At 40.8% G+C, this 254,648-nt stretch overlaps 1 long non-coding RNA gene across 1 annotated transcript; it reads right to left on the bottom strand.

Moving 5' to 3' along the window:
* Positions 1 to 104,761: 104,761 nt before the first annotated feature.
* Positions 104,762 to 242,554, bottom strand: LOC138825762 (uncharacterized). Its single transcript, XR_011371507.1, has 5 exons — positions 242,443 to 242,554; positions 123,645 to 123,837; positions 113,128 to 113,356; positions 107,187 to 107,348; positions 104,762 to 105,504 (listed from the first exon to the last, which is right to left on the bottom strand). It is a non-coding gene; the product is annotated as an uncharacterized lncRNA (long non-coding RNA).
* Positions 242,555 to 254,648: the final 12,094 nt, after the last annotated feature.

Below are 254,648 nucleotides of genomic sequence, written 5' to 3' on the forward strand. Positions count from 1 at the left end.
GATAGAATTATTTTCTAATACCATCGTTAACAGAAGAAAGGAAAATCTAGGTCAATCCATGAGCTAAAGAGTACCTAATGACCTGCAGAAAATTTTGGTGTGCAAGGCCCCACTGGATCTTTACCTGCTTCTTCAGTTAAACATTTAAGCTTCCTTTGTTTAATAGCTAAAATTATTAAGTGCTGGAAATATGTTATAGCAAGTCAGTACTTAAATATTTTAATACCCTCACCTTTGGTCTAAAAGCTCCATTTTGGCACCATTGTTCCCAGATTTTTATGGAAAAGAGAATTCAGCCAAAAAAAAATTGTCATTCTCAGTTTATTCCATGTAGCTGCTGCAAGAAGCAGATAGGCCTCTGCTCCTTCTTTTAGAAGGTGGCAATGTGGTTAAGGAGGAAAAAAATCTCAATTTCAAAGTAATTGAATCCTCATGGTTCTGAAAATGTTGAAGAAAAATTTCTGGACAGAAATGCTGCTAAATGTCCCTAGCTAACAAGGGGGCATCATTTAGGGTAAAGCAATTGGCTAAATCTGCCTCTATATTTCCTACATAATATGATAAATGTAAGGAGAAGCAAATTTCTCTTGGTATTCCACATTGTGATAAATGACAGGAAATGTAATTGTGGAATGCCAGTAACACCAGAAAATTGCAAATCTCTAAATGAAATGTTCCTTTCAATCACCTAATCAAGTGACTGGCAGGGCATTCGAGATATTACCTAAATTAGAGCTAATTTGCCGTGGCAACTTTTCTGCACCTTGCTCTGCTGCAGTAGCAAAAGGTAGGCAGGAACAAAAGTCATTAATTGCATGAAAAGGAGTCTTCATAGCCTTGCTTATTTTCCCATACCATTCATATGCTATACTGCACATCTGCAGCCCTAGATGCTGTGTGGCCTTGCCAGGCAGATGCTATAGGGGAATCTTGATCACCATGGAGACAGCAGCTGGGGTTTGGAATGCTTGTTACCTTAAGAGAGAATAGAAAGAGACAGTATCATAGCTGGAAATTTGGAGCTTTGGATCAAAACTGTCCAAAAAAGAGTTCTATTCCTTATTAATTTTAAAATACAGAAATCTTCTCCTGTGAGATAGAACAGCTATCTGGCTGTACTTAAACTTGCAGGGGAAATACATTAGAAAGTACATCACAAATATCCTTCTCTGCTTAAGCTGAAAGAGGCAAAAATCAACTACAGTTAGCTAGGTGTGAGGGGGCATTTATTGTAAGAACGTAAGAATTTCTCAGAGTCCCTAAGGACAAAGGGGCAATAAGGTCTCTGGAACCTACAAAGCAGTTGTTCATCATTGTTATTCTCTGATACTTTTCTCTATGTGCATTTCTGATTTCTTTAAAGATCAGTATTTTCATTTATTCAGTGAGCAATGTGCCTGAGAGAAGATGTCTGTCCTTAAATCTTGGGTTCTAAGTCATAGTTTCAGACAATAGAGACTGGCCTTCTTCAGCCCATTTCTAAACTCTTTAGGGCAGGATTCTAAGTGGTTCTGTTGTGTCACATGCTTACCACTGATCCAATCCCTTATTTTCAAGTAGGAGTTGGGTCATATTATTCAAATGTGACTGTTAGGACCCATTTCTAAGAATGGGGAATTGGAACAAACCATAAAGGGGATCATTTTTGAGCTGGAGAAGTTCTCCACTAAGGCAATAACTACATAATTATTACACTTTTAGTTCACACAACTACCCTCTGAGGGAGGAAGCGCACATCATTTGGCAACTAACGAAATTCTCAATCAAAAAGGACACATAGCTATTAAGTATTAGGGCCAAGGATTGAATCGAGGTCTTCTATTTCCAAATGCTTTGTGAAAGAGACAAACATGGCCAATTTCTTTGTCTATTTTGCTTTTATGTTTTACTTCATTGACTGCAGAAGAAAATCCAAACTCACACACTTAACTATTAGAAAATAAGCACATGCTTTGTACAAGGCATTACGGAGACACTCTGAATCATCTCCAAATTCCATATAGAGACCAAGAGGCTGGACCTTCACATGCTTAACACTAATTCGCAGACACTTAAACCCATCTGCCAAGGTTCTTCGGACTGCCACATAATTCCAGGTGTCATCATTCACAGGTAAATCCTCAACATGGCCCTTCTTGTAGTATCATTGGGCCTGAGGTGTCTAGAGTATGACCAACCATTGGCTACAGGCTAACACAATTGTTCCTTCTACATGCCCCTTAGCCAATGATTAATTTCTACATGGTAGATCCTAACTAGAAAAGAATTGTATTTTTATATTATGATTATTTTCTAGAATGTGGGAGAGTGGATAATCTGTACTGTTAAGAACTCCTTATTAAACTAGCTCAACTGCGCAAGTGCCAAGGGAAGACAGCAAGCTGGTGCAGAGCCAGAGAGAGGGTGTCAGACCTCAAAAATGATAAATCCCGCTGAGGACTGCTCAGAAGGACAAACCTGGATGAAAACGAAGCCTGCTGTCTAGGCTACTAGAGAAAGAAGACAATTTCTGACAAAGGTTCCACCTTTTACTACTTCTCTACGTCTCATGTTCTGACTGCTGATGTTTCAGTCTAGTCTAAAACAAGCGGATCTTCTGGGTTAACACTGCTTTTTGTCGTTGTTGTGCTGTGCTGTTGTTTTGTTTCACAATACAGTCTCATTGTGACACCCAAACTATGTTCCATCCTTCTGCCTTGGCCTCCCAAATACTGGGATTACAGGTGTAGGCCAATATACCTAGCTAGCTTGGTTTTCTTAATAATAACCGCCATATCCATCAGATAACCTTGATGGGGGAAAAAATGTTGAAAAAGCATTGGCTTTTGGATAACAAACTCTGGGAAGCATCTGTGTCACTTCTTCCCTCATAGTCTGATTATCTAGACACTACCAAATCTATCTATCTATCTATCTATCTCTCTCTCTATATATATATACACACATATATATACATATATATATATATATATATATTCAAGGTTACAAGGAATGAACAGTCTTTCCTAGCACTGTCTGTACCTGCTCCCTGTACAGCCCATATGACTAAAACCACACTGAAGTATCAAGGCCAGGCAAAAATCTCCTTGAGATGACATTTCAAAACCAAATATGCCTGGAGACTCTATTCTAGAGGATGCACTGCTTTCATGAAGCATAGCTCAACAATACATCTCTTGCCATCTAGTTTTCTCATGAAAAGGGAAAGCTACAGGCACTTAACTCAGGCCCCAAAGAGTATAGCTAAGGAACACCTGGCACCATGAATAAATTGTGAGTGTATCTACTTTCCTAAAGAAAAAAAAAGTGCCAGTCGATGGCGCAATCTGCATGTACTTGCTGGTAATCTCTGCCTTGCTAAAGACCAACAGTGCTCATTACCAAGCAGTGAAAGAGCCCAAGGGAAAGAGTAAATGGGTTTTACAAACCATTGACAGTCTCTAGAAAGTCTGTAGTGTTTAGTATTTTAAAATTAAACATCTGTTTGAAAGATGTTATCCTATGATTTTTTTTATACCAATTCAAAAGTCATGTTTAAATTTCATTCTTTCTCCACCGGAGTTGCAAGAAACTTTATTTCTGATCATGATAGCTCCATACGCCTTGGGCTCAAGAAAAAAGAAAAAAATTCCCTCCGGATTATTCATGGTCAGTTCTATCTTATAAAAACTCCTCTAGGAGGCAAAACAAACTAGTTATGTGGTTTTCCTTCCAACAGTCAGGAGCAGTTGAGTGTGACTGTGGGTTTATAGTCCCTCCAAAGATTAAAAACAATCCCACTTAAAATGTTCAAATCAAATTCACAAGCAACCTAATGAGCTGTGAATGTAAATGTAAATGCATTACTAAGTGAGCACCCATAAAAGAATTATGTGCCCTAAGTAATTATGTACAGATGCCAACTCTCGGGGGTTCAGTTTGGGACATTTCTCAGCAATGGGGAGTCTTATGTTCATCCCTGAGTGTCAGATCCACTGCTATTTAAAAAAAGCACCTACTTGGCAGAGTGGAACACAAGCTGAAATTTGTTCAATTATGAATCCCTTCACATACTTGATTCCCAAGAAGCTTTGCTTTAGTCTCCCCAGAAGGGCACACTTCATCCAGAGGGAACAAAGTTCATCATGGCATGCAACATCTCACCTGACTACAGTTCCCACAGAACAAGACAAAACCGAAATCAGAGAATACCTCTTATTTAATTCCCATATAAAGATGATAGGAGAGAGCACACAGCAGGAGATTAGTGATGTTACCTGACCTGACAGTGCCAGGTTTCACGCCCAATCCCATGGCTCCTCATTGGTATCCACTCGGCTCCATTCAAATCTTTAAAAAAAATCTCTCTTTCTTTAAAAATTGTTTTGATCATTGGCACAGAGCTGACTTTTCCCTTCAAAACTCTAGGTATCTCCTTTCTATGGTATTTCAAATCCTTGAGCCTGTAGTATGTAACAAAATAGAACTCCTATGTGCCTCTCCTTATTTCCTTCTTTCAGTTCTTCCCACCACAAATCTATCTCCCACAAGGCATCTTGTTTTATCTCTTCCTTTTTTGAGCAAAAGGTTGTTCCTTCTTCTGCAGCATTGCTTGTCCCCCTCTGCCGGAATGCCTTCCCTGAATCATTCTATTTTCATTCAAAACTCAACCCGCACTTCCTTTCTAGAGCTATTGCTACACCAATCCATGACGTTCAACTATACTAGTGAAAGCAATGTACTATATAGAGTTAAGGGGGGAAAAAATAGACTGAGAGCCAAAATCTGCCATTTGCCAGCTGTAGATTCAAGGATGCTCACTTATCTCTTATGTGAGACAAGGAATTTGAATTATCCTAATGATAATGATCCTTCAGTTTTCATCTCAATCAAATCTTTGCTTCTAGGCTGGGAACATGGCTCAAGTGGTAAAGCAATTACTTAACAATTGTGAACCCCAAGTTCAGACATCAGACACACACACACACACACACACACACACACACACACACACACACACACACACACACACATCCATCTACACACACAAAGTCTTTGATCTTTATCTTACTTACCCACAAGTAAAATGTCCAGATTTTAGTAAATAAAAATACAGCATCTCCTGGGCAATATTTGAAAGACATGGCTATACTGAAATTTTGTTCATTATAGTGCCCAAGGTCCGTGGCTCATGACTATAATCCCAGTAGGAAGATTGTAGTCTAAGGTCAAAAGTGAGATCCTACTTGAAAAAAAAAAAGCAAGAAAGCAAAAAAAGATGGGGACATGGATCAAATGATAGAGTACCTGACTAGCAAGCACAAGGCTCTAAGCTCAAACTCTGGTGGCAAATAAATAAACAAATCAATGTTTACTAGACATGAAACTTATGTAGGTTTCCTGAATATGATTGGGTAATTCTTTGGGTATCTCCTATGGCCTCTAGTTACCTATCAATTTAAGCTACATGGAGTCAGTAGTTTTATCCATTCCCCAAAGTTCCAGTGTAGCACAATGCCACTTGTGCAACAGTGACCAAGAGCTGTGGAATAAAGAAACGCCAACTCCTCACACATAAGCTGACTCAGTAAGCAAAACCTCATTTACAAAGCAAGATTTTTATCCTCTTTTCAGATTAAAAAATTACAAACTGAAACTATGTTTTTTTTCCCCAACATCCTCAGCCCTACCTGCTGCTGCCTGACCCACCACAGATGCCCCATAAAGGAACCTGTAAAGCAGCTCGAGTAACCAATCTCCATAAATCCCTTACTGGTTACCCTTCCCTCTGGCCAGATACACATGGGGAGCAAAGGCAGCTTCTTTATTGCTTGTGCTCAGTTTGTTTATGAGATTCTATATATCTGGCTACTGTACAATGCTCCCCATCCCCACTCTACTCTCTTCTCGCTTAGTCAAATGACAGATCCTATTTCTGCTTCCCAGGAAAATGAGTATGTCTCCCATAATAGATGGAACGAAGGCTATCATTAATATCATTAATTGGGTTCTCTGGAGGTAGACTGTCTTTTCTTTACCATCAAGTTTTATAAAGGTCATTGGCTACATTAAATTAAAAGGGAAAATCAATACTCTGTCAAAGAACTGCAGTCTTTGGCTGGCAAATAGAAGCTAGACCAGGAAGAGTCCTGCAGCAACAGGTGAGAGAGAGAAGTGTCAGCCTTGTCTCTTATTGCCTCCGTACCTCAGTTTCCTTTCCTGAAAATGAGAACACCCACAATGATCACCTAAAACATCCCTTCAGCTTTAATGGTGTATCATTTTAAGCAAGATTTATATGGAGGCCAACTGAGAATTTAAACTCGACTAGAGGAAGTGAGATAAATGCACCATTTACAGCAAATAGCTTGGATGTCTAATGAATACTGCTTCCTCTACAAGTGTAATGGAAAAGTACCACAAAAACACCCAAATCATTCATTTATTCAGCAACAGCACTACACAAAGGGACAGAAAGTCTAATTGTATATTTCTTTCTTTCTTGTTTTGACCCACGGCTGAGGTATACTCATTAAAAACAGACAGCTACACATAGAAATAGATAAAGACCAAAAAAGAGAGTAAACTCTGTTAGTTAGTGCTAGCCATGACCTTTTTTGGGGGGAATTTTCCACTCCATGGTTTATCAACTGGCTTCCTAGACAAGCATTCTCCCAAGACTTTTCTCAACTTGTCCTGCATCTCAACATAGACTTACTACAAAAATGTAATCCTAGAGCCCACAGCGTAGTTGGAAAAATGCCCCTCAAAGTGTGCTTGTAGGAATTTTCTTTGATCATAGGAAAAGAGAGACTTTAAAAGACTCTGGAGGAAATTGTCCTGAATTCAAAAATGCAGCAACAAATAATTCATCTACATGTGCAGGGGCAAATACATGTACTCAAACGGACAAGAGGTGCTATTCAGGTCAAAACTTCTGGGTTTGGGGACATTCGAATGTATGACAAAGTATTTTCCACTCTTGACTTGGGTTTCTCCAGAAGAAACCACATGAACCGAACAACACTTGGCAAACTCTCACAGATATTAGAGTTTTCACATAAGCCTTTTATGAAGTGAGAATCAATGGGTTCTCACAGCTCTCCAGAGGAACTATATGTCATCATCAGCTAAATTCTACTGCTATTGTTTTCCCCACTGAGCATTTGGTAAAATACATTCAATTCTCTTGCAACTATAATGGCATCATTACATGGCAGACAAGGACTTCTGGGAGCCATTCAATCTGTCCCTTTGCCCTCAGGCAAGTCCACATTTGAGCTCCTGCAAAAGCAGTGGTGTCAAATCCTAGACTAAAAGATCCCCTAGTAAAGAGGCAGAAATTCTCAGACATACCCTTATGAAAGTACTATATAGACTCTGGGGTCATTTGCATAGCTAAGTTTCTTGGCATAAAAATACTAAATATATTCTAGAGTTCCTTTACAGCCCAGAATTCCCTAAACTTGCATATTCAAAAATATGTTCCATTCAAGTCCATAGGCATTCAATCCATAGAATGGTTTTATGAACAAATAGTTTAGGAAACATTGGTTTAAGCCAATCAAATGTTTCTCTTACTGTGGAATCTGCTCTGAATCTTTCAGTGTGCTCATATTTCCCTTCTAGATGCCCTTTCATTGGTACCATAATTAATGTATTAGAACAGTTCTTGCCCAGTCACCTCCACTACCACTAACATCACCACAATTGTCCTGACCTTTACCCGATCATCCTTCTCAGATTCAGATCTCATATCAAACATCTCTTTCAGGAAAGCCCTTCCCAACCTGCTTGATCATGGGCCAAATCCACTCTATGACCTGTCTTATTTAGTTTTACAATGATTGAAATGGTCAAAAAGAATAAGAATAATTTTACATATTTCAATGCAAATTTCACCCTTGTCTGCTTACTTCAATAATAGCTGTCTGTTCATTACCTAGAGCTTTCATTGACCGGAGAGCCCCTGCCTGGGTTTCTTTTACTTTTAATGTCCAAGAGCAGTGTACTTGACACATAGTGAAGTTAAGTAAGTATGTACTAGTAGGGGAATAAATACATACATCCAGAATTGATGTTCCACAAAATATGACAAAGGATATGTTCTAGATGTGCATCCTCCAGCTAATGAGCAGAGTAAAGGGATAGTGCTCTAAGGAGTATTTCAACAAGATTATGTTAGAATAAGGTCGAAAGAGAGCTTATTTTGTTCTTGAGGCTAGTTCTTACTGAGGAATCTGAAGGAACAAAAATAACACTCATTAGAGACCTATAGGGGGGGTCCCCCAAATCAAGAAAGAAACACCTGCAATATCAAAGAGACCAAGAAAACTGGTCCTCCTAGGGTGCAGCTACAAAACAGAAAAGAAACTAGAAAAAGCAAAAGGAAAAATAAAGGAGATGAAATTCTCAGAGTATGTAAGGACTACAGGAACTCCATGGGAAGGAGAAACCTGTTTCTTCTGGACACCATAAGTAGTTGTGGTTATCCAAGGGTTAAAAAAAAATCGTTCTAGCCAAGCACTGGTGGTTCACACCTATAATCCTAGCTACTAAAGAGACTGAGATCTAAGGATCATGGTTCAAGGCCAGCCCAGGCAGGAAAGTCCATGAAACTCTTATCTCCAATAAACCACCAGAAAAAAAAAAAAAAACTAGCCTTGAGCTGAAGAGTACAGGGACAGTGCTGAGGCCAAGAGTTCAAGCCCCATGACTGATTTAAAAAAAAAAAACTCATTCTATTTGATAATGATCTAAATTAGATGCCATCTGGGTGTGGAATTCCACAGGAAGAGCTACATGATTTCCTTCACTTCCTACAACTGCCCTCTGATTCCCTTCCTATTTTGACCCAAATCACTCCTCTCATCAGACTTTGTTTATGAGGTTTGATGCACAGACTTGAGTATCATCAAGAGCTTACAGACATGTGTCAGCAAGATGTCGTTTCCCTGATTTTCAAACCAGCTGCTTTCAATAATTTCTTCTGGTCTGACTTCCTGATTATAAATGAGAATACATGCCTGAGTAAAAGCACTAGGACTTTCCTTGTTTAAAAAAGGTGTTTGTTTATTTCTTCACTCACCATGATGATTTCTCCTCATTGACTTTTCTATTGAACACAACTTCCATGAGCTGATACTATGTACCAGTCACTGTTGAACAAAATTATCCCTGAACTCATAAAGCTCATGGTATAGTAGAGAAAATATATATATAAGGGATCAAATAAACCAACAACCATTTTCAAACTGATAAGGATTTTAAAGAAAAGTTATAGGAGCTATGATTATAATAAAGAAAATGACTTATTTTGAGGTCAAGAACTGTCAAAATATGACATTTGAACAGAAATATAAAGAATAATTTTTCAAGCACCTGGATCAATAAAAAACAAACAAACCTGATTGACATTTCCACTTACAAATATCCAACCATGTACCCATTTCACACTGTCTATAAACAGGATGTGAAATAATCACCAAACAACCATGCAATGCTCCAAGTTACTAAAGTTGAAAATTAGGGTCCCTCTCCCATACCATATACCCCAACCACACTAATAGTTAAAGATTTTCCCAATCTTCCTATGGATTTACCTAGGATCTATAGATGGAAAAATCAAAGATGAAAGAGGTCAGGTTTTAGTCAAAGTTGTAATGACATTCCTCCCTCTGAAGATTACAAAATTGAGCTATTTACTACAGAGCCATTTCACTGGGCCTCAAATCAAAGAAGTCAAGTACTGGATTTGGTACTTCTCTTTTCTTTTCTTTGGTAGTACTAGAGTTTGAACTCAGGGCCTTGTCTTTGCCAGGTAGAATACTTCCTTACTTAGGATACTAGCACTCATGAAGAAATGCTCAACCTCCCTAGACATAAAAGAAATGCAAATCAAAACAACATTGAGATACCACCTCACCCCAGTTAGAATGGCTATAATCAAGAACTCTAATAATAACAGATGTTGATGGGGATGTGGACAGAAGGGAACCTTACTGCAATGTTGGTGGGAGTGTAAACTTGTACAACCACTTTGGAAAGCAGTATGGAGGTTCCTCAAAAGACTCCACATAGAGCTCTCCTATGACCCAGCAATCCCACTTTTGGGCATTTACCCAAATGCTCACAAACAAGACCACATTAAAGCTACCAGCACAACTATGTTTATTGCAGCATTATTGACCATAGCTAAGATATGTAACCAACCCAGATGCCCCTCAGTAGATGAATGGATCAAGAAAATGTGTTATATATACACAATGGAATTCTATGCCTCCATCAGAAAGAATGACAGTGCCCCATATGTTAGGAAATGGAAAGACTTGGAAAAAAATATATTAAGTGAAATAAGCCAGGCCCAAAGAAACATAGGTCCCATGGTTACCCTTATTTGCAATAATTAGTATATGTCTGAGACAAGCAGAAATGGTCAGATAAGTTGATGTTAGGCCAAATGAACCCCAAGATAAGGACTCAAATGTTTTTTCTTTCTTGCTATTGTTTCTAAAATATTTATAAGATGATATCTTTGTTGCTTTGTATATCCCTCCCCCACAGTATACCACCTGTTTTCACTGTATTTGATGTTGATATAATTTGGGGAGGGGAAGGGAAAAAACAAATTGTTTAAATAGGGATACAGGACCCATTACAACAATGAGATGTACAAGACGTTATGCTAAAAAACGAACTTTACAACTTTGGCGAGGGGGGGGGCCCAGCGGGGTGCGGTGGGGGGTGAGAAGGAGGAAGTGGGGGGGGCGGGGGATGGGGGGATGGGAAGGGATTGGAAGGGGAAACAAAGGAGGAGGCAACAATGCTTGATAAGAAATTTCTTTGTTGCTTTGTATGTCCCTCCCCCACGGTATAACCCCTGCTTTCACTGTATTTGATGTCGGTATAATTTGTGGAGGGGAAGGGGAAAAACAAATCGTTTAAATAAGGATACAGGTGGACCTGTTGCAACAATGAGAAGTACAATTCGTTATGTCGAAAACGAACTTTACAACTTTGGTGGGGGGGGGGGCGGGAGGATTGGGCGGGGGGTCGGGGAGGATGGGAAGGGGAAACAAAGGAGGAGGCTACAATGCTTGATAAGAAATGTACTCATTATCTTGCCCATGTAATTGTAACCCCTCTGTACAGTATTTTCACAATAAAAAATTAAAAAAAAAATTTTTAAAAAGAAATGTACTCATTACCTTGCCCATGTAATTGTAACCCCTCTGTCTGGTATAGAAAGAGAGAGAGAGAGAGAGAGAGAGAGAGAGAGAGAGAGAGAGGGAGGGAGGGAGGGAGGGAGGGAGGGTACTCACTACTTTGCTCATGTAATTGTAACCCTTCTGTACAGTATTTTCACAATAAAAAAAACTGAAATACAAAAAATGCATGAAAAAAGAATACTAGCACTGCACTCAGTTGTTCATTTGGCACTCTCTTTGTAATGGCTAATGGAGGAGCAAAAGTATGCATTCAAAGAAACTCGTTTCTTTGAAATGAGTGAAATATAACAGAAAAAGCAATAAGAGAACCTGGGAAAAAAGGATTCCCAATCCTAGTTACTCAACAAAGTTGATGCTTACCTGTGCTCACAGAAAGTCAAAAGTTAAGTACAAACTTTCAGAGAACTTAGTCTAGAGAAAATATCACATACAGACACCAATACCAGTAATGTATGGATTCGATGTGAATCATAAATATCATAGAAGAGCACAGAAAATTGGTAGAGGTGTCAGAAAGACTCCATGACAACATTAACTTCTACTGAGCACTTCAGATATGCCAACAACTACTGACATTTCCTAAGCATTCGTTCATGCTTTAGACATTGTGCTATGTCTTAACACATTACCTCACAAAGATAATACAAAAGGCACTGTTTGAAAAATAAAAAAAATACTAAGGCAAGATAAGTGAAATAATTGGGCTGAAGCCTGTGACAGCTGAGAGGAATCCAAGATCTATGCTTCACTCATAATAGATCTTCAAGATCTACAGAGTATGGTGGAAGAGATTAGGATGTTTTCAATGCACTCAAGACAAATAAACCTTTTTCATCTTATTTATCATTATAGCTGTTGTCAATGAAGATATTTTCAGGGCAATATTGGCCCCCAAATCCAATATATCTGACCTTAGAAGCTATACGTTTAGTTACGCTATTCTTTCTGTACTGGGAGGGAGAACAGTTAGTACTTAAATAGGTGGAAAAACACAGGGAAGACCTTCTTCTACTTATTCACTCATTCAGTGCATACTTGTGCCTAGAACCATTCTGAGTATTCAAGACAACACTGAAAACAAAGTTTACCAGCATTACATTCTGATAAGGATGATCGGAAGTGAATATAAATAAATAGGATAGATTACACAAATCAGTAACTCACACACTAGTATGTAATATATTCTAGAAACTGAATCAAGCATGGTAAAAGAATAAAATCAAGCATCAGGCTTAGGGAATGGTTGTGCTATGTAAATACTGTAATGACAGAAAGCTGTGAAGGACAACTGCCTAGAGCACTAAAGGAAATGAGAAAGTCACATGAATGTGGAATTCCTTACCAGGCGGAAGGACTATCAACCTCTTGTATTTAACCTCATTCTTCACCTAACTGGAAATGTAAGGATGATATTCCTTCGCTTCATCAAACTGGGAGAGTTCTTGGACAGAATGAATGCCCTGAAAGGTTTCGTTCGAAGAAACTCTGTTCAGAGACTCTGAAATAACTGGGTTGTCTACATTCTCAAGACTTTCCAGAAACTTCCTCATATGCCTCTGATAGCCAACACTTGAGAGTTCTTTCTACATTCCTTCTCACATTTGTTTCACATATTGGAAGTTTCTATATGCCCTTTCTCTCTTGAACTAGTTTGTTTGTTTTCTTTTTTGCATATGGACTACTAGAAAATCTAGCAAAAACTCTCTCTTACACACACACACACACACACACGTCTAGAAATTATCTATGACATACCTCAGGTCTACAGTCTTTAAACATCCCTGTTTGAGACCCCTTGTTGTGGGAGATTTTGCCATTCTTACTCCCAGTTCTCCTTTGCCATCTGCAAATCATCATCATCATTCACCAAAACATCATGAGTTTCACAAACTTCCAGGCACTGGTCAAGATGTGTTATACCCCTAACCTCACATATAGTATTGTAACTTACTTGTACAACTACTTAATAATAGCAACAAAAATTCCAGGTGGTATAAGAGCAAAGTAAAATGAACTCAAACTTATATTCCTTGGAGCCACATACTCAGACAGCAGGCAACTTAGAAACCATCAAAAGCTAGAAGTGAGGAGTGCAGAAAAGGAGCACAAGTTAGGAGAATGGCTTTATTATAAACTCTCTCATCTTTAGATTTCCTTTTTTAGGTTGTCTGTTCCTTCACCCCATAAGATAAAGCTATGGCCACAGATATCTTTGAGCTTAACAACTTTCATATCTTAACAACTTTCCAGCCAAGTTGTGGTTGGTATCTATGCTTCTAGCTCCTGTTTGAAATTTTCTACAAATATTTAACTACCTAATATCTATCTCTGGATCAAGTTCTGTGGCCAGGGAAGTGGAGTTACATGATTGGCCATTTTTTTCTATAACACATGATTGGAAAGGGAGAAAACTTCCTAGGTAAAGCATGACCAAGAGAAGGCTGGTGGATGGTGGCTAGGCAGACTGATACAATCGCTTTTGCGAATAAGAATATTGAGTATTGAGAACATTAACTATTTTCCAACATTTATTAGATATTCTGTTTCATGCTGTAACTGTTCAATGAGTTTGTCAGAAAAAGTAAAAAAAAAAAATGCTTTGACCCCTAAATTCCCATCCAAATTTTTTAAAGCAGCTACACACCTTTGGTTCTTGTATCTCTCAAGAGAGGAATACAGGAAAGACATGAACATAAGACAATAGAAAAGATTCTTAGAAAAGGAGATGTATTATATTTATAAACTATTTTGTTAAATGGTAACTCTTTTGTACAACTATTTGAAGATTTTTTAATTAAAAAGTGAAGTAAGCCAGGTCCAAAGAAACAGGTCCTATAGATTCCCTTATTTGCAATATCTAGTATATGTCTAAAACAAGCAGAAAAGGTCAAAATCTATGTACATATGACTATATAAGATGATGTTAAGCAAAATGAATGCCAAGATAGAGGCACAAGTGGTTTTTCTTTCTTGCTATTGTTTTTAACATATTTATAATGCATTAAGTGATTTTTTTGTTTCTTTTGTATGTTCTTCCCCTACAGTATAACCTCTGTTTACACTGTATTTGATTCCAATGCCCTGCATCTTGTATATACATTTTTATAATTTGGGGAAGGGAAGGGAAATAACAAAATGCTTAAATAAGGATACAGGTTGACCCATTGTTACAATGAGATGTATAAGATACTATGTTGAAAACAAACTTTACAACTTCAGGGAGGAGGGGAAGTAGAGGGTTGGGGGAGTCGGAAGGGAAGGGATGGTATGGGAAAAACAAAGGAGAGTGTAACAATGCTTGATAGGAAATGTACTCATTACCTTACTCATGTAACTGTAACCCCTCTGTACAGTATTTTTACAATAAAAAATATAAAACAAATAAATATGTGGCATAGACATGCAATTTAGCTCATGTCAGCCATCTTGGCCATCTTCTACCATCTTCCTCTTTACAGAGCTTGGATTTGGTCTAAGGAGAACTGGATGGCTTTCTGATTGGTGAGTCTCCTTTCTGTTTCCTATAGTAGGGTAGGAGCCAAAGATGTAGTGCTCAGTACTTATTTCCCCATTCCTCTGTCCTTCTTACTTCCTCATTCTTTTTTAGTCCCCAGATCCATTTAGTTGTCAGGCAGGCTTTGGTTTATCAGCTTTTCCTGCCATCTTTGAGTTTCACAGGCTCCAGTTCACAGATTGACTGCTTTTCTGTCACCTTGTAGTATCAGTGGGTTGGATCATTGAACAATTGTTCTAGTAGTTGTTGATGAGGTAATATGATGCCAGACTATGGACAATATTGAAGTATAGCCTAAAACATGCAAAACTATGCTATAGATAATCTGCAATGCCAGTGATAGATTGGTATTAAAAGCTTAAAGGGAAAGAATTATGAAATAAAAATGGTACTTAAACACGATTAATCTAGCTATTGTCATCTCTGTCACCAACCAATTCCCAGTAGATTGGCAACGACTGAGTCTTCAAACTCTGGGATAGGACCTGAAAGATTTTTTTCCCCAAACATTCCTCAATTTCTTTATGACCTATGCAAATTCCACCTTTTCCTGGTCATTAATCCTTCATAATAAAAAGCTTTGAAATGAGCAGTATTTCTGGGGGAGGGCGGGAGAAATCACCTGTTAATTCCAGGGCTCACCTTCCAGCTCAAAGCAGAGACAAACATTTCCTTCTGGCAGTTAAATACAGGCTTCAAAATAAATTGGAAAGCAGTGAGCACATTCTGTTATTTTCCCCCTTAACAAGGCTTGATGAAAGCAATCTCCACAGAGGCTGCCTAATTGGGCAGCGAGCTCATCTCTGAGCAGCATTGTCGGAAGGAAACAAGAACCTGTTAGTACATTTTGTCTGAAGGATTCCCCCCCTCCTCCAAGGAGGAGGGGGGATTCACTTGCAGCACCCACCGCCACCATCACCAACCCCCACACCCTCAAGACCCTCAAGGCAACCCTTATCGAGTGTCTCTGCTCTCCGTGAATTCTGAACAACTGGCTCCCTACTTTATTTTGCTTCACAACACAAACTCTTTGGTTTCTAATTATCCTGTAGGGGAATGTACACTGTGTACTTACTGCTCCTGAAAATATGCAAGGTCTGCTTCCTGCTGCTAGGATGCCCCAAGAAACCAATATTAGTCATCATAGCCTCCTGGGCCATAGGAAGGAGGCTCAGAGGACAGAGACCTCCTTGCCCATCCTCCCCACCACGAGTGCCTTTGTGAACAGCAGTACTGAAGGTTGTGAAGGTTGTCTCCATGGCCAAGTTCTGGATTTAACCTTAGCCAAGCAAACCCACCAGTGCCCTCACAGCAACAAACCTCTTTCTCACTGCCCTGAGATATCCCATGTTCTCACAAAATTGACAGCTACCAAAGTCTTCAATTAGGAAAACAGAAAACAACAGTATCAATAATAATACTAATATCAATAATGTTCATATGTATGGAAGACCAGTGCCAACAGCTCATACCTGTAATCCTAACTATACACCGGAATCTGAGATCTGAGGATCTTGATTCCAAGCCATCCTAGGCAGGCAAACTGGAGAGACTTTATCTCCAATTAACTAGCACACACACACAAAAAAAAAACTTAGAAATGGAGGTATGGCTCAAAAGATAGATCATCAGCCTTGAGTGAAAAAACTAAAGGAGAGTATCCTAGTCCTGAGTTCAAGCCCCGGTACTTGCACAAAATAGCAAGGAAGGAAGGGAGGGAGGAAGGGAAGGAAGAAAATAATATGCATGAGACATTTTTGTGCCTGGGTATCCACTTTTAGGTCTGACACAACTCTATAATTTCCTTCTTTTTTAGCAATGAGAACCTGAAGTTTAGCACACTTAAATAATCCTACCCCAGGCTTGCATCACTAAAAAGGAGCCAAGCTATTATGATGTGAATAAAGCAGTGGAGGGCAGTATCTGCTCTGAACTCCTTTTCTATACTGCTACCAAGTGGAAAGGATGGTATTCAGGGAATCTCCTCTGTTCTTCTGTCAGTCAATCAATCAGTGTTTACTGAGAGCTCTCTTCATGCACGCACTATACCACAACAGCATTTGACATGTTCCCATAACTTCCATTCCAGCTAGGAAACAAGATGCATGCCCCCTAGAAATTTAATAAAAATATACTGAAGAATATTATAGAACAGAGCATCACACACTAGAACAAACGCACATCTTAACCTGGTACCCATGTGGAAGGCTTCAGATAGGGTTAAGAATAGCCTTCAATCCTATACAAAGTCATCTTCATATGCACCTTCCTTCTGGAGGATGCATCTTTAGTTACCCTAAGTGAGGGGCTGCTACTGGCTTCTGGAAGCCAATAGAGGATACAGGTGCCACAGAACATTCTGTAATGCATAGAACATTCCCCAGTGAAGTATTTTCCAGTTCAAAATGCCTCTGGCTGAGAATTCAGAATATCCGGGACATCACAGTCTACTATTTAAAAAAAAATTAACTGTTGTTACATACTGTTGTTACATACATTCAGACCCAATAAAGGGTCTGGATGGGAAGTATTTTTGCAGCTCTACAACTTCTTTCTGAAAACCTGTGGCATATACACATTGTCAGAATTGCCTTCCAAAGACTCCAATATCTTTTAGCCCCCTACATGACTCTACAAACTTTATGCATGTGTTTCATTGCTAAGGCTCTGAGGATTGCAATGCTCCTAGGTACCATATTTTAATCTTCATTAGATTATGTATCAGTTTGCACAGTAGCCACTGAAAACTGGTGAGCCTATCATCACAGTCAGAGGCCCAGAGTGACCTTGTGACCTTGTTGAGAAGTGGATTCTAGGCAACAGGAAAAGTTTACAGGCCTGGTCTGAGCACCTGCCTCTCCTGCTGATCAACTCTGCACACTGAACTTGTTTCTTTCTCTATAGAATGAAGGGACTGAAATCTGTACTGACCTCAGTACAAGGAGGCTGCCAATCTCAACGAATTGATCGAAAGACATTCATTTATGCACGTGTAAGACCAGCCAGGCAAGCCATCATGTAAGGTAGACAAAATACCTTCACAGCAATGTGTAATTGAATAACTTAGTAGTCCAGGGCATACTTAAAACTAGCCATTACAGATTTCATGATGACTCAGTACACTTTGTAGTTTTAAGGAATGCGATATTAGTCTCACTGAACAGCAATATGCCAGTCTCAGGGCTGACATCTCTCTATACCCAGACACACTAAAAGAAGCATCTTTGGGCCAAGGTTACTAGGCCACTAGTCATACTACAACATTGGCATAGGAAATAAGATGCAAAGAGGTAGGTCTGGCCACAGCAGGGCCAATCAAGGAAAGTTTAGAGGAAATGTTGCTAAATAGATTCTTTTTTCCAAAATGCTACTTCCAAACTCCTCAACCTGCATAGAAAAAGCTAGACACAGATTTTTTTATATTTTTTATTGTAAAGATACTGTACAGTGGGGTTTACAATTACATAATTACATGAGTAAGGTAATGAGTACATTTCCTATCGAGCATGGTTACCCCCTCCTTTGTTTTTCCCCTACAATTCCTTCTCCCCCAACCTTCCCAACTCCTCCCCATCCCAAGTTGTAAAGTTCATTTACAACATAGTGTCTTGTAGGTCTCATTTTTGCAATGGATCAACCTGTATCCTTGTTTTTTACAATGGATCAACCTGTATCCCTGTTTTGGCATTTTTTTATTTCTCTTCCCCTCCCCAAATTAGAAAAAAATACACACACACACACACACACACACACACACACACACACACACACACACACACACACACACACACACGATGCAGGGTATCAAAATCAAATACAGTGACAACAGGGGTAGGATTTTTAAGGAGCCAGTTATTTGCTGGGTTATAGCATCTTTCTTCATGTGGAAGGTTGATAGTCTTCATGCACCAAAAGGGCAGCTTTGGTACTTCTCATTCATGCTGGACATCTAACTCTGAAATCAGCTCACTCTACTCACTCAGCCTTTGAAATCTCTCTCTCATCGGACCATATCTCATCACAACCACAGCTACTAAGTTGAAATTCACTTCTCCTCTGAGATAATGTCTCCTACTTGTCTTTCTGCTTCTGCTCTTGGTCTTCCTTCCCCCTTGAAGCTTATATGCCTCACCTCAACTACAGTAACAATTTGAATAATCAAATTCCAATCAACTACCCATTCAAAACTTTTTGATGATCTCTGATCATACCTGCAATAAAATAGATTCAAACACTTTATAAAAAGGAAAACAATATTAGAACGGAAGCCATTGTGAGTTTGTACCATTTATCCCTGAAATTAGAATCACAGAACTTTCAAGCAAGAAAGGATTTCAGAGATAATCTTGTCCAGCTTATTCCTGTTACAGATGGAGGGACTTGAAAACCTGACAGAATCCTGAAAGGCGATATCAAGAAACTTCTTAGAATCACAGCCAGAGGAAAGGAGGCACCATGATTCCCAGGCCAAAGTTCTTTGGACCACATCTGCCTGCAGCAAGCCAAGGAAGGCTTCATCAACCTAAAATGTAAGGCTTCTACCTCCTTGGCAGAGCCTGCAGGCAAGCTCTTTATGGCTGGCATTTTCTCTGACAGATATCAGTAACTACAAAAGGCTACGCTGTTAACGCAAGATGACAAATTCTAAAATTGGCTTGTTTTCACAACTGTCACTGCTTAAGAGGTGAACAACCTTTCTCTGGTTCTTTAAAAACCTCAGAGTTTCAGCCAGTCAACATTCCCACCCTTCTCCCACGATCGCTTACTATGAAAATGTCATTATTCTATTTTGAAAAGGAGCAGGAGGGGAAGAAGGGGAGAAGGATGTCATTCTGCAGATGCACCAAAGGATTTTTTTAAAGAAATAGAAATTGTTGTCCCAGCATTGGAAAACTGAAGCTATGGTGAGTTCAAGGCCAGCTAGGGATACATAGTGAATCTCATGCAAGCCTGGGCTCCATGATGAGACTCTGTGTTAAAACAAAATTTTTAAGGCAATGCCAAACCCCATACAAAGATGGGATCATTCTATCCTCTGAAGAAAGATCTGTAGATTTCTTCTGCTTCAAGACCAAAAGAAATAGCTTGCTGCAGATACACAAACCCTCTACCCCGTCAACTACCTGGTTTGAGTGGCTAAAACACTTCTCCAGCATCCAGCTCCAAATTTTGCCCCAAACCCTATCATCAGGAATCTTTTACTAGCATGAAACAAACAAAACATGGCAGAAAAACTAAGCAAATAAGCAGATCTCATGGGCATTTAAATTTCAGAAATCCTTAATAAGTTGGTTATTATCTCTGTGATAGTTTTGCTCTAACAACTAAGAATCATTAATAAAAGAGTCAATAGTAAAAAGGTATTTTCTTTTTCTCCAGGTTAAAATCAACCAATACAGAGAAAGAGAGAGAGAAAGAGACACATCATGTGCTGTGTTCTACTCTACCTGAACCTCCTAACACCAGAAGCCCAAATGTAATTATCAATAGCCTATTTAACAGGAATCGAAGCAACTCTCCCAAGATGAGGAAATACTGCTTGGTTTTCCCTGTGTAATGTGGTATCTTCCATTTAAATTTGGATATAGCCTACCCTAGGTAGTAAGCCTATTGCCTGGATAGAAAGGGATGAGTGAAGCATCTGAGGTAAGACATGAATAATCCCTGTGGGTTCCCCTTCTCTACTACCAGTCCATGGTGTTTTCTGGTAGATTCATCTCCTAAGGAAAAAAGGCAGAGTAGTAGCCAAAAGCATAGAATCCTTAAGAAATAGCCATTGTATTTGAATTTGTGTCCCAGCTCTATAACCTCTATCAGGCACAGGGCCTGGGCAGATGACTTAACCATGGTTTCCCTAATTTCTTATCTTTGAAATGGAAATCATAAGAAAATCCAACACATAAGACTTCTGTGAAAATTAAACAGCATAATGAATGCAAAGCACATAGAAGGACTCAATAAATATTAACCATTACCATAGGTCAAAACTTCCTAACCTTCTTTGTTGCATATCATATTAGGCATTTCAGGAGAATTAATAGCTGCATGGGGACTAGGGACTGGCCATGCTGCTTTTAGACAAAATGAGAGCTGAAGGGACATTCTTCTTATCATACCTGCAACCCTCTCTTACCTTCAGCAAAGTAGTCTTCTCTCCATGCTGGGTTTTTATTGTTTTACAGACATTTCTCTTCAAACACCATCTTGGCCTCTGATTTTTATTCAACACACTTCTCTTTCCTCTCATGGGTAAGAAAGGAGGCAATTATAAGCCATTCTATGTCAAGCAATAGGAATGGAATTCTCTTCTAAAATATTTACCCATGAAATATTTCTAGACACCCATTCAGTAACCAGGTCCCATGATTAGGAACAAAATGGTGATTCTCAAGTATGTCTAAGGCTTAATGGCAAAGTGCTTGCCTAGCAACATCCTGGGCTCGACCCCCCAGTACCAAAAGGAATAAAACTATTTAAATCAAATATATCTCACTTGGCTTGAGGTAAAGGCCACGTCCAGGAAGGTCAGAGCACAAGGTAAACCCACCAGGCCTCCACTAGTGTCTTTCCTCTGCCTTTCCACCTAGCCATTGCATTCTCTCTTCTCCTTCACTAATTTGCCTCCTTCATCACTTAGCAAAAATGATTGTCCATCTATTTTCAAGGTCATCTGATAACCTTGCAACACCCTGGTCCAAATTCAGATATGTGGAGAACCTACTTGAACCGGCTTCACTCAGTTACCTACTTCTAGTATCATCACCATGGCAACTGGTGAACATTTGATACAAGCAGGACACATTCCAAGACATAGTGCAAACATGTGGGGAGAAAGATAAACTCACAAAGAAAGATCACAGATAAACTCCCAGGCTGCTCCATTGCCATTCTACCATCAGAAGTGACAATCCCACCACAAGTCACTCCTTGAATAAACACTCTAAAGACCAGTCTTAAAGCCCATAAGGTTTTGTTGTTGTTTATTCTGTTTGGGGTTTTTGTTTGTTTGTTTTTTGGCAGTCTTGGACCTTGAACTCTGGACCTGGGTGCTATCCCTAAGCTCCTACCACTTGAGCTCCAGTACCACTTCTAGCTTTTTGGTGATTAATTAGAGAAAGATTCTCTGCCTCCTGAGTAACTAGGATTACAGGCATGAGCCACCAGCACCTAGCTCCATAGGTTTTTCTGGCAATATTATACTCTAAGATAGTTTTAGTCATTAACAGCAAACAATGAATGCTTCTATTTGATATTAAGCAGATACATTTTGACAGACAAGGTGCCAGAATGCTTGTGGGGTCAAAGGTCATGTGTAGGATACGAACAGTTCTCCAATGCAAAAGTTTCCTGAAGAGGGAGGAAGCTGTATCTATACAGGTAGGAAAGTTGGAAGGAAGAAAGAAAAGAAAAGAAAACCAAGAAGAAAGTGGCGATGAGAAAGGGATCCTGGAAAGGAGCAGGTAAACCTCCCTAATAATTTTGTGCACAGCCAGATCTGTTCAAAGGCCATGGTGTGAAAAGCTGTTTGAAAACCAGCATTAACTAGTGACCCAAGTTCTCTCTCGAGAATGGGGATGAAATGGAAAACCAGAGCTCGGTAGAGGGTAAAATTGTTCTGCCTTGTAGGAAGGAGAATTTAGCTACAGAACTATAATTTCCAAATGAAAAACTAAAACATATAGTTCAACAAAAGATTTTTTTTCTATTTTTTTTGCTATTGCAGAGTGATTGGCTATGCAAATACAAGAAACTACTAGATGTTTCTGTACTATATGGGAAAAATAAAAGAATAAATGGGAGCCACAGAGGAGACAGCAGCAATTTAGGAGCTGGAAAGAGAAGATTGAACCTGTTTTCAATTTTAAAGAACAATATTACAAGCAGCAACACATTAAGCTGGGAAAATTTTTCCATAGACTGATGGAGGTTACAATTCTGTGGGACTGGAACTCACCTCAAACTATTAGTCAATGAGCTGATATTAATTAGGAGGTCACAGAGTGCTTCCAGCAGGGGTTTTTTTCCCTCCTTTTCACTGTAATCAGACAACATTAATTTGACTTATGGCTGGTTAATGAATTGCTTTCAAGGTTGCCTGAGTTTCCAACATCTTTCAACCCTGTACCAAACAAGGGAAAATGCCTCCGGCTCATCCAGCTCCCTTAAAAAAAACTTAATTAATTAAATTTTGTAAAAGGTTTAAACTGTCATATCTCATTCACCTTCTTGAAATACACTTACTTAACCTTTGCTTACGACTTATGATACTCACCATATCTGTTATGATTTAGAGGCTAGTGACAGAAAATAACTTGTATTCATTTAAAGTTGAGACAAGAGTTTAATACTAGACCAGAATGCTGTGTCAAGGAAGAAAGTATGGTTGCTTCTGTCCACTAACTATGGGCTAGAAAGCTATGTTTCTTTTGCCATGTCCTGTGTAAATCACTTTCTACAAATATGCTTCCCTAATTATAAGTGGAAGATGGCCACCCCTCAGCTCTTATGCATACCTTCAAATGATTTTCTCATACTAAATGAGAGCATTTAATCTTCCTTCCAGATTCCTTGGAGGGGGAATGAAATCAAACCAATTTGGCCATCCCCACCCCCCTCAACTTTTCCTACCTCCTTCCTCTGAATGTTCTGTGCTGTTAATTCCTCTAGTTGACTACCCCAGCTCTCAGAAATATCTCCAAAAGTACCTGCTCCCCCACAAACTCACTTCCTTGTTTCTCACTGCTCTATGGAAGTACCCACCACCCTAGAAGTGAATGTGACTAATCTGCCTGCCATTTTGCACAAGTATCTTTTCTAGCTACTTCTTTTCATTCTTTGTAACCCCCTCCTTTACTGCTGTCCTGGTGTATAGCTTCAGTTATATCACTCCTCAGGTCAAAATTCTTCAAAGCTTCTCCAAGGCTGAGAATACAAACTCCTTATCCAGAAATACTGAACAGTACTCATGTTGTGGTACAAATAACTCTTTCCCAAAAACTCTGACAATCTACCTTCTTGAAACTAATTGTTCACTCCAGAGGTTCTCTTGCTGTTCTAAAGATAGTGCCACATTCAGTTTTCTTCTGTAACTTTGCTTGTTTCCTTTCCGCCCACCCCCCCCCATCTTGTTACACCTTCTCCCAACTCCATCCCCAAGGTTATGAGCCACCTTGATCATCTGGATTTTTTTAATAGTTATATTTGTTTTTAAATGCAGAACTTCCCATGACTTTCAAATATATAAAAATTTTAGATGATGAGACCAGGAAGTATCTCAAGACCACTCATCAGATTCATGTGCAATGTCTTCCATAGGAAAGACTGGCTAGCTTCAATAGCTAAGGTTGTTCCATTGCCTTGTCCAAAGGCTCCTTCACTAGAGATGGACATGAAGGAGACTGGTGACTGGCAGCAGCCTCAAGTAGATGAATTTTTCCCAGTCCTATACCAGGTGTGTCAATTCCATAGTAGACTTCCCACTATGGGAAGCCAGATTCTCAACCGGTGACTACTTTAGGACAACTGACCCCTTTTAGCTTGACCAATTGTCTAAAATTTATGCTCTTTGGTTTTGCTTTCTTTTATTTTCTCCAAACCCTTTTCATCCTTAAACTTTTTTCACTTCAGCGTGTTACTTCCTGTGATTTGCTTTTTAATCTCATCTGCTTTTATCCTCCTAACTTTTCATCTTATCTCCCATATTTTCATTGCTCATCTCTTTTACTTTCATAGCTTTAACCTTTTATCTCATTGGCCTCTAGCCTTTTCTCATTTATTTTAAATCTATTCGCTTCATCTCTTCATTATTTTTTAATGCTTCATTGTTAGCCATTATTTGAAGTTTAACTTTCTTATATTTTCAGCTTCTACTTTCTCTATATTCATTTTCTTTTTTGTCTTATTTTTGCCCCAATTTTATAAATTACACTTCCTCCCAGATACTAATGTTTCTTCATTAGGTGAGAAAAAATGCTCCTTCTTCTTATTTCTTTATGATTCTGGATTTAAAATTGTATGTATTATATATTTTTATATGTATGACATAAAAAGTAAGGCAAAAGTATTGTCTTCACACAGTAAGAAAGTTGAGGGCTTCCTGAGTACTTCTGCACTGGGCCTCCAGATCTCAGAGGGTCCTCAGACTCCTGTTGTGGAATTTCTAGTCCTATTTACAAATTTCAGACAATTCTCATCCAGAGAGAGAGAGAGAAAAAAAAAAGTACAAAGAATCCTTCTTAGGGCTCTTATTCTCCATACAATGGACTCACTTCGCTTTATGGAGCTATGTCAATTCATCTGCATTTTTTTGTTTTCTTTTTTTAATTGTAAAGATACTGTGCAGAGAGGTTACAGTTACATGAGTAGGGTAATGAGTACATTTCCAATCGAGCATTGTTACCTCCTCCTTTGATTTTCCCCCACCATCACTTCCCTCCCCACCTCCCCAACTCCTCCCTCCTCCCCCTCCCACATTGTAAAGATCATTTTCAACATAGTGCCCTGTATATCTCATCCTCACAATGGGTCGACCTGCATCTCATTCAAGCATTCCACTATACCACTCCATTTTATATAGGACTTTACAATTACTGTTTTTAAATTCATGGGGATGTAAGAATGCCAAAGCTAGAGATAAACAGAGAAAACGATCACAAGAAAAATTAAAGGGGTCTTTTTCCCTTCCCCTCCTCAAATTTGAAAAATGTATATACAAGATGCAGGGCACCAGAATCAAATACAGTAAAAACAGGGTTATACCATGGGGAGGAACATACCAAAGAAACCACCAAAAAATCACATAGTGCCTTATAAATAAGTTTTAAAAAACAAAGGCAAGAAAGAAGAGATGTACAAGACACTATGTTGAAAACAAACTTAACAACTTCAGGCACAGGGTGGGGATTGGGGAGGTGAGGAAGGAAAGGATGGTAGGGGAAAAACAAAGGAGGGGGTAACAGTGCTCAATAGGAAATGTACTCATTACCTTACTCATGTAACTATAACCTCTCTTCAGTATCTTTACAATAAAAAATATATATTTCAAAAAAAGATAAATAAGCTAAAAATGTAATGGGATCAGAAGGGAGAAAAGGAAAGAAGAAAATTAGCTTCATTGGATTTAAAGCAGAAAGAAAGAAGAGACAAAGGGAGGGAGGGAGGGAGGGAGGGAGGAAGGAAGGAAGGAAGGAAGGAAGGAAGGAAGGAAGGAAGGAAGGAAGGAAGGAAGGGAGGGAGGGAGGGAGGAAGGAAGGGAGGGAAGGAAGGAGGGAGGAAGGGAGGGAGGGAGGGAGGGAGGGAGGGAGGGAGGGAGGGAGGGAGGGAGGGAGGTGGGAAATACCAGATGTACTCTATCAGTGAACCTGCAGACAAGAATTCGTCTCAGGAAAAAGCCATTTGCAGTGTTCTGAACTGCTCTGGAGACACAGGCTCTGAAGCCTCCTAATGGCGTGGTGGCCATTTTGTTCACCCTATTGAGGGAAGACAGAGAGAAGTGTCTAAAGAATAGGTCACCTCATCCTCTTGCGCATTAGAGCCATCTTCTCCTGAAGTCACCCTCCAATAAGCATTTACACAATGGGCTGTACTTTACTTGTCCCTTCTGAGAGATCTATCCACATACCTTTTTCCTAAATGATGGAAAAACTGGACCCCTCTAGCCATGCTCACCAATTATCCTCTATACTCTTGAAAACACTTCTTGATTGTCACCTCCACAGTGAAAGTAGGAAGAATCAATAGACAATCTCATCTCCAGAAAGTGCTTTAGACAGATCTATTGTCCAATAAACAGTTTTGTTGGTAGCATTAGCAGATAGTGAGATGTGTTTCTTTATGTCTGAAGTAGGCCCTGTAACAACTAAGATTCGCCTCTCAAAATATCTGTTGGATTCCAAGAGGAGAAACAATGAGATGTATTTGTATATGAAAATCTGGTTTTTGAGCTGGGTGGCAGTGGCTTATGCCAATAATCCTAGATACTCTGGTGGCTGAGATCTGAGGATGACGGTTCAAAGCCAGCAGGAAAATCTATAAGACTCTTCCTCCAATGAAGCTGGATGTGGAGCTATGTCTCAAGTGGCACAGCACAAGATTTGAGCAAAAAAGCTTAGGGACAGTGCCTAAACCCTGAGGTCAAGCCCCAGAATTTGCCAGAAAAAAAATCTGTATTTCAAAATATTTAGCTTCTCACATTTGTAAGTTTAATCACTCCAATTAAGGTAGAAAACAAATACTAGATATAGGGTGACCTGTTGACCTCTACAAATTAAAAGGATCATGAATTATCTGTTTTACATTTGGGGAAGGTTGATTGTTTGGGGGGCGGGCTTTCAGTAGGAGACCAAAAGGTTAAGACAAGGTCTTGCTATATATAGTCCAAGTTTCCTCCAAATTTGCAATCTTCCTGCATCAGCCTCCAAATGCTGGGATTACAGGTATATGCCACCATCCCTCACTTAAAAACTCTTCCACTCACCCCAGTTTTGGTTTCCCACATTGAAGTTCACTGTGAGATAGGCTGTTTCTTTGATTATAGGATACCTGCTTGAGCCCTTGGAAAATGAGGAATAAAATGCCTGAAATAATCCTACCAGAGGCATTGGGAAAATAGGTTTCTATTATATCTATTAGCTATTAGCTATTAACCTAAATAGAAAATTCCTAGATACATGATTTAATGCGCAGAACCTTGTGGTGTTGAATAGAAACATATGGATGAATATTTACCCAACTTACCCTAAGAGCAAGCATAACAGATTGTATGTGAATCAGTTCTCTTTTTTATTATTATTATCCTCAAGAACTATGCCACAAACTGTCAATTCCTTTTTTTTCTTGTTTTCTTTTCCTGGAGTTCATTTTGATAAACATTATTTTATATGATCAGAAGCACATAGGCATTGTGCCTTTAATTCTTCATGTAAATGTATGAAAGCCATCCTCCTTTTGGTTTCAAATACATGCATTCTAGTAAATGTCTGTACCCTAATTTCATTTCTGCCTCAGTGCATTTATTCCATATATAATCATTTCCCTCTCTATTCATTTATTCTGCCAGAATTATGTACTTAATTTTATCTTGTATTATTTATTGAAAGATATTTTCTAGAGGAAGTTGGATAATAGCTGATTAGGCAAGCAATCTTCAGATCTTATGGAAGTAGAATTAGATGTAGTATATTGACACCCACTGGAGCATCAATATGAATTTTAAGCATAGGAGTTACATGATGAAAATAGTTTTGCCTATCTGGCTGGTGCATATGCTGAGATAGACTGATAGGACTTCCACTTATGAAATGCCTTTGGCCATTCATCTGCACTGAGTGATGAGCAGATGAGAAAATAATGAAGGGCTAAAAAAAGACTACACCAAGGAAAAATCCACTGTTGGGTAATGGTCATCAAGTACACAATAAAAACTGGTTTATGTAAGATCTCAGGTCTTGGATAAGTGACTTAATGCTTCAAAGTCTTTTGCTTCCTCAATCACAAAATGAGAATATTAATACTTATTTTATAGAGTTTTCCCGAGAACTCACTGAGATAATAATGCATGCAAACTGTCCAGCATAATGTCTTTCATACAGGAAAATATTCCAACCATTATTACTTGTTTTTAGAATATAAAAAAAAATAATTCAAGATAACTTCCAGTATTTGAGCCATGGTAACTGAGAAAATGGTGATGTCGATGAAAAAATTTGGAGAGTTGATCAGGAACAGAGAAAATGCAGTGAAATATTGGGATGGAGTTAGCATATTTGTTGATGTTATGGGCATAAATTGGAAAATAAAATAATACAAAGACATTTCACATTTATTTCCTGTGTCATAACTATATCCAACTTTTTCTTCATATCCCCACCCATTTCATATGGATATTACTCCTGAACGTGCTTCTCATTTGCCTTGATTTAGAAGCTGCCCAAGTTCATTTCCATTGATTCTCTGCTCATTAGCATCATCCCACATTGATGCATCTGTTTGCTTTATTTACATGCTGTTTTCTTTCTCTCCTGATTATTAATGAAAATGTTCATTAAACTCATCCCCTGTGGCTTACCCCCAGACACCTTTACTCAAAATGGGGCACACCATAATTTATCATGACTCTTTTTACTTTTTTTTTCCTCTCCATCAGTTGCCAGAATTACAATTGGCTTTTTAAACGAAGCAATTGGAGTTAATTCACAGAGTATATTAGAATCACATCTGCCACATCTACGAATGGCCATGAGATATGCGGTGGCTATAAATCCCCAAATTAGAAAAACCAAGAGGAGATATTGTGGACTAAAGGGAACTTTGTAAGGGAAAAGCCTGGGATAGTCTATATCTTTCAAATGGCAGAATAAAATGTGCAACACATGGTCCAGTTAGAAAGCTCACATTTTATGAGCTCTTACCTGCCCCTAAAGAGAGCTGCTGTTCACAACTGCAAAGGACATTGAGTATCCAAAATGATAGGAGATGCTCCTGACCGCCAAATGCAGCCAATTAAAGTTCCCATCTCATGACACGACTGTAAATCTTTACTTTCAGATACTGAATGTGTTCTTTTCTTGCCTTTTGGGTTGATTTGAAATTATTTGGAACTTTTCTTAAAATATTTTTTTATATTTCTTCCTTCCATGAGACTTAAAAGCTGTTCACATAGTTAGAAAGCATCGAGCAATACCTGGGATTTATGGATCGGGGTTTGCTGTCCTCTGAGGAGAGTATATAAAACCACAGAGGACTTCCTCAGTGTGTGAATGAGCAGATGGAGAGCCCTCATGGAATAGAAGAAGAAAGAGATATTTTAGGAAGAAAATACTTGGAGTCCAAGTTCTCATCCTACTAACTCTCATCTGTTCCTAAGAGCAGTTGTAATGGCCATAGAATTACAAAGTTGGATCAATGACCGCTTTATTCTTTTATTATACAGTGGGATTTTTTATGGAAGGTCCTTGTAGGTACATGTGCCAGAATGCCTATTCCTTCCTTAGAATCACAGGGTTTATGACTTTATCTTAGCCATGTCAATCATTGCAAAGCAGGCTGATGTCAAGAATAGGCTTTCATATCTTGGCTCCATTGTTTAGTGGCTGAGCCTCAGCAAACCAGACCCAAAGAAACACAGGTTTCATGGTTTCTCTCATTTGGAATAACTAGAATATGACTAGGATAGTCTTAACAGAAGATCACAATAGCTCAATAGCTATATAAAACTACTGTATATGAATGACTATATAAAATGATACTTATTGTAATGAATCCCAGGAAATGGAAACAAGGCTTTTTTAATATTTTGTATACTATTTTCAGTTATTTTCTTTCTTTCTTTTTTATTTCTTTGGTTTATTCCATATTGTTAATGTTTTTTATTTCTATACCCTTTGTCTTGAATATAAATTTATCTGATTTGGGGAAGGGAAGGGGAATCACAGAAACAGTGGGACAAAGGGTGAACCAATGCCACAGCAATACTCACCAGACACTATGTTTACTACTTGGGGGAAGGGAGGTTGAGGGAAGGGAAATGGGTAAAATGAGGGAGGGGATAACTCTGTTTCAAAAGAAATGCATTCTGACCTTACTGATGTAGCTGTAACCCCTCTGAGCATCATCTTTTACGATAATATTTTTAGAAAACTGAAAGGAATGCCTACTGAAAAGATTGCTCAAATGATTCAGAAAGGCCACTAAAGTAAAGCAGATCCCAGGCCCTTGGTAGGTAATGTCAAAGGCAAGACGTCAGTTGCCTGCTTGTTCCAGCGAGTCTGCTCAGAAAAAGACAAAGCTTTAATTATTTAGGTCAAATGTGTCTGTCGATACCTTTGGCAACTTAGGCAAAAGGCTAAAGAGGAATAATGACACTGAAAAGAGAGTCATGGATTCTAGAAAGGACCCACCCACTCTGCTTTATTGTTTGTCTAATAAGCATCTATGGATGCCCTCTCGCTATCCAGAGAGAAAGCAAGAAGTAGAGGTTATTCTTGACACCATCAACCTTAGATTTTTAAGGATAGACTAAACCTCACTTGTTTCCAGAACCATCGAACAATCACTTGTTTCTGTCTTTCCAAAAGAAGACAATGGAAGTTGAATTTCCTTTAGGACATTCTTCTGCAGTGAAAACACAACTTTGAAATTTCCAGTTATGAGCTCCATCTGTCAACTTGAGAAAGCCTGGAGTTAGTAAAACCAGAAGGAAGAAAACCTAGCTCTGCTTCAGTATTGACTTCCCTTAGTCTTGGTCCTCTTCCATGGTAACCCCTGCTCCAATTTCCATCTGGCAATCACCTAGAAACTAAACAGAGTTTATAAAGCTCTGCACTGAAGATAAAGCTCTCTTACCATTCTGAGCCCTGTCTGTTACATATTCAACACTTCCCTTAACATCCCTTTAAGCATTTTAATACCGTTGTATTGCAAAAGTGACCTTCCAGAAACAGGGAAATAGTACCTCCAAGTTAGTAATCGCCTGTTACATTTCCTCTAAAATAGCCAGGCAGGTTCTACAGAATAAAAAGAGATGTGATCCCCCTCCCCATTAAAACTGCCAGTGATCCCCTGAAAGTGGTTCCGCTTATATTAAGAGCGAAAAAAGGTGTTACCAAGGCTTGACCACCCTAATGTGAGAAATTACAACTATTCAACAAAGGATGTAAAAATGGGGCCATTTTTTCCCTCTTCTTTACATGCATTATCCTGAAGGAAAGCTAAATCTGGGGAGGGGCAAGTCCTGCAGACAGCAAAGATTTCAGGCATTTGAAGAACAGAAATCTCTTCACTGGATGGAGCTACAAAGTAGATCAAAAGCATAGTGTCGCTATAGCTCTTACAACATAAAAACCATTACAATAAATCATTTCTCCATGGAAGAATCTCTCATATATATGAAGCTGTCAGGGCCTTTCTTATACAATAAAAAGTACTACATTACATACCAAAAAAATAGTACAATAAAACTACCTTGAGAATGGAGAAGATAAATGAACACCTTACAACAGAGGTTGAGCAATTCCTAAACAGCAAAGGTCAGGAAAAATTCCTGGAGTGGGAGTTTGATGCATTTCCATTCTCTTCCAGAGTGTGACCCAATAATACCCATCAATAAATGTCCACTGGTGTTTTATAACCAGCGCACTTTTGCTGATTCTAGTTTCCACCTGTCCTCAGAATACCTGCTTGTCCCTGCTGCTACAAGGAAACCACCAGCTCCTTTTGTTTCAGCACTGGTATCTGTTTATCTATTATTTTTAAATGCTTCGTGGTTTCTATGAGTATCTCTTACTTGGTTGGTAAAGTTAGTTTCTGTTCTGCTTCGAATGGTCTCACTTTATAAATGTGTAATTAAAGAAACCACTAGAGAATGTGGCAGTCCCAAGGTTGGGGTGAGGGTGCTTTGTGTGTGTGACATGGGTCCTATTTCTGCTCCTTTTGCCAAATGATATTGAAATATTCATGGAAAATTAGCATAAGGCACATCCTGTTTTATGGAGAAATGTTGCAGAACAATATCTATAACTGATGCATAAAATATAAGTTTTCTATTTTCACACACAAATGCAGACTCACATAAATCAAGGGTTTATTATTTGAGGTCCCTCAGTCCCCAAAACTTTCCCAATGGAATCCAGAACATAACAAACTCAATTAAGTGTTTTGAGGTTTAAATAATTTAGGTGTTTAAATTTGGATTGAATATTCCTGAAAGCTCTTTTTTTATTATTATATAACTTTGAAAGAGAAGACACCAAAAAGATGATGCCAAAAGAATTTATATTTATGAGTAGTTTTTCTTCCCTCGATATTGACAAGGAATGCTGGGAATCACATGGGCCAAAGCTTTCCATGTGTTTAAGGGTTAGACAGTAAGTTTGGGATCTGTGGACACAGTGAACATATAACTGGTATGCAGTATCAGAAAAATAAAAGAGGAAAGTAATTTGATTTATCAAACTTTCTTTTTTAAGATAAAGTGATTGCAGTGAAGAGAGTTAACCCCACAATTCTCCCTAATTGGAGCTTAGAAAAAGTAAATCATTGCAAAGGAAAAAAAAAATCTTTACTTTTACTGTACAGCAAATAATCCATACCACTTGGTATAGCCTATAATGGATATACTAAGTGGAAGTTGTGTGTGTGTGTGTGTGTGTGTGTGTGTGTGTGTGTGTAAAAGAAAGAGGAGGAAGGTGGAGGAGGGAAAGATGGGTAGGAAATGGAGGAAGGCAGGGAGGCAAGAAGGGAGGGAGGAAACCAGTGAAAAGGGCATTCTGCTTCGCAGGACAAGAATTTGGGCGAAGGTTGGGTGGAACTGCACTGGTGGCTTGTGCGCATCTCTTCCCATTTTTTTTAATCTTAATATTTTTATTGTGAAAATACTGTACAGAGGGGTTACAATTACATGGGCAAGATGATGAGTACATTTCTTATCAAGCATTGTAGCCTCCTCCTTTGTTTCCCCTTTCAATCCCTTCCCATCCTCCCCCTGCCCCCCCACCCTGTCCTCCCCACTTCCCCTCCTCCCCCCACCAAAGTTGTAAAGTTCGTTGTCGAAATAACGACTTGTACATCTCATTGTTGCAATGGGTCCACCTGTATCCCTATTTAAACGATTTGTTTTTCCCCTTCCCCTCCACAAATTATACCGACATCAAATACAGTGAAAGCAGGGGTTATACGTGAGGGAGGGACATACAAAGCAACAAAGAAATAATCTTATAAATGTGTTAGAAACAATCGCATGAAAGAAAAAAAACATTTGAATACATATCTTAGGGTTCATTTCCCTAACATCACCTTATCTGACCTTTTCTGCTTGCAAAGCCCAGTGGCTATCAAGTTGAGAACCTCAGCCCAGCCATAGTGAGAATGCTTACACCAGCAAAATCTGCAGGCACTACACAAGCCGGACTTCCCTCTTCCCTGCCTCCCTGGGCCAGTTGTTCAACACTTTCTAACACAGGGCTGGTTAAGGATGACTGAGAATGATCTCATCAGGTCCCAAGCTGTGGCATCTGTGTAAGGTCTGCATGTATTTATCCTCCCATTGGGATGCCCTGAGTACAACCCCACCATCAGGTTTATATGAAGGAACCCACACAGTCATAGGAGGACCTGGTGACACATCATGCCTACCATGTGCAGGGTGACCAGAAGCCCAATTCGTTTCTGTTTATAGTTTGATTAATATGTAAAGATTTCATCTTGTAATAAAAGAATTGTCATTCATCACTGTATTTAAAGGTACTGGATTCTACAGATTTCCACTTGGAACTGACTTCTAGCTTTCATCATGGTCTGTCATGCTGTCTGAGACACATAGACTGTAAGCAGAGTTCTCATATTAATGAATGGGGAATCTCAATCATGGTTTAATGCAGCAAAACCACTTTAATACTTGGTTGAATCTGGAAGACGACCAGTAATAATCTCATTTTCTGACCCTTTTCAGACCCTTTAAAGAGCACAGAGTTACTAGTGGTAACACAAAATGTGATCTTACCTAGGTAATCAGGGCCTAGTGCCCACAGCAGCCACGTGTGTGGTTGAAGAAATATCTGGTGTGGCTACTGGAAACTGTCAACTAGTGGATGGACAAATGCCATAACCTATCTACAAGCTATACAAATCTATCAGACCGGGAAAGGGAGGGCTCCATGGTAAATGCAAGAAACCATAGCTTAGATCTATAAAGACTATATAAGACAAGTAGGGTCTAAGCAGACATGCTGCAGAGTATCTAAGGTCTTTTTCGAAGATTATTATTAATTTTTAGAGCACTGTACCCAAAGTCAATTTAACAAATGCAGCTGCAGAAAGTACATTTGCATATCACTATGCAAAGCATGACTTTTTTAAGCCAAAAGTCATTTAAATTAAGTTTTCCCATTTTCTATCTTGCATACATATAAAAAAGGCAATAGCTGTCAATGTGCTGACTCTGCTAGCAGAGAAAAGTTTTGCACACAGATGATACTAACTTGATAACTTTATAACCATGTTATCAGATGTTTCAAGTTTTAAACATCCATCATCTTAAAACCTAAAGTTTCCCAATTTTTTTAATCTAGTTCTTAGAATCAAAGTAGTAATGGCGTATGAGGCCTAAGCATAGTGGAGAGCCAAGGACCAGAGCATCGATGTGTACAAGCCACAGCAGCTTCTAATATCCCAAGCATAGAAGGCAAAGAGACAATGGCTTTCTAGGGCCATGGGTGTGCACTACACTTAGCAGCTGCTGCCCACAGACCCAGGTGGGGAGTACAGAAAATGATCTCTCTAGGATACAGAAAATGATCTCGCTTTCTGGGGTAGAGGCTCTGATATCAGACAAGTGAACACTAACTTGGAGAGAGGGGATTGTGTGGGTGCACACAGAGTGACAGGGATTCCAAGGCCCCAGTTGGTGCTTGCTCCTAGCAATGGTAGCTCTCTAGTATCAGATACAGATGCATGCCATGCAACCAGTAGGCAGTGTCTAAAGCGTGGCACAAGGAACTCCAGGATCTGGAGTGCACAGGATTTTGGGAGGAGCTGCTGCTTTGGAAACAGAAGTCCTGCTGTGCCTCCTTCTTCAATAGCTGAGGTACAGCCCTGTCTTCCTTTCTGAAGCATCCAGGATGGATGTTGTTTACCTTACTGGTAAAAGATACTTATGCCCTCTGCAGAGCAGGCCACTGGCCACGCTGGTGTCACTAGCCCTGAGGCTTACAGAGATGACTCCCCCACCCTCTTCTGTTGCTAGCTGTTTCCAGACATCACAGGAAAGTCAATCTTCCAGTGGTCTTTTTGGTTCAAATATTCTCCCCTTTTAGTTTCGGTAGAGCTGGGTTTGGTTTAGCATCGTGGGTTTGGATGGGTGTGTGGGTAGGATTTGCTCACTGTATTCCACTGGTCTTTAAATAGCATCTTGAACCCCCCCATGGCTATTTTATTCATAAGTAGTCATTTGTCGTTTTCTGGGGGGAAAAGGCAGCTTGTATACTACCCACCCCCAACTTTGCCCTCTTGCTAATAACACTGTGAAATTTGTGGAAAGAATAATTTAATGGACTTTCATTTTTAATTGGACACATTGTTAGTCTTTATATAGGAAAGAAATTGAGAAGCAGTATAGTTTTAACACATTTAAGTTCAGTGAGACAATCAAAAATATTGGAAAAACTTATTGGTAAGTTTTTGTTTTGATAAAGTTTCATTTGATAAAATTAGTTACTAAATAACTGAGTTCAAAATACTCATAAAAATAAAAATACTCAGGTTGAATGTTTCAACACCAAATCCCAAAGATATATACTAAATGTCTGCCTAAACTTGCTCTAATTTTATCAGGTACTTCAACATCTATAAATTATTTTACTTTCTGGATGAGAAATGTAATCTATCAAAAAGAGAAACTAAAAATAATTTCAAACTTATTTAACATTAAATGCAACTTGGAAAACAATAGGCAACTTATTAAAAAAAATAGTCAATGAGATAAATATTCTTTTGTTAAGCTAAAGGTTAGTTTAACACTTTGATGATTCCAATGATACAGTATTTGAGACAGATACAGCTAGTAAACTGATAGGCATGTGAATGTGTACCAGTAACAATTCAGATCATGAATTTAAAGAAGGGTTTTTTTTTGCTTTGGTATTTACAGATATATTAATTTTGAATACCTTCTGAATAAATCTATGGATCTGAGAAATGAATTAACCCATTTAATGGGTCAGCAAATTCTTTTTTTTTTTTAAATTGTATTTTATTTTATTTGAGAACATACTGTACAGAGGGGCTACAATTACATGGGCAGGATAATGCATACATTTCTTACCAAGCATTGCAGCCTCCTCCTTTGTTGGGTCAGCAAATTCTAAGAATATAGTTTCAATGATCATTAACATTCCTTTCATTTTTGAAAGTCCCGCATTTGAGTAAGAAGTTAGTTGGTCACTCTAGTCTCTCTATATCTCATACTAGAAAAAACAAGTAAGGGAATTTTCTATTTCAGGCAAGGATGAGCGAATACAGAGTTCAGCAATTAGTGTCAGAATTGTTTTTGTTTTAGACAATGAAAATAGAGGATTTCTTTTCCATTTAGGTGCTCAGTGTTTTGAGGTGTTTGTTGCGCTTAAGCCTGTAAGTAGACTCAAGCAAATTGGAATAAGTTCTAAGTAAATTATCAAGAAACTCCATAGAAATCATTCATCAATAGCGGTCACATTTACCATGCAAGGCCTCATCTAAATATTTATTTTTAGAGCTGTAGTTTTCTTTTTTATATTTTATTTTCTTGTAAAGATGCTATACAGAGGGGTTACAGTTGCATCAGTAAGATAATGAGTACATTTCTTGCTGAGCATCGTTACCCCCTCCTTTATTTTTCTCCTAGTATCCCTTCCCTCCCTCACTCTTCCCCTCCCCAAAGTTGTAAAGTTCGTTTCCAACACAGGGTCTTGTGAGTATCATTGTTGCAATGGATCGTCCTGTGTCCTTGTTTCAGCATTTTGCTATTCGCCTTCCTCTCCCTCAATTCAATAAATGTATATACAAGATGCAAGGTACCAAATCACCATAGCTAAGATATGGAACCAACCCAAAGGCATTTCAGCATTTTGTTATTCCCCAGCCCCTCCTCAAATTAGATAAATATATATACAAGGTGCAATGTACCAAAATCAAATACTCTGACATAGGAGAAAGAACATACAAGAGAAACAAAAAAAAAATCACATAAAGTGAACACTGGACCATTTGTGCTTGGCTGTAGTAGTCAGCCATAATAACAAAGTCTCTTTTGTACTTTTTTCATGTTTAAAATACAAGATGAGGTGTGGTTCCATATATGCTTTCCCGGCAAGGGTTAGGAGGTGAGCCTTAATTGTATTGTGGAGCAGATCATCTAATGTGGATGATGTACTAGCAGTGGGGCGTCAATCTCCATTAATCTTTGGTAGTGTCTATTAAACTTGAACTGGGGGAAAAAATCACATAGTACATTAAAAACAACGTGAGTTGTAGTTTTCTTACTGACAGACAAAATAACTGCAATTGAACACATTTTTTCCCTTTCAAAACTCCTCTCTTCACATCTTGTAAGATTAGGTATGAGGCACAGAAATAGAGGGACCAAGGGTAAGCAAATGCAACAGTGGCATTTTCAATTAGACACTATGTTGGAAGCAAGCTATACAACTTGTGGATGGGGATGAAAGGGAAAAACTGGGAATGAAAGAGGGAAGGAACGACATTGTCCAGAAAGAAATGTACTCATATAACCCCTCTGTACATCACCCTTACAATAAAATAAAATTTAATTTTAAAAAAAGAAATCTACTCATTACCTGATTTATATAACTGTAATGCCTCTGTACATCACCTTAACAATATTTGTTTAATTTTCACACAAAAAAGGCTAGGGCCAGGTACTGGTGACTCATGCCTATAACCCTAGCTACTCAGGAGGGTGAGATCTGATAGTCATAGCTCAAAGCCATTCAGAGCAGAAAAGTCCATGAAACTCTCCAACTAACCATCAGAAAACTGGAAGCAGAGCTGTAGCTCAAAGTGCTAGAGCACTAGCCTTGAACACAAAGGCTCAGGGACAGTGCCAAGGCCCTCCGTTCAAGCCCCACAACCAACAAAAAAGAAAAAAAACCAAGACTAGGTTTGGTAAATGATATGGTAAATATAGCCAGCAGCTTTGTATATTCCATTGAACATCTGTATAATTCCATGGTAAATAAAATAACAAAAATTGGCCATGGTAGTTTTCTGTTTTACTAGTTTCAAAGCAGTGAGTGGAAGAATGATTTTCATTGGTTAGTCAGGAGTTAGTTCTGAGCTTGTCCAGACTTTGGGCATACTATCTAGTTGGGGTTGAACTGTGCTCTCTTGAAAGTATGTTGAAGTTCTCATTCCTAGTTCTTCGGCATGAGACCACCTTTGTATATTGGAACTTGACAGATGCAATTAGCAGTGTTGCGAGGTCTTACAAGGGCAGGTATTGAGATATGTTATCATGGGTCCTTATAAGAAGAGGGAAATTTGGCTACAAACACACAAAGAGGAAAAGCCAATAGAATGAAGCATGCACCACCAAGGACTGTTAGCTACCACCAGGAGCTAAGGGTGCTAATCAACCTACATGGCTGCTGACAACATAAATACACATACAACAAGAACACCCAGGGGAGGTGAAGGCCAAGACTGGATGGTGCATCTCCAAGATTAGAGATGTTAAAGATAGCCAGCAAACTACTAGGAGATAAGCAAGAAGCACAAAGCAGGTTCTAGAATCAATGCAACCAACACCTTGACCTCAGACTTCTAGAAGGAAGAACTGTAAAACAATCTATTTCTGTTGTTTAAACCAGCTAATTTATGGTACTTTGTTAGGTGGTAGCCCAAGCAATCACCCAGACACTTAGAGCTACCATTGAATCAGAAGCTTCTGTTCTGTTCCTTTGGGGGCATAGGCACTACTTTAAAGTATGTAGGTAGATGGGTAGATTGTTTGCTTGCTTGCTTGAAACCAAGTCTTACTATGTGCCTCGGGCTAGGCTGGAACTTGGGAACAGGAGTGAACCACCATGCCCACTTTTCTCTCTTTGTGGAGACTATGTGTCCACTGAGAAGTCTTTCTGTGTTCTCTTGTTCACATTTCCCCCACACAATAACCTCAATGACCTTAGGTAACTTAAGCTTCTTGGTTCCCTGGAAGCTGACAGAACTTTGCTAACCCTGTGGGTTGTAGCATCTTGTTTAGGAATGAGTCAATGAAGCAGTTGGAAGTCAAGAAGTGGCTGCTTTGGAACCCTCAAATCAGAGGATCAGGAAATTTAAACAACTTTGCGGACAGCTTCAGGGCGTGGCACCCAGCCAACAACTCTGCTGCTTGGCAGAGCACAGGAGAGTAGCAGGTGACACTGGGAAACTTGCATCCTGGCCACTTCCTCCCAGGGACAGGACTCGCTGTTCCCAGCCAAGCCACCCTCTCCAACCAGAACAGATCCTGAAAGAACTAATCAAGATTCACTTCTCTCTACAATTCAGCAAATAGTAAAGAAGCTAGCTTTAATTCTAAAAAAAAAGTCCTTCAATTTCCCCCAAACAATGGGGGCCGGGGAGGGAAGGGGGGCGCGATCCATGACCATACCAAGTGAGCAATTTTTCTGGATTCCTTCAACTCTTGTCCTTCCCCTAAAGCTTATTTTCCCACAGACTAGATTCACTGCCTGTTTGGAGCAAGGAAAGAACTGGCAGTTGTCCGGATTCAGCCATCTGTGCCTCCTCTCCTCACCGGAGTGAGAAGACATTCACAATCAATTATTTGGAGAGCAACATTCTCCCCATTCAAATTCTACTTGATGACCTCAAATAGGGGTTCCTCCAGGATGCTCTCTGCTGGCAGCTGTTGAATGGGGGTGTTGAACAATACCTTTGGAAATGGCTTAGAAAGAAAGACAGATTTAGGGCAAAAAGCAGGTAAAAGCTCCTCTAACTTCAGAGAGAGACAGGATCCAGAGTGGAATTGCCTTCCAGGTGGGCAAACTGCATTGCTCATTACTTGAAGTGAACAGACAATTCCTGTCCAGCCCTGTACATGAGGGCAAAGTATGCACATGTTGTTCACTGCTGCTAACTCAGTGTTTAATTGCACATTTTGTATTTAAGCCAGTTTTAACTTTGCTTACCTTTTTCACACTTTTTCCTTTCAATAGTCATTCCAGAAGGACTTACAGAAGACAAACTTTTTTGTTACTTTTTCTTTGTCTTATCTATCACACAGTGGAGTCAGTTTATTACATTTTATCTTTACAGTCTCCCTTTGAGGTGGATATTTTTGTCCTCATTTTAAAGAAAAATAATACAGCTAAGAATGGTTAGGTAATTCCATGAGGGGCACACAACTAGTAAGAAGGAGTAAAATTTAAATATAGATCTTTATCATGAAACACTCTGCTGCAGAAAGCCACGGGATGGTTTTCAGGATCAGAGAAGAGAGAGGATTTAGATGCAGTGCTGAAATTATCTCCTCTATTATTGGTTCTTTATATTTCTAAGATAAATCAGTTAGCACCACTGTCAGAATATAAAAAGTGTCTAGAATAATTCTGTAATCCCAATTACTATGTAATGTAAAATCTGTTTCTCTTCCCTTGCTAGACACCAAATCTTTTGACACATTGATCCTTTTTTCCCCACTTTTAATTGGCATTATTAGTTACACAAGAGAGTTTCATTTTGACATGTTCTTATGTGCATGCAATGTAGCTTGACCAGACTCACCTTTTCTGTCAATCTCCTTCCTCCTCCTCCCTCCTTCTCAAACCAAGCTCAGCAAGCTTCATTCTTCCACTCATAAAATCTATTTTAAAATTGTAACCATTGAGGACTGGAATGGATTTGTAAATGATTTCGTGCAACTGCATTTCCAACTAAAACTCAAGCTAAAAGGGCTCCTCTAATGCATCTAATAGTAATTGTCATTTTTATATTGTTCATTTGAGAAGAAAATTACAAAGCAGAATACAAAGTATTGCATTTAAATGAATTTATTATCTTTTATTGAACAAAACAAGATTGACAAACATGCTAACTATTTGTAGTACCTATGCACAAAGACATCTTACTTACTCCATCTGTACCAATGATTGCTTCATATGTAGATTCAAGATGCCTTAGAAAAATTCCTCCAGGTTGAGAAGGCTCTATGCAGCCTCACGGAAAATGTCTAAGAAGCCCAGAGAAGGAAAGTACATGGCCAAGGTAAACAGCAACAAAGCCAAGGCTAATCTAAGTCTCATGACCTTGCACTTCAAGTGTTTCTACCAGCTGGGAAAAGCCTACTCGGTCATTCACTTTTCAGTGCCTTTCCTGATTATTAACGGTGAAGGGGAGGGGAGAAACAAATTGGAGCATGTCAAGTTCTGACTCTACTTTTTGAACACTGAATGTAACGTCTACCTTGAATCTCTACTTGGTTGGGGATAAAGATGTTCATCTAAGTCAATTGTGTGGAAATTCAGTCACTTCAAGATTCCCCTCTTCACTGAGTTTCATCAGGTAGAGGGTGGAGGAGGAGAGAAAATTGCTTGGCTGGAAAGCATGTGAGACGTGATGGCTTAGTGTGTCACCCATCCATCTGCACGGGCCATCTCTGACATGTATCGCCTGAGTTCCAGGACGAGACTTCTATCCTGAATGCCCTGAGGCTGACACTTGTGTTTCTTTCTCCAGGTTCCTGCTCATACTGCTTGTGCCAGAATCCAGCCCTTCTACCCATCCCTCAACTCTGAAGTCTTCTGCTTTTCCCATGCTCTCTTGTGAACTTCTCAAGGACAGCACAAACATTTGACTATATACTTCCATGCCCTTTCCCTCACTATTGCTTCTGCCCTAAGTTCCCAAACTGCAATTGATACTCAAGAGTAAACATGCAACATTTTATTTTTTCTCTCATCACTCTTTCTGTGGCCTCTGATAACACCCTGGTGACAACTTCAAGTGCTGCCTTTTGCTTTGCAGTGACGAGAATAGTTATAAATGGGGTCGATCTCACTATTAACATCTCTATTAAAATCTTAAGTCATTAACATCTTTTATATAAACCACTCCCTATGATATAACTGGCATGATTTCTGGACAAAAAGAAAGTCATGGAAAATCTTCAAGAGAAATGTGAGAGAATTAAAATGAAGAAAGGAGGAGGAGGAGGAGAAAGAGGAGGAGGAGAGGAAGAGGAAGAAGAAAGAGAAGGAAGAGGAGAAGGAGAAGAAGGAGGAGGAGGAGGAGGAGGAGGAGGAGGAGGAGGAGGAGGAGGAGGAGGAGGAGGAGGAGGAGGAAAGAAAGAAAGAAAGAAAGAAGGTACCCATGCCCCCACTACAAAAGAAAATGATACTCATAAAGTTGTGAGGTGAGATTGCTATGCATCAGTTAAAGTGTGGAAATGCATAGAATAACAAGTACTCTCAGCTCAGTTAAGTTGCAGCTTCAACTGCCTGGTTTAATTGCTCTTTAAAGTTCCTCTTGCCTAATACATCTCCTTCTTTGGTCTAGCATGACCTGAAATAGCCACGATCAGTGAACTAGACAAATAAGGCCCAATCATTGCCTCCAGACCACCTCCCTAAATGAGAGCAAAGCCAAACGTCAGCAGACCTTTCTGGTCCAAGAACAAAAGCTGAGTCAAATAACCTCAACAACCCGAATTTTCCATCCTGACCGGCGCCCCCTCCACTGCACTCAATAAATTGCTAATACCTTGACCCAGTCCTCATCCCTGACCCAAAATGAACTTCTCAGGAGCTAAAATACCAGTTTATATCATCCACCACAAATACCAGGCACTTTTCCTTACTAGAAGGCCCCTAATGAAAAGGATTTCCTCCACCTCAGCTCCAAAACTTTTGCCATTATTCTCCTTTTATCCAGACCACTGAATGTCAGTCACTCTGCTTCAAACTATTATCTGACAAGTATTCTATAGATCATACAAGCTCTTATGAGCAGGGATAGAGATGTGTCTCAATGATAAGGCATTTACCTAGAATGTACCATGCTGTGGATTCAATACCTTCTACTGGGAAAAAGAATTCATATCTATTGATCCTACTATGGCTCTCCTGAAATCCCAGTGGTTAGGTGGGTAAGGCAGGTCTATCGTAAAATCAAGCCAACCTGGGCTACATTAACAAGTTCCAGGTCAGCTTTGACTAGTAGTCAAGACTGCAATTTCAAAACAAAAGTAAACAAAGCTGTTACAAAGCTTCCCTAAGCTTGGTTATCCAATTGACTTCAGTAAAGATGAAATCTGAAGTATATGGGAGGATGAAAATCTCTACACTGCCAAGCCCAGATAATGAGCCATCAGTGCCTCAGTCCACGCAGAAAAGAACTCCCAGTGAAGTTGGTGGTCTGAATTCTGTAAGGCAGATACAGTAAGTAACCTCAGAGTTAAGTTTCATCCAGGTCAAAAAAAAATCTCATTATCAACCAGCTTATCATTTATGATCTCAAAGATAAACTTGTTATTCATGGCCTGTTGTCCCAATTATTTTCAACAAGCAAAGGAGAGAACATGTCATCAGAAAAATCCACCTCAATCTCCAAATTGTGTGACCCAGAGACATCTCTAGTTCATCTCCAAACTGTTATCATGGCTGTGTGAGATAATGAATGAGAAATTGTCTCCTACTCTGAAAGGTATATACAAGCAAAGCTGTTATTCTCAATAGATGCTCACTAACAAATTACTGCTCATTTGGGAAAAAAAATCCAAAATGATCTACAACACCCTCTATAATCAAACCCATTCATTTCATTGGCCTCGCCTCTTCCATTCTCCCGTCTTACCCCCACCTCATGAGCATTCATAGCACTTCATATTCACCTGTCATCAGAGAACCCAGTCCTTTTTTTGTCTCTGCTCCTCTGTGTTGGTAAAGGCGTGCTGCAGAGGCTTACTATCACTCTTAAAGAAAGTTTGTATTTAAACATATGGGAAACTTTGGATTCTCATTCGTTTCCCATTATCTGACTTCATCCTCCCTAGGCAGAATATCTTAATAGCCAAATATTTGCATAATGCCTTTCTTTTTATGTCTTTGAATCCAACCAATTGCTTCAGAATATTTCCTCATCCTTTTAACAGTATCAAATCCAATTAACTGATATGTTAATTTTAGGCAACTTGGGATGTTCAGAGCACTTTGATGAATGATTATTAATCATAAACTAGTAAAGAAGGCAAGACTTCTGGACAAGAACATGTCAGACATTTCTCCTCCTCCTCTTATCATTTACAAAGTTGTAAGGTCATAGGAAGAGGTTATATTGAGGAAGTAATTTATAGTAATCATCACCAGATGTTGGTGACTCGAATCTATAGTCCTAGCTACTCAGGTAGCTGAGATCTGAGGATCACGGTTCAAGGCAGCCTAGACAAGAAAGTTTGTGAAACACTTATCTCCAATTAATCACAACAAACAGGAAATATGGATCAAATAGTGTAACACCAGCCTTGAGCAAAAAAAGCTAAAGAACAGTGTCCAGACCAAGTTCAAGCCCCAGTACCAGCACAAGAAAAAGAAAAGCAACAAATCATGTAAAGGCTTAAGAAATATTTGTGGACAGTGGTGCTTTGGCCCAAAGTGGTAGTGCGCTAGTCTTCAGCAGAAGAGCTCAGGGACAGCGCCCAGATCCCTGAGTTCAAATCCCACAACCAATTAAAAGAAAAGAAAAGAAATATTTGTGAAGGTTTTCTAAACGTCTTGTTCTAGGGAATGTCTTATGATCAACAAAATCTCCCAACTCTTTGAGGTAAAGTTCATGATCTACACCAAGAATTTGTAACAATTAAGCGTCCTTACCATCACATTCTTTCTCCATACTTTCAAAGACTGTAGCTCTCTTCTCCACCAGCAAACTCACCTCCTTCAAAGAAACTGAGCTGTCCCAACTTAAAGCAACTCACCTGACACAGAATCATGCCCACCAGGCTCAGGGCTTCAACAGTATCCTCAAAATTAGAATATTTATCTCTTACAGCTGTAAAATACATAAATATTTGTACAAAGGAAGGTTCCATAAGGCTTTGAATCTTGTTTATTCATCTTTGAGCCTAGAGTTCCCAGCACAGTATCTGTAAACTAATAGCTATTTTTTTAATGTTTGTTTAAACATTGGGAAAAAAATTGTTTACTAAGCTCTTGAATGTAGATTATCCTTGGAGGTATCTCTTTGATTTCAAAGCTCAGACAAGCTCAAAATTTTTAATGAAAGTCTAATTAGTGTTTCAGAGTGCCATGCTCTTTCATAGTAAAATTCTCAGATGCCTAAAAGGCATGGGTAGACTCCCAAATACAACATTTCATCACATACCTGCCTTTTCTTGTGCATATTGTGATGACATGGTAGAGATGAAACTGATGAAGAGAGAAAGAAGTAATTGACTGAATAAAATTACCACTAAAAAGTCAGCCTTGAGGATACACTACAGCACCACAGTTACTCACTATTTGAGTAAATTAATCATCTGAAGATGTTTAGTAGACTCTAAATACTGCCCCTAAATGATAAAAACTCCACTTTTTGATTCACTCACTGATCCAAGGGCCAACTGACTTCCAATAAGGCATACTAGTGTATGAATTCAACAGCTAATTTGGAAAGAAAATACTTGAACTTAGTAATAAAGTACACATAAGAAGAGTCTGTATATACATAAATATACATGTCATCTATCTATATAGATAGGAGCTGGGAATGTGGCTTAGTGGTAGAGTGCTTGCCTAGCACGTGAAGGCTTGGGTTTGATTCCTCAGTACCACATACACAGAAAAACCCAGAAGTGGCACTGTGGCTCAAGTGGTAGAGTGCTCGCCTTGAGCTGAAGAGCTCAGGAACTGTGCCCAGGCCCAGAGTTCAAGCCCCACAACTGAGCAAAAAAAAAAATAGGTAGATAAATATTACAAGAAAATACTTTTTATAACTTCTACTGATTCATACTTTACCCTGGAAATTTTTAATATAGGATTGTCACTGGATTTTGAAGTCAGTAAATTCACAAAGCCATTTACATACTGTAATTACTAGTTTTCTCTCTGATCTGCCTAGGTATGAGGCTCTTTGAAGACAAAAATGTGAGTGCTGCTAATCTCTATATCCTTCCCTGAGTCCTTGTCCTGACCTATTAAACATTTTTTCAATTCTTGAATAAATTAGAATGTATTATCCATGGTTAAGTCTTATAATAATAGTTAACTTAATTAAGTTGTTCTCAATTCTGAGGGTCAATTTCATTCAGGCCACACAACAATCTCTTGAAACAGGTACTATGATTATCTCCATTTTAGAGAAGAAAAAGATAAACACTGAGGAAGGCAAGTAACTATGCCAAAACCACATAGCTATGTATCAGACAGTGTACTAGACTTCAGTTAACTCTGTTTTCAAAGCTCTTATACATGTATTAAACCATTCTTCTATGACCTATTTCCATATTTGTGTCCATGTATATGGAAACTATGTAAGCCAGGCCAAGATTACTATTACAACAAACAGCAGGAATATTTAGGTGGCTTTCACAGTAGTAAGTTATGTCTAATTTAATGTCAGCAGCTCTGACCCTCTGCATCTATTCTAAAGAAAGAAAGAAAGAGAATGAAGACAATGAATAAGAGGTTATAACGGACTAAGCCAAAAAGTGGTGCATGTCATTTCCACTCTGTCCTATTGGACAGAACTCAGTCACATGACCATGTCTAGTTGCAGGACAGGATGGGAAGTATGCTCCACTTGTGATGTAGGAAGAAAAGAAGGCAGACATTGGTAAGCAGTAACATCCAATACCTCAGAAAGTTGGGGGACTATACGTCAATATCACTATCATATGACCTGAGGAGCATTCTTGAAAGCATTGTTGGGGTTTTTTTGTCCAATCCTGGGGTTTAAACTCTGGGCCTGGGAGCTGTCCCTGGGCTCCTTTTGCTCAAGTCTAGTACTCTATCACTGTAGGCTACACTGCCACTTCTGGCTTTTTCTGTGATTAGCTGGAGATAAGAGTCTCATAACCCTTCCTACCTGGGATGGCTTCAAATCGTGATCCTCACATCTCAGGATCCTGAGTATCTAGGATTACAGGTGTGAGCCACTGGGACCCAGATGAATTTTTTAACTCTAAATTATTCTGACCCATTAGTAACTACCACATTTTCTTCAGCCTTGCTCTGTTATCTGAAGAGATACAGTTAAATCTCTAAAATATTGATATGGATCATCTTTATCTTTCACAGAAAAAATATATACCAAAAAAAAAAACGCATTTCGCCCTACAGGAAGCATCATTTCCATTCCACAAAGCTGATTCCCTTCCAGAAAAATGTTTTTCCAGAAAAAAATTTTTCTTTCCAGAAAAGTTTAAATAATTTGTAAATTAGATTGCAGATATAGCAGAGATAATCCATGCTATCTTCAATTTAAACACAAATTAAATTTCATTCATTCATGCAACAAGTATGTATTTAACAACCATCCTGTCCAAAGGCCTTGCCTCAATACATAGACTATGTTTATATGTAATGGAAAGTTTAAATGAGATCCCTTGAGACAACCTTGGGCTAAATATCTGAGACTGTATCTCTTACAGATCTGAGTCTGTAGCTGAGAACAGTGTTCTCAGACCTCAGCAGATATGGAGTGACATGTTCAAGTTATGTTTAGTTACAGTCAAATATAGATAGAGAGCCATTCCCTATAATCATAGAGGCTTAGAAGGATGCAACTAAGTCGTAGAAACTGACCCATCTTCTGAGTTCCCTGCAGTTTACAATTGCCCATCAGAGTTGACAACTGGTTCTTACTTTCTTAAGGCCTTCAAGACCAGCAATCAAGGCTCAAATGCATCACGATTACCCATAACCTAGTTCTTAAAATTTCCTCTGGAAATCCTATCCTTCACGATGAAAACTTCAGCTCCTTGAAAAGCTTACCATGTCAATGATTTCTAAACATTAGTCATCCTCAGAAATATCTGGACTTTTTACTTAGCTAACTTTGGCATGTGAGAGAAAACATTATTTTTTGTCTCTCAGGGCCTGACTTACCTGACTTAACATAATGTTTTCCAGGCTCATCCATTTCATGCAAATGATATATTATTCTTCCTGATGTATGAGTAAAAGTCCATTTTATATATATATATATATATATATATACATATATATATATATATATATCCCACACATATATATCACATTTTCTTGATCCTCTTGTCCATTAAAGGCATTAAAGCTATGCTCATAGCTTGGTTACGATGTGTAGTGCAGCAGTAAACATGGATATGCAAGTATCTTTACTGTATTCTATTTTGTAATCTTTTTGATGAATACCCTAGAGTGGTTCTGTTAGTGTATAGGCTAACTCTATGTTTAGTTTTATCACAGTTATATGTACATATACATAAACACACTAACTAAAGTATGGTATATGGTATATACAGGAAAAGATTGCAAGGGTGTAACTCCTTTGAACAACTAACTTGTAGTTTAGCAAGATAAAAAGCAGAAAGCTAGAACATGTGTGGTTGGCAGGGAGTGAAGTCAAGGAGAGTGCAAATGAATGGAGAGAGGAAAAATGGGCCCATAATATTCAGCTTACATTTGTAAAAAATGGTACCAGGTACACTGGGAGATGAGTGGAGTTAGGAGATGCAAGGGAGAATGATAGAAGGGGTAATGTTGATAAAAAATGCACTGTACTGACCTGTTGAATTGAAACCCCTTTGAACAACTAACGATAATTTTAAAAACTAACTAATATTAAAGAAATGTATATCAATTCCTAGTCATATTTTAGATCCAATGAATAAGAGTCTCTGAGACTGGTCTGGGAATCTATGCAACCCCCCCCACCCACCAAAAGAACCTCTCCCAGTTGACTCCATTGATGCAAAGAAGTTTTAAGGAGACTTGCATCTTTTACACTTGCTCAATATTGTTTGATTCTGTATTGGGACTGGATATTTAAGGCAGCCTATCTTTTACAACCACACAGCTCTTAGGAACTAGATTTCTAACTACTCTTTTTCCTCTAGAAATTGATTTTAAACTTCTCAAATATATGTTTGCCTTTACAAACATTTTACCTTAGTGCAATTATCCAGTAATTCCAAACCAGAAGCAAGTCACAGTCTCATTAACATAATCACTTCATCAGTCTTCATTTTAATGGAAGCACACTCTCAAACATGTTCAAAACCCAAATCAGAGAATGGATTTTAAAACAAACGAGTTCTCACTACTTTAAAAACCTATTTCCAGTCCTTCTCACATCCTTAGTACAAATCCTTTAAAACTTCAGAAGTCATTAAAGGGTGGCCCTGAAGGTTTACTGATTGTCAGGAAGTGTTATTGAGATGGATTTGTTGAAGAGATGCTTTATACCATTTCACACTACTGTCAAAGTTTTATTAGATTTCTAAACCGAAGATAAATACTTTATTTTTAACCATAACAATCTGAAGCTCTAAGAGGGAAAACAAGAAAGTCAAATGATCCTAAACTTTAGTACTGAAAATGGAATCGCACACTTTCAAGTGGAACTGGCTGTCATTCAAATGAAGAGGAACTTCTGTGATACAAACAGAACCGTGATGGAACAGAATCACAATGAACGTATATAGAAGGAGCTAACCTTTCTCTCTGATGGCTCCATTTAATTTCTTTATCTAACACAGTTCTATCCAATTCACTTGTTGTTTCTTTTGAAGAAAAAAAAAACCTCCCTTATTAACTTCTTGAATATGATGACAAACCTTGGCAGGGAGTATACTTGCTAAGACACAATTTGTAGACTCTCAGAGCTGGGAAAGAGCTTTAGGAATTATCTAGTCCTAACTTCTCTTCACTACAACAATGTTTGCTCTGATGTCATTGACAAAGATAGACTCCCCCGCATTCTGCTTCAAAGCCTTCAAGGATATAAGGACCGACATTTATAAGGCACATTGTAGATAACAAAGCACCTTCAATCATATTGTCTCACCAGAATTATATTGTAGGTGATGACATGGAGATTTGAGAGATTAAATGATTTGCTATCATGACACAGCTAACAAATGGCTGAGGCTAGAGCTGTAATAAGTCTCTGGACTACAGATCTGTATTTCTTTTTCTCTCTGCTTGTCTCCTTGGCCAGAGTCAAGTGAGGTTTCGTTCTTTGTAAAATATGCCGCAGTTTCTGTTGGACAGCTGTGATGATTTTAAAATTCTCAAAGAAGCAAATATCTCTCTGTAACTTTTTAAAGAACCTTAAAAAGTACAGAAGACATGAAAGTACTATTTGAAGTACTTCTCCAATATTAATGTATTTAATTTCCATAACAATAATATGAAATGACCACTATTATTAACCCCCTTTTACAAGTGAAGAAAAAACAGAGGTCACCTCATTTAAACTGGAATTTAAACTAAACTAGTCTGACTTCACAATCCAGACACAATCCTGACCCTAACCTTTACTCTGAGGACTTCATTCTAATCTTTGAATCGGTAGAGTACAGTGCCTTTGGTCACATAATACTCATGCAAATAGTTGAAGGGAGCTTCAAGCTTCCTCCCTCTATAACTCAGGGTTCCATCAAGAGAAACAAACCATGAGAACTGATACCTAGAATAAGGGGCTGGTTGTAAGAATTTGACTCTCTAATCATAGGAACTAAAGAAAGTCTGCAACTCTCTAGTGCTTATGTCTGATGTGAGCAGTTGTTAGGAAAAGGAAACGGCCATGTTCAATTCTCAACAGGCTAGGATTGCTTACTGAGGCACAGCAAGGGGTAACAAACCTTGGCTGCAAGATTGGCAGTTGTGCAGGGAGGTGAGGTTGGAGTTAGGCTTTTATGGAGTCTGAACAAGGAGACAGAGGCTATGGAAAGGCTATTGGGGTGAGAAGGCTGGCACTTTTGGCTAGGCCCACAAGGCTTAAGCAGATTGCCCTGCCTGCATGACAGGCATAGGCCAGCATTCCTGGGGTTTCACCTGACATCTGTAAGCACCTGGGATCACAGGGTGATGCAGTGGTGCGGGGTGGGGGGGGGGGAAGGGTCAATCCTTCAGAAGTCATATGTTCAAGGTTGAGATTTGAACAATTACAATTCCTTATCAAAGACATTTTTAAGCAGAACTATTTTTTTTAACTACAAGAACATAGCTGTGAAAAAAAAATAACTATAATACTACTACAGGCTGCTGGTCTGCCTTGATTCCTTTTAAAGAGAGCCAATAATTTGCCTGGCCCTGCTTTTGAGTTATCAGTTTAAAGAACCACACAGGAGAAAGGAAAATAGCACTTATATTGTGAAAGTAGCTTTGAACATATACCCACTGAAATGGATTAGGGATCCTGGGGGGGGGGGGATTGTGTACATTTTGAGTACCAACGCTCTCTAGAATGTCTAGAAGTGTCCAGCATTCCAACTCACATTAAAGTAGACACCTTTGGACCTTTTACATCTAAGTGTAGATCAACCCAGACAAAAACAGGCACGCACACACATCTGTGCTCAATCTATCTTGAGGCTAAAATTCCCAATTTTTCACACTGAATTCAACTCCTCAGCCACTATGTAAAATCGCAACTCCAAATGAAAAGGAACTTCAAACAAAAGTGTGGCACTGTCATGTTACCTATCTTTCCTCAAAGCAGAAACAAAGAAATGGTCTTACGAAAGGTAGCCTATCTTACAAAGGAAGAGTTGTAGTAACACAAGTACTCTTTACTTCCATTAGAAGGCAAAAGGCTGGGAATGTGGTTTAATGGTAGAGTGCTTGCCTAGCATACATGAAGCTCTGGTTTCGATTCCTCAGTACCATATAAACAGTAAAAGCCAGAAGTAGCACACTGTGGCTCAAGTGGTAGGGTGCTATCCTCAAGCAGAAGGTCAGAGACAGTGCCCAAGCCCTGAGTTCAAGCCCCAGGACTGGCAAAAAAACAAAAGGGCAAAACTATGTCGTGGGCTTACTTACTTACTACATTCTTATCTTTATCCATCATTTCCTTATCAAGGCTGAGTTTAATTTTGATTCTAGATGTACTTTGTGTGAAGACACACTAAGAAATCCTGAGCTGCAGAATGGAGTCATTTCCCAGCTACCTTCCACAATCCTTTATCTGAAGAGAAATTGGTTCAAGACTTTGACCATTCCATCCCAAAATTAATTTACTCAGAGCATCAAGAAATAATGCATAGTTGATACTACTAATTTCTTTACGACTAATTCTATTAAGGAAGCATGTCTCTCAGTAAGCTCAATAAAAGCAGAAAGTGGTGTCACCACAATGTACTACTTACAAAAGAGGGCATCTCACTGCTTGGCAGCAGTACCCACGTGGGACTTGTGAATACCGACTTCTGAAAAAATCCCTCCTCTCCTACCATCTTCTAAGGTAGACAGGAAAATGATGGCTTCACCACTGTTCACCTCAAAAACAAAGAAGGGAAAACCTCTTCAGTACAAGACTGATGTAGTAGAGTGAGTAATCACTCATTATTACTTATGACTATGCTACAGGAAAAATGAAAGAGAATTATTTAAAAAGACATTTAATTGATGTTTCTTTTACAGGTCTGAAAAAAAATCTCCACGCAGTGCCTTATAACATAATCAATTTTGTTATAAGGGTCTTCTTTCACTATTTAATATTTGACTAATGATAGCTTTTAAACTTCACTCCTTGTCCCTTCTTCCTTCATCTGGACCGCATCTCACCCCTCCAAAACCACATGTGGAGCCCCAGTCATCCCAGTCTGATGGCCTTTGGGATGTAACCTCTGGAAGATAATTAAGCCAGGAGAATAGAGCCCGCATACATGGAACCATGCCCACATAAGAAGACAAAAAGCTTGATCGCTCTCGCTCCACCTTGTGAGGAAAAAACTCAAAGTTGGCTGTCTGCCACCCGGGAGGGAGTCCTCATGAGAACCAACCACGCTGTCACTGTGATCTCAAATTTCCAGCCTCCAGAATTGTGAGAAATATATTTCGAGGGGCTGGGAAGGTGGCTCAGTGGTAGAGTGCTTGCCTTGCCTGCCTGAGGCCCTGGGTTCGATTCCTCAGCACTACATAAGCAAAAAAGAAAAAAGCCAGAAGTGGCGCTGTGGCTCAAGTGGTAGAGCACTAGCCTTGAGCTGAAGAGCTGAGGGACAGTGCCCAGGCCCAGAATTCAGGCCCCATGACCAGAGCCAAAAAAAAAAAAAGAAATATATTTCGATTGTTTAAACCCATATGCTGTACAATATTTTGGTTATAGCAACCCAAACAGGGTGAAGCAGTTGGGTGAGCCAGTAAGCCCACGTAGCCTGGGAGACAGAGTGAAATCCCTCTTCCTGCACACAAATCTTCTCATGGTCCTCAACCCTAAACACAATAAAAATACTGAGCCAATGTCTTTGGAAAGCTCTTACCCTTTCCAGCCACTTCAGAGCTGAGAGTGAACACAATTACGTACCTCACATGCCTGATCTCTAAAGCTTGTAAATGTGACAAACTATCTCTCCTGTGAGTCTGTCCTGTCATACAGGACAGTTAAGCTTGTCTGGAGGGGATTAAGGGGGCTAATCTAATCGTGGAGCCTTTGTAAGCAGAGGAATCAGCCATTCAAAACCTACTGACTGCTGAAGGATGCAGTGGGCACATGGACTGGAATGCAGAGGGCCTCTGGGAACAGCAGGCAGCCTCCACCCAAAGCTAGAGAGGAACGAGTGGAGGACAAGGAGTGTGCCACCCACAAATCTCAAGTAGCTAGATTCTACAACTTGATTCGAGATTGGCTAGGTGTTCTTCCCCTGAGGCTCCAGGGGACACTCATTTGGGTGACAGAAATTCCAACCAGGCAGATCCAGACTTAATACATAGAGAAATGTGAACTAGACAAATGGATATTCATGTAAACTGCTACACGTGTTATGCAGTGATTTACAAAATATACAATGTGCTAATAGTTTGGTGCAAAAAAGCTTACCAAAACAGAAAGATGAAACTTAGTCCCTATATCCAACAAGGTTAAATTCTAACAGACAAAGAACATATACAAATAATTAAATGGTGCTGGCAAAACTGGTTAAACACCTGCAGAAAACTAAAGCTAGATCCTTATATATCACCCTGCATCAAAATCAACTCCAAATGGATCAAAGTCCTCAAAGTCAAAGGAGATACCCTGAAAACATTACAGGAAGGAATAAAAAAAACTCTAGGGCTCCTTGGCACAGGCTGAAATTTTCTTAATAGAGACCCAGAAACACAACAAATCAAAGAAGGGTTGAACAAATGGGATTGCATGAAACTGCAGAGTTTCTGCCTGGCAAAGGACATAGCTAGCAAGATCAATAGAAAAGCAACGAATTGGGAGATCTACACTAGTCATACATCAGACAAGGGTCTTATATCTAAAATATACTTAGAATTCAAAAAACTAAATCACTCAACAACAAGTCCTCAAAGAAATAACTGTCTTATAAATAAGTGAGCTAAAGACTTAAAGAAAAACTTCTCTGAAGAGGAAAGAAGGATGGCCAATAGACACATGCAGAAATGCTCAATTTCTCTAACCATAAAAGAAATGCAAATCAAAACAACATTGAGAGTCCACCTCACCCTAGTTAGAATGGCTAGTTAGAACCCTAGTTAGAACTCTAATAACAACCGATTCTGGAGGGGATGTGGACAGAAAGGAACCTTACTGCATTGTTGGTTGGAGTGTAAACTTGTTCAACCACTTTGGAAAGCAGTATGGAGGTTCCTCAAAAGACTCCACATAGAGTTCCCCTATGACCTAGCAATCTTACTTTGGGGCATTTACCCAAATGATCACAAACAAGACCATACTAAAGCTACCAGCACAACTATGTTTATTGCAGCATTATTTACCATAGCTAAGATATGGAACCAACCAAGATGCCCCTCAGTAGATAAATGGATCAAGAAAATGTGGTATATATACACAATGGAATTCTATGCCTCCATCAGAAAGAATGACATTGCCCCATTTGTTAGGAAATGGAAAGGCTTGGAAAAAATTATATTAAGTGAAGTAAGCCAGGCCCAAAGAAACATAGATCCCATGGTTTCCCTTATTTGCAGTATCTAGTATATGTCTGAGTCAGGCAGAAAAGTTCAGATAAGGTGATGTTAGGGAAATGAACACTAAGATATGTATTCAAATGTTTTTTTTTTCTTTCATGCAATTGTTTCTAACACACGTATAAGATTATTTTTTTGTTGCTTTGTATGTCCCTCCCCCACAGTATAACCCCTGCTTTCACTGTATTTGATGTCGGTATAATTTGTGGAGGGGAAGGAGAAAAACAAATCGTTTAAATAGGGATACAGGTGAACCCATTGCAACAATGAGATGTACAAGTCGTTATGTCGAAAAATGAACTTTACAACTTTTGTGCAGGGGGTGGGGGGGAGCGGGGAGGATGGGAAGGGATGGGAAGGGGAAACAAAGGAGGAGGCTTAATAAGAAATATACTCATTATCTTGCCCATGTAATTGTAACCCCTCTGTACAGTATTTTCACAATAAAAAAATAAAAACAAAAATAAAAGAAAATGTGTATATATACACAATGGAATGCTATGCCTCCATCAGAAAGAATGACATTGCCCCATTTGTTAGGAAATGGAAAGACTTGGAAAAAATTATATTACGTGAAGTAAGCCAGGCCCAAAGAAACATAGGTCCCATGGTTTCCCTTATTTGCAATATCTAGTATATATATGAGTCAAGCGGAAAAGGTCAGATAATGTGAGGTCAGGAAAATGAACCCTTAGATATGTATTTTAATGTTTTTTTCTTTCATGCATGTGATTCTAACGCATTTATAAGATTATCTCTTCGTTGCTTTGTATGTCCCTCCCCCACAGTATAACCCCTGCTTTCACTATATTTGATGTCAGTATAACTTGTGGAGGAGATGGGGAAAAACCAGTTGTTTAAGGATACAGGTAGACCTGTTGCAACAATGAGAAGTACAAGTTGTCATGTCCAAAAAGAGCTTTACAACGTCAGTGTGGGGGGGGGAGGAGGGAAGCGGGGAGGATTGGGTGGGGGGAGAGGGAGGATGGGAAGGGATGGGAAGGGGAAACAAAGGAGGAGGCTACAATGCTTGGTAAGAAATGTACACATTATCTTGCCCATGTAATTGTAACCCCTCTGTACAGTATGTTCACAATAAAAAAAAAGAAAAAGAAAAAGAAAAAAGAAAAAAAATGTGGTATATATACACAATGGAATTCTATGCCTCCATCAGAAAGAATGACATTGCCCCATTTGTTAGGAAATGGAAAGACTTGGAAAAAATTATATTACGTGAAGTAAGCCAGGCCCAAAGAAACATAGGTCCCATGGTTTCCTTTATTTGCAATAACTAGTATATATCTGGGACAAGCAGAAAAGGTCAAAAGCTCTGACATATGACCAGATTAGATGATGTTATGCGAAATGAACCCCAATATAGGGACACAAGTGGTTTTTTTTCTTTCTGGCTATTGTTTCTAATGTATTTATAAGGCGCCATGTGATTTTTTTTGTTATTGCTTGTATTTTCCTCTCCCATGGTAAACCCCTGTTTTCACTGTATTTGATGTCAGTATAATTTGGGGAGGGAAAGGGAAAAAACAAAATGCTTAAATAGGGATACAGGTTGCCACATTGTAGCAATGAGATGTACAAGACACTATTTCGAAAAATGAACTTTACAATTTAGACAGGGGGTTGGGGGGGAGTGTAGTTGTGGAGATGGGAGGGAAGGGATGGTAGGGGAAAAACAAAGAAGGAGGCAATGATGCTTGATAAGAAATATACTCATTACCTTGCTCATGTAACTGTAACTCCTCTGTACAGTATTTTCACAATAAAAACTTATTGAAAAAAAAGAATATATACAAATAAGATGAAAGTATGACAGGTGCCATAAAGACAGTCAAAAAGAAAAGGTATTGGGCTGGGAAGATGGCTCAGTGGTAGAGCGCTTGCCTTGCATGCCTGAGGCCCCGGGTTCGATTCCTCAGCACCACATAAGCAAAATGAAAAAAGCTGGAAGTGGAGCTGTGACTTAAATGGTAGAGCTCTAGCCTTGAGCTGAAGAGCTGAGGGACAGTGCCCAGGCCCAGAGTTCAGGCCCCACAACCGGACCCAAAAAAAAAAAAAAATTAAAAACTGAGACCTGAAAACATAGAAATCCATCAGTTGGGCAAAAAGAAAAGGTATTTCAGTTGTTCAGCCTGCAAGAACAAAACAACAGAGATAGGGTGTAAATAGCAGAACTTTACTAATCATATCTCTAGAAGCTGCAAAGTCCAACTTCAAGGTCTCAGACATATGTGGTGTCTGATGAGACCTATTTCCTGGTTCATACACATCTTTTCTTTAGTTCTTTCTCCTTTTTTCTTTCTTTTAGTCAGTCAGTTGTAGGGCTTGAACTCTGAGCCTAGGCCCTGTCCATGAGCTTTTTTGCTCAAGGCTAGTGCTCTGCCATCACAGAGGCCACAGGACCACTTCTGGCTTTCTGGTGGCTAACTGGAGATAAGAATCTCATGGACTTTCTAGCCTGGGCTGGCTTCTAATCATGATCCTCAGATCTCAGCCTCCTAAGGAGCTAGGATTACTGGCATGAGCCACCAGCACCTAGCTGGCATCTTATTTTTCTAAACTCATACAATAGAAGAAATAAGAAGCCTTGTCAATGAGGGCAAGAATCCCATTTATGTAGGCCCCATACTCATGACCTAATTACTTCCCAAAGCCTCCAACAAAAATCACCTCAAAATGGATAAAAGACTTATTTATAGTAACCCTGCAGCTGTGAAACTAATACTAACAATCTGCAGGAGAAATTCTTTAAGACTCTGGAATGAGTGAGGACTTTCGTGGTGAGGTGTATGCTTTTTTTTAAAATAAAGCTAGATTTTTTTTTTAAAGGATATTGAATCTTTTCGCCATAAAAAGATCATTATTCAAAGAAAATATTTGCCTTGATTTGAACCTTACACAATGCATACACGGGTCACACAATATCACCATTAATATGTACAACTTTGTACATGGCTCAGAAATTTTTTAAATCATCTTTAAGCCTCACTTTATCGAAAAATAAATCTATACCACTCCTTATACCAGTTAGCAACCCCCAAGAAAACTCTTCAAGGGTCTATCAACGTGCTTCAGATGTGCGGTCAAATTGCCGTGTGAATTTTACTGCAGCTAGCTAATTTGTAAATTTTCCTCTCTCTGAATCGTCCAGGTGTGTGTCTCCCAAAATGGCTCCAGAAGACTAAGTCTCCTCATACTGAGATCATGCACAGGACTGCTACCGGCTCAGCACTGTTACCGTGACGTTCATTACTCCTTTACCCTACACCCTGAATAGTTAAGAATTCAGGATGAATGGACAGGCACAATGCAAGAAACTCATTCTCATATTTGGCACTGGATGTCTGTCAGAGCCATTGGAGGGGGGAGAGATGAATCTGTCACTAACAGCATTTTCATTCTGGATAGCCCCAAACAGGAGCAGCTGGGCTGAGATTGCCTTTGCAGAGTTCACAAGGGATTTTTACAGCTGTCACATCTAAGCAAGTCTTAAAAACCGTTTCTCAAGCACGGCTTATTTGAGACAAGCATCTGGTGACAAATGTTGAAAGAATAACAAAACCCTCTGTACTCTGGGTTTCTTGACCTTCGTGTTTATTCATGTTCAGATTCTTCTTCTTTTCAGAACCTTACCACTGGGCTCTACTTAATGCAAGCTGCTGGAGACAACTAAACTAGGATAGATTTCCATGCTTCTCTGTTGGATTAAAAAAAAAATTAAAAAGTTAGCACATCAATTGACCAAAAAAACTGCAGGAAGTAGATTTGTTCAACTCTCAGTTGGACAGTGACTGCTTTTTAATTGAACAAAAATCCAAGCACTCTTCACTAAATCCTCTGTGATTAATTCCATCAACCAAGCAGACAATTTTCATAATTTTTAAAGTACACAAATTCCTTTACAGATAATGAAGGTTCCTTTTTAATCCTAATTTCTTCTTCAGAGTTACTTAGAGGAAAATACCGGATGATTCCTAGAACCTATTAAAAACTCTCTTTATTAGAGGACTGAAAAACAAAAAAGCTGGCCGGTCCTCTAATTCTATGTCATTGAAATGATTGGATTCAACTTTAAAGAAGAAAGAAAACTGATTTTTTCCAGCAACCAGGAGACTGAGATAGGAGGATTGAGAGTTCAAGGCTAGCCTTGGATATATTGCAAGAGCTTCTCTGAAGAAAAAAAGAAAGGAAAGAAAGGGGAAAGGAAGGAGGGAGGAAGGAAGGATGAACAGACTTCTTTTTTTGTCTGAGCTGACCTGGAACTACAATTCTGATCTCAGCCTCCCAAGTAGCTTAAATAACAAGTGCAAACCTCTATGCCTAGCTATTGGTTGAGATGAAATCTCAAAAACCCAGACTTGATTGAAACTGATTTTTCACAATCTCTGACTCCTCAATAACAAACATTACAGATGGGAGCCACAATGCTAGGTTCCAGATTTTGTTTTGTTTTGTTGGATGCCAGTTTTGGGGTTTGAACTCAAAGCCTCAGCTTCCCTGAGCTTTTTTACTCAAGGTTAATGCTCTACTACTAGAGCCACAGTTCCACTCCCAGCTTTTTGGTAGTTAATTGGAGATAAGAGTCTCAAGGAATTTCCTGACCAGGCTGCTGGCTTTGAACCATAATCCTCAGATCTTAGCCTTCTGAATAGCTAGGATTACAGGTGTAGGCCATTGGCCCTACCTTATTATTAGAGATAAAGTCTCACATATTTGCTCAGGCTGGCCTCAAACCACAATCCTTCTATCTCAGCCTCCCACAAATGTAGGGAGGCCCACCATTACAGGGGCCCTGTGAAAGAAATTATGCTAATGGGAATGATCCAATAGAGTGGAAAGATGATACAAAGAGAGAAAATGTTTTAGAAACAAGTCCTTAGTATTCCCAACAAGATTTGGATTCTGATATACAGTTACTAGATTGACTTTAGTCAGGAGCCTAACAGAGCACCCAGAAGTAGTGGGGAGTCAGGGCTGAAGGATACAAGTATAGGTCAATTAAAAGGTCTATATGGGAATATTCAGAGTTCTCATCTGACTATTTTGTTCACTTGCTTGTTTTCACCAGTGAAGTAAGACGTGGCAGCTGAGAAAAGAGGACTGGCAAGCGGAAAAGGTCAGATAATGTGATGTTAGGAAAATGAACCCTTAAATATGTATTTTAATGTTTTCGTTTCTTTCATGCATGTGTTTCTAACGCATTTATAAGATTATTTCTTTGTTGCTTTGTATGTCCCTCCCCCACAGTGTAACCCCCGCTTTCACTATATTTGATGTCAGTATAACATGTGGAGGAGATGGGGACAAACAAGTCGTTTAAGGTTTCAGGTGGACCTGTTGCAACAATGAGAAGTACAAAATGTCATGTCAAAACCAGCTTTACAATGTCGGTGTGGGGGGGGGGGGAGGGGGGTATAATTGGGTGGGGGGAGGGGGGTAAAATTGGGTGGGGGGAGGGGGGAGGCGGGGAAGGGAAGTGAAGGGTAAACAAAGGAGGAGGCTGCAATGCTTGGTAAGAAATGTATGCATTATCCTGCCCATGTAATTGTAGCCCCTCTGTACAGTATGTTCTCAAATAAAATAAAATACAATTAAAAAAAAAAAAAAAAAGAAAAGAGGACTGGCCCTCAGAGGGAAGTGATGTCTGACATGGAGACTCAGTAGGTGGATTTTTAAGAAGCCTACAAGTTTGTTATGATGAATGCACCCAAGCAGTAGATGCTCAGATTCTACTGTCCTATTACCTTCACGGACCCTCTTTCAAAGGTAAAATAATACTTTTAGCAAAATCCTATTCCAAGCCTCCCACGCCCCCCTCCCCTCAAAAAAAATTGTTTCTTATTTTCAATTGTACGATTTCTAAAGTATTTAATAATGATTGAATCCAAATATGAAGTAAATGAAATCCAAATATGAAATAAACTTTAAAAAGTACATATTTTATAGGAAGAGAGTATATGTATTGGATGGGAAGCATGCTAGAACAATGGGGAAATCACAGTAAATAAGCACATCAAATGACTGTATTATAATTCAAGTGTCGTATGAATATTACACAGGTATTTCTTTTATGGTCTATCATAGCTGGGTGACACCAAAGTCTTAGTGGAATTTTCCATTTTAATAACTTCAGAAGTATACATGTTATTCGCTTACCAAAAGCAAGGCCTTTTCTTTTTTTTTTTTTTTTTTGTCGGTCGTGGGGCTTGAACTCTGGGCCTGGGCGTTGTCCCTTAGCTCTTCAGCTCAAGGCGAGCACTCTACCACTTGAGCTACATCGCCACTTCCAAAAGCAAGGCCTTTTAAAGTTAAATTGTTGAAACTGCTTATGCTTAGAATTGTGTGAATTTGAAAAATAAATTTTTAATTTTGATGTTTTGTTTCAGTTACTATTTCTCACCTTGAATCGAGCATGAAAATGTAAAATTAACCATTTATGATTTAAAACACAAATCTTAATACATATATAGGAAAAGTAAATAATTCAACATTTCAGTTATATTTTTGTAATTTCTTGGAGTTTACATTTTTAAAGTCCTTGAAATGGTTGGCACAGGCGGCAGAGTAGATAGAAGCAGGAATGAGAAAATACCCTGGCGGCGAGCTGGAAGATTCCATTCTCATTGGTGAGAGGGAATCATAAAAGCCCAGGTGACCCACACCCTGGACCAATAATGAAGATAATGACCCAATATCCCCCTCAACATCTATACTACCATATCAAGAGTATCACTGTACAAACTTTCATCATTGAGGCTCAACAGAAAATGCAAAGAGGATCAAATACACAGTCACTTCCCCTCCCCTTTTTTTATTTTTGTGTGGGTCCGAGAGCTGTCTCTGAATTTTTTATAAAATATAATTTGATTGTTATTATGAAGGTGTTCATAAGTCTTTTTTTATTACAATACTTGGAGCTTTTTGTGCTCATTCTTGTACTTGAGCCACAGCTCCACTTCTTGCTTTTGTGGTAGTTAATTGGAGATGAGAGTCTCACGGACTTTCCTGCCCAGGCTGGCTTTGAACCTCTAGCCTCAGATCTCAGACTCATGAGTAGCTATTACAGATACACTGCTTATCTCACCTTTTTATGGCTTCCCACACCCACCATGCAGCCATAACACCATTTGTGATGGGCCAACAGGGAGAGGCCTCCTCCATTCAGCCTACTAGTGACCCCTACTGTAGTACATTACAAAATCACAGGCTCTCACAACTTTTCAACAGAGAGAGGGCCCTTAGCGGAAGTATTCACAGAGCACCTTGCCGTGTACTTTCACGTTGTTAATCATTCCTTGCTATGTTCCTATTCTTTGCAGTTCTTTTAAGCTATCTGGGGCAGTATCCAAATCACCCAGAAAACCCAAGGACATCTGGACTCCCCCAACTACTTTTATTTTGATGGGATTTTTTGGTTGTTGTTGTTTTGCTACCCTAAATCATAGACAATGGGTTCTATCAGTCCCTGGGTTTGAAATATAGATACTGGGGTCTAAGTAACACCATCTTGTCCTCGCCAGTTATGGGGACTTTTCACCCAGTTCCAAGAACTGAAGATGTGTTGTAGGTCATTCTGAGCACTCTAGACGTGATATAGGTCATTCTCTGACTATGGATGCCTCCTCGTGGGTTGTTAAGCTATAAGAATGTCTTGCTCTGGGGAATTCTTGCCCTTGATTGCCCCTGATAGTTCACCCTAGCTTGCTTTGCTTCTGTATACATGCTTTTGCTAGGTTTAGCTCCTAAAACTTGTGGGTTTTGCCTTTGTAAGCTTTTTATTAACTACAGTTGATGCTGTGAGTTTGAGGGGAAAGGGGAGAGACATGAGTCAGCTTGCAGTCACAGGCTGTGTAATAAAGACTTGCGATTCCACCCCTCAAACAGGGTGCTTTTCTGTCTCTCGCTGATCAAATTCCCGTATAACAAGGTCTTTCCAGGAATATGAGAAAGTGTCTCTCTGGACTTGCCTGACCATCCTAGAAGTCCTGTGCAGAAGATGCCACCTTTTTCCTTCCCCTGTGCCTCTGTCATTCCAACAAAAACTTTACAGGCAGCAGCCTTGTGGACTGGACTCCATTGGAGGCTCTACCCAGCTTCTCCACATGGTTCCACTCCCTGACTGTGCCATTTTCCTCTCCCTTAGAGGTCGGCCCTGTGGCAGCTGCACTTTCCCTAGCAAGATCAGAGCAGGCAACCAGAAAGAGTCCAGAACAGGCAATCCTGAATCCCTTTGGCTATAGGCATGCTCTCTCCGTTTCTCTCTCCCTCCCTCCCTTCCTTTTCCCATGTCTCCCTTTCCTCCCTCTCCTCTTCTCCTGCTTCTTCTCTCTCTCTCTTTCTCTCCGATCCAGGAACTTGAAATGGCTTATTCACTTGAGCAGTGACACTTCCTTTGTAACAGCCTTAGGGCAGCAACAGATTAGTGAAGTATGTTTACCTAGATCACTCTATAGGTTTTGAATGGAAGTCCAAATCTTTAATTAAGTTCCTCTGTTCTAACAGAGTTTTGCCTGAAGCGAGTTAGGAACAAAATGTTATGAAAGTGTTTACACTCTAGGACTTTATTGCTCCTCCTTCCACTTTCCATAACAAAAACCCAGAGAAGTGAGCAAAGAAGAGAGACTGTGGACAAATAAGGGGTAGAATGGAGATGCCCCCAGCCTCTGCAGAACAGGGAGGAAGCTTTGGAAGGGATGAGCAGAGGACCCGACAGTGCAGTGCTCAGCCACCCATCCACAGCAGCAATCACATCCCTACCCACTGTCCGTACCGGTCCCACACAGGTCACCATGACAAGCGCTTAGAATGATGAAAATGCTAAGTATACAACTCTTTCATTTTTCTGGAATGAGTTTTATTAATTTATATTATATACCCCTTTTGATACCAGGCATTGCACATAAAATCAGAACTTAAAAAAATAAAAATAAAAAACAATTGGATAGGGCTGGGAAGGTGGCTCAGTGGTAGAGCGCTTGCCTTGCATGCATGAGGCCCTGGGTTCAATTCCTCAGCACCACATAAGCAAAAAGAAAAAAGCCAGAAGTGGCGCTGTGGCCCAAGTGGTAGAGTGCTAGCCTTGAGCTGAAGAGCTGAGGGACAGCGCCCAGGCCCAGAGTTCAGGCCCCACGACTGGACCCAAAAAAAAAAAAAAAAAAATTGGATAACCCAGAAGCAGCAGGGCAGACTGCACAGGGACCTTGCTTTCCTCCTGCCATTTTCCTCTCTAGCAAAGGGAGTCATTTCACATCAAAAGCCTTTCTTGTGTTTTTTATTTTTTTTGGGGGGGGGGGGGCGGGGGGAACAGTGACAACTACACTATAAATAAGACAGTTCTTATAAACACCATTAGAAAATGAAAAGTTATCAAACACTTTTCAAAAAACATTGTCCTGGAAAAAAAAATATGCAAAGGTCTCTTACCTGTTCAATATTGGTACAAAACCATGTTTATAACATTTTGTAATTGAAATGTTGAGACATTCAAATCCAAGGGTCCTGTCCCTTTTGGCTGTTTGGGTCTTTCTTTCCTGATTGAGAACTTAAAATTGATCTGTTACTTGAGCAGTGAGAATTAAGAATCTGTCAAGAGCCAAGAATCTATCATCCACTTTCAACTTCTATTTATCAAGACATGAACATCTTGGGTTTCCTCCATTTCTGCACTACTTTTTACACACCTTTTGTTATTTTTATACTTTTAATATGTTCCAGGAATACATTCTTTCATCCATAAATGCTTCAGAATATAGTATCAAAGATTATAAACTCCTTTATGAAGACAACAAAAGCACAATTGGGGTGTGGTGATGCAGCCTATCCCCCTAGCTAAAGTGAGAAAATAAAAATAGGAGGATCACCATCCAAGTACAGGAAACAAGACCTTATCTCCAAAATAACTAATACAAAAAAGGACTGGAGTCATGGTTCAGTAATAGAACACCTGCTCAGCAACTACAAGTCCTTGGGTTCAAACTCCAATACTGTCAAAAAGAAAACTATAACCAACATATCTCAATCTTCAATGCAGATTAAATAACAATTATTTAATATCATGTATAGGGCCAGTGCTGAAACGTTTCTTATCATCTCAGAAAGGACTGGCTTTTAGTTGGTGAGCTTGAATCCAGATTGAAGTAATTTTAAGTTTGAATGACTTTACTCATTTTTAAGTTTGAATGTCTTTTTTTTTAACAGTACTTAGGATTGAACTAAAGGCCTCACACTTGCTAGTCAAGTTCTCCACCACTGAGCCATTCTTAATCATTTTCAGTTCTTCTTTCCTCTTTTTCATTGTTTCTATGTTTTGGTTGAAGAAACCAGCTCATGTGTCCATATTTCCCATATTCTCTATTTAACACCTTGCAAAATCCATCAAGGTTATTTAGCACATTCCTCCATCCCTACCATTCCTATAAAAAGCAAAACAAAGGAAAATGCTTTGTTAGATTCAGGTCCATATTTGGCAAGGATATTCACAGGTTTCTGTGTAGCTTAGTTCATCACACTAGGAGGAACATATGGCCTGGTCCCTCTGTGCTCTTAAGATTGATCCTTCAGTTCAGATATTGCAGTCATCTTCATCCACAAAACATTTCCCACCAGGATTTCACCAAATCATCTTACTGGTTTTTGATGAAGATTAGCTAGACATAATAGTTCCTTGCAGATAGCAAAATATATATATTTATTTCTAACTGTAGCAGAATTTCTGTAATCATTACCTAGAATTTTTAAAAAAAAACTTGCTCTCCCCAGGTTAATCCTTTGGTTTCCCTAAAGTTAAGTCTGTGCAAGAAAGATAGGAGAAATATTTGAAACTTTCTCTTTTTATGTTGTTCAGTAATGTACTTGGTGTTGTTAATATACTGCAATTATTAATAATTGACATTCATACTTCTTCCATTTGGAAATGAGTATTTTCAAGTTAGCATATATATATATATATATATATATATATATATATATATATATATATATATATATATATATATATATACCAAGATTCTCCAAGAATTCCTGGTTCCTAATAGTAAGACATCATTTGAGAGAAACACTCACTCATTCCTGATGGAGTAAATTAAAACTGCCAGTCATTTCCTTCAATGACAGAAATATTCTTCAGCACCGCTGTCCAATATGGTAGTGACTGGCCACATATGACTCTAAAGCTCTTGAAATATGGTTACTACAACTGAGAATCTGTATTCTTTGTTTTATTTCCTTTCAATTATTTCACATTTAAATAGCTACAAATGACTAATGGACACTTACTGGGCAGCTCAAATGTACACCATGGGGACTGTTAGTTTGGTTTGGTTTAGTTTTTTTTGTGCCAGTACTGAGGCTTGAACTCAGGGCCCCAAGGCTCAAAGTTGACATTTACCATTTGAGCTAAACTTCCACTTCTGGGTTTTTGCTAGTTAATTGGAGGTTAAGAGTCTCATGGGCTTCCCTTTCTAAGCTGGCTTTGAACCTCAATCCTCAGATCTCAGCCTCCTGAATACAGCAGCTAATCCTAGAAGATTATAGCCATGAGCCACCAGCACTCAGCAGGGGATTGTTTTTATAAATATTGCTAAGTTCCTTTGACATTTTTTCCCAATGAAGAATTGTGGTCTAGTCTCCTGTTCTGTAATTGGTCTAAGTAGGGTTGTGAGTGCTTATACAATTGCTAGGAGGAGAAAGAGATGCTAGGTAACCTCCAAGTCTCCATCATCAAAGTTTTCTGCATTAAGACCGAGTATTTTACAACATGATCCCTCCGGTGGCCCTCTGATGATTCTGTCTCTCCATCTGTGTGTGTCTCTCTCTCCCCTCTCTCTCTCTCTTTCTCTGTCTTACTCTGTCTCTCTGTCTCTGGAGGAAAGCTAGTTGTCAAGTTGGATTGACAGCTAGCTCAGAATACAATTGTACTCTTTGAGTACAATCCCAGAGAAAGCCATATCAAGAAAACTGAATTGACACTTATCCCCATCCTCAACAAATCACTATGTTTCTGAATGAAACCTACTAGGATAGTCCAGCTCTGCCCTTCATCCAGAGAAGTGTATCAGAATGAGATGGGAGGAACAGAAGAATCAACAACCATCACCTGCCCAAATTCCCATGCACAGAATTCGTGAGTATAACGAAATAGTTGTCTTTGATGCTGTTATTTTCGCATCATTTGATATACCCCATTGACAGGAAAGATTCTGGTGCCTGGAGCTGAGATGCTACAGAAGCAAAAACCAAAAACATATGGCATTGAACTCAAGAATGGGTATTGGGTAGACGCTGAGAAAACCTTGAGGAGCTTGAGGAAGAATGAATACTTTCCACTCTGCAAACTCACCAGTGGCACTGGCTAGATGCACACATTCCTACATTTTTATTCCTAAAGATTTAAATTCAGTAAATCTGAGGAAGTATATATTTAAAATAAACTTCCTAACTTAGACAAGGTTGACAAACATTGTGTTAAATTCTAGTCAGCCATAATCCTCATGATAAACAATCTAATGAGTGGAGATTTAAAAATGCAATCTTAAATGCAAAAATATTGCATGCATGAGAATATTCAGTGCAACATAATTTATAATGAAATTACAGTAAAAGATCTAAATTCTCAATAGCATGCACTTGGTTAAATATATGGTGGTATAAACTTATTGTTATGTCAGATAACCAGTCAAATAACCTTTATAAAAAGCAATTATAGAGAAAATTATTATTAATAGTAATATTAAATGTTGAAAAATACATATGGATTGATGATAACTATTAAAACACACCAAGGAAAAGACAACTGAACAAAATGCAACAAAATATTAACATCTTTTATGTCCTGGTAGTAAGAGTAGAGATATTTTTCTTCCTTATTTTCCAATTTCTATACATGGCACATGTTTTACAGCAAAAAAAGAATAAATAGACTTCTTAAGTCAGAGAAGAACATGGAAATTCCTGGCTCCCAGGTGCCTGAGACATCTCTCTACCTCAGCATCTTTGTACCCTAGGAAAATGGTGATGGTCAAAGCATTGCTCGTCCATCTTCCACCATCTTCCATCTGGCTCCTGGAGTCTCAACTCCTTGCATGAAAGTTTCTCAACTCTCCCTAATAGTACACAAAAAAGAGAGCCAGGCTTTCTTGTGGTATGGATGCAGAGATTTCCAAAGATCAAGAATATGCCTGACCCTGTTTCTCTCTTGAGTCAAGCAGCCCCAGAATCCCCTAATAGAACTCACTGCCTTGAAAGTACAATCTATTATCACCAACAGCCGAATCCCAGGGATGGGTCTGGATCTCATGGATCTTTTACAATCTACAGAGGAGACTTTTTCAGAAGTTAGAAGGCCACCACAGATCAAACCATCGGGAAAATATATATTAATTGTTTATTTTTAAAATACAATCCTGTTTTTTCCTGGACCTGCCCAGGCCACAGCCCTCCTGTTTAAACTTTTCACTATAGCTAGGATGACAGGCAAGCATCAACATTCTCAGCTTTTTCTGTTGAGATAGACACTCACAGACTTCTTTGCCCAGGCTAGCCTGGTCCCAGAATCCTCCCAATTTTAATCTCCTATATAGCTGGAATGACACACAAAGCTACCACATATGGTCTTACAAAAATTTTGCACAGTCTGGCCTCTTGATCTGTGAGTCGTGAGGATTATAGACATAAGCCAATGAATGGCATGCAGCATTAGAGCTTTTACCCCACCTAAAAGCATAGAATCACTGTGACATTGAGAGTATGATGTTCCATGTCTGGCTGACCCACAGCCGCTGGTACCTGAAAACAAGCCCTTCTTCTTAGCTCACTTGAGGGAACATCTTCCCTGACTCCCGCAAGTCTTCCTGTGGTTCAGTTTCCAAGGATACTGGTTCAAGCACAGCCCTCCTACTGACCTCCTAACTTGCTTCCAGTAACATTCCCTGATCTAAAACACTTCTCAGTGTCTACCTCCAGCCCTGGATATGTGAATATATCCATTGCCAATTCCCACATAACAAATGACAGTACCACAGATGAAGTAGCTTACAATATACACTGTTTCCAGGAATCCAATGAGCACACAAATAGCTGGACATTTTGCTTAAAGGCTCACAGAACTGACTTTGGAGTTTCAATGAAGACTTCAGTTTCATCTGAAGCTCAGCATCCTCTAATCCTCAGGTCCATTCGGGTTAGTGGCTGGATTCTACTCTTTACAGTTGGAAGATAGGGGCCACATTTTCTTATTAGACATCAACTAGGGGACTGTGTTCAGCCCCCAGAAGGGGCACTTGAGATCCAGCTACCTGAAACCCTCCACACACACCCTTCAAAAGGCTGCTATTTGTTGCTTCCAGGCAAGCAGGAATGTGTCTGCTGCTCACCTGGTTAGGACAGGCTCAGCTAGAATAATAGAATAATCTCTCTTCTGCCTGAAGGGTAACAGACTAGCAAAGAATGATAAGCCCCAAATTCCTAGGTCCCAAGGAAAGAATGATCCAGGAAGTTTATACCATGGAGCAAGAATTTCAGGGGCCATCTTAGAATTCTACCTACCATAAAATGCACTTTAGGTCTTTATCTTCCTTAAACATTTTCTACTATATCTGCTCATTTTAATGAGCTAAGTGAAAATAGAGTGATCCGACTATACATGTTCCTTCAGGGAGAAAGAAAAAAGACAGAAGTTCAGAGCCTCAGCTGACCCTTTGCTCCCTCCTTTGTTAGCTCTAAGACTCACATCATACACGCACCTGACACTCCTCTGACCCAAGTGTCACTCAGCATTTCCATTTGTGGGTTAGTGGCTACTGTTGAGTTCAACTGGTCAAACACTATACTAAATCTGGAACAAGTAGCCAGCACAGGGAAAGAACAGTAAAGCCCTATGGGAAAAAAACCTTTTGGGGTGGGCAGAGGTCTGGCCTGGCTCCTCTGGTCAGTTTACTACTGAGAGCCAGCAAATTCCCTTCCCATCTTACACTGTTGGCTAGTTTCGGTCATTCTAGCCTCTTCCAAGCACAGCAACACACAGGAGAATCCTTTGTGTGCAGCTCCTTCCTCCCCTAATTACCCCCACACACACGCACACACACACTGTTGTCAAGATTTGCTCCTTTTCTGGCTGGGTAGTGCAGATGCACCACCGTTTGTTTTCCATTTTTTCATAGACAAAAATGTTCCCAACTTTTGCCTGTTATGAATAAAGCTGCTGTGAGCATTCTGGTACAAGACTTTTTGTGTACACATATTTTCATTCTCTTAAGTAAATAAAGGAATAAAACTGTGGAGTCAGGATGGGCATATGTTTAGCTTTCAGAGACACTGAATGAACATGTCTCCCAGTAGTTGTACCATTCTGTATTTTTAATTGCAGTTTAGGAGAGTTCCAGGTGCTCCACATCCCGGCTGACATTTGGTGTTATCAGATTTTTCAAACTTTATCCATCTGGGAGCATTCAATGATATCTCACTGTGGTTTAAACGTTCCTTTTCCTGATGACTAGTGATGCTGGACATCTTTATCTGTGCTTCCTGGCCATGGGTGGGCATCTCTATAAAGGAATTGTTTGAAAGTTGTTTTATTGGGTAGGTGAGTATTTTATTGTGAAGTTTTACAGACTTCAGACATTCTGCACAATATCCATTTGTGAGACATGTGTTTTGTCTAATACTAGTCTCTGCCGTCTCAATTCACTTTCCGAATTTTTATGAGATGCTTGAAGTCTTTCTTGTCTTTTAATCTTATCGTTTTAGGTTTTGGGGGGGGTTGTTTGTTTGTTTGTTTCGGTTGTGGGCCTTGAACTCTGGGCCTGGGTGCTTTCCCTCAGCTCTTCAGCTCAAGGTGAGCCCTCTACCACATCAACCATAGCACCACTTCCAGCTTTTTCTGCTTATGTGGTGCTAAGGAATCGAACCCAGGGCCTCATGCATGCAAGGCAAGCACTCTACCACTGATCCACCTTCCCAGCCCTTATCATTTTTAAATAGGAGGTTTGTATGATGTCAATCGAGTCCCATTTCTTGGAACTAAATTTAATATTTTTTAATTCTAAGACATACTCCAAATCTTAAGCTTATATATAGGATCTATTACACTTTTTTTCTAAATCATCATCACTTTTAATACTGTTTTAAATCCATCTAAATTTCATCTCTGAGATGGCCTGAGGGTACAGTGTGAGAATTTCCTCCAGATGAACAGCCAAGATCTCAACCACATGTGCTGGGGAGTCTGGTATCCCTCACACTCACTTTTCCATCCTTTCCCTCCTCTATGGATATTCTGTCCACCATCTTATTCTGTGGTTTTAATAACCCAGGATGCCTTGACAAGGCCAAAATCTTTCTACAGATTAAGAGGGCACCTCTCTGTCATCTCCACATGGTTTTGTCATTCAATCTAATGGCAAATATTTCTAAATATGTCTATTTTCGTAGTCCAGGCTGGCCTGGAACTCATAATGCACCTACCTTAGCATCTCAAGTGCTAGCATTGCAAATGTGCACCACCACACCCAGCAAATCTTTTCACTTCTTACCACCCACACCCACTATCAACTGAAAATGGACCTCAACCTTAAACTCTGACTTATCTCCCTTTCCTCTAAACTGTCCAAACATTCTCACTTCTAAATTTAAAAAAAAAAAAACAAACAAAAAACAAGAACTGTCTCACAACAGCTGACAAGACTCTACCTAGCCTGGGTACCTCCTTCCCTCCCTGCCTTCCTCTCTTCCCATTCTCTCACTTGCTGACCCCATTGCATTTTCTCACTCACTGAGCAAAGGAATATTTCTTCTAGGCCTGCTAGTGACTAGTCATATACCCTGGAACACTTTTCCTCTAGATATGGCCTGACTTAATTTCCTCCCTCTGGGTTTGGTTCCAATTTCACCTGCATGGTAAAACTTACCTTGTCCACACTTCTCTCCAACCCCAATCTCAAACACCACGTATTACTTTCTTCACCTAAATGTAGCTTACTGCCTAGTCTACTTGATGATTTACTTGTAATATCTGCTTTTATTTCTTTATCCTCTGATCTGAATCAAGACAGATAGTTTTGGTTTTGTTTTTATAGTAGACTTTACTACCTACAGTACTCATGGCAGACGTTCAATAAATGTGTAAAATTGATAAGTAACCTAACTTCCTTCTGAATATTACCTATATCTTCCATAGGCAACTCACACTATTCAAAATTTAAATTACTATATTCTTATCAAAACTACTAAATTCCATCTTTCCCTACACGATGGCCAGAATAGGCTTCTCTCGCTGCAGTTGTCTAGTTCATCTCTCTACTCTTACCTCGCTGTCATCCACATTGTCAGCAACTCTAGACCAGGAGCTCATTACTGAACTTTTTCTTAGGTCACTATAGAGCTCCTTGGCTTCTTCTATAACTCCTGTTTGGTTTTCCCTCCCAAGGAGGTACAAGAGTATTTCTATATGAGAAAAATCTGCTTGTGATGCTGTCTTCTGTTTTCTTACAATCCTTTCATCACTCCCCCTTACTTCTTGTATAATAGACAAAACCTTGTCATGGTAAGTAAGTCTGTCCTTAATCTGCCGAACCTTTTCGGCACAAACCCCAAACCCAAATTCACATACCAGCCCACATGAGACACCCCTCCCTTCCTTGTGTCTCTCTGACACATAACCTCAGGTCCTTCCTGAGATTTTCACATACTATTCCCTTGACCTGGAAAGAATCTTTTTCTACCTAATTGCTTCCTCTTCCTTCTTTAAGATGCAAGGTAGAGATTTTTTTTTAACCTTGACTTAGTTTTATGACCTATTTAAAAACTCCTATTACCCCTCCAATTGCAATTTTTGGTCTGTTCATCTGTCTTCCTCACTACACTGTAGATTCCTTTGCAAGAAAAAGATAACTTTCAAGTTAGCATCACAGGAGTCTAGCACAGAGGCTATTGTAGGGCATAACTAAATAAATGTCCAATAAAATATGTAGAGCTGAGGGAATTGCGTTCACTCTCTCTCCCATCTTAAGTAGGCTCTCCTGTTGTGAAGTACCTTAGAAAAGATTGTATTGTCAGAAATTAAGTCTAGTGGAGACACAGCAGGACACTAAGGTCAGCCAGATCTGAGTGCAACTATAATTCTTATGATTTTGATATTTACTGTAGATGAGAGCCAGACTGGTGATTTTTTCCAAATAGTTTCTGTCTAGATATTCTCTCTGAAAAAGTCTATTTTATTATTTTAAACAGCATGATAACAACCGTAGTGTGTGATATGTTAACATTTTCAATCACAACAGGGCTGGCATCAGTTTGTTTGTTTTTTTTAATCTTTTCTTCTAGGTACCAGTTATCTCTTCTGAGTGAAGTGAAAATATCTGAGGATGATTGATTGTGCTAGGCTAAATGTGTCCCCCAAAATTCACTTGTAGAACTTAATAAGCAATGTGGAAGGATTAATAGATGAGCCCTTAGGGTAAGGTGATACGTTGATACCTGTAATCCTAGCTATGTGGGGGCTGAGATTGAGGAGATCATGGTGGAGCCTTCAGAGATAGTACCAATGGCTTTAAAAAAAAAAAAAAAAGAGCTTGCTTTTTCCCCTCTGTCATGTGAAGACATGACAGTTAGTATGTTTGTCCTTCTCCCTCCTTTCTACATGTTGGGCCTTTGCCAGACATTAAAGCCTCTGGAGCCTTTCTATACAACTATAAAGAATATGTTTCTGTCATTTATAAATTACCCATCCAGATATTTTATTATAGCTATCCACACAAAGACATAACCTAAGTCTAAAATTTTGTTTTACACACACACACACACACACACACACACACACACACACACACACACACACACACACACACACACACACACACACACACACACATACACACACCCCTAGGTGCCAGTAGCTCATGCAACTATAATCCCAGCTACTCGGGAGGTTGAGATTGGAAAGCTCATGGTTTAGTCAGTCCTGGCAGAAGAGTTCCCAACCCACAGCTGATAAAGCAGCAGACATGTGTCATCCAACCATGTGGGAGGCTGAGACTGGGGAGACCACTGTTCTAGTTCAGCCTGGGCAAAAAGCCCGTAAGACTTCACTCCAGGGGAAGAAGCTGGGCATCGTGGTAGATGCCTCTCATCTCAGCTATGACAGGAAACTTAAAGCCTGTGGTCCAAGTAAATGAGATTTATTCAAAAATAACCAGTGCAAAAAAAAAAAAAAGCCCGAAGCCATGGCTCAGCAGGAGAGCACACACCTAGCAAACACAAGGCCCTGATTTGATACCCTAGTAGTTTTTTTTAAGCTACATACTGACAGAGAGAGGGAGGAGGCATCATTTGAGCACTGTGTCACAGTCCAGGTGCAACCTCAGCCAGAGAATTAGGTCACCCAGCTATTGACTCCAGTAGGCCCAACAGGCACTGCCCAGCAACATGCCTATATCACACTACTGGAACAGGAAAAGGGGGCATAAATGGTGATGCCAGGGACCCAGCCTAGGGGATCACCAGTGCTTGTAGACTTCCTACAGCTGGGGATCCCGTATTGTTGGAAACTGCTCAGAACTGCAAGGCCTCTATGCCCCTGGTACAGGAAAATCAGCGCCTGTGCATCCTCCTGCCCTTTCCTTAGAGTCACTGGCAGTAAGGCTCTGCTCTCTGCCAGGGGACTGGTGTTCCTCTCTTCGCTGGTAGAAGCAGCTTGCAGTGGTCCAATAAGAGGATGAAGGGTGGAGACCTGGGATGCCCAGTCTGTGTGGTGACCAGGTCACCAATGGGCTGGGATGATTACTGCATGATGTGAATTAATGTGAGGAGCAGTCCCTAAGCACTATCAGAGCTCAGAGTGTCCCAAAAAAAATCTTTTCAAACATCACCACAACTTAGCCCTGCACACTTTTGCTTGATTAATGGCCCAGAAACTTCAAATTACATTGTAAATATCACATTCAACTTTTCTATGTGACACTGCTAGGCAGTCATTAAATACTGACACGTTCATATGACAAAAAAACAGAGGAAAGAAATTTTCTACTCACCACTCAAACTCATGTCCCTGTGCTTGTTAGTCCCTAACTTTAGCCATATGAGGTAATCCACAGTCTTTGCCACGCAAACATACTGAAATATTTATAAATCCAAGAGCCTACTTGGCGTGAATGTCAAACATCGTGTATGATAGATTGGGTTTTGTTTTCCTCAAGTATTGGGCAAACTTTGTGCTTAAAAAATTCTCTGTGTTACTGGTAATTGAAAATGGATTTACCTGGCTGGGTAGCTATAATTAGTTTGCTATTGTGCCAAAGACTTGGGGGTGAATGGGATTTTTTTTTCCTAATACCTGTAATGCATACAAGCGTTAAATCAAAGCTGACTTCAGCAAAATCTAATTCTAAAAGCCCTAGAGTAAAATCAAGATGAAATAATTTCCACCACACAACCACTGTATTAAAACAAAGAAATCTGTGAATAGTCCAATCACTATCACCACCACAATGCTCCAATGAAAGAAATCAGAAACTGAGATTTCTCTAAGAAACCTCACATTCATTACATTGCTGTGGCTATTTGCTTGTCCAAAAGGGTTATCGTGTTAAAAACACATCATTTGAACAAGTGCACAATAGAAACAAGAGGGAAACACTATTGTAAAAAGAGAGGAAACTCTTTGCTGGAGAAATTACAGGTATTTTTCTTGGTTCTTTTCAGATATGCATCTAATGCTGTTGTAAGACAGTTATTTAAAAAGGAAAAGAAGCTATCACTATTACCAGGGATGATGTGTCAGCATTCGGAGGAATGTTGGATAGGGAATTAGGACCTTGTGCTCATCTGCTCTTTTAGAGGCTGTGTCCATTTCACTGGGCCTGAATACCTCTAGCAATAAAATAATGATAAAGAAAATGACCTGCGCAACCTCCCATATTAGAATATAAAAAGGAGTCATATAAATATATAGTTATCAAATTCAGACAAAGAAAGTTTGGCAAGTTGGAAGTTGCCTTTGGAAACACGGAGAAGAAAGCATGAGAGAAAAGATGCTGAACAGATTTCATTGAATGACCTGTCTACAAATGGCAGGCTATCTAGAGATGGCAATACTGATTAATAACTATTCATTTCCACTATCAAAAAAGAAAAAAAGAAACCTGCCAAGCACCGGTGACTCACACCTGTAATGCTAGCTAATTAGGAGGCTGAGATCTGATGATCATGGTTCAAAGCCAAGCCTGAGCAAGGAAGTCCACGAGACTGTCAGCTCCAATTAACCAGCAAAAAGCTGAAAACAGAGTTGTGACTCAAGTGGTAGAGCAAGAACTTTGAGCAAAAAAAAAGCTCAGCCTCTTCTGTTTCTCTTTGCTTCCCAGTATATAATAAAAGCTGTATTGTTCTGCTATACACACTCCCTGCCACTGCAATCTGGTATGCCCATGTCCAACCAAAGTTCAAAGCCATGTGTCTGCCTAATCTTTGGCTAGAAGCTTCAAAAGAGAGAGCCAAAATAAACTGTTCTTCTATGTAAGTTACTCATCTTCTCTTTTGTTATAGTGATAGAATGCTGTTATTCCCAGAATCCACAGCCATGACTGAGTAAGTGGATAAATGACACCAATCTTAACTAGTACCCAGTTCCCCTGACTCCTGCAAGAGTAAGAGGACTATGAAGCCCGATTTGTACTTCTGGTGTAGTTATATCTTCAACAAAGCTACGTCAACTACCTCAACTATATGGCAGGGGGAGGGGGCTCAGAGGTAACAGTTATTTACCAACGAATAAAACTATAATTCAAATTCATATGGCTCAGATTGTTTGATCTTAATTGATAATAACTCAGATATAGTAGTAGCAAGGGAAGAGCAGGAGACTGGCACCTTTAGCCAGTGAGATTAGTTCTTTTACAAAATCGTCCATACACAAACATTTACAAGAAGGTCTTCTAAAAATAATGCTTTAAAATCAAAGAGGAGACTCTAAGGCAGGGTATAGTTTCTGTGAAGATGATTTAAGTAACATCTTTAGACAGAGAACACATAAAATAATTGCAAGAATGTAGGGATAGAGATGCACATCTACTTTGTCCCAGAGTAGATGAAAGCTGTCTCTTGGCCTAGGGATGCACAGTGTACCTCTACCTTGCAAGCCCTGGTTTTAGCTCTGCCACCAGTGGAGGTGATACAGTATATACTTCATGACCTCTGAGTGGCCATGTGTAAGATGCTATTCAATCCAGAGAATAGAAACTCTGATTGCTTAATTGGTACATGTCTAGGATAATCCTAGCAGATGAACAGAAGAGCTCAAAAGCTATGTACATATAACCATATAAGACGATGCTAAGCAAAATGAACTCCAAGACATGGAAACAAGAGGTTTTTCTTTGTTGATTGTTGTTTTTAATGTACTATGTGTTTCCTTTTTTTTCTTTTTTTCCTTTTTCCTATAGTTTATCCCCTGTTGTTACTGCATTTGATTTTGGTACCCTAGGTATTCTATATACGTTTATCTGAATTACGGAAGGGAAGGGGAACAACAAAATGGTGAGACAAAGGACAAAGGGAGAACCAATGTAACAGTGATACTCACAAGACAATATGTTAGAAATGATCTGTACAACTTGGAGGGAGAAGGAAAAGTAGAAGAAAAATGAGGGAGAGGGGTAACAGCTTCTACAAGAAACATACTAACTACCTTATGTATTATCCCTAGGGAGATAATGCTGTGCTAGGAAGAGTGAGTGTATAAGAAAGTATAATATCTGGTCCCTGATCACAAACAGGTCACTGCAAACTGGAAGGACAGAAAAACGCATTTAGAAAGTAACTTCACTTCTATCCAACTACTTACTTAAAGATAATAATAAAATAAATAAAAAGAAAAGTAATTCCCCTTTAAAAAAAATAGCCCATTTTTTCATAACCAGGGAGCAGCTGTTTGTGACAAAGTTTGTCTTTCTGCAGAAATTTCAGTTCCAAGGAAATCTAAAGCATCTCTAAGGTGAGGAGAAAGGAAGACTCCAATTTCCCAGCTCTGACATCTCCAGCACCTGCTGTTAATCACACACCTGCACTCAGGCGTGATTTAGTGGCTCCTGTGATTGGCCATTTCAACTACTGTCTCTGTAGATCACTGTCCCAGCTGAGTATCCAGGGGACCACATTCATCAAAAGCATAATTTGGGAAGAACGTGACTGGTTTTCCAAAGCTAGAGGGATGAGATCAGAAAGAAAAAATTGGCAATATCCTTAAAGGAGAGTTGGTTGTCTCTGAGAATAATAGATAATGGCTTTCTTTTAATTTTTGCTACTAAAAGGAAATAATTACTTCTTCATGTGTGGTTTTTTTTTAATTTTTTTTATTGTAAAGATACTATGCAGAGGGTTACAGTTACATGAGTGAGGTAATGAGTACACTTCCACTTCCTCTTGAACATTGTTACCCCCTCCATTGTTTTCCCCCTACCATCCCCTCCCTCCCTCCCTTCCCCAAGGTTCTTTTTTTTTTTTTTGATTGTGATTAAGTGATTACTTAATTTCCGGAAATTCACAGTATTGTGGAATAATGATGCTCATTTAAAGTCACAAGTTCATTCTAACTTTCCTGGAGCAAATTGTCTATCACAGTCTGTAATATATAATGGTGCTCATATGTTATATACCATATATGTGATCAGCAGCATGGGGATATTTAGTAGTGGTTCAACCAGATGAGTGGGAGTTCTTTGTTTCTTAAGTCCTGTTAGTTTTGTCATATCACCTAACATTTTGGATTCATCATCCACTTATCAGGGAGACCATGTACTGTTTGTCTCTTCGTTCTTGGCTTACCTCGCTCAACATGATTCCTTCTAGCTCCATCCATTTCCCTGCAAATGCCATTATTTTGTCATTTCTAATGGCTGCATAATATTCCATTGTGTATAGATACCACAATTTTTGGATCCATTCATCTGTGGTGGGGCATCTAGGTTGTTTCCATATCCTAGCTATTGCGAACAGTGCTGCAATAAACATGGAGGTGCACGTGTCCTTGTATATTGGTTCCTGTTGTTCAGGGTAGATGCCTAGAAGTGGTATGACTGGGTCGTAAGGGAGGTCAATCTTTAGCTTTCTAAGGACCCTCCAGACTGCTTTCCAAAGTGGTTGTATGAGTGTACATTCCCACCAGCAGTGTAATAGCGTTCCTCGTTCTCCACATCCCCTCCAGCATTTGTCGTTGGCTGATTTGTGGATGTGGGACATTCTGACTGGGGTAAGGTGGTATCTCAGGGTTGTCTTTATTTGCATTTCCTTCACCACCAGGGATGATGAACATTTCCTCATGTGTTTCTTTGCCATTTTTATTTCTTCATTTGAGAAGTCCCTCTTTAGTTCCCTTGGGATTTTAATAGGAATTGCGTTGAATTTGTATATTAGTTTTGGAAGTATTACCATCTTTACTATATTAAGTGGGCCTATCCAGGAGCATGGGAGGTCTTTCCATTTCCTAGTGTCTTCTGCAATTTCTTTCTTTAACTTTTTATAGTTCTCATTAAATAGTTCTTTTACATCTTTGGTTAGGTTAATTCCTAAATATTTTATTTTTCGGGAGGTTATTGTGAATGGGGTTGCTCCCTTTATTTCCCTCTCTTCCTGTACATTATCAGTGTGAGTGATTTTTCCATATCTGTCACTTTTTGGTCCAGTTGGTGTATTCTGTCTTCTATATCTGACACTCTACCTTCCATTTCATTCACTCTGTTGACAGTGGCTTCTATTGTGGTTTGCATGGAGGAAATGGATCCCTTTATGGATTCAATGTTGGTTCTCAGAGTACTGATCTCACCTCTCAATGAGGTATGCATTACCTCTAATTTGGCGTTTATCTCACTTCTTACTGAGGTTTGTGCAGCTTCTATTTTTGCATGCATCTCTTGTTTGATACCCTGTATCTCTTTGGATAGTTCATCCTTGTGCTCTTTCAATTTCTGATCAATTTCTCGCTTTATTTCTTGAGTCATTGCCTCCAGCAACCCTTGGAAGAAGCCTTTGTCTTCCATTCCTGCTTTGCTCCCACTGGGGCTCTCCCCTGTGTGGCTGCTGGCTTTTGAGGTGAGCTTGCTGTCCTGGGTGGTAGTAAACCTTGTGATTTTTCTCTGTGATTTTCGCATGGAGGTTCAGGAGACTGCTCTTCAATTTTGTTTTGGTGTGTCTGTCTTTGCTTGGTTGCTGATTCTGTATTGGTAGATTCTGTATTGTATTGTGCCTGATCTGGGTTCTGTTGGGAGCCTATTTCCAGCTGCTATTCTGACTTACTTAGGATTCTCAGCTCTCTGCTGTAGATTGCTGGCAGTTCCCGCCTTTGGAATGGTTGAGCAGCCTAGACTGCTTGTGTTTGCTCCTACGGGTGCTCTTGTGAAGAACAGATGCTCTGGATGCACTCTCCCAAATGCTGGAGTCTGCTATGGGCTCCTGATGTGTTTTTGTTTATTTGTTTTGGGCTGGTTGTGGGCTTGAACTCTAGGTTTGGGTGCTGTCCCTCAGCTTTTCAGCTCAAGGCTGGCACCCTACCGTTTGAGCCACAGCACCACTTCTGACCCTTTTTGCTTTTGTGATGCTGAGGAATCAGATCCCGGGCCTCATACATCCAAGACTATCACTCTATTGCTGAGCCGCCTTAACAGTCTGAGCTCCTGCTTACTATCAGGTGCTGGCAGCCTGTGTTGCCCAATTCCCAGTCTAGGGTATATGGGTGGAGTTTTGGTGGGGTTTGGGCTTCTCTTATCCTGGGCCTCCAGGTCTTTTGTTGTCACAGGCGTGCTTCCCGGGGGAGTGTTGTTTCCTGGTTTTCTCCCCTCTGTTGAGGCGTATGCTCAGCTTTTTACTTCAATTGGGAGGAGTTGGTTGTGTTGTTCAGGCACCGGATCCCTGGGCCTGGTTCCGGCCCCGCGCGCTTGTTAGGCCTGTGCTGATGTGTATACCACCTAGGTTATGCAGCCTGGAGCGCACTCGTTAGGCCTGTGCTGATGTGTATACCACCTAGGTTATACAGCCTGGGGGACACAGTTCAAATTTCTTCTACTGTTGGTAGTCTTGACCCAGGGGCGCTGTTCCTGGCTTGGGCATTTAAGCTCCCTTCCAGGGGTGCTCTTGCTCTAGCCTGGCCAGCTGAGTGTGCTCCACGGGCTGGTGGAGCTCTCAAACAGTTCCCAGTTTTAGTGGGTCCTGTGGTCCGGGTGCTGGGGTAGGGAGTCTAGGTCAGGGTCTGGGGATTCCCTCCAGCTCTGGTCTCCCTTGAGGGATACACTTCCCCTGTGGTGTACTCACCCTGGAGCTGGTTGTTTCTGTGTGGTGTAGGTCGTCAGTTGTTGTTGCAATCCGGGCTGGGTTGGGCGGTGGTGGCTCTGTGTGATTCTTTTCTGTCTCTGCCTCTGTCGAAGCTGTCGGGTCAAGAGTGTCCACGCTCAGGCAGCTTCTTCTCGGTACCTCTGGGGCCCGAGTGACCCCGGGTCGTTGCGATCGTGATCGGGCGGGCCGGGTGGTCTGCCGACAGGTCCTTTTGTCACTCTGCTGATGCCGAGCAGCTTTGGCGGGATGGAGCCTCTCTGCTCGGGTGGAGAGTGAGGGGTGGGGGTGGGATCCTCGTGGAGACTCCCGGCTGGTAGGATTCTCTGTTCCTGGCGATCTGCTGTTCTGCAAACCAGTACCTGATGTTCTGAAAGCGGCCCCCTGTGTCTCTGCTGTGTCTCTGGGGCTCCCACAGCCCCCGCCGGGCCAGCTGGCCGGCGGCTTGGTGCACTACCGCGCGGCCAGTAAAGGTTGGGGGAGGGGTCTTCGCTTTTCTCTGTTTTGAAATTCTTCTTTTCCTCTCTTTCTTTTTTTGTTATTCTCCGCCTCTGGTTTTTCTCTGAGTGTTCGTCTTTTTGTTGTTGTCGGTCTCTTGGGGAGATTAAGCGTTGGAACTCGAACTCTCTTTTTGGTTGGAGAGAGCTGTGGCGTTTCCCTACTGCCCCGTCGCCATCTTGGTCCCCCCCCCATGTGTGGTTTTTGAAATAATAACTACTGAGGTATCTCTTATGTGCTGGTTACTGGGGCTTGAATTCAGGGTCTGGACATAGTCCTTTAGCTTTTTTATAACTCAAGGATGATGTTCTACCTCTTGAGTCACCATTCCATTCTAGCTTTGTGATAGCTCATTGGACATAAGAGGTTCCTAGACTTTCCTGCTCATGCTGGCTTCAAACCAAAATCCTCAGGTCTCAATGCCCTGAATAGGTAGGATTAGAGGCATGAACCTCCAATGCCTGACCTTTGAGGTATCTAACCACTCATAAAACCAAACATGATAAGAAACTCTTTATTCATCAACTACCACTGTAGAATGCACAGGACTTCACATTTTTAAAAAAAAACGAGCCAGTCGGTTAGTGATCATGTTACTTGCTTAGATGGTAATCTTTTGTGGTAAAATCCTCCTTTTCTGCTCACCAGCCCTGGAGGTATTAAGGGAAGGAAGTTATCCTGGCCTGAGCCAATTGCAGCAACCCATGCTTCGCTCCAATGACTGGCCCAAACCATGTGTATCTGGAGTTCTTCTCTAGTGTTTTTCTCCTGAAACAGGAAGGGAAGAATCTACTCTGCGCTTTAATTGTGAGGTATAAAGATGTAACCCAGTTTCCTGCATGTGGAAGAGTCTGAACAAATGAAGACAGCATTCAGAGAATATCCAAATAGGAGATAGATACAGAAACAGTCAAGTCCTCAGGTCCCATACAAGTTTCTAGAACTATGGTTCTCTGTTGCTATTATACAAATTAGCTAGGATCTTTCTAGTAATCCTCCTTCCCCTCTTACTTTCTTAATATATTTACAGTTGAGTTACTGACATTTATCAATACCAAAGTGACTGATACAGAGATTAGTATCCAGAAATGGGACACCCTTACAACATAGATTGGACTCAGTTAGTGTAAGGCAAAGGCAATAAGAAGTACTCAACCCCTCTGTACGGTATTTTCACAATAAAAAAAGAAATATTCAATGTCCAGCTGGGAGGGCAGAAATCCTCCCTATAGAGAAATAAATAAGTATTAATGTTTACCCATTGTGCCTGGGCAAACACACTGTGGTAATATTTTATTGATTTGCTATAAAAACATGGAAAACTAACATTATGCTAAATTCTTCTTAAAGCCTTCAGTATAGTCCTGTAAGAGGAAAATGCACTTCAATCCAAGTTAGTATTTGTTAAGTTGGATAGGAAAAATAAGATAGATATACAGTGGTATTAAAACAAAAGCCCTTTGTGTCTATGGCTAGTGATCCAAAGCTGCTGAGGGTCAGACATCATCCTGACTACAAGCCCACTAAAGATGAATCCTCTGCCTAGTAAAGTTATTTCACTGCCAAGGAGAGAGGATGCCCACAAATAACCTAGAAATGGGGAAAGACTGACTGTCTAGGCTACACAGCATGAACTGTGAACTTCTCCCTGAGAAAACATCAGAATCTTTCCCATCATAAAGTGAAAAATAACTGTGATGCAACCAGGGACCAGAGGGCAGCTGAGTTCTCTTTTACCAATTTGGCCTCTTGCTTCAAACAGGCGACAGAGAAGAAGTTATGAAGCAGAGGCCATGGGAAAATGCTTGGAACCCTACAGATTTGTTTCTAGAAAACAAGGAACTTCAAAGTCAGGATCCAGAGTCAAACATTACAATTCATTAAGATTTCTAGCTTTTGATAAATCACCAGAGCCTGTCAAAACAAACTCAAGATTAACATATTCACATCCAATCACTTTTATTTGGGGGGGGTCCAGTCGTGGGGCCTGGACTCTGGGCCTGGGCGCTGTCCCTCAGCTCTTCAGCTCAAGGCTAGCACTCTACCACTTGAGCCACAGTGCCACTTCCAGCTTTTTTCTTTTTGCTTATGTGGTACTGAGGAATAGAACCCAGGGCCTCATGCATGCAAGGCAAGCGCTCTACCACTGAGCCACCTTCCCAGCCCCCAATCACCTTTTTTAAAAAATCTTTAAGTAGTTGTACAAAGAAGTTGCCATTTATCAAAGCAGTTTACAGATACAATATACCTTGATCAATGTCATCCTTTTCGACATTCTCACCCATCCCTCCCCTACTTATCCTTTCTCTCACTCTTCTTAATTTTGTAGAATATACCCTGGTTTCTGGACAGCCTTCTCTCCCTCTTCTCTTGATTTGTCCACCTCTTTCTCCCTGACTGGACCTAACTCTTTTCAATACCCACTTCCTGGTGTTTTATTCTGCTGAACTTTGACTTCACCTTTCTAAAACATTATACTATTTGAGTTCTCCTTTGAATCTACCCCTGTTTCAGTTAATACATATAATTGAATACCACCCAATGTGTTCACATATAAGTTTATAAGCTAAATCTAGCTTTCACATATAAGGGAAAACATACATCATTTGTCTCTCTGGTCCTGACTTACTTTACCTACCAGGTTTAGTTGTTGTTGGTAGTGGTGGTGGTGGTGGTGTTTTGTCAGTCCTGGGGCTTAAACTCAGGGCCTTGGCACTGTCTCTGAGCTTCTTTTGCTCAAGGCTAGCATTCTACCACTTGAGCCACAGTGTCACTTCTGGCTTTTTCTGTGTATGTGGTACTGAGGAATCAAACCCAGGGCTTTGTGCATGTTAGGCAAGCACTCTACCACTGTCACATTCCCAGCCCTCACTTACCAGTTTTTTCCAGGTCCTTCCATTTTTTTACAATATCATTCTAATGGATGAGTAGAATTGCATTGTGTGTATACATATACATATATATATATATATATATATATATATATATATATATCACATTTTCTTGATCCATTCATCCACTGAGGGACATCTGGGCTGATGCCATACTTTGACTATGGTGAATAGTATTGCAATAAACATGGCTTTTTAAAAGGTAATTTGCTGGAGAAACTCCTAATGCTATCACATACAATCATAGGCACTTGAATTTTGGACAGGACACATTCAAATCATAGCAGGCAAATTGCCAGCACTTGGACTCCACTATGAGATGACCATTTAAAATATTTCACACTCCCCCCCCCCTCTTGCTTTGCCTCTCTCTCTTTCTTCTCTTCCTCCCTTGACAGTACTGTGGTTTGAATTTAGGACCTTGTTAGACAAGCACTCTACCACTTGAACCACATACCCAGCCCTCTTTGTCATTTTCTTTTTATGTCAGTCTTGGGCCTTGAACTCTGGGCCTGGGCACCTGTCCCTGAGTTCTTCAGTTCAAGGCTAGTGCTCTACCACTTGAGCCACAGTGCCACTTCTGGTTTTCTGGTGGTTAATTGGAGATACGAATCTTACGAACTTAACTGCCTGGGCTGGCTTTGAACTGTGATCCTCAGATCTCAGCCCCCTGAATAGCTAGGATTACAGGAGTGAGCCAACAGCACCCGGCTGTTTTTCCTTAATACAGTCTCACTTTTTGCCTAAACCAATCTGAACCTAGACCCTCCTCATTATACTTCCTGTGTGGTTAAGATGATCAGCACCTACTAGTGCACATGGGTTTTTTTAATTGATTGGGGTCTCGTGACTGCATTTCCTGGACTGGCCTCAAACCACTGTCCTCCTGATCTCAGCCTCTTAAGCAGTTATTTATTAAAAGTCTGAGCTACCACACCTCACTTTAAATGGTGAGTGTATTGATGGTTACATAAAGATCCAACATATTTTGTAGTCAGCTGATAGAATTTTGTAACTAGGAAGCAAAGTGTGTGTGTGTGTGTGTGTGTGTGTGTGTGTGTGTCTGTGTGTGTGTGTGTGTGTGTGTGTGTGTGTGTGTGTGTGTGGATTGTTGTATTTGAGGAATGATGTACGGTCCTCACTTCAGCCAGAGAAATTAATCCAAGATGCAACCTTAGTAGATCCATCAAAGTGGGTGTCCAGCTTATTTTTCCCAAAGTGCATAGAAGTTTCCTCTTTCTCCCTTGATTATAATTAAGAAGAATATGTCCTCAGAGACGCTACAGTACAGAGTCCCCAATATCCCTCTAGGAAGCCTTTGTATACAACAGATAATGTATCTGTTCCTCAAACTGATTTTTCAGGAGAGACACTGAGTGCCATCTGCTGGAAATTTTCCATAATAAACACAGTCTTTGATACTTATGGTGATCTGGTTCCTTAGATGGAGGATAAAAATTTTACACTCCATGGCAGCCCTACTGACAATCATACTGGAGAAGTTTGACCACGTGATGCTCGAACCCTGAAAGGAACAGATATGAGATAGGCTGAGGATGCCCACAGACCTCAGGCTTTCACTTGCAGTTTCAAAAGTTTCCAGAATTGATCTGACTATAAAACACTTCCTTTCATTCCTCAAACACATCCAAATGCTTTGCAGTACTCTTTTCTCTTAAGCCAGAAGATAGCTTAAGTTGATTTTTATTCCTAACAATCAGAAGAATACCAGTAAATATGTCCAATTTTATCCACGATCTGATCATATGACCTTAGATAACTCACTTGACCTACATTAACTGCCAGATTCCTAAGCTACAAACTAAGCAACAATTCGAAAAAATAAAGCATATGAGACAAGAAATATTTTAGAGTCATATGTTACATGATGAAAGAAAATATGGGATGGCAAGAAAAATGAGAAATTAGCAAAAAATATGGCTAAACTTGAAGAAATTTGAAATCTAGGTGGGGAAATAAAGCAGTAACATGCTTCAGTTCTACTGACTCACTGTGTATTCAGCCCGTACTTATTTGATACTTAGTAGGTACCACCATATATTTTAAAAAGTAAGGCAAACATGGCCCCTACCTAATAGAGACCACAATATACCTAGAAGAAAGAGACATTAAGTATATTTAATTTTAACCTGTAATCAGTAATATAAAAGAAAGCTACATGATGCCTTTACTCTTTTTTCCTGAGAAAGTCACATTTAAGTTGAAGATTTGAAGGATGACAGTTGGCAGGTAAAGAGAAAGCAATCAAACATTAAAGGTAAATGGAAAAGCATAGTTAAAAATAAAATAAAACTATTATAGTGGGAGAGAGCTCAGAACAAGAAAACTAAAGACACAAATATCATTTTTCTTTCTTGCTATTGCTTTTAACATATTTATAATGTACCATGTGATTTTTTGTTGCTTTGTCTGTTCCTCCCCCACAGTATAACCCTTATGTTCACTGTATTTGATGTTGGTGCCCTGGATCTTGTATTTACTCTTGTATTGGTAAGGGGAAGGGAAATAAAAACAAAATGTTTAAATAAGAATACAGGTTGACCATTGTAACAATGAGATGTACAAAACACTATGTTGAAAACAAACTTTACAATTTGGGCAGGGGGGGGCCTGGGGTGGGAAGTTAGTTGTGGAGATGGGAGGGAAGGGATGGTAGGGGAAAAACAAAGGAAGAGGCAACAATGCTCAATAGGAAATGTACTCATTACCTTGCTCGTGTAACTATAACCCTTCTGTACAGCATTTTTACAAAAAAAAAAGTGCAAAAAAAAGAAAACTAATGAAAAGGGAAACTAAAATGCAAAGAGAAGGAGGATCAGGTCAGGATGCAGCCTAAAGGGGTTGGCAGAGAAGTAAGTAGATGTCATGTGACAGTTGTCAGAAAACAAATACCATAATCAGAATCAAGCTTGCATTTTATAAAGATCAGTCTGGTTGCCTATATCAAGGATTGACTGGAGAATGGCCAAAATAGATTTGGAAAAGCATTCAGAAAAATGTGTACCTGCCTACGAATACTGGCTGCAGGTAAAACAAGTCACATTCCCTGCCACCAGCTCACTGTCACACTAGGCTCTGTCTCTACTCCTTCTGACAGGAACCACACCTTAGGTTAGAGAAAAAAGCTCTCTGAGCAGCCTAAAAAGAAACTCAGAACCTACTTCCCTGTAAAAACAATGCCATAAAACGCAGTTGGGTTTCATAGGGTAATTACTACCATAGTTTAACTTTTATGGTGACTCTTCTTTTCAACCTTGAGCAGTTTTATAATTAAGAGGGACTTTTAAAAGTTTCCCAGGAGGGAAAAAAAAAGGTTATGAAGATGTTGGAAGGATTAAAATATAAGTTCTATGGTATAGGTAAGAGGAACTGAAAAAATGTAAAAATTTAAACTTAAATTCTGTAGTATAGAAATGAGACACTGAGGGCAGTTTTAAGTATAATTAAGGTTTTTGCATCGATAATGAAGAAATATTAAGAGTATGCTCTAGTGTTCCTCATCAGGTTGAATTTTTGCCCATGCCTGTGGAATCAATGAAGCTACAGGTGCATGAGTGGATGGGAAACAAGGGGACCAGGTGTCCAGTGGGATGCGGAGGCTGCCTCCATCCTGTGAAGCACCTGTGTTCAAACTGGGTAAGGATCTTCTGCCTCTGATTGGTGGCAGCACACCAAAACATAGTCTGAAGAGCAAGGAACAGGCTAGATTACACACCCTAGGCCCATTAACTTTGCCTCCCTGGTAGGCAATCTGTGCCATAGGCAACAGTACTTACTTTGGAGAGTAGGCAAGGTAGAAAGCAACCACAACCAGCCAATGGCTCAGTGCTTCTGAGTAGCAGGTTCAAAGCAGACAGGGTATGATTTTTGAGTGTTGGCTTGCTAGATATATAATGGTGGGATCATTCATTTGTCTCTCTGCCACTTGGATTTTTCCATCTTAAAACAGGAAAAAAAACCAATACTATCTACCTCCAAAAGTTGTCACAGAATCAATATTGGGTGCACAGTAATCAATACATACACAAAGGGATAATTAAATGAAATTTTAAAAGAGTGGGGCATTTTTTCTTCATAGCAGGCAGGAATGTTTGCCTTCAGATGAGCAAATGTTTAAGACGCAGTTTCTACACACACAAACACAAAAGTGTCAACAGGGTTATAGGACCATCTTAGAGTGATACTTTTAATGTAAAAACAAATACCACCTTTGACTGCAGGTAAATCATAGACACCGCCAGCTTTTGTGATGCTCTGTCTTTAAGCTACTGTTGGATCAGGAGACTCTTCCATTCTAGCTGCTGTTAGGACAGCTGGATTCAGTAGGCAGCCAGAATTAGAGCAACATCACTGCTCCTCCCCCCCAGCTCACCTGAATTCATTCTGAACACGGAAGAATCATTCTGGCCTCCCCAGATGGCAAACAGATTCATGCTCCTTTTAAAAATGCTCATCTCACTCAAATATGTTTCTCAGCAGGAAGTATCTACCTGCTGCCAGAATGCTCAAAGGATTAAGGAAGATTGTATGCATGCGCTAATGGCTACATTTACTCAACAGTTATGGGAGAAATGAATATTTTTGGCATAAAACAATGCTTCCACCTTCCCATTACCAATTCAATTACTCTCACTCCCAAGTATCTTCTCCACTAAGAAAGATGACTACATTACCCTCACTGGTCTATATTAACAATTAAAGAAGGCCAGGTCAACAGGCAAATACTCATACAAAGCACCTATTTAAATTATTCTTTTATAACTTTTCAAAGAGCTTTGTCTCTATCAACAAAGTGTGTGTGTGTGTGTGTGTGTGTGTGTGTGTGTGTGTGTGTGTGTGTGGTGTGTTGATGCACACACATGCATGCTGGTCCTGAGGCTTGAACTCAAAGCCTGGGCACTTCAAGGCTACCACACTACCACTTGAACCACAGCTCCACTTCTGGCTTTTTTAGTAGTTCATTACAGATAAAAGTCTCAAGGGTTTCCTACCCAAGCTAGCTTCAAACCATGATCCTCAAACCTCAGCTTCCTATGTAAGTAACTAGGCATGAGCCACCAGGAACTGGCTTAACAGAAAAGTTTTAAAATATGCTAGCTGCAAGATATGGAACCAACCCAGATATCCCTCAGTACATGAATGGATCAAGAAAATGTGGTATATAGATATACAATGGAATTCTATGCTTCCATCAGAAAGAATGACACTGCCCCATTTGTAAGGAAATGGATAGGCTTGAATAAAATCATATTAAGTGAAGTAAGCCAGGCCCAAAGAAACATAGGTGCCATAGTTTCCCTTATTTACAATAATTAGTATACATCTAGGATAATCTTAGCAGATGAGCAGAATAGCTCAATAGCTATGTACATATGACCATATAAGATGATGTTAAGCAAAATGAACTGAAGACATTGATATAAGAGGTTTTCCTTTGTTGTTGTTGTTTTTAATGTACCATGTGATTTTTTTGTTTCTTTTGTATTTTCCCCCCTGTGGTGTATCCCCTGTTGTCACTGTATTTGATTTTCGTACCCTGGTATTGTATATACGTTTATTTGAATTAAGGCAGGGAAGAGGAACAACAGAATGGTGAGACAAAGGACAAGGGGGGACCAATGCAACGGCGATATACACAAGACACCATGTTGGAAATGATCTGTACAACTTGGGGGGGGGGGTGGAGGAGGGAAAATAGGAGAAAAATGAGGGAAAGGGTAACAAGTTAGACTTAATACCTTACTTATGTAACTGTAACCCCTCTGTACATCACCTTGACAATAAAAAATTTGAAAAAAATATGCTAGCTGCTATTGATCACTACAGATTTGTAGTGATCCAAACCCTCTACAAAACTGTAATGGCATTCACAGCAAGAAACAACTGGTCTAGTAGTAACTTATTCCTGAGCCTGATTCAGGTCAGAACTACATGTGAGGCTCTTAGCACCCACCCTGGCCTGGCCTTGTCTTCAAAAGCCACCTTTATGCCCCAGCATCATCTTTTTAATGCCTTAGTTCTCATCTTTATTTTCATGTCAAATTTAGATTTGGAAGTTAGAAAGAGGACAAGCTTCAGGAGCAAGCATCTTATCAATCTATAAAAGCCAGGTTCAACAACCAAAATAGAAACCTGTGTAGGTGTTTTGAGCAGGTAGATATATAATGCTAGAAATTTCAGAGCTTAAAACATTGATGGAAGGACTTCACAAGAAACGTCTTCTAAGGTGGGCTGGAAGAGTGACTCCTGGGACACTAGCAAACGGACCCAACTCTAAGCCTCTCGCTCAAAGTAGAAATGCGAAAGTACAGTTATGTGACTAGACCCCAAGCATCAGGAAGCGGCCATAACTGCATCTCCAGCCTCAAAAAGGTGGACATGAGGAGATGCCAATACAGCTGCACTTGCAGCGGAGAGGAAAGAGGCAGGAAAATGCTGTCCTCCTCTCTCTTTTATATCTTTTTTTATTTTTTTAATCTTTGATATCTTAGAACAAGTACATCTAATGTGAAAAATCAATTTCTTACCCACAGCCCAGGTTGTAAAGCAATACTGGAAATGTAGTTCTTAATCTCTTAACCTTTTTGTACAGGAAAGTAAAATGGAAGTTGCGTAAAACTACCAAAAGAATTTACCATATGACTTCTACAAAGTTCCCAAAATATATTCAGTACTCTTGTGGATATATAGTTACAGTTACATATATAGTTAGATATATATGTGTGTGGTGTTATTTATATGTGTGTAGATATATATGAGCATAGATACACATACATATACACACATATATATTATATATATGTATTGTGTGTATGTATGTATGTATATACCCCTAGAGAGGATTTCTTTGGGTTAAGCCTTAACCTTTTAATGAGCCATAGAAACAGCTCCTAGACCAAGTACAACTTTCAGCAACTGATGTTTTATTGTGGATTAGTGTGCTTAATGACCTCCTAGAATCTAAAAGGTACCACACACACACACACACACACACACACACACACACACACACACACACACACACACACACTAACAACAACAACAACAACAGCACACACATGTGAACACAAACATGCATGTGTCCATCTGAGGACTGTTCAGGTCCAAGCAATGTCTCCACCAACAGAGAGTGAGGTTCTAAGAATGGCAGTCTGCTGCACCTGCCGTTTCAAAGTGTAGACCCACAGGACAAATCCATTCTCCAATGTGTTGTATTTGCCCAGGACAAGGATGGTTGAGAAACTGTAATTTGATCGTGTTTAGACATGACACCCATCTCTATCTTCACATGTGTTCTCACATGTATTATGGAGTTTTTTTGCCCAGCATTTCCCATGCAGGCATTTGGGTATTTTCAGCCTGGTCCACCTTGGCCTGTTCTTTCTCTTTCATAAGGCAAAATTGAAGATTCAGGAGCCAATGAAAATGAACAGAATCATCAACCCTAATGGCTAAGTATAAGATCAGAAAATGGAGACATACTTAAGAATGAGAAACAAAAAGGAGTGGAATGGAACAGTCAGTCCACTGTCACCACCACCATCTGTCACCAAGAAAGACAGACACTCTTTGCTATGATCGACCATAGTGGCATGGTGCCTACCTGTATCACTTTGGCTTAGTGATACAGAAGCCCTGAGCCCCTCAAATCTGTGTGCAATCTGGGAGGTCCTAGGCCATTGCTGGGTAAGACTGCTCTGGTTTTGTATTACTCCCAGTAGAAGAAAGGAGGAGCCATCTTTGGAAAACTGGCCAGGAGCCTGGGAATTTGTCCTTGCTTATGCGTAAAGCATCCCACGCCTTTTCGCCTACCTGCTGGATATTAACTTGTCTGCCAAGTTAGAGCAAACCCTCAATGGCAGGCCCTGGCAATTATCCAGGCAGGCTGCTCTCTGCCTGGGCTCCTCTCAGAGGTTTGTCCCAGTCCCAAAGAACTATAAACTAGTTAACAACTCAACTCTAATTAATAAACTCCTTAATGAAGATATAAACGCCCACATTTTATCCTTTACGATGTACTTTGGGCTCTTTTTTCCCTTAAAGAGCTTAACTGATGTTTCTGCTTCCTCCTTTTTCAATTCCCACTTTCACATTGTGTCTAGTCTCTAAATAACAGCCAGTGTCAGCCTTGGCTCTTTAAATCCATCTCATTCAATGCCCCCCTACTATCTGTTTCCAATCTTTCAGGGTGTTTTGTATGTTCCTTAGAAGCTCTATTGCCAAACTGTGAAGAACAGGAAAGCCTGCTTGAGGATTTCAAGAAGAAAGGGCAGAGGCTGTGTGACGATCTGCATATATAGAAACCAGAAGAATTGCCATAATATTTGAAAAAGGTAAGTGTGGTCAACATCTTTAAGAGAAAATAGAAGAAGGGTGACTGGCACTCACTCATCATTTCACCAACCTGTTCTCATTTGATTGCAAGCTATTAGCTAGAAACATTAGACTAAAGACCTGAGGTGCTGAAAAGGTCATACAGAAATACCTGTAATAGAAAAGAAAAAAAAAGAAATACCTGTAAATGCTCAACACTTAAAACATAAAGCAATGTATCTCTTCACTTGTCTTTCTTACAGAAGGTACAATTTAAAACCAATACAAAACTAAAGAGAACCTCATGAGCCCATGTACTTCACTAACAAGGACACATGGCCACACTCATTTGTCCACTTATCCACCATATTGTCTCCACTACTTGGTATTAACATGAAGCAAACCTCAAGCATTGTATTATTCTGTGACTCTTTCACCAGAATTCTAATAAGATCTAAGACTTTGGTGGTTTCTAATCAGTATTGATCTTAGCATTGACTATGGAGACTGGCACCCTCGGGTCTCTGTGTCATCTTAACACTTAGTATATTATGTATGATTATGGAGACTCACTTAACTGCTCCATATCTTGGTTCTTCATCTGTAAAGTGAGGATAATAATCCCCAGCTATGGGGAATATTGTGAAGATAAACAAGATTCTGTACCATTGTTTTGGTGATGATTATTATTGTAATGGAATTGGAAGAGAAATACTATCTTTGAAGAGTCTCAAGTTACATCCAATGATTCATTCAGTGAGGTCATCTGCCCTCCTGTTCTTCCTGTTCTAGTGACTTCTGCATAAGCAAGCATTTCCTTATCTCTAGAACTTGTGGGTGACTCATCTCTGGGTATACACTGTTCTCAGCCTCTGAGTGCAGCTTAAATTCACACTGGCAATTTCTCATTGCATTAAATATTAACTAAAGCAAGAATCCGATTTGACTGAGATCTGTGTTTTATTTATTTTGTTTTGTTGTTGTTCACTGAGAAATTGGGGTTTTTTTCCCAGTAGCTAAAGCTCCTTGGCCTTTTACTAATTAGCTTTGTGGCATTTGATTAGACCTTGTATTGTCAGACAGTTTAAAGATTTGTTTCTGCTATTGAAGTATAGACTTCTTCCAAACCGTGACACCTACATGCTCTTCATGCCTGTGTTCACCTTCCTGGATATACTTGTGAGTGGAAAAGACTTTCTAGTCCTCCTTATATGTGGGTGAAACCATATAACAAGCTGTCAGTAATAACATATTTAGAGACAAAGAATTTACAAAGGACACTTTTCAGCAGGACACTAAGATATTTGTGATGGCTAACTCTATATGGCAGTTGTCTAGGACAAGGGGTGCCCAATCAGAAATTCTTTCTGAATGCAACACCTGTGGGGGTGTTTCAAAACTAAGTTAGCAGTAAACTAGACTGCCTTGTCCAATCTTCTGAGAGTATGAATTGAACAAAAGTCAGAGGAAGGAAAAATTCAACTCTTTTTGCTTCTTGCCTATATACTTGAATCAGGACATCAGACTCAACCATGTCATTGAGCTACATCATCACTTGTGTCTACAACTTGAAGACAATTGAGGACTTTTAAGCCTCTAATCACCTGAGCCAGTCTTTGTAATAAATATTACACATTTCCATGTATCCTGTTGGCCTCTTTCTTTAGAGAATCCTGATTAATGCAGTGCTATAATTGATCTGCTCAAATGTGTGGCCCATATCCAGCATCTGTCTTCAGATTATTGTAGGGCAATAATGATGTAGGACTTAGTAGATCATTAATGTACTCACAGATCTGGAATATGACAAGCCACCAATACCTAGCCATTTATAAGTTCTTCAAAAGGCTATGTTGGTATGTAGAGGTTCTAGAAAATTTGGACAAGGAAGGCCAAGATGAAGTTTCAATATAGAAGGATTTGCATTCTTTCCAAAACAGGGTATTGCTTAATAAATGAATCTAGAACCATGTGCTAGTGGCTTGTGCAGTTCAAAGCCAGCCAGGGCAGAAAAGCTCATGAGACTCTTATCTCCAATTAATTATCAAAAAAGAAACATTAGTGTCGCTCTAGCTCAAGTGGTAGAGTGCTAGCCTTGAGGGGAAAAAATGCTCAGGAACAGTGCCCAGGCCCCGAGTTCAAGTCCCAGCATCAGTACACACACACACACACACACACACACACACACACACACACACACACACCACACACACACACACACACACACACACACACACCACACACACACACACACACACACACACACAGAGAGAGAGTTTGATGACTTGAATCAACTTAAGTAAGAGATACTCACAGCCTATCATTCTGGTTTTGTGGGTTTAGGATTAGGAAAGACTTGTAATGACTATGGAGCCACCATCTTGGTTTCCTACAATGGCTGGATGGGAAGAGGGCACCCATGATCTCTAAAGGCAATCACTGGAGGCAGATTAAGTCCTGACATATGGACAGAATTCTGCTGATCTTGGTAAGAAAAATGAAATAAATGAGGTCAACACCCAAAAAAAAAGACCTGTTGTTTCCATGTTTTGGAGCAAACTCTCTCATATGGAGCAATCTTTTATTAATTTTTATAACCTCTGCATAAATAATTACCAAAGAGTTAGCACCACAAGCATTTGACCTCAAAATCACAACACCAATGAAAAGCTAGCATTCTATGACTGTTTTACATTTCGGTGACAGTAGACAAAGAGGACCTCCTCAAGATAATTCAAAAGACTTGGATCTAAAATTCAGATATGGAAAATAGCGGCCTTGAATAGAATAATCCTTATTTTCCCATTTACCCAGACCTCAACAAGTTCTGGGACATTCATATCTGTAAATAAATTCATTGGTAATGTAGGATAATTATTGGAATTATAATAATATTCAATTTATGGAGTCCTTAAAACATCTACAATGTTTATAGGAGCTAGACTCCACTGTTAGGGAAACTTCACAGTCAAGACAAACAGTTCAATAGGTTAAATGATTTCCTCATATTCATAGGTCTTTTTGACTCCAAAATGTGTGCTCATGTCCCTGCCCAAGAAAATAATTTACCTTCAATTCCTGTGAGCAAGATCAAAAGAGATGTGTGCACATCTACCCCTAGAACAGATCTGTTCCATTTTAGGACCTCTCCACCGAATGGAAAAATCAAGGTAAGGCTAAGTGATGCCAGTGGACACACAACAAATATAGCAAACGTACTAGGTGCTCGTGTTATATGAAGATCTATCCACACCTATAGATAAAGTAAAGAAAACTCACATGTGGAGCCTGATCCCTTCCTAGTCAGTCTGCAGCAGGAGGTCATTTATGAAGCTGCTGAGAGCCTTGGCCCAGGGCTTCCCACCCTGAATAAAAGCTGCCCAAATGGTAAATGTGCTTGCCTCGAGCCAGTGCCCACTGCAGTTTCTCTGCTGGATGGCAGTTCTTATTGGACCCTGGTGCAGTTCCTACTTCACAAATCAGAGCTTAAACCTTCACAAGAGGATATTGATTTGTGCTATCAAAGCAGTGAGATTCCAAGCTGGAGAGCCAAGGGAGTCTGGCGCTTTTAATCAATATTTTCTTACTCATTAAGCAGATGCCTGATTCAACTTTTGATTTTAAGCCAAACTCAGAAACTAAGAATCAGTGTTCTGGCGGGGTAATCTTTACTGAGCAACAAAACCTGCCCACTGCCTCATCAGTATCTCTCCCTCTCCTGTTCTCTCTCCCTCTTGATTTTTTATTCTCCTGTACTTTCCAAGCCTGGTATTTAAATTCAGGACCAACATATATCTACATTCTGTCACTTTCACCTTTGAGAGCTTCAAAAGTCCACCTCCAATCAACCCAGAGCCAAAGTTAACCAATTCCCAGTTTCTGTTGTTTTGGAATCAATGTATCATGCCCAAAGGACAATTTCTGTCTAAAATACCACTACTGACATCTTTTTAAGTTTTAAAAATTTGAGCAGAGAGCAAGAAAAGGGATGACATTGTTCAAAAAGAAATGTACTCTTGGGCTGGGATGTAGCTCAGTGGCAAAGCACTTACTTAGCAAGTACAATGTCCTGGGTTCAATCCCCAGCACCAAAAGAGAAAAGACTAAAAGAAATGTACTCTTTTTCTGACTTATGTAATTGTAACCCCTCTGTACATCACCTTTGAAAGACAATAAAAAAAATTAGGGCTAGGAAGGTGGCTCAATGGTAGAGTGCTTGCCTTGCATGCATGAGGCCCTGGGTTTGATTCCTCAGCACCACATAAGCAGAAGCCAGAAGTGGTGCTGTGGCTCAAGTGGCAGAGCACTAGCCTTGAGCTGAAGAGCTGAGGGGCAGCGCCTAAACCCACAGTTCTTGCCCCATGACTGGCAAAAAAGAAAAAATTAATGAGCAGATATAGAATGACAAAGACCAACAAACTTGCCAAAGGACAATTCCCAATCTTCACAGCTCAAATGTCCTACTGGGAGTGATCCTCATGTAACATTGCCATAAAGCCTCTGTCTGCTACACAGCACTGCTTGGTACAAAGGATTGCAGATGCACAGACCTTTCTTGGAACTCTAGCTCAACTCAGCCTCTCCCTAGAAACCTGACTGTGAGTGACTAATTGTACTCTAAGCTCATTTTCCTCTTCTGTAAAATAAAGGAAATAATCACAGTCTCATGAGATTGGGATGGAAATTGAATTAGAGAGCACAAATACATAAAAAGTGCTTCTCATAAGCACATAATCATAAACTCATAACCACTGGCACATAGGAGGTTCTTTATAAATGTTAATTTTTCCCTTTGCCTTTCTCTCATTTTCATCGCTCTTTTTCCCTCACCTCCACTCAGTCTTTTCCTTCTATTTTCTGTCCCTTTCCCATTGATTTACCTTGTATTCTGCTCACCATTCCTTATAACTGAATTTAAAACCATCAACTGTCAGCATGAGAATGCTTTACAAGAATGCCATTCCTTGAAGAAAGATAACGCGCCCGGCTCACAGCTACATGCCAGCCGAGCCACCGGCAGCACTGAGCACTCCAGATTCCCAGAGTTTCGCAGCCTATGTCTTTCTCTTTCATTCAGAGTTAAATTTCTTGAAAGTGGCAGCTCGCAGAGGGTTCCAGTCAATTTCCCAAAGAACAATCTTAAAAAGTACCACACAGAGGAATTACTGGGCTATGTCTGGGGGAAAGAAAGATTCGCTGGGTTTTTTGAATATTTTAAATAATTTAAACAAAAATAAGTTCGAGGATTTTCATGTGCTAGTCTAATAGTGTACCAGTTCAGCTTCTGATTTTTTAGTTTTACCCATATTATTTTTCAATCCTGAGATAGTGTATATCTTTATTTTTATTGATACACAAATTAAAAATAGTATAAAATAAATTATATTTTAATAAAGTAGTATAAAAAATAATATCTCTACCTTTATATGGTGTACATGTACTGTCAATGAGCTGATATGCAGGCTCCAACTAGGGTAGCATTGAATTTCTGGGGACTAGAGTGGTATTTGAGAATAAAAATAAAGGTAACCTAAAAGGAAGGGAAATTTCAGAGATAATCTGGGGGTTCTTGTCCAGATTTTTCATACTCAGGATGAAAGTTGACAGACCCTTATATACTCATTGGTTCTTTAAAGGTGGGAGGAAACACATCACTTCTACCAATGTTTCATTGATTAATATAAGACACATAGACTTCTATCACAACAAGAGAGGGGAAATTTGATCCTACTTTGTGCTTAAAAGAGAATTGGAACTTGGGGGAGAAGGGAGGTATTGGGGAGGTGGAGAGGGAAGGGATGGTAGGGGAAAAACAAAGGAGGAGGTAACAATGCTCGATAGGAAATGTACTCATTACCTTACTCATATAACTGTAACCCCTCTGTATAGTATCTTTACAATAAAAAATACATAAAAAAGAAGAGAATTATAATATTGGCGATTAGCTTGATGACTACCATATAGGTTAGTCCCTTACTATTATGGCTCTCTTACTTCTGTTCTTTCTCTTGACCTGTAAGAAAAATAAAATGGACACATATATACCAATAATTTAGAAAGCAGCTTCATCTTCTTTATGGGTATAAACTTTTTCTTCTTTCTCAGCATTACATGATACAAATTGGCACTTTCTAGAATAAATTTTCTTGACCCAATAAAGATATAAAAAGCAAATGAAAAGTCAATGACATAGTATAGAAGATGCATCTATTAATTCGGATAATAATATAGTTAGTATAATTAAAAGCCAAGATGCTCTGAGAACCACCATTACTTCAACTTGAGTTTAGCTAGCAGTGTACATAGACCCCTAGCTTAACCCTCTTCTAAATCTTGTTTCTGGATTCCACACAGAGAGAAGCATCGTCTCTTACTACATGGCCAAAGTCTAAGCATGCTACAATTGAGGACAAGGCACGGAAGGTGGCTCAAGTGGTAAAGTGCTACCCTTGAGCTGAAGAGCTCAGGGACAGCACCCAGGCCCAGAGTGCAGGCCCCACGACCGACAAAAAAAAAATTGAGGATGAATGCCAGAACCACTTTCCTTGAATCACATGCATTCAGTTCACTGACATTCTCCCATTCAAACATGACCTGGCTCATAGATGTTACTTCAGAACTTATTACCAGGATAGAAAAGACAGGCGCATTCTAAACTCTTACTGATAGAGTCTGCCTTTCCAAGCTTAGGTTAATAGTATTGTCCATTTCTTTTTCTTCCCTTCCTTCCTTCTTTCTTTCCTTTCTTGTTTTTTTTTTTTTAATTCTTTTTTGGTACTGGAGGTGGGGCTTGAACTCAGGGCCGGGGCACTGTCGCCAAACTTTTATGCTTAAGGCTAGTGCTCTACCACTTGAGCCATAGGACTACTTCAAGTCTGTGTGTGTGTGTGTGTGTGTGTGTGTGTGTGTGTGTGTATGTGCACTTACTGATAAGAATCTCAGGGACTTTTCTGCCCGGGCTAGCTTGGAACCATAACCCTCAAATCTCAGCCGTGTATGAGCCACAGATGCTTGACAAGTTTGCCTATTTCTATAATGTACTCTGTCACCAGCACAATGCACAAGTACACAAACATATGCCTATAATGTTAAAGAAAGTGATCCTGTCTAATCAAAATAATTTTTAACATTGAGTCCACATTTATATTTATGGTAACTATATATATTTATATATATATATTAACATATCAACTAAGAATAAGAGCCTTGAGCAGACAGCTTAAGTTCTCAACTACAGTATATCATGCCTGGAGATCCTAAGGCAAATTTCTTTTTTTTAAATAAGTTTTTTAATTGTGAAAATACTGTACAGAGGGGTTACAATCACATTAGCAAGGTAATGAGTACATTTCTTATCAAGCATTGTTGCCTCCTCCTTTGTTTTTCCCCTACCATCCCTTCCCTCCCATTCCACCCCCCTGTCTAAATTGTAAAGTATATTTTTTGACAAAGCGTCTTGTACATCTCATTGTTGCAGTCAACCTATATCCCTATTTAAACAATTTTTTTTCCCTTCCACTCCCCAAATTATACCAACATCAAATACAGTGAAAACAGGGGTTATACCATGGGGGAGGGATATATATAGCAACAAAAAAATCACATGGTACCTTATAATACATTAGAAACAATAGCAAGAAAGGAAAAAAAACACTTGTGGCCTTCTCTTGGGGTTCATTTCGCTTAACATCATCTTATCTGACCTTTACTGCTTGTCTCAGATATATAAGGCAAATTTCTTATCTCATTAAACATCTGTTTCCTCAAAGATAGAATAAGAAGAACTATAGTACCTACTTCATAAAGTTTTGTGGGCTTTTTAAAATAATAATGACAAGGATAAGGATATATAATAACTAAGTATTTGTATAAAGGGCCACTTTATGGGTACAATGCATCTTGATCAATGTCAACTTGGTGTGCATTTGATTTACATAAATTCAAGGTAAGGGGATTTGAGATAGAGTTCAATGATAGAGTGTTTACCTCACATGGGAAGGTCCTGGGTTCAAGCACTAGCACCATGAAAACAAAACAACCAAAGTGAGGGAGTGTGTGTAAAGTAGTTGATATGGTGCCTGGAATACTGGACACACATAACCATGGCAGGGATGGCACTGACCATAGAGGAGCAAGAGCAACCTTAAATAAGATGATGACGATCATTACCTCATATTCTCCTCTGCCTGTATTTCTATTGCAGCTTCTATAACTCTTCAGCTTTCTTTTTCTAATCAATGCCCCCCACAGAGTGATATTTTTTCAGTTCTTTAGAAATATAAAATGCTTTAGTAATTAGCACTTATTCTGCAATACCAGCCACATCATCAACAAGACATTGCGTATTCCCAAGCATTCCAGACTATTCAGATTTGCTGATCTGATGGTGATATCATTCTGGCATCTCCAAAGAATAAACGGCTTCCCTTATTCCCTGCCAAGCTGCATTATCCACTCGCTTGAAACTCATCCAGATTCAGCCCTGCATTAAGAAGCCCATAAGTGTCCCCAAGAGAATTCACACACTTAGCAAGGTACTGAGCAATTAAACTTGGGTGGATGACTTTAGAAACAAAAAAAAAAAAAGATGAAGAAAGAAGAGGAGTCAGAGAGAGAGCACAGAAAAGAAGATTTAAGTGGCTCAGCTGGGAGCTGGGGTTTGGGAGAGAGAAGAATGTGTCTACTCATTATGTGCTTCTGTTTGGAAGGAAGTCAAATGTTCTCATTGAAAAGTGTGCAGAAAGCTTTCGTGATTTACTACACAGACAAACTCGTAAATTAAGGGAAAGAAGCCCCCGATGTAAACAGGTGCAATCACATCTTATGGAGCTCAGCTGTCATAAATCTAAGCCTGGTCTGATGGCAAGAGGCTGGTAGGGTGACGACTTTGGGGTGTTTCCTGGCTTGAAAGCTCTAATTAAAATGGCATGTCTTCTGTTTGGTCTTATCTCCCTTTTTTGTAGCATCATTTGAATTCCGTTATTATGATTACAATAGGAAAAAACCATTGCTTTCCGCTTTAATGACTGCTTTGTCTTCCTTCCCATCCAGAAGGAGCCCCCCAAAAAACCACCCTTGTTCTTTTCTCCTGTCTGAAGTGTCAGAAACAGATCTGAAATCCATACAATAAGCCAAGTGGAGTTTTTTAGGCAACATCTGTCTATTGCTTATTTGCCATGTATAAGAACAAATCTGAGACTAAGACCTGTAAAGTTCAATGTCTGCCCTCCAGGTTCTCAAAATCCAGCTACTCTAAGGGGAACAATATCCTGTCTCATGCTCTCAGGGTAGCAATGGGACTTCACTCCAGGCCCAATCCATTCCCAACAAAGTTGTAGCACTTCAGAGGCAGAAGGAATTTCTAATTTCAATGGACACTAGAGTGAAAATAGAGAAAATCTAGTTAAGTAGTGGTGGTGAACCAACTTATCGAAATAGGAGTTCAAGGGACATGGACCCACTGTTAAGACACATTCCCTAAGTTTAGTATTTTGAAATATAAAGGCTGTTTTCTAACAGAAAATAAATGGGAACAGTGATGGTTGGTTTGTTTTTTTTAATCAAGGTATCTTGCACTTAGAGAAATGAAGAGTTAGCTGGGTACCAGTGGCTCACACCTGTAATCATAGCTACTCAGGATGCTGAGATCTGAGGATCACGGGTTTTGTTTGTTTGTTTGTATGGGTTTTTATTGTAAAGATACTGTACAGAGGGGTTACAGGTACATGAGTAAGGTAATGAGTACATTTCCTATCGAGCATTATTACCTCCTTCTAGGATCATGGTTTTAAGCCAGCCTAGGCAGAAAAGTCCCTGTGACACTCTTATCTCCAAGTAACCACTCAAAAACAATATCTCCTGAGGAATTAGTGAGAGTTACAGGACATAATTTATTCATCCTCTGTGTGTGAGTATGTGTGTGAGTGTGTGTGTGTGTGTGTGTGTGTGTGTGTGTGTGTGTGTGTGTGTGTGTGTGTGTGTGTGTGTGTGATACTGGGGTTTGAATTCAGTGCTCTCACTTGGCTTTTTCACTCAAAGCTGATGGTCTACCAGTGGAGCCACAGCCACATCTCCACTTCTTGGCTTTTTGGTGGGTTATTGGAGATAAGATTGTCTCAGGTTTTTCTGCCTGCACTAGCTTTGAACTGCTATCCTCAGATCTTAGCCTCCTGAGTAGCTAGGATTTATAGGTGTGAGCCACCAGCACCCTGCTTCATTCATCCCTTTAGCAAGCCTTTTTATGCACCTGACTTAAATGTTGGTCAAATCTACATTTAAATTTCATTGCCATTGGTCTTCCTTAAATACAATAGAAGAATATTAGGAAATGCACTGAAAAAAAACTTTGAAAAGTGTAATTGCTTATGCCATCCCCTCCCTTTGTCCAAGCAACTGAACCTTCCTCAGAATCGATTGCTTCATCTATAAACTGCCATAAGTAAATTAAACATGGGGCTCCTTAGTGAAAAAGGAAGATGATGTGAGAACAGAGAGGAAGGAGGAAATAAAACGATGACTATTAAAGCACTGGTTATTTTCTGCAGTTTCTTGCGCTATAAAGTAAGAATACTTTCTTTTGTCCTTCAAGATTGCTATGGATGAGCACGAATGTTTAAAGTGAAGCAGTCCCCACCCTTCCACATTATCTGACAGTGTGACAGGAAAAAGTCATAGGCTACTGGTGCGTTGGCTTGTGAAGTAAAGGTAACCCAACGGAATCTACAAGACTCCCAGCTCTTCCTCCAAGGACTGAAGCTGTGGCTAAACCATACCCTGAGAAACATTGCTGGTATGAACTTTCCAGCCTTACCTCCTTCAGATATGCTTTCATTCCAGATCTCTGCAGGAGAAGAAACCTAGTAAGAAGCAGCAGTGCACCAGAAACACAAGAGATGACAATACTGAATTTTTTAAGTTTGATATGAAGCAAAGATGAGTCAAGCCACCATGGTCTCCAGTTCGAATAAGAGCTTTAATATGAAAAATAAACCAGACCAGGAGTGATAATACAATGTTATCACTTAAGGGTTAGGTCTGGCAGGTAGGAGGAAAGGAAAGCTGGATAAAGCAAGGGCCAATTACATGGCAGACACCTTGGACAGAGAACAAAAACAGTGTGGGAAAGTTGAAGGCAATTAGGAAGCAAATGCAGGAAAGCACTCTGCCTAAAAGCCCAGTAACAGATTTACAAAGACAGAGGAACCTGGCCCAACCCCTTCATTACCAGAGAGGACAAAGTTTAACTAGTAAAAACATCTTTAGACCCTTCACCTCTGGAGATGGTACCAGAAGCATCTGCACTATTAGTCTTTACTGTCCTTTAGTAAGTAAAAGTTACTAGGAAACTGCAGTCTTTTTTTTTTTTAATCACCTCATCGTAGAAAGAACACATTGTCACTTCTGCCATATAACACATATTTGCTTTCCCTCGTGCTGCCCCTAGAGACTCAAAGTCTTTCTCTTGCCTTGTTACCTGTCTATAAAACTTTCTCTTCTTTGTTGATGATTCCTATAAACTAAAATTGAAAGTTATCTCCTTGAGAACTATTCATTGTCTGGGCACCTCTCATGTACTTAGGAAAAATACATGTTAGCATACTTCTTGTTTTTCTCTTATTCCTGTCTTATTTTTAATACATTTTTATTGTGAAAATACTGTACAGAGGGGTTACAATTACATGGGCAAAGTAATGAATACATTTCTTATCAAGCATTGTTGCCTCCTCCTTTGTTTTTCCTCTACCATCCCTTGCCTCCCACCCCCACAACTACATTTGCCCCTTCTGCGCCTAAATTGTAAAGTTCGTTTTTCAACATAGTGTCTTCTATATCTCATTGTTGCAATGGGTCAACCTGTAGCCCTATTTAAGCATTGTGTTTTTTCCCTTCCCTTCCACAACTTATACCAACATTAAATACAGTGAAAACGGGGGTTATACTGTGGGGGACGGACATACAAAGCAACAAAAAAAAATCACCTGGTACCTTATAAATATGTTAGAAACAATACCAAGAAAGATTTAAAAAAACCACTCATGTCCTGTCTTTTATAATAAGAGTCCCACTAAGATCCCTGAGGGAAGTTGTTTTTCCTCCTACAGCAGCCAGTGAGACGTTCCCTGAAAAAAAAGAATGTTAAAAGATCATTAATATTAAATAGTCAACATTAAGTCGCTCCCTGACCTGACCTGCCTTGAGCTCTATTTCTTTATTCTCTAAGCCCTTGGGGGAAAAAATAAAAGAAAGAAAGAAAAAGAGGAAAAAAGTCAGGTCTGTTATTATCAAGATGTGATTTGTGTTGATTCTGCTCTCAGAAACTAGGGACCATGGTGGGGGCTGGAGTCCATCCCCAAGCAAGGCAGAGCAAACAGTCAATGCAGGGCCCAGCAGCATAAGTTGGAACAAATGGTATTGGTACTAAGGAACAGCTGGGAAATGAAAATCCTACCCCAGCAATCCTCTCACACCCCAGAGGACGGGTGGGTCCCCTTCATAGTGTTTCTTTGAGCCCATTTTTTGTTCTGATTCATTTTTTATTATCTTTAACTGTTATACAAAGAAGCTTCAATTGAATGTGTGAGTATAATGCATCTTGATCGATGTCACCCCTTTCATCATTCTCCCCCCAGCTCTATCAACTCCACCCATCCCCTGAATTTACCTAATTCCATTCTCACATGTGTACATTAAATGTTATGACTGTATTCACTCACCTTCCCTCTCTCCATTCATGTACCCCTCTCCCTGTGACCTTGCCCTTCCCAACATTAAAACCCTCCTACACCATTCTACCACAGGGAAGGGTATTTCCACACCTTCAGGGTTTAAAGAACACCTAATTGACACATGTGTGTCTATGTTCATACATGCATTCATGTTAATTTAGATAACCCCAAAATTACATGAATATGTCTGAAATTGTTTCTGATAACAATATGTGACTAAATAACGTGATGTACACAAAATGCTTAGCTCAGTCCTTGTCAGTGTTCATTAGTAAATCTTACTTAAGCAACTGGGTGGGAAAAAAATATTCCATCAGCCATCATCTGGTCCTAGAATTCCCTCCAAAGACAGAAGTTACTTTCGTTTAGAAAAAAGCTGAGGTGAGCCCCATTTGTTAGGAAATGGAAAGACTTGGAAAAAATTCTATTAAGTGAAGTAAGCCAGGCCCAAAGAAACATAGATCCCATGGTTTCCCTTATTTGCAAAAACTAGTATATTTCTAGGACAAGCAGAAAAGGTCAAAAGTTATGTACATATGACCCTATAAAATGATGCTAAGTGAAATGAACCCCAAGAAATAAACACAAGAGGTATGTCTTTGTTGTTACTGTTTTAAATGTACTATGTGATTTTTTTATTTGTTGTTTCCTTTGTATGTTCTTCCCCCTATAGCATATCCCCTGTTGTCATTGTACTTGATTTTCATACCCTGCATCTTGTGGGGAGGGGGGGAAGGGGAATAAAAGAAACACTGAAATAAGGACACAGTATGACCCATTACAACAAAGATACCCACAGAAAAGTATACTGGAAATGAACTTTACAATTTCGGGTGGGGGGTAAGCTGGGGTGCGGAGAAATGTGGGGGAAGGGAAGGGATAGTGGGACAACAACAAGGGAAGGGGTAACAATGATCGACAAGTAATGGACTCATTGCCTTACCCACGTAACTGTAACCCCTCTGTACAGCAGCTTTACAATAAAACAAAACTAAAAAGGAAAAGGAAAAAGCTGAGGTGAAAGTTGAAAAGCCTGAAGATAGATACTGTGGTCCATGATGGGATTTTCTTCTCACCTCTTCCCAGGATGATGACTGGAAACACTTTCGGAGTTGTTGCATCTGTGAAGAGGATGCTATTGGCAGCTTATGGGTAGGAGTCAGGGATGATGCTCAACATCCAGAAAGACACAGCACCAGGCGCCATAACAAAGATGAATCCGACTATGTCAGTAGCGTCTAAGTGAGCCAAACCAATGACACAACAAGTGTGATCAATAAAGTGTTCTGCCCTGGAGACAAACAGGCATCAATAAACAGAGGAGAAGATGAGGAAACAAGGTGCAAGAAGGAGATAGCACAATAGCAGGTTGAGACGACAGAGGAGTTTTAAGAGCTAATAATTATAATATGTAATACGAAATTGTTTCCATAGTTCTCTTTCAACTCCTCCACCTTGACACCCCAGCCTTTAATAAAAGCTACTATTTGTACATACCAAGACCCTGTGGGTGATCATGACAATAGTGATGGTGGTGGTGGTGGTGGTGGTGGTGGTGATGGTAGAATCTGAGAACTCCTGAGAAGGGATAAACTTTTCCGGAGAACTTGGGAATGTAGATCTTAAGAAATAAGTTGTTCTTAGCTCCTATGTAGATTATAGCCCTTGTAATTATGACTTTTAATATCAGTTTATTCCATACAGTCACTTTCATCTCCTCTGTTAGCTGTCATTTAAAGATTCACATCAAAAGAACCCTTTTATGTTTTCAAAGAGAGGTACTTAACCTGAGAGATTGTGTTGTACACATCAAGTGACTGAGCCCAAGGGCAGGCTGACCAGGGAACACTCCTTTTAAAAGGGGCCTGAGTCACCGTAAGTCCCTGCAGAAATGTCACATGTCATAGATGAAGCAAGTTTGATATCATAGAGATCTCAAGAAAATTATTCTTACTAACAATCAAAGAAATGAAACAAGATATTCATATAGGATCTATGGAAGGAACATCATAGTCATTGCTGTGCATCAAAATGCTGTGCATCTCTAAAAATGGAGTAAAAAATGAAATAGCAATGAAATGAAAGCCCCATTTGAAAATTACAGAATGTTTCCTAGGGAATGACAAACACTAACTTGTGAGGAACAAGAAAGCTTAAGACCAAAGGTCAGTTGGCTAACAACGAGGGGACACAATAAAACCTTGAAATGCTCTGCCCTGAGAGTTGTTACTGGTGTGTAATAGGATTTAGTGATATGAAATAAAGAAAACCATAAGAGCTTTCCATTTTCTGCTGCTATGAAATTTCTGACAGCTCATCTAACCCCTCGGTGTCCAAATCTCAGAAGTTACTTAATGAAACAGTGGTTGTCCAATACCAGAAAAACTCTGCAATAATAGTTTCCCTGTGAACCATGTGTCAAAAGAAATAGATACAGCCTGACACTCAGTCCTCTTCTCCAAAGTAGTTTAAAAAAAAAAAGTAAAGGCTAACTCTTCCTCCATATCAAGATATGTTCTGCTTGTTGAATGAAGCAAGCTCCAATCAAGACAGACACTCCCTTTGAGCTCCTGACACTTTAATTTAACTTAACAATTATATCTGCAACTTGAGCATACAACCACTCCATCCTGATGGCAAATAAATGTGATGTTTCCCCTGAGATGCGGAAAACTAACATAATTAAGGGAAAAAGAACGTTTAAAGCCTATGACTCAACCCAACTTTGCTGTCGACATTTATATTAGTTATCCATCCCAATTTCCACCAGCCTCTTTTGCTGTGACAAGACAACTGCCAATGGATTAAACACAGTATGAGTTCTCTCTGGGCTGACCCCCCCCCCAGGGTAGCCTAGAGTCTCCCAAGTGTCCCCATTCTGGGAAAACCACAGCAGAGTTCACATTGTGCAGAAACCTCTGGATTTCATTTCTATAAGGATGCCATGGGTCCCTTCCTAGAAGCAATTAGTTGGCAGATGGAGCCACTAGAGGAGGAAAGACCAAAAGATTCCTTTTAGACTGTGTATTATTTATTACTGTTATAATAAACTACTACAAATTAGACATTATGTAAAAGGAAAGGAATGTACATATCACCTGATGTGGAAGAAATAACTGAATTGTCAAAGCCCATAGAACTCATAAACTTTATAGACCACAATAGACAATTTGCCCCATGAAAGTTAGAATGTGTTTGTGAATTTAACTAACCATCACTATCCCACAATACTATAAAATTTGTGAAATTATGTAATCACATAATCACAATAAAGAATTTGGGAAGAAAACCATACACTTATAGGTTTGTGGATCACACATTCAGGCACATGATGCTCAAGGAATTTTTTGCCTTCATAAAACTAAACCAAGGTGTTCACATGGCTTATTCATGTCCTGAGTCTCTACTAATAGGGGCCATAAAGGAAGGCTTCAGAATATGAAGTAGGCAGTGCTGTCTATTTATTTCTAGCACTGTCGCCCCCATCTAACCCTCTGACCCATCAGCAGCAACAGTTAGTTCCAACTTCCATTTCCTTTGGGTGATTTCAGAAGAGCCTCATCATGCCCTTCAAAGGTAGCAGTCCCCATTTCTCAGAAGTGTGAGTCCCAGCTCTAACATGAGCCTTTAAGCTCATCAGCAAAGTAGAGCTCCATCCTCAGATATCTGACAGCACAAAGGACCTTCCCCTGCATGTGTCGAGTTTCTGGTAACTGCAACATCTTTCCCGTTGCCACATAAATAGCTTTTTCCTGCAGGTATCAACTCTAAGTTAACCCAGTGTTTCCAGTCTAATAGGAGCCAATTAGCCAATTCTCTGAATTCTCTGAATTCAGAGAGTTTAATTCTCTGTTTAATTCAGAGTTTAATTCAGAGAATTAGCTGGTGTGCCAGTGGCTCACACCTCAAGAGGCTGAGATCTGAGGATCACAGTTCAAAGCCAGCCCTGGCAGGAAAGTTATGAGACTCTTATCTCCAATTAACCACCAGAAAACTGGAAATGGTGCTGTGACTCAAGTGGTAGAGTGCCAGCTAAGTGAGCAAAATAGAACTAATGGGCTCTGAGTTTAAAGTATATTATTGGAAAAAAAAATTCTGCCATTTCAGATCAGCCTTATTTTATTAATTCATCTGCTAAATGTCATTTTATTAATACATCTACGATGTGTCTAAAACTGCTAGGCACTGAGGCAAAATCTGAAAAAAGTAGATTCCTCATAATCAACAAACTAACTGTAGATAAAAAGACATCATTCTGCAAAAGCATGCAGAAAAGGCTAATAGCACATAAGCAAATAACAAAGTATGAGGCACTAACAAACAGCACTTTAGAGAAGTCAGAAGAGAAAAAGTACACAGAGGAGACTCAGACCCAGCAGAAGAAGGGCTCAGGTTTTTCTTGGGAAAGGGCTCCCTGAACCAGGAGAGCAAAGGCATAAAGGAACTCTGGGAAATGAGAGGAAGTTGGGCTCTGAGGAGAGATACGGGTTTTCTTTTATCTTTTTATTATCTTTAAGTAGTTATACAAAGTAGTTATACAAACTTATACAACTACTTTAAAGTAGTTATACAACATCCTCGCCCCCTTCAACCCACCCCTTCCTTCCCTTACTTTTCTTAACTTTGTGGCATATACAATAAATTCTTGACCACCTTTCTCCCTCCACTTCTCCCTTTCATTCGTTGATCCCCTCTCCCCTTGGTCTAACCCTCTGTCTTGTATGTGCCCAATTCCTGCTGTTACTTTTATTAGGCTTTGGCTTAGTCTTTCTAAAAGATTCTATTATTTGAGCTCTCCATCGAAGCTATTAGACTTCAATTAATTCATTTGTAGCAACTTGCATTCCACCCAATATGTTTATTTATAGATTTATAGGTACATTCTATCTACAGCAAATGAAGAAAACCATTCAACCTTTGTTTCTCTGGGGCTGGCTTAATTTTTCTACAAGTCTTTCCATTTCCTCATGAATGGTACAATATCGTTCTTTCTAATAGATGAGTAGAACTTGGTTTTCTGAGTGAAGATTTTTATCTTTGATGTGAAACTGGGAGGGAAAGCTACTGGAGTGCTATTGCCAAAGTCGTTTGGAGAGGCTTGACCTTTTGCTGTGTGAAGTTTCCCCGGGCTGCTGTAAAGCTAGTGGTTTAAAACAACAGAAATTCAACCCTCTTGGTGTGGGGCCAGAAGTCCTAAATCATAGTAGCAACAGAGCTGCGCTCCCTCCAAGGGCTCTAGGGGAGAATCATTCCTTGCTTCTTCTACCTGGAAGGCCTCCTGGAATCCCTTGGCTTGAAGCTCTTCCATCTCTAGCTCCATCCTCTCATGATCCTCCATGTGGCCATTATCTCTCTACCTTTCTCCTGTGAGGATACCTGCCATGGACTTAGGCTCATTGGCTTTATCTAGAATGATCTTAACTGAATATCCTTGACTTAATTACATTTGCAAGAACATTTTGCCAAATAAGGTCACATTCACGGGCTGTGAGACATGGATCTTTTGGTTGTCACTATTCGATCAACCGCTTTGATATTGTCTAAATCCCTCTGGTTATGTGTTCACCTCCTCAGGCCAAAATTAAATAGTAAAAAACAATCATCAGTACACTCTTTTCCTCTCACCCCCATGACTAATTTCTTCTAATAGGAGCATGATAACAGCAAACAGTTCTTCCTTTCCATGTGCAGGACTCACTATGCATTTTGACATTTGCTACATGAAGATTAAGTGAGCATAAAACTCCCATGAGGCAAGGATCACATTTGGTCATATCTTAAAAATAAGGAAATAAGCAAAGAAATGTAAGAAAACTTGCCACAGTCCCTCAGTTGATAAGCAAATTAAACCAGAATTTGTACCAGGCAATCTTGACTGATTTGACAGCTTTATGATTCATATACTACACAACTCACCACTGAAAATGTACAACTCAACAGTCTTGGAATATTCACAGGGTAAGGCAGCCATCCCAATTCAATTTTAGGATACATTCATCATCACAAAAAGAAATCCCTTATCCCTTCGCTATCTCATAGATTTGTCTATTGTGGGTGCTCTTGGTATTTTGTGTCTCTATAGATTTGCCTGTTCTGGACATTTCACATAAATGAAATCAAACAATATGTTCTTTATGTCCAGTTTGTTTCACTTAGTTTAACGGTTTTAAGGCTTGTCCATGTTATAGCATTTATCAGTTATTCCTTCTTATGGAAAAATAATATTGTATTATAAAAATACAGCACATTTTATGTAGCCATTCATTAGATGATATTTTCCACTTTTTGGTAGCCTTCACGTGTGTGTGTGTGTGAGTGTGTGTGTGTGTGTGTGTGTGTGTGTGTGTGTGTGTGTGTGTGTGTGTGTGTGTGTGTGTGTTTCTTGAATGGGGCTTGAATTGAGGGCCTGGGCACTGTCCCTGAACTTTTTTGCTTACAACTAATACTCTACCACTTGAGCCACAGCTCCATTTCTTGATAAGAGTCTCACAGATTTTCATAGCCAGACAAGCTTCAAGCCATCATCCTCAGATCCCAGCCTCCTGAGTAGCTACAAGGACAGATGTGAGCCACTGGCACCCAGCATGTAATCTGCACTTTTAACTTCTATGCTCCAAAAATGACAAATAAGCCTCTCCCTGAAAAGATCCATCACCATGGAGCAAGAAGCTATAATTACTCCAGAGGAAAGAAAAATGCTTCTGAGGTACAATCTCTCAAAGGATGTTTTCCCTAGAATAAATTGAAAATCAGCAGTGAAATCTAAATCCTTTGTTTTGCAATCCTCCATAATGGTACCACTGTCCCATCCATAATTTTAACTCATTGCACTCACTTGATAACCATGAAGACCACAAACCTTTAACTGCACACTGTGCTGTAGGGATGATGGAACACAGGACCTCATCTGACTCCCTCAAGTCCCACAGCTCATCAGGAGCTGGTCAAGAAATCCACCTCTCCTGGTCTCATGACCATGGTTCTTGCCTTTTGCACCATGAGGTTTACAATACTCACCTGATTCCACAACACTGCCTCCTTCCTATAGTCAAAGGGACACTTGAACCAGCACATTTCTTTCAACGTTTCAGCATAGACAATTTTAACCAGGAAGAGGACAGAAGAATAAATGTGATGAATCTCCACATTCATTTTCCTCAGCTTCGAGATACTGATGGACTCCTGAGTAGTTAGTGATCATCACTCCCCCACTGATGCAGAGGTACATTCGTAACAACCATCTCACCTGGAAAAAATGCCTGATTTGTAGGGTTTGTAGACTTCTGTGGCTGGTTGCAAGTTATCAACATGTTAGGACCAAGAAAAGATGGGGAAGAGACATGCAGAGCACATAGCTACATAGTATTTCTACCCTACAGACACAACAGGCAGAATAATTGCAAGAGCACTGATCATAGTAATTACAGTAAGATAACTAAGAAGCTGTGTTTGTTACCTTTTAAAATATACTCTTATTTAATTTTAACTATAGAATCTCATTTTCAATAATGAGTGTTTACCACCAGATCACACAATTCCTGCAGATTTAAAAGTCAGCTCCTGTTGATGCATGCAAGCTAGCTCAAAACCAGCACTGCGCTCTTTGTCCCTGGATCACATGTTTTTAAACCTATACATAGGGATGGAAGGGGGGACATTGACCAAGATGCATTGTACTCACAAACTGACAGGTTGACTTGAAGCTCCTTTGTACGACTATTCAAGGATAACTCAAAATATACAAATTGAAATCAAAAACTAGAATTAATGGATATGTGAATAAATAAAATAAAACCCTAGACTTTATGTCATTTCACCCTCAAAGTCACAATGTAATGAGCACACATAAAGAAATTTAATAATATTTCTATAGTGTTCTATATTAGATCCCTGATTTGCATATAAATTTTTAATAATTTGCATAGTTCAGGTATAAATAATGTCCTTAAACATTTCATTGATTGATAAGGCTCAAAAGATTATTTGAATCTATAGTTTTATTCTTCCTCTCTGTCTCTCCCTGTCTCTCTCTCTCTCTCTCTGACTCTCTCTCTCTCTCCCCTCCCCCCTCAAGCTCTTGGCATTTGTTATTTTTTATTTTTTTTATTTTTTTTAATTTAATTTAATTTTATTTGTGAACATACTGTACAGAGGAGTTACAATTACATGGGCAGGATAATGCGTACATTTCTTACCAAGCATTGCAGCCTCCTCCTTTGTTTACCCTTCACATCCCTTCCCAGCCTCCCCCCTCCTCCCCAATCCCAATCCTTCTCCTTCCCCCCCCTCCCCCCCCGACCGACGTTGTAAAGCTCGTTTTGAACATGACAACTTGTACTTCTCATTGTTGCAACAGGTCCACCTGTATCCTTAAACAACTGGTTTTTCCCCATCTCCTCCTCAAGTTATACTGACATCAAATATAGTGAAAGCAGGGATTATACTGTGGGGGAGGGACATACAAAGCAACAAAGAGACAATCTTACAAATGCGTTAGAAACACATGCATGAAAGAAAAAAACATTAAAATACACATCTAAGGGTTCATTTTCCTGACATCACATTATCTGGCCTTTTCCGCTTAACTCATACATATACTAGATATTACAAATAAGGGAAACCATGGGACCTATGTTTCTTTGGGCCTGGCTTACTTCACTTAATATAATTTTTTCCAAGTTTTTCCATTTCCTAACAAATGGGGCAATGTCATTCTTTCTGATGGAGGCATAGAATTCCATTGTGTATATATACCACATTTTCTTGATCCATTCATCTACTGAGGGGCATCTGGGTTGGTTCCATATCTTAGCTATGGTAAATAATACTGCAATAAACATAGTTGTGCTGGTAGCTTTAGTGTGGTCTTGTTTGTAAACATTTGGGTAGGCATTTGTTATTTTTTAAAGAGATGGGAAAGTTGATCATCCTTTCAGTTTTCTTTACTGAAGAAAATTTAACCTACTAGAAGAACAAGATTCATTAAAAGAAACTTTGAACCTTAGTCTTAAGCAAAAAAGTTCAAAGAGAGCATCCAGGCCCTGAGTCCAAGCCCCAGGTCTGGGATTGGTAGGATCACAGATCTAGGCCAATCCAGACAAAAAAATGTCCAAGATATTCCATCTCATAAAAAAGAAGCTGAACATGGTGGCATCTAGCAAAACTCTATATCAAAAATAACCAGCACAAAAAAGGACTGGAGATGTGACTTACCAGTAGGGTGCCTCCCCCAAGCAAGCTTGGGGTCCTCAAACCCCAAAACCATGAAATAACAGAAAGAAAGGAAAGAAGTGGGAGCAATGGGGAAGGAGGGGGAAGGGTGAAAACAGGGGAGGAGGAGGAGGAAAATAACATCTTCCATGGTAACTCCATTCCTACGGGTCCTTTTATTAGCAAGAAAATCATCAGTCCATAAAATGCCTTTGTCAGTCCTCAGAATCAACTCAGACATCAGGCAGTCTGTCAGAGCAGAACCACAGCCCCGTCATAATGAATCACTCTTCTTTGATGTCACCAAGGAGAACCCTAAATACACCCTCTAGCTTCACTCGATCTTAATTCATTTCAAAAGTCACAGATTTTGACATCACACTGGTAAGCAATACATTACACTATTAGTTTCCCACTAGCTTTGCTGCAGATAAAACCTTTGACATGCAGGTTATGATAACAGTGGCCTAGATTTCTTTGCAGCAAGTTAAATGCTTTTGCAGAAAATACCAATGCCACTTAAGCCTACAGATGTTTGATGGATGGTTAAAATGGAATAAAAGGTTCAGCGTCTCTGCCTTCACAGTGTATCTGTTTCCTTTTCTGCCTTGAACTTTGAGTCCAATTCTATTCAACTCTGCCTCTAGACATGTTGATCATCTGTAAAACAACTGCAACATAGGCCTAGTTTGGCATCTGCTCATTGGAGATTGTATATGTCTCTTCTACCTAACCCCTGTGTGTTTTCAACTGTGATCATAGCTCAGTCTTTCACTCTGTTATAAGGCCCAGAACAACTACAAGGCTAGGCTCTTTGCACAAAAAAAAAAATGGTACCATCTGCACGAATACCTCTGGAATGAGCTGACCACTGGGATGGTCCACGCACACCTTGTACAAGAAGGAAAACGCTTTTTGAAACTGTGTCCAAGGCCAGTGGAAGACTTCCCCCACCCCAACCCCCAGAAAATGGATACAATCCCTTTATGGTCTCACTCACTGCTGTCTCTGTTCTGTTACAAGCTGAAGTCTCAAAGAGATTAAAGTATTACTTACAATCTCATGGTATCAGCTTGGTTTCATTCTTAGTTCTTCTCATGCCACAGATCCCCTTATTGGTCTCATTCTGCTTAGCTCTGCAGAAAAGGTATCTATTGCCCATGATCAAGGGAGCCCTGGCCATGAAGATCCTAGCCCAATAAAATGAAGGCGAGACTCTGTGTGTGTGTGTGTGTGTGTGTGTGTGTGTGTGTGTGTGTGTGTGTGTGTGTGTGTGTGTGTGTGTGTGTGTGTGTGTGTGCGTGCATGCACGCGCGCGTGCACTGATACAGGGGCTTGAATTTAGGGCCTGGGCCCTGTCTCTTAGCGTTTTTACTCAATATTGATATTCTACCATATAAGTCAGATCTTCCTTTCTGGCTGTTTGATGATTAATTGTTGGAGAAAAAAGACTTGTGGACTTTCCTGCCTGAGCTTGTTTTGAACCATGATCCTCAGACCTCAGCCTCCTGAGTAGCTAGGATTACGGGTGTGAGCCACCAGCACCTAACCTAAGATGACGATTTTTTAATTATTTTATTGTTATTATAAAGGTGATATACAGCGGCTGGGAAGGTGGCTCGTGGTAGAGTGCTTGCTTTGCATGCATGAGGCCCTGGGTCTGATTCTTCAGCACTACATAAACAGAAAAAGCCAGATATGGTTCTGTGGCTCAAGCAGTAGAGTGCTAGCCTTGAGCTGAAGAGCTGAGGGACAGCACCCATGCCCAGAGTTCAAGCCCACGACTAATCAAAATTGGAGATGGGAGGGCAGGGATGGAGGGGAAAAACAAAGGAGGAGGCAACAATGCTTGATAAGAAATGTATTTACTACCTTGTTCATGTAATTGTAACCCCTCTGTATGGTATTTTCACAATAAAAATAAATAAATAAATAAAGGTGACGTACAGAGGGGTTGCATAGGTCAGGTAATGAGTACGTTTCTTTTTGTCACCCCTTCCCTTGTTCTCACAGTTTACTTTTCTCCCATCCCTACCTAAGTTATATAGTTCATTTTTAATATAGCATCTAGAAGTGCTACTGCTGCATTGGTTCATCCTTTGTCCCTCCATTTCGGTGCAGCCTTTATCTTCTTAAAGAAAGATAAGAAACAAGACAAAAGAAAACAGAAACAACATAAAAAGGCCTCTTGTTTCCATTTCCTGGATGAGAACTTTTTAAATACTAAAATTAAAAGGCACACACACACACACACACACACATGTGTACATAGTTAAAATATAAGGCACAGCACTCTGCACCTCACCACCTGATGGAGAGGAAATTCCACTACTGTGGAGTCCTCTGCCACCAGCTTTCAAACATCACCAAGTCCAGGGTCACCTTTTGTCTCATTCTGGCACCAAGCAGCAGAAAGAAGATTGTGAGGCAAAGAGGGAGAGTGAACTCGTTTGAGGAAGAATTGGCAGGTGCTGATGGAAAGCTCCCTCACTCTAAGATCTCGTTAGGAAACGTCAACCTTGAAACTTCAGCTTTCTCCTTTCGCGAGCAGCGCTGTGTGGGCTGCCGGAGTTCGGTGCCCGTTGTCACTGCAAATGCTGCGTGGCAGGCAGGAGCAAGGAGCTCAGGAACCTCTGATGTGCTTCTGAAATGTTCCAAAGATGAACCAACACTTCAGTATTTTTCCTCTCCCTCTCTCTCTCTTTTCTTTCCTCTCTTTCTTCCCAAATATAGTGCCAAGAATGAAAATTTCCCAAACTTGGCAGTTATGACAGGTTTATGTCAGTGTCTTATTAAAGCATAGCCATGGATTTACATAATTAAATCCAGCTCTGCTACTCTCTCCCCTGAATCTACTGCACATCTGTCACAAACTGCAGTGGGGCTTCTTGGCACAAGGAAAGGTCTGGACGCTTAGGACAGCATCGCCCTCTGAGACCAGTGAAGATTCTCTAATGGAAGCAGAGATGATGTGTTTCCATTAAGAGGAGTGATCAATAGTTTCCTGCCTTTCAGCAGGAAGCTGCTGCCACTCCCAGTGTCTCAGAGCTGGAAGGTATCTTGAAAAATCATACCACATAGAAATTGCAAACTGGCAATTTGGGTCTGATTTGATTGGTGTATTCTTTAATTGGACCCTTGTGATTCATATATTTGTTATTTTTATTAATTTTAACTCATTATCCATACTTGAAATGAAGGGATTCACAGCAAAAGTCAAAAGTGGAGCTATTCTTTAAAAAATAAAAACATCAGTGTCTGCCTCTGTCAGGTCTCTTATTCCCCACGTGCCATCAGCAGCTGCCCCTTCCTGGTGGGCCACGGATCTGTAGTTATTACCACTCTCCCCTTTGTCCACATTGGCCTATTGTAAACATGGATGTCACCTTATACCCTGCAAAAAGTTCAGGTCATTAACCCCTTCACATAGCAGGTGAGAAAAAGAGAAACTGCACACAACAAACTTAATAACAGATTTCCTAACTCTGAGCGATACAAACATCAAGTTCTTTTTTAAGGGTGTCCAAAGTCCTGAGTGCTAACTCTAGCTCCATCCCTCACTAACTGAGATGTCAAGGCACACAATTGAACCTCCCCTGAAGCCATACATTTCCTCCTATGTAAGATGGACGGAAGAGGTCACGTGACTCACCTTCCTGGACATATGATGGTCCACATTTGTAAAAAATAGAAGATAGTCCAACATTCATGTATGAATGTGTGCTTATTGATATTTCCATGTCATTCAAAACCTCATTAGTTTCCTCATTATTCCATTATTCCAAAATAATATTTATCAAGCATACCTCAATTCAAGAACTTTTTGTTTTTTGTTTTGTTGTTGTTTGCTGGTCCTGGGACTTGAACTCAAGGCCTGGGTTCAGTCCCTGAGCCTTTTGTGCTGAAGGTTAGCATTCTACCACTTGAGCTACAGCACCACTTCCAGGTTTTTTGAGTAGTTTACTGGAGATAAGAGTCCCACAGGGACCTGCCTGGGCTGGCTTCAACCCACGATCCTCAGATCTCAGCCTCCTGAGTAGCTACGATTTCAAGAAGTGTTTTAAATATTCATCATGAACATGTACATATATGCATACACATATATATGTCATGTGTTTGTGATAGACATTTTTATAGATGTTCACTATTTATATGTGTGTATTCATGATAAATATTTATATAAATATATACATGTATATGTGTATGTTGATACAATAAAATGTATGGGAAATTGTGGTATTAACACAAAATAAATGAAATGACAGAATATATGCCATAGTTGCTTAAGTAACATAAAATGGCTTCCAGAATTACATCCTTGCTTCCAAAATGCCACACAGTCCTCTTAGAAGCCTCAAATTCTTCCACATTCTAGCAGCAGTACCAATTACTACATACCCAGCCCTAACCAAAACCCTTCACATGATTTACCTAATTTAATCCCTCACCAACCCTTCCCGGTAGGTATTTTGGGGGTCCTACTTTTCTGTCTAAGGAAATTGAGATGCACAGGGTCAAGTGACTTGCCCAAGATCCCATGGTTTGTCAACTACTCAGCAACAGACCCGGTGACCTGACCTGTATTTTACCTACCCCTGTGTAACCTTTCCTCACTCCTTAATGAGGACCAAGCTCCAACTACACCTTCTCTCAACCTTGCACACAGTCTTTCCCTCCCCTTCTCCAGCACCCAGGTCTCTTGAGCTTACTTCATTGATTTTTTTAACCCCTCCAGGCCTCTCCTTTGTTCTCACAACATCTTACCTCTGTACCTCCTGTCACAGTCAAGCAAGCTCAGCCCGAAGTATTTTCCCTCCTGCCTAGACTAAATTGTAACCATTACAAAGATGATTGTTTACTCATTGTCATCATCGCCCTAATGCTTATTAAGCTCACATTATTGCAGAGAGGGAGTGCGACTTGATCTTCAGTGAGTCGTTAAGTGCAAGCAGCACTCATCAAAGGGATTGTAAATTGATGGTTGTGATAATCCTCCTAATTATCAGTTTTCTTTTTGATGACCTCCTCGTCATCAGCAAGGATGCAGAGTCATTATAGAGCTTTAATAGTCCCAGTGCTGGCAAACCAGCATCACCCTCCTGGAGAGTCCAAGATGCCATGTGGAGGTAAGCGTGTGTTCAGTGCACTGACATTCATGTAGATATTGATTTAAACCCTGCCTTGTTTCTTGTTATGATTACATCAACTGTAAGATGCTATGGAAAAAGAAAGCAGGTGGGAAAAAAAAACACAAAAGAAAGAAAACATAAGACCATACAGTGGGCCCAGGAATAAAGCTATTATATATACATATTTGTGGCTATTGTCCACAGATTTTGTTCTTGTGTTTCACAAGGGCCTACTGTGAAAAGAGCAATTTGATCATATGCTTTGCTAAGAGAAAAAAAAATCTGTAATGAAAAATTAAAGTGGTTGCTTTAAGATGTATAATTACTATTTGCAAGATCTTAAGAGAATTTTACCTGAGGGGTCTTATAAAGAGGGACGGCATAGAATTTCCCCCTTTATATGATCTCAACAATACCCTGCTAACATTAACAAGGTTTAAAACAGGCCCTGCTTGTGAGTTTCAGGCTCTTATTTCCCCAGAGCCCAGAGTTTCCCCTGTGGGCTCATAGTCGGGAATGAAATGCTTGGGCTCTGGACACAGCAGCTTGAGCTGAAATTTTGCTCCCTTTATGACTTTGACTGAGATCATTAACCTTTTTATTGTCTCATGTTTGTATAATGGAGGGCCCTAATACCACCTACTTTATAGGGTTGTTGAAAAGATTAAATATTAATAGATACAAAGCCAAATATATAGCATTTAGTGAATATTAGTCTATTGTGGTTGTTGTTATTAACTCTATGGAACTGTATTTCAGAGAGTTGTTGGTATACCTTCTTACTAAATAATAGTCATTTATTAGGAAGACTATGGTTCTCTGGGGGCTTTTATCCGCATAGGACTTGACTGTGCAATCATTAATCTTGGGTTATTTCATGAAGTGCCTCCCAGTGACACTGCAAGTCCTATAACATTACAGGTATCACCTAGTCCAATCTTTTCATTGTACATTTGCTGGAGAAAATAAAATGTTAGCACAGGTAAGCAATGTTTCTAATGTCTCCAAGTTTAAATAGCCAGAGAGTGGCAAACAAAGTCTCAAGAAATAAAGTCACATAATGTCTAGCCTAGTACTTGTGCCACTGGAGCATCTTGCTTCTCACTAGACCCATGACACACTGCAGTCTCTTCGACTCTCCTGTATACATTCCCCGTAGAACGATGATTCTCAAATGCCCCTTCTCTTTGTGATGCTTCCCTGCCAGTCTAACATTTTTCTCCTAGCTATCCCACAAGCCTTTCAAATTCTACTTGTTCTAATAAAATTTATCATCCTCTTCTCTCATCTTTATTTCTGCTCATAGTCCTATGGGTTATGAAAAATTCACCCTTATCCCTGATTCCTCTCTCATACATCAAGACTCTGCTAGTCCTACTCACAAGTAAAGTTCCACAGTGTGTCCTCTCCTAATAATCCATGAAACACTGACTGATTTTTGGTTTGAACATTTCTATAGCCATTTGACTTGTCCCTTTGGGAAGCCAAAAGCAGAAGAAAATGTAAATAACATGCACGGAGCCCTACTTCATTTCCAGACACTGTGCTAGAAGCTTGTGTGTGTTGTGATCACAGCTCATATGGTATCCTAATTTTATGGATGAGGAAGCTGAAGCTCACTCAAAATGCTGGAGCCAGGCTGAAAAACCAACAAGAGCTAATGGAGAAAGCTACTGACATCAGAGCCCATTATAGCCCTAAGCCCAAGGGACAGAGAAGACAGTCGTTTTTTTTAGCCAACAGATATAGTTGTACATAAAAGGCCTCTGACAGAGCTATGGCAGCAGAGGCAGCCAATCACAGCGAACTGGTAAGAGAAGAATTGGAAAAATAAATATACAGCTGGGGCTGGGAAGGTGGCTCAGTGGTAGAGCGCTTGCCTTGCATGTATCAGGCTCTGGGTTTGATTCCTCAGCACCACATAAGCAAAAAGAAAAAAGCTGGAAGTGGTGCTGTGGCTCTAGTAGTAGAGTGCTAGCCTTGAACTAAAGAGCTGAGGGATAGCGCCCAGGCCCAGAGTTCAGGCCCCATAACCCGACCCAAAAATAAATAAATAAATAAATAAATAAATAAATAAATATACAACTGACCAAACCCAACTGGAAGCTAAATATCCATAAAGCCCATCCATGAAATACCTAAGTCAGTCTCCCCAGGCCCATAGCAGACCTACAGAGGAATATACATCCTGTCCAGCAAACATACAACTACTACATTGGTGGAAACACTCAGTGGTCCCACATTCTTTCTTAGAAATCTATGCATTTATAATATTGTGGGTTTACAGATACAATATTTCTGTCATATAAGAAGTATTCAGTAAGTATTTACTGAGCTGAATTGAAAGTAAACAGAATCAAATTTCATGGCCCAAGTCAGCACAGCCTCTCCTTAGAAGTTTACTGAACTGAGTTATGTGTGTCTGAGATTCTCCTCATCTGCCTTTCTTAAATCACACAAGTATAAACTTTTTCTGTAAGAGGCCAGATAGTTCATCTCTTCAACTATATGAGATACATAGGCTTTGCTACCCCTACTGAACTCAATCATCATCAAGTAGACAGTATATAAGCAAATAGGCAGATTACATAACAACAAAACGTTATGAGCAGTAGACTTTAAATTCCATACAATTTTTATATGTCATAAAATATTATTCTTCATGGATTTAAAAAATAACTTTAAATACTTTTTAGCTTCAAATCACTTTGTAAATTTTCAAGACAAATCAAGCATATTCAATTAATTTCCATTACATTCAGCCTCTTATATCATCAATAAGTAAATTCCTGTGTGTTAGTCATGGGGCTTGAACTCAGGGCCTGAGTCTATCCCTGAGCACTTTTGCTCAAGGCTAGCACTCTACCACTTTTAGCCACAGCACCATTTCCAGTTTTCTGATGGTTAATTGGAGATAAGAGTCTCACAGACTTTCCTGCTGGGGCTGGCTTTAAACCTCAAACCTCAGATCTCAGCCTCCTGAGTAGCTAGGATTACAGTGTGACCCATCATCAGTGCACAGCTAAAAATTATTTCATAATACCCTTTTAAAAGTTCTATTTTATATAAGCTTTTTATATGCCTACTGTATATATACACATATACATGCATACCTATACATATATATACTTTATAGATGATTTATAGTAAACATCCTATTTCTATATTTTAAATGATTTTTAAAACATTCTTAACTCATCATCCAGGAACAAGAGGGAGGCCGGAGGTGATCAGTGGGTCGAGGTATATTAACTTTGTCTTAGATTTCCTCTGAACGCTCAGGACATCTTCAGTACATCATCACAAGTACCAAACTTTTCTTTGATCCCTTCCTTTATCTGATCTGGGCCTCATTTCCTCCAATTCTCGCCAGATGACTAAGACACATCTGAAAAAAAATAATGGAGATTAAGAGCTTCTCTTGTGAAGTACAAAATGTCATGTCAAAACCAGCTTTACAATGTCGGTGTGGGGGGGGGTAATAATTGGGTGGGGGGAGGGGGGAGGCTGGGAAGGGAGGTGAAGGGTAAACAAAGGAGGAGGCTGCAATGCTTGGTAAGAAATGTATGCATTATCCTGCCCATGTAATTGTAGCCCCTCTGTACAGTATGTTCTCAAATTAAATTAAATTAAATTTTTTAAAAAAAAGAGCTTCTCTTGTGATTCCGGGGTCATCACAACTGAATCACAATTGTGCAAGTAGCTGCCACTTATTGGGCTTTTAAAAAGCACTATTCACTGTACTAAATATCTTACGAAAACCATCTTATTTAAATCTCACAGCAACCCAAATCAAATACCAAACAGATGACTGAAGTAAACTAGGGAAACACTGGCAAGTGAGAGCATAATGCCCTGGTTTAAAGGCCCTGAAACATCTAACATCAAAAAAGCCACCGAAGGTCATGTAAAGTCATGTAATTGAAAGATCGAAACAATCTTACTCTGGTCACTTCACATGAAATAAAAGGCACTTCTGCCCAAGAAGGTGGACGCTTATTCCCCAAGGAAGGTGAGCATTCAACTGCCCTTAACAATAAAGAGAAATAGCAGTGGGGTCTAGAGGCTAAAAGTCTCATTCCCAATGTGCCAGAGAAATGTATCATCCTGTCTCTCTAATGCTCTCAGAAAGTATGAGTTTTGAAAATACAGTACAGTCAGGCGCCAGTGGCTCACACCTGTAATCCTAGCTACTCAGGAGGCTGAAATCTGAGGATCATGGTTCAAAGCCAGCCTGGGCAAGAAAATCAGTGAGACTCTTATCTCCAATAAACTACCGGAGAACCAGAAGGGGTACTGTGGCTCAAGTAGTAGAGTGCTAGCCCTGAGCTGAAGAGCTGAGGGACAGTGCCCAGGCCCAGAGTTTAAGCTTCACAACCAACAGGGAAAAAAAAAAGAACAACAACAACAAAAGAAAAGACAATCCAATAGCAATTTTTTTTAAGTAAGTCTAACTCTTGTAATTCTGACTCTGTAATTTACTCACTAAGTGATCCCGGATAAATTATCCTTGAGTCTCTATTTATGAAGAACACCTACTTTGCATGATAGGAGTGAAGACTAAAAGAGATCATACATGCAAATGTTTGCAAAACACCTAAATTGTCATACCCATAAGGTTCTGGGAGAGTCTCCGTACATAGGAAGGAGGAAGGAACCAGCTCTTGGCCCAAACTTAGGAATCTCAAGGCAAGCTCTCTCTTCAAGACAAACTCAAAAGATTTGTCCTTTTTTCTAGACGTGTCTTGTGAATCAAATCAAGCCCACAACTGTCTGATGTCCATTCACAGGTGACATGAGCACATTTACCTGATGTCTTTCTGGAAAGACATGTAGAAGTAAATTTCAAAGTCACATGCACTAACCCTACTTAAGGTTTGCTCTTAGTGTTTATACTTTGTTTGATAAAGCCTTCACCTCTAGGTTTGCATCTCATAGCATAATAAATTTCAAGTTAAACAAGCATTCCTCCACTAACTCAGCCTTAACTATCTAGAAATCAAAGGCTTTAGTAGTATTTATTCTTAGCTGGTCAAAAGAAATCAGACTTGAAGGGACCTTATTTCTTAGTTATCCATCCCTATCAGTACCATCATCTCATCACATACATGTTTCATTTTTTTGCATAACAGTCATTAGCAACATCTTTCACACCTTCATTTCCTCTGTGTCTGTGTATGTGTGCATGTGTGTGTGCATACACACACACATGCACACACACACACACACACATAGAGTTTGAACACAGAGCCTGGGTGCTGTCCCTGAAGTTTTTTTTTGTTTTTTGGGTTTTTTTTTTTGCCAGTCATGGGGTCTGAGCTCTGGGCCTGGCTGCTGTCCCTCAGCTCTTCAGCTCAAGGCTAGCGCTCTACCCCTTGAGCCACAGCGCCACTTCTGGCTTTTTCTGCTTATGTGTGCTGAGGAATCGAACCCAGGGCCTCATGCATGCAAGGCAAGCACTCTACTACTGAGCCACCTTCCAACCCCCCCCCCCCGCCCGAGTTTTTTGTTCAAGGCTAGTGCTGTACCACTTGAGCCACAGCTCCACTTTTAGCTCTTGGTACTTTGAGGTAAGTATCTCTTAGACTGTATTGGAACCATAATCCTCAGATCTCAGCCTCCTGAGTACCTAGGATTACAGGTTCAAGCCACTGGTGCTTGGCTTCATTGCTTACTTTAAACTTCCTGAGGATTAGTGTGTCCTTTTGTGACACTATATCATTTAATGCAGTACTGTGAGGTATAAAATATTGGGTCCCAATGCCCAGGTAAAACAATCAAATATTATCCTACAAGGAAAGGGAGATCCTTGACTGTTTTTGAGTAAAAAGGAATTGCCTGATGAAAGAGTAGTAATTGGGTAAGTGTTCTCTCTGGCAGCATATGCTGGAAACATCAAAGAGAAAATAAAAGAGGGAAGGAATTTAAAATCCAGAAGATGGGTTAGGAGGTAATTTTAATCAATGAAGCCTGACATAGAGAAAGTTTAAACTATAGCCATAACAAGAGACAGAGGAAAGAATGTTCTAGAAATATATTCTGCAGGCAGGGAATTCCAGTGTCCTATGGGGGAAGGGGACATCTCAAGAAATCATCCTTGTGGTTCCATACATCATGGCTTCGGGCAGTCAGCCTCCACAGATGCAGCTGTATCTGCTGTGAAAATACCGAGACATTTCTATATTTGTGAGTCTGAAAACCAACTCCTTTCCTGAAATCACCATCCCCTGCAGCCCTATGCCCAACTCACTATCTAGCCCTCTCTTGGCATACCCCAAACCAGTATTTCCTGAGCCAGAAACTTAAGAGCTGTACCTGACACCAAAGAGGCTCTGAGCATCATTCCTGAGCTAAATCTGTTCATTTGTTTTGATTAGACAGTCCCTCATCCAGTTGTCAGTTATATGTAATGCCATGATTTCCTATGGTTAGCCTGACTTCCGGTATATAGAAAGGGAAAAAAGGGAAGTAAGATTGGAAGGTAGAAGGGACAGAGAAAAGAGAAGAAATGAAAGAAAGGAAAAGAGGGGAAAGGAGAAGAGGAGAAAGGAACAGATTTGGATGAGTAGTTAGCTATGGGAACAAATAACAAAAAAAAGTACATACAATTATAGTCTTACCAAAAAATGCAGCTCTATGATTATACTTTTCTCTTGGGGGAAAAAAGAAGTAATCTGAAAGGAGAGTTCGTTTGGGAGTGAGATGGATATGTTCTCTTGAAAAAATAAACTGCATTTGAGCAGAAACTCACTGAGAGAAACAGAATTTATAAAGAATTGGTTGAAAGCTGAATAATCCATCCATTCTTCTCTATAGTGAAAAATCGACTTATTAAAGAGCCCAGCCCAGCAGAGCTGTGAACCTCAAGGATAGCCTCCAAGAAACGACTTCACAGCTCACCAGTTCCCGGTGGCATGCTACTCCCAAGAAGCTGACTCCATTTTTATCCTATGGTCAATAGACTGTGTCATCAACCAGGTTTCCAGATGTATAAAATCAAATCTATTGTACAAGACACCATCTTGAAAACAAACTTTACAACTTTGGCAGGGAGGGGGAGTAGTTGGGGAGGTAGGGAAGGAAGGGATGGTAGGGGAAAAACAAAGGAGGAAGGAACAACAATACTTGATAGGAAATGTACTCATTACCTTACTCATGTAACTGTAACCCCTCTGTTCAGTACTTTTACAATAAAAAACATATTTTAAAGGAGCTGGGAAGGTGGCTCAGTGGTAGAGCGCTTGCCTTGCAATGCATGAGGCCCTGGGTTTGATTCCTCAGCACCACATAAGCAAAAAGAAAAAAGCTGGAAGTGGCGCTGTGGTTCAAGTGGTAGAGCGCTAGCCTTGAGCTGAAGAGCTGAGGGACAGCGCCCAGGCCCAGAGTTCAGGCCCCACAACCGGACCCAAAAAAAAAATATTTTAAAAAATCAAATCTATGATTCCACAGTAGCATGTGGGCCTCATGGGGACTCCATTTCATGGCCCTTATCTTGTTTTTATTAACCCTACCTGTCTCCAATTGGTATGATCTTGTTTTGTAACATCAGCTCACTTAAATCCTTTGCAGAGGAACAAAGAGACTGAGTTAATTCAAGCTGAGTTTGAACTAAAGAGAGGATATTCAGGAACAGTTGATATCAATGTCCAGAGTCAGCCCTTTGTTGGGTTTCAGTGTGTAGGAAGCAGCGTTAAGAATTGCATAGTTGCCAATACGACTTCTCAGAGAAAACAATCTTTGGAAGCCATGAAAGGAGCAAATGCCAGAAGATATGGCGCCACCTCTCAAGTAGGAGTTGATTAGCTCAAGGTGAATATCACCAGTGAGTACCCAAAAGACATTAGCCATTCTTGATAGCTTATGTATTAGGGAAAGCCTTTGTACTGCTATGCAACAGAATAATAGGGCTTCTGAGCTCTGGAATTTCATTTCCCTCAGTATTTCAGCACCTTAGTGGTTGGATTCTCTTCAAATCTGCAGATAGATGTTATGGAGGTGTTGTTTTGTTCTGTTTTACATAACTCCTCCGCCAATCTGATTACCTAAGTTTATTCATTCTCAAAGGACAGCCAACAGAATGAGAAGGCGGAGGAAATACAGAAGAATAGGAGCATAAGACATGACCCTAACCTCATGGGGAATAGGAGATCCCATAAAAGAATCCTTAAAAAAAAAAAAAAAAAAAAAGTGTGAGGAGAGGAAGTGGCGCTGAGGCTCAAGCGGTAGAGCACTCGCCTTGAGCGAAAGAGTGCAAGGACAGCGCCCAGAGTTCAAGCCCCATGACAGACTATATATATTTGAAAAAGTGTGAGGAGACTAAGTACCAACTGTAGCATACATAGGCCCAAGGATTTATTGTTAGGCTGCTAATAAACTGATCCTTTCAAGTTCCTTCAGCATCTGACCTGATGATTCCAGTCAGAAAAGGAAGAAAACTGGAGCCTTTTGACTTTTCTAAGTGTTCAAAGCTAGGAAGCATTCCTATGCAAAGATCTAGCACCTCAAAAAACAGATGATGGGATCCTATCAAACTAGAAGATACAATAGGCTAGATTGCCATGGAGGAAAAAGTATAAATTCCAGGATAGCCCCGCTCTAAGTAAAGATGTGCCACAGTCTCCAGTCCCTAGTTCTTCCTCCATAGAGGCCTGTTTCCCATACCTTGAGAAGCTTTTCCTCTGGTACTAATTTCCTTACCACCCAAAAGGGATGCCAAGGAGAGGCGCTCTCAAATAGTCACTAAGGGAGGGGGGACCAAGATGGCGACGGGGCAGTAGGGAAACGCCACAGCTCTCTCCAACCAAAAAGAGAGTTCGAGTTCCTACGCTTAATCTCCCCAAGAGACCTACAACAACAAAAAGATGAACACTCAGAGAAAAACCAGAGGCGGAGAATAACAAAAAAAGAAAGAGAGAAAAAGAAGAATTTCAAAACAGAGAAAAGCGAAGACCCCTCCCCCAACCTTTACTGGCCGCGCGGCAGTGCGCCAAGCCGCCGGCCAGCCGGCCCCGGCGGGGGTTGGGGGAGCCCCAGAGACACAGCAGAGACACAGGGGGCCGCTTTCAGAACATCAGGTACTGGTTTGCAGAACAGCAGATCGCCAGGAACAGAGAAACCTACCAGCCGGGAGTCTCCACGAGGATCCCACCCCCACCCCTCACTCTCCACCCGAGCAGAGAGGCTCCATCCCGCCAAAGCCGCTCGGCATCAGCAGAGTGACAAAAGGACCTGCCAGCAGACCACCCGGCCCGCCTGATCGCGATCGATCGCAACGATCCAGCACTCTCCACCTGAGCAGAGAGGTTCCATCCCGCCAAAGCCTCTCGGCGCTAGCAGTGCGACAAAGGGTCCTGTCTGCAAACCACCCGCCCGCCCGATCACGACCGCAACGACCCGGCGGGGTCACTCGGGCCCCAGAGGTACCGAGAAGAAGCTGCCTGAGCGTGGACACTCTTGACCCGACAGCTTCGACAGAGGCAGAGACAGAAAAGAATCACACAGAGCCACCACCGCCCAACCCAGCCCGGATTGCAACAACAACTGACGACCTACACCACACAGAAACAACCAGCTTCAGGGTGAGTACCCCACAGGGGAAGTGTATCCCTCAAGGGAGACCAGAGCTGGAGGGAATCCCCAGACCCTGACCTAGACTCCCTACCCCAGCACCCGGACCACAGGACCCACTAAAACTGGGAACTGTTTGAGAGCTCCACCAGCCCGTGGAGCACACTCAGCTGGCCAGGCTAGAGCAAGAGCACCCCGGGAAGGGAGCTTAAACGCCCAAGCCAGGAACAGCGCCCCTGGGTCAAGACTACCAACAGTAGAAGAAATTTGAACTGTGTCCCCCAGGCTGTATAACCTAGGTGGTATACACATCAGCACAGGCCTAACGAGTGCGCTCCAGGCTGCATAACCTAGGTGGTATACACATCAGCACAGGCCTAACAAGCGCGCTCCAGGCTGGGGCCGGAACCAGGCCCGGGGATCCGGCGCCTGAACAACACAACCAACTCCTCCCAATTGAAGTAAAAAGCTGAGCATACGCCTCAACAGAGGGGAGAAAACCAGGAAACAACACTCCCCCAGGAAGCACGCCTGTGACAACAAAAGACCTGGAGGCCCAGGACAAGAGAAGCCCAAACCCCACCAAAACTCCATCCATATACCCTAGACTGAGAATTGGGCAACACAGGCTGCCAGCACCTGATAGTAAGCAGGAGCTCAGACTGTTAAGGCGGCTCAGCAATAGAGTGATAGTCTTGGATGTATGAGGCCCTGGATCTGATTCCTCAGCATCACAAAAGCAAAAAGGGTCAGAAGTGGTGCTGTGGCTCAAACGGTAGGGTGCCAGCCTTGAGCTGAAAAGCTGAGGGACAGCACCCAAACCTAGAGTTCAAGCCCACAACCAGCCCAAAACAAATAAACAAAAACACATCAGGAGCTCATAGCAGACTCCAGCATTTGGGAAAGTGCATCCAGAGCATCTGTTCTTCACAAGAGCACCCGTAGGAGCAAACACAAGCAGTCTAGGCTGCTCAACCCTTCCAAAGGCGGGAACTGCCAGCAATCTACAGCAGAGAGCTGAGAATCCTAAGTCAGAATAGCAGCTGGAAATAGGCTCCCAACAGAACCCAGATCAGGCACAGACTCTCTCTACCAATACAGAATCAGCAACCAAGCAAAGACAGACACACCAAAACAAAATTGAAGAGCAGTCTCCTGAACCTCCATGCGAAAATCACAGAGAAAAATCACAAGGTTTACTACCACCCAGGACAGCAAGCCCACCTCAAAAGCCAGCAGCCACACAGGGGAGAGCCCCAGTGGGAGCAAAGCAGGAATGGAAGACAAAGGCTACTTCCAAGGGTTGCTGGAGGCAATGACTCAAGAAATAAAGCGAGAAATTGATCAGAAATTGAAAGAGCACAAGGATGAACTATCCAAAGAGATACAGGGTATCAAACAAGAGATGCATGCAAAAATAGAAGCTGCACAAACCTCAGTAAGAAGTGAGATAAATGCCAAATTAGAGGTAATGCATACCTCATTGAGAGGTGAGATCAGTACTCTGAGAACCAACATTGAATCCATAAAGGGATCCATTTCCTCCATGCAAACCACAATAGAAGCCACTGTCAACAGAGTGAATGAAATGGAAGGTAGGGTGTCAGATACAGAAGACAGAATACACCAACTGGACCAAAAAGTGACAGATATGGAAAAAACACTCAAATTAAACCAAAGGGATATTCAAGAGCAAGCAGATAATGCTAAAAAATTTAACCTTCGCATAATTGGAGTGGACGAAGGTGAGGAATTCCAGAGCAAGGGAATGCAACACCTATTTAACAAGATAATCAATGAAAATTTTCCCCACCTCAAAAACGACCATCTTAACTACATCACAAAAGCTTATCGAACACCCAACAAGCAAGACCCCAGGAGAAACACTTCTAGACACATTATAGTAAAAATGGTAGATCTGAATAATAAGGAAACAATCCTGCATGCAGCAAAAATGAAGAAGGAGCTATACTACAATGGGAAAAAAAATAAGAATTACTGCAGATCTCTCCACACAAACAATGAATGCAAGAAAAGCCTGGGAAAGCACCATACGAGCCCTGAGAGCCAATAACTGCCAACCCAGACTGATCTACCCGGCAAAGCTAGCATTCACATTTGATGGAGAACTGAAAACTTTTAATAGCAAAGAAAAACTAAATGAATACATAAACATTAAGCCAGCATTACAAAGAATTCTAAGAGGGGGGACACAACCTGAAGAAAGCAGCCAGGAACTGGGGCCTGCCCCAAACAGGCGTTACTCAAAGTCTAACTGAGCAAGCACAGGAGGAAAGGAAAAAAGAAAAACTTAGGAAAACAGAATGGCAGGGACAACAATGCATCTCTCTATACTTTCTCTTAATATAAATGGGCTGAATTCACCAATTAAAAGAAAACGAACTGAGGACTGGATAAGAAAACAAGACCCATCCATCTGTTGCCTTCAGGAGACCCACCTCTCAGCCAAACATACAAACAAACTCAGAGTGAAGGGATGGAAAAGGATCTACCAATCAAACGCCCCCAATAAGAAAGCAGGTGTAGCTATCCTGATATCTGACAAAATAAACTTTTCATTAAAATCAGTACAGAAAGACAAGAACGGACACTACATATTAATAAAGGGAACAATCCAAGAGGAGGATATAACCATCATCAACTTATATGCCCCAAATATTGGTGCACCCAGATATGTCAAACAAATGCTCTCAAACCTACAGAATAAAATAGATCCCAATACGATAATACTAGGAGACTTTAACACACCACTCTCACCAAAGGACAGGTCTACCAACCAGAGGATTGGCAAAGAAGCTACCGAATTAGGAGAGGCCATACTTCAAGCGGAATTAACTGACATCTACCGAGTATTTCACCCTAAAACAACACAGTACACATTCTTCTCAGCAGCTCACGGAACTTTCTCCAAAATAGACCATATCATAGTTCATGCAAGGAACTTAAGCAAATACAAAGGGATCGACATAATCCCCTGTATCCTATCTGACCACAGTGGAATCAAGCTAGCTCTCAATAACAAAGCATACCGCAGAAATTTCTCCAATACATGGAAATTGAACAGCACACTCCTTAACAATGCCTGGATAACAGAAGAGATCAGAGAAGAAATAAAGCATTTCCTACAATTCAATGAAAATGAAAACACCTCACAAAGAAACTTGTGGGACACAGCAAAAGCAGTCCTGAGGGGCAAATTTATTGCCCTCAGTGCCCACATCAAGAGAATGGAGACAGACCAAGTAAATAATCTCATGTTGCAATTAAAACAGCTAGAAAAACAGGAAAAAATGGGACCTAAAGCTACTAGAAGAAGCCAGATAACCAAATTAAAAGCAGAGATTAACCAATTAGAAAATCAGAAAACCATAACCAAAATAAACCAAACAAAAAGCTGGTTCTTTGAAAAAATAAACAAAATTGATGGCCCATTGGCTAGATTAATTAAAAAAAGAAGAGAGGAAACCCATATTAATAGGATTAGGGATGCCACGGGAAATATCACCACACGTACCCAAGATATCCAAACAATTCTAACAGACTACTTTCAAAAGCTATACTCTCTAAAGGAAGAAAATCGGGCAGAAATGGATGCATTTTTAGAGAAATACAAGTTGCCCAAACTGAGCAAAGAAGAAGTTAACCAATTAAATAAGCCAATATCCTATAATGAGATACAGGAAGCTATCAAAAGTCTTCCAACAAAAAAAAGCCCAGGACCAGATGGATTCACAGCAGAATTCTATAAGACCTTTAAACAAGAACTAATACCCATACTCCTCAAGCTCTTCAGAGAAACAGAGAAGGAAGGAGCTATCCCAAACTCATTCTATGAAGCCAATATCACACTCATCCCCAAACCAGGCAAAGACCCAACCAAAAAGGAGAATTACAGGCCAATCTCCTTGATGAACACAGATGCAAAGATCCTTAACAAGATTCTAGCTAACAGAATCCAGAAACACATAAAAAAAATAATTCATTATGACCAGGTAGGCTTCATCCCAGAGACACAGGGATGGTTTAACATACGTAAGTCAATAAATGTAATCCAACATATCAATAGAGCCAAGGTCAAGAATCACATGATTATCGCTACAGATGCAGAAAAGGCCTTTGACAAAATTCAACATTCATTCATGCTAAAAGCTCTGGAGAAAATAGGAATAGAAGGAACATTTCTAAAAACAATAAAAGCCATTTATGACAGACCAATAGCCAATATTATACTTAATGGGGAAAAGCTGCAACCAATTCTCCTAAAATGAGGAACAAGGCAAGGATGCCCACTGTCTCCACTCCTCTTCAATATAGTCCTAGAACCCTTAGCCAGGGCAATAAGGCAAGAAAAAGACATTAAAGGGATCCGCATAGGGAAAGAAGAAGTTAAACTATCCCTTTTTGCAGATGACATGATACTATACCTCCACGATCCCAAAAACTCCATCCCCAAACTCTTAGAAATCATAAATCACTTCGGCAAAATAGCAGGATACAAAATAAACCCACAAAAATCAGTTGCCTTCCTATACACTGATAATGTACAGGAAGAGAGGGAAATAAAGGGAGCAACCCCATTCACAATAACCTCCCGAAAAATAAAATATTTAGGAATTAACCTAACCAAAGATGTAAAAGAACTATTTAATGAGAACTATAAAAAGTTAAAGAAAGAAATTGCAGAAGACACTAGGAAATGGAAAGACCTCCCATGCTCCTGGATAGGCCGACTTAATATAGTAAAGATGGTAATACTTCCAAAACTAATATACAAATTCAATGCAATTCCTATTAAAATCCCAATGACGTACATCACTGAAATACAGAAAACAGTCCAAAAATTCATATGGAACAACAAAAGACCTAGAATAGCCAAAACAATTCTAGGGGATAAAGACAATATGGGAGGGCTATCCATGCCGAACTTCAAACTCTACTACAGAGCTATAATAACAAAGACAGCATGGTACTGGCACAAAAACAGACCCGAAGACCAATGGAACAGAATAGAAGATCCAGAAATAAACCCACAGGCCTACAGCCAGCTGATATTCGACAAAGGAGCCAAAGACATACAATGGAAGAAACACAGCCTCTTCAACCGCTGGTGCTGGGAAAACTGGGCAGCCACATGCAGAAAACTAAAAGTGGACCCCAGCCTATCACCTTGCACCAACATCAACTCAAAATGGATTAAAGACCTTAACATTAAACCTGAATCTCTGAAACTACTGCAGGACAGAGTAGGAGAGACACTTGAACTAATAGGCACAGGAAGGAACTTCCTGAACAGAGTCCCAGGGTCACAACAAATTGGAGAGAGACTCGACAAATGGGACTACCTTAAAATAAAAAGCTTCTGCACAGATAAAGCTATCGCAACCAAGCTAGAAAGACAACCAACTAATTGGGAAAAAATATTTACCAGCAATATATCAGACAAGGGGTTAACATCCTGTATATACAGGGAACTCAAGAAACTAATCCCTCCCAAACCCAACAAACCAATTACTAAATGGGCAAGGGAACTAAAGAGGGACTTCTCAAATGAAGAAATAAAAATGGCAAAGAAACACATGAGGAAATGTTCATCATCCCTGGTGGTGAAGGAAATGCAAATAAAGACAACCCTGAGATACCACCTTACCCCAGTCAGAATGTCCCACATCCACAAATCAGCCAACGACAAATGCTGGAGGGGATGTGGAGAACGAGGAATGCTATTACACTGCTGGTGGGAATGTACACTCATACAACCACTTTGGAAAGCAGTCTGGAGGGTCCTTAGAAAGCTAAAGATTGACCTCCCTTACGACCCAGTCATACCACTTCTAGGCATCTACCCTGAACAACAGGAACCAATGTACAAGGACACGTGCACCTCCATGTTTATTGCAGCACTGTTCGCAATAACTAGGATATGGAAACAACCTAGATGCCCCACCACAGATGAATGGATCCAAAAATTGTGGTATCTATACACAATGGAATATTATGCAGCCATTAGAAATGACAAAATAATGGCATTTGCAGGGAAATGGATGGAGCTAGAAGGAATCATGTTGAGCGAGGTAAGCCAAGAACGAAGAGACAAACAGTACATGATCTCCCTGATAAGTGGATGATGAATCCAAAATGTTAGGTGATATGACAAAACTAACAGGACTTAAGAAACAAAGAACTCCCACTCATCTGGTTGAACCACTACTAAATATCCCCATGCTGCTGATCACATATATGGTATATAACATATGAGCACCGTTATATATTACAGACTGTGATAGACAATTTGCTCCAGGAAAGTTAGAATGAACTTGTGACTTTAAATGAGCATCATTATTCCACAATACTGTGAATTTCCGGAAATTAAGTAATCACTTAATCACAATCAAAAAAAAAAAAAAAAAAGAACCTTGGGGAAGGGAGGGAGGGAGGGGATGGTAGGGGGAAAACAATGGAGGGGGTAACAATGTTCAAGAGGAAGTGGAAGTGTACTCATTACCTCACTCATGTAACTGTAACCCTCTGTATAGTATCTTTACAATAAAAAAAAAAATAAGAAAAAAAAAATAGTCACTAAGGACCTGTGCATACTACTTGGTTCTGTAAATGCAAGCAATGCTCAGAGCCTTGACTTCGAGTAGAGTGCCTCAAATCTCAAAGTAGGAATCCATGTTCTGAGATGCTAAGTAGCTGTGATGAGAAGATAGAGGGACATGTTCTTAGCTAACTTAGGAATAAGATGCCAAGCACTGGTGGCTCATGCTTATAATCCTAGCTACTCAGGAGGCTGAGATCTGAGGATTGAAGTCTGAAGTCAGTCCAGGCAGGAAAGTCTGTGAGACTTTTATTCCCAATTAACTACCAAAAGCCAGGAGTAGAGCTGTGACTCAAGTGGCAGAGTGCTAGTTTTGAGCAAAAAGGAGCTCAAGTACAGCACTCAGGCACAGAGTTCAAGGCCCAGGAATTGAAGGGGAAAAAAAAGAATAAGAAGTACCAGCAGCCTGTGCAGTCTGGAAGCCAGTCCACCAAAGTATTTATCTCTTGGCTATAAAGGGCTACATCATCTTCAAAAGCCACATACAGCAAACATGGCCTCGACAACCCAAAGCTCTGATAATTTCCTTTGAAAGATGGCCACTCCAAACTGAGTGCTGGTGGCTCATGCCTGTGATCTGAACTACTTGGAAGACTGAGAACTGGACGAGCTTGGTACCAGGATAGCATGGGCAGAGCAGTCTTCGAGGCTCGGCCATATCCATGGAGGGTGTATGTCAGTAATCCCAACAATGGAAAGCCTAAAGTAGACAGATCACAACTCAGGTGCAGGTAGGCAGGAAGTGAGACTATATCCTAAACATAATCCATGAAAAACATGCCAGGAATCATAGCTCCAAGGCATCATGCTTGTCCAAGTATCCCATTACCACCAAAAGAAAAAAAAGTGAATGGTCTCTTGTGGTTTGGGTCTTGTATTGGAAAATTGTCCTTTATTTCCTGTATTGGTGCTTGAACTCAGGACCTTGCACTCTCCCTTCACTTTTTTTTAATCAAGGCTGGTGCTCAACCACATCTCCACTTGTGGCTTTTTTGCTGCTTAATTAGAGATTAGAGTCTCCCTAATTTGACTGCCCAGGTTGGCTTCTAACTAGGATCCTCAGATCTCGGCTTTCTGAGTAGCTAGGGTTACAGGCGTGGGCCTGTGTGGCTGGTTGGAAAATGTCCTTCTAAGACACTCTCAAAGCTTTCCTCAATGATCTAAGATGTGCAGGTTCTGCATTTCCAATGGGACAGAGAAGAGAAGACCTTGCAGTCGCCAGGGCTTCTTCCTCTGGCTGTGTCAGGAGTCCATCAGCACTTCCCTGGCCCCATTGTTCGCCACCATCGTCCTTCCTAGGATGGCTTTTATTAGCACTATCTTGGAACCCTTAGAGACATCTCTTTGTGTGATGTGGAAGAACCAGCTGGAAATATTAAAATGTTCAGTACAGCATGGAGAAATGATCTCAGACTAATTCTTCACTGAACGTTTGATTCAATATGAACTTGATATCATCTCTCCTCTTCCTGACAATGATTCCAATATGCTGCCATCTGCAGAATACCTCTTTCTCTCTGCAAACAAGTTCCTGCCTGGGTAATGTAGTCAGCAGCCATCCAGGAGGAGAGCCATATGTCGCACACAATAAACATACATTTCATCCTATGCACTCTCCCCACTCCTATTTTCCTTGCCAGTCACTAGCTGTGAGGGTTTGTTGCTCTAAATTATTTCCTCCAAAGATGTACTGGATCTGAATTCAATTAAAAAAGGAAAGGAAAAACACAGCAAGACACTTGGTCTTTATGTCCAGCTCAGTGGGAATCCAGAGTCCAAATATGGCCTGGGAGACCCTTAGATCTCCTCTTCACCTTCACTCTCCTTTTCCTGCTAAATTCAAAGGCTTAGGCTGAATTAGCAGAAACCTCAATGATTGATTCTGTTGTCTGAACAGGTCCCTCAGGAGTCACATGTTTATATGAACTTAGAGACAAGTTCATAGATTGACATCCAGTTACTTTTCTTACCCAATCCTCATCCATTAACAAATATATATTAACAAATATATATTTATATGTACATATAAATATATGTACGTATATATTTATATATTTCCTGCGTTCTTTTTGAAATAGCCAGGGGCCCCCAAAAGCTCACTCTGTGACATTCAGGAGCAAAGCAGAGAGTACACCTGGGCAATCAATTCCTCTCTCCTGAAAATGTCCACTCAGAAAAAAAAAGAAGACTACGTATACTGAGTTGAATTTGGACAAGGACACTCTAAAGTCGTGTTTGGTGGAGGATAATGGGAAGACATGAAGCAACCATTCCCTCATGTGTAGAAGTACCACAGAGCCCATCTGGTGGAAAGAGGGAAATAAAAGAGGGGAAAGACACTAAGGAATGGAAAAGGAGTGATCTTCATAAATTCAGGCTTCTCAGCATCACCATGCTGGAGGCTGGAGGAGTCAAGGAGTTAAGGTGGCTGTCTCGCACACTGCAAGTCTACAGCACACTCTTCCCAGTCCAGTGGGACAAACCAAACTATCTCCAAATGAGCTGCAGGGGGAGGAGGGGGGGAGCTCAAGTGGTACAGTGCTGGCCTAGCAAGCATAAAGCCCTGAGTTCAAACCCCAGCACCACCAAAATATTAAAATGCCCAGAAGCAATCACTGTTCATAACCTCCACCTGAACAACCCTAGTCCAAGCTACCATCATAATCCCTGGCATCAACTCCAAAAGCCTCCTAACTCTACCTTACCCAATCCTCATTCTATCTTCTATCTTCACAGAGCATTTCCCACCGCAGCCAAAAGAGAGCCTTTCACATGAAAGTTGCCACATGTCCCTTTCTACTCCAAGCTCTCTAGGGTCTTCTACTCTGTCGGAGTGTTAATAACGGGCAGTCAACCCCACACTTCCAGATCCCTCTCTGATTTCAGCTCTTGGTACTGTCCCCCTCAATCAGCCTTCTCCTGTCCCATGGGTCTCCTCACTGTTCTGTCAGCATGCCAACCACCTTCCTCCTCCAGGTCTTCCCACTCACTGGTGCTTCTGCCAGGCACGAATGTCCTTCTCCCATAGAATTTCCTAGTGCTCTCTCTCTCTTCCGTCACTCAAATCTCTACTCAACTGTCCCCAAAAATCTTTCTGTGATTTCCCTATTTAAAATAGCAACCTTCAGACAGGGTGCCAGTGGGCTGATGCCTGTAATCCTAGTTATTCAGAAGGCTGAGATCTGAAAATCGAGGTTCAAAGCCAGCCTGGGCAGGAAAGTCCATGAGAAGCTTATCCCCAATTAACCATCATAAACCAGAAGTGGTACTGTGGCTCAAGTGGTAGAGTGCTCACCTTGAGCTGAAGAGCTCAGGGACAGCACCCAGTCCCAGAGTTCAAGCCCCACAACCAGCAATAATAGTAATAATAATAATAATAGCAATCTTCAGGACTGGATGCAATGACTTGTGCCTGTAATCCCAGCTACTCAGGAGGCAGAGACTAGGAGGATCATGGTTCAGGTCAGCCCAGCCCAAGCAGAACATAAAACACTCTTGGGAAAAGAAGAGCAAAGAAGAGCAATAGCATGGGTTAAGTGATAAAATTCCTGTGCCTAGCAAGTGTGAAGCCCTGAGTTCAAACCCCAGTACCAGCACCAAAATAATAATAATAATAATTTTTCAAGGTTCTCCATGTTAAATTGAAATCTTTCTAGAAATGCTTAACAACATATAGAACTTTCTACAAAATGGTATGATACCTTCCCATCAATGAAAACTGATGCAACTCTGCAACCTAAAACTATATGTTAACTTGTCACTAGGACCTGAGAGAAACTTCCACAGAATAAAACTAGACTTCTCTCTTCCGGAAACACAGTGAGACTGCACACTTGAAAATAGATAAATGTTCTTGTCATTGCTCCAAACTATTGACTCCCTAAATTAATCAAGTAGCATTTGCTGTGCAAATATCAAGTATTGAAAACTGTCCAAAATGCTTTAGAGTACCAAGATGTCTCAGACCATATTAATAATCACATAGCTGTAACTATGACACCACTCTGCAATTAATACTTCCCACTTCTGAAGCCCACTCCACAGTATCTTCACAGTTATACTGAGATGTGACAAGAAAGGTTTTGACTTCCAGTTTGATGACTTTTTTAATAAAGAGAAGGAAAGAGAAGGGAGGAAGGGGAGGAGGAGGATGAAAAAGAGGAGGAGGAGGAAGAGAAGGAGGAGGAAGAAGAGTGAGGGAGTAAGAAAGTAGCAGGGCTCTGGTGGTTCATACCTGTAATCCTAGCTATTCAGGAGGCTGAGAGTTTCAGTTCAAAGCCAGGCTGAGTGGGAAAGTCTGTGAGACTCTCATCTTCAATTCACCACCAAAAAACCAGAAGTAGAGCTGTGACTCAAAGTGATAGAGTGCTAGCCTTGAGCCAAAGAACGCAGGGACAATGCTGAGGCTCTCTGTGCAAACCCCGCGACTGACAAAAAAGAAAAAAAAAAGTGTCAGACAAGAATGAAAACAACTACCCTCCAGCATTCAGCTGAAGAGACATTTGTGGAAGGATTATATATATTGAGATGTTAGCAGGGGAAATATCCACCCAGTGGTGATCTGAAGGGGGAACTCCTATGGCCTGAAGTTCTTACAATGGGAGAATGGCATCACCAGAGCTTGATCAAGGCTGCCTCTCAAGGCCACTCTCCTGAATGAAGCAGGGAAAACTTTACTACCTCCTGCCAGGGAGTCCCTGCTGGCTGATTCCTGCTGGAAATCAACTCAGAAAGAAGCTTTAGGGATATGACCTAGGAGAGTAGACCAAAGAGGCAGAGCAAAGCAGAAATCTGGAGAGGTGGAAAAAAAAAAAAAAGAATTAAGTTAGGATGTGAACCTAATGGTTCACAAGGGGATTCAGCCTCACCCCATTGCTAAGAAAGTGACATCCTGGAAACCCCAATATATACATCCCTTCCCTGGGGAACTAGAAGAGAGCAGCTCTCCAGGCAATACGTGATGCATCAAAAGGCAGAGTTACACGAGAGAATGTGGAATGAGCCTATTCGATGATGTGCGCACAGGGAATAACAGCTCTGTATTTACAGCTGAAAAGATTTTGTCAACAAGGTTAGGCACTTGAAAACTTGTAGGCCAGCCGGGGAAGATGCAGGTCTAAGTTGGTCTGTGTCGTTTCCGAGCACACTCTTCCAAATCCTGAAAAAATAACTTCCCAAGAGGCTGATCTTCCTTCCCCTCCTTCTCATCCTTAATACCAAGTAAAACAATTCTCTTTGCAAGCTAGAAAATCCCCAGCTAATCATCCTGTGTTTTGCTCTGATTAACCTTTGAAATAGGCATTTCCTTCTTTCCCCACCCACTCCTGGTTGTTTGAAGCCAAGCTCTCCTTAAAGGTCAGTAAGCATCACACCTAATCTGACTTCTAATTACTTTTGTAAACATTTCAGAATGAATAAATGCCAACATAATTAACCACTGAGCATATTATCGGCTCCACTCTCTTTACCAAGAGGGCAGATCATTGGCAAAGTAGCATTCCAGGCTCCTTCTATGCCCATCTTTGTGATACGGGAATTGCCTTAGAACATGTAAATCAATTTCCCAGACTCAGCTGACCAGTCATAATAATGATTTGACAATCAGAGAAATAAATTCTCAAGCCCTAGTCCCAGAGATTCTAGTTTCTTTGAGTTGATATATAATCTAGGACTCTGTACCTTTTTTAACTTTTTAAACCAGTTAGAAAAACACTGATTTCTTTTTCTTCTGTTGGCACAGAGTTTGCCATCTTTACCCCTCTCACGAAGTCCATAACACCCCCTCACTGTGCATTCTTGTGACACATTCCTCTCTCAAGAAGGACATGGATGTGTATGTTAACCTGACACTTCCTCACTAATCACAAGGAACTAAATGTGAAATTTTTCTTCCAGCTTTAACATTCTAAGCCTTTACATTTCCCTGGCACAGAAGTGGTAGAGCAAAAAGTCAAGCATTGTATAATTCGTCCCACAACTTGTTGGTGGCCCTGTCCAACTGTATCGATGGCTCTCTTTTCCTCTGACAAAAACAATCACCAGGCCAGTGCCCCCATATCTATGACAGGAGGTCCCTGAAGACCTGGAGACAACATGGCAACTAGAAGGTAGATGCTAACACATCCAGGACCCACGTTGAAAGTGAAGGACTCTTTGCCAAGCCAGTCTTCTTTGTACCATCTCATTGGGGGAGAATAGGTGCAAAGAGGAGAAATGCCCGGATGAAGTGATTTGCCTCTGACTACACCTCAGACTGTACATGAAAGCCTATACAAATCCTCAAAGTCCTGCTCTAAGTCTTTTTATGCTGCTGTAACAAAATACCACAGACTAAGTAATTTATAAGCAAGAGACATTGATTTCTCACAGTCTGGGAGGCTCAGAAGAAGACCAAGACCCAAGGGCGAGAAGGTGTGTTGTCTGGTGAGGACTATTCCCTGCTTCCAAGAAGCACTATGTTGCTGTGTTCTACAGAAGAGACAAGCATCGTGTCTTCCTGTATTGGAACTGAAGAGAAAAATAAAGAAAAGAAAGGTGAGATCCACTGTTTCAAGCCCTTTTCTAAGGACACAAATCCTACCCATGAGGGAAGAATCCTCCTGGACTGATCACCTCCTAAAGGCTCTTCCTCCCAAAAATGCTTTGCTAAAGATCAAGGTTCAACAGGGATTTGGGGAAGGACACAAACATTCAATCCAAAGCATGCTCAGACTCCCTTTTCTCCCAGTAGTCCCCAACTCCACCTCCCCACACCTAGCCAATACCATTCCCTTAAATGGTATTCAGACATGGCAGGGCTAGTGGCGGTGGTGGTAAGTAATTGTCACAAGGAGAGAAGACAAAAACTTAAGAGGGAGCATGTTTCTATGCAGTGGGAAAAACAGCTCTGCAGAATAAAAAACTATCACACCCCAAATGCCATTATCACCTACACTGCAAAATGAGAATCACTTACAGTCTGAGCCACATAATTTAGCCCTTAATTATGGCTTTGTCAGGAGAACTTATTGCAGCATTGTTCAGGCAGCAAAAGCCTGGAAACAACTCAAAAGACCACTGATAAGGGGCCATTAAATAAAGTGTCATACCTTCACAGAAAAGAATTCCATTAGACAGAATGAGTGAGATCCATATGCACTGATAGAGCATGATATGAGATATTATATGAATTTTAAAAAGCAAGATACAGAAGTATAGCATGCCTCGTTGGGTGTTTTGATTTTAAAAGGAAAAGGAGGTATTGCCCATGTGTTTACAAAGAGAAAGAATGTCTCTAAAGTCACTAAGCCACTGATTAAAGGGAAAAAGGAACAACAAGAAAGACAATGGATGGGACCGGGACTTCCTAGAACCAGTACTTGTGGATTTATACTATATAGGTAGGTTATATTTTAAAATATGCACACCAATTCATTTTCATATTGCATGTTGTTTTGCATGTGTTTACTCCAAGCCCTGAATCTTCCTTAAAGGCAGAGATGTTTCCCCATGGCACCTAGCATAGAAAAGGTACTTCGTGTGATCCTATTGTATAAACTGATGGGTTTTTTTTCTTCTTGCAGTACATGGATTTGAATTCAGGACATCACATTTGCTAAGTCAGTATTCTACCTCCTGAGCTAAACCTCTAGCCCTTCAAATATCAATGGGTTTCTTAAGAGATTCAAGCTGTGGAAATAACTCATTTGAAAGTCAAAATCCCAGCTCACACAGAACCCACAGAGAACCTTTTCCATCCTGGTCTCTCAGACCTGGCCCCAACAAGAAGGATGATAGTGGCTTTTAGCAAGCCAGGCCACCTCTTCCACTTCAATGATTCTGTATCTAAAAAACCCAATGTTAACGTCACTGGAGTACCATTTGCCCACCCCTGCTCTGTGAGAAGATAGTGGCTGAGCACATTCACCTACTCTAACTCATCTGCTTCTTAGCCATCCATGAGGTCAATATCTTCATCCTCCCAGCTCAGAAAGATGGGTGTGGACATTGTGAGTTTCTTCAAATCATGCCACACTTGAAATGAGGGTCTTCTAAAACTTAGTCCATTTTCCTTCACAAAACTACAATGAACAGATCTGGGTGCCAGTGGTTCACACCTCTAATCATAGCTACTCAAGAGTCTAAGATCTGAAGATTGCAGTTCTAAGCCAGCCCAGGCAGGAAAGTCTATGAGATTCTGATCTCCAATTAACCACCAAAGAAAGAGAAGTGGAGTTGTGGCTCAACTGGTAGAGTGTTAGTCTTGAGCACAAAGCTCAGAGAGAGTACCCAGATCCTGAGTTCAAGCCCCAGAGCCAGAAAAAAAAATGGCAAAGCACAGAGAATCTGGTCTTTCTTTAGAAAAACAGGACAGCAGAGTCACAGCCACTTGAAGCACATCTTAAGAACTCTACTTACAATGCTGGGGCCAAGGGCAAATTTAGTGGCCCTCCTGTCCTCATTTCATAAAACTAGTAAGAAAATTATAGGACAGTGCTTATCTACACAGATTGGAAAAGAATGGAAAACTATAATAGCAAGCCAGGGTGCCAGTGGCTCACTCTTGTAATCCTAGCTACCTAGGAGCCTGAGATCTGAGGATTATGGTTTGAAGCCAGCCCAGGCAGAAAAGTCTGGGAGACTCCTCTTTTTGTATATCTTTTTATTGTAAAAATACTGTATAGAGGGGTTACAGTTACATGAGTAAGGTAATGAGTATATTTCCTATCCAGCATTGTTACCTTTATCTCCAATTAATTACAGAAAAAGCCGGAAGTAGTGCTGTGACTCAAGTAATAGAGTGCTAGCCTTGAGCAAAAGAAGCTCAGGCGCAGGGCCAAGGCCCTGAGATCAAGTCCCAGGACCATTAAATAAAAACAAAAACAAAAAAACACTATAGTAGCATGAAGCTTTGAATCTGACTCACAATAAAAGCTCCAATAATGAAAGTTTCCTTCTTCTTCCTTTCATGCTATCAGAGTTATTTTCTTAATTTTAAAGGATGGGCCATGTACCCATGGCTCACAATTGTAATCCTAGCTACTCAGGAGGATAAGATCTGAGGGTTCTGGTTTGAGGACAGAAAAGCCTGTGAGATGTTTACCCAATCAACCACCAAAAACCTGGAAGTGGAGCTTGGTTCAAATGGTGAAGCACAAACTTCAAGCAAAAAAGCTCAAGGATAGCACATAGGCCCTGAGTTCAAGCCTCAGGAGCAGCAAAAAAGAAAAATAAATAAAAGAATGGCATTCTCTATTCTTTTTATTATTATTATTTTGGTCGGTTATGGGGCTTGAACTCTGGCTCTTTAGCTCAAGGCAGGTGCTCTACCATTTGAGCCACAGTGCCACTTCTGGCTTTTGCTGTATATGTGGTGCTGAGGAATCGAACCCAGGGCCTCATGCATGCGAGGCAAGCACTCTGCCACTGAGCCACCTTCCCAGCCTGACATTCTCTATTCTAACATATTCATTTGGAAGGTTTCTGTGTGAGTCCTGGCAGTGAAAAATGTCAATGGCCCTCCCAATTGTTTACAAAGTTATTGCAATAGGAACAAGCTCTTATCTATTCATAGTTACCTTGACAGGGACATTTGTTTAATTACTATTGTCCAGAAAGCATCGTGCTTGGCCTAATAAGACAATGATGACTTTGTCCTATCCATGTAGAAATTATAAAAGATAATTAATGGCTTTTTATCATCGTATCATTCATGATGACAATAACAATGAAACAAAATTTCTTCCTAAAACAGTAATTGTCTTAATTCAGGAAGGACAATGTGGGCATGAAAATGCTCATTGTATTACCCCTATCATGACTTCTACTACCTACATTGAAATGATCAGAGAGCGTGATGCCAGCAAGATGTCAGAACAGGAAGCCCCCTGCTTGTGTCCCCCACAGCAACGATCATTGGATGGCTATCCATACACAAGAGTGCCTTTGTGGGAACCAAGTCAAGGCCATGAGCCTAAAAACAGCCATTTTGCAAAGGCAGGCCAGTGCCTAGCCGGCCCATGCTCAAGTGGCCATGGCCCAGGTAGCACGCGCCAAGGTAGCCAGGCCAATGCCCAGTGCCCAGTGGCCAGGTGGCTGGCTCCCTGACCGTGGCCTTGACATAGAAACAGCCCTACTCCCTGCAGATCTCCTTTTGTTCTACATCAGTGGTCACACATCCACCAAGGAACCTGGGAAAAAGATGGAAGGAAATTCAAAATGCTGCAAGGAAAAATAGTGCCAACCAAGAATGCTGTTGTTGACAGAGCTGGGTTTTTTTAGAGTTGAAGGTGAGCGAAGGATTTTTCTAGACAAGCCAAAGCTAAGGAGTTCATCATCACCGAAACTGTCTTATAAGATACACTAAAGAAATGTATTCACGAGTAATCAATGAATGCTAAGTAACAGGTGACAAATACATAAAAGCATAAGAACTCAATGGGAAATATGAATATATATAGTCAAATATGGAAAATCCTAATACTGTAATGGTTAATGGTGCATAAATTACTTCTAACTCTAGTATAAAGGACAAAAGAAAAAACTATTAAAATAACTTCAGCTAAAATAATTTATTTCTGGTTACACTATATAAAAAATGTAAAGTGTGACATTAACAGCCTAAAAGATAGAGGCAAGGAAAATAAAGGCATAGCATTTTTCTACTGAACTGAAGTTAAATTACTATCAGCTTAAAAGAGACCACTACAAGATTTTTTTTGTAAGCTACATGGTAATCATCAAAAAAGAAAAAAAAATCTAGTAGGCCACAAAAGATGAAAGGAATCAAATCAAAGTCTAACACACACATACACATACACACACACATACACACACACACACACACACACACACACACACACACATATCAAGTCACAAAGAAAAATAGAGAGGAAAAAATGGAGCAAGAAACTACATGATCATTTTTGAAAACACTAAATGTTCTTACATAGATGTAATTCTTTTTTAATTTTATTGACCAGGTGATATACAGAGGAGTTACAATTACATACGTAAGGTAGTGAATACATTTCTTGTCAAACCTGTTACCCCCCCCTCATTTTTCTCCCACTTTTCTTTTGCCCCAATCCCCTCCAAGTTGTACAGTTCATTTCCAACATACTGACTTGCAATAAACATATATACAATACCCAGGGTTCCAAAATCAAATACAGTGACAAAAGGGGATAAGCCATAGGAAAAAGAAAACAAACACAAAAGAAAAAAGAAATCACATAGTACATTAAAAATAACAACAAAGAAAAACCTCTCGTGTCCATGTCCTGGAGTTCATTTTACTTACTTAGTATCATCTTTTTTTTTTTTCATTGTGAAAATACTGTACAGAGGGGTTACAATTACATGGGCAACATAATGAGTACATTTCTTATCAAGCATTGCAGCCTCCTCCTTTGTTTCCCCTTCCCATCCCTTCCCATCCCCCCCCACGTTCCCCCACCCAATCCTCCTCCCCCACTCCCCCACCCACACAATCTGCCTCTCCCCCTCCCACCCACCAAAGTTGTAAAGTTTTCGACATAACGACTTGTAAATCTCATTGTTGCAATGGGTCCACCTGTATCCCTATTTAAATGATTTGTTTTTTCCCTTCCCCTCCACAAATTATACCGACATCAAATACAGTGAAAGCAGGGGTTATACCGTGGGGGATGGACATACAAAGCAACAAAGAAATAATCTTACAAATGTGTTAGAAACAATCGCATGAAAGAAAAAAAACATTTGAATACATATCTTTGGGTTCATTTCCCTAATATCAACTTATCTGACCTTTTCTGCTTGACTCAGACATATACTAGTTATTGCAAATAAGGGAAACCATAGGACCTATATTTCTTTGGGCCTGGCTTACTTCACTTAATATATTTTTTTCCAAGTCTTTCCATTTCCTAACAAATGGGGCAATGTCATTCTTTCTGATGGAGGCATAGAATTCCATTGTGTATGTATAACACATTTTCTTTTTTTTTTTTTCATCAAAATTAATTTCTTTTTTTATTGTGAAAATATCATACAGAGGGGTTACAATTACATGAGCAAGGTAATGAGTACATTTCTTATCAAGTGTTGTTGCCTCCTCCTTTGTTTCCCCTTATAGTAATAGATGTGCAATTCTTCTGTTAAACTAAAATCCCGTGTTTCTATTCTGTCTCTACAGTTGAGTACTTCTTTACATAGGTTTCAAAACCAGAGCCAAGATTCCTAGAACCAATCTGATAAGATGTAAGCTGTAGCCTAGGTGGACAGAAAGGAGATCTCTCTCGTAGGCAGTATTAGTAACTAAAATTTCTGAGCATTAACATTTCTGAGCACTTCAATACTTGCCAATTTTTACTCCATTTTCCCTCAGCTCTCCAAATAATCATATGAGGCAGATGCTATTATTTTCTGCTATAAAAATGAGGGAAGGGATGGTAGGGGGGAAAACAAAGGAGGAGGCAACAATACTCAATAGAAAATGTACTCATTACCTTTCTCATGTAACTGTAACTCCTATGTACAGCATTTTTACAATAAAAAAGTACAAAAATGGGAAGCTAAAGATGAGATGTTTGAGATTACTTGTCTGATCCTGTAATTTTTTTTCTTTTTTTTTTTTTAATTGTATTTTATTTTATTTGAGAACATACTGTACAGGGGGGCTACAATTACATGGGCAGGATAATGCATACATTTCTTACCAAGCATTGCAGCCTCCTCCTTTGTTTACTCTTCACTTCCCTTCCCCGCCTCCCCCCTCCCCCCACCCAATTTTACCCCCCTCCCCCCACCCAATTTTACCCCCCTCCCCCCACCCAATTATACCCCCCTCCCCCCCCACACCGACATTGTAAAGCTGGTTTTGACATGACATTTTGTACTTCTCATTGTTGCAACAGGTCCACCTGAATCCTTAAACGACTTGTTTGTCCCCATCTCCTCCATATGTTATACTGACATCAAATATAGTGAAAGCGGGGGTTACACTGTGGGGGAGGGACATACAAAGCAACAAAGAAATAATCTTATAAATGCGTTAGAAACACATGCATGAAAGAAACGAAAACATTAAAATACATATTTAAGGGTTCATTTTCCTAACATCACATTATCTGACCTTTTCCGCTTGACTCATACCTATACTAGATATTGCAAATAAGGGAAACCATGGGACCTATGCTTCTTTGGGCCTGGCTTACTTCACTTAATATAATTTTTTCCAAACCTTTCCATTTCCTAACAAATGGGGAAATGTCATTCTTTCTGATGGAGGCATAGAATTCCATTGTATAACACATTTTCTTGATCCATTCATCTACTGAGGGGCATCTGGGTTGGTTCCATATCTTAGCAATGGTAAATAATGCTGCAATAAACATAGTTGTGCTGGTAGCTTTAGTGTGGTCTTGTTTGTGATCATTTGAGTAAATGCCCAAAAGTGGGATTTCTGGGTCATAGAGGAGCTCTATGTGGAGTCTTTTGAGGAACCTCCATACTGCTTTCCAAAGTGGTTGAACAAATTTACACTCCCACCAACAATGTAGTAAGGTTCCCTTCTGTCCACATCCCCTCCAGCATCTGTTGTTATTAAAGATCCAATAAGATCATGTTAAGCGAAATGAACTCAAAATAGGAGCACAAGTGGTATTTTTTCTTTCTTGCTATTGTTTTTAACATATTTACAATATACTATGTGATTTTTTTGTTTCTTTTGTATGTTCTTCCCCCACGGTATAACCCCTGTTTTCACTGTATTTGATTCCGTTGCCCTGTATCTTGTACAATACAGTTTTATAATTTGGGGAGGGGAAGGGAAATAACAAAATACTTAAATAAGGATACAGGTTGATCCATTGTAACAATGAGATGTACAAGACAATATGTTGAAAATGAGCTTTACAACTTGGTGGGGGGAGGAAGTTGGGGAGGTAGGGAGGGAAGGAATGATAGGGGAAAAGCAAAGGAGGAGGTAACAATACTCCATAGGAAATGTACTCATGTAACTGTAATCCCTCTGTACAGTATTTTTTACAATAAAAAATATATATTAAAAAAAATAAATCCAATAACAACAGATGCTGGAGGGGATGTGGCCAAAAGGGAACACTACTACACTGTGTTAGGAAGGTAAACTTGTTCAACCACTCTGGAAAACAGTATGGAGGTTCCTCAAAAGGCTAAACATAGAGCTCCCCTATGACCCAGCAATCTTACTTCTGGGCATTTACCCAAATGAACACAAATAAGGCCATACTAAAGCTACCAACATAACTGTTTCCTCAGCATTATTTACTATAGCTAAGATATGGAACCCTATCTCAGTAGATGAATGGATCAAGAAAATGTGGTATATATATCTATAGATAGATAGATAGATAGATTTATATATATACATATATATATATAAAATGGAATTCTATGTTTCTATCAGAAAGAATGGCACTACCTCATTTGTAAAGAAATGGAAAGACTTGAGAAAAAATCATATTATATATGATTTATGTATATAATTATTTTTAATGTGAGTGAATGAAATTCTCCAGCCACACAGAATGAATTTTAAAAGACATAATACTCTGCCTACAGAGGACTTACTTTAAGGACATGTGTAAACTAAAAAATTAAAGGGTAATAAAAATGGGGGTTACCAAAAATCAATGGCTTTTCTGTATGCCAACAATGAGAAAAGTGTGGCTGAAATTAGGAAAACAACTCCATTTGTAATAGCCCCACAAAAAATAAAATACCTAGGAATTAACTAAAGAAGTGAAGGACCTCTATGATGAAAACTTTAAAATCTTAAAAAAGGAAATCAACACAGAACTTAAAAAATGGCAAAACCTCCCATGCTCCTGGATTGGAAAGATTAACATCGTGAAAATGGCAATACTTCCCAAGGCTATCTACAAATTCAATGCAATACCTATCAAAATTCCAACCTCATTCTTCAAGGAAATAGAAGAGGCAATCTAAAAATTCATATGGAACAATAAAAGACCCCGAATAGCAAAAATGCTCCTCAATGGAAAGAACACTGCTGGAGGAATATCAATACCAAACTTCAAACTCTACTATAAAGCCATAGTAATCAAAACAGCTTGGTATTGGCATAAGAACAGACTTCAGGACCAATGGAATAGAATTGAAAACCCAGAAATGAATCTACAGACCTATAGCCATCTAATCTTCGATAAGGGAGCTAAAACAATAGAATGGAACAAAGACAACCTCTTCAGTAAATGGTGCTGGCAAAATTGGTTAACTACATGTAGAAAACTTAAGCTAGATCCTTATATATCACCCTGCACCAGAATCAACTCCAAATGGATCAAAGACCTTGAACTCAAAGCAGACACTCTGAAAACATTACAGGATGGAATAGGAGAAACCCTAGGTCTCCTTGGCTCAGGCCAAAATTTTCTGAATAGAGACCCGGAAACACAACAAATCAAAGAAAGGTTGGACAAATGGGATTGCATAAAGTTGCAGAGCTTCTGCAGGGCAAATGACATAGCTAGCAAGATCAATAGAAAGCCCACGGATTGGGAGAAGATCTTTACTAGCCATACAACGGACAAGGGTCTCATATCTAAAATATACTTGGAACTCAAAAAATTAAACCCCCCAACAACAAATCCTCAAAGAAACAACTGCCCAATAAATAAGTGGGCGAAAGACTTAAAGAGAAACTTCTCTGAAGAAGAAAGAAGGATGGCCAATAGACACATGAAGAAATGTTCAACATCCCTAGCCATAAAAGAAATACAAATCAAAACAACATTGAGATATCACCTCACCCCAGTTAGAACAGCAAAAATCAAGAACTCTAACAACAACAGATGCTGGAGGGGATGTGGACAGAAAGGAACCTTACTTCATTGTTGGTGGGAATGTAAACTTCTTCAACCACTTTGGAAAGCAGTATGGAGGTTCCTCAAAAGACTTCACATAGAACTCCCCTATGACCCAGCAATCCCACTTTTGGGCACTTACCCAAATGTTTACAAACAAGACCACACTAAAGCTACCAGCACAACTATGTTTATTGCAGCATTATTTACCATAGCTAAGATATGGAACCAACCCAGATGCCCCTCAGTAGATGAATGGATCAAGAAAATGTGGTATATATACACAATGGAATTCTATGCCTCCATCAGAATGACATTGCCCCATTTGTTAGGAAATGGAAAAACTTGGAAAAAATTATATTAAGTGAAGTAAGCCAGGCCCAAAGAAACATAGGTCCCATGGTTTCCCTTATTTGCAATATCTAGTATATGCATGAGTCAAGCAGAAAAGGTCAGATAATGTGATGTCAGGAAAATGAACCCTTAGATATGTATTTTAATGTTTTTTTTCTTTCATGCATGTGTTTCTAACGCATTTATAAGATTATCTCTTTGTTGCTTTGTATGTCCCTCCCCCACAGTATAACCCCTGCTTTCACTATATTTGATGTCAGTATAACTTGAAGAGGAGATGGGGAAAAACCAGTTGTTTAAGGATACAGGTGGACCTGTTGCAACAATGAGAAGTACAAGTTGTCATGTCCAAAACGAGCTTTACAACATCGGTGTCGGGGGGGGGGGGAATGGGGGGGAAGGAGAAGGATTGGGATTGGGGGGGAGGGGGGAGGCTGGGAAGGGACGTGAAGGGTAAACAAAAGGAGGAGGCTGCAATGCTTGGTAAGAAATGTACACATTATCCTGCCCATGTAATTGTAACCCCTCTGTACAGTAAATAAATAAATAAATAAATAAATAAATAAAAAGATAGCTCATGCAAATGGTAACCAAAAGAAAACGTAGGTGGCTATACTCCCCTCAGAGGGGGGGAAAATTGATTTTTAGTCAAAATCCATCATGAGACAAAGGTGACTAAACCATGATAAAGCAAGTGACATGATATAATAATTACAAATATCTGTGCAACCAACCTTGAAATACTTAAATATAATAGCAAATAATAGAATTGAAGGGAGTACAATAAATCAATAGAATAATAGTTGAGGATTTCAATACCCTCATTTTCTGGATGATCCAGACAGAAAATTAATAAGAAAATAAAGGACTCAAATGATACTATTAATCACATGGATCTAAAACACATGTAGAATATTTATCCAAAAATGTCAGAACATCTCTTCTCAAACATAAATGGAATATTCTTCAGAACAGATGGCATGTTAAATTACAAAACATGTGTTAACATACTTGTTTATTGTGTATTGAAATTGTAATGTACATCTTTTTGGTCCACATTGGTATGAAACTAGAAATCACAATCAGAAGGAAAACTGGAAACTCACTAAAATGGGGAAAGTAGATAGCAAATCTCCTAAATAAAATGAATTATCAATAAATAATATTAATAATGGGGAATAAAATGGAAAATCAAAATCTGCCAAAAATAAAAACAAAAGCTGGGTGCTGGTAGCTCATGCCTGTAATCCTAGCTACTCAGGAGGCTGAGATCTGAGGATCATGGTTCAAAGCCAGCCAGGGGGGGGAGGCTGGGGGGGGGAGAAGGGGGAGGGGGCCACTGGGGGAAGGGGAGATGGGAAGGGATGGGAAAGGGAAACAAAGGAGAAGGCAAAAATGCTTGGTAAGAAATGTACTCATTACTTGTCCATGTAATTGTAACCCCTCTGTATGGTATTTTCACAATTAAAAAATAAAATAAAATAAAATACTAATTATTGGAAGAACTCCAGGAAATAGAGAAGAAAAAAAGCCAGCTGGAAAGTCCAGGAGACGCTTAGCTCCAATTAGGCACCAAAAAAGCCAAAAGAGAGGCTGTGGCTCAAGTGGTGGAGTGCTAGCCCTGAGTGTAAAAGTTCAGGGAGAGTACCCAGATCCTGAGTTCGAGCCCCAAGATTGACCCAAAAATAAATAAATAAATAAATAAAAACAACATGCCAAGGCTCATGAGAGACAGCAAAACAGTTCTGAGAGAGGCTTATATTGATAAATATCAAATAAACAGTCTAACATAATGCCTCAAGAAATAATCCATAAATCGCCAGAGTAAATTAAGCCAGACCTAGCAAATGGAAAAAATAATAAAAATTAAGAGCAGAACTAAATGAAATGAAAACCTAAAAGGCAACTGAAAAGGTCAACAAAACTAAGATTTTCTTTCTGCAAAAGAAATAAAACAGACAATCTTTTTACCTAACTATCCAAGGGGGAAAAAAATTATGAATGTAAAAGATGTTAAGATGGGTCACATAAAAACACCACAAAGGATCCTAAGAGACTATAGTCAAAAAAATCAGGCCTAGAAAAAAAATGGATTATGATTATAATTACAGCCATTGTTGGAAGCCACTGGTCTATCCCTAATTTTTATGTCTCTTAATAGCATGCATTAATTGTAGAAAATAATAGATTTCATGAGGACATTTTCATACATGTGTATAGTTTATTTTGATCAGAGTACCCTATCCCTAATATTTTTAACATCTTTACTGAGATGTAATTCACATACTATGCATCCCATCCATTTAAGGGATACATTATAGTGTGTTGTAGTGTGTTCATACAATTGCAAATCCATCAACACAATCTAATTTTAGAATATGTCCATCCCATGAAAATGAAGCCCTGACCCCTTTCTGGGCATTCCTCTTCCCTTCTTACCACCCGTTCCCCACCCCCCACCCCCCAGCCATAGGCTACTCTACTTTCTGCACCTATGAATTCTACTACTCAGTTTCTCATGCAAGTGGATTCACACATACTTGTCTTCTGAGTCTGGCTCCCTTCACTTAACAAAATACTTTTTGCAAGGTATATTAGGGTTTTCTTGCTTTTCATACTTGAATAATATTCTATTGTATGGGTATGCCCGATTGTATCTACTCATCAATAGATAGAACGTTCGTATTACTTCTACTTTCGAGCTTTTATCAATATCTCTGCTATTTGAGAACACTTTGAAAAGACCTGCTCTTCTCTGGAGGAGAATGGCAGCACTAACCCTTCTCCATCAGTCCCTATACCAAACTGCTTCCAGGCCATGGAGTGCAAACGTGGCTGATGGCTCTGCTCTGCCTCACATTCTTAACGACTGTGACCAGTGATCCCATGGAGTTCTTTTCTCTTTTTATCACTCAGGATGGCACTTTACTACCTGAGCCACTGCTCCATTGCCAGTTTTTTGGTGGTTCATTGGAGATCAGAGTCTCACAGACTTTCCTGCCCAGGCTGGCTTCGAACTGCAATCCCTAGATCTCAGCTTCCTGTAGCTAGGATTACAGGCGTGGGCCACCACCAGCACCCAGTTTGAGTTCCTTTCTTCACCTGGTCAGCTCACTATTTATTTCAACTCAGAGCAGTATTTTCCCACACAACACCCAAACGCAGCACATTTCAACCATGTTAGAACTTGCAAATTGCTCCCTTCAGTGGCTACAGTGGCAGCACTGTCACCCCCAGCAATTCTCTTCCTCCTGGGGAAACTGACAAGCACTCACGTTACTCATTTCATCTCTTTAGGAAATCAAATCAGTGCTGTTTCCCGGGACAGATCACAGGAAATGTTACACCATGAAACAGTGAATGTAATTGTAATAATTGAGCATGGCCCCATCTTCAAGCAGTGTGCTAAATACTTTACATAGATCATTCCTTTTTCTTTTCTTTTCTTTTTTTTGGGGGGGAAGGTGGGGGCAGTTGTAGGGCTTGAACTCAGGGCCTGGGGGTTCCCTGAACTCTTTTTGCTCAAAGCTAATGCTCTACCACAGCACCTCTTCCAGTTTTCTGGTGTTTAATTGGACATAAAAGTCTCCTGGCCTGGGCTGGCTTTGAACGTCAATTCTCAGATCTCAACCTCCTGGGTAGCTAGGATTACAGATGTGAGCCACCAGCACCCGGCTATCTAGATCATTCTTTACCTAGATCATTCTCTGCAAACTCACAATCACGCTGCATGAGTTGATAAGGCTGCAGTATTAAAGCTAATCCGGGTATTCATGTCCTCATTTTAAAGACAAGCGAAGTGAAATTGGGAGCACTTCAGCCACACAGCCACGCACACACCGTGAGGAAGTCATAAACACCAGATTTGCATCCAGCACAGGCTGGCTCTCTGGCTTTCTGCTGTATGCCCTCTTCTGCTTATATAAGCATTTAATTATTCAACAGATAATTGTGTCTTACTTGTGCCAGGAGCTTTTCCAGACCTGTGAGATACAAAATTAGGCAGAGAAAAACTGTTCCTGCCTCCATGGGCTTTACTGCCCAGTAGAGGATGGCAGTATTCCATACATGATCGCACAGTTATAGACTTGCACTTTGTGGAAATTACCCGAAAGGAAAGTCTCCCTGTGTTCTTTGAGCAGTGTGCAACCTGCGCGGCAGAGTCCTGGGGGAGGCAGGGGCGAGATGACTCACTGAGGAAGTAGCATTTGAATTCGGTGACAGGCATAGCAACTCTGGAGTCAGGATGTTTCCTGAGGAGATGACTTACCTGGCAGAAACCAGCCTCTGCAACAACGCTGGGCAGGGGGGCACTGGTTTACCAACCTGCCTTCTCTCCCTTTCTTCTTACCTTAGCTGCTGCCTCTGAGGTGCCTCCTGCACATGTCCTCATTTCCCTCCGTGCCACGTGCTTAGCTATTTCTTCACCTTGCCAGAGCAAATCAACACATCTCCTCCATGATCCCCAGCGGCACACACACACACACACACACACACACACACACACACACACACATCCCAACTGAAAGCAACACCCATTTAGAAAGGAGATTAGGAAACATGTTTGGCAGGTTTTATTCCCAAAATTTTAGAGAATATTATATCCAGGGTGAGAGAAAGGGACAAAGAAGACTGCTTGTCTGCAGACACCAAAATTGCTGCAATATTACAGTGTCTCTGAATTTAACAGAATCGGGAGGCTACAGCCCCAGGAGCCTTGGCTTTACTGCCATCTGCTGGTCTGGTCTGGACAATGCCACTCACCAGGGTCTTGCAAGGGAAAAGACAAGGGCAAGTGTCAACCCATTACAGGCATTTACCAGGAGGGTGCTGTGAGCTCAACGCTGTGGGAGGCAGAGACAGGAGGATTGTGAGGTCAAAGTCAGCCAGGAAACAAAAGTATATAGACTTTGTCTCAAAAACAAACTCAAACCAGGCAACAGTGACTCCTAGCAACTCAGGAGGCTGAGATCTCAGGACGATGTTCAAGTCAGCCCAGGCAGAAAAGTCCGTAAGAATCTTAGCTCCAATTAATCACAGAAAAATTCAGAAGCGGTGTTGTGGCTCAAGTGGTAGAGTGCCAGCCTTGAGCAAAAAAAGGAGAGACAGCCCCCAGGACCAGAGTTCAAGCCCCAGGACTGAAAGGGCTATGGTCATCACTTAAGTGATAGAGCATGTATTCGGGTGGGGGATTTAATCCTCAGTACTAAAAATAAACAAAAAGTCTATGGGGGAAAAAATTAGGCTACAAAACAGAGCAGGACATTTAGACGAAGCCGTTTATAGAAGCTAATCATTTATATGATCGACAAGGTTTGCATTTTCTTTCTGTGCTAACTTAGGCTCATGTGTACATTAAGGAATTAAAAATGAGCTGGGAGCCAGTGGCTCACGCCTGTAATCCTAGCTACTCAGGAGGCTGAGAGCTGAAGATCGAGGTTCAAAGCCAGCCTGGGCAGGAAAGTCTATGAGACTATCTCCAATAAATCACTCAGAAAACCGGAAGTGTGCTGTGGCTCAAGTGGTAGAGTGCTTGCCTTGAGCTGAAGAGCTGAGGGACAGCGCCCAGGCCCAGAGTTCAAGCCCCACGACCGACAAAAAAAAAAAAAGAGTTAAAAATGAGCCAAAAGATAAATGGTAAGGAGGAAACTAGAGTGCTGATAAAATTGTATGTGTCAATGTCTCCCTGGGCTTCCATAAATTTCCATGTATTCTGGCATCCCTGAAGAGCCTTATGGTCCATGAAAGGATGCCAGTGTCTGGGGATAATTGGTTCTTGAGGTTATCCTTCTCACCACTAGGATTAAGCTGCAACAGTACACGTGCAGGAGAAAGGCATGCAAAACACTGCAGGATCCGTGGGGAGCAGGGAAGGTCACTATGAACAGCAGCTTTAGTAACTTTCTCACAGACTGAATCTCACTGGGAATGAAAAGCCCGGGGGGACCTGCCATCTCCAGCATCCAGCACTCATGACACCTCTCTGCTCCTGCCTCAGCTACCCAAAACAGGAAGGTTCCGCCTCCAGCAGCAGTGAAGAGCGAGGCCTGGGCATAAGAGAAATGATGGTTGTATCACTTCCTATACAACTTCCTGAGCCTCTATTTGTTTACCTATAGAATGGCCATATTAATACGTCCCTCATAGGGTTGTGTGTGAGCCACAAAAGATCATATTTGCGACAGCTGATGACCCATTGCAAGATTGGACTCACAGCAAATGCATGATCCTTTCTAACACTGCTTTATTATTCTAAAGGCAAATTAGGGAAAGGCAAGACACGTGACTTCAGTTCTATAACCTATACTCTCTAAAGAAGAACCCAAGCACCCATCCTGGAGACTTCCCAGACATAAGTACATAGTAGAAACATCTTCCCCACGCCTGGCCTTAGCCCTTCTCATTCATGGATCAGGCTCAACCTTCCCTGACAGTCAGAAACCAAAGGTGCACTCACTCACAGACCCAGAGGTCAGTAACTGTCAGCCTTGTTTGCAGAAACCTTCTGTATGTACTCACTGCTGTGAGCAGGTCATTGGGCAGACTGCTTTCCAAGAAAGCCATTGACGGTCAGTGAAGAGTCTACATCCATTTGTTGGCTAATGGTCCAGCTCCAAATACAGGTGGAGAAAGCCCCTGGCAGCATGGGGAAGGAAAATCATCCCCTCTCCTGCTCTCACACAAACCAATTACCTGAGAAGCTCATGTCTCTCTGGCGTGCTCTCATTCCTCGTTCAGACAGCCTGAGCCCCAAACACTTCAGCTCCTCAACACACTGGACTGAGCTATCACAGAAACTCTTGACCAGAGTTGTACGAGTGTGTTTAAACATTGTCCTTGAGGTGATTCATCATGATGATGAAGAATCCAAGATCTAGAATCAAAGCCTACTGGTAATGACTTTGGCTGAGTATTTCTTAGTTAAATACAAGAAGAGGGAGGGGAAAAAGCTAGGCACTAGTGACTCATGCCTATAATCCCAGGTATTCAAGAGGCAGAGATCAGGAGGATTGCTATGCAAGGCCAGCCCTAGCAAAAAGTCCACAAAAATCCATCTCAACCAACAGCTGGGTGTGGTTACATGATCCTGTCATCCAGCTACAGTGGGAATTTAGTAGCAGGTTCATGGTACAGATAGATCTAAAAATTGGTTTTTAAAAATTGCAACAAAAAAGCAAGAGTCTATCTCTAAAATTACCAGAAAGGACTATAGACATTGCTGGCTAACATGTCTGAGTTCAAACCCTAGTATGAGAGCAAGCGAGCGAGCGAGCGAGCGAGAGAGAGAGAGAGAGAGAGAGAGAGAGAGAGAGAGAGAGAGAGAATTACAAAACCTACTTGAAAATGAATGAGATTTCTCAAGCACTTGACACAGAGTGGCAGATGGCAGATAAACATGAAGAAGAGGAGGAGGAGGAGGAAAGAAAGGAAGGAAGGAAGGAAGGAGGGGAGAAAGAAAGAAACAAAGAAAAGGTAATTTCATATTAGCATTAGTTATGTTACAGGAAATGAACAGCCATGACCATGTTAAGAATGTCAAGAAGAAGAAGCGGAGCTATGATTCAAAGGGGTAGGGTGAGCCGGGCGCTAGTGGCTCACGCCTGTAATCCTAGCTACTCAGGAGGCTGAGATCTGAGGATCGCAGTTCAAAGCCAGCCCGGGCAGGAAAGACTGTGAGACTCCTATCTCCAATAAACCACCAGAAAACCGGAAGTGGCACTGTGGCTCAAGTGGTAGAGCGCTCGCCTTGAGCTGAAGAGCTGAGGGACAGCGCCCAGGCCCAGAGTTCAAGCCCCACGACCGACAAAAAAAAGGGGGGTGCTAGCCTTGATCAAAAAAGCTCAGGGACAGAGAGCCCAGACCTGGTTCAAGCTCTATGACCAACAACAAAAAAATTGCCATTTAAAGGGGTGCTGATAGCTCATAATCTTAGCTACTCAGAAGGCTGAGATGTGAGGATCATGGTTTGAAGCCAGCCTGAGCAAGAAAGTCTATGAGACTCTATCTCCAATAAACTACTCAGAAAAGGCCAGAAGTAGTTCTGTAGCTCAAAAAGTAGAGCACTAGCCTTGAGCAGACAGCTCAGGGACAGTGCCCAGACCCTGAACGAGGAGGGGGAGGAGGAGGGGGAGGAGGAGGGGGAGGAGGAGGGGGGGAGGAGGGGGAGGGGGAGGAGGGGAGAGGGGGAGGAGGAGGGGGGAGGAGGAGGGGGGAGGAGGAGGGGGGAGGGGGAGGAGGGGAGAGGGGGAGGAGGAGGGGGGAGGAGGAGGGGGGAGGAGGAGGGGGGAGGGGGAGGGGGGAGGGGGAGGGGAGGGGGAGGAGGAGGAGGAGCAGGAGGAGGAGGAGGAGGAGGAGGAGGAGGAGGAGGAGACCTGCCATGAAGCTGGGGTTTCTTTGCAGGCCACCACGCCTAGTAACATCCCAGCCCCAGGTACTCCTAAATACAGCAACCCTTTCCCCAGGTAGATATCCCAAACATTGCTCTCTGACTAGGGTTTCAAAGTCCTTTCAAGGACTCAGAAGCAAATGAGAAGCCTTCTCTGCAGCTTCCACCCTGTTCTGGGGAAATAACTCTTCTTTTTCTCTACCAGGTATGTGAGAAATTCTCCAAGAGACTAATACCAAGAGAGGAGACCTGATATTCTTTGGAGGTTTATCGCCATCTAGAGGACACAGGGCCACAGTACAAGACAAAGGTGGCCATCTGCAGATGCTCAGAGGGTTTTCTCCCTCCGGGGTTGCTGCCAGGAGCTGCACACTACTCAAGAGAGTGTCCGTTGTACTTTTAAAACATCATCATACAGACTACTCTTTGGGTTCTCTGTTTTAAAAAGCACCTGATCATTTAAAAATTGTTGTCATTTATTTCTTGGGAATTTTTTTTTTTTTAACTATGATTCTCACAAGGACATTTTAAAAGAGGCACAACCACAGTCACCCTGCAGGGGGCAGCACTTCACACACACCCCTTCCTTCCCTGTCCCCCGGTGAACACACTCATCACTAGGTTTATTCTCCTGGAGTAGCCATGATATGGCCAAAGACCAGACTTGGTCTGTGAGACACGAAAAATTGGTCCAAGGTATTCTTGTTCCTCTTCCTCTTTGGTTCACTCCTTAATCCACTGAGATCTGACAGCATCCACTCCCACAGCTCTCTGACCTGGCCTCCCCTTGTCACCATTCAGTGTCCCGTTTCTTCTTTGCATAAACTCTGGAGGAGATCTGCTCTGAGCATTTTGGTGGCTCCAGCGTACTCTCAATTGCTCAGATGTCTCTCTCAGCCTCATTTCTGTCTCATGTTTTTTTTAACAAGTCTTCCTATTTATTGGGCATCCGTTCCAGCTGGGAGCATCCATAGGAGACGTCCCTCCGGTGACTGATGTGCACCAACTGAGAGCCAGTGAGCTGTTCTAGAGTTTCGCTTACTGTCACTGCTCACATGTCCTGACAGCTCCCAATCTTGTGCATAACCAGTGTTTCTCCGGTTCTCATCCGCTTCTAACAATACAGAAACCCAGACTTCAGGAAGGCTGCTATCAACTACTTCTGAAGAACCCAAAGCATCTCACCTGTGCCCACAGTACCACACACTTACCGTGGGCCAGCCTCAGTATCCCCCCTTCATTTTCACTTCCTGAGCTTCTTCCACAGAGTGGGGCTCTATTCATGATCTCTCCTAACAATCTCGCCCTTCTCAACCACAGCCAGTAGGTGGCGCCCATACTGGTGGTGTTCCATTGAAGAAGAGGCAAAACTAGCTCGGTTAAGGTAAGTTCCCCACCCCCACCCCCCCAAAAAAGCAGAGCCTAAGACAAGGCTTTGGATACAGATGACTTAGCTGTGAGGTGATTTCAAAATCTGGAATGAGATGAGAAAGGAGGAAGGGAAATATAACCAGCTCACCACTGTAAGAAACAGGGCCTGTTCCATTTGGGAACACCCCCACCCCACTCCACCTCCAAGTGCTGTTTGTCAGAGGGGTGAAGTCATTCTGTGAGGGCCAACAATCCAACAGCCAAGGGTCTTCCTGGCTGTCTGCATCTCAAGGTTGCCCTGGCCCAGCCCAGCCACCTGGCCTAGCCCAGCCACCTGGTCTGGCCACTAATGTTAACCCCACCTCCCACTTACCACACAGTCACTCATCTTCTTGTAAACTCGCTCCCTATAAATACCCCTCCCTAGCTTAAGCTCAACTGCTGCTCTCTGCCCTGATGGAAACAACCTGCCAGTCTCTTTGGCATTAAGCTTTTCCTCCTCTCTCAGATGTACGTTGTGAGTTTTATCAGGCCAGGACATATAACACTGTTCACCTGCAGGATCCATGGGTTCCCAAGGCCTGTAATTGACGACTGCCTCCCTGGAGTACTTAACCCCCACATTTCTCAACAGCAAAAATACATAGGCCAAAAGGACCTCCACAGGATCAGAGAAGGCTCTAAAGCAGACATCAGAAAGATGAACTAGTTGGGAATGGAGGTTCATGCCTGTAATCCTAGCTACTCAGGAGGCTGCTGAAGATTGCAATTCAAAGCCAGCCCTGGCAGGAAAGTCCATGAGACTCTTACGCCAATTAACCACCAGAAAACCAGAAGTGGTGTTGTGGCTCAAGTGGTAGAGGGCTCGCCTTGAGCTGAAGAGCTCAGAGGCAGCGCTCAGGCCCAGAGTTCAAGACTCACGACCAACAAATAAAATAAAATCAGAAGTGGGCACTGGCAAGACTGATACAGGCACCAGAGGTATCCCCACCCCTCCCCCTCCACGTGAACTTGTTCATGGAGCTCCAGCGTAGTGACACTATATTGGTTTGTTTTGGTTTGTTTTGTTTGTAACAGTACTAGGACTTGAACTCAGGGTCTCACGTACTAGCTTGGCTTTTTGTCCCTTCAGGCTGGCACTCTATCACTTGAGCTACACCTCCCCCACCAGCTTTGGGCTGCTTCATTGGAGATAAAAGTGTCGGTCTTTCCAGTTTTTCTCTGTGGCCTCCCACACACACCAACTCATACACGCCCATTGAATTCAAACATGGATTCGAGGTAGAGGAAAAGAGAAATAGATGTGTGCTTTTTAGAACCACCCACACGCAGCCCTTGTGAGCCAAAGCCATGCTCTCTGAGGGGCAGAAACTTGGGATACAATGGGTACCTTGGAACATCTAGAGGAGTTTTACCTGGAGATATTTCAATCAGGGACAGCGATAGTAAAGGCTTACTATCTCTACATTAGAGAAAAGTGCCTTCTCCTGGGCCCTTCCAGCCTCAACATTTCTACCACAGTACTCTGAACACGTGTGTGCTAGTAGTTTTATCTCTGTGTCATATTTATGCATCTCCAAGCTAGATTTCTGTCCCATAAATCTCACATCCTACTGGAAAACTCTACCCAGAAGGCGCTCTAGTACTTAAACTCAACACGAACTTGTTATCACCTTCCCAGTCCTCCTACAGAAGCTCCATCCCATACTGTATTTCCTGTCTCCTAGAATGGCAGACATGTTCATCTAGTTGGCAGTCCACAAAAAGGCCCAAGGATCACGTCAGGGGTGACTTGCTCTTTCATCCATGCATAATTGATCACACATTCTTTTCCATAGCCTCAAAATTACCTAAAATGTGTTTACCTGAAACCTACGTGCCTAATGAAATATATGTGTGCCTAAAGTTCTAAATTGAAGTTTATACATTAAGAGATTTTTTAAACGACTAATGCATTCCATCATATTTTAAACTTAATTTTACATTTTATACAATTATGCATCTATTCTTTGCATTTACCATTAGTATGATTATTTTGAACACTTCAAACTGACTTTTTTCTTTGCTTTTACATTTTTCTCTAAGCTTCAAAAGTTTTGTTCAAGAGATTAGTTTAACACAAGGGGATTTTTTATTGCTATATTTTTAACATACTTCAAGAATGTTTTGAAATATCCTATTTCAGGCAATATACAAATCTCAACACTTCAAAAAGTTTTTTATATGACTCACTCATGTGCATTTTTATTGCCTCTTTTTTGTCTTTTGCACCATGAACAATTTATATGTGCATTTTACCAAGTAGCTTATCTGGTATACAATAGCGTAAGATTCAAAAAATATGAGAAAAATATTAGAAAGTTATGTTCACGCAAGGATTCATATACAGATGTTGATATCAACATCATATTCAATAGCCCAAACAGAAAATAACTCCCACTAGTTGAGATGGAATATAACTTAGCATTAAAAAAGAATAAAATTCTGATACACACAAATAATGGATTCTGAAAACCATGTCATGAGAAAAAGAAGGCAGACCTAAAAGAGTAAATATTGTATGATTCTATTTGTATAAAATCCAAGAAAATGGTACTGACACAAAGCAGAACAAGCGTGGCCTTGGACCAGTGCTTGAAAGAGGGACTGAACGCAAAAGAAATGCTCAGAGCTTAGCACTGTACTCTCATGCCTATAAAACCAGCTACTCAAGAGGCTGAGATTTGAGGATCATGGTTCAAAGCCAGTCAGGCAGAAAAGACCATGAGACTCTTATCTCCAATTAACCACTAGAAAACTAGAAGTGGCACTGTAGCTCAAGCGGTAGAGCATTTAAATCTTGAGCAAAAGAGCTCAGGGACAGTGTCTAAGCCCTGAGTGCAAGCCCCATGACTGTCAAGAAAAAAAAAATGTGCTGGGCACCTGTGGCTCAGGCCTGTAAATCCTAGCTACTCAGGAGGCTGAGAGCTGAGGATTGCATTTCCAAGCCAACCCAGGCAGGAAAGTCCATGAGACTCTTATCTCCAATTAACCACCAGAAAACCGGAAGTAGCGCTGTGACTCAAGTGGTAGAGCCCTAGACTTGAGCTGAAGAGCTGAGGGACAGTGCCCAAGCCCTGAGTTCAAGCCCCATGACTTACAAAAAAGGAAAAAGGGGAAAAAAAAGGAAAAGGAAAAACTGCTCAGAAACTTGAGATACAAAGACATGGTCGCTTGTCCATTTCCACAGTGCTGGAAGGAGGGCTGGACTCAAATTCAGGTTCTGGTTTCACCAGTTCATGCATCTTGGACCACTAGAAACGTGTCTCATCTTTCTAAGATAACTCATTTTGCTTGAATCTATAATAATCTTTCCCAACTTTTTAAAAATCATTTTTGTCATCTTAAGTGTCCTTCTTAAATATGCATTGTAGACTTTGGAAAGCCAAAAACTACTATAATATCTAAATTTTTGTTCCTTCATTTCTGCAAATAACATTTACCCACTTCAAGAGGGTATTTCTCTGTTGAGAAGTCATAACCAGAAGATTAATGCAGAATCATGAAATACCTTGTCATTGATTAACACATTCAAGAATTATCCTCCATTTATACACAGCATCTCATGACCAAATGCATCCATTCTGTTTTGACTCATTTTGTCTCAATCACAAAGAACCGGAGTTTCAGAATCACCCTGGAGGTACACATATTTCAAATACATAACCAGTGCACATTGCCTTGACCCTTCATCTAAGAATAAATCACTTTATATCATAAAAATTGTAAGAGATGATTCTGAGCCGGAACTCTCCAAAGTTATTTCTGTCTTCCCAGATCTTTTCCTCACCTCCCTTTCCCAGCAAAGATGACAACCCCATCAGCCTTGGGAAACCCTCTTCCCTGATTCCACCGTGACTGGCCCAAGGTCTAGGTATATGATAGCAACTCAAGGCTTATATGGATAGTAAAATGTGATCACTGAAAGAAACCCCCTATTTTCTATAAAGAATTGCACTTCCAAATAGATAAGGCTCTGTGCAAAAATTTTAATTATGTCTCATAAATGCTTTCTACCCAACCAACAACCTTCCCTTCTGTAAGTAAACAATGGTCTACAGTTATCAATCTGTGACTAGTACAAACAGCACCTCTCTCTCTCTTTCTCTTTCTCTCTCTTTCTCTCTCTTTCTTATTTTGCAAAAATACCAAATAAAAGAATTTACAAATGCCATACTAAAGCTAACAGCACAACTATGTTTATCGCAGCATGATCCACCATAGCCAAGACATGGAACCAACCCAGATGCCCTTCAGTAGATGAGTGGATCAAGAACATGTGATATAGATATAGATATAGATATAGATATAGATATAGATATAGATATAGATATAGATATATAATGGAAGTCTATGCTTCCGTCAGAAAGAATGACACCGCATCATTTGTTAGGAAATGGAAAGACTTGGAAAAAAATCATATTAAGTGAAGTAATCCAGATCCAAAGAAATATAGATCCATTTGCAATAATTAGGAGGGACACAAGGAGTCTTTCTTGTTGCTGTTGTTTTTAATGTACTATGTGATTTTTTGTTTCCTTGGTATATTCTTCTCCCTGTAGTACTTGATTTTGGTACCCCACATCTTGTATATAGATTTATCTAATTTGGGGAGGGGAAGGGGAAAAACAAAGCACTGAAATAAAGGCATAGGATGACCCATTGCAACAATGATACTCACAAGACACTATGTTGGAAATTAACTTTACAACTTGGGGCGGGGGAGTGAGAGAGATGGGAGAGGGAAGGGATAGTGGGAGAAAAACAAAGGAGGGAGTAACAGTGTTCAAAAAGAAATGTGTTCATTACCTTACTCATGTAACTGTAACCCCTCTGTACAGCATCTTTACAATAATTTTTAATTTAAAAAAATAAAAACAAAGACATTTGCACTGGGCTAAGAATGTGGCTTAGTGGTAGATTGCTTGCCTAGCATGCATGAAGCCCTGGGTTCAATTCTTCAGTACCACATAAACAGAAAAGTCTTGAAGTGGCGCTGTGGCTCAAGTGCTAGAGTGCTAACCTCCAGCAGAAGCAGCTGGAGGGACAGCACCCAGGCCCTGAGTTCAAGCCCCAGTCCTGGGGCTTGAAAGATAGAAGAAAGAAAAAGAAAGAAAGAAAGAAAGAATGAAAGAAAGAAAGAAAGAAAGAAAGAAAGAAAGAAAGAAAGAAAGAAAGAAAGAAAGAGAGAGAAAGAGAGAGAGAAAGAGAGAGAGAGAAAGAGAGAGAGAAAGAGAGAGAGAGAAAGAGAGAGAAAGAAAGAAAGAAAGAAAGAAAGAAAGAAAGAAAGAAAGAAAGAAAGAAAGAAAGAAAGAAAGAAAGAAAAATTTACATCAAGCTAGGCACCAGGGGCTCATGCCTGTAATCCTAGCTGTTTAGGAGGCTGAGATTTGAGGATCACAGTTTGAAGCCAGTGGGGCAGAAAAGTCTGTAAGACTCTTATCTCCAATAAACTCCTCAGAAAAAGCCAGAGTGGCATCGTGGCTCAAGTGGTAGAGCACTAGCCTTGAGCACAAAGAAGCTCAGAGACAGCACCCAGGTCCTGAGTTCAAGCCCCAGGACTGGCAAAAAAAAAAAAAGAATTTGCACCAAAATATGGTATAATGAATCATTTAATTCCAACAAAGAGGACTACTTAGAGAAGGAAGCAGAACTTAATTTAGAATGAGTCTTAGTGGAATTTCAAACTTTGTATTATTTAGGTGCGATGGGTGGAGTCTATACCAAGACAGTATTCTTGGTTCCTCCCAAACCACACTACATAAATAATTAGTTATTGAAGTTATATTCAGCCATGCTGTAAGCTCCTGGAAGAGGGACCCTGCCTAAATATAAAACCAGTCATTAATCTGAATTTCACAGGAGGGTTTCTAGCTCCAAATTCTTTATGTAATTTATTCCTTTCATCGTGTGTATGTCAAGATCCACAGTTAATCATTCTCACATTCTATTTAGAGAAACTGTTTACCAGTTTCTCATCTTTTCATTCTTCACAGGCCAGGAGTCCCTGGTGATTAATAGAATATGTTGGAGAAGATTTTAGTTGTTTTTCACAAACTCATGTTTCAAGTCGTTTATTATTCCTCCTGAAACAAAATAATAAATGATAACATTCCAGCTGCCCGCACACATGGAATTCAATTCCTTGCAAATAGATGTGAAGGGTTAGATCCTAAAAGGAAATCAGAGTGAGCTGTATAGGTCAGAGAACCATGTGATGCTCAGCAACTGCCCATGCACACAAGCACACACCCCTACTGTCACCAACAGGGAGCAAGGCTCTGTTCTGTGCCAGTTGACCAACAGCTGAAGAATGCTGGGAGCTTGTTCAGGTGATGGCTGAGGAGAACCTACCGGCTGTTTACATGTCACTATCGGTGACAGCAGTTCTAGGAGGAACAATTGCATAGCACTTAGCAACTCACAAAGATGCAGTTGCACCAAACCTGTTGAGACAACTCTGGTTGAGAACATAGATCTGTTTTGGTGCTTGACCTTGAATGCACAAAGCCACTGTTTGTATCTCTAGAGTCAGCCATCATGGACTTCACAGCAGGTGTACAGCTAATTCATCTCAGGATAATCAAGAAGACAGTCAGATGCTGCTGGCTCACCCCTGTAATTCTAGCTACGCAAGAGGCTGAGATCTGAGGGTTTTGATTCGAGCCAGCCTGCGCAGGAAAGCTTGTACGACTTTTATTTCCAATTAACCACCAGAAAACCAGAAATGAAGCTGTGGCTCAAAGTGGTATAGTGCTAGTCTTGAAAAAAACAAAAAAGATTCCTGGCTTTGACGAGTCCTTCATATGTCTTCCTAATAAATGCCCAGGTGAGGACTCGTTGCATACAGGGATAAAGGGAGTCATGTGACTTGAAATTAAACTAAAATGTAAAGGACAACTTAAACTCTATTCTAGAGTAATAGACACCAGAGATTTTTAATTAATATTTACAGACAGGACCAGAAAAGAAAACCTGATCAAAGAGCTGCCTAAGAAAGGCAGAGTTCCTCTACAAGCCAAGCCTTCCCTTACCAGTTATGTAGAACACACTCTGTGATGTAATCCTCATGACAAACCTACCAAGTAGGTGACAATGACACATGAGCTCATTTAGACTTAGACAGTTAAGTCATTTCTCCAAAGGCTGGGCCAGGGTTCCCTCCCAGGCCCATGTGATTCCCAGAACATTTCCCATAGCCACCTGCTCATACTGTCTACTAGAATGCTGTCAGTGAGTGTGGGTGGTAAAAGAATATCCTCCACAATATCTGATGCCAGCCTCTGTGAGAACTGGGTACCCAGTCCCATCAACGTCTCTCTCAGGGTCCCCCGGTGCTAACAGCAAACCCTAGCCTTATTTATTGGAACACAGAATTTTTCTTTTAAAAAAACTGAGCATGGATATTATACTCAATGACAAAATTCCATTGTTCTATGATGGTAAGCACACACACACACACACACACACACACACACACACACACACACACACACACACACACACACACACACACACACATATTCTTAGCTGTTGATTTACCTCTCCATTTTTTTAGCCCAAAATAATAAACCCAACAGAGTGAAATGACTGCAAAAGTCACATTTCTTGCTCAACAGAAATGATTCATGTCCAACTCTCGTGAAAACCTTGGTTCCCAAGCCAATACTGAACTCGGGCTTCCAATGGTTTCCAGGTCTTGATTATTTGACAATTCCTTCATTTTTCCAACAGGCCTAGGAAATAAGGAACTTTCTAGGAAAAAAATTATATGTCCTCTAAGTGACTGTAATTCGGTATGAATTATTCTTAATTATATACTAATCTATAGGAAAGAAAATAAGTATTTGAGTTAGAACTACCATGGCAGATGTGTGAAAGAAACAGTAATTCTTGTGTACAGGTGATTTTTTTTAAGATCAGTAGAAATGTGAGTGATTTATATATTATAGGGAGAGTCTGAAATTTGACTCAAAGTGGTCAACATGCAGTCTTGTGATTACCTCCATGAAAATTAATTATGTTTCTTGCCAGCCAAGGTCCTAGCAGAATCCTAAATTCACTCTTGTCAGGATTCCTGAGCCAATTAAACTGTCTCTACTTATTCAGAAGTTTAAGGGCAATTGTTTTACTGTCTGAATATTAACCCAACATGATTCATCTCCTCTCTATCAAATGTAATACTAATTTCTGTCTTGTTTCCAGGATCAATGCATCACAACTATCACTCAACCCTTTAACAGCACAGGTAATTCAAACATGAGTTGAAGAGAGTTTCACTAGCCAACAAAGGCTTTAAATTGATATTTTAATTAATTTTTAGATACAGACTGTCCAAACCATTTATTTCTGAGTAGAAATAGAACTAAATCTTAATTCCATGAAAAGAAGAGGAAATGAGCTAGCTATTTTGCTCTGTCCATGAGACAATTTGCTTAAGGAAGTGGCGCTGTAGCTCAAGTGGTAGAGCGCTCGCCTTGAGCTGAAGAGCTGAGAGAAAGCGCCCAGGCCCAGAGTTCAAGTCCCACGACCGACAAAAAAAAGATCTGAGACAATTTGCTTAAAATTTCTACAGAAGTCAGCTATCCACCATAGACTATTATAGGTGGCCCAGATACTAATAATATGCCACCATTCACAGTAAAATTCATGACTTAAAAAAAAATCTCTACAATTACATGATGTGTAATTTTTTTCTTTCCCTTTGGCAAACCAAATGCAGAGAGGTGAGCATCTCTACGTCTTTCACATATTAGAGCAATTATCGCTCATAGATGATAACCAGGACTCCACTGTGTCTAACTGTTGATCTCTTACAAGGTGTCATGAACAGATATCAAGGTGAGAGGACCTCTGTTTTTATTCTACACAACAAAGTCAGCACCCAGCCAATTTTCAGTGTTGAGACAAGTACAATGAAAGCCATAAATGCATACCCACTGAAATAAAAGATAACCCAGACAAGTCTGGTAAATAATTCCAATACAAATTCTACATTTTCAATCTAAAGAGAGAGACAGGCAGAGAGAGAAACAGAAAGATACAAGGGAAAGTCCAGTGACACAGTTCTGGCTTCTAATTTGCCAAGGTTATTTTCCCTATATAGTTCTCTCAAAAGAGCAACCAAGAGTTAATGTTTTTAAGTAATATATAAGCACAGACTAGGTGCCAGCTGTTATATAAATTCCTTATAAACACTTTTTCATAATCCTCACAAAGCAAAAAAATGGATTCCAGGATAATGTCTATTTTTTTTTTTGGTCAGTTGCGGGGCTTGAACTCTGGGCCTGGGCACTGTCCCTCAGCTCTTCAGCTCAAGGCGAGTGCTCTACCACTTGAGCTACAGTACCACTTCTGGTTTTTTAGTGGTTTATTGGAGGTAAGAGTCTCACAGACTCTCCTGCCCAGGCTGGCTTTGAACCGTGATCCTCAGATCTCAGCCTCCTTAGTAGCTAGGATTACAGGTGTGAGCCACCAGCACCCGGCTTGTCTACTTTTTTTGTATCGGTGACAAAGCAGAAGTTCGTAGAGGTTAACTGACTTACCTATTTTACACATGTAGCCAAGCTCAGCGGCTCAAACTTGTAATCCTAGATTCTAGAAGACAGTGATTGGGGAATCATAGTTTGAGGCCAGCACAGGCATAAAAGTTTCTGGACTCCATCTTAACCAATGGCTGAGCACAGTGGCACAAGCCAATATTTCTGTGATTCAAGGAATCACAAGTAGGAAGATCACAGCCCAAGCCAGCTTGGCATAAAGCAATACCCTACCTTGAAAATAACCAGTGGAGGGCTGGGAAGGTGGCTCAGTGGTAAAAGCGCTTGCCTTGAATGCCTGAGGCTCTGGGTTCGATTCCTCAGCACCACATAAGCAAAAAGAAAAAAGCCGGAAGTGGTGCTGTGGCTCAAGTGGTAGAGTGCTAGCCTTGAGCTGAAGAGCTGAGGGACAGCGCCCAGGCCCAGAGTTCAGGCCCCACGACTGGACCCAAAAAAAAAAAAAAAAAAAAAAGAAAAGAAAAGAAAAGAACCAGTGGAAAAGAGGACTAGAGGCATGGATCAAGTGCTAGAGTACTTGTCTAGCAAGTACAAGGCACTGAGTTCAAACTCCCATATCACAAAAAAAAGGAAGATTACATAGGCCAAAAATTACATGTCTTAAATAAAAGATCTATAAAGTAAAAACGGGTTCAAAATAATCAAGTTCGAAATAAAAGGGGGAAATAGTGACATGGTAACTGTAGTCTAAGTTACTGTTGTACTCTCATTTTTAATGTAAAAATTTTCCATTGTTCCCCATCACAGTATGCAAATATGCAAAGCTTCTAAATGAACGTGTATATCTCTAACTACAGATGCACCTACATTTTTTTAAGGAAGAGAAAGAGATATGAGGCATGATAGTCATTCTGTGGAAAACTAGTGCATTCTACTTTTGATTATGCAATGGTGAATATATATTATCAGTTAGATTAAAAGGAGGATTACTAGAGACAATGTGACCTCACAGGAAAGTCTCCAGTGAGTTCTGTTTTTTAAGAGAATTCATTACCAAATATAGACATGTGGGTATATACAACCAAGTAAGAGAGACAGCTAGTGGTCCTCCAAAATCTCTGTTCCTCCTTTCATGATACACAGTGATCACCCAGAAGTAGCCACCAGCCCAAGCCACATTTCTAGCCCTTCCCACTCCACATCTTGACATCTTCATTATTTCCAAGACTTTGGAGACAAAGGAGTAACCTTTCCCCATACATTCACCCCATCCTTCACTTACCCCAAACCCACTAAATGCAAAGAAACAAGCACTATTAAGGATTTTCTGAGCCACAAGATGAAAGGATTCTGGGTTCTGGATCATCACATAGAAGAAAACCATTTTTCAACCAAGACTATTCACTTTAGACTGTTGTTTGATGGAGGGAAAGAAACTGCCACTGACTTAAACCTCTGATGAGGGGTGGGGGGTGACTGTTTTACAATAGCTAAGATGAAGCCAACCATTATAAACTTTACAGTGGAACAAGGCCAAGAACATCCCAAGGTTCTTCTTTGATTTTCAAAGGTGACTCTTGAAGAAGGCTGTGGGTTTTCATTTTCAAATCCAGGAGCTAGAAAAAAAAAGAGTTGCCTCAGAATCTTCGAAGCCAGGTTTTCACCCTCAAAGAGCCAAGGTTAGTAATCTCAAATATAGATTATATATGACATCCAAGATTGAAGGGAGTACAATTGAGCACATCACTGGAAGGGGACACAGCCCATACCAAGGCAGTGGAAGCTGTGTGGGAAACAAACAATACAGAATAATTGAGATTGGAATAATGAGGGGTGGAGAACATAGTCATTTCTAGTTGGTTTGGCAACTCACAACCAAAGTGGCCTTATATACAGCCTCTGGCAACTGACCCCCTTACATCATATCAAAAGATGGTGACAAGCTGGGACAAGTAGCTCACGCCTGTAATCCTAGCTACTCAGAAGGCTGAGATCTGAGGACTGCAGTTCATCCTGAACAGGAAAGTCCGTGAGACTCTTTTATTTCCAGTTAACCACCAGAAAACCAGAAGTGGAGCTGTGGTTCAAAATGGTAGACCACTAGCCTTGAGTAAAAAAGCTCAATTATAGCGCGCAGACCCTGAGTTCAAGCCCTACTGCTGACAAAAAAAAAAAAAAAAAGATGGTGACAGTAGATAGGAAGGAATGATGGCAGAGCTTGTTTAAGCAAAGATTCTCCTGAGACAGCTCTCTGGTCCTGGAGAGCTTTCAACTTAGCGCTGAAAGCCAGGGCCCTGTCAGGGAGGATCCATCCCAGACATTGGTTGTAGGAAGCCCAAAGCTGAGAGCCAGGTGCTGGATGAGGCTGATACCTAAAAGGAAGTGACATCCAAGCAGTGGCGAGACAGGGTAGGGAGAAAAGCTCCTCAGGAGGCTGAGATCTGAGGATGGCGGTTCAAAGCCAGCCCAGGAAGGAAAGTCCGTGAGACTTTTATCTCCAATTAACTGCCAGAAAACCGGAAGTGGCGCTGTGGCTCAAGTAGTAGAGCACTAGACTTGAGCTGAAGAGGTGAGAGACAGTGCCCAGGCCAGAGTTCAAGCCCCACCACTGGAGAGAGACAAAGACAGAGAGAAAGAGACAGAGAGAAAGACACTACAGAAGCAGATTCAGGAAAGGCAGAGACATTTTTCCTTCTGGATAATGTACTAATACATAAGCCTCCAATGTAGCCGCCAGCTCCCAATCTGGGAAGAAAACAAGAGTCAGGTAGCAGTCACTAGAGAAGGCTGCAATGAACAATCACACACACACACACACACACACACACACATACAACACACACACACACACCCTTACACACCTCTCTAACATTTTATGATTATATGAAAAAAATAATTTTTAACTGGAAACTAAGCTAAGTTCAAAGACAAATAAATACCCTTTTCTTGTTGAGGCCTATTTATTACTTGTTCTTTTTTTTTTTTTTTTGAAATGTTTTGTTTTTTGTTTTTTGATCGGTCATGGGGCTTGAACTCTGGGCCTGGACTTTTTTTCCTCAGCTCTTCAGCTCAAGGTGAGTGCTCTACTACTTGAACCACAGCGCCACTTCCAGTTTTCTTCTGGTTAATTGGAGATAAGAGTCCCCTCCCCTGGCTGGCTTTAAACCGCAGTCCTCAGATCTCAGCATCCTGAGTGGCTAGGATTACAGGCATGAGCCACCGGCACCTCGCTTACTACTTGTTCTTTATTTGTTGACTATAGATTAGTTGTGGTGTGGCCAGGCTCTACCCTCCTACTCTCTTTACCTCCATGACTTAGTCTGAAAGACCAGCTCTGATCAATTTCAGGCTGAAAGACCAGCTCTGATCAATTTCAGGCTGAAAGACCAGCTCTGATCAATTTCAGGCCATTTGTGATGGCAGCAACAGCAAGAGCCAGGGCAAAGCCTCATTATTGCTCTCTGAATATTCTCATAACTTGCACATTATCACAATCATTCATACTTTATTGGCCAAAACCAATCCATTGTCAAGTTGGATGTCTGGGGTAAAAAACTATAAGTCACACATCAACCACAGGAGTGTGTGATCCGCTTACAAGAAAGGGGAAGTAAGTACTTGGGAACAATAATCTATACCATCACTTGAAGCCAAAGAGACAGAATAATGACCCTGTAAGGAAGTTTGAACTTTCATTTGATCAAATTTGAATCTCAAATAGGAAAATTAGCTGAAAGAAACCACCAGGTGAACAGCAAGATTTAGTCATTCCTAAACTCTACCTCAATCTAAGCCATCTCATTTCAGCGAATGAGGTCTCTTGAGAAAGTTGCACCCTAAGGGATACATGTAAAATTAAAAGCTACTAAAATGTCAGAAATGGCTGAGGCAAAAAAGTTGGGGAGTGAACAATCAAAGTAAAGCAATTTTGAGCCAAAAGGGAAAGTACAATCACACTTTCATTATGTTAATTTAAAGTGAGCATGTAGCAAAGAGATAGCAAGCCACCCAAATGAGCTATTTGCATTTGCTTTTATCTTCACCCACAATTGGTAATTCGAAAAGTCAGTGAAGGCAACTGTAGGAGAGAATAAAAAGAAGAAAACATTAGAACACCTGCCTACAACACTAAATTAGAGTTTCAGGAGCCAGAAAGTTTGCACCACAAACTTATCATTGAGAAAATATCTGAAGAATCAAACTGGACCAAAGTCTCAATTTAGGCCCGGCTCTGGGTGGCTCATACCTCTAATCCTAGCTACTCAGGAGGCTAAAATGTGAGGGTCTCAGTTTGAAGCCAGCCTGGGTAGGAAAGTTTGTAAGACTCTTATCTCTAATGAGCCAGCAAAAAGCTGGAAGTGGAGCTGTGGTTCAAGTAGTAGAGAGTTAGCCTTGGGGGGGGGGTGAATAAAGTTCACAGACGGTGCCCAGATCCTGAGTGCAAGCCCCAGAACTAACACCAAAAGAATTTAATAAAATAAGTCCTAACTTTCAGAAAGAGAGAAGAGATACACTGTGATACGTATCAACTATCTTATAAAGTAGCACCTCTACATAGGGATATGTAACCACACTCCTTCTCAATTGAGGCTACTACACCAGGTGACAGCTATACCATACCAAACAAGGCTATGAAACACAGGCAGTGTTTTCTAGGCTATTCCAGACTCTCCCAGACAGAAGAGTGACTGTGGCTGTAGCACAGCTTAAGGGACCACCTACCAGAAAATAGAGAAGGCCTAGCAGGTGCTTCTCAGGTCCTACCAACCCCACAGTTTCAAATCCTGTGAAACAATAAGTCCTAAATAATATGATGCAAGTGGTCCATTGAATGGAAAGGCCAATATTTGGATTCAAAAGACTCTGAGTTTCTACCTTATTGAATTACCATTAGGAGTAAATGAACTAATACAAGAGAACTTATTACTATTAATAATAAGTAGACTAATCTCAGATCCATCACTGGCAGAGTCATAGGAGCAAGGAGAGAAGTACAACAGGAAAAGCCAAGGCTTTAGCAACAAGCCCTTCCTCTGTGACTAGGAAGTGTCCTTCGGTCCCTTATTTAAATCTCCCGAACTTGAATTGCATTACCTATGATTAACAATAATAACAATTTAGAAGTTGGAGCCATCTGTAATAATTTGTGGAGCCCAGTACAAAATTGAAATTTCCTAACCACTTTAGCAGTGAGGCTCTTTGTTCAGATGCTACTAGTCCACAAAAAAGCACTCGATCAAGGGGCTGGGAAGGTGGCTCAGTGGTACAGCACTTGCCTTGCATGCATGAGGCCCTGGGTTCAATTCCTCAGCACTACATAAGCAGAAAAAAAAGCCAGAAGTGGCGCTGTGGCTCAAGTGGTAGAGCGCTAGCCTTGAGCTGAAGAGCTGAGGGACAGCGCCCAGGCCCAGAGTTCAGGCCCCACAACTGGACCCAAAAAAAAAAAAAAAGGCACTCGATCAAGTAAGGAGCCCTCCTAAGTTTGGAACCTGATGAATTTAGGCAATTTGCCCACTCATGCAGCCAGCCCTTCTTTCAGAGGTGTGAAGAGAGAGAGATAGAGGTAGATAGGCAAATGATTATCTATAGGTATAGATATAGATACAGAGTTCTGGTACTGGGACTTGCACTCAGATCCTCATGCTCTTGCTTGGTTTTATTCCACTCAAAGTTGATCCCTACCTCTACTTCCAGCTACTGACTAGTTACTTAGAGAAAAGAGTTTCACTAACCTTTCTGCCCAAGCTGGCTTCAAACTGTGATCCTTAGATCTCAGCCTCCTGAGTAGCTAAGATTGCAGGCATGAAGCATTAGCACCCAGCAGTAACTATGTATTTTTTTTTCTAAAACCAAACTATCATTGTGCTTTCTGTAAGTACTCAAAGGTGGCCACCTGCCATTTATTTAAATTTATACATTTATACATTTTAGTTTAAGAAATTTTCTTACTTAATCCTTCTCCTTTCCCATGTTAACATCTCTTTTATCATTGAAATGAAAAAGAATGGCTGATCATATACATAATGGCTTCTGGAAACATTTGACTGAGGGAAAATTAAATTGACTCTGAAGATGGAAAGTAATAGCTTACTTATTTTTTAAACCCAGTCTGGAATCAAAACAGTGTAGATCCTATATGGAAAAGTTAATTAGAATAGCAAAGAACCATGATCACAGATAATTTACTAAAATGCCTCACAGCTTAGTCTGACAGCTCAGCAGGGAACAGTCATTGATTTTAGGTTTACACACATACATAAAAAGATAAAGAATATTAAAATCTATCTTTTTTCTCAATAGAAAGAAATATTCTCAGCAAGCATTTGTTCAGTAGCTAGGACAGAAAACCAGTAAAAGTGACCTCCAGTGGTCAAGTGATTGATGTTTTGCAGGATAGATGAGTAAAAATAATAAACTACCATCCAGGCCATTGTAACCACTAATCAGGGCAAGTCCAGCATGTACATACCTCCCATGGTGCTCCTTTCCACTTCATTCTCCACTCTGCAACCAGAATAGATTTTCTAAGACATGTCAGTCATCTGACTTAAATTTTCTAAGCTTGAGAAGAAGAGCCAAGTGACTTTATATGGCAGAGGATCAGAATCTGGTGCTATTGGCCTCCTCGACCCCTGTTTTTACTCTTTCTACTGTTTACAGTGTTTTCTTTCTACTGTTTTCAGTTCCACAGACATGTTCATCTCTGTTAGCTAAGGTCCTCAGAAAAGCAGATCCAAGATATGTGTGTATTGTCAGGGTTTTCCAGAGAAACAGAGAACCAAGAGGATCTTCCCATATCTATATAGGTATAGATGCAAATCAGCTCATTGTTATCAAGGAAGATAAGTACCATGAATTGCTGTCTGTAAACTAAAGTACAGTAAACCCAGTGCTATAATTCAACCTGAGTTCAACAGCCTGAAAACCAGGCCTTCTGATGACAGGATGTCTGAGAGGAGGAGGAGGGGGAGATGACTGTCTAAGCTGGATGGGAAGAGTCTGAATTTATCTCTTCCGTCCACAGATCAAATCATGCTTACCCACACCAGTAAAAGCAATCTTCTTTACCCAGTTTACCAATCCCAATGACAATCTCTTTCAGAAACTATGATACAGACCCACCAAGAACTAATGCTTCACCAGCTATGTGGGTATCCCTTATCTCAGATATGTTGATGTATAAAATTAACCACTAAAATGGACAAATGATTTACTAGGAGAACGTCTGTGAGGGATAAATGTCAGGAAGTAGGACTACACCAGGAGAGACTTCAGATAGCAATGCAGGTCTGGCATTACAAACAAAAGGACAAAGATTGGGCATGGAGAGTTTCAGACTTCCAGATCATTCAAATAAATCTCAGCCAAGTTGACAATGATTCCTTGAGCCCAAATTTGCCACTGAAGGAATCCCACATCCCATAGATGTATGTCTACACAAGTGGCCCCAAAGGGCTCTGCAGCTACCTGGGAGCAGCCCAGAGGTTCTGTAGCCTTGATGTAAACTCAGTTGTGGATCAGATGTGTGATGGTGAGGCATTCAGTCCACTGCATTCCCCACAGCAAGAGATGTGATTAGTCCGTTTCTGTGGGTACCAAGTCCACAGATGCTGCCTCATCAATCTACTTCTCCACACAGGTCTGAGAACCTGCTCCTCTGTTGTTCCCAGGGCCTCCCTTCCTGAGGGAAAGTTAACAAGGCATGTTAGAGGCAAGTTATGCCTGCCAACACTGTAGTTGATATTTATACCCAAACAGGTTTTACTCACCCTTGCCTTTCTTCCCTCTCCTATTTTCATCCCTGCCTTCCTTCTCTCTCCCATTTTATGTTTCATCTTCATGCATCTGGTTTACCTATTAGCAGAGGATGTTTTTTGGTATTTGTGAAAGAAGCCATAAGATTGGGTGGGAAAATCTCAAGTTGCAGAGTTGTTCTACAAAAGTCTCATCTAGTAGTGCTGAGAAACAATCAGATAGATGTGGTGGATTCAGAAGAGGAGCAGCCAAGGCTGTTGGGCAAGTCTGCTCCCCCTAACAGGAGAGCTGCGCAAAGCATTTTCATAGCTGCCATATGCGATTGTCACATCAGACTCACAGGGACCAGAAATCTTACTCAGTATCAAGTATCACTAATTTTAACACAGCCAAAGAGGAAGAAGTCAGGTCATTCCTGGCAGTAGTAGGATGCATTCTGGCATGGATTAAATATAGAGTCTGTCTACTCAGGGATCTGGGACTAATCCTTTCTTTCCCTCAAACTATTCTATGTGCCTTACATACATGTCTCCTATTCTAACCACTCTCTTTTTCAGGCACAGAATATTTTGTCTCTTTTTTGTCAGTCGTAGAGCTTGAATTCTGGGCCTGGGCACTGTCCCTCAGCTCTTTAGCTCAAGGTGAGCACTCTGCCACTTGAGCCACTGCACCACTTCTAGCTTTTTCTGCTTATGTGGTGCTGAGGAATCAAACCCAGAGCCTCATGCATGCAAGGCAAGCATTGTACCACTGAGCCACCTTCCCAGCCCTATTTGCCTTTTATAATAATTGTTCATTTTTGTTTTGTCTCCCTCCTTCACTAAATAATGAATTGACAGAAAATCTTGTAGTCTTCACGAGAGAAAGGAAAGAGAGAAATTGTTTCTCTCTCTTTCACAAAGGTATATCCATGCAATGACCATCTCATTAGTGACATGTAATTTGAATTCAGTAACTATTTGCTAAATGAATTGTGGACAAAGTTTGACAATGTCTCAAAGGAAGGAGCCATTGGTTTTGTCCAGAAGGGAAATGGGGGGTACCTAGATATTAACCCCATTACTAGACATTACTTATATTAAAAGGATTAAGGCTGAACTGTGCTCAATGGTAGGCTTCAATTCTCACAGTGAGATTTCCAATCTTCTCTGAGATCTGTTGACAGAGGCAACAGATACCAACACAAAACAAACATAGATGAGGGGTGGGATCTATTTTTTTTCCTGTAGAGGGGAGGAATTGAAAAGCTTTAAGTCCTGGAAAGTAAATTATAATGTCAAAAGTGATATATTTGTATTTTTAAGATCTTGGGTCAAGATAAGAGTAGAAGCAAGGGGGGGGGGGGATAACTACAAAAGAGAATAGGAGTTTTATCTAGTAAATCTTGTCTTCTCTTTACATAAGCATTTAGTAAATGAATTGTTTTATCCAGAAGGGCATTATGGTTTTCTATTCTCTGCTGAGAATTCCTTCTTCATCAAAATACCAACAGCAATGAAATCATAATAGCCAGCATCTAATCTCTTTAAAGTTGAATTTATGGAGCCTGTCCTGATCATTAGAGATATTACTTATCTAAGCAAAACAAGAAAGAAATAGAATGCCCAGGGATCATGCCGCTGATAAGGTACTGCCTGTAGTATCACAGTAGAGAAGCCATTAACAATGCCAGCTTGCTTCCCAATTCATCAACAGAAACACATCATAGGAGGAATTCTCCCTGATTCCGGTTTTGCCTGCATACTTAAAATGAATTGCTATCATTTGAAATCCCAATCTTCCTCTGCTTTGCTGTAAGAAAAAGAAATGCATTTGTAGCACTCTCTAGAGTGAAAGAGTTCTGGAAATAAGTACAGTGAGGAAGACGTTTCCACAGCTCCATTCATTTGCTACTATCCCTAGTTCCCCCTCTTTTATACAAAGACTCATAGCCTGTGCTTGCCTGGAGTCAGGCATGTCAAAGAAGATAGCCCTGTAGTATGTCAAAGCTGCCTCGGGCGTAAGCGAGACAGATGATCCTCTATATGCTCGGCACCCAGAGAAAGCCCACTGATCTCCAGAAACTAACTCATTTTCTCATTATCTCCCTCACTTTCTCTCCCCTCCCCCCACTCTTTTCACTCACACATGGTAGCTTAAAAATTCTATTTCACAGCTGGGCACTGGGGGCGTATGCCTGTAATCCTAGCTACTCATGAGGCTAAGATCTGAGGATTACAGTTCAAAGCCAGCCCAGGCAGGACAGTCCGTGAGATTCTTATCTCCCAAGAACCACCAGAAAATCAGGAGTGACCCTGTAGCTCAAAATGGTAGAGTGCTAGCCTTGAGTGAAAAAGCTCAGGGACAGTGTTCAGGCCCTGAGTTCAAGCTCTATGACCAACCAAAACAAACATTCTATTTCACAATTTCCTTCTAAAACAGGCAGGTGACTTCTAGATGTCATGATCTTTGATGACATAGATACATAAAATTATTTCCTGAATAGCCCCACATCACCCTTGGCCTCAAACTGCCGTCTCCCAATATCCTGTTCAGTGGGGCTTGAACTCTGGGCCTGGGCGCTCAGCTCTTCAGCTCAAGGCGAGCGCTCTACCACTAGAGCCACAGCACCACTTCCGGTTTTCTAGTGGTTTATTGGAGATAAAAGTCTCACGATTTTTCCGCCCAGGCTGGCTTTGAACCATGATCCTCAGATCTCAGCCTCCCTGAGTAGCTAGGATTACAGGCGTGAGCCACCGGTGCCCGGCTCATCCTCCTACTTTCACCAGCAACTTTAGACATTAGCTCTTGAACTCCCTCCAAATTCTGCCCTCATTCCAGAGCATTGTGATAACCATGCTGTCAAATGTTGGAAATTAGCATGATGTATCCATCAAGATCCAATCAGGAAAACAGAAGCTACTCTATATGTTTTAAGGCCAGAAGAATTAGAGGTAGCTGGAAGATCCAAGGAGTAGAAGTCAGTAAATTCATTGCTAAACACCTCAGTCTGTAGCACAGGCTTGAAAGCTTTACAAAAAGCTCACTGAGAAGTTATTTCCGACTTCACATCTCCATCTGCCCTCAGAGCCTCCTGAGAGAATAATGGCCTTTATTGCTGGTCTCTTCTCAGTGGTAGACTATAACCCAGCTTCTAAGTAAAAGAAGAAAAAGGATTCTGAGTCCAGTTTCTGTTTCCTGCTAAAGAAACCATACATAGAGATGTAACTGGTCTCAACTTCACAACAGGCATTCCAGAACAGATGTAGAATACGTATTCTTGTTTATTCCCTATTTAAATGCATTTGTAATCCTAGCTAGTTAGGATGCATGAGATCAAGAAAATCATGGTATAAACCCAGCCTGGATGAAGAGAGAGAGCAGAGAGAGAGAGAGAAAGAAAAAGAGAGAGAGAGAGAGAGGGAGAGAGAGAGAGAGAGAGAGAGAGAGAGAGAGAGAGAGAGAGAGAGAGGAGAGAGACTGGATACTGTTGAACTATTGTCCCAGCTACATGAGATATATAAATAGAAGAATCACAATCCAGGCTGCTCCAAGCATAAACACAAGGTCTTGTGTTCAAAAAAAACACAAAGGCAAAAAGAGCTGGAATCATGGCTCAAGTGATAGAGTGCTTGCCAGCAAGCACAAGGCTCTGAGTTTAACCTCAGTACATCTAAGACAGACAGAGACGAGAGAGACAGAGAAGGAAGGAAGGAAGGAAGGAAGGAAGGAAGGAAGGAAGGAAGGAAGGAAGGAAGGAAGGAAGGAAGGAAGGAGAGAGGGAGGGAGAAAAAAGGAAAGAAAGAAAGAAGACAAAATGTTGAAAAAATACCTTTACTTATGTCTTTTGCTTTTCTCCATTTCAAGTGCTGGCTTCTGGGAACACTTCCTGGAGGGAATTATTGTCGTATACTTATTAATTCTGATCAGAAAGTCTTCAGCCATCTTTTCAATCAAAATACATGCTCAGATGACAACACACCCAAACCATCTTTAAAGTAGGAAATTAAAATGTTGGCTATAAATTCACAAATAGAATGAAGCAAATGCTTGAAAAGTTTCCAAAGTGATTCCACTGTAGATGTTCAGGGAGCCCATTCCAGATCATTTTCATTAGAAAGAATTTCCTCTGAAATTCAAACCATGAATATCAAATACTCTTTGATGTTTTAGGTTTCATGATTGGAAAAATACTGTGCTTTTTCTGCTACATTAAATAAAAATGGAAAAGTAAAATAGTTGAATGAATGGTGGCATGAAATTTCTTTCAACTCAGCACGAACCCACAGAAACTCAGAAACATGAAAAGTTTGTCAGTTTGAAAAGGGACTGACTTCATTAATGAGAAACTGAAAAAGTCTAGCTAACTTGAAATTAACCTTTTAGGTCTTGTAAGATAGAAATAGACTGTAAGTTCTTCTTTAAAAACTAAGTATTAAACATAGGTGTTTTTCATATCAAAATATAAAATATATACCATAGAATCAGAGAAGTGTAGCACTTATTGAACAATGATCGGGTAGAATACTGTCTAATTAAGAGTATGTATAGGAGACAGAGCAGCAATATAGATGTTCCATGCAATTAAAATTGATCAGCAATCAACTATCTGGTGATCTGTATAGCTGGAAAACTGAAGCTAAATACAAGAACTAATCTGTGACAAGCCCTCTGATTTCATATTTTCATTCAACTGAAAGTAGTTGATGGAAGAAAGGAAATTCAGAAGAAATTACCCCTACCTGAAGTTTCTCTTCACACTGCTCCTCTCAAATAGATGCTGGCCTCTCCTGACTTAGGACCATAACTGAAATTCTTTCCTGCATTTTTCTACCCACCTCAAGTCCTCCAGTGAAGAGCACTTCTCTTTCTCATTTATGAGAATGCTTACTATAAGAGCACACAATGGACACATCATTCCATTCAACAAATGTATCTTGGCTACTCACATTATTTTGGGCCCTGTGCTAGGTTTTGGTGGAACAAATCAAACATTATGATATTTTACAAATAAAAGAATAAAAGAGAGTAAAAATTAATATAATTCTGCCCTTCTGGAAACAGTAAATTTGTACTACACATCTGCATACTTAACATAATCTCCCCCCAACCCTGTCTCTCACATGATTCAGGTAGACACTGACATGTTCTACTTAATTTCACATTCCCCCTTGCAGAGTCCATTGATCCAAAGGAGAAGACCTGGCCCAATCCAAAACAACCAAAGGTACTGCCTCTGACTTTACTTAATGAAAGTAAGATAATTAGTTCCTTTCTGAGGATATAAACTATTAAATGTATCTCTTGAGATAGCAATAGCCATGTTTCCCTACATACTCAAGTAAGTTAGTGAACGCCAGGCACTGGTGGCTCTCATCCATAATCCTAGCTATTCAGGAGGCTGAGACCTGAGGATCATGGTTCAAAGCTAGCCTAGACAAGAATGTCTGTGAGACTCTTATCTCCAATAAACCACCAGAAAACCGGAAGTGGTGCTGTGGCTCAAGTGGTAGAATACTAGCCTTGAGCTCAGGTATTCAGGTATAGTACCCAGGCCCAGAGTTCAAGCCCCACAACCAACTAAAAAAAAAGAAAGCTCAGGGACAGCACCTGGGCCTAGAGTTCCAGCCCCAGAACCATTACACACACACACACACACACACACACACACACACACACACACACACACACACACACACACACACACACACACACACACACACACCCCAAAAAAGAAAAGAAAAAGAAAGTTTGTGAAAGAAAATGAGAGTAACAGCAGTAAAAGTGAGAAAATACTAAATACAGAAAGAGAAAGAAACATTCTCTTATTAAATCTGAGCATTTTCTAAATGACTAGAGAGAGAACGAGAGAGAGAGAGAGAGAGAGAGAGAGAGTGTGTGTGTGTGTGTGTGTGTGTATAGAATGGTAAATTTAAGAATTTGCTAATTAAGAGATAAGCCCAACTTTCAATGAGCCTTTTCACCTACCAGATCTGGAAATCACTTCTATATAGAAATTCTTGGACTGAAAAGGAGAATTTTTTAAAAAATAGAATCTTATATCTGTTTACTCATTTTTATATAGACATAATTCACAGCAACCAAGATATAGAATCAACCTGGATATTCTATCAGATAAGTAGATTAAAAATTTGACATATATAATTATTATTGTATACATTGTATAATTATTATTCAGTTGTAAATAGAAATTAAATCATGCCATTTGTAGGAAAATGAGTAGAACTAGAAATTATCATGTTAAGCAAATAAGCCAGACTGAGCAAGATCAGTATGACATGTTTTCTCTCATATGTGGAATCTAAAGAGAAGTAGATAAATTAAAATAGCATGAAAGTAGAAAAGGGGCTACTAACAAACAGGAAGGTTTTGAATGGGAAGGGGTAAAAGAAGGTTATGAAAGGTAATCAAAGGAGGTTATCTTCATGTATAAAATTACCACCATGAGCCGGGCGCCAGTGGCTCACGCCTGTAATCCTAGCTACTCAGAAGGCTGAGATCTGAAGATCATGGTTCAAAGCCAGCCCAGGCAGTAAAGTCCATGAAACTCTTATCTCCAATAAACCACCAGAAAACCAGAAGTGGTGCTGTGGCTCAAGTGGTAGAGCATTAGCCTTGAGCTATAGAGCTGAGGGACAGCGCTCAGGCCCAGAGTTCAAAGCCCCATGACCAACAAAAAAAAAAAAAATTACCACCATGAAACCCATTATTCTGTATAATTCATACCTGCTGATAACTTTTTTAATTTATAAGAGGAGAATCCACCAGGCTTTGGTGGCTCACAACTGTAATCTTAGCTACTCAAGAGGCTAAGATCTAAAGATTGAGTTCAGAGCCAGCGTGGGCAGATACATCTGAAAGACTCTTATCTCCAGTTAGTCTTCTTATCTCCTTCCTGATATAAATACACACTTAGAAATGCTCACACAGAACTGACTGCACACCCAGGAGCACAATGAAAGCCAGCCCTTTGCCCTGGAAAGCCAGAACTAGGGCACAGGTCCAAGCGGTAAGGAATTAACCTTAAGCAAAACAGTCAAGTGAGAGTGTGAGCTCTGATTACTGGCCCCAGTATTAAGGCCACACACACACACACACACACACACACACACACACACACACACACACACACACACACACACACATCTGTTGAGACCAAAAGGAAGGAGGGAAGGTGTGGAGTGAACAGAATGAGAGGAAGTGGAAAGCATTTTCACAGGTTGACCTCAGCTTTCCCTATCAAAGAACATGCCAGATGGCCTGCTGACCCTGAGGAACTTGGGTTGAAAATAATCACTCAGGAAAATAAGATGATGAAAGAAAATGTCCACAGATTACAACAGAAAGAAGTTTCTATACTCTGCAGAAGAGGCCATCAAGTTTCCAAACCTTGATAGGAGGAAGCTATGAATACACTTGATAGATAGACAGACAGACAGACAGACAGACAGACAGACAGACAGACAGACAGACAGACAGATAGATAGATAGATAGATAGATAGATAGATAGATAGATAGATAGATAAATAGATAGATGATAGACAGATGGAGAGAGTGGTCCCTGGTGGTACTTTCTGGCTGAAAACACACCAGATGGTCACAAAACCCCAACACTAGCTCCATCAGCTCCTGTCCCAAGGCCAGCCCTCTCCGCCTACTCTGTCCCTGACAGCAGGAGCCCTGTCTTTGGCTCAGGTATCACCTGGCTCATCTTCCTGCCTCTCCCCCCACAGGTGCAAAGCTAAAGCTCCGTCTTCTGCTCTGCCACCTGCTTTGCCTCCACTTTCATTTCCCAGCTTCCAGGTACACCTGTTTTAAATGATCGCCAGCAGGAATACGTTGAAATTCACATGAATACCGTAGCTTGTATAAAATGTGAACTGCAAGCCTCGCTGTTTCAGGATAACTTTCTGCAAATAAATGCATATGTACCCACGCTTCAGAAAGGGAGATCGCTGTAAGCACAAGGCAGGGGTTCAAACACAGAACTCCAAAAGAAGGGATTCACATCAGAGAAAGAAGATGAAAAGAAAAAAAAAAGCCTGACCCTATCTTTCAACATTCTTGATAGAGGTGCGAAAGGTAGAAGCAAGATACTCTCAGAGGTATTTTTCCCCCCTGTTAAAATATTGGTCTCTTGAGAAGAACAACCCTGACACTCACATATCCCAGCAAGATCGTAGAACCTGGTAGAACTTTGATAAGAACCAAGTGATGGCCCTTCCCGATATAAAAATGGCACATGTTGTGATGCTAGCACAGAACTGAGAACACACCCAGGAGCACAAAGAAGGTTGACCCTTCCCACTGTGAAGCTATTCTACAATCAAGGAACTTACAGGAGAGAAAATAAAAGGAATGAACAGACATTGTAGGAGCTCAGATGATATCCCCCATGTCTACACGTGTCCTTTGATGTGTGGGAAAACTGAGTCCAAATAATTTACCTAAGTCCACTTACAGGCTAGGTGACATTTAGGCTTTACCATATCGCCAACTATACAGGTGAAAAACTTAAAGACTAAAGCCAGATCCTCCTTGATTTAGGCATTTTTCTGTTGTGGGGAAGCGTTGCATTAAGTGAACATTTGAACCGCAAAGCCTACGTACTCTGGAGTTGTGTTGTATTAGAAAACAGAAGCTTCAGAGACAAGGTGAGAGGGCGGATTATTAGAAGCCACCATTTGGTTGTGAGAAGAGTCAGAAGACACAGGAGAAACTATATCCTCAAGAGGGAATGAGGAAGAGCATTGAGACTCACAAGAGATAGAGGACAGTATAGAAGAACAAAGGCAACAATGGGTTCCCAGCCCAATCCCTGGCTCCCTGGAAGGGGGAGAGGAAGCTGAAGTCATCACCACAAACTAAGCCAGACAGCCCTGGTACAGCTGCAGGATAATCCCCCACAGCCCAGGAGCCATAAACCCAAAGAAGGGATTTGGTGCCTGCTCCAGTGTGGAACACTAGCCTTAGTTTAAAAAAAAAAAAAAAAGGTATATGATGTTCCTCCTCTCATCTGAGAGCTACAATAATAATGCTATCTTGAAAGAGAGCCTGTTGCTTGAAACTGAGATGCTAGAGTTGCTCAAAAAATAAGGAAGCCGGGCACCGGTGGCTCATGCCTATAATTCTAGCTACTCAGAAGGCTGAGATCTGAGGATCAACGGTTCAAAGCCAGCCCGGGGAGGGAAAGGGCATGAGACTCTTTTTGCCAATAAACCACCACAAAAATGGAAGTGGTGCTGTAGCTCAAGTGGTAGAGTGCTAGCCTTACGCTGAAGAGCTGAGGGACAGCACCCGGCTCAGAGTTCAAGCCCCACAACCAACCAAAAAAAAAAAAAAGGAAAAAGGGGCTGGGAAGTTGGCTCAATTCCTCAGCACCACATAAGCAGAAAGAAAAAAGCCGGGAGTGGCACTGTGGCTCAAGTGGTAGAGCGCTAGCCTTGAGCTGAAGAGCTGAGGGACAGCACCCAGGCTCAGAGTCAGGCCCCACGACCGTCAAAAAAGGAAAAATAATCAAGGCATGGGAAGTCTTGGGATATCCTGCCTTCCTGCCTCAATGTCTCTGTGCAACACAGCGACAAACCAAAATCATGAAAGCTGGGTTTCGCTGACTCACGCCTGTCATCCTAGCTACTCAAGAGGCTGAGATCTGAGGATTGTGGTTCAAAGCCAGCCCAGGCAGGAAAGGCTATGAGACTCTTATCTCCAATAAACTATCAGAAAACTGTTAGTGGCGCTGTGACTCAAGTGGTAGAGCGCTAGCCTTGAGCTGAAGAGCTGAGGGACAGTGCCCAGGCCCAGAGTTTAAGCCCCATGACCGACAAAAAATAAAAAGGGAGGGAGATCATGAAGAGGGAGAGAGAGTATTGAACGTGATTCGACAGAAATTCAAGCACCAGAGAAGTGTAGAAGCAAAGGATGTAAGAGTAAGAGGCCCCACTCCACTAGGAGTGCAAATCTCCAAGAAACACATACACATCCATGAGTCATTTCTCCTCCTTACTTGGCAATGCTTTAATTGGCTTAATTGTGAAAGAGTTTCTTGAGGAATGGGTGTTCTTCAGAATACATATGGTAACCACGGTTACCCCCTCCCTGTCTTCCTCAGCTCTCTGGCTGAGCTGTAGGCTAAAGAGCCAGAGGATAGCAGCATGCTAGTCAGGAATCAGAAGGTCCACTACTGACCATGTAGAGATACAGTACTGGATAATTTCTTTCTCTCATGCAGAATTTAAGCTTCATTTCCACCAGGATTGGGTTTTTTTGTGATAAACATTGGGGTTGATGTTATTATAATAAACAAAGGAGACGGGTTCATTGAAAATATTCTAAAGGAGTCCGAGAGTTGGGAAGGGAGCTTCGAATATTATGGCCACTGCTAGGACAGAGAGTAAAGTCACTATAAGCACTTGAAGAGCAGGAATTGGGGGACACATAATTCAGCCCTGCCTCCAGGTGACACTGTCCATGTCAAAATAGAACCATGAAACCTGACGGTAGGGATATAACGAGGCAATGGGGGAATGCTGGAAGGATTGACATTGATCAAGATGCATTGTACTCATGACCTGACACATGGATTTTATTTTATTTTTGTCAGTCATGGGGCTTGAACTCTGGGCCTGGGTGCTGTCCCTGAGCTCTTCAGCTCAAGGCAAGTGCTCTACCACTTGAGCCACAGCACCACTTCAGGTTTCCTGGGGATTTATTGGAGATAAGAATCTCATGGACTTTCCTGCCCTGGCTGGCTTTGAACTATGATCCTCAGATCTCAGCCTCCTAAGTATCTAGGATTGACACATGGAATTTTTAATAAGTTTTTTTATTGTGAAAATGCCACACAGAGGGGTTACAATTACATGAGCAAGGTAATGAGTACATTTCTTATCAAGCATTGTTGCCTCCTCTTTGTTTTTCCCCTACCATCTCTGCCCTCCCATCTCCACGACTACACTCCCCACTACCACCACTCCCAGCCCCAGCCAAAGTTGTAAAGTTTGTTTTCGACATAGCATCTTGTACATCTCATTGTTGTAATGGGTCCACCTGTATCCCTATTTAAACAATTTGTTTTTTCCCTTCCCCTCCCCAAATTATACCAACATCAAATACAGTGAAAACAGGGGTTAAACCATGGGGGATGAACATACAAAGCAACAAAATAATCACCTTATAAATATGTTAGAAACAATAACAAGAAAGAAAAAACCATTTGTATCCTTATCTTGGGGTTCATTTCACCTAACATCATCTTATCTGATCTTTTCTGTCTCAGACATATACTAGTTATTGCAAATAAAGGAAACCATTGGACCTGTGTTTCTTTTGGCCTGGCTTACTTCACTTAATATAATTTTTTCCAAGTCTTTCTATTTCCTAACAAATGGAGCAACGTCATTCTTTCTGATGGAGGCATAGAATTCCATTGTGTATATATACCACATTTTCTTGATCCATTCATCTACTAAGGGGCATCTGGGCTGATTCCATATCTTAGCTATAGTAAATAATGCTGCAGTAAACATAGTGACACATGGAATTTTAACCTCCCTATACAAGCACTTAATAGTAGCAATATCAATAATAATCATAATAATTTTAAAAAGAAAGTTTTGAGCTAAACACTGGAACATAACTCAATTTTGACCAGTTTTTATCTTTATTTTAAAAACTATGGAATAAAATCTTCATTGGCAAGTTCTTCTTTGAGCTTATTTGTTTCTTGTCTTTGTAGTAGGAAAAGTTTTAATTTTACAACAAAGAATAGAATAAGAAAAGCATATTTTTTGTTGAGAGAGTTTTTTGGTTGGTGATGGTTTTCTCCCTTTGTGCTACTGGGGTGTTGAATCTAGACCCTCATGTTTCTTAGACAGGAATTCTACCACTGAACCAAGCTTCTAGCCCTTTGTGTGTATGTGTGTATGGGCTGGTTATTTATAAGACAGTGTCCCACTTCCTCCTTGAGGACACATCTGGACCATGATCTACCTATTCTAGCTGAGATACAGGCACACTGTACTACCTCCAGCTATCAGTTGAGAAGAGATCTCCCAATCATTTTCCCATGGACTAGTCTTGACCTGCAATCCTCACAAATCACCAGGACTACTACAGATAATTGGGACCTAGCTCATATATGGTTTTTAATCAAGATTTGCTACTATACTCATTTTTATCAAATGATCACTATAATCAGGGATAAAAGTAAGGTTTACATAATCTTTAATAGATTTTATTGCACCGCAAAATGAAATGCAAGCAAATTCAAGTAAGAAACTCTTATCACATAAAGATGGAGACAGTAACATTCAACACACCTGATTTTCATTTCTCCAAAGGAAACATTTGACTTGGTATTGAGACTGCCAAAAGCAACAAGTAGAATGAAGTAACCACACATTTGGCTGTAAACAGACAGTGGCAAAAGGATACTGGCTGTGTTCTGTTATTTTGAGTTTCACCCATTTCCTTTTCTGAAAAGAAAGTACTGTGTGCTTTTAAGGGGGTCCTATGAAGAGAACATTCCTTTCTGCATAGTTGATGTGGGAGGAGGAGAGTCACTTCCTGCAAAACCACACATGAGTATTTACTTAAGGGGAAAATTAAGGGAAAATAGAAATAAAAACTCTAGCCACACTCAACAGCACTGACAGTATCTCAGATACACACAAATCTACTGTCTAATGTCTGAAGATGAGCCTGCAGAAGGCATTTATCTTGAAACAGATTTGAATATAGATTTTTTAATCTACCTTAAAATTTAAGCAGAGCAATTCTCAAATAGCACATCTCAAAGTAGAAGGAGAGGTCATTTCCATCCAAGGAAAATGTTATCTGTTAATTACAGCAAAAATAAATTATAGTTCTGCCGGGTGTGCATCTTAATGCCGTCTACTATCTAGGGTATTGTTATGCTGTATGATTACAGAACAAACCTGTGTTCAGGGACTCATCAGAGATGGAGAAATTCTTGCAGGCTGAGGGGCTATTAGTAATAATCTTTCTTTTCATCCTCTGGCTGTCCTCACAGCCTATAAAATGAATGACAGTTTTCTTGGTACTTAGCACACATGATGTGCTCTGGGCCACAGTATAATTTCACAAGAAAGTGGGTAATTGGGAAACGTAATTAGATCTGCCAGTAGAGGGAGTGCAAACCAAATTTAGCAAGAGAGCTTCAGAAATGGGAGCTATGGAAGGATTCAATTAGAGAATATCAAAGTGTATATACTCTTTTACATATGTATATAAAACATAATAAAGAAAATAATAAAAATCCAGGCTCCAGTGGCTCATGCCTCTAATCCTAGTTACTCAGGAGGCTGAGATCTAAGGATCATAGTTCAAATCCAGCCTGGGCAGGAAAGTCCATGAGCTGCTTACCTCCAATTAACCACCAGAAAACTGGAAATGGCCCTGTGGCTCAAAGTGGTAGAGGGCTAGCCTTGAGCAAAAGGAGCTCAGGGACTATGAGCAGGCCCAGAATTCAAGCCCCAAGATTAGCAATATAAAAAATAGAAATAAAGGGAAGGATAAAGTCAAACTGTTCAAAATAAGACTTCTGCTGCTGCGACTATGTGAGTTTCAGATCCTCAAAGAAAAACAGCAGCCTATAGAATCGGCAGCTGATATACAAGCGATTCTGTTTCATGTCTGCATCACAATGTGTTCTTTCATGTGTGTGTGTGTTTGTTTTCACTTTCTGTAACACATGTAATGCTAGGCTGTCCATCCCAAATAAGAATATCAATGTACAAGTCAATTACTTGTTTATCTCACTTGACCTATACTTTGTGTATTCTAGAACCCTGGCCTTCACTCCCACACATCACAATATCAGATTATAGACCTTTGCAGGTCTTGGTAAAGATATTTTTAAACTGAAATGATCTGTTTCACTTTAAGTTACACGCATTATTTTACTCTAATTCATCTAGTGTAGTTCCCTTCCCTGAGATATACTCAAATTTCAGTGTCACCCCCTCTAAAAAAAAAAAAAATCAGGAGGCTGCAATGCTTGATAAGAAATGTACTCATTATCTTGCCCATGTAATTGTAACCCCTCTGTACAGTATGTTCACAATAAAAAATAAAATTATTTTTTAAAAAAAGAAGAAAAAAATCTTCCTTTCCACAAGTTACAGGCCCATTTATTTTTCTGAGAATCCTTCAGAAATCTATACCAGCTTTTCTCCCAATAAACAACAGGTCTTCATCTCTTAAAATAGTATTGTACATGAGGGAAGATGAGAATTATGCCAAGTGCTACTTTTGAAAATACTCGTTTTTACATAACTGAAAAAGAAGTCTTTAAGAATTGAGCATTTTTGAAATGTTGATGCATTTATTCATCCTTTATCTAGCCCTAGAAAGAAGCCCTGTAGAAGCAGTGGCTTCCAAAAATCCCAGATTAAAGAACTAACTCTCAGGGCTGGGAAGGTGGCTCAGTGGTAGAGTGCTTGCTTGCATGCATGAGGCCTTGGGTTCGATTCCTCAGCACCACATAAGCAGAAAAAGCCGGAAGTGGCACAGGGGCTCAAGTGGTAGAGCGCTAGCCTTGAGCTGAGGAGCTGAGGGACAGCGCCCAGGCCCAGAGTCCAGACCCCACTGCAGACCAAATAAATTAATTAATTTAAAAAGAACTAACTCTCAGCCGGGTGCTGGTGACTCACGCCTGTAATCCTAGCTACTCAGGAGGCTGAGATCTGAGAGTCGTAGTTCAAAGCCTGCCCACGCAGGAAAGTCCATAAGACTTATATATCCAATAAGCCACTCAGAAAACTGGAAGTGGCGCTGTGGCTCAAGTGGTAGAGTGCTAGCCATGAGCTGAAGAGCTGAGGGACAGCACCCAGGCCCAGTTCAAGCCCCATGACTGACAAAAAAAAGAAGAAGAAGAAGAAGAAGAAGAAGAAGAACTAACTCTCTATGGCTATTTCTTTATGCAAATGACTGAAAAATATGTTCAGGTTTCTGTGAAGAAGAAACAATCAGAAAGCAGCACATTTAATGAAAGTATTAGTTCTATTAAAATGCACTTGATCTGAAAGACATAGTCAAGGCTACTTGCCAGGATACAGATAAAAAACTTACTAAAAATAAAAATTCTGGAACAGAGATAATATCAAATCAATCCACAGGCTTCAAATCTAGATAACAAGAATTACTGAATGTAGTCTGAGTATGGTAGCATATACCTGTAACCTAGTACTTAGGAGGAGGCTAAGGCAAGAGTTGGTTGTTCAAGCCAGCCTGGCCCCATAGCAAGACTGTCTCAAAAATCAAGAGAATATAGAATTCTATCTATTCTTATAGAATAGTAAGTGCTGTCATTGAGAATGGGTTGAAGAAAGTTTCTAGACTGAGGAAATGGCCCACCCGGAGCTACACAAGATTAATTTTTAAATAATATTAAGACAAAAATTAAACCAGTGCTAAAGAATTTTAAAAATTGTGCAGGCCTCCATAAGAAGACTACTTTCAAAAGAACAACTATCCACTAGTTCCAGACTTTATAACATCCCTGGTTGCTAGAAGACAAAGAGAAATGTGTTTTTGAAATTCTAAGGAAAAAACTTTTGACCTTCTAATTCTATTCTAAACTGAACTGTCCTTCAAATGTGGGTACAAAACAGACAGTTTTAGACATGAAAGAACTCAGAAAGTTGAATTGCCCTCCATCCAGTTAAAAATAGCCCATGAATGAGAACATACTACAACAAAACTTTACAAAAGGAATTTAAAAAGGAGAAGAAACAAGTGGAATAAGCTAACCTAAAAAGACTATTGAAAAGAAATACTGTGCATCAAGATGGAAAATAACTTATTCCAGATTAGAACAGGAAGTCATAGGTCTGTGAAAAATGCCATTAGCTGAGGGAGAATTCCATTACACAAATGTATGATTAAGAACCAGAAAGTTCTTAGAGATAAAATGAAGGCATTACATCTTTTTTATAGAAAGCAGAAAAAAGAAAGGTATTTTAAATTACCAGGGAAATAAAATATTAAATAAGAAAGTCATTGTGCAAATGTGATACAATCTAAGATGTGATGCACTTTGAGCAATCTATTGGCTTTGGGGGAAAAAAAGAAAAAAAAATCTATTTGTTCTTAGTACTTGGGACATTTTGTTTTTGTGTGCCTTTATTATTGTTCAAATGCTTGGTTTGGCAGCAGGCATTTACTTCAAATAGTTATATACATTTTAAAACCCTAGTCAATCTATACTCAAATAGTGAAAATCAAGATCAGCATGATAATATAAACATTATCAAACGTATTAGATTAAAGGAATAATATAGCCGACAGATATCAAAAGCAAGGATAAGATGTAGAAGCACAATGTTAGCTAAGTTCCTCAGCTTATATAAAAGGTCACATTCAAGCCAGGTGCTGGTGGCTCACTCCTGTAATTCTAGCCACTAAGGAGGTTGAGATCTAGAAACCATGAGATCTAGAAACAATACCAGCGCAGGAAGAAAAGTTTGCTCGGCAATATCTCAAAAATATCTAGAAAAGAAGTAGGACTGGGAGCAAGTGGTAGAGCACCAACCTAGAAAACTCAAGGTTCTGAGTTCAATCCCAGTACAAGAACAATTAAAAAAAAAAAAAAAAAAGATATTAGCCAGGCGCCAGTGACTCACACCTGTAATCCTAGCTACTCAGAAGGCTGAGATATGAGGATCACAGTTCAAAGCTAGCCTAGGCAGGAAAGTCCGTGAGACTCTGATCTCCAATTAGCCACCAGAAAACTGGAAGTGGTGCTGTGGCTCAAGTGGTAGAGCTCTCGCTTTCAGCTGAAGAGCTCAGGGGCAGCGTCCAGGCCCAGAGTTCAAGCCCCAGGACCAACCAAAGAAAAAAAAATATTAACCAGAAACAAATATTTAAAGCACTCAGCTAAGGTCCTGCTGAATTCCTTGTCTGAACATGATAAATATTTGTAGTTTTAAATATCTATATTGTGGAGAAATTTGTTATGCAGCAATGGATAACTAATACACACTGTTATACCTCTGTACTTTATCAAATGTGTTTCAAGACTCTCCTAGGAAAAGTCTGTGTCTACTGGTTTCTGGAATAATGGATCAAGAGTTGTCCCATGGGATAATAACTCCATAGTACTCCACTGGTAGGAATTCTGAGTACCAAACAGGTGCTGAAACACACAGAGACCTAAGACAAATGTTCATAGCTATACCCTAAGAGTAGTGAAGTAAACTCTGCAACAAGCTATTCAAAACCTGACGGGAGGTTGCCAAGGCAACAAGAGATGGGGCCAATAGGAAGTGAGTGCTGTGTAAGACAGGTTTAACCAAATCCACATCGAAATATTGCCATATCCTTCACAAAATGTGTCACCCTCTCACCTCTCCCTTCCTTCCCCTTTTCTCCATCATCACAGCTGACTCTCTTTGCCTTTTAATCAGGTACCCTACTGGGGCTGGGGTTGGGGGAGAGGGGGCGGTGTTGAAGTACTGACATCCAAATAGAGTAACTCCCAGTGTTAATTCTCTTTTCTCTAACAACCCCAAATCACTCTGGGTCAGAAAGTAACCAGGGCTGTGCCTATAGACTTCTCCCAGTGACACAACCCAGAGATGGGCTGGGCGGGCCACCCAGAAGCCATCTGAAGGAGGAAATGGGCTCTCCCTACTGATCCAGCCTGTGGAAGGACTGGAACCAAGAGGATGGTTTGTGCCCCTCTGTCTGTTTTATACTCTAGAGACAGAAAAGAATCCTGGTCATTTGGAGAGGACTTTTTTTAGTGTTATTCATTATGACTCTCAGAAGTGTTTTGAAATATTTCCCCCCAAAAGATTATCTCTTCTATAAATTCATAGCTAATTGGTTCTTCTGTAGCTTGTACCTTGCCTGGAGAAATTCTTCTCCTTATATGCTTTATGAATTAAAATATTAAACCCATTCCATGATCTTTTTTAAAGCTGGGGATGGATCATTTAAGGCAATTTTCGTGACAGATTTATTGGCTTGATCCCTGCTTATATCATGAACAGACTCATTGAATCTAAGGAAGCCAGATTCTGGTTTCAATGGTTGTTGTTCTATGCATACTACAAATCTAATGTACCTTAATTACTTGTAATTAGTTGTATTGTAAACTCAAATCTGTTTGATTAGTGTTAATTAGTCTCACCATAAACAAAACAGTCATTGTTACAGGTTGTCTTATTGCACTGATGAAGAACACCTGGAATGGATAATTAGGTCCTCCAACAACAAATTAACTTGGACTACAAGCTGTCGTTAGTAATTATTTCAGTCCCTTTCTAGAAGGCAGAGATTTAGATTATAACATAGATCCAGAATAAATAAAGTCGTTGATTCTTTCAAACAGTAAAATAATGGTAACATGGTACATTTTCTCTACCTTATTGCAGCTCTTCTTCTAAAGGGGTATGAAACTTTGTGTACAAAATATGTGTGTATGTAAGTACAAACACATATGCATGTACATTTATATGCACATACATGTACACACATATGAACACGTTTTTTCAACTCCATCCATTGTCTTTTGGGATACCAAACTAAGTAGAAAACAGAAGTTTACTAGCACATTTAACAAAGAGTTACTTGGGGGCAGATTAAACCACCAAAGAAGCATTTTTCCCATAACCTTGTAATGAACAGACATTTTTTTTTCCTTTCTGGGAATGAGCTTCCTTAGAGACATAGACTTCCTTTCTGGGCAAATTCTGGCCACTAAAAGTCCACAGAGAGAAAGCCTACATTATAAATGTTAAGTGAAAAAATGCAGGTCCCAGAAATGGATTAACAGCACGATTTCCCCTATATAAAGAACATGTTGGGGAAGGGGGTGGGTCAAGTTGGAAAGAAATGTGTCAGAATTATGAGTGCTTGTTTCTGAGTACATTTGTTTGCCTTTATTAACGGTTTCCATATCTTTGAATAACAATCTTGGCTGAATCTTATGATTGGAAAATTTCAATGTAAAAAGAAATCCACAGAAAGCTTGATTACAGTAAAGCTCACTAAAAGCCACATTGACCAGACAGAAAATGCCAAGGTGATTGCAAGGAATTATTCTTTGCCTCTGGGTGGAAAAATTGGATTTTTCCCCAAGACTTTTGCTTGGGAAACTTCAGTGATGGAATTTGAAACCTATATGAAAGATAAGCAGACCTTTCGCTACTGCAAAAATGTACTTTTCAGTAAGGAAGAGGCAATTTCATATCGATGAAGTCTAAAAAGAGCCTTCACAGAATAAAGTGACAGACTGAGATCCAGAAAACCTCACTGTGAGTCCTATTTTTCTCATAGGATGGCATAATGAACTTAAAAGCATTTTGTAAACTAGAAAACAATCTAAAAATGTCATATTAAGCAATGTAGAGATTGTGTGTGTGTGTGTGTGTGTGTGTGTGTGTGTGTGTGTGTGTGTGTGTGTACACGTGTACGTGCACGGGCATACACACAAACCAATACTGGAGCTTGAACTCCAGGCCTATGCCCTGTCCCTTAGCTTTTTTGTTCAAGGCTGGTGCTCTACCACTTGAACCACAGATCCACTTCAAGTCTTTTTTAATATGTTTTTTATTGTAAAAATACTGTACAGAGGGGTTACAGTTACATGAGTAAAGTATTGAGTACCTTTCCTATAGAGAATTGTTACCTCCTCCTTTGTTTTTCCCCTATCATCCCTTCCGTCCCCGCCTCCCCAACTCTTCCCTCCCCCCACTCCAAGTTGTATATACACTTCCAGTCGTTAAGTGGTTAATTGGAGATAAGAGTCTCACAACCTTTCCTGCCTAAGCTGGCTTTGAACCATAATCCTCAAATTTCAGCCTCCTAAGTAGCTAGGGTTATAGGCATGAGCCACCAGGACCTGGCTTTGATTTGATTTTACAAACAAGAGAAACTGAAGCACACAAAGCAATTGTGATTACATCATTGATTTTAGTAAAAAGAAAAAAATCCTTAAACAAGCTGTATAAGCCATCAAGCAGTAAGTTAAACAAGTTAGGAGCTAGAGCGATACAGATCAATAAGAATGAACCTCACAATTCTGAATCAAAAATTCAGCTATAGACTAAAACATATCATGTTATCATGTCTCAGAACAATGTTCCATATATCGTATCTAGTGAAAATAGGAAGACATCCATGAGATTGTAAGAACTGGCACTAGATCATGGGTACTTATAGGAAGGAGAAGTGAAGAGAAAGGAATGCAATCAGCACTATGTTATCTTACTTATGTTGAAAGTTAAGTGCTTAATTGTTTATACATTTTTGTTTTGGGGGGGTTTTTTGGGTCCAGTCGTGGGGCCTGAACTCTGGGCCTAGGCGCTGTCCCTCAGCTCTTCAGCTCAAGGCTAGCGTTCTACCACTTGAGCCACAGCGCCACTTCTGGCTTTTTTTTTTCTGCTTATGTGGTGCTGAGGAATCGAACCCAGGGCCTCATGCATGCAAGGCAAGCACTCTACCACTGAGCCACCTTCCCAGCCCTGTTTATACATTTTTTTACAAGAGAAATATTTTGTATGATGATTTTTTTTATTCTGATGATTTTTGACCACCTACTCTATCTAGTCTTAGGTAGCCTAATATACCTCATCTTATTTAATTCTCACCAAAACCACCTTACCAAGGCTGTACTATCCCACAGCCGATGCCAGCTCAGCCTTTCAATCACCACCTCCCCACAGTCGAGCTTGTAGAAGGCCTTGGATTCATTTCCATCCTAGAAAACTGCACTCCAGGATCTTAGACACCAAAGCTTCAGCCGCCCAGGAGCTCAGCATGAAAAAAAGGTATAAAAATAAAATGGTGACTTTTTCTGTAGCATTCATGTAACTCTGACCTCCTTTCCCTGAGCCTGGACTATCTGTTAGAAACATCACCTTAGAAGAATCTGTGGCTATTTTCTACAGTTAATGAACTTCCACCTTCTCAACAAAGAAGAAAGAAATCAGCAGAATAGTCATAACTTTCTCACTTCTCAGCAAGCCTTTTTTTCTTGCCAGTCCCTTTGTGGTTTTATTTTTTGGTTTTGTTTGGATGAGAAGAAGGAATACGTGGCCTTGAATGGGAACTGTGTAGACTGAATGACACCAATCCTGAGTTCTCCATCCAGTTCATGATCTCAACCTGCATTTTGCTGTCCTTCCAAGGACAACAGAGTTTAAGGGGTTGTCACCACAAAGCCAAGTTTCTTGGAAATTGGTAACATTCTTCTTCTCCCCAACAGCGCATTTACCCTTTTGGCCAGCAATAGACTGCTGTAAAACAGCATGGGGTCTCTATTTTACTGTTGCTATAATCCTACCGCCTAAGGAGGCTGTGAAATAGAGAAAGGGATTCTGTCTTGAGATCTAGGACATCTGCGTTCTACTTCTAGATGTGACTTCTAACTATATTTACTGCTGCTGTGACAAGACTGCACTTAATAAACTCTGAAGCTACATCTAAGCTTAAATTATGCTTTCCAGGGCCAACATGGAAAAATAGCTATCATATTATAACCCAGATCTCCCATGACAATGTTCTTGGCTATCTCCCTGTGGGTTTGTGAGTGTGTAGTTGGTTGCCTAAAGATAGGAGTGAGTACCCAGATATCTCTCAACCTTGATGGTTGGGGATCCTTATTAGATGCTAGGGACAGGACCTGTGCATCAGCTTCTGAAATACAACAATATGTTTGTGTGTGTGTATATGTGTATGTGCCATACTAGAGCTTGAACTCAGGTTCCATTTGAACTCAGGTTTAAATCCAAGAAAGAGGAGAGACGGAGGGAGAGTGAGAGAGAGAGAGAGAAGGGGATAGAGGGAAAAGAATTGGGAGGGAGAGGAAAAAGGGGAAGGAGAAAAATGTAAATGCAAGAATGACACAAATTTGGGGCTAGGAAGGTGGCTCAGTGGTGGAGCGCTTGCCTTGCATGCCTGAGGCCCTGGGTTCAATTCCTCAGCACCACATAAGCAAAAAGAAAAAAGCTGGAAGTGGTGCTGTGGCTCAAGGGGTAGAGCGCTAGCCTTGAGCTGAAGAGCTGAGGGATAGCACCCAGGCCCAGAGTTCAGGCCCCACGACCAGACCCCCAAAAAAAAAAAAAGAATGACACAAATTTGCTCTCTGTCTTTCTCTTCTTTCTCTCTTTCTTTCTCTTCCTCCAGCCCCACTCTGCCTTCTTCCAGTTGGTGATGTATCAAAAAGCTCCCACCAGAAGCTCATACCTGAATCTTGGACTTGCCAGTCACCAGGACTAATTGTAAGCCAAGAAATTTCAGCAAATTATAAATTACTCAGTATTTGGTATTCTGTAATAGCAACACAAATTGGCTAAGACACTTCAGGTGAAGGAGAAATCATTTTAACTAAGCTGGTCTCTTAAACCAAGGACAGACTTGTGAAGTCAGTAACTAGTGAAGGCTCTAATGGGGAAAAGGATGTTGAGAAACACTTCTGACAAACCTAGAATACAGTATCTGGCTTCAATTAATAAATCAACATCTCCACCATTAGGGCAGCTCTATGTATTATTACCTAAAACATTCTCACTGCCAAAGGCCCATGATTGAGAAACAGTCTTGAAACAGTTCGAAACTTCTAAGAACATTTCAGACAAGACTTTCAAACCTTGTACAAAAGGAAGAAATTGGGCGATTTCATTTGTTTCAACTCCAGCTCCACACTGCTCCAGAGGACAAAATGGCAAATACAGAGAATGAAAACTGAAGTTTCCTTGATGGTTGTCAATCCTGTCATAAGAATTTATGGGAGAAGCTGGGCGCTGGTAGCTCACACCTGTAATCCTAGCTACTCAGGAGGCTGAGATCTGAGGATCGTGGTTCAAAGCCAGCCTGGGCAGGAGAGACCGTGAGACTCCTATCTCCAATAAACCACCAGAAAACCGGAAGTGGCGCTGTAGCTCAAGTGGTAGAGCGCTCACCTTGAGCTGAAGAGCTGAGGGACAGCGCCCAGGCCCAGAGTTCAAGCCCCACGACCGACAAAAAAAAAAAGAATTTATGGGAGAGTAAAACTCATAAAGCCAAAGGGAATTGTCATAAGGATAGAGTGTCTTTTTTCTTTGGTTTGATGGTGCATTTTTTTCCTTTGTCAATGGCTTTTATTTTTAAGCTCTTTTAAAAAATGTTTTTATTGTTATTATAAAGGTGATATACAGAGGAGTTACAGTTACATAAGTCAGATCATGAGTACATTTCTTTTCTTTCGTTTTTTTCAGTGCTTGTCTTGGGGCTTAGACTCAGGGCTTTTGCACTGTCCCTGAGCTTCTTTTGCTCAAGTCTAGCTCTCTACCACTTGAGCCACAGCTCCACTTCCTGCTTTTTTAGTCGTTTATTGGAGAGATGAGTCTCATCAACTTTCCTGCCTGTGCTGGCTTCGAACTGCATGTTTCATATCTCAGCCTTCTGGCAGCCAGGATTACAGACGTGGCCATTGGTTCTTTCTTGTTTATAATAATGATATTATTTCTTTTCTTTTACTCACATATATTAGCTATACAGGGGGGAAATTCATTGTTTTATTTCCACAAATATTTGTGATACATTCCAACCAATCTCAACCCTACTATCATTCCCTCTCCCTTTTCTCCTCTTCACAGAACAGTTTCAATAGATTCTTTGTTCTATTTTTATAGTGGGAAACAGCCATAATCATTATATTTCATCTTCCTTGTTAATCCAACCTCCTCCTGCTTATACATACACACACACACACACACACACACACACACACACACACACACACACTCACACACTCACACCAACAAAGCCTATTTCTTTCCCATTGCCCATTATTTTCTCCCATTCCCCTATTGATCAACAGCTTTCATTGAAGTTGTTTTTGCTCTTTTCATATTTACTCAATAATCTCTTAAGGCTCAATAGTAAGCACTTCACAGTGCATGTCTGCACAGTGCCATAAAGTGGAAATCAAGGTATGTCCAAATATATGACTTTTAGAAAGAAAACAATTTTTTTCTCTCTCTCTTTGATTTTAAAACAGAAGTGCTTATGACAGTGTTCGGTTAATTGCATATGTTACTCACTAAAACCCTGATTAAAACCAATTTCCTCTTCAGGAGTTCCTTTCCACCATTTTCTCAGAGGTTGGCTTCTATTCTACTAAAACATCTCCCCTAATAGGTTCATCTTCATCCTCCTTCAGGCTTTGTTGTTTTTTTCTGGCTGAGAATGTTTGCTCTCTACAAGTACTAATAGACTGACTATTCACTCCTCAAATTCTGTCCTCTGGTGAGTTCTGTTAACATTGGGCCTTCAAAATCCACCCCACTCTGTACCTTTTTCCAGCCTTCTAGTTCTTGGTGGCCAGTCCTTGGATAGACTCTGGGTTCGGGCTGCAGACTTCACTTCCCTTTATATGGTCCATCTATTGATTTCTTCTTCTGAGGGCCTTCCCTTTAGAACTTTTTTTAGCTCCTCTTGTCCTAAGTCCTCTCAAATTGAAACATAAAACAAATCCATCCTATATCCACATTTATCTACCATTTTTTTAAGTTTCTTGTAGGTTAGATGTCCTAGAACTTACTTTGGCTCTATACTGCTATGCCTTGGTCCAATCTTCCCTGTTATTCTGCTGAATTTATCTTCCAGATAGCTTACAGGTGTATTCTATCCCCCTTCTTTTCCACCATTCCTGATGTCCTAGAATAAATTACTTAAAGAAACTCTACCTGGCTTCCTTCCTCTCTCTTTAATTCTATGCTATGGACAACACACATTCTCACTGTACCTTTACTTATAATTCTCCTTACCAGTGACTTTATCATCATTACCATTCACAAAGTATGTTCTGAAGACCTACCATGGTTAATGGATTATGTAGATACAAAAATGTGCTTCAGGAGCCTCTGACACAATAGTAGAAATTACAGAAATCAAAAATTACAAGATAATGTAGAATATCAGATGAATAATGCAGGGTGCTAAAGCCAGAGAAATTTTATGGAGAATGTGGTAACAAGGTTCAGGGTAGTTAGAGAAGTGGGAGATGTGAGCAGAGAGAGAGGCAAAGAAGCAAGGTATTCTACAGGTGTTCTACAGGTGTTCTACAGGTGTTCTACAGGTGTTCACAGGAGTCCCATGAGCCATGACTGGAAACTTTCACAGCATTTTTAAGACACATGGGGAAAGCCAGGCTGGTAAAGGCAGAGGTTGTGGCTAGGCCACATGATCAAACAGAACAGGGAGGAACAAAGTTACTTGCTATGTTTGGAAATGAGTGAATAATATTTACATTAATCTAAAATCATGAGGTGTGAAAAATGTAGGCCAGGTGACGGTACTTTTGTGCTGGAATCAGAATTCATGGAGCCAATGAAGGCTTTGGAACAAATGAGGGAAGATATCAAAGTGGTGTTTTAGGGTTCAGAGAGCAAGGACCAGACGTGGTGTGCTTATACCATAACATCAGCTATGCTGTCTTTTTTTCCAAGATGGAAATGTTGGCTATTAATATCCTGAAATGCCATCATACATGTTAGCAAATAGCTAGTAGTCTGAATGAGCACACTTAGTGAGTCCTACTGTCCCAACCTCCCACTCCTGTGTCCTTTGCCCCATGAACAAAAAGAAAAAAGGGAGTCTCTAGGGCCCCCCTCAAATGGTTCAATCTGTACATATTCCAATTGGCCAAGGATCCTACTAAATATTTTGAAAAATTGCCCCTGTACTCCATGCATTGGGCAACTTACTCCTTACATTATTCTTATATTTTGAGAGAAGAGATTAAGGACAAAGAAGCAGGAGATTTGACCAAGTCACCGCTCAGGATAAAATCTGGATACAGATTTTTGTCTGATTAGGGTATGAGTTCTTAGTCCTTCTTGAAGCTCAGATTTCATATTGGAGACTATAGAGCCTACAGATGAATAGCCTGGCCACACTAAATAAGTCAATAGGGGAAATATGATTTCCAGAAAGTTTCCTATTTTCATAGGGAAGCGTGTTAAGAACGTCAGGCCCTTTAGTCCACAATCCACATCAAATGTTAAGCAGAATGCTAAGTTTCTCCAGAGGGTAACATTTCTCTCCAGGGTGGCATTTAAAGTGGACTCTTACATCTTCATTTAACAGAAAAATGCAAATTATTTTCTCCCATCCTTAAGTTTAAATGATCCCATCCCTGATGCTTCCAAAACAAAAATAAATGGCATTGCCATCTGTCACAGACTGCAGAAAGAGGTCAGCTGCCTCCCCCTTTGTTTGCATTCCAATTTATAAGCTAGCAAAACAGAAAAACGGGGTTAAGTGTAAACCCCTGAACTTCTTCTGGTTGCAAAAAGAGAGTCAGAAGACAAGACTCAAAAATGGCAAAGCCTTTGTACAACTACTTAAATATAATAATTTTTTTAAAAAGAAAGAAAACAAGAATCTATTTAGGTTGTCATAATGAGAATAAAGAAGCTACAGAAGAATTCAAAAACTGTAAATAAGAATTTATTCAAGATCTGAGTATACTGGTGACTCACACCTGAAATCCTAGCTACTTAGAAGCCTGAGATCTGAGGATCAAGGTTCAAAGACAGCCTAGGCAGGAAATTCCTTGAGACTCTTAGCTCCAATTAACCACCAAAAAGCCAGAAGTAGACGTATGGTTCAAGTGGTAGAGAACAAATCTGAGCAAAAATGCCAAGTAAGAGCTTGAGACCCTACTAGTTCAAGCCCCAATACTAACATGGGTGGGGCGGGAAGAATTTAGAAAAAGCCTAAGGAGCCGGGCGCTGGTGGCTCACGCCTGTAATCCTAGCTACTCAGGAGGCTGAGATCTGAGGATCGCGGTTCAAAGGCAGCCCGGGCAAGAAAGACCGTGAGACTCCTATCTCCAATAAATCACCAGAAAACCGGAAGTGGCACTGTAGCTCAAGTGGTAGAGCGCTCGCCTTGAGCTGAAGAGCTGAGGGACAGCGCCCAGGCCCAGAGTTCAAGACCCACAACCGACAAAAAAAAAAAAAAAAAGAAAAAGCCTAGGGAAAATTAAAAAAAGGTCCTAACATAGGAAGAAAAGAGTGGTAATTACAGAAATTTAAAACAGACATAAATAAATCCAACAAGACGCTTATGCAGAGAAAAATACAGTAATGGATAAAAATGTGGACATACACTCTTTTTATTTTCAATATATCAGAACTGAAAATGCCCAGTAAGCCATGGGAACATTTCAATAGATCCAAAAGGCCCTGGAGAAAATACAGCATTCATTCTTGTTTTTTTTAGATGGACAATAGCATAGGTGCACACACACACAAAAAATATACAGAAGGATATTCATCAACTTTTAATACTATTATTATCTCTGGATGACAGAACTTGTAGCTATGCTTCTTTTGTCTTTATTTCTTAAATTATTTGTAATAAGTAACATGTTTAAAGTCAATAAAAGTTTTAATGCTATTTTCATTTTTTCTGACTGCCTCAAACAGAACTGTGTGAAATGTGGTAATGCATGAGAAAAGCCACACAAAATGTGCAACAAATCATTGTTGTATATGCTTTTTTTAAGAATATAAATATCACACATTGTAAGTCACCATAGTAGGAAGCCAGATATCATGAATTTACCTCCTAGCCTATCAGATTATACCCAATACAGGTGAGTATGATTCTGCAGTGGGCCCATCCCAATAGTGGCTGGGTCCAAGGTATGAGAAAGCCATCCAGAGAGCCAATTCAGGGATTCACCCACTTCAGAGACTGGGCTACTTCAGCCTATGTGGATCCTTAATGTTTCCATGCTGACACCTGAAACAAAACATCCTAAAAATCATTCATTTTACATAGAACAAGCCTGATATACTTTGGATTTTCAATGTCCCATAAAGGTCCAAACGTAAAAGGCTTAATTCCCACAGTACAACTATTGGTAAGTGGAAAACTTGAAGAAATGGGGCCTAGAGGGATGCTTTTAGGTCATTGAAAATATACACTAAAAAGTAATTAGTGGCCGGGTGCAGGTAGCTCATGCCTGTAATCCTAGCTACTCAGGAGGCTAAGATCTGAGGATCGCAGTTCAAAACCAGCCAGGGAAGGAATCTATGTGAGACTCTTATCTCCAATAAACCACTCAGAAAACCAGAAGTGGTTCTGTGGCTCAAGGGGTAGGGCACTAGCCTTGACGACACCCAGGGATGAAGAGCTCAGGGACGACACCCAGGCCCAGAGTTCAAGCCCCATGACCAACAACAACAACAAAAAAGTAATTAGAAGACCCTAGTCCCCTCCTGTCTTTGCTCCCTAGCAACGAGGTGAGAATTTTGTTCCTTCTTGCACTCTAGCCATGATATGCTGCTTCACCACAGGCCCAAAGCAACAATCCAACCAACCATAAACGTGTATCTCCAAAATGGTAAAACGAAATAAATCTTTTCTCCTTATAAGTTGATTACACTGAGTATTTGTTACAGTGATGGAAAGGTGACTTTTAACACAAAATCCTATAAAACTGAAGAGCAGTGGATATATTCTTAACATTGAGGCTTAGGAAAAATACTGTAGCTCAAGATTTAAATGAATCTTTCTACTCATTAAATGCAAAGTGCCCAAGACAGGCATCTGTAAGTTTGCATATATAAATCCCTCCTTTATGTGGGATAAGGGAAATGGACAAGTATTCCAGGCCCAGCTGGTCAGGTACCCAATATGGAGATGCATTTGAGAAGCAGATGAGTGTCCAATACAGGACTCAACAGGTTCCCCTCTATAAAGGTAAAATGGAGAGACTAAGGACTCTGGGATCCCAAACTTTAAGTAAGCACCAGTAACTGCTGGAGCTCATCTTGTCATCACTCAGCAAACAGATGCCTTCAGATGGCACAAATGGAAAGGAAGCAGGTTAAGTAATACCAAGAAGCCAAGCCTTGTTGGCTTAGACCTGTAATCCTAGCTACTTAGGAGTCTGAGATCTGAGCATCGTGGTTCAAAGCCAGCCCAGGCAAGAAAGTGCATGGGATTCTTATATCCAATTAACCACTAGAAAATTGGAAGTGGAGCTGTGGTTCAAAGTGATAGAGCTTTGAGCAAAAGAGCTCAAGGACAGGGCCCAGTCCCTGAGTTCAAGCCCCATGACTAACAAATTAAAAAAAGAAGAAAAAAAAGAAAAGAAATACCAAGAAACAGGATGCCCAGCATCTTAATATTACTGTCTTAGCCTCCAGCCTTAGAGTTACCAATTTGAGTTGAATTTCTTCATCTGTAGCTGACAACATTCAATAATCTTAGCTATTCATTCATCCATCCCTGGGTGTTCACTTGAATTTAGACTGAGAGGCTATCTATATTACACTAGAATTTTTTAGTCCTGCTAAGTAGGAATCATATCTCTTTGTCTTTATATTCTTGGTGCCTATCATAATATATGTTTTAAATGTGTGTGTGTGTGTGTGTACTTGTTCTGGAACTTGAACTTAGGGCCTGGACACTGTTCCTGAGCTTTCTTGCTCAAGGCTAGTATACTCTACCACTTGAGCTCTTGGCTTATTAGTGGTTAACTGGAGATAAGAGTTTCACGGACTTTTCTACCTGGGCTGGCTTTGAACTGTAATCCTCAGATCTCAGCCTGTTGAGTAGCTAGGATTTACAAGTGTGATCCACAAGCACCTGCCATATAAACTTTCTTAAAAAACTCTCAGGTCAATTTGGTCATTAACAATAAATAATGTGTTTTTGTATTAAGTGATTAAGTTTATTGATGTGATTATGATCACTTTTCCTAGACATTTCATAGGTCAAGAAATGAATAGGAAATGGACTCATTACCTTGCTCATGTAACTGTAACCACTCTATACAGTATCGTTACAATAAAAAATATATATTAAAAAAATGAAAAGTGAATAAATGGCTAGAACAGCTTGAGTAGATTCCCAGAATCTCAGTCTGCAAATGTTTTCAGGTAGAGATTCAGGAGGGGGCAGAAAATAGGATCATGAGCCAAGGTCTCAATAATGCCAGAGGAAGGAAGCACATTCTACAAAGCCAGTTCTGCCTCAGGGGCTTGACAAAAGTTCTCTGGTTTCAGTTCAGCCACAAACTGGAAGTCCTGCAACTGAATCTGGCCCATAGAGACAGGGTATTTGGTCTGCACTCTGTTCCCCTAACACTCTTTTAGAACTTTGCGTTTGAATGTCAGGAGCCAGGAATAATACTGCCTGCAGCAGGTACTCTTCTAAGTGCTTTGCATATCTGAATCCATTAATCCTGTAGAGAACATTTGTCGGGTGCCTACAATATGCCAAGCACTATTTCAAGCACTTCATGGATAGTAACTCACGAAATGCTTTACCGACCCTACTTCCTCATTACCTATGAGAAAACCAAGGCAGGAAACAAATGGAGTGATTTGTCCTCACCGAGGTCCTACAATGTGTAAACAGCAAAGCCAAAATTAAATGTGGGTAATGAGGACTTTGTGTTTGGCCAGTGAGCCCCAGTATTCCACTTGCCTCCCAGCTCTGTCTGATCTTCAACCAAACCCATGCTCTTATATTTCCTGTTGGGTCTTTTCAGTATTGAGGTATGTGAACCACAGAGCGGTGTCCTGGAGTCATCGATCTGAGAATGACACCTCTGTCTGGTGATAAGATTCAAGCTGCCTCATTGGAGTGGGCAGGTCACTGGTCCTCCCTCCATGTCCATATCCACGGCTGGTGATTACTGCAGGAGAGGCCGAGGCACTGACCACTGACACCTCACGGTGGGTACAGTCAACATCCCACTAGATACTCAAAATGTCCTGGCACAAGCAACAAGAGGGGGAAAAAATGGTATTTCTCCAAAGTTAAAAGTTTGTGCTCTGGCAGGGCATTGGTGGCTCACTTCTGTAATCCTAGCTACACAGAAGGCTGAGATCTAAGGATTGAGGTTAAAAGCCAGCCCAGGCAGGAAAGTCCATGAAATTCTTATCTCTTATCTCCAATTAACCACCAGAAAACTAAAGTGGAGCTGTGGATCCACGTGATAGAACACTAGCTTTGAGCAAAAGAGCTCAGGGACAGTGCCCAGGCCCTGAGTTGAAAAAACAAAAGCAAAAACAAACAAACAATTGTGTTCATCAAAAGACAGTATAAGAAAAAAACAATTTACAGAATAGGACAAAATGTTAACAAATTCTGTATGTGGTAAGGGATTAATATCAAGAATACATAAAGAACTCCTACAGCCACGCACTGATGATTCACACCTATAATCTTAGCGACTCAGGAAGCTAAGATCTGAGAATCAAGGTTTGAAACCAGCTGGGCAGAAAATCTTCAAGCCTCTTTTTTTTTTTTTTTTTTTTTTTTTTTTTTTTGACAGTCGTGAGGTTTGAACTCTGGGCTTGGGCACTATCCCTCAGCTCTTTAGCTCAAGGCAAGCACTCTACCACTTCATCCACAGTGCCACTTCAGGTTTTCTTAGTGAGACTCTTACATAAGAGTCTCATGGAGTTTCCTGCCCAGGTTGGCTTTGAACCACGGTCCTCAGATCCCAGCCTCCTGAGTAGCTAGGATTACAGGCATGAGCCACCAACACCCAGCTAATCTTCAAGATGTTTTTTTTTTTTTTCTTGGTCCAGTTGTGGGGCCTGAACTCTGGGCCTGAGTGCTGTCCCTCAGCTCTTCAGCTCAAGGCTAGCACTCTACCACTTGAGCCACAGCGCCACTTCCGGCTTTTTTTTTTTTTTTGCTTATATGGTGCTGAGGAATCGAACCCAGGGCCTCAGGCATGCAAGGCAAGTGCTCTACCACTGAGCCAACTTCCCAGCCCAAGGCTTTTTTTTTTTTTTTTTTGTCAGCCGTGGGGCTTGAACTCTGGGCCTGGGCGCTGTCCCTCAGCTCTTCAGCTCAAGGCGAACACTACCACTTGAGCTACAGCGCCACTTCCAGTTTTCTGGTGGTTTATTGGAGATAGGGGTCTCACGGTCTCTCTTGCCAGGACTGGCTTTGAACCGCGATCCTCAGATCTCAGCCTCCTGAGTAGCTAGGATTACAGGCGTGAGCCACCACGGCCCAGCCAATCTTCAAGACTTTTAACTCACTCCAATTAACCAGCAAAAATGCAGAAGTGGAGGTGAGGTGCCAGCTGTGATTGAAAACACCAAGTAAATAAACAAAACTCTGAATTCAAGTCCTAATATGGGCACACACACACACACACACACACACACACACACACACACACAGAACTTTTACAACTGAACAACACAAAAAAAATTAAAATGAGCAAAGGAGTGAACAGACACTTCTCTAATGGAGATCTACAAATGGTCAATGAGCCCAGATGATCCATGTCATTAGAGAAATGCCAGTCATATCCACAAAGTAGATACTATTCCATTCTCATTAGGGTGACTCTTATCAAAAGTGCAGAAACTAATAAGTGTAGGGAAGGATCTGGAAAAGTTTTTCAGTGCATGTGTGGATAAACACTTGAGTTGTTTCTACCTTTGGGCTATGGTGAATCACACTCTCATAAACACTAACATGCAGTTCTTGCTTATAACTCTTTTAGATGTGTATACAATTAGAAATGGAGTTGCTGGATCATACAGTCATTCTATTTTAATTTGAGGGTGTAAATCACCAAATTTTTTCCAACCACAATCTCATTTCACATTCCACCAGCAACAGATAAGGAAGACTTGAGTCTCTCAGTCTATGCAAGGAAGAGTCTATTTTTTCTTTGTAAGGAGTAACCAAATTGTTCAATCGCAACTCATTTGTCTGTTTTCCGGGATTACAACATCAAAACCAATTTACCACTGAATCTTTCCTCAGGCACAACCTCACATCCAAGCTGGTTGTTAGTACAGAAGAGTGACATATGTCTCACAGATGTGCATGTTTAGCTGGGGTTTTCTTAACATACATGGGATTTGTGTTTTGCAGAATTTTTGGATGTCTCCAGATTTTTTGGGGGGTGGGGTCGGTCATAGGGCTTGAACTCTGGGCCTGGGCGCTGTCCCTCAGCTCTTCAGCTCAAGGCTAGCACTCTACTACTTGAGCCACAGCACCACTTCCCGCTTTTTCTGTTTATGAGGTGCTGAGAAATTGAACCCAGGGCCTCATGCATGTGAAGCAAGCACTCTACCACTGAGCCACCTTCCCAGCCCCATGTCTCCAGATTTTAATTAAGAGTCCATTATACCAGCATATTGTAAGCCAGGTGCTCATAGCTCATACCCATAATCCTAGCTATTCAGAAAGCTGAGATCAGAAGACCACAGTTCAAAGCCAGCCTGAGTATTAAAAAAATCCATAATCTTCAATTAGCCTGGAACTGAAGGTGTGGGGCTCAACGCACGCCAACCTTGAGCAAAAAAAGCCAAACAAGACTGTGAGGCCCTGAGTTCAAGTCCTGACACCAACACACATACACACACACACACACACACACACACACACACACAAATATTTATATTCTAATCCAATTTTAACAAAGAAAAACTGAAACAATTTTAACAAGTGAAGATTTTAATAAAGAAAGACTTTGGAGAGGATATGAAAACCAATTAGGGCCTGCGCCAAAGTGGTACGGAAGAGTCCAAATTAAATCCCACTAATGTGGTTCACCCATGTAATTCAACCAGCACATATTAAGCAACATCTTTCAGCAACTGTTGCAAGCTTTGTGGGGGATCTGGACAGCTTACCACCATCACACCCACGGTAGTATGGAAACAGCCTCGAGAGAGCCATAGAGACAGAGAAAGTGGCCTTACAAAGGTCTGGCAACTGGAGGAACAGTGAGGAGATCATAGCTGCCTTCCATCCCTGTCATGGCAGCCCAGAACAGGCTTTCTGTCACCAGAGATGGACAACTGAGGTTGTCTGATATGTCCATTGCTTGTCTGTCTGGTATGGCCACTGGAATCTGTCCTGAGAAATGTCGATACAGATGTGGGCCACAGGGAAACTGTCTGAGCTCAGGGCAGACAAGATTTCCAGATGTGGAACCTGGCCCTCAGCTACTTGGCTTGATCTACTGTAGAATCCAGAAGCTGGCAGCAATACTATTTCAGAAAAATGAGGACTAGAACAGAGATAGAAAGACAGGAATGAACCCTTTCTTCCCTGAAGTCAGAAAAGGATAGGCTAGCTTTTCAATCTTTCTCCAGGAGCATGGAGAAGGCACAAACCATTTTGAACTCAAAGAAAGAAGAGCAGACTCTATGAAAGGTGAGAGAAGAGAATGAAGTATTAAAGTGAGCCTACCTTCTAGAAAATTCCAACTTGAACTCTGAGGAGGAAAGAGAAAGCAAGCCCAGGGTACTGATGAATAGCCAAGAATGACACATAACAGCCTGCCCGGAGCTGATGATAGGACATGGGTTTTCAAGTAAAGTCATGATAGAAATGAACGCAAAGACTTACCCTCCCAGATGGGGAAAGCATTCAACTGGGCCTGAAGTCCAGTCTACTGAAAACCCACAAATCATCCTTGTGAAAACTCTTCTCCAGCCACATCATCAGGAAGATGCTTCAATGGGTAGCAAAAAGTGGCCTGAACATTCAAATCCTAGAACCTACAAAAACAGAAGACTTGCATCATGAGACAGAGATTAAAAGAAGTGAGGAGTGAAAGAATTCTCAGCTGGTAGGCTGGGAATGTGGCTTAGTGGTAGAGTGCTTGCCTAGCATGCATGAAGCCCTGGGTTCAATTCCTTAGTACCACATAAAAGAAAAGGCCAGAAGTGGCAGTGTGGATCAAGTAGTAGAGCACTAGCCTTGAGCAAAAGAAGCTCAGGGACAGCGCCCAGGCCCTGAGTTCAAGTCCCAGGACTGGCAAAAAGAAAAGAAAAGAAAGATTATTTTAGAAAACAGAAGCGATGGGAAGAATAATCAGTGGACAGGATTACTTCTAGTGTTATTTTAGATGTTTGTGCACATGTATAGTTTTTTGTTTTACCCAAAAATGAAGTCATCCTCTGCCTTACACTTAGAACTAGCTTGTTCCATGTTCGATCCCTGCCCCACCCACCTCACCCTGTCTCTGTCACTAAATTCCCTTTAATTTTGTGTTTAAAAAAAAAAGAAAGAACTTTTAGCTGGTGCTAAAGAGCTGAGATTGTACATTGAAGCCAGAAGCAGGAAGCAGAAGTAACACAAAAGTAACGTGAAGGAGTTAAAATACTTGGGATGGCAGACCTCAAGATCAGAACCCCAGAACCCTCTACCCCTGGATCAACATCTGCAAACAGATCTGATCTGATCTGTGACTGTTTTATCTAGAAAAATGATGGTATGGTGTCAGTTGCTGCAGGCCAGTCCCTACACTAACACTAGCTTTGATCCACCCAACCCCATCCCACACCCTAAGCCCTCCTGCCTAGGGTTTCTAGTAGAAGCCTCTGAAACCCTGATCTAGTAAAATTCTGAAGAAGTTTAAGACATGACTTAAACAAATATAAAATGAATACGTGCCAAAGGTGGTGTTTAGTTCATTGACTCATGAAGGCACCAACAATTTGGTAAGTTTCATTGAGAAAGTGCTTTTGAGGACCTGTTGTGCTCATAAGCCTTGGAAACAAAGCTAGAACAAAGTTACAGGTTATGTACAAAACTGCATGAAGGGCACAGAGAGATAAGCCATTACCTTTTCTACTAAACAAATTAGTGGAGAAAACTCCACGTTAGTAGTTGACTTCACAATGTTTGAAATTTTTAATAGGAATGAGTGAGTTTATTTTCCTGCCTGGGAAATTAAGCATTCCTTGCAGAGACCTGCTAAACCATTGTCCCATGTGATTTTTTTAGGATTGCTGAGAATAAAACTCAAGTCCATGTATATGCAAAGCTTACAATCAGCTCCACCCCAGCCCTGCTCAGCAGATATTATCCATCTTGTCCTATTTCCAAATCGTAACTATTGTTTCTTAACTCTGACGCTTAATGTGGTAAAAGATGTTGAACAAATCTCATTAATAGCAGAAGCTGGAGAAACTCATCTCCTACAATTTTAAAACCTAGACTGTCCATACACAGTGTTGGCCTTGGCCCTGCGCTATTGGCAAGAAGGGATGTGAAGAAAGAGAAGAAATCCCTGGTTAGAAAGGTCATGCAGATGGCAGTGGGGAACAGCTAATCTTCCTCTCCCTCCCCCCAACCTGCCTCAGCCATCTGCCAGCCTGCCAAGCCTGGCTTACTCTGTCACACTGAAGTCAGACATTCTCCTCTCAGAGCCAAATGCTCTAATTTCCCCAAGAGGGAATCACTGCCGTTAGAAATCCAACTGCACGCCCTACAAAAATAGCACTTCCTCAGGCAGATGAGATGAGGATAAAGACTACTTTAAAGTGGCACAGAAAATAGCCTCAAGTAGCCAAATGTGCCAAATGCTGGTGGCTCATGCCTATAATCCTAGCAAACGAGGAGCCTGAAATCTGAGATCTGAGGTTCACAGTTTTTCAAAAACCAGCCAGGCAGAATATAAAAAAAACCTCTGAGACTCTCTTCTCCAATTAACCACCAAAAAGCAAGAGGTGAAGGTATGGTATGGTACCAGTCTTGAGCAAAAAAAGCTAAGGGACAATGCCCAGATCCTAAATTCAAGCCCCCCAGTACCAATATGAGAGACAGACAGACAGACAGAGAGAAGAGAAGGAAGAGGAGGGGGCAGAAGAGGAGGAAGAGGAAGAGGAAGAAGAGGAGGAAGAAGAGGAGGAGGCAGCAGTAGCTAAGGCGGAAGAAGAGGAGGAGAAGAAGCATCAGAAGCCAGATGTGATAGCTCAGGACTATAATCCTAGCTACTTGAGAGATGAAGATTAGGAGGATTGGGTTCCAGGCTAGCTGAATAGGAAGTTAATGACATCTTCTCCTAATAAACAGGGCATGGTAATCCACAACTCTAATCCCAACCATGCAGGTGACCTAGATAAGAAGATCTTGGTCCCAGGCCAGCCTGTGGAAAATTTGAGACCCTATCTGAAAAATGACAGTAATTCCATTGGTGTCAAAAAGGAAAGCCACCTTTTATACAATAGACTTCAAAATATGAAAAGACCCAGAGTAAACCGAAGTTTGAACAGTAGAGGGAGCAAGAAACACAGAGAAATATAGAATCTATATGTTAACCGGAGAAGGTTCAGGAAATACATTGATTTTTGTTTTCTATAATGTCATCATTCTTGTCCTGGGATGAGTTACTTCCTCTAAAAATAGAAGAAAATATTTTTTTAATGCTCCACGCTAAGGAAGAAATATTGAAGAGTCAGGATTCACAGCACGAGAGTTGACCTGAAAGATCCGAGAGATGAGATGTTTGCCCAGCAACCAGAGGAAGCCGGGAGGAGCAGCCAGGGCCAATGGGAGGCTGAGCTTTCAGCCATCTTCTTCTTTCTTATTTCCTCTTGGATCACATAGCAAAAAACATTTCCAGCCCTGCAGTAAATCAGTGTCTGCCACCCACTTCTCAGCTCTTCAGCGTTGGTGGCGAAGGAAAGTCAGGTTAAAATTAACATCTCTTAAGCATCATCCTTCAATGAAAACACCCCTAATGTGCACCCTTGCATGGCTAAGAAGTCAGCAAATGGAGAGTCGTGTTTTATGTGGGACTTGGTGTTGGAAGCGGTGACTGAAGAGACAGTATGTGTACCCTGCACATCACATGGAATCGCCTCCTCCTTTGAGAGTCAAAACAAAGGGCTTGAACATCTCCCCAGATGCTTACTTCCAGATCATTCCTTCCAGTCCTTGTTTTCCACTATCAAAAGCCAATTGATCCATTTCCCATCCACAGAGGCCATTTTTTCCTAAAGCCACCTGTCAAAATAGCATTTTTCCCCTGGGCACAGGTGGCTCATTTCTGTCATCTGGCTACTCAGGAGGCTGAAATCAGGATTGTGTTTTGAAGCCAGCCTAGGCAGGAAAGTCTATGAGACTCTTATCTTCAATTAATTACACCCCTCCTCTCTCCCCTCCTCCCGCCAGAAAAGCCAGAAGTAGAGCTGTAGCTCAAGTGATAGAATGCTAGCCTTTAACAAAAAGCTCAGGGACAACACCCAGGCTCTGAGTTCAAGCCCCTGGACCAGCGCACGCGCACTCACACACACACACACACACACACACACACACACACACACACACACACACAAATCCCACCCATCTGTATATACAACCTCTTTAGAACTTCCAGGTGCATTCTCTTTTTCTTCCTTTCATCCTTGCACCAGGGGTCAGTTCCTTTGGGAGTCTCCTCAAAAAGTGAGGTCTGAGGTAAATGACTACAGCTATTTCAGTGCAAGGTGGTGATGAAGCCACACAGCAGTCTCAGCCCCAGCTTCCTAGTCTGAGAAGTCACAATGATCTTACCACTAGAACACAATAGGTTGCTATTTCATTTTGTTAAAGAAGCCACTTGCCTTCATTACATTTTCAACCTCTTAGCCTCCAATACAATTTTATTATATGTTAGCTGGAGTCAATACAGTAGGCATGAGGAGCATCTAATTAGTAGCATTTTTATTCCAGAAAGGCCTCACTCTCCTACTTAATTTCAAATGGAGTTGACTCAATCTGAGCCTACAGTCACCCATTCTGACCAAACTACCATAGGAATAATGTATCTTCCTAGACTAAAACTCATTAAGGTATAGCCTATGGGCCAAACTTGACCACTGTCAGATTCAATTGAACACTAACTTTTCTGTTGGACCACAGCCACGCCCATTCATTTAATGTAGCATCTACCTGCTATTTATCTATGGTAGTTTTCACACTTCCACACAGAGTTATATACTTGCAACAGGGACTATCTAGTCTAGAAAACCTAAAGTATTTACAAGGTAAATGCAGAAAATGGTTGTCAAGCTAGGCACTGGTGACTCACACCTGTCATCCTAGCTACTCAGAAGGCTGAGATCTTAGGATTTCAGTTCCAAGCTAGCCTGGGGAAGACTTAGCCAAGAGACTCTTATCTACAATTAACTACAAAAGAGCCAAATTGGAGGCACAGCACTAGTCGTAAAAACAGAAGGAAGTAAACAGAGAAGAAACAGTAGATACCACCAACATTGTCTGAGTTCCTGGATCCAAAGTACCTACAACCTACAGGATCTATCCTAGCCTGACACTGAATTGATATTAGAATGGAGGAATCTATAGAATCAAGAGTACTAGAGAGCCAGATACTGGCAGCTCACACCTATAATCCTAGCTCCTCGAGAGGCTAGGATCTGAGGATCAGGGTTCAAAGCCACCCAGAGCAGGAAAGTCCATGAGACTTTTACTTCCACTTCACCACCAGAAAAGCGTAAGTGGCACTGTGGCTCAAAGTGGTAGAGTACTAGCCTTAAGCAAAAGAGCTCAGGGACAGCACCCAGACCCCAAGCTCAAGCCCCATGACCAACTCCCCCACCCCCAAAAAAAAGAGTACTGGAGAGACATTAGTTCAAATCTGGCTTAATCACCTTCTAACTGGATAACACTTTAAGAAAGCACTCAACTTTTTTTGCATTGGTCATGGGGTTCTAACTGGGGCCTGGGTGCTATCCCTGAGTTTTTTTGTTCAATGCTAGTAATCTAGCCACAGCTCCACGCCCAGTTTTCCTGGTGGTTAATTGGAGATAAGAGTCTCACAGACTTTCCTGCCAGCTGGCTTTGAACAACAATCCTCATATCTCCACCTCCTGAGTAGCTAAGATTACAGGCGTGAGCCACCAGTGCCTGGCCATACTCAGTCTTTTGATCATCAAGTTCTCTCACTTTATGTTTTTGTGTGTCTATGGTAGTACTAGGGTTTGAACTCAGGGCCTCACACTTGCTAGACTGGCACTCCTGCTGAACCACATACTAGCCCAAGTTCTTTGGCTTTTAAACATATATTTTTACAACTTGCCAGCCTCCTGGGCTTACTGTGTGCACTGAGCAAGATCACATCCATAAAGGTCCTTTGGAAACTGTAAGGCATTGTACGAATGTCACAGACTTTTTCCTTGGGTCATTCCCACCTTCAGATATACCCCTGTTAGGACACCGTGTTCTGCAGACAGGGGCACACATCATTCTAAAATTACTTCCAAGGCTGAGTAATGACATATTGAATAGCAACTGTCAAGAGCTGTGGCAGTCTCCACATTGCCAAATAGAAAAGAGAGCCAGAAAGAAATGGGCAAAATTGGCTTTATTTTAAAGAGACAGAATAGTTGGATTAAAAAACTATAGCTGAAACAATGTCAGGGAAGAGAGGGGAGCGAATAAAGATGAAAAATGGGCAAAAACAAGAGAAAAAGAAGAAAAAAAACATTCCCTGCTCTGGAGCCCTATGATTCAAACTGCAACAGTCACAGCTGCGTAGAGGCGGAGTCCAAATCAAAACCCACGCATCACACAAGATGGACGGCTTCCCCGGGGTGGATGTTATAACCATGAAATACTGGGAAAGAAGAAAGGCAAAGAAGCCTGCCCATCTGGTGGTTACAAAAAAAAAAAAAAGGAGCTCAGAAAACCTGATAGATTACCAGAGATCTCATAGCTGAAGCTGACCCTGACATCAAGCAGGGGATTGGAGATTTGCAGTTCACCAAGTGGCCAAATCCCTCTTGTGGAAATTTCAAAACTGGAATGGGAAAAATCTAAAGCAGAGCTAGGAAAATGTCTTACCACAGAGGAAAGGAGGAAAACAGATGTGCAAAATGCTTCAATGTATTCGTCAGGAATAGCAGATAGGAAAGCAGACTCAGATGACACCCTGGGCTTTTTGCTGTTTTGACAGCTTAATTCTATTATAGACTAAAAGCAAAAGGTAAATGAACAAGTAGCAGGCCCATGTAAGAAGGTCAAATATATCATCTATACACCAAATGTACTGTAACTTACCAAGGGGCAAAAAAACTAAAGGAAAATAAGATCATTCTTGTCCCAACTGAAGAAGAAATATATTCTTGCAAAGTGTTCATAAGAAATGGATTTCAACCGGGTGCTGGTAGCTCATGATTGTAATCCTAGCTACTCAGGAGGCTGAGATCTGAGGATCGCTGTTCAAAGCCAGTCCAGGCAGAAAAGTCCATGAGATGCTTATCTCCCGTTACCCACCAGAAAACTGGAAGTAGCACTGTGGCTCAAAGTGGTAGAGTGCTAGCCTTGAAAAGAAATGAATCTCAAAAATGTTTTGCAGCATCTGCTTTAAGAAAACAAGGTGGTAGATACTATGCTGGACGGGAAATGAAGGAAACATAGCCCTTTTCTTTGCATAGCTAATAATCCAGTCGGAAAGGAGAATCATAGCAGCTCAAGATAGAAGACAGTCCAGAAAACTTCAGCAGGGTCAGCAATCCCATCTACTAAGGAATCTGAGGTCTCAGGTTTACAGTTCAAAGCCAACCCCCTCCCTCCAAAAAAAAAGTCCATGAAATTCGTATCTCCAATTAACCAGCAAAATGTTGTTAATGTAGCTGTGGCTTGGCTTTGAACAAAATAAAAAATAAAAAAAGATAAGGCATATAGTATGAGGTCCTGAGTTCAAGTCCCAGTACAGGCATAGAAGTAAGTGAATAAATAAATAAAATGAAATACAAGCAATTTCAAAAACAAAAACAACAGGTTCCATGTATGCCTCTGTAAACAAACTTTAAAAAAAGGAAAGTACCTCTGATTAGAATAAAGCACAAAACCTAGCTCAATGCCATGTCTCTTTCTACGGGTGACCAACACACTTTTCTGCTTGTACATAGGTTAGGTTCCGAAAGAATTTTAAGGAAATCTGTAGATAAATCTAAGGAACCACAGATGGTTGAGGATGCAGACAACAGATGTGCTTCCTCTCCGCTTCTCAACTTGATTTGTGTCTCTGAAAGTTCATAAGCAGGGGAGCTTCTGTGCAGAACATGAACTGCGTTGTTCTGTACCTGTCCCGGGCACGGACCTTCTGAGAAGTTCCACATCCTGCTCAGCACCCCTATCCACCTTTAGGGGATGTCCTTACTAGCTCCCAAACCACTCACCCAACTCCAGCTTTAAAGGCAGCTGAGCTCTGTGGTTAGAAACACGCCACATAAGAAGGTCGGTGGTGTAGGGCAGTGAGACATTCAGCAAGGGCTGTTACCCCCTTGGCCCTTCCCACTTGCTACTCACTGTTCTAAGCACTTCACATAAATTAACTAATTTAACCATGAGGAAGAGGGTTTATTTTCACATCTCCATTTTATAAATGAGGAAAATAGGGTATGGAGAAGTTCACTTATTAACTCTCTCTTCTCAGAAGTTAAATGTCACAGAACTAGACAGTGGCAGGGCTGAGATTTGAATCCAGACTGGTTAACTTTAGGGGCCACATTCTAGAAGAGTAGGCTTCTTTTCATGGGAAGAACAATGACCTAGAAAAGGCAATGATCACTATGTTGAAAATGCCCTATACAATTCGTATGTAGGGATGGGAGGGAAACACTGGGGGGCAGGGAGGAAGGAAGGGACATTGTTCAAGAATAAATACATTCTTGCTGAGCTCGGGTGGCTCACACCTGTAATCCTAGTTACTCCAGAGACTGGAGAGCTGAGGAGTACAGTTCGAAGTGAGCTTAGGCAGTAAGGTTTGTGAGACTCTCATCTCCTATTAACCACCAGAAAACCAGAAGTGGAGCTGTGGCTCAAAGTAGTAGAGCACTAGCCTTGAACAAAAGAGCTCAGATACAGCGCCCAGGCCCTGAGTTCAACCCCATGACTGACAAAACAAACTGAAAAAATGTACTCTTTAACTGACTTATATAACTGTAACTCCTGTGTATATCACCTTCACAATTAACAATAAAAAAACTAAAATAAAATAAGAAAGAAAGAGAGAGAGAGAGAGAGAGAGAGAGAGAAAGAAAGAAAGAAAGAAAGAAAGAAAGAAAGAAAGAAAGAAAGAAAGAAAAGAAAGAAAGACAGTGATCTGAAAATCAAGCAATCTGAGGTACTAGTTTTAATTCTGCTAGCAAAGGTTCAATAGCCTTGTCAAAACTTACCTTTTTTTAAAGATAGGGGAGCTGGTGGTTCACATCTATAACCCTAGCTATTCAAAAGACTGAGATCTGAGGGTCATGGTTCAAAACCAACCTGGGCAGGAAAATCCATGAGACTCTTACCTCCTATTAACCACCAGAAAACCAGAAGTGGAGCTGTGGCTCAAAGTAGTAGAACACTAGCCTTGAGCAGAAAAGCTCAGGGATAACACCCAATCCCTGACTTTAAGCCCCATCACTGACACACACACAAAAAAAAGAATTGCAAATTAAGCTGGGCATGGTAGCTTAAGTTTGTATCCTAGCTACTTGGGAAGCAGAGATGGTAAGGTCTGAAGTTTGAGGCTAGCCTAGGCAAAAAATGAAGTTTATAAGATTCTTATCTTAATCAATGGCTGGGTAATTCCTAGTATTCCACTAACCGCAGAAATATAATGGTGCTACACAATGGCACGTACCAGTCATCCTTTGAGACACAGGAAGGTCCAAGTAGGAAGATCAGAGTCCAGGCCAACCTGGGCACAAAATGAGACTCTACTTTGAAAATAACCAGTGGTATGAACAATGATGGAGGGGTGACATAATCAAGTTGCATTGTCCCCATAAACTAACGTGTTGAATTTAAACACCTTTGTACAACTACTTAAAGATAATTTAACATTTATATTTATAAAATAAGCCAGATGCTGGTGGGTTCACACCTGTAATCCTAGCTACTCAAGAGTCTGAGATCTGAGAGGTGCATGGTTCAAAGCTAACCTGGACAGGAAAGTCTGTGAGACTTTTACCTCCAGTTAAGCACCAAAAGAGCCAAGAGTAAAGCTGTGGCTCATGTGATAGAGTGTTTGCCTTGAGCAAAAAAGCTTAGGGACAGCACTCAGACCTAGCTCCAGGATCCAAACGAAAAAAGGAAGGAAGGAAGGAAGGAAGGAAGGAAGGAAGGAAGGAAGGAAGGAAAGAAGAAAGAGAGAGAAAGGAGGGAGGGAGGGAGGGAGGGAGGGAGGGAGGGAGGGAAAGAAAGAAGGAAGGAAAAGAAAAAAATAACAAATGAGAGAAGAGATTTTAGAATGTGGCTCAAGTGGTAGAATATCTGCAAAAGGCCCTGAGTTTAACTCCATACTGCCCCAAAAATGCTAATTAAGCTGGGCACCAGTGGCTCACACCTGTTATCCTAGCTACTCAGGAGGCTGAGATCTGAGAATTGCTGTTCAAAGCCAGCCCAGGCAGAAAAGTCCATGAGACGCTTATCTCCCATTACCCACCAGAAAACTGGAAGTGGCACTGTGGCTCAAAGTGGTAAAGCACTAGCCTTGAGCTGAAGAGCTCAGGGACAGCACTCAGGCACAGAGTTCAAGCCACACAACCAACAACAACAAAAAAAAAAAAGCTAGTTAAAACAAGCACTGATTTCATGAATCATGCTACAAGTACTTTTGTATTCTTTATTGGTAAGCACAGAAGAAAATGAGCATGTTTTCATTTTGTTAGGAAGAGTATGATAGGAGCATCAATAATAGGACAAAAAAGCTGCCTTGTTATATGGAAACAACCCAGATGCCCCACCACAGGTGAATGGATCCAAAATTGTGGTATCTATACACAATGGAGTATTATGCAGCCATTAGAAATGACAAAATAATGGCATTTGCAGGGAAATGGATGGAGCTAGAAGGAATCATGTTGAGCGAGGTAAGCCAAGAGCAAAGAGACAAACGGTACATGGTCTCCCTGATAAGTGGATGATAAATCCAAAATGTTAGGGGATACGACAAAACTAACAGGACTTAAGAAACAAAGAACTGGGGCTGGCAAGGTGGCTCAGTGGTAGAGCGCTTGCCTTGCATGCTCGAGGCCCTGGGTTCAATTCCTCAGTACCACATAAGAAAAAAAAAAAAAAGAAACAAAGAACTCCCACTCATCTGGTCGAACCACTACTAAATATCCCCATGCTGCTGATCACATGTATGGTGTATATGTATGTGTATACTGTTATATGTTATAGACTGTGATAGACAATTTGCTACAGGAAAGTTAGAATGAACTTGTGACTTTATTTTTTTTTGGGGGGGTCCAGTTGTGGGGCCTGAACTCTGGGCCTGGGCGCTGTCCCTCAGCTCTTCAGCTCAAGGCTAGCGCTCTACCACTTGAGCCACAGCGCCACTTCCGGCTTTTTTCATTTTGCTTATGTGGTGCTGAGGAATCGAACCCAGGGCCTCAGGCATGCAAGGCAAGCGCTCTACCATTGAGCCACCTTCCCAGCCCCGAACAATGGATTTTTGTAACACTCCCTCGTTAAACTTTTGAAGTTCTTTTCACATTTCAGATCATTTCTAGATGATTTTCTTTTTCCATGAAGAGATGGTTTATTGACATTTCCTGAGTGCTTTTGGCGAATTGGAAGAATGTATGCAGTCACCATGGTTTTCCACTTGGCTGCAAATGGCTTAATGTTGTTTTGAGAAATGCATCTGCACCTGTCCTACTTGCATTCATTGTGCTAACAGAAATGCCCTACATGAATTCTCTGTTTTCAAAGTTAATTTGGCCAACATCTGCCATGAGAAAATGATCCAGATGCTATCTGTCATGTAGTGATAATAAATAAGTGGTCCCCCCCACATACAACATAATGTTTACTGTAGTTTTCCTCTATTAAAGTCACTTAATTTCATGGCCACTCAAGGCACATGGAAACATATGTGACTTGTATGTCTAAACACTATACCACTCTATAAACAGGGTCATATTGCCAAGGATATTTCATATGTAATGCTTCATATTGTATATTGATAGCCACCCTAAGCCTCACACATACTATCCTACTTAATCTTTTCAGCCTAGGTAATAAACATTACCATTTCTATTTCCTAGATGAGGAAAGTCCAAGGTTGTATGAGGTTATCAGTAGCTCATGCCTGCAATCCTTGTTATTCAGGAGGTTGAGATCTGAGGATAATGGATAATAGTTCAAAACCAGCCCAGCCAGAGAAGACTTTTTTCTTTTGTCGGTCATGGGCTTGAACTCAGGCTCTGGACACTGTCCCTGAGCTCTTTTGCTCAAGGTTAGCGCTGTACCATTTTGAGCCAAGTGCCACTTCCAATTTTTGAGTGGTTAATTAGAGATCAGAGTCTCATGAGGACTTTTCTGCCAGGCTAGCTTTGAACTACAGTCCTCAGATCTCAGCCTCCTGAGTAGCTAAGATTAGAGAAATGAGCCACCAGCAGCCTGCCAGCGGAGATTCTTATCTCCAATTAATCCAAAAAAAGGAAGAAAGAACAAGTTGTCAGTACGTGATAAGAATACCTGATGCTATATGTCCACACCCTCCTCACCCCAGTAGTCTACCACATTACATCCTCAGGGATGCACTCTTGGGTAAGGTTTATTGCCTACAAAGTTTTCCAGGCCTGTTGTCAGCTCCCCTACCTACTAGTATGTTTGCTGTCCCCACCAGAAGTTCCCAGGAAGTGAAGCCACAAAGAAAACTATGCAGCTGTGGTGTTCCTCTTTCGTTTCCAGGTCACAGTTTATCGCAGAACTGCACAGATCACGCGAAACACCTTCATCTCTGCTTGTCCTCTCTCTACCTAGGATTTTGAACCCCTTTTCTCAAAAACCTACTAGCAACCCAGCTGCTGCACACTGAGCCAGGTGAAGAGGCCAGGTGAACACACGGGAAGTGCAATCCAATGATCTCTTTACCAAAATTCCTTCCGTGAAGAGGATGCCAGGCGGTTGGAAGGTAGCAAGCCACTTTGAAGGTAGCAAGCCACTTGGAGATGGTAAGATGCCACAGGGGGTGTGTAAAGGAAGCCACTGATTATTGCTAATCTGCCTTTTCGGGTCTTGAAAGCCAATGAGGGTGCTTTGTTGGGAAGTAAGCAAGGGGCTGGGATAGAAACCTGAGCCAAAAGAATCTAGCTCATTGAGTTTTCTCACACCCTTATAACCAGCAGCCATGTATAGCATCTAGACTCTCTAGGTGCTACATTTCCAGTCACCACCTCAGAGGGTTAATAACCCATTCTGACCAAAACAAGCAACAGAGGGAACAAATGTTGCCTGGTTTTGTGCTTCATGTAACTGGAATCAGATGGCATGGGCTCTTTCGTGGTTGGCTTCCTTCCCTCCAGTGATGGATGGGATGGGGAAATGGTGAATGTGGGTGTGACCCAGCAGAAAAGAGCATGTAACACGACACTGTGGGAGACTTACATCATCTAATGGAATAAAAAGAAAAAAGAAAATCTAATTTTTTACTCAGTTTTATTACCATTTTAAAGTTTCTACAGACAATACCCACCTTTATGGCTTACTGCTAGGGAGGGCTATTCGCATAAGCCACTCACATTGATGACCCTGTTTGATTTAATATTTACCTTAATATATTTGGAAGACTTATCTGTATGATTGCATGTAAGTGTGTATCCTTCCTTATCATTGTTATATAGGATATCATTGAATCAATACTTCATAAACTGATTTATTCTACTTTGTGTGTGCGTGTGTCTGTCTGTGCATGTGTGTCTGTCTGTCTGTGTGTGATACTTGGGTTTGAACCTAGGGCTTTATACATGGTAGGCAGGTACTATATCATGTGGACCATGACACGTGATATATATTTTGAGATATTTTTGAGATAAGGTCTCAATTTCTTTTTCTTTTTTGGTGGGGGAATCGGCATTGGGGCTTGAACTCGAGTTCTAGGCACTATCCCTGGACTCTTGCTCAGGACTAGTGTACCACCATTTTGAGCTACAGCACCACTTCTGGTTTCCTGGTGGTTATTTGGAGATTAGAGTCTCATGGACTTTCCTGCCTGAGCTGATTTTGAACCTTGATCCTTAGCCTCCCGAGTAGCTAGGATTACAGATGTGAGCCAGTGGTGCCCAGCAATGTCTGAGTTTTGATGGTTAAAAAAAAAATTTTTTAAGCCCCAGACAGTGACCTTGGTGGTAGTAAAAGCTTACATCAGTGGTCTTACTGAACTTATGAAAGCTGTGCTGGTCCATTCCCCAGAGGTTCAGTCATTCATCACTCCTGAAAGCGTACCTGTTCCCCTGACCTTACCTACCAGACTTCCAGAACCAGCTAAGATGCTCTTGGCCTTCCTGGGAAAGAAAGAACTAACCCTTAACCACCTCATCACCATTTCCTGAGGAAGGGCTAAAAGGAGACACCCCACCCTAGCCCCCTCGAACCTCCCCCACCCCATGCACCCTGCAAGCAGCCAAGATGGATAGGTGTTCTGGCCCCTTGTGTCTTCTTCCAGACAGCTTTTCTTTTCCTTTGCAGTAAACTTCTGCTCAAGTTTTTTTACTGTTCCTGTACTTATTTCTTTTTGTTTTTGTTTTTCTTTTTTTTTTTTTTTTTTTTTTTGACAATCCTGGGCCTTGAACTCAGGGCCTGGGCACTGTTCCTGAGTTTCTTTTGCTCAAGGCTAGCACTCTACCACTTGAACCACAGTGCCACTTCTGGCTTTTTCTGTGTATGTGGTACTGAGTAATCGAAACCAGGGCTTCATACGTGAGAGGTGAGCACTCTACCACTAAGCTACCTTCCCAGCCCTGGACTTACTTCTATACTGTCAGAGAACAAGAGCCTACTGACTCACATATTAACTTTTTTTTTCCTGGGCCAGCTGGTACTGAAATTCTCTTATTGATGCTTTCCAGGGTAGCTGGTTTGACAAAAGCACTATCCTACACTCAACTTTTTCTGTTGAGATGAATCTCCTGAATTCTTTTACCCAGGTCAGCCTGGAATCGCAATCCTCCTAATCTCAGGCTCCAACACAGCAGGAAGGACATGTATGTACCACCATGCCTAGCACTGGCAGAGATGGAGTCTCCCATATTCATTACCTGAACCAGCCTCAAACCCTGATCTTCCTAATCTCTACCTCCTAAGTAGCTAGGATTATAGGCATGAGCTACCAACACCCACCTACTTATTTTCTTTTGGAGGCCTTTAGGTAATTTAGGTAATTTTAGATAATAGTCTGGTGCTATTATGAACAGCGTTGTGAATTTTCTGTGTCTGACTTATTGAGTGAATATAAGGATATGTTTCTGTGGACTAAATATCTGGGGTTCATCTTTGATAGGGGTCTTAAGGTATGTGCCTGCTTAGATTTATCATGCTACCAGAGAGCTTGTCATAGGGCTCTGTGATAATGCTTTTTATTTTCCACCTAGATATAGTTGTTATTTTGGTTTGTTTTTTCAAAGCCTTGTAGTTTAATTCTAAGGTACATTGATCAATGTACCTGTTTTCCCTTCTTGAACGTGCATGAAATCTCATGTCTTTCAGGACAGAGGAGCTTCAAAGGCAGTATAACTGGGTAGCTTCTCCTGCCTGTCTTTTTGCAGACATTCTTATTTATCTATTACCATTACTATCTCTGTCAACAGCCTTTGAGCCTATCTTGATGAGAATGAAGATAGCAATCATCCTTCCAGCTCTGTGCTCCCAGATCTTAGCAATATCCCTGGAACATAATTGACACTTTAATGAAATGGACAGGTAAATCAAAACACTTATAGTTCAGTCCCTTCCATCAAGCTTCAGCCCCACTGAAGCAACAGAGCTAAGAGATTCTTAAATCTATAGATAGTAGACTTGGCGTTCAATAATACATTTAAGCAGATTTACTTGGTGATGTTTGAAATTTTTAGGGGCCAGGCTTGGTTGTGCCTGGCTGTAATCCCAACTCACCCGTAGACAAAAGTTGGAGAATTATAATTCAAGGCCAGTCCAGGTAAAAGTTAGCAAAATCCTATCTCAAAAACAATCCAGATGCTGGATGCTGGTAGTTCATGCTTGTAATCCTAGCTTCTTAGGAGGCTGAGATCTGAGGATCATGGTTCAAAACCAACCCAGGCAGGAAAGTCCATGAGATTCTTACCTCCACCTAACCACCAGAAAACTGAAAGTGGAGCTGTGGCTCAAAGTGGTAGCATACTAGCCTTGAGCAGAAAAGCTCGGGGATAGCACCCAGGCCCCAAGTCTTAGCCCCACTAGTGACCCTTCCCCCTTCCTCCCCCCCCCCAAAAAAAAACAGTCAGATATAGTGGTGTCTGCTTGTAATCCCAGCTACTCAGGAGACAGAAGTAGGGCAATTGTTGCTCAAGACCACCTGATGAAAAGCTCAAGATACTATCAAACAAACTAAAAGCGAAAAAACTGGAAGTATAGCTTAAGTGGCAAAGTATTTACCTAGCAAGCACCACGCCCTGAGTTCAATTCCTAGTGTTGGAAAAGAAAAAAAAAAAAAAAAAAAGAGCTGGATGCTGATGGCCCTCGCCTATAATCCTAGCTACTCAGGAGGCTGAGCTCTGAGGATCAAAGTTCAAAGCCAGACCAGGCAGGAAAATCCGTGAGGCTCTTATCTCCAATAAACCACTCAGAAAACCAGAAGTGGTGCTGTGGCTCAAGTGGTAGAGCACTAGCTTGAGCTGAAAAGCTGAGGGACAGCACCCAGGCCCAGAGTTCAAGCCCCACGACCAACAAAAATAAATAAATAAAAGAAAAAAGGAGGGAGTTTCACAATAGGTTTTTAGTGAAAATGAAAATATGGATCCCAAATAGTTTATGTTTCTACATCATTGTAATGATTATTTCTAAGTTTTAGGTTTCTGGGTATTTTTTTTTCTTATCTCTGCCTTCGCAGACTTTCTAAAATTTCTTTGGTGATTAGAAAATAAACACACATACTTGAACAGTGCACGTTAAAAAAAATAAATGTGAAAAAATATGACAGGAATCTGATATTGTTTTTGTCCCTCTGAAAGGAAAAACACCATCTTCCTTAATAAAATAAAGCCCTGCACCCCCAGTCCTGGCATAAAAGGCAATTCTTGGCATGGAAAAGGACAGGTCAATCATGTTTGCAGTCCGTCACTCACAAGAGACAGGGAACAGAGGTATGTCACATCTCCAGAATGAGAAAGATATTTTCAAAGTTTATTTCAAATCATGAAACAGGAGGTTTTTTATCCTAGGCTCAAACGCCAGGAATTTCATATGTCAGGTCTCGCCCCTTATCACTATACACCAAATAAAGAGACATCATGAGGGATGGAGAAAAGAGAGCTGTTACACAGATGACACGGACAAACAGCACTATGGTCCTCCTCAGCCATGGTTGGGGTACAAATAGTTGCCTTAGGTTAAATAGGGAGAATTAGGGGTGAAATAGTTAAAACAGTTCAAATCACAGATACACTTAGAGATGAGATGGTCTATGAGGGTCAATGGAGTGTTAGGTCATCTGAGAGTCCATAGTCTTGAGATAGGTCATGTGAGGCTATGTTGAGTCACTGACATATGGCAGTTGACCCACTCCTTCCTGCATTCATTCCAACATGGAGGCAAGGTGACAGCAGGACAGAAAAGCTCCTGTCTAGGAACATACTTACAAAATGGGCATCTGGGGGCTGGGAAGTTGGCTCAGTGGTAGAGCTCTAGCCTTGAGCTGAAGAGCTGAGGAACAGCGCCCAGGCCCAGAGCTCAGGTCCCATGACTGACCCAACTAAAAAAAATTATCTGGTATAACTTGCTTTTACCTGGTTCCAGATTAATTTGTGGGGCCAGCAAAAGCAGCTTTTAGGCACCTGTTACAGTTATAGTCTAATATACTGAGGTAGTAATTGTTTTCATAATAGAAACTACAGAAAGTAAAGACTGAGCAGGTCTTCTTAGCCAATGGAGCTGAAGTTTAAAAAGAGTTGAAGCAGTCAACACTGATTTCCCAACCTTATTTTCCTCTTCAAAATCCTCAGTAATTATTAGAACTACCTCTGTGAAATCTTTAGACACCCCTTCAAAATACTCAGGTCTAAATGGATACAAATCACTTCCATGATCTCTGCAGACCTACTGCTGTAAGTTAATGAATAGGTAAGCAAAAACGAACACACTGCTGGGTGCTGGAGACTCACACCTGTAATCCCAGCTATTCAGGAGGCGGAGATCTGAGGCTCGAGCTTCAAAGCCAGATTGGTCAGAAAGATCCATAAAACTCTTTTCTCCAATTACTCAGCAGAATTCAAAATGAGGAAGTATGGCTCAAATGGCAGAGCACCAGCTTTGAGTAGAAAAAAGCCAAAGGAGAGCAAGAGGTCCTGAGAGCAAGATGCCCTAGAGCAATGGCCAGTATTGAAACCAAAGAGAGAAATGGGGATGAGGGGGGGACCAAAATGAGAAAGTGAAGGTACTAGCATGAGATGGAGCTAGGGAAAGGGAGAAGAGAGAAAGAGAAGGAGGGAGGGAAAGAAGGAGGGAGGGAGGGTGGGAGGGGAGAAACAGTAACTAAGTAGAAGAAAGGAATGAGAAGTATTGGAGAAAGATGAAGACCACATGGATCTCTGATACCTTTAGTTTTCACAATAGTATCCAGGGCAAAGGAGTCTAGATCTGATGTCCTTTGGAATTTTATTCTCTAAAAGCCCTAGAGGTTGTACTTTATCACTAAAGTCCAGCTCAACCTTTATAACAATATAGTATCCTTGGAATTGCCTCAGTCATCTTTAATATCTGAATTTTATGCTTAGAATTTCTAAGTGTACAGCTTAAAAACCAAAGGGTACCAGGCACAGTGGCTCACACCTGTAATCCTAGCTACTCAGGAGGCTGAGATCTGAGGATCACTGTTCGAAGCCAACCCAGACAAAAATGTATGTGAGACTCTTATCTCTACTTATTCACAAAAAAAAAAAAAGAAGAAGAAGAAGAAGAAGAAAAAGCTGGAAGAGGAACTGAGGTTCAGATGGTAGAAAGCTAGTCGTGAACAAAAGAAACTCAGGGGCAGTGCCCAGGCCCTGAGTTCAAGCCCCAGGACCGGCACAAAAATAAATAAATAAATAAATAAATAAAACAAAGGACTTCCTGACATGGTTACAGAGGTTTTCAGATGATTGGCCTAGCCATGACACAAAAGATATGAAGGTAGACCAGAATAAATGAGGGACTACATCATATTCATAAACACGAAAACTCAAGTTCAAAGAGATATAAAATTCCCCATAAACTAACCTGCAAATATAACACAATCTCAATCAAATTTTTAACAGATGTTTTTGAATCTCGACAAAATGTATATAGACTATGCAATGGCTAAGTAACAATTTTACAAGAAAAGAAAAAAGATTTAGAAGTGGAAGAAGGATTTACTCTATTATTACTCTATTATGACTTAATAAAAATCTATAGTAATTAAGACTGGTATTGACTCAGAGGAAAAAATTAAAGCAATAAGAGAATAAAGGACTCAGACAGAGACTTTACACATATATGAAAATTTGATCTATGACAGAATTTTATTATAAATCAGTGGGAGAAATATAGATTATTTAATAAATAGTGCTAGAAAATTGCTTTCTCCATATATTCCAAAAGAAGTGGGAATTCCTTCCTCCTTCCATACATAAAAATAAACTGCACATAGATTAAAGGCCCAGACATTTAAAAAGAAATCTCTTTCATTTTCAGAAAAGATGGAAGATATATGGCTGTGATCTTTGGGTTGGAAAGAGTTTCTTTCAATGACACATTCTAAAAAGAAAGAGAGATAGATAGGAGTTTGTTAGTATTTAAGGCCTTTTATATAAAAAATTCTTTAAAAAGTTGAAAGGCAAATTATACACTGAGGTAACTTCTTTGCAATATGTGTGCATGAAAAAACCTTACAAATCAATGAAAGAAAAAAAATACAAAAGAGAAACTGGAAAGAGTCCAGGAACAACAGCCCTGGGCTATACTAATGGCTGAAAGCAGACCCACAAATAGGACAAAATGTTACTATTTAACTAAGATTGAGGGGGAGTGTAGCAGTCAGATCTCCAGATTCTTCCTGTTCTAAACCACACCAAAGTGGCACTCCTGTTCATTCCCCTCCCCCAAACAGGGGCCCAGGATCAATAATATAGGATTAGGTTGTTTTAAACTTCTCTCCTCTCTCCTAGCTTCTCTTTCCTCCTTTCCCCAACCACTCCCTACTTTTTTGGAGGAGAAAAAAAAATGATGAAAAGACCGTTTAGGTTGAGGATTGGAGCTGTGGTAGGAGAGGAAAATTGTATTATTTCCTTCTCTTTTCATTTTTCTTATGTGGTGCTGAGGAATCGAACCCAGGGCTTCATGCATGCAAGGCAAGCGCTCTACCACTGAGCCACCTTCCCAGCCCCTCTCTTTTCATTTTTTTAAAATTTGTGCTGGTCTTGTGGCTTGAAGTAAAGATCTGAGCACTGTCCCTGAGCTTTTTTTGCTCAAGGATAGCACTCTATCACTGGAGCCAGAGTTCCACTTCTAGCTGGGTTTGGGGGAGGGAGGAGGGTCCTTGGGTTTGTTTTTTTTGGGGAGGGGGGATTGGTTTATTTATTTGTAGTTTATGGGAGGCAAGAGTCTCACAGGCCTTACTACCCAAACTGGCTTTGAAACAGGACCCTAAAATCTCAGCCTCCTGAGTGGCTAGGATTACAGGCATGAGTCACCAGCGCTGGGCTCTATTCTTTTTAATAAACATAAAAAGAGCCACACTCAGAAGTTGAAGCCAAGCTACAACTCACAAAGCAGCAAAGCTTCTCTCCCACCCCTCTGCCACTCATTCCCTCCCCCATTCCTCCCTCCCCTTTCCCACCCTCCTTCCCTACCCTCCTTTAAATGCTAAATTATAAAATCTGAGACACCTCTGGGCAGTCCTAAAACCGTCCTCTCCTTTGAAATTGTTAAAACACGGCAACTCTCTGTGACTGCTGGGTAAGATGAGCTTATCTGAGAAAAGGAAGCCGGCTTGAGAACTCATCTATTTTTCCATCTGTTTTGGGTAGACTCAGAAACATCTCCATATTGTAGAATAATGGGTAACACCCATGTTGGTTACCCAGAACCATTGCTTAAGGCTTGGAGGTTGCTAGACAACCATAAACATTCCCGCAGCTCAGAAAGAATGAAGGCAGCAGATGACAGCTGCCATTTTGAGTCTTCAACTCTCATTTCCTGAAAGAGGACAGGGAAATGGTCATTTCTTCCTTGCCCTTCCATTTCCCTTCCTCCTTCTCCCCTCTGCTCCCCTCTCTCCTCCTCTCGTGTGTGTGTGTGTGTGTGTGTGTGTGTGTGTGTGTGTGTGTGTGTGTGTGTGTGTGTGTGTGTGTGTGTGTGTGTGACTCAATTCTTTGTGGCCAAGAATCTGGGATCTTGCCCTCCATGACCACCCAAATGATCACAGAGTTAACAGCAAACAAACACAATCTGAAATCTGCTAACCATGTGAGTGAGTTTGGAAACAGATTCTCCCCCTAGCCACAGTTGATGACTGTGGCCCGGCCCCACCCCACCCTCCCTGTACCCTCCTCAGCCAGGGTTCCCAGATAGCTATGCTCCTTCCAGACCCTCAGAGGCCCTGTGAGATGGGAACTTTTCTGCTTGGCTCTACATGCTTCTTGAGAGTGGTTACACAGCCATGAATACATGACATGGCAGGTATGTAAATACTGGATATGAGTCATTATGTGCTTTTGAATACCTAAAGTATCATCTCATGATCATTTAACAGTATCAAACCCCCAGCCTCTCTGGCTCACTGTCTGTCATCCTAGCTACTCAGGAGGCTGACCTTGTGATTCCAAACCAGCCCACTCAGAAAATTCCATGTGACTCTTATCGACCAATTATCCACCAAAAGCCGCAAGTAGAGCTGTGGCTCAACCGGTAGAGGGCCAGCCTAAGTTTAAAAAAAAAGCGCAGGGACTATGCCTAGACCCTGAGTGCAAGCCCCAGTACCAGCACAAAAAAAAGACATCAGGATTTTCCTATGTCTATCATCCGAAGCTAAGCAAAGTGAGAAATGTCACAAAATGAGTTATTTTGAAATCATGCAATATCAAATGTCGCCAATAAAGGAGTCAAATGGAGCCACCTGAGAGTGTTAGTTTATACTGAAGTAAACAGGATGGCTGCCAAAATAAGAGACTGAAAAGCAACCTTGCTGCAATACTGCTGGCTGGCACTAGATGGTGGTAGAGTTTTGTCTTGCAATTACAGTTCTCTTCCACAGTTTGGCCCCATGTTAAAATACTTATAATGTGTTTAGCAAAAAAGCTAAGGAAATTTTTATTGATTTTATTATTTCCAATTTGAAATAAGATTAAGTTACAGTGTTGATTTATGACCCAAACCTATTTTTTGTTGTTGTTTTATTGGATTTGGTTTGGTGTATGGAGAGTGTGTGTGCGTGTGTGTTTTAAGAGCATAAACTACTTTATCATGTCCTAGCTTGACTGTTTATTTGTTGACAAACTTGCCAAACCCATTTTTGAAGTGTCTATTATTCGATCAAGATTAATGTATTCCTTTTTATAAAATCTGATAGCTAAATGACTTTTAAAAAAAATAGTTTAATTGCTATGCTATTAGCATTCATTCAGCTATTCCTAATTTGAAATTTGGGGTAATTTATAACAGAGTTGAGTAGAGTTTACTTTTCACAGATTGCTACTTTAAACTAGGGAATGCTCCCCCCATAATTACAGTACATTTCTCATTCCTTTCTCTCTAATTATTCTCAATTATATGAAGTTGTCTAGCTTAATAATTAAGAATGGGGACCTTGGAACTAGGTTGTGTAAGTTTAAAATCCTGTCTCTACTTTGTACTGTATTTCATAATGCATCTTATAAATATATGAGTCAAAAGTAAATTCGTATATACATGCAGTACTGGAATAATTCTTGGTGACTAGAAATACTATATAAACATGAACTATTTTTATTTGTTCATGTGTTCCCTGTATCCTACAACATCTATGGAAACATATAGCAAAAAGTGAAGCGTGAAACACAATCAACAGACTCAAAGTCCACAGATAAGGGAGCACAGTATCGCTTAGAGTTGCGCTTTACTATTGACAGAGAAGGTACACTTCCAAACAGCAAGAATCAGCTGGAACTAGACCACAAACCTTCCAAACCAGGAGCCAGTCAACTTTCCAGTCAACCATGACAAAGCACTATTTATTGACCTAAGAAACCACTGGAAGGACATGTAGTCATCAATGTTGGCTGCTGGTTAAATGGCCAATTCATATATCTGACCATTTACATTATCTGGTTATCACCAACACCACCATTACCACATGAAGGATTCTGTCCTAACTGCCTGGGGGGGTGGGGGGGGATGACACAACAGAAAACAAAAAACAAAAAATGTAAATTTATGCCCAGATAGTGAAGACAAAAGCCTTAGCAGAAAATCTAATATATTTGGGCATAGCATTCTCTAATTCCAGGACCCCAAAAGAGTTTTGACATGGTGAAAATCAAGGAGATTTGAAAGAGAAGTAAAAGTATAAATGGATTCCTGAGAAGGAATGGTTGAGCTCTGAGAAAGGAATAAAATTAAATGCCCATGTACACTGGGGGCTTTTCAAGCAGAATATTTTAGCCTCACTCCAGATAGACTGGATGTTGAAGGACCGTCTCATTCCTGGTGTGGTGACCAGTTAAGTACAGCAGTGGAAGGAAAATGTGCTTATGTTGAGGCAGATGGTCCCCTAAGAGTGCCACACAAGTTCCCAAAGCCACAGTGTGGTATGGCAGCAGCAGATGGATGCCAGAAATGCACACTGAGCTCAGGGTTTCTCACGGTGGCCCTGCTGAAGAAGCCTAAGAACGTGGCCAACACATGGAGCACCACATGAACAAGACACAGAAGCAGCCGACAGGAAGAGGCGTGGTCATCAGAGGGTGGGCACAGCTGGGACTATCCCGGGAAAGTGGGCGTATCCTGCAGGATATGAGTTCAGCTGTTTGCAAAAAGATCAGAAGAGCTGCTAGCCTTCAAGGGGATGGAATGCTGTTTGTCTCAGAGAAAAGTTGAAGATAGTAGGGTGCAGTGTCTAAAGCTGTTCTGCTCCACCAGGGAGTCCACGTCAGCTGGTAATCCAGCTTCTTCCTGTGTTTCTTTTTAAAGAAAAAACAAAGGTTTGTGAGGATACCCGAAGGAGGCATGGAGGAGGGGAGTTTGGCCCTGCTTGCTGCTACTGCAGGGATTTGGGGGCTACTGATTCTGTTGATTGGCTCTCTCCCTTTTTTTGGTAGACCCTATTGACAGGCTGTCTCTTTTTTCAGAGCATTGTTCAAATTTTACATGCTCAAGAACAGCTTGGGAGCTCAATTTTCACATCTGCTTTCCATCTGGCCCATTCCGCAGGCTAGACTCCATTTCTCTTTCCACCTGCCCAGTTTAATACATTTCGGCTAACCAACATTTTATCTGGACCATGGTATTTGTTTACCCGATCTCCTTAAATGAAGACTTTTCCCACATTCTTCCTGACAGAACAACAACCAGTCCTTATTTTAGTGGGGTGAATGTCTCATCTTGAAATTGCCTCAACCTGAGTACAGATGGAGAAATGTGGATGTCTTGTTCTAGCAGAAGGTTTAGGTGGTCCTTGGGAACACAGTGGGCCCAAGTTCTTGCCCACATGCCTGGGCAGAAGCAAAGCTGCTAGCCATCATCACATCCTCATTCCAAAAGACCAAATCAGAAGGCTACTGGGTGTTATTTGAACTCTTGGTCTATAATTTGACACATGACACAAATTAGATATATGTCCACACTAATTTCCCAAAGGCTTGGAAAAAGAGCTACCAGGCTGCCTATGCCCAGGTAAAAATAAAAGGAAAGAGAGAAAACATCATTATCTGTCAAGAAGTAGTGATCTGGGCTGGGAATGTGGCTTGGTGGTAGAGTGCTTGCCTCGCATGCATGAGGCCCTGGGTTCAATTCCTCAGCACCACATAAGCAGAAAAAGTGGAAGTGGTGCTGTGGCTCAAGTGGTAGAGTGTTAGCCTTGAGCAAAAGAAGCTCAGGGACAGTGCCCAGACCCAGAGTTCAAGCCCCCGGACTGGCAAAAAAAAAAAAAAAGTGATCTCTACCAGTGAGTGTCTCCTGAAAGTCAGAACCATATCCCTTAATGACATAGATCCTTTGAATCTTAAAGATAACTGTGGGAAAGTAAAAAGGAGGCTCAAATTCAGCAAAACCAAGTTTCTTCTACTCATAAAATCATAAAGTAGGAATTAAATTTAATTATTGGGTCTAGGGGTATATTTCAAGCATAATTGCTTTCCCAGAAAGGCCTCAAGTTCAAGTCCTATTATAAACAAAGACTAATTAATAAGTAAATAACTAAATGCATTTACATTTTGCACATTTTAGTTTCTATAGACTAACATTGATGACAGGCACTCAATCCATTGACTGAATATGCTTGAAAGGTTTTCACACAATCTTGAAAATTTTTTGTAATTAGTATGATACAGTGAAAATTTTAGTAACAACATGGATAGCTATGGTTTTAAGTGTTTAGAATAGTTCCATCATCTTTATTTGTTCCTTTTATGTCCAAATTCCTCTGTGAGTTATTTCCCAACTTTCTTTTCCCCAGATAGTTAAAATAAGAGGTGCATAATCAAGAGCAATCCGCTGATAGGCTAGCCAGAGCACATCAGATGGCTTGAAAATAAAAACTCTTCCCAAACGAAGACGATGACGATAAACAAGCCAATCAGATTGTCCCTCTTGGGTATTTGAACCAGAAATAGACTAGAGAGCGTATGATAGAGCTAACAAGAGAAGGAGCATTGAAGTCAGTCACTGTGAGGCCATGAGGTCCGAAGCAAAGGTCACAAGGCACCGTGAGTGAAATAAAAGCAGGATGTGGGATGAAAATTGCTGTCTGTACTAAACTTGCAGACTCATAAAACAATTGAGGTGCTTCCTCACATTTTCTACCCTCCCTGCCAGGGGAGTCAACGCCACATGTCTAATTCCGGTCAGTGGAAGGTGAGCAAAATGTCAAGGGTGACCTACAAGTCAAGAGCAGTGAAAGCCTAGGCTTCCTTGAGGTCCCAAGCCTTGGCAAAGATTTTGAAAACCCTGTGTTCATATGGCAACAACCCAGATGGAGCAGTCTGGGATCTCTGAGCAAAGGAGAATCCCTGCCAACGATATCGCTTTATGTAAGCAAGAAATGATCCGTTGTTGTGTAAGACCCCTGAGATTTCAGCATTGGTTTATTGGAGCAGCCAGTGGTTAATTACACAACTAATACAGCAATCAAAATGCTTTCGAGCTTCCCATACTGTAATTATGCTAGTGATGATAATTGCACCATTGCAACTCATTGTTAAAAAGAACCAGTAAGTCTGGAACAGTTGTTTACAGCTGGTGTTTGTTCTGACCCTAACATTAGCTGCGCCAACTCATGGGGTAAATATTTTAGAGATTTCCTCGTTTGTAGGAAAACTGCACTTACACATGCCCTTCAATTTATTCTGTAAGTGAATGCTGAAAAGTAAAAGATGTATTTTTTAAGTTTACTTTTATTAAGGACTTGTACAAAGGGGTTTCAATTCCATCTTGACCAACTGTCACCCCTTCCTTCATTCTCTCCCATCTTTCTCCATCCTGTCCTTACTCTCAAGTTAAATAGTTCAATTTTTACATAATGCACATTGACTATAATGACTGCATTTCCTGGTCCCTCCTCTTTCCATTCTGGTGCTCCTTGGCCCACTCCCTCCACCCTGTCCAGTCCTACTGGCCTCATCCTCAACAGGTTTCAGCCTCCTGATAGTCTTGTTAAACCATCTGTTAGCTGTTCAAAGGACTTACACTATTGGACTCCTCCCTGATCAGTTAGTAGTTTGTTTGTGTGCATATGCATATGACTCTGTCTATGGTATCATATGCATTTATCTTTTAGATCATAACTTCCACATATGAGAGAAAACATGTGCCTTTGTCTCTCTGAGCCTGACTTATTTCACTTAACCGAATTTTTTCTAGATCCATCTGTTTCCCTGCAAAGAGCATATTATTCTTTCTGATAGATGAGCAAAATTCCACTGTATATATGGATCATATTATCTTGATCCGCTCATCTCTTGTAGGGCATTTGGACTATTTCCGTAACTTGAATGATCATAAACATGGATGTGCAAGTGTCTTTACTGTGTTCTCGCTTGTAATATTCTGGGTAGATGCCCAATAAAATGCATTTTTAAATTCTAAATCAATGTTGGAGAGGAAAGATTTCTTTTCCTTATCGTTGTTAGATTCATGCCTGGAGAATCTAAAACCAAGGACAGGTTAATAAAGGAAAAGGAGCTGGCTGCTGGTGGCTCACACCTGTAATCCTAGCTACTCAGGATATAAGTAGCTTGTATACTGCTTTCTCAAATACCAAGGAACTATGTATTGGACTCCTCTACCCTATCATCAGAAACTAGACCTTAATGAATCTGTCAGACAACCTGCCACAATCTATGACCATTGGGATATATCTGTGACTGGGACTGTTTAATAACTATGATTGAGTCATACCTCTCTTTCCCTTTCCCTAGTCCTTCGTCTAATTAGAGCTCAAGCTCAAGTCTATGCTCTGATGCTGGCTGCCGACAGGCTGAAGTGCATACTTTGCTTCTTCCCACATCATATAATTCCTTTTTCTGTCCTTTAACATTATTGTCTCTTTATTTGGCATGTAGCCATTAGTCCTCTGACATACAGAATTCCAGGAGTTTGGGCCTGGAGCCTAAAACTCTGCAGAATACAAAATAGGCTTCTGAAGTTCAAATCTATATGCCCTTCATTATAGCTGCTTTCTCCCACCAGACGAATAGCATGAAATCAATTCCTCAGCACGGAAGTAGAAATTATACGTTGTTTTTAACCAACACAAGAACAAAATCATTAAGTTCTAGGCCATGATTTGATTTGGAAATATGGGTCTAGTTATTTTCCTGAAATTTACCCTCCAGTATAACCTTTCTACAATGAAAAATATGACTTAAGGACCTACTAAGGTTCCAACCCTCATAGCCACAGCCTTTGGGGGTGCTGAGGATTGACCCAAGGCTTCATGTGCTAGGCAAGTGCTCTTACCACTTGAGCCACACCTCCAGCCAATTTATATTTTGTTTTTGAGATATTATCAATTTTGGCCAGGTTGGTCTTGAACTCCAGATCTTTCCGTCTCAGACTCCCCAGTACTAGGCTTATAGGTAAGAGCCACACCATGCCTGGCTACAACACATTTTTAAATGCTTCTCTAAGCAGTTTTAGATACAGGAGACAGAAATCCTAATTTTATTAAGGTCCGTGAAAACCTGGCAAACTGATCTTTTGGTTGAATTCAGACCACCGTCTGGTTTATCTATTTTGTGACTCTCCAACTTTTTCTTTTTAATTAATTGCCAATATTGAAAACTTTGGAACTTTTATAAAAGAAAAATAACTGGCTGTCCCAGAGCCCCCTCATTCCAGGGCAACAACTGACTTGAGTTGGGGAGAGGATGGACCCTTTTTTTGATCTTCATCTCCAGTCTCTATCATTCCTTAATATATGCCAGACCTATGATACAAGGTCAACTACCACTAGTGTACTCTACTGGTTCCCCCATCTACCCACCCCTTTTATATATGGCTAATGAAGTCTAGGGGACAATGGAGAGGAGGAATAGGGAGAATGAATTACATTTAGATGAGGCCTAAATCATTTGTTGAAAAATCCATACAGCTCAGTTTGGTAATAAATTACAAGATTAAATATAGAAAAGACCTTCAAAGATCGTCTACCTGAAACTCCTTATTGCATGTGAGAAGAGATTCCACAAAGCTGTATCCACTCACAAGAGGCACTGGCAGAACAGCCCAGCCCCAAGCCCAGGTCTCTTAACAGCACACAGCTTCCCTGTAATAACAGAAATGGGAAAGAGAAATAGCTACTGAGAAAAGCTGGGGAGTGAGGACAGAGTCTCCCTTCCTCCCTCTCCGGGGCTGTGGCAAGCAGCCAGCTGGAGCTTGCTGCATATTTAATTTAAACCTTTGTCTGCCCTGGCAAGGACAAAGTACAATCTGTTTTATGTAAAAAGTCTTCCCTGAGGAAAGCCTCAGCCTCCAGCTGCGAAACTGATTGATGTTCTTAAAGCCCCCAGGAACCTCTGTTCTGAGGCTGCGGTTTCCAAAAAAAGAGTCTGTGAAAAGGAAAGCCCAGCAAACAAAATCTATCCCCCTCCACCCGCTCCCCCCCCCACCCGCTTTCCTGCCTTTAATTGTGTTTCTCTCAATCTGGGAGAAATAGACTGAAACTAGAGGGAGAAACATGCAAATAACATGCAAATAGAAGACCGTTTTACCAGCGGCTCTCAGAGTCCCAGGTGGGAGGGGCCTGGGATGGCAAGCTGCCTGGGGAGACTGGAGACTTGTCTGGAAGCTTTGTCTAGAAGGTTTATTTGCATAGCAAGCACTCTGCTTTTACTTAGATTGCCTGAGCCAATCAATAAAGATGGCAAAGTGTTCTTGAAGATGCTTTCTCCACACTCAGTGGGAGAACGAAAAGCATCCCTATCAAGAAAGGTCACTTAGTGATATTTTATTGGGAGTGCTTGTGATTAAAATTCATCTTAGAGAATTTTGTGGGCTGTTCTGCTAACCTGTTTCTGGAGACCCTAATGCTGAGTGACCCTGACTTACAAAACCAAAGGCCAGTGTTGAAATCTAGTCCTATAGTCGGCCCCCTGGATTGGCCAGGAACAGGGGATCTGCCCCGTCCAGCTCCACCCCTTGTGACCTCTACCTCTGTAGAGTCCCAGCGAACTGCTGCAGTCCCAGCAAGACCCAGACAGGGCTAAGCCACTAGGGAAGTTCCAACAGTGAGCACTAGAGAACTGGTCCTTCCCCATTGGCGCTGGCCCTGTGTGGGGGTAGGGCGTCGTAGGGCAGGCTGGAAGCAGTCTGGGCATGGGTGAAGGTACAAGGACCTGCCTCCCCTTGGAGTCAGAACAAAGCCACTACCAGGTCAGGCTAAGGAGCTCCAGCCTGTTTTGGGACAAAGCCAGAACCCAGAAACCATTGCCATGAGCCACCAGCTGGCTCCGGTCCCAGGAACATGTGCAGCTGCTGCTCAGGCCAGACTGGGCCTGCAGGCTGTCACAGTGCCAACCCCTCACTTAGGCCTCCCTAAGTCTCTGCACTCATCAGGCTCACACCCAATGCCCTGTGTACTTTGGCATCAGCCTGCTGTTAGGTGTGTCCTGGGATGACTGAATAGGCCTTCAGAAGAACCATGTGACCAGCCGTCTCTTATCTTTGTGGACATTGCACCCTTGTTCTAGATCTCTGTAGAGGTCAGATTTATAGTTTCAAATCCCCCTCTGAAGTTCATTGGCCTGGGGAAAATGTAGGCCTGGGTTATTTCCCTTCCCTCTGTGTGGTCTAATTCAAGTGCTCGTCATTAGTAGTTCTAACAAGAGCACCGGCGCCATAGCTGCGGAAACAGAAATCCCTCCCCATAAGCCCTCACGGTGGGGGCAAAAAAAAAAATCAATGAATGCCCACATTCACAGTTCCTTCCAGAAATATTCCCTCATAGCTTGGGCATTAGGCTTTGGTCATAAAGTTAACAGCAGTGCAATCATAGGGAGAAAAGGTCAAAGAAAAGAGACCTCTGATATTCAAAAGATCCAACATTCCTTTTATATCTACAAGGCAAGGTCATCTTCAGTCATTATCCTCGATCAGTGTAAGAGGGGCTTATTTGCCCAGGGCACATGATCCCAGGGACACTCAGGAAACTTGCTGTGAAACACGAGCTGCCTCTCTCCCCAGTTCTGTTCCCTCCCAAGCTTGTTAGGTCCTCTCCAACTTCAGTGGAAATTCCAGCAATCTGATGGGCTGTACTTTGTCACTTTTACAATTCCTTACCATCAGGAAAGGCCTATAGCGTCTCTGTACAGTCCTGGCGTCAGCCTGCTCCCTGTTACAGAATAAAAAGCAGCATGCCATCATGGGGCCAGCGGGCTCAGTCCCATGGAGAGCAGCCCAGGAGGGCTTAAGCTGTGAAGAGAAGGTCTCTGGGCTCAGGAAACTGGTAATCGAGGGAAGGCTACAGCTCTGTGGCTTAACAAAGTGATGAGGGCATGCTAGCAGTGTGGACCAAGCGCCATGGAAACGCAAAGGAAGTAATGATTAATTATGCTGCGTATGAGGATTAAAGATCCTGAATGCTTCCTGGAGAGACTAACGGTGGAGATGAAACTTAAAGGATCAGCCTGCTTTGATCGTGAGGAAATTTAGTGGGCAGAGTGCTCAGAAAGATGCATCCCAGGAAGAGGCATGGAGTCTTCCAGACCCTGGGGACTGAGGACACGCAAAAGGTACCACCTCGTATAGCAGAAGCGCACAGGAAAAAAAAGAAAAAAGAGGGGTGGGCAGTCACAAGAAACACTTCGGGTTAGATTGGGCCAGCTGATCGCTGTCCTAGCAAACAAACCTCAGCAAGTGAGGGATTTTTAAGCAGCTGTTGGATCCAGGTGTTACCAGTGGGAGGTGTTTGCCAGATTCTTGGCCTCTCCAACAAAGAACTGATTGAATATGCACGCAAAAATACAAAGTGCCAAAGCAAAAAAAAAGAGAGTACACCATTAAAGGAAATGCCTGTTCCAGCTAGATGGCTCAAAAGCCAGGTGAAAGGAGATCAGACAGACAGACAGACAACAGAGACACAGAGGGAAAGAGACCAAGATTGAGAGACAGACAGAGAGAAACTGAATTTCCCAGCCCTTATGCAGGAAATGAAAGTTAAGACACAAGTGGCAGCAGGTGTTTGCTGTCTTTTTCTTTCTTTTTTGAGCTGGAGGAGTACATTTGCTCTTCCAGCAACCCCCAACCCTTAGACAAGGGTTCTGGGTGGCCAAGATGGGCATTAATATTGAGAGATGTCTCTGGGCCTACTCTAAAACATTGGTACAATAGATAAACTTTAGGTCTTCCTTTTCTTTTCTCGGATAAGCTTCCCATCTTCCAGTTTCCACCCCTTCACAGACAGTGGCCAAGTTTTTTACCATTTCAGAGAGTCCAGTTTTGGACAGATAGCCCTCAGTAGCTCTCCTATGTTTTGTAACTTAGCATTTAAATGAGAGGAACCTTAACTGCTTTGTTGGCTGTTTCCAGGTTTCTACTAGGGTCTGACCTTTTTTTTCCTGGGGAAAAAAAAATTTGTGTGTGTACTGGGACTTGACTATTTCAGCCACAGCTCTACTGTCTGTGCCTTCTTATATTTATTCAAAATAATGGAGTGGGGGAGGCTGGGAAGATGGCGCAGTGGTAGAGTGCTTGCCTTGCATGAGGCCCTGGGTTTGATTCCTCAGCACCATATAAACAGAAAAAGCTGGAAGTGGCGCTGCAGCTCAAGTGGTAGAGCGCTAGTCTTGAGCTGAAGAGCTGAGGGACAGAGCCCAGGCCCAGAGTTCAGGCCCCACAACTCTCCCCGCCCCCCCCAATAATAATAATAATGAAGAGAGCAAGGAAAAGGTTGACATTGCCCCAACAGAAATGTACTCTTTATCTGACTTTTATAACTGTAACTTCTGTACCTCACCTTTATAATAATTTTAAAATATAAATTTAAAATATTTTAAAATGACATTTCCCTGTCTCCTCACCTGTCTCTCTTGTTATATTTCCCCACTAAATGGCTTTGGTCCCTTTTTTAGTCTTTTTTTTTTGGGGGGTCCGGTTGTGGGGCCTGAACTCTGGGCCTGGGCGCTGTCCCTCAGCTCTTCAGCTCAAGGCAAGGGCTCTACAACTTGAGCCACAGTGCCACTCCCGGCTTTTTTTTTTCTTATGTGGTGCTGAGGAATCGAACCCAGGGCCTCATTCATGCAAAGCAAGCACTCTACCATTGAGCCACCTTCCCAGCCCCCTTTTTTAGCCTTAAAAGAGGGTGCAAAGCCAGGTACCCGTGGTTCAGCCCTCTACTTAGGAGGCTGAGATCTGAGAAGCACAGTTCATAGCCAGCCCAGGCAGAAAAGTTCCTGAGACTTATCTCCAATTAACTACTCCCAAGAAAAGCTGGAAGTAGAGTTTTGGCTCAAGTGGTAGAGTGCTAGTCTTGAGCAAAAGAAGCTCAGGGACAGTGTGTAGGCCCTGAGTTGAAGACCATGAAATGGCACCAAAAAAAAAAGGGTTGAGGGACGGAGAGGGAGGTGAACACCTAGGTGCCCTCTAGTGCTTGACCTGGAATGAGGATCGTTTCAGCATTCTTTTCAAGTAGCCATCCTGCCTCACAAGGATTTAGGCTAGTGTGTATCATGAGTAAAGATGTATAAAAATGATCCCAGAAGGTTACTTTGGGAAACTAGGATGAACCATCTAGAACAGACTTTCCATTTCTGGGGGATATGTGGTCCTAAGCTCAGCCTTCTTACAGGACTGGTAGCTTTTTTTCCCACTCAGCCAGGGAAGACTCAAATCTCCCCAGATAGAAAATTGACTTTTCCAGGGCTGGGAAGGTGGCTCAGTGGTAGAGCGCTTGCCTTGCATGCCTGAGGCCCTGGGTTCAATTCCTCAGCACCACATAAGCAAAAAGAAAAAAGCCGGAAGTGGCACTGTGGCTCAAGTGGTAGAGCACTAGCCTTGAGCTGAAGAGCTGAGGGACAGCGCCCAGACCCAGAGTTCAGGCCCCACGACAGGACCCCCCCAAAAAAAAGAAAATTGACTTTTCCAGACTTTCTACCATCTAACTCAGACTGCCTAGCATCCCGCATCTCTTCATATCCCCAGTGAAAAACTGCCTCTCATACTTTCTACATGTGGAAAACCATAAGGAAGTGGTGTAAGAGGTGCTTTGGTTGAAAAGTACCAACCAACCTCTTACGGGGGCCCATGAACTAAATAAAAGCAGGAGAGAAACTTGGCATCTCTGCCGCTGTTGTTTTTGTTTTTGTTTTGTCAGTTGTGGGGTCTGAACTCTGGGCCTGGGCGCTGTCCCTCAGCTCTTCAGCTTAAAGCTAGCGTTCTACCACTTGAGCCACGGTGCCAACTTTCGGCTTTTTCTGCTTATATGGTGCTGAGGAATCAAACCCAGGGCCTCATGCATGCAAGGCAAGCACTCCACCATGAGCCACCTTCCCAGCCCCTCTGGCTCTGTTTTGTAGGAGTCTCTACAACATTTTATCTGCAGTCACTTTGCAAGCGTCTTAGAATCTAAGAAGGACAGCATTGATCCAAATAACATCTTGTGACAAGGGACCAGGATTCTAGCTAAGGGACAACAGGGCCTCCTGAAGACAAACCACCTACCTGGCAATCAAGGACTTGTTTATCCATCCTGATCAGTTGATGATAACAATGACAACTTCTCGGGAAGCCCTCCCACAATAAAGAATGAAATAATAATCCATCAGATCATATTTTGAGCAGGAATGTTTAGTAATCATTCATACTTATCTCCCCCTGCCTCCAATTCTTCATCTATAAAACCTAAATCTGTAGCAGGAAGAAAACTGAAGCTAGTCTGAAGTGTTATCTTCCCATTGCGTGCCTTAGCCATGTAATAAATCTCCTTGCTTTGTCCTTTACCATATCTCTTTATTTGGCATACAGCAGCAAAGTAGCTGGATCTGACATGTGGACTTCCTGATGTTTGGGCTCAGCATTTCGGTGAGCCTCCAAACCCTGGTTTCAGTGGGTCCTCACCTGGAATATAACCTACTGTATTCCAGTAGATGCCTTTGATTCATAACGGAGACCGTCTCTCTTCCTGCTGACAAGGCTTTGTAAATTTCTACAGTGAAGCCTGTTTTAACGTTCATCCAATGGAGTGTTGTAAAATGCTTTCAGACCCTGCTTTTGACTACGGTAACCTCGGAGAACAGCACTATCCCAAGTGAGATGGCTTAGGAATGGAATGAGGCATTTCATGTTGATTGAAACTCTGTATGTTGACTACGATTTTTTAGGTTAAAAACAGAAGATCCAACTAAAATTGATTTTAAGTTGAAGGGGATTTATTGGTTCGGATCATTGTTGAGGTGTGAACAGGGTAATCAGTTCAATGTTTCAATGGTGCTATCAGTGGCCTGTGTGTGTGTGTGTGTGTGTGTGTGTGTGTGTGTGTGTGTGTGTGTGTGTGTGTGTCTTTCTCTGTCTCTCTCTCTTTCTCTCTCTCTGCTCTGCTTTCACTAGAGTCTGTAAGGTTTGGCCAAAAGGAGTCTGCCACATGGTTCAGGCAGAAAAGTGTTTATAAGGGGGAGGGCATATTGCTGACCTGCACAAGGTGGAGTTATGCAGGGAGTGCAAGGGATGCAGGGGAAGGGAAAAGGCTGAAAGGGGGCTGGGACAAAACGAAGGGCTGAACTAATGATGGAGACTGATAGATATTTAGGGAGAGAGTGGGAAGAAGGTGTGGCTACAGGGAAGATCTCAGAGCCTGGGGGACCTCCCACTGCTCACTGGCTCAGGTGTGCCAGTTACCTAGATTACAAATGCTGGGCACCTGCTTCTAGCAAAGGGGCCGTGTATATTAAGGAAGGGCAATGGGAAAGGGGCCATTTTTCCCAGGCGGACCTAACAGGGTCAGCTTTCTTTGAAGGCTGACTCTCTTAGGAGGTGTAAAATAATCACCACTCAAAATTGAGTCTCTCCCATGCCCACGCAATGGCAAAGTGCTTCTGGAGGGGCAGCATTAACAAACACGCTAGGGTCCTGAAATTCCCCTGACTTGGATGGATAAATTTCATCCACATAACTACATTCACATCAATTCCTGTGTGCATGCAGCAAATGTTTAGTGGGTACCTTCTATGTACCAGCCAGTGTTCTGGAACACTGAAGTAACAATGAATGACTAAATGGCTTAAAGTATTTGGTGCACTTGGCCAGAGTTGGGAATAGGTTCTTTTCCTCCAAAGCACATAGAGGTAATGGTGTAAATAGGCAGGATAGTTAGAAAGCTAATAATAGAGAGTGTAGCTAAGACCAAAGGGAGCCCCTGAGAATTTCACTGTGACCTGAACACTCTGAGCTACCAACAATACGTGGAAGTAGACATAATAACCACTTGTTTATCTTACAGAACAGCTTTACACCAGGGATAACAAAAGCAACTGCCTTTTAACCCAGAGAGACCCGGGGAAGGGAAGACAGGGTGGACCTGAATGAGAACTACGGCTAAAAGGGCACAACCAATCAGGATGTCCGTGACCAATGAGCAGGTTGCCTTCCAAATACCTTAATTATACTAAAACTTAAGCAACACCCAAAGCTAAACCCAAAGTCATTAGTTACCAACTCTCAACTGGGAATCCTCTTTGCATGGTAAGAGTGATTTTTGTCTTTCCATTTAATACATTTTACACTCTTCCTCCTCTTCCTCTTCCTCTTCCTCCTCCTCTTCCTCCTCCTTTCCTCCTTCTGTGTTTTTGCCTGGGTGCTGATCTTAGCTTTTGTGCTCAAGCCTAGCACTCTACCACTTGAGCCACAGCTCTACTTCTGGCCTATTTGTGGTTCAATGGAGATAAGGGTCTCACAGACTTCCCTACCCAGGATGGCTTCTAACTGCCATTCAGACACGAGCCACTAGCACCTAGCTCTGCTTATCCTTCTTTTTCTGTGAACTTCGTTCATTCTTTAAATTCAAGAGACAAGAACCCCACGTCAAATCAGTGGTAGCTTGCTAGCAGACGCCTGCTGAGGAATTGAAAGACCTATAACAACAAACAGCAGCAGGAAAAACAAACAAAAAACATTATCAGGTGACTACATAGAGAACTCTGTGCTACTAGAAAGTGAAGTAGGGAATGGATATCAGCTAAGCATCTAAAAACACCTGGTGGAGCTGGGAGCCCATGGCTCACGCCTGTAATCCTAGCTACTGAGGAGGCTGAGATCTGAGGATTGCAGTTCAAAGCCAGCCTGGGCAGGAAAGCCCATGAGATTCTTATCTCCAATAAACCACTAGAAAACTGGAAGTGGTGCTGTGGCTCAAGCGGTACAGTGCTCGCCTTGAGCTAAAGAGCACAGGAACAGCCCCTAAGCCTAGAGTTCAAGCCCCATGTCCAACCAAAAAAAAAAAAAAACAACAAACACCTGGTAGAGTCTTACTATTAAAGAAGCAATTCAAGGATCAACATTATTGGCATCATATTGGCATCATCATATTGGTACAATTCCAGTTACTGACCCAATCCAACTGGATCAAAAGCAACTGGATCATTCCCAGAAGAGCTACAAGAACATAAACCGCTCAGAAAACTGGAAGTGGCACTGTGGCTCAAATGGTAGAGTGTTAACCTTGAGCTAAAGAGCTGAGGGACAGTGCCCAGGCCCAGAGTTCAAGCTCCACAACCGACAAAAAAAAAAAAAAAGAACCAGCAAAAGGCAGGACTGGAGGTGTGAGTGAAGGGATAGAACTCCAGTCTAACAAGTATGAGGTCCTGAGCTCAAACCAGTGCCACCAAAAAGAATAAAAAATTAGAACACGGAAGTGGCGCTGTAGCTCAAGTGGTAGACCACTCGCCTTGAGCTGAAGAGCTGAGGGACAGCGCCCAGGCCCAGAGTTCAAGCCCCACGACCGACAAAAAAAAAAAGATAAGTTTAAAAAAAAAAATTAGAACACAAAAGTTTAATCCCACCTGCTTTAGAAATCAGGAGAATTGAGATAAGAGGTCAGCCTAGACAAAAAAAATTCAAGACCTTGATCTCAAGCAATGAACTGGTGGCACACATCCATAATTCGAGCTAAATGTAGGAAGAATAGGTAGGAAGGTTGATGAGAATAAGGAAATGATTAGCCCTAGGCCAGATGGGGACTTTTGTCATCGATATTTTGTCATCAGAGTTCCAGCCTCCTGTAATGGACTTACAGCCTCAGCTTTCTCCAGCCATCTCCCCCCTCCCTTCTGCTCACCTCCTGAAAATCCAATGGTCTGTATGCCTCCCACTCTCTCTAGAGCTGGACCACATTCAAGACACTGGGAAACCTTCTCACGTTTCCAAAATAAGATCTACCTATTGTAAAGGTTGCTTCTATCTTGAAGCTCATTGTTGTCTCCACCTAAACACTTTCCCTGTAAGGATCATGCTTCAGACTAGTCCTGGGGCAAAAATAATTTGAAATCCAATCCAAAAGAACAACCAAAAGGAAAAACTGTCTGGGGATGTGGCTCAAGTGGTAGAGTACCTACCTAGCAAGTAGAAGATTCTGAATTGAAACCCCAGTACCTCTAAGGGAGGAAGAAAAAATATTCATGTACAGATAGATAAAACTGTGATTATGATTGGAGATGGGAAGCAAGGAATTTGGAGGGCAAATCAAATAGTCCCTCTAACACAGATGGTTGATCCAAGGAGAGTTGACCTGCCGAGGACAGCGAATCAACGGATGAGCTCTTGGAATTTAAAACAAGATCAATTAGAAGAGTTGCAAATTGCTGGAGTCCTGGAAGCTCCAAAAGTACTTAATCTAGGAGCACCAGTGTGCTCACAGTTTGGTAATCTGGCCATTGGAATTTGGCTTTGGTTCATCTATTTCAGTATTCACCCCTTAGCTTAGGTTAAGCAAACCTTTCGTTGCTTACCATCAAAACAACCTCGATGTGCATAGCTTTGAATTTCCCAAAGTGTCTATCTGCTGCTGATAACATTATTTGGTCTGCCTTGAGGGGAAGACTATATTCATCCATTCGGATGTCTTTTTCTCTACAGCACCAAACTTGACCCTCAACTGAATGTATGGACAGTAAACCATTCATGGTTGATGCAGCATACCAAAATCACTCATTAGCTGGGTGCTAGTGGTTCAGACCTGTAATTCTAGCATCTCAGGAGTCTTGAGATCTTGACTAGAAGCCACCCTGGGCAGAAAAGCATGGGTAAGGCTCTTACCTCGATTAACCAGGAAAAAGCCAGAAGTAAAGGTATGACTAAAGTGGTAATGGGCCAGCCTTGAGTAAAAAGCCAAGTAAGCCTGTGAGGCTTTGAGTTCAAGCCCCAGTATCTACACTAAACACAAATACACACACACACACACACACACACACACACACACACACAACCACTAACTGTATTTTTAAAATACTCTATGTAGTCTGAAAACACTTGTGGTTTTCATAACAAATGAGCTGGGTTCTTTTTATGTTTGTTTGTTTTCTATATATAAATTATTGTATCTTTCTAGAAAGATCAATTCACATGTCCTCTTTACACTAACCATATAGTGTTAATGTTTTTTCAAATACGGCTGGCTTTTTTTTTTGGGGGTGGGGTCCGGTCATGGGGCCTGAACTCTGGGCCTGGGCACTGTCCCTCAGCTCTTCAGCTCAAGGCTAGCGCTCTACCACTTGAGCCACAGCGCCACTAGGTGCTGTTGACTCATGCCTGTAATCCTAGCTACACTGGAGGCTGAGATCCAAAATAACAAAGTTCAAAGCCAGTGTAGGCAGAAAAGTCTGTTAAATTCCATCTCCAAAATAACTAGCAAAAAGCAAGACCGGAGTCATGGTTCAAGTGGTAGAACACCAACCCAGCAAGCAAATGGAGTAAACTCCAGACTCTTGAGTTCAGACCTTGATATTTCCCAAAAAAGTTTAATTAAAAAAACTTAAGCATTTAAAGCTTAATTTACTTCCCCAGGCTCATTGTGTTTCTCTTAGTGTGACTCTGTATTGCTGGGAGTACTTAATCTGCAATATTCTCTTTTTATTTTAAAAGATAACTTAATACAACAAAACAATGAGGAAGACAAGTCCGAGAAGGAACAAACCTGACATCACACACGGAAGTGAGTCACTGTGCATCACACTGGGCATTGAGTCAGGACTAAACTGACTCACGTCCTTCTGGCCCAAGAACCATTCTAGTTATAGCATGCTGGAGAGTGACTCATTACTACCTTTATTTGCTCCCCTCAAAATCAAATCAACTGCAAATTGGAAGAGGCCTCAAGAAACTCAAGTGGCCTTGCTTAAGCCATTACTCTCTGCTGGCATATACAGGATTTCTATATTTGAAGCTGACTGACTGTTTTGCCTCAAGAACACAAACCCAGCCCTGACAACAGTGTTATTCTTCTCTGAGCTAACTACATCAAAACATTGGAAATATCCACAATCTTGGTAATCTCTCCAGATAAGCACATATTTTTGATAATTAATTGGTTGGTGGTAAATCCATGATCATTTATGTTATAATGACCACTGTTGAAAATAATCTAATAAAGCAGCTATCTGGTAATTGTTTTTGTCAATAGAAATTCCAAGTCTAAGCAAAAGCTAGCAGCTGTTTTGTTCTTGTTTGCATCTGTAGGTAAACAATATAACAGAGAGCCACACTGAAATATATTCTAATTAAGAATGGAAGGGAAGATGAGCTAAATTAGAGCTTTTAAATCATGAAATACTTCCCACACCATTGTAAATAGTGCTTTTTAAGAAATTTTAGTCAGGTGCCAGTAGCTCATGCCTGTAATCCTAGCTACTCAAGAGACTGGGATGTGAGGATTGCACTTTGAAGCCTTCCTGGGCAGACAAACGTGAGAGGCTCTAATCTCCAACTAAAGAGCAAAAAGCAGGAAGTGGAGGTGTTCCTCAAGTGGTAAAGTGCCAACCTTGCATGATAAGCTGAAAGAATGAGGCCCTGAGTTCAAGCCCTTAGTACCATTCCCCTAAAACAACTTCACATCCATCCCAGGGGACCACACAGAAGCAACCAGGCACAGGGGAAAGATTATTACAAGGTTTATTAGAGGGGCCATATTTCCTATGAGAGGGAGCACATGGCATCTGTCCCTATCCAGGTAGCAGAAGGGTCTGGGGACAGGAAGTGTGGTAGGTGCATGCTCAAGAGGGTCTGGGTGGAGAGAGGGAGTGGCCAGCTGTATGGTGGGAATTCTAGGGATGGGAGGAGCTCAGGTCTGGGTGGAGCTGAGGACCAAAGGTAGAGATAATACTAACAACAACAACAACAATAACTGTACTGCCTAATATTTTAGTAACACTATCATA

Source organism: Dipodomys merriami, unplaced genomic scaffold (assembly GCF_024711535.1).
Source record: "Dipodomys merriami isolate MVZ:Mamm:240054 unplaced genomic scaffold, mDipMer1.0.p SCAF_14, whole genome shotgun sequence".
Lineage (NCBI taxonomy): Eukaryota > Metazoa > Chordata > Mammalia > Rodentia > Heteromyidae > Dipodomys > Dipodomys merriami.